Source organism: Sphaeramia orbicularis, chromosome 8 (genome assembly GCF_902148855.1).
Source record: "Sphaeramia orbicularis chromosome 8, fSphaOr1.1, whole genome shotgun sequence".
Lineage (NCBI taxonomy): Eukaryota > Metazoa > Chordata > Actinopteri > Kurtiformes > Apogonidae > Sphaeramia > Sphaeramia orbicularis.
In genome coordinates, this window is record NC_043964.1 from 19,431,144 (window position 1) to 19,694,585 (window position 263,442).

General features: G+C 37.8%; 8 protein-coding genes and 1 long non-coding RNA gene across 15 annotated transcripts; 3 read left to right on the forward strand and 6 right to left on the reverse strand.

Moving 5' to 3' along the window:
* The first annotated feature begins 13,138 nt into the window (after positions 1 to 13,138).
* Positions 13,139 to 132,374, forward strand: srcin1a (SRC kinase signaling inhibitor 1a). Of its 5 annotated transcripts, XM_030141470.1 has the most exons (23): positions 13,139 to 13,285; positions 54,233 to 54,262; positions 55,141 to 55,490; positions 63,119 to 63,145; positions 75,044 to 75,239; positions 76,938 to 76,949; positions 77,383 to 77,678; positions 80,939 to 81,759; positions 83,822 to 83,923; positions 84,349 to 84,476; positions 87,868 to 87,888; positions 88,564 to 88,724; positions 94,071 to 94,246; positions 97,048 to 97,178; positions 97,459 to 97,606; positions 98,280 to 98,586; positions 100,738 to 100,996; positions 102,420 to 102,559; positions 104,252 to 104,404; positions 108,468 to 109,385; positions 111,520 to 111,657; positions 122,392 to 122,436; positions 127,046 to 132,374. In XM_030141470.1, exons 1-23 carry the CDS (start codon positions 13,261 to 13,263, stop codon positions 127,487 to 127,489), a joined length of 5,028 nt encoding a protein of 1,675 aa, XP_029997330.1. In that variant the 5' UTR covers positions 13,139 to 13,260; the 3' UTR covers positions 127,490 to 132,374. The 5 variants fall into 5 exon arrangements, with proteins under 5 accessions (XP_029997330.1, XP_029997326.1, XP_029997328.1 ...); XM_030141466.1 differs by lacking the exon at positions 108,468 to 109,385; XM_030141468.1 differs by lacking the exon at positions 108,468 to 109,385 and having other exon boundaries at positions 126,594 to 127,158.
* Positions 102,444 to 113,752, reverse strand: LOC115424316 (uncharacterized). Its single transcript, XR_003936075.1, has 3 exons — positions 113,518 to 113,752; positions 105,924 to 106,018; positions 102,444 to 102,542 (listed from the first exon to the last, which is right to left on the reverse strand). It is a non-coding gene; the product is annotated as an uncharacterized LOC115424316 (long non-coding RNA).
* Positions 132,375 to 133,056: 682 nt separating the features above from the next.
* Positions 133,057 to 156,998, reverse strand: fmnl1a (formin-like 1a). Of its 2 annotated transcripts, XM_030141472.1 has the most exons (25): positions 156,414 to 156,599; positions 151,827 to 151,910; positions 151,222 to 151,308; positions 151,049 to 151,122; positions 148,869 to 148,952; positions 148,633 to 148,776; positions 147,149 to 147,257; positions 146,921 to 146,997; positions 146,747 to 146,840; positions 144,566 to 144,640; positions 142,618 to 142,728; positions 141,167 to 141,316; positions 140,948 to 141,049; positions 138,968 to 139,589; positions 138,712 to 138,836; positions 137,269 to 137,468; positions 136,920 to 137,154; positions 136,758 to 136,826; positions 135,571 to 135,651; positions 135,357 to 135,486; positions 135,108 to 135,271; positions 133,892 to 133,993; positions 133,716 to 133,811; positions 133,514 to 133,628; positions 133,281 to 133,420 (listed from the first exon to the last, which is right to left on the reverse strand). In XM_030141472.1, exons 1-25 carry the CDS (start codon positions 156,597 to 156,599, stop codon positions 133,356 to 133,358), a joined length of 3,381 nt encoding a protein of 1,126 aa, XP_029997332.1. In that variant the 3' UTR covers positions 133,281 to 133,355. The 2 variants fall into 2 exon arrangements, with proteins under 2 accessions (XP_029997331.1, XP_029997332.1); XM_030141471.1 differs by having other exon boundaries at positions 133,057 to 133,420; positions 151,049 to 151,308; positions 156,414 to 156,998.
* Positions 156,999 to 157,854: 856 nt separating this feature from the next.
* Positions 157,855 to 163,783, forward strand: mlx (MAX dimerization protein MLX). Of its 2 annotated transcripts, none has more exons than XM_030141491.1 (8): positions 157,855 to 157,952; positions 158,982 to 159,018; positions 159,161 to 159,250; positions 160,005 to 160,114; positions 160,239 to 160,341; positions 160,535 to 160,634; positions 163,014 to 163,215; positions 163,319 to 163,783. In XM_030141491.1, exons 1-8 carry the CDS (start codon positions 157,914 to 157,916, stop codon positions 163,373 to 163,375), a joined length of 738 nt encoding a protein of 245 aa, XP_029997351.1. In that variant the 5' UTR covers positions 157,855 to 157,913; the 3' UTR covers positions 163,376 to 163,783. The 2 variants fall into 2 exon arrangements, with proteins under 2 accessions (XP_029997351.1, XP_029997350.1); XM_030141490.1 differs by having other exon boundaries at positions 157,898 to 157,952; positions 158,979 to 159,018.
* Positions 163,784 to 165,712: 1,929 nt separating this feature from the next.
* Positions 165,713 to 170,845, reverse strand: psmc3ip (PSMC3 interacting protein). The gene is made up of 8 exons (XM_030141495.1): positions 170,377 to 170,845; positions 168,665 to 168,765; positions 168,497 to 168,586; positions 168,306 to 168,417; positions 166,635 to 166,780; positions 166,456 to 166,509; positions 166,298 to 166,357; positions 165,713 to 166,187 (listed from the first exon to the last, which is right to left on the reverse strand). Exons 1-8 carry the CDS (start codon positions 170,393 to 170,395, stop codon positions 166,131 to 166,133), a joined length of 639 nt encoding a protein of 212 aa, XP_029997355.1. The 5' UTR covers positions 170,396 to 170,845; the 3' UTR covers positions 165,713 to 166,130.
* Positions 170,846 to 171,686: 841 nt separating this feature from the next.
* On the reverse strand, positions 171,687 to 181,422 carry retreg3 (reticulophagy regulator family member 3). Its single transcript, XM_030142402.1, has 10 exons — positions 181,303 to 181,422; positions 180,790 to 181,065; positions 177,758 to 177,864; positions 177,317 to 177,350; positions 177,083 to 177,209; positions 176,731 to 176,815; positions 176,086 to 176,223; positions 175,282 to 175,361; positions 173,886 to 174,018; positions 171,687 to 173,803 (listed from the first exon to the last, which is right to left on the reverse strand). The coding sequence occupies exons 2-10, from the start codon at positions 181,035 to 181,037 to the stop codon at positions 173,259 to 173,261; spliced, it is 1,497 nt and encodes a 498-aa protein (XP_029998262.1). The 5' UTR covers positions 181,038 to 181,065; positions 181,303 to 181,422; the 3' UTR covers positions 171,687 to 173,258.
* A 3,473-nt stretch (positions 181,423 to 184,895) lies between these two features.
* On the forward strand, positions 184,896 to 194,607 carry tubg1 (tubulin, gamma 1). Its single transcript, XM_030142403.1, has 11 exons — positions 184,896 to 185,082; positions 185,540 to 185,652; positions 187,763 to 187,930; positions 188,031 to 188,099; positions 188,769 to 188,848; positions 188,979 to 189,105; positions 190,472 to 190,558; positions 191,848 to 191,997; positions 192,512 to 192,664; positions 192,744 to 192,905; positions 193,461 to 194,607. The coding sequence occupies exons 1-11, from the start codon at positions 185,034 to 185,036 to the stop codon at positions 193,656 to 193,658; spliced, it is 1,356 nt and encodes a 451-aa protein (XP_029998263.1). The 5' UTR covers positions 184,896 to 185,033; the 3' UTR covers positions 193,659 to 194,607.
* Positions 194,608 to 194,998: 391 nt separating this feature from the next.
* On the reverse strand, positions 194,999 to 201,842 carry LOC115424977 (unconventional myosin-X-like). The gene is made up of 3 exons (XM_030142404.1): positions 201,590 to 201,842; positions 201,233 to 201,424; positions 194,999 to 197,161 (listed from the first exon to the last, which is right to left on the reverse strand). Exons 1-3 carry the CDS (start codon positions 201,719 to 201,721, stop codon positions 196,991 to 196,993), a joined length of 495 nt encoding a protein of 164 aa, XP_029998264.1. The 5' UTR covers positions 201,722 to 201,842; the 3' UTR covers positions 194,999 to 196,990.
* On the reverse strand, positions 201,719 to 239,300 carry LOC115424974 (pleckstrin homology domain-containing family H member 3-like). The gene is made up of 11 exons (XM_030142401.1): positions 238,648 to 239,300; positions 234,064 to 234,119; positions 215,536 to 215,630; positions 210,675 to 210,857; positions 209,223 to 209,380; positions 207,130 to 207,253; positions 206,688 to 206,985; positions 204,130 to 204,337; positions 203,843 to 203,970; positions 203,091 to 203,211; positions 201,719 to 202,077 (listed from the first exon to the last, which is right to left on the reverse strand). The coding sequence occupies exons 1-11, from the start codon at positions 238,780 to 238,782 to the stop codon at positions 201,742 to 201,744; spliced, it is 1,842 nt and encodes a 613-aa protein (XP_029998261.1). The 5' UTR covers positions 238,783 to 239,300; the 3' UTR covers positions 201,719 to 201,741.
* Positions 239,301 to 263,442: the final 24,142 nt, after the last annotated feature.

Consider the following 263,442-nt stretch of genomic DNA (forward strand, 5'->3'; position numbering starts at 1 on the left):
TTCCCTTTTCTCTTTCTCTGTGGCTAGAATTTTTTATGGGACTTAAATGTTACAAGAGAATCTCCATTTAGTGTAAACTGTGTTGATCTTTGTTGTTTTGTGGGAAGAAATCAGTAAACTTTTGGGAACGTGGACACAAAATGTCAGCACTATATACATACAGATACACATACACACACATATACATACACACACACATACACCTACACTTATACATACACACACACACACACACACACACACACACATACATATATATATATATATATATATATATATATATATATATATATATATAAAAACATATGGGTGCTTCTAACTGGGTTCATTTTGGTACCTGGCACTCTGCCAGCTTTTTAGACCCAATAATAAAAGTGAAATTTATACATATTTCCCCCAGGATGTACCTAATGATGACCTCAGATAAATGCAATAAAAATTATTCTCTTGCTCTGAGCCATCCCAAAATTAATTAATTTTTTAAAAATAAAATATTGGGGCCAAAAATAGGACCAAAATTGGGACAGGAAAAGCTACCTAGGTGTTGGTGTATTTTATCTGGACCACATGGCTTGAAATGGTCTTATATAGTGCTATAAATAAAGACACTGTGTTAAATTTGATGATCTTAGTGGCTTCTTTAATCCAGATATGCAGGTTTTTCATGTATTGGCAGTCTCATTCCAGGTTTCCCCATCGTGTCCACTCGAGTTAGATGCGGAACCTGCCCATTTAAACACATATAAATTGTGAGTGATTTTGCAACATTGGTCATTTTTGTGAAACACTCTGCCTTGCATAATTAGTTTAATTACTATAAAGAATAAAAAGATATTTGAAAAAAATAGTAGCACATAAATTTCATGTCCTTTTTATCATGTTACATACAGATTTTTGTAAAAAAAATATAAAAATGTGTTTTATCTAAATAATAGTTTCTCTTATCTCACTAAATATTTATGTTTAAAATAGACCCAAAGTGCTTCCAAACTGGCTTCATAACATTAGTCTACCTCTAGTTTGAATTTTTAGCTCCTCTGTCCTGTTTTTAGGGACCAGTTTCATAGAAGCACCCAGATACAAATACACATACATATGCATATACATACATATATTGTTTCTGTATCACTGAAGAAGAGGAATAAACTGAAGCAAACAGGGAATCTGTTTTTTGCATACAGGTTGGTCATCTCAAAGATGCATCTCTGCAGGACATGTTTTATGTGTTTAAATATAGTATTAGTACACTGTGTTTCTCCAATTCTCAGAGCAGCTGCTGTTTTCTTGCCTGTCAGATAATGGTACACGAAGCTCTGAAATTTCAATAAACAAAACTCACATGTTTCTTAGTCTCTCAAGTCATGACAAGCAGCATTTACTGCCTTCGTTTGTGAATCATTGCAAACGCCCTTCGTTAAGTGAAAGGAGAAGCTGACTGGAATTTCCCACTGCGAGAGCAGAATAAATACAGTGCTGTGATTTGCTTGTGTTCTTACATTGTAGTGTTTTGCAAAGCTAACATCCCAACATGGCTCTGCTGTCTGTTTTGGATTCCTGGTGGACTGATCACATCTAATGTTAATGTTACACTGCAGCGCCAACTCTTCACTGACAGAGAAATTCACCCACACAGTGACGAACACTGTCTGACACACATTCAACACTCAGCCTGAAAAGAGCAGCGATATAAAAGGTTTAAAAACACCATGGATTGCAGCAGCCTGGGTTCAAATCTGGCCCGGACCTTTTGTGCATGTCGCCCCTGCTTCTGTCTACTACATCTGTCAAATAAAGTGGAAACTCTGAGAAATAAAGCAGATTTTTTAGAGAAAAAAAGGTTTAAAAAGTTGATCTCATCACATTCTCCTGGGATGGCTGACTCATTGATGTCATGTCTGACTTGGATCGTTTGTCACAGCAAGCAGCAGTCACAGGCTGTGGGGCCCCTGATCACATAAAACTGAGTTATAACGCCCCCAATAACATTGGATTACTGCAGTGTGTGCCACAGTACAGTCAACAACCCCTCTGAGGTATCCACAGAGAGGTATTAAGGGGAGAAGGGTGTATACTACACCTAGATGCTGTCAGGGTTGAGGAGAGATAAAAAACGGATTAGTGACAAATATAGTCAAGGGAGAAAGTCATCGAGAAAATTAGGTTCCAAAAACCAAACCAGCAAGCACTGACATGCAAGAGTCCTCATCGTAAGAGTGGATCAAAGTGTAAATTACTATACATACCCAAGGCAATAATAATTCTATTTTTTTTTTTTTTTTTTTTTTTTAGCAGAGGGTGCGTGGATAGTTGGCGGTATGTGTGAAAATCCTATTTCAGGTTTTTCTTAGTAGCAGTGTAACATTTTTATAACACAAAAAGTAATACGGAAAGATACATCAATTTAAATAGCTATTATAAATTGCATCAGATGCCCATTATCACCCAAAACAAAGTTCCGGTAAGGTAGCCTCCAGTTATTGTGAAGTGAAGATAGCCCTATTTCATCCATTTTTCAGAAAAAAAGCTGCTTCTCTAGATTACAGCTGAGACAAAAGGTTCCACTGCAAATGTTCTTTTAACTACATCCATCCACCGCTTAAGGCGAGGAGGCGAAGGTTTATATCTGAATTATTATTTTTGAAAGGCTTTGTTAACACAGAAATTTGCATTGTCACCAAACCCTGGATCAAAATGTAATACTGCTGTTATTATTAGGGCTGTGTATTGGCAAGAATTTGGTGATACGATACAAATCACTGTACTAGGATCACAATACGATATATCACGATATATCATGATACTGTTAAAAAGGCAATTTTTTGTTTGTTTCTTTTTAAAAAAATATTATTCCCTGGAAGAGCTGAATTACACCAGAAATATGCACAAATACTAAACACATTTTTATTTGATCACAACAGGATCTAATATTATATCACAAAATGTTCCTGTGTTAAAACTTACATTATGTTTGACAGACATTACAGCTTAAGATCCTGTTCAAATGTTCATATTCTATTAGTTCAGAACTAACATCAGAACATTAGTTTAGTTCAGTCCCAACAAAGGAACTACCATCTCCCTCTCAGACAGTAAAAAGTGCTTTTAGGATGATTCAAATAACCATTATTTAATAAAACAGTGTTAAATAATAATAAATAAGATATACACAATAAAGAAAAGCAAAAAACAAAAAGGAACCTCCACAATACTTGCATTTGAATAAATACTTAAAAATATCGATACAGTACTTTTTAATATTGATACAGTAATGTGAAATGAAATATCACGATATATTGCGGAACCGATATTTTCTAACACCCCTATTTATTATAATTGACTTGTTCATGACTTTATGAAAAACTGGATAATTGTTAAAAGTCAAAGTAGTAAATAACTGAATGAATAAATCAAAATGTGCATTTGGATCACAGGACCTTAACCCATAACGACCCAAACATCCATCACCGACCAAAACCATCTACTGATTTAAAATATTTAATACCTGTTAATCAACTAATCCTATCAATCCATGTAAATAATTGGTGTAAAATACAGTTTGTCATCTTTTCATGGCCATCAGATATGATCTATTTGGATGTTCAGAAGCTCCATATGAATGTGGAAACACCATCATCTTCTACTACATTGATTCACCAGTAAAACCCATGGAGTGTGATCAGTGGCAGTGGATGGAAATGCTTGGTTTATGTTCATTTAGTGATATATTTAACTGAAAATGTCACTTTTTCTGCAGTTTTCTGTTTTTAATATAATAACTGTCAACTTTGCCTGAACTTTTAAGAACATCTTCATGATCAATAAATTAAATACAGGGAAATACCCGATTTATACTGATAAAATACAAAATACAGAGGATAATATTATAAATAAAAGGTGATAAATCACTTAAGAAAGGTTAGATATCGAAAAAATGTCATTTGGGAGCTGACATAAAAGTAACGCTGGGTTTTTATGGGTTAAAGTTATGTCTGTTTTTGTTTTTTTTTTTTTCCTTTGTTTTTTTTCAGTTTTTATTGAAATTTTACAAACTCATAATCAGCAAAAACAACAAAAAGTGGACAAACAAACCTTGCTTGGGTGCGCTACACAACATTACATTCACATGATTCAGTCCTTCCATCATTTCGAGTTCTGTAATCAGTCCATTTATTCCATTTGTTTGTCCATTTGTGCTTCTTGTAGTGGCAATTTTTGAGTTATTTTTTCCACTGTATATATATTCCTTCAATAATTGTGATCCATTGGTCCTTTCTTGGTGCTTCTGTCTTTCCCCAGTTCTTCGTAATAGCTTTTTTGCAAGCCACTAAAAGTACCTTTACCAAGTATGTGTCGTTTCCCACTACATTTCCATCAGAAATTTATGTCTGTGTTTACATGCACACTAATGTCCTGGTTATGAGCCTTATCCTGTTTTTGGTGATATTCAAGATATGGAGTTAGGATGGAGCAGAGAGAAATCTGAATACTCATATCTCTGGTAACATAATAAATACTAGTATCAAAGTAAGTCATTAATGCTGCCATTTGCCCAAGTGTCTGTGACGCTTACAGTCTAACCTGGTCATTTTATCTGACATTTCAGTCGCTGGTGCCTTGCTTTAATGTTACTGTCTCTAAAGAAAATGTGACCGCTTTAGTTTATGGAAGACTCAGCTCTGCAAAAAAACATTGAATTCTGGATTTATTTTACCAGTATTTATTTAGTACCATATGCAGGTAAACATGTCCTCCAGCTGTTATTCTGTCACTGTCACCACATGAGATAAGGAGGAGGATGAAGATGTGCAGCCCTGACTGATATCAGGGTGTTGTCATGATGAAGTTCAGTGACTGGTTTTAATATTAATCCATATAGCAACATTTCTGTAGTATTTTCCACTGTGACTTGACTTGTTGCACAGTTAAAAAGAGACATCCAGGTTGAAACGGTCACCCTTCCGGTGCTTTTTCCAGCTAATCTGGCAACTATATTTGTTTTTTCATTACTTATAGACACAACTGTGTGACATTTTCATTGCCACTGCCGTGTTTGTATTTCTCTTATGTTGTTTAGTGCCTTTGCTCTAATCCACCACTGTCAAAAACTGGGATAAGATGTTTACATATAACAGTATCCTGGATGCTATCAGAGTATCTGGGCTTCATAACCCATGAAGACCCAGGGCTACCTTTCTGCCAGTTCCCAAATGAAATTTTCCTCTATATTAACTTTTCTTAACCCTTTCATGTCTGAATTATGAGAATCTTAATCAAGATTTTTTTCTCCGAGTGTTTTTAGTCAACTGTGGGCATGAAAAAAACAATGTGATTGAAATTTTTTATAAACCTATTTTTCATGCAGTTACAAAAATGTCCACTTAGCTGGACACCATTTAATTATTTAAATTTTTGAAGCAAAGAAATATGTATTTACTGATATACTGTGTGAAAACTATGAAATAAAAAACATTTTTAATGCCACTGATCTGATGTTTTCTCACATTTTATACTAGTTATTATTCACTCAAATAATATGAAAAAAACAAAAACTTTTTGTTTAAAAAAAAAAAAAACGGTTAATTGCAGTCTAATAACAATTAGCAATTGATTTCCACCCAAAAATGAAAGTGCAGATCAGGTTTATCAAGAACAGCAAAGTTACAGTAATGGTCTGAATGTCAGTGTATGGGATGGTGCATAAGCGTCCACTGTGTTGGCTGATATGCAACTAAAACAGCAAAACCTGTGACTATACAAGAGAACAGCTGTAGAATAACTGTCCACTGTAGCGATCAGTATGCATGAAAGGGTTAACTGATTTATCACAATTTATTATAATATTGTTCTCTGTATTTTGCATTTATTCCTTGAAAATCATGTATTTTCCTGTACTGAAGTTACTGATGATGTACATTTTCATAAAAAAACTCAGATTAAAGTTGAGGGTTATTATATCAGACTTAAGAAAAAGTGACTTTTCCAGCAAATATATCAACAACTGATCGTAAAAACAAGTGTCTCCATCCACTGTTGTTGATCCAACTCCATGGGTTTTACTGGTGACTCAATGTTGTAGAAGATGATGGTGTTTCCATGGTAACTACAGAGCCTCTGAATGTCCAAATAGGTCATATCTGGTGGCCATGAAAAGATGACAAGCTGTATTATACACCAATTATTTTGGTAAAATTAGTGGATCAACAGGTATTAAACGTTTAACATCAGTAGATTCTTTTGGTCGCTGGTGGATGTTTGGGTCTTTATGGGTTAAAGCTGGAATAAGGTTTGATCCAGGATACACAAACACAAAGTACTTCATAAACCCCACAATGTCTTGGTGGATGACTCTGTATTCAACAGCAATCCCTCTGTGTTATTTCTTTGCTTAATTCCTTTGTTTATGAAGTCCTGGACTGAAAATAAGGTTCAGTATCTGTCTGAGTTACTCCGTTACCCTCTGCAGGCTGTTGATGTTCAATCTGGTGTTTTACTTCCAGCTGAGGATCAAACGTAGGGCAAGAATCAAGGAGACTTCATTTATTTATTTATTTTTACTTTTTGGACTTCTTGAGCTGCCTTCAATCTATGTCAGCTCCCCAAGAGACTGATGGAGCTACAGCATTTCTACACTGCTCACATCATCAGCTACCCGGGTGCAGAGCTAAGGTCAGACCTTTGAGTACTGTTGCAGAGAAAAGTGCAACACAGAGGAGGACATTTTTATTAACTTCCTACCTGCTGTAAGAAAGCCAAAAAGTCTGCACCATAAAGATTGATGCAGTTTTGTTTCTCGGCACAGATTGTTCTCCCTTTCTGAGTCATATCACGCACACATTCTGAACACGAAACGGTATGCGAGTGTCCCTAAATGAGGCAGTCTGGACAGCGTTTCCTATCCATTACCGTTAGTGTCATGATTAGCTTGTGGTCATTTGTTCAGCAAATCCATCCATCCTCTCTCCTCTCTCTCTCTTTTAACTCTTTTCCCCTTTGCACTTCTGTTGAGGTTTTCTTTCATTTTGTTGGTGTCTGCGTTTTCTAACACCAGTTCTTATCAGCTCAACATTTTCTTTTTGCTGCTTCTTATCTGTGTGCAGCCCAGCCCTGCGAGGAAGACAGTTGTCCTGTGTGGCCTGTGTGAAAGCTTCGATATAATGAGACAGGTGCTTCTTCCTCGGCCAACCTCGCAGACGGATACAGCCGCCACCCTTCTTAACGCTTCTTTGCTGTATCTCTGCTTGGGACAGTCTGTTTATGTGCGCCATCAAAATAAGATTAGTGCAAAAGGTCATGCTTGTTTTTGCTGTGCTGTCGTTACAGCCTCTCCCTTTCTCTCTCGCTCTCTCCCTCCATGTTTTTATCTCTGGATGCCCCGTTGAAGACAGTGGCGCAGAGGTTGTTGAACCGGAACAAGGCGGCATTAATTAGCTGCAGTGTGGGAGCAACTCTAGGCAGTAGGATGATCTCCGCCTACTTAATCCATCGCTAGACAACAATCATCCACCAAAGTGAATCACTGCTCACTCACTCGCTACATGGAGGACAATTCCTATGAGCTGCCCTCCCTCCCATCCCCTTATCTGGGTTTTGGGTCCTCTAAAAGTGGGTGTATAATCTAAATACAGGAGTGGCTTGTCTCATCTGTTTGCTTAAATAGCAATCCCATAAACATCTCATGGGATATTAGGGAGTCGTGGAATGTTGCATTGTAGCAAATCGCTTCTCTATGGCTTTAATGCATTTTTGCATCAATGTGATAAGGTAACCTGATTTGTCAGGCCATCCCCTTCTCATTCTGTGTCCAAAAGAATTTTCATTTGTTTTTTCTCCCATAAAATGTACCATAGAATAAGAAATGCAAATCATAAAATTGCATATAGCATTGTGTACTGTGATAGTGGATTGTATTTATATCACACTCTTGTTATGGGGCTTTCAGACGCAATGTGACAATGGTACCACTGTGCTCTGAAACCCATTACTTTCAATGACTTGGAGGCCATTACCTCCAGTGGTTTGTCGCCACAGTGGCCTAGTTGCACTTTGACTGCGCTGTGATATGACGACTACCCACGTAGCCAATAAAAAAAAAAAAAGGCACACCACCGGGGAGAAAGGCAAACTAGAGGACAGTTGTGTTTATATCCTCAAGACAAAAAGCTTTAACAGTCAAGGTTGCTTGTAAAAATACAGCTCAGCTTTGTTGTGCTCTCATGCTCATACAGATAATTTTATTGCAGAAAATGTAGTGATGTAGTCTTGCAACTATTACTAAAGAAAAACCTCAATATGATGTCTCAGCAGAGGATAACCGGGGAAGTCAAGGAGGATAAAGAACAGGTCTAAGCTTTGACTTTATAAATGATGGAGTTTGATGGTAATTTGATGAGGAAGACACAAGGGAAATGTGGAACAACGGTAAACAAGCCCACTAGTGAGGTTATTGAGACATTCAAAGCCAGGGTCAGAATCAAACAAACAAATCCGGTGTGGAAATAGCCTGAGGTTCAGAGTGGTTAAAGGTAAGCTATTTGAGGACTTTTTTCCTTTTCTCTCTTGAGTGTACACCAGTGGTCTTGTAGAAATAGATGCACAAACTATTGCTACTTTGAAGCTTTACTGCATCATGGAAGATGGAGGTGTAGCTCTAGAATTGAAGGTGCACGGTCCCCCCCCCCCAGCATCCTCCATTCTCACACAATACAAATGTTGAAGCATCTTCCAGGACAAAAACACCCTAAGGCAGAGAGGAAATGTAAGAGGAAAACGTGTCAAGCAGCGGTAAGATGGTAGGGGGAAAAAAACAATTGGAGGGAGATAGATAGAAATGGAAAGATGCAGGACTGTGATAAGCAGCGCTGTGCTTAAGAACGGAGACATGGTGAGCGTTTGAGATGAAGGCGGGTGGGACAGAAGGAGGGAGAAGGGGTGGTGGAAGGATTGTAGAGAAGGCGGAGAGCTGAATAAACAACCAGATGATTGAATGTGATGGAGAGAGGTGGAGACAGGGCTTGTTTTCCAGATGCCTCGCTCCCAAAGATAAAGGGAGAAGAAGGAGCAGTGGTCGTCTCTGGGGAAATGCTCAGAGGAAGGAGGAGAGGAAGTGGGGAATAGGATGCAGGGGCAAACAGGGGGCAAGAAGAGTTCTCCAGTGATAACAACAACAATGAGCAGGACAGGATGTTTAACAGCAGCAAAGAGAGGGACAATATATTGCACTCTTTGTTCCATAACCAATTATACCCTGTAATAGCCGAATCATTTATTTGCTGATTGAGCATAATTGCACGTCAGAGGGTGCGACTGGTGGTAACTGAGCTTATAAATCTCACATGATTTACTGCAGCCATACAAACGCGCAGTCACACACACTCAGAGGGGATCATTTAGAGTACACAAAAAGAAGGGAGCGTTTCTTTATCTACTTGCTGAATCACAAATTCCCTCTTCACTGGAACATTAAGTAAACCTGCGGAGATGCTAATACAATTAAGGCACGCTTGCCTTGTACACAAATCAGAATAATTTAAAGGTCAAAGAGGACTCAGTAAGCCATTAATATCTCATCTGAATGAATTTGTAGTTGCTAAATTGCTTAGTGGATAGTAGGCTGTTTTTCAAAGGTAGAAGATCTGATATTTTGTCCATAGTTGTTTTCTCATCCTTGTGAGAGATTAGCTCATTGGCGTAACTAGGGATGTAATGATTACCGGTATAACGATAAACCGTGGTACAATTCCCGACAGTTAGTATTATCATTTAAATTCTAATTATCACGATAACTGTATTTGATTACCGCACTTTGAAAACTAATGGTACTGCTCATTTCCTGGAGAAGCAGCAGCACTCCAGGCTCTCTCTCTCTTTCTCTCTCTCTCTCTATCAAAAAGAAACTCAAACAACTCAAACTTGATATGGGAAATGGTCGAACAGTGGCCATAAAGTGACATCTTTAATGCACATTTGTATATTTGATTGTTTACATGTTAATGTTTTAATGTTTCTGCCAACAGAAAGTACATTGTGGCTATTATTTAATTGTATTTCTTTCTTTCTTTCTTTCTTTCTTTCTTTCTTTCTTTCTTTCTTTCTTTCTTTCTTTCTTTTTCAAAATACAACTTGGTTAAATTATTTCAGTGTGTGTATAAGTACTTTTTGAACATTTTGAGCACAATTTCAGCAATATGGTGATAATAATGATAACCGTGATAATTTTGGTCACAATAACCGTGATATGAAATTTTCATATCATTACATCCCTAGTCGTAACTCAGTAACACTTTTTTTGTCACTTTTACACAAACACTTAGATGTCCAGGGGCTTACGTTCTTGTCAAAGGGGGTATATGTGTGTCGGCATTGGGTTTTTGCACTTGAGCTCTGTGCAAAGTAAAGCTGTGTGTTCAGCAGCTGTCACGCCCTATGTGGCCATTGTTAACCTTGTGCTGCTCAGCAGGTGTAGCTCTGCATAGGGAAAGAGATCTGTGGGTGTCATCCTGTCTTCTTTAATCTGCCCTGTAATAAAAAAAAATAGCGGGGTAGCCTTTTGTTTCACAGTTACTTACACTTGGGCTGCTATTGGCTTGTATCTAATGATTTTTTTAGTAATAGTGTGAATAATGTTCCTGAAGTTAACTTTTAATATGAGCTTCTGAATTGGCTACTTTGTGTATGTCACAATAGCTTTGTTTCCATCAGTGTATTTTCATATGCACATTCTAAGTATTGTATTAAGAGAGGTTGATGCAAAACCTCCTCGTTTTTTTGTATTTGCAAGAGGTAGTTTTTGCTGTTTATGAAAAAGAGTGAATGCGCTTAATGTGACATGGAAACAACTACCCAAGTTGTACAGTAGTGAGCATTTAATTGACTTGAATAATCAGCTGTTTCTGCCTCTAGAAGAGGAGGAGGAAAAGAAGAAAAACAACAGCAACAAGGCTGCTCAACAAGCTAATTAAGACTGATGAATAGAGTAAATGATTTCTTGTTTTGTTCTTATTACAGTCTAGGGATGCACAATATGACTTTTTCAGTTTTGATGCCGATACCAATGCTGGGGCCTTGCGTATTGTTCAATACCCGATACCAATCCGATATAGTTGATTTAAGAAGCTACAAGCCTTACCTGGTGCAGTGTTTCCTGTGGAATTGATCTCTTGGTGCGTGCGTGGGTCGGTCAGTGTCTTTCCTACTTATTCAATACCCTGTGTGTAACTCACGATTTTGTCTACTGCGCTGACGTCAGCCATGAAGTGTCCATAAGTGTCTGCCCCACACAGCTCTCTCTCTCTCTCTCTCTCTCTCTTTCATTCACAAGGTACACACAAGCTGGCTGCAGGCGTCAGTGGTGGGGTGCGCCACAGCAAAACCTTACCAGCAGAAATGTTGCTGGTGTGGTAAGCAGGCCTGGTTCTGGTGGTGGTGGTGGGGGGCATTATAGTTTTTGAAGATAGGAAAAGGAAAATGAGCAGCACAGCAGTGGGAGCCTTAGCGGAATTAAGTTTCACTTTCACTTTGTACGGTCATATGGTCTGCATGTACTCGTTGACAGGTATTGCACGGAACCCCCCCCCCCACACTCAAGGATCAGTCTTATGGATTGGTTGCTTTTATCAATCCCCGATCCAGCTAAAATGTTGATATTGGAGCCAATATTCGATCCTAATATCGGATCGGTGCAACCCTATTACAGTCATAGTTATGAAATCATCACTCTCTGATGAAACTTGCCTACTTTGCAGTCCAAGCTAATACAGTTGCATTATTTTTTTGTGTGCTACTTTTATATGACCTCCATTATAGCTGGTAGGTTTAACAGATTCACTCACATTTGACAGGGCACATGTCTAAACCCAAGTATTCACTTTGACAAATACTGAGTTTGTGGTTTAGATTTCAACCACACTGCCCCAAGGTAGTAGAAATCGTAGGAACTAATTGTGAACCCATGCCTTCACACTGGCTAACTCAAAGCACATTTTCTTCCTGCTCTCTGTGTGGGATCCTTACCTTGAGGCAGGCCTTGAACTCTCTCTGCTACTGTATTTGAAGGCCTCTCAGTGAAACTAACATTTTAATTAAGCATTATCACTATCTCAAGCTTTGCCTCTGTTCAGCTCTGATTCCTACCCTCACATGTTGGTCAGTGCGTGTTTGTTAGCTTTGTTGAGTCTGAGTGCCCGTTGTTGACATGGATCTGACCTCAGGCCCACTGGTGTTAATTACTGTACCACTTCCCTTGCCTCTCCAGCTTGTGATTGGCTGTCTTTGTCTGAGCAAGAAAGCACCCAGAAGGCTGCATGTGTATATGCACCGCTCTGATGGGGCTCTTTTTATTAGGACGGATCAAGATGGAGAGATTGACGATCTTTACTATTCCTGAGGGCTGGAGTTCGCTCTGCTGATATAGATTTCAGAGGATGGATGAAATTAAATTTAAAGACTTTCTCAGGTTACATAGAGTGTGCGGGAAAAGGACGGAGGAAAGGGGGAATGGAGAGGGAGAAAATGAAGCCAGATGGAATTGAAAAGGGGAGGAGGAGGTGGATGACAGGGGAAGTAGGCAGGGAGCGGAGGTGTTGCTGGGGTGACAGGAGAGAGGGATGAAGTGGGACGTGCCAGTGGAGCGTCAGTAATCTGTTACTTTGGCTGGATGACAGGATGGTCATATTCCACACATAACATGCATCCACTTTTTTGTTGATGTCCCCCAGCGTGCAACCAGTGCACACAGGTCCATGGTTGGTGGTCAGTCGGGGAGGTGTTTTATGGTCATAGTGAGCCATGTTTTCTTCTGATGCCCTTGTGGCATTGCATGAGCACTCAGATGGACATAATGAGGGAAATGGAGAGAGTAAGAAAAGTGGAGAGGAGCGTGCAAGATAGACAGCCAGGGACACACAATCAGACAGAGAGGAAAAAAGGGGCAACACTCAGAACTGGCAGCTTTACTTCTCTCCCTCTCTCTCTTTTCCACCCTTTTGCTTCTTGTGTATGTGTCTCTCTCTCTCTCTCTCTCTCTCTCTCTCTCTTTTGTACACTGTGTTTCTTCCCATACTCCTCCTCTCTCCCACCTCTTTCACGATCCTTTTGTCCCTCCCTGCCTTCCCTCTCTTTGATTATTACACAATATTCTGCCTGAGCCAGTGTCCCAGTGAGGTGGCGACGGGCTGGGGAATAAATGTGGAGATGGGTGGACGGGTGGAATGACCTAGACAAGCAAAGAGAAAGCAGTGGGTTAGAGGGCTGAAAGGAGCGCGGATGGAGAATGCTGGGAAACCCTCAGGTGGGCGCTTGGAGTAGTCCCCTCTCCTCCTATTTGTCTGTCCAGTCCCTTTTGTCATTTTTCCTCTCAATACATTTTCAGAGCATCCCTTAGCATCTGTTTGGATACCGGTACTATTTAATCTTAATAACCTGCAGCATTTGAGGGCTTGTGGATGTATGTGTATATGTGTGTCAGTGTGTTTTCCTATTTGTGTGATTTTGGTTGTTGTCATGAGAGTCACGTAGCTCTGCTGTCTGCATCTGCCTGCCTCCTGTATGTTCAAAGGCTGTAGAGCTCTGTGGCTCCTCCAGGACTCAAACTGCTGCTTCTGCCGTTGCTTTTCATGACAGGTTTCTCCACAAACTCTTGTCATGGCTTCCTCTGCACCCTTTGGGACTTTTTAAGTCATTTGTAGCCAGTCACTTTTAGTTCGTTTGATATCTATTGTATCCTCTTCTGCTGCCACGCTGATTTATATTTGCATGTTTGCGTGAGTGAAAATATTTTTATCGCCATTGAAGCCAACTTGAATTTGGTGCTCAGCTTTTCTGTGAGGATTCCTGCTATTCCTTGGATACTGAGCACGCCTGTTTCCAAGGAGATGTCAGCATGGCAAACTAAAGGCTTCAGTCAGTCAGTCAGCCAACGTTGCCACTCCCTTTTCTAACTATTCATTTCCCACTCCCTCTCCTGTCTGCTCACATTTGGTGACAGTGTATGATCCGGGGGCACTAGCTGGAAGATGGTACCGGGACAGCTGGGCAGGCTAGACTGGTTATTCTTCATAATTACACCACTCTAATAACCTCACTGACAGCATGTGTGCATGTGTGTGAATGTGCAGTCAGGACCTCAAAGCATTTAGAGTGACTAGGACACTGACAACTGGGATTTCTCTTGCCAGATATTCCCTTATGATAACATCAAATGAAGAGGACTGCGGTGAAATGCAAACACAATGCCGGCACACTCTGAGTAATATGACAGTAATGAGAGTGTGGTAGGGTGTTGTGTGTTCCTTGTGTGTTGGAGGTTTCATTAGCCTACGAGGTTTTGAGTCAATGGAGGTCAAAACCTCCCCTCTCCTCTGTTGTCTTCCTCTTCACAGCACACTGAATTGCAAATTAGGGTGTGCACTCAGAGTGTGTGTATCTGTATGCAGCATATCATGGCTTCAGACTTTTCCCCCTATTAGCAGTGGTGCTCCCAATTGAAAATTCTATTAAAAATTGATTGAACATTTACGCATTTAAATATCTAAATACAAGTAGGCCTACGTTATGTGTCGACTTGTGTGTTTACATTATATGAAACACATTCCAAAATCATTAAAATTAAAAATAGTCCATGTGGTCCCATCTCTTTAAATTCTAATGTTACTTGTGTCACTTTCATTTTAATGAATTCACATAACATGAACGCACATCACTAAAGTTTATGGTAATAACACTTAAATTCTTGACTTCCTCTATAAACATGACTTCTTCCTGAGTCTCTCGTCCTTTTAATATTTATTCATTTTTCCAACTTAATGTTATTACTGCTAATATGAGTCTGTCTAGCTGTTGAGTTGTCTGTGTCATGGAGCTCTACTCTTGTCACAAAACAATCCAAAAATAATAACACTGAGCTTTTTCTTTTCATGGGGTGACATGTTTCTTCTTTACAAAACTGAAAGGAACACTAGCAATAAAATAACAGCTACAACTGCACAAACATATACATATATTTCCATATACCATCCTCATACATGTTTACATCTACTTCTGGCGTAGACATTGCAGGTTTGTCAGTGTATCTACCCCTGCATAGATAATGCTTCGTGTCATAGTTGAAGTTTGTGATTGATTCATTGCTGCATTTATTTATTTCAGTCTGAAGAACAAACACAATCCACAGATCCAGCCAGTCTAAATCCAACAAATCACTCCATGAGAATGAAAATGTATAATACAAACTTCACCAATAAATAATTAATTTGTACAGTGAGATTTAAAAGGAGTATGCTTATTTTTCCTACCCTTCATACATTATTTTACAGTCTTCAACTTTGACAAACATAACACATTCAGACACCAACATTGAAAACAATATACACCATCAGAATGCTAAAATAAATATATGTTACATGCAAACTTAAGACTTAGAGTTCATACATCTATTAAGAGTCATAGTTATAAATGTTTTATAAGGTGAGTGAGAGAGGTACATACTTCCAGAGGTTTACCCCTCTGACAGAAATACAGGATTTCATAATATTTGTTCTTAATATTTTCTTTATTAATATTTCAGTCCCTCTAAGATCATATTGACTGCCTCTAATTTTGAACATTTCTGGATTGCTTTTGACAGGGGGTTATTTTTTAACGTTATTTTAAGAGAATATAGGTCAACTAGATCATAGAATTTTAGCATTTGCACCAAACACTTAGCATTTCCCTCAGCAGGTGATTTCAACACGAGATCACCTGCTGATTCCTTGTCTGTGTCACATATGTGCAGAGATTCTCACTCCCTGCTGGCATTTCACCACATATATGATGACAAATTGAATAACAAAACACTTACAAAAAACTGGAAGTGTATTTGGAGGTTGGTAAGACCTTACAATTGTTGCAAAATGTGGCTGAATATAGTATGGAGAACTATATTCTAAGGCTGCATATGTCAGTGTGTGAACCCGAGGCAGTGCTTTTTAAAATACTACGTCACCCTCTCTTGCTCTGTTGTATTGTTGATTCTTGAGAAGAAGCCTTTCCCCTGTTAATTAGTCAGGCGAACCTCCGGGGTTTAAGCCATTATTTATTCATCATGCCCTCTGTTTGATCTCATCACTGAATAGCTAGCTAATGTGTTCAGAGGTGCTTCTGTGCGTCTATAGGATCGCTGCCAGGAGGATGCAGGGTTCACAGAGGAAGGCCGTCCACACACTTGAAGGTGAACAGTTCTGCAGAGGAGTAGCTTCGGAGATTAAAAAGAGATGAACTCTCCCTGCATTAACGACTCTCTCCTCCACCTTGTCTAAACACACCTACACTATGTTGTCTGCATTAAATGAGTTTGAAACAGAAGAGACAGCTGGAAAACAGACAGTGGGAGATCAAAAGTGAGCATCTGATGTTTCATTTTATTTTCTGTGACATGGGGAGCTTGTGTGACTCACGTAGTTTTCTCCTGCCAACTCTGTTTGATTGAAGTAATGCTGCCAGGTGCTCATTCCATTATCAACTATATTATAAAAGCCAAGTGGCCTTTGTGTGTGTGTGTGCATGCATGTATGTGTGTCTGGGGATTCACACAAAATCCGGAAAAAGCTGACTGCTGCAGTTTGGCATACTTATGTATTTTTGGTCAAGGAACAGACTAGCGAAAACAGCAAGTTGATAGGACAAATATTTTGGGAGCTATTAGTAATTATGGAATACAATTGCCATACAATCACGTTGCTATACCCAGAATGCTTTGGTGGTGACTGCTGGACAAATGTGGTACAGCATGCATGAATACACAACAGCACAAAAACTACCACATCTAAAAACCGTGGATACCCACAGGTCAAAGCGCCAGCAATAATAATAAGTGTCTTATTACCCCGCCCCCAGAAGGGGAGGCGAGTGGTATTGTTTTTGGTTTGGTTTGTTTGGTTGTTTGTTAATACTCTAGCAGTGAAACTATTGGTTGAATTTGTACCAAATTGTGTTTATAGATTGCCAGTGACCCAGAATTGATGAGGTTACATTTTGAGAACAGTAGGTCAAAGTTTAGATTTTTTATGAATTTTAAAAATCTTTTTTTTTTTCTAGTTTACTTATAATGGGTGAAAATTCACATCTGAAGCAGCAAAACTATTGGTTGAATTTATACCAAATTAGGTTTATAGATTGCCAGTGATACAGAATAGATGTGGTTACATTTTGGGAAAAGTAGGTCTAAGTTCAAATTTTTTATGAATTTTTAATATCTTTTTTCTTTTCCTATTTACTTATAATGGGCGAAATTTCAAATGTCTATAAAAACATCAATTTTGTTTCAATTTACTTCAAACTTAGCACATATATAGAGGCAATTGATATGCTGACATCACCACATGCAGAGACATGATGACATCAGCTGGATCGATTCCAAAATAAGCTGCAATATGTGCGAGGGGTGGGGTTTGTTCTGCCTGGCGCTGCTTGTCATCTTGTTATGATTACTTTGTCTTAAAAAAATCAAGTCAAGCATCTGCATCTTAAATGAAAAAAACAACAAACAAAAAACTCCACCTATCACCTTGCTGATTAACTAATAAAAACTTCCATCTCTAAATTGGGGCTGCTTTAGCAAACTTCTCAACACATGCTGCATAAACAGAAAAAGTCGATAAATGACTATGCACAAACCCAAAGTTGTTATTGCTCTACTTTGGTTTTCCTGAGGCACAGTTTTCTTCAGATCTGCACTGTCTGCTGCCACTGTAAAGAAGTGAAGGGAGGATGTGTGAGTGAAATTGGTCGTGAAGAGACAGGAGATGATAAAGTGTTGTGGCGGTAGTCCCGTCCAACTCTTAAAGTGATGTTTGCTTTTGATATATTTTCTTTCCTCTATGTGCTCACACTGACATGACATAAAACGTAGACCTCTGACCTTATCTCTGTAGGGGAGTGTTCTCACCACAAGTGGTCATTCTATATTTAGAGGCTATCAGCAGTGGCTATCGTTCTAAAAATGACTTTGCATCAGCTGTGCATCTGTGTATATAATGCATTAATAATCTGATGTGGCACAAAATGTTACTCTAATTATAGCAACAGAAGTGTGAACTGATGGAAGCATTCTGGTGTCCTGGCCAGTGTTTTCTGCTTGAAGAACGATGTCTCAGTGTGGTATTTCACGCGATTTATTTATGTTAAATGCTACATTTAATGCCAAATAAATCAGACAGACACCGATCTAAACAGTAAGGCTTGCCCAGGACAAGTGAAATGTCACATCTAGTGAATCTAGAAAATCTCTTGCACTGATTGGACTAATGGTAAAAAAAAAAAAAAAATTAAACCTATTAAGCCCTGAGCCATTTGTTTCCAGTGGGAATCATTTCAATGTAACGCAAAACAATGGAGTAGATGATAGAGGAAGCTTCATTCACATAAAATCAAGTTATTATGAGAAAGCAGCAAAGGTAAGACACAATTCAGTTTAACTGGCTTCATAATGCAACCTTTATTTTTGCTCTTCTTTGGCTCGTTCAGTGAGTTTGGGATCTGATGAGTTTGTCGCATTAGTCTAATATTCATTCAGACTGTTGGCTTGTTTTACATATTTGCCTATTTAAATGCTTGTTGTTTGAGTTGTTTGAGTTATCTAACATTTGGTTTTGTTGAGCTTTTAAGTGATGTTTTTCTGGTTACATTGATATGAAGAATATGTAAATTGCTCCAACATCACATCGCATTACCATGGCAACACAGACAGAACTTATGTATATTTGATTTACCTTTGTTTTCTGGAACTAGTGGTGGAAATAGCTAAGAGTGAGCTATCTTGCTTCCTTCTCATCTTTCTTGAAGTTCTTGTCTTCTTGGACTTATTGTTACTCGATAACTTTGGCAAGCAGCTATCTAACCTAAATGTCTCTCACAGTTGTAATCTTTAAATTAACAACAGACGTGAGAAATAAGGATTTTTTTTTTTTTTTTGGTATGTAATCTTTTGTAATAATTAAAACATGAAGCGACAACCCTTCGCCACATGCTGCTTCTCTTTCTAGGACATGGCTGCCTCCGCTTATCTAATATTGAGCAGAATTCACCCTATATGATCTTTTCAGTGCTGAATTTGCAGTCTAGTGGTGCACAGATATATCAACAAACCATCTGTATCAGCCAATATTTGCTCTATTCACCGACTTTGGGTGTCAGCAAATAAGATGATATTCCACTGATGGCAGAGGCTGATATTTGTTGTGTTTTAAGAAGTAGTTTGACTGAATTTGTGCTCTTGGAACGATGGTGTAATCAGGGTGAGAAAGCTCCGTTATTTTGACCTCCACCAAGGAATGGCAGAGGTTATGTTTTCATAGGCATTTGTCTGTTTGTTTTTTTGTCTGTTAGCAAGATAACTCAAAAAGTTATTGACAGATTTGGATGAAATTTTCAGGAAATGTTGATACTGGCACACGGAACAAATGATTACTGTATTTTCCGGACAATAGAGCACACCTCAATATAAGCCGCACTCACCAAATTTTAAAAGAAAAAAAATATTTGTACATATATTGGCTGCACCTGACTATAAGCCGCTGGTGTCCACATTGTAACATGAGATATTTACACAGAAAGATGGTAAACAGAAAGATTATTTAAATATTTATTTACATACCTTAACTGCTTTTTTCCAAACAGTGCCTGTAACATGGCAGTAAAATGGCAGTAACACGTCTGGTTAAAAAACCCAGAAAAGTCATTTATCACTATCTTCATCTTCCTTCATCTTCCATTGAAACCACTGAAGTCCTCTTCCAGTGTTGGAGTTGAACAGCCTCAGAAAGGCTCCGTCACTCATAAGGGTGTAAGAAAATATCGGTTTTGCAATATATCGCAATATTTCATTTCACAATACTGTATCGATGTTAAAAAGTACCGTATTGATATTTTTAGGTATTTATTCAAATACAGCTATTGTGGAGGTTCATTTTTGATGTTTTGTTTTTCTTTTTTGTTTATATGTTATGTATTATTATTTAACACTCTTTTATTAAATAATGTTAGTTCCTTTGTTGGGATTGCACAAAAATAATGTTCTGATGTTAGTTCTGAACTAATAGAATATGAACATTTGAACAGGATCTTAAACTGTAATATCTGTAAAACAGAATTTAAGTTTTAACACAGGAACATTTTGTGATATAGCATTAGATCCTGTTGTGATCAAATAAAAATGTGTTTAGTATTTGTGCATTTTTCTGGTGTAATTCAATTCTTCAAGGAAATAATCACGTAAAAAAAGAAACAAACAAAAAATTTCCTTTTTAACAGTATCGTGATATATCGTGATATATTGTATCATGATCCTAGTATTGTGATTTGTATCGTATCACCAGATTCTTGCCAATACACACTCCTAGTCACACACCTTCTCAGCCTCTCTTCTGTTGTCGCTCTCAATGGCACTTCGGTGCAGCAGCTCTGTTTCCTTCTTGGACAGCCAGATCGATTGCTTTTAACTTAAGAAGCTGCATCATATGCATTTCTTCGTATGTTTTCCATGATAAGGGTTTGTGCAAAATGATTGTTAAAAGTTAAGCTTAAAACTTCTGCACTTTGCATCACCTCTTTCATGTCTCGCTTTTGCGCTTCCTGCTAGAGTGCCCCCTAGAGGGTGTTAGCTTGTAAAAATTTATACATGAGCTGCATTGTTGTATAAGCCGCAGGGTTCACAGTGTGAGGAAAAAGTGGCGGCTTTTAGTCCGGAAAATACGGTACATGTTGGTGGTGATCCGGGGGGGCTGATCTGCCTTGGCGGAGGTCTGCGCTCTCCGAGTGCTTTTCTAGTTTTTTTAATATAATTAAGAGGTTTTTTTTTCGTTTTCCTGGGAAAAATGACAATGAATGTTCACATAACAAAAAGAGACATCATCATTTTGACATCAGCGGTCATCCAAATTGTATTTTTAAGCATCTTTATTGGTATTGACCTAGAATTTCACAATCCGTGAAGTAAATTTATGTCATATCGCTGTAGCGGGAGAGACGACTAGACCGAATCATTAAACCAGCCATCAGTCAGAAAAAATAGCTTGGAGCTGGCTGTTTAATGATGACTTCAGGTCATGATTGAGCCATATACTAAGAGTCTCATTCAATCTCTGGGTTCATGACAGCTTTATATTGCCTTGATCCACAGCACAGCAGGGCCAAAGGGCCTTGCTGAGGTCAGTGGGGTGTTATCTTGGCGACATTCTGAGGTTTGGGCTGATCTGTGCTGATGCTTAGGGAGACAGGATTTGTGGAGGTTGAGATAGTTTGAGTCAGTGGCAGAAGGTAGGGATGTGGATAAAGAGTAGCCAGAGGTTGAAAGTACAGACTGAGGCAATGAAGTATTTTGTGCACATCTGGTCCAACGGGCCGACCAACAGCAGCTCCAACCAGATGTCACCTGGAGAGGAGAGCAGATTTTTTTTGCAATTAAAAGCAGTGAGAGATGCATTTGAAGAGATTGCGAAGAAGCAGCCGAAGAGAGACAAAGACATTGAAGAATGCTGTGAGTGACTGACAAGCTTTTAAGCAAGAACCGGAAATATCTCAAAAGCAACCGGTGAAGCATGAAGAGTTCTACAGTTAGAAAGAACGAAAAGGCAGCCAAAAAGATATAGGGCCACTAAGACAGACCGGGTTTTTGCTTTTTGAAAAGTTAAAAATAGCAATGTTAAAGAATAGTTGCAGTGACTCCTACAGCATCGCTCATATCAAGGTCGTTACTGAATATACGCCCGGGGCAAACGAGTGCAAAAGTCAGGACGGAGTTTCTTTGCCGACTGTTAGAATCGCAGGCTTGTTTTTTAGGTAGATCCGTCTGTTTGTCTATCTGTCCGTCTTCAGGGAGTTCTCTGGTGAGATTAATGTCCCGCCGTCAAATCCGAGACTCCCTCCTGTCAAACACACGCTCCAAAGACTATTTATAACCAGACACCCACTCACAAACACTAATGAGACGCTGGGTGACAAATGGTTTTGGAGGACACCTAACACACCGCTGTTTCTTCCTGGCCCCAATGCACACTTCTTATTTTTTCCACTTTTTTTTTTTTTTTCTCTCAGCCTGTCTTTGTGTCCAAACCTCATGTTGACCCACTTCTACCTGCTCCTCCTTCATTTTTCACCTGTTTTCAACACTCACCTTAAACCATCAATTTGTCGGTACTTTAACAAAGTCTTTGTTCCCACCCACTCTCCTCTTTGCTCTTTAACCCTTAAGTCCCAAATGTGTCTGTGGTGTTTGATTTATTTTAAATATTGATAAAAATTCAACCGTTTGCTCAATAGGAAAAATTTCAAAATGCATTTTCCATGGACATCCGAACATGCTCAGAGCAACCCCACCGCCCTTGAAATGAAGGGCAAAACACAGAGCAGTGAGACCAACTCGCTATAAAAATGTTTTTTTTTGTTTGTTTGTTTTGTTTTTTTACACTGTTTTCCTTGTGGTTTTTGCCCTTGGCCACACTGTCTACAGGGAATTGTCATCAGTTGGTCGTCTGTCCATCTGTCTATGTATGTGCAACCACTTTGGCATGCACCAATGGTTCTCAGCCGGGGGGGGGGGCAGATAGTCACTTTCACTTTCTCACAGCTTTATTGACACATCCTCCACATACAGGTCCATCGCGTTACTTGTGCAACAAGTGTTCAGAGAACACAACCCTTCGCCAAGCATCCTGAACAGTGTGCATGTGTGGATCGACTATTTCTTTTCAAACATGTGTATGTCAAATTATATTAAATTCCAATCAATATTTGTTGAGTTATAATGAAAAATGTGTCGTAAATGGGATTTTCAATGTTAAATTAAAATGTCCACAGAGTCTACATTCCACAGTGGATGTGGACAATTTTGTGCCAGATACAAGATAGTGTTATAAACTACGGGTGTATCAAATTGGAGGCTAATTGGAGTCATTTTGAATTTATGAATTTTCGAAAATTGCTCAATGATGAGAGATAAGAAAATTTGAGATTTTGTGACCTTGTTGTGACTTTGAACTTTGGCCTACTTGGCCCAAAATTTAATGGGTTGGTCCCAGGGCCTAGGCCTATCTGTGGGCACAATTTGGTAAAGATGGTTGTAATGATTTTCCGTTAAAGTTGCTAACAAACAAATAAACAAACAAACACACAAAGCAAAGTGATCATAATACCTCCTAGTGGAGGTAATTAGGTATTGAGGTCCGGATTGAGGATGGATTTGGGGGGGGGGGGGTGTTGTCTGTCCGTCTGTATGTGCAAAAACTTTGGTGTTGACTGAGGGCCGAGGGTTTTCAAGTGCACACACGTTATGTTTTGTTTGTACTGTTGTTTGCAGTGTTGTGGTGATTTTCCTTCATTTATTCTCGTTTTTTTTTTTTACTGTGTTTTTACCGAGTTTTGACCGTGTAACTGCCTTTTGGAGTTCAACCAAGCGCCAAAAAGCAGCTGGACTGATTTAGAAAAAAAGAGCCCCAAAACAAAAACTACTGGGCCAAAATTCAAATACTTGTTGTTCAGTTTGTTCCAGTTCACAGTTCATGTTTAACATCCTAAATCTCTTTTTGACGTACATTATTTAGCAAAAACCTGTCAAAGTTCAGTTCATTTGTCTTTTTCTATTATTTTAGCCTGTTTTGACCCTAAAACAACACAGTAAAACAAAACCACTGAAGAAAAGGAACACAAACACATACTCACAGCAGCTTTTATGACGCAAATTCACAGCAGAACGTTTACCTGAAGTAATGTGTCAAGGGTTAAAGGGTTAAGTTAGTTTCATCCACGTCTATACTTAGCCTCTCTCTCTCAGTAGAGTGTCTCTCTGTCAATCTCCATCTTTTTGTCTCTCAGCTAGTTGTGAGTCAGTGCTAGTGCTTACTGGATTAGCCATGGGCTGCTCTGCCAAGTGCTCTGAGGCTCTGGGGCAGAACACTTTGAATTGTCAGATTTTAGTTTCGTTCAGCCAGCAGGTGGCAAGAAAAAATGAGAAGAACAGTCACTTAATAGAGCGATTTCTTGATGCCTCAATTTTAACTTAAATGGTGCTGTAATTTCACTTGTTAAACCGTCAATCCCCCAAAGAATCTTGTTTAAATTTCCTACTAAATTGAATACTTTTGCAGTAGATATAAAAGCATGAGATGTTTTGTGTTAAAGTTAAAGGCGAGATAGCTGGTCTGTGCATGTGTCCAGAGAGGCAGCTTTATCGTGGGTGTGATTGGCAGTGCAAGTTGAAAACAGGAGGAAAAAAAATTCCAGTCAGATTGCCCTTAGGACTCATCACAAATACCACTTCTACTTCGGTAAATGTTACTCAGCGTTGTGAGCATCTGAAAATGAGAAATGTGTGTTTTCATGAAAGCTCCTGAGTCATCATTAGGGTTATTATAGTTAGAAAACTACAATGACTAAATAATAGACAAAGATATAGCTAAATAAACAGTACAATAAACAATGTGACAAACTGATATGAGATGCAGGTAAAGTCATCTTTGTTTGCGTTGTTGATTTATGGTGTACAAATAAAATGGATGACAATACTGGAGCATTAAAATATAGTAGAGCTGCAACCGATAAATCAACTAGGTGCTTGAAGTCAGTGCAAAAAGTCCCAATTCGCTTAATCAACTTGAATTGATTGAAGGGAGATATTCTATTGCAGTTTTCCTGAATTGAAGCTTCTTTGTGCATCACAATAAGCGTCCGTGTGAAATACAACAGTGGAACCAATGTTTAACAGCAGAGAAATGAAGGAAACAAAGCTGTGATTCAGAAGAATTGTGGTTGAATGATTTTTTCGGATCACTTTGAGTCGATTAATCGGTTGCAGCTCTAAGATATAGCCTCATTTGGCCTCTGTGGATCAAGATATCCCTCAAAATACCCATAGAACTTCATACTAAAACAAAATAAAAACAACAATAAAAGTAGTCATTCTCTCTAAATGAAAACAATGTAAATACTATGATTAAAGTGACAGACTAACTAAAAATAAAAACTAAATAAATGCCTAAAGCACACAAAGTCTGCTCATTGCATCACCAAAATATATTGGCAGAAGTTTTGCTACAGAAGTTTTGACCAAAGTATTGAATATGGAAATGAAATGCATTCTTTTCCATCCTTTCTTGTGTGAATGAACTGGAAGGCATTCACAAACAAGAAAGGTTGGATCAAAATGCATCATTTCCATAATCGATACTTTGATTGAAAATACTTCTAGCAGTGATATCCTGAATTTTTCATGTTTCTATTGATGGATTGTGTGTTTGTTGTGTTTTTCCACTTGCTATTTTCAATGGTTTTAACAGTTTTTACTAATTCTATTCTATTCTATTCTATTCTATGGCTCACAATCAGTTAACCAAGGAAAAAAAGAGAATGTCTTTGATTGACAACAACCTGAGACTATTATTGAAGTCAGATTTTTTTTTTTTGTTTTGTGTGATTTTTACTGCTGCAGTTAAAGGCTCCAGATCTAACATTTGTGTGCAGTTACGTGGCTTTAATGTTGGAGTCAGTGTTGGGCTGGGACTGAGCTATTAGTAGACATTAATAGTGGACTTTGTTCTTACCTAATACACTGTAAGCCCAGATAAGTTGAGTTTAATTTTAAAAAAAATTGAGAAAAATGGTTGCCTTAAAAAAATTAAGTCAAGATTAATGAACTTTTTAAGTACATTTAACTTACATTTAACTAAGATTTTAAGTTAAATGTACTTAAAAAAAGTTCATTAATCATGACTTAATTTGGGGGGGTATGTACGTGGGGGTGCGCTCCATAAACAACGTCACTTATTATACTGTGAAAACAAAACTTAACATGCATTCACTGTTCGCCTCCCAACTTCTACACCTCTCTTCTACAGCAGATCTTACACGAAATATTCACAACTTCTATATCCACTGGGCCCCCTCCACTGCTCTATGGGCCCCCACAAACACTGGGCCCCATGAATTTGTCATGTTTACTAGAGCCTGACCGATATGGTATTTTTGGGGCCAATGCCAATATAGGGGGCTAAAAAAAAAGCCGATATCCAATATATTGGCCGATATCCAATATTGGCCGATATATGAAATAAGAACACTGATCTACACAGGATATAATAATCTTTTATTAGATAATTGTGGACAGGTGGATTAACAGTTGCATAAATCTTTGTTTATCTCACAAAGATAATTACCACAACTTTCAAATTCAAACTATGCAATCACAAAAATAATTAAAGCAAAAAATATTACTTATCACAAAATGATGTTTTCCCTCACAAATTTTGATGTGTCTGCCTCACGGCACTACAACTTCCCATGTGGACTAAGGACTAAACTGAGCATGTGCAGAGTGAATCAGGTGAGTCCTAAGTTGTTGCTGATTGGAGCAATAGCAAGAGTTACAACTGTCCCCGATGTCCCCTACACTATTAATATACCCAGGCCTGCCTGCAGAATGAAGCTGTGAGGTAAACAGGAAGTACACGGACATGGGTGTTTGTGGGGGTGTGACAGGGGTGATTACTTCATAAGACGGGGGGGGTGGTGGTGGTTAGTGGTCCATCCTCATCACAGCGCATGGTAGCAGTCTGTGATTTTCACTTGGGGGCGGGGGGGAGGGGATTAGCAGTCCATCCTTGTCAGAGTGGGGGGGGGGCACTCCGTGATTGTGTGTGTGCCATTGTCTGAGCAGGAGTGAAAGTGAAACTAACTCGCTTTACTGTTCCTCTAACTCTCCAGGCAGCACACACACAGGAGCAGCAAGCGACAGAATCTTCGCACAGCAAAAAAGTTAATACATCGGCAACATATTGGCCGACGTTAATTAATCGGTGAAACACTATAATCAGCATTAATCGGACGGGCTCTAATGTTTACCCCCCTCTTAACGGCGCCCCAGCACGTTGTAAATAAAAAAGTGATTAAAACATGAAAATTTGCACGTTGCATATCGTACCTGTGCAGATGTGTTGGTACTTCGCTAATCCTCAGCCTGCTGTAGTCAGCATTTAATGAGCTGTAAGATCAGGGTTATTCTGGACAGAGGAGGACAGAAACTTAATTTCTGTTTTTCCAGCTTCTTCTAACTAAAACTAGATTAAAGTAAACCCCTACCGTGACGCATTTGTTTAATTTTCCTGCGAACATATTCATTCTCATTGAGCTGGTCCATATCTGACCTGTGTTTGTCTGTACCTTTAATTTGTGGGTGGAACAGAGTGTACGCCTGTTTGGTTGTTGTTTATAACACCAGGCTTGTCAGGAGGTTGTCTTTGTTGTTTTTGTTGTTGCAGTGGGTGCTGTGTTGTGTTGGCAGTGACAGCTTGTTAACGTCTAACTCGTCATCTCCTCCTCCTCTTTTGTGCCAACTGGCTGCTCTTCTGCGCTCACCTACAGTACATCACCGCAGAATCCCACGCATCCATCTGTACGGCTGCCCCGCCCCTTCATCCCTCTGCACGCCAACCCTAACAAGACGCTCCGAACACATGCAGCACCGGTGGAAGCATGATAGAGAGCAACAAGGTCTGACAGGCGAGCCAAAGAAGAAGCTCGTATCTTTAGAGCTTGTGCAACACAATCGATAAACGTGTCAATAAATACGAACGCCTGCATCCAAATGTAGACTTACGGGTTGTGAATGTACATTACTACATGGTCTATGCATAACACAGGGCAGTAGATGTGAATGATGAACAGAATGTACAAATGAAAGTTATTTTTTGAGGGTCACTAAGGGTTAAGGTTGAACACTAAAACGGTATGTGAGAGAATTCAGATGCACAAAAGCAGGAAAATAACATCATACTGTCAAAATAACTCCGTAGATGTAATAGTAGCTACTCCAAAACAAGCATTTGATTGTCATGGAAGTTGTTTTCCTCCTTCTCCCTAAAAAAAACACTGTCAAATCACTTAAAATTTTGCATTTTATATGTCATTTTTTCAGCTAGTAAAGATGCAAACTTGTACACACTGCACTGGCATCATTATGCTCAACAAAACACACACAACTGAATCTTTTTATGACTTACAGTGACTATACTGACATCAGGTTATATAATATTACCGTAATCATTCATTTCACATTTCACAACAGCTCAAACAGCATAAAAATGTCTCATGTAGCTACCAAGGTTATAATAGTTTTGGATTTTTCATTGTAGTTTAGTTTTATTTAGTTTTGACTTTTTTTTTCTCCTCTAATTCAGTTAGTTTTAATTTGTTTTAAGGGCAGATTTGCTAGTTTTTAGTAGTTTTCATTTTTTTCCTAAATATTTAGTTTTAGTTTTAATTACCTCCGCCAAGGAGGTTATGTTTTGCCAGGGTTTGTTTGTTTGTTTGTCTGTTTGTTTGTTTGTCTGTCCGTTAGTGTGCAACATAACTCAAAAAGTTATGGACAGATTTGGATGAAATTTTCAGGGTTTGTTGGAAATGGGATAAGGAAGAAATGATTACATTTTGGTGGTGATCAGGGGTGGGGGGGGCCCACGGGGGGGGCCACTGATCAGCCTTGGTGGAGGTCTGCGCTCTCAGAGTGCTTCTAGTTTTAGTTTCTGTACATCTTTTCTCTTCTTCGCCGTCGTATTCAAATAAATCCTAGACAGGACTCTGCTTTCTCCCAACTTTAGTCTCCACTTTGCCAGGTAGAGTGGGGACCAGAAGACGACTCTAAACGACAAGTGACGAGAAGTGACGGACCGTATGGTGCCGCTAGCTGAAATTGCTAGAGCGAAATAAATCACTTTTGTATCAATCTGACGCTGACAAAGACGAAAACAAAGGGAATTTTATCCATAATTTTTATAAGTTTTAGTTAGTTTTGTAAGCACACAATGCAGTTTCAGTTATCGTTTTTTTCTTTTAATTATATTTTTTATTTATTTCAGTTAACAAAAATGTATTTTCAATTCTAGTTTTCGTCATTTTGTTAGTTTTCGTTAACGATAATAACCTCGGTAGCTACCTCAATCAGATTTTTCAGTGGATTGAGATGGGCGATGTCGACCTTTGATAATGTGTTCAAAGGGAAAATATCTGAGCCATGTTTGTTCCACATACGCATGGCCATTGTTGGAGATTTTAAAACATTTGAGGTTTGCTTTGATAGTGGAAAACAGGGAAAAATTGTTTCGTATTCTGCGGCATGTCCATCAAATTAGATGCCTCACAGTGTGTGGAACTATTGTGCCCATGCAAACACAGTTCAGTCTATAAATTGTAAGACTTAAATGTGTTAAGGCGTGTAAACACACATCTTAGCCTCTGAGTGCGAAGTTGTGTTGGTATCTCATTCGGGTATGTGATGCTAGAGATGTGATAACTAGAATATAATGCCTCAGAGCCCCCTGCAGTGATATAAGAACAAAAGCAATGCCTTTCAGGTTGTTTTCTTGTCCCTTCCTCTGAGACTGAAACGGCAAGGCTGGCGGTAGCAGATGATGGAAAAGATGTGAGTCTGTTGTGCGTTGCTATTTGCAGAGTTCCACCAAGCTCTTCTCCAGCCCTCTTTGTAATACTCTCAGGGGACGGGTGAAGCAAGCAATTACTCTAACACCCCACTAGGGACTGCTGTGTGCTGCTCATCTCCCCACTCGTCCTGAGATCACAAGAGGCGTGACAAAATCTTCTTAAACACGCCTGGATACTAGATATGGGTTTTCATCTCTGAGCTGTGTTGGAGATTTCACTTCACTTCAAATAGAAGAAAAAAAAAAACAGCATTTCTGTAATTGTGACAGTATCAACTTGCACGTTTTGTGATCTAGAGGCGATCTGATCTAACATCACCGTTTATTAACATAAAAAGGATATCAAAATATGAGCTGACGATGAAAGCGGGTTTTAATTTTCATCCTGTAAATATCACAACCATTTGAAGCCTGTTTCCTTTAAAGCAGCTGTAAGAAAAGCCTCTACCTGCTTCCTATCGACTAATTCTTCGTCCAACTCCCCTTTGATTCCTGTTGACAGAAAGCAGTTTGTAGTGTGACACATGACTATCTGCATCATAACACACCGAGCTGTGCCAGGTTGACTCGACAACTTGTAATCTCCCCTGCCCTGCTTGTGCCACATCTGTCAGTAGCTGTGTCTCTCACCATCATGCTTGTGCAACCTTTAACTCCATGCCTGTTGGATGAGTGTGTTTCAGTGTGTCTGGGGAGAGCTGTTTTGTGGAAAACAGCTGACCGGTTGCCAAGGCGAACGATCCGCAGTGACAGCTGCTGTCATCCCCGACTCAGCTAATCACTAGCTGGTGTGATTGATCCCTTTTATTTCAATTCACTTTCATGGAGGCATTTTTTTTTTTTTTTGCCTTGTTCTCTTATAATTAAAGAAAATGCCTTGCAGTAGCAGTCCAATTAAACTGTCATGGAAATCCCTGGTGAGATGGAAAATTGCTCCTGTTATTCTCATCATTCGAAGAAAATCAGCACTTCTACGTCCCTGTCTCTCCTTCCAGACAGAAGAAAAGAGAATCAACATGCGAGCCCACCTTCTTTCTCTAAAAAAACCCTCTGCTCAATATTACTATGCCAACAGTGAAGGTGAAAAATGTTTCGCTTTTAGCTGTTTTAGATTGATTGCCTCGGTCCTGAGTATCATCCCAATTTATGCTTTTGAGTTTAACCTTTGTCAGTCTCTCCCCCAGCCCTCATTTTGGGTCTTGTTTCCATGGTTTCATCTGGTGATGCTTAGTTTAGAGCCTATCATGTGACACCATTCTGACTCTGCAGCCCAACTTTCCACTAGTGTCGAGTAAACACGACATCTGTGTGCAGCAAAAGTCCTCTGTATGTTAGCCACAGGCATTACCATTTACAACTGCTGTCTGTCTGTCTGTCTGTCTGTCTATCCATCCATCCATCCATTAGGGCTGCGTGATGTTGGAAAAAACTGACATTACGATTTTGAAGAAGATAAGAATTATATTAAAAAAACATTATCTATCTATCTATCTATCTATCTATCTATCTATCTATCTATCTATCTATCTATCTATCTATCTATCTATCTATCTATCTATCTATCTATCTATCTATCTATCTATCTATCTATCTATCTATCTCTCTCTCTCTCTCTCTCTCTCTATATATATATATATATATATATATATATATACATATATATATATATATATATAATGGGTCTTGAGCTGAAAAGTTAAAGAATCCCTGCTTTAAAACCCTCAGCCTTTCCATGTTCTTCTTCCTCTAAATTGTGCGTGTATGTAACTTATTTATGTAGCTCAGGTCACACAAATGTGTAATGGAGAAGGGCTCCAGAATTACAGTCATGCCATTTGAAACTATTTAGTACTCCCCCTCCTCCTCCTGACACTGAGTCCTCCAATAACATGGAACCGATCCAAAGCTGTGTCGTAAAATTTTATTATTAATGTTCCTTCTTTGTGCCGTCTTTTCAGTGTTCACTGACCCAGTCAAACTGTGCAAAACACTACAGTGAAAAATGAAATGTGGTTGAATGACTTGTCAAGAGATGCTATTATGTGAATTATACCCGTACAAAGGAAACGTATGGCATAAATAGCTGTGTGAATTGAGACAATTATCATAATTCTGCAAAATAAATGTTAACTGTATGAAATAACTGCCTCATACTGACCATATATGAGGCAGCTAACAATCTGGATTTTCATGTTGGGTAGCTATTATTTTGGGGAATTTTAATTCATTTTATTATGTCAGCAGCATGACTATTTTTTTCTTTTGACGGCACACTTGACAAAGCCAGACAGCTCCTCCGGTTGAGAAAGGCTGCTGTAAAGTACAATGACATTTCCAAATGTTAAACCCATTTAAATAAAATGCTGTGAAATTCTGTGCCATGCTTGTTTCTGTCACAGCAACAGATGAACTCCAAACTCATTTTTCTCAGTTTCACTGCTCACACCACCGCTTGTGTTTGGCCTGTAGAGCTGAATTTTATCCTCTCTTTAACATTCCCCTCGTCTTCTAGCACCTCTCACTTGGATCTGTTCTGGTATATCATTTAATCAGATGTAAGTGATGAATGAATTTCACTTTGTAATTTAATTCACCACTTTGATTGATAACCTGTGGCCTGAATCTGCTAATCTGTCAACAGATGTGTTCCTGTGGGAGAGTACTCGTTAGGTTAGCCTGTTGGCTCTGTCTGCAGTGAGAATGGCAGTGTGCTAATACTACAAAAAGCATGGCAGCAGGTCTGCAGGGAGTGAAGGCAACAAAGTACATGTCAGAGCCAGCTCAGTAATCCTGCCCTGTAAAGGAAGGAACCTTAGCAGTGCTGCTCCGCCAGCACTGAGATCCCCTTATTTAACCAGCAGCAATGACAAGATTTAGTGGAAATTACACACCATTACATGATCATTAGGAAACCTTAGGCTTCCAGTCTTAGCAGCACAAATCATGTTTCAGCTTCCTTTACACTGCAGTAATATTGGACTAATCATAATCTTGTTAAGTGCATTATTTTGGTGCTTAAATGTTTTAATTATATACAAGAATTAATATATGAATATATGTTTTTTACATTTACCTTTCCTTTCAAATAGCAGCAAATCCAATGGTTTCCCAAACTGATCTAAAATCTTTATTTTGATTGTCTTTGTTCTGGTTTAAATTGGTGGCACGGTGGTGCAGTGCTCAGCCCTGCTAGGTGGTGCTAGGTCCTGGGTTCTCTGCAGGTTCTCCAGCTTCCTCCCGCCATCCAAAGACATGCATTTAATAGGTTAACTGGTCACTCTAAATTACCAATAGGAATGAATGAGAGAGTGAATATTGGTCGTCTGTATATGTCAGCCTTGTGATGAACTGGTAACATGTCCAGGGTGTACCCTACCTTCACCCATTTGTGCCCATTTTCAGCTCAAGCATCTCCACAGCCCTCACAAAGGCTAAGCATTTTAGAAAATGGACTGAAGGTTAGGTCCGTCTTAAACATTAAAAGTTTCTCATTCATTTGTCAGGGCTTATCTGACAAATTCACCTTTATTATTGTAGAAGGTGGGTCGTCTTTTATTACCCTGTCCCACAAAGGGGAGGCAAAGGGTATTGTTTTTGGTTTGGTATGTTACTTTGTTTGTTTGTTAAAACTCTATCAGCAAAACTATTGGTTTAATTCATACCAAATTGAGTTTATATATTGCCAGTGATCCAGAATAGATCTCATTACATTTTGGGAAAAGTAGGTCAAAGTTAAAAATTTTTTATGAATTTTTAAAATGTTTTTTTTTTCCCCCATTTACTTATAATAGGTGAAATTTTAAATGTCTGTAGCAGCAAAAGTATTGGGTGAATTCATATCAAATTTAGTTTAAAGATTGCCAGTGACCCAGAGTAGATCTCATTACATTTTGGGAAAAGTACATTAAAGTTTAAATTTTTTATGAATTTTTCAAATCTTTTTTCCCTCATTTACTTGTTATGAGCGAAATTTCACGTCTTTAGCAGCAAAACTGTTGGTCATACCAATTCATACCAAATTGACTTTATAGATTGCCAATGACCCAGAATGGATCTCATTACGTTTTGGGAACAGTAGGTCAAAGTTCAAATTTTTTTGGAATTTTTAAAATCTTCCCATATACTTATAATGGTTGAAATGTGTGCGAGGGGCAGGGTTTGTTGTGTCTGGCACCACTTGTTTAATTGTAGTTTGATTCGCTATTGCCTCATAATTTTTATGTCTGTTGCACCTGTGGTGTTAGTTTTCATGGCCATTGTTTATCACCTAGTGTAATTTAACCTTTATTCACCGTTGGAATGTGGATTTTTCTCTCATTCTCTGCACAAGGGTTACCCAAGTGGACATTTGATGAGATTTATAACTTGAAAGTTCCTGCAGTAACTTTAAAAAGACATCCTGGATCAAACTGTCTATATGCTGTTTGTGAGTTTTGACACCTCTGGTTTTCCAGCAGCATCTTGGCAACATGCCGGCAATAGGTTGTTGTGCAATCAACCTGATGCTGTCAGCGTGTCTGCCTCTGGGGGAGACAAACAGACAGAGTCTTTGACCTCTTCACAGCGAACTTAATAATCCAACAGTCAACAAAGTACTATAACAAGAATAAATGTTATGATATAGCATATAAACTTTTACTTTATTTTCTTGAAGCTAAACTAAATACAGTGAGATATGTGTTTTTATTGCTAATATCTGTTTGATTGCTCTTGGTTTAGCTACTGTAATGAATGACCTTAAGAGATTATTAACAAGGTGAACTACTTTACTTACAGCTGAATGTTCAGAATAGATTAAATAGATAATACTTTAACTAAAGGAAATGAAACTAAGAGCAACAAGCTGGCAGAAACATATCCATGCAAAGGTTTAATGCAAAATATATAGCAAAACAAATCCAGGATGAATGAAATAAGATAAACACTGAGACTCAGTGTGACATTTGCTAGAGGATATGAGAAAATACAATTCTGATGCAAGTAGGAAGGTTCATTTCAATCCGAAATAAAAGATGCAGTTTACTGATCCTGCACAGCATTATAGTTTTGCAGTCATACTAATATTTCAGCTGCTCATTTTTCACAACAATGCTCTCTTCATCTTATGTGCATCAGTGTGGGACATTTATTATCCTGATGGAGCATCTCTCTTTGACGCACTGATATAGGCAGGAGCATCTTATTTTCTATATCTTATTATATTAGTGAAGGACAGTATGACCATGTACCACAATACTACACATAATGATGTCCATTTATAAAATCATCCACAGAAATTACATATCTAATAAATGAAAACGTCAGCCATGGAGCTTTCATAACTAATTCAAAACGATGTAATCATATGAACTATGTGTATCTTGAGTGCTGCGAATAAGTTGATAGGATAGATGAGTTTTAAAAAAAAAAACACTGAAATGCAAGTGTCTTATGATCCCCGTAGAGAAGCAAAATCAGGCGAGAGGGCTGATCAGACAGGACGCTTTTCACGTCAAAAGTAATTATTTTTCATTTTTTATTTACTCAGGCATGGTCAAACTCGTGCATTTTAAGGTATTGTTTTAATTCCTCTTTACGGCATGTTCTAGTAGGACCTTACATTGGAAAAAAAACATGAAAAGTGGTCAAAAGAGTGAGACACCTAATTTTAGATTCAATGTGATTTGTGTCACCATTTACACATGTTTGTCAAATTGAAAGATAATTTTACAAGCCAAGAAAGTAGCTGTTTGTGGCAAAGATAGAAAAAAAAACATCTAGTTTTTTGTTAAACAGCTCAGTCGGCTACATGTTTTGTCACCAACACCAAAATGGCTGCTGTCTTGACACATTTTACCTCAATCTGTGGCGACTAGGTATTAAAAGAGGTGACAGGTCGTAATCGCAGAGATAGTTACAATCACGTCACCTCTGCTGTTTTCAGGTGTACATATTTGCATAATCGGATAGTTTAACAGTTTTACAATAAACTGCGACTTTCTTCACTTCACTCCATTCATTAATTTATTTTCTGAACTGCTAAAACCTCATGGATTTCGGATCACAGATACATCCTGGTTATGTTGCCAGTGCATCTCAGGGCTGATGTGTGATTTACACTGATGGATTAACCTATTAAGTGCATGTCTTTGGACAGCAGGAGGAAGCCAGAATACCTGGAGAGAACCCACGCAGACATAGGGAGAACATGCAGATTTAACACAGCACCAACCAGCGTGAGATCTAACCCAGGACCTTCTTGCTGTTAGTTGACAGTGTTAACCACTGTGCCACTCACTTGTAAAATTATCTGACAAAAAACATATGTTTACATGATGGTTCAATCAACCAAAATCAAAAAAAACGATCTCTTACCATTGACTGTAATTAGGGATGTGAATCTGATTCCATTATCGATTTTGCTTATCGATCCGATTCCTTATTGATTCTTTTATCGATTCTCATTGGGTGAGGGAATAAAAGAGTACAAACGGGTGTGTTTGCATTAACTGTCTTTTATATTTCCATCTCTGCACAGAAAATATAACATAAACAGTGTGTACAAATAATAATAACAGATGACGCCGGGCCTGGTTCGGGGGGGTGGGGGGCGACGGCGGCGGCGGCGGCGGCGTGCAGTGAAAGTGAAACTTAAGACGCTTTACTAATTCCTCTGTTGCCGCATTTCTACTACATGGAAACGGTTCAACTCGGCTTGTCTCCCGTTGTTGTGTACCTCATTTCCTTTCCCCCACCTTTGGAGACTTGTATTTGAGGAGTTACGACGTTTGTTGCCCGCACCGGAACTGGAACTGGGCCCGGCATTCGCTCTGCCGCTACATTCACAAGCGCCGCTAAGTAGCGTACCAAATATGTGACATTCCTGTAAATGAATCGCATGCTGTGGACAAATGTTTGAGGATATTGGAGGGATTCCACCCTTTTGAAGACATGGAAGACTTTGCAAGTGTTCCAGTGGACCTGGTGTCGTCTTTTTAGATTGTTTCTGCCTCAACACCATGTTGGCTACGTTCAGACCAAAACGATGCAGCGTACGTGGGACGTCATCGCGCATGCGCAACAAAGGCGGAATCGCTAAGCAGAATTGATAAGCAGGCAGGCAAACAATTCCAAGGACTCGAGCTACTGGGAACTGGTTCTCAAAAAGAACCAGTTCTCTATTCCCATCCCTAACTGTAATACTGCTTTTTTTAAAGGTACCCTGCCACACAAAACCATTTTTACTTGTATTTTTTTTAAAAAATATGTTAGGTCCATAGGTGTTTGTGTTATGTTGTGAATTTGAAAATGAACTGCTACCTCCTCTGTCTGCGATTGCCACTGAAAAGAAAAAAGTAGAGAAATCAGGTCAGTTATTAAAGCTGGTCAGTGTGACATGTTAATACCTGAGCTCATTACTATTCATGAGCTCGCCGTGGTGAGACCACACCCACAGAATTTGTGTAGCTCCGTGACAGTTTTCCTATACAGCAAGCTGGGGCACCGTAAAGGGGGATAAACATGACAAATTCATGGGGCCCATAGAGCAGTGGAGGGGGCCTAGTGGATACAGGTTAGAAGTTGTGAAAATTCTGTGTAAGGTGTGCTGAACAAGAGAGGCATAGAAGCCGGGAGTCAGACATTCAAAGCATGTTAAGTTTCACTTTTATTTCCGCCAGTTCCCCTACTTGTTGCACAGGGTAAAGAATGCTGAAAAGCCGGGCTCTCATTGGCTAGCTGTTAGCCAATCAGAGTCAAGCAGATTAGCACGTTGAATATTCATGAGAACTGGCGCAAATTGAGCTGAGTTTTCCAGCAGGCTTTCTATACCATGTTAGAATGGCTTGAAACTTCGTAACCAAGGTATTTTTTACACAAAAAAATGTTAGTCCGTGGTAGAACTTCAGACATAACCACATATGACTGATTCCCTCTCTGTGTTTCATCCTATTTTTATCCTATTTTTTTTTAACCTTACTTTTAGTGTACGCACTACATATTTCATATATCTATTATTACCTCTGCCAGGAGGTATTGTGATCACTTTGCTTTGTGTGTTTGCATGCGTGCTTGTTTGTTAGCAAGATATCTCAAAAAATTATGGGCGGATTTTCATGACATTTTCAGGAAATGTTGATACTGGCACAAGGAAGAAATGATAAAATTTTGGTGGTGATCGGGGGGAGGCAGATCTGTCTTGGTGGAGGTCTGCGCTCTCTGAGTGCTTTTCTTGTTCTTTTTTTTAATTATTCCTTCTCACCTTGTGCCTCTAATGTTGGTTGTCTGTTGGGATGGGTCAGTGTGTTTTTTTTTTTTTTTTTGCTGCTGTGGTAACCAAATAATTTCCTGCAGAGGATCAATAAAGTATCTATTTATTTATGAAATATGTGTAGCAGGGCACCTTTAAAAATAAGGTTCCATGGGGCACAACTGGAAGGGGCGGGACCTCGACTCTCTTCAGGACACATGGACTAAACACAGCCTGTCAATCTCTTCCTTGACTTGCTTGCAACATCTGCAAAAGCAAGTGAATCAGAAGAAATCAATAAAAGGTAGCATTGTGTTAAACATTCTAGAGGCAACGAATACCATTCAACGTGAGTCCAATGCAAAACACAAGAGAGTTGTTTTCCTTTTCTAGTTTTTCCAACAGAAAGCTATTGTTTCTTCAAATGGACAAATAGACAAATAGCCTTTTGTAAGGTGATCTGTCATGTCTTCTACAGTCAGATAATTTATTCAGCACCTTCGTCTTTATCAGTCAGTCAGTGCGTCCAACTGAAAAACAATGTTGTCTGGCGTCGAGTATGCAGCTCAAACCAGACACACAAGGGCACAGTGCTCAACACAGTCACTTGGGAGAAGATTTACAGTAGAGCTCCTTTACCGCCTTCTTGCTCTGGCTTTGCCCCCTCCTTCATAATAACCCTGCTCATCTCATGAATATGCAGACGCTCTGAGTATCAGCTCAGATAGAGAGGGCTCCTTAAATCTTCCGTTTATGTCCGCAGATTTTCTTTGCTGCTTAAGCTACCCGAAATTTCACCCCATCAATCATTTTTTCAGTCAGCGGGTGCTTTGCGGCTCTGTGAGTGCCAGCGTTCCATTTGCTGCTCATGTGGCTGTATGTCTGTGCATGTGTTCTACTTTTAATAATACAGGAACTATGGGAAAGATAATGACCTGTTAGACCTGAGTGATTTACTGTGAAGTCCTTGGCAGCCTTTTCAGGGTTATCGCTGTTACCAGTGACCTCCACCTGAGTGTTTTTTTCTGCCTGCACTCTATTTCTTATTAACTGTGTCTCCCCCTGTCTGTCAGGGGAAGGAGGTGCGATGCCTTGAGGAGTTGGACTTTGCTTTTAAGAAGAGCTTTCTCAGCTTTTTCTCATGCTGTTCATGTGTGGACAGAGAGAGGTAATGCACTGATGTGTGAGGAAGATAAAAGGACAGCTTGCAGCTTCTTTCTGAGTTTTATCCATTTGTCTCAGTCAGAGTTTGGCCTGTTTGCATGAAAGACTGTCCCGTTTAACCCTCTGGGAAAGTCTGACTTTTGTGGCTGTGCCTCATCTGTCTGTGCTGTTTCTTTGTTCCAATGCTCTAATGTATTGTCAGATGTCTCCATGTTTGGAGTGATGTTTGTTTTACGAAATGCAATGGAATGTAGCGTCGTAACCAAGCCCAATTTTGTCTTGCGAGAAATTAACTTTTTGTTTAGTGTAGTTTTTCTATCAACTATGTTAAATATATCTGTACAATTTGGAGAAAGGTGATATTGGGATTATAGTCAGTGGACAATACTGCAAAAGAGACGCTATGATGAGTCTATTTATTTGGTTACAAAGAGCTCCTCATATTAGCCCTTCCATGCATAGTGGTCCCCACAGTGGATAGCTATTCTCCAGCTGTTCTCTTGTATATTCATGGGTTTTGTAGTTTTAGTTCCATTTCAGCCAACACAGTGGACACTTAAGCACCATCCCATATACTGACATTCATACCATTACTGTAACTTTGGTGTTCTTGATAAACCTGATCTGCAGTTTGAGTGTAACATGTTTGAGTGTAAATCAATTGCTATTTGTTATTAGACTGTAATTGACAGTTTTCTTAAACAAAGAAAAAAAAACAATATTTTGTATATAATCTCCATGAAGTGAGTAATAACTAGAGTATGATCAAATGTGAGAAAACATCAGATTACCTGCATTAAAAAAAACAACAACATAGTTTTCACACAGTTTATCTCTTTCTGATATTGCATTTTAAATACATGTTTATTTGCTTCAAAAATTACACACGTGGTATCCAGCTGAGTGGACATTTTTTAGCTCCATGAAAAATAGGTTCATTAAAAAAAATTCAATCGCATTGTTTTTTTCATGCCTAAAGAGGAATAAAAGCATGCAGGGGGAAAAATAAATAAATAAATAAATATATAATTCTCATAATTCATGCATGAAAGAGTTAAAGGAGTGATAATGCACATGTGAAAATGATGCTAAGACATAATATTGTTAAATTTATTTATTTAAATTTCACTTATTCTTCTTAAAGGAGTGATATTTTGCTTATTTTTATGCATTTTAAAACATTTTAAAACATTTTCCCGTGGTCTACATAAACTGTACATGCTATGCTTGGGTCTGAATTCTTTATTAATTCAACTCCACAGACCCATGTTCAACCCTATTTCTGAATAATGATATCAGAAAGGTCATTTTGAGCGCTGGCCCTTTAAATGCAAATGAGCCACTTCACACCCCACCCCCTCCAGGTTGTCGACTGTGCTGCTCTGTCACATTCAACCAAAACCTGAATATTTTAGGTAATCGGCTCAAAGTTTGGACATATTTTCAGTTGTAACTGCAACCGCTGCTGCTGACAAACAATTATGGCATACTCTGAGAAACGTTTGTTGGAAGTCTTGACCTTATATGTGCAAATGTTGTGACTTAACTAGTTATAGACATAACAAATGAAGCAGGAATTAAAACAGGTTGTAGAAATCCACTGGATTTTTGCCAAAACGAATATAAAGATAGCTTTGCAGCACCAGGAGGGTTCAAATTCAAACTTTTTAAGCTGTTAGGGTCCAAATACACAAATAAATGTACCAGACTAATAAAAGTGGATTTAGCAAAATATGACCCCTTTAAGAGTAATATTGGTGTTTTCACTTAAACACGCAAACTTAAAATAGCATTAAACATAATTATCCTTAAAATTGATAGTTAATCTTTACATACGACACTCAAAGGACTAAAAAAATCCACAGTCACAATAAATACGGTGTTTTCTTTGGAAATCTTTGCCAGAAATTTGTCAGATTTGTAATTAATTTTAGCATTTTATCATAATGGAGATGGGAATGAGCGGAGACACCAGCAGTCATTAATGGGAGGAATTCAGGTATGAGCTTTAGCAGCTGGAACATCAGTGGCAGAAACATTAGTCATGGAGAAATGGAAATGTACACTGTAAAAAAAAAAAAAAAAAATCCTGTTGTTTTTATGGAAAAAACTGGCAGCTGTGGTTACCAGAACAATACTGTAAAAAACACATCAAACCGTAAACATATTTATGGAGTAGCATGTAGATTTAACATTTTAAACACGTATATTTAACATTAGATTCCGGTGATATTTACATGTTTAAAATTTTAAATTTACTTTATTTTTTTAAAAAAGTATGAGAATAGACTGTTATTTCAACGTTATGGTCTTGCAATTTAAACGGCACCACATTGTTTTTCAATTTACAGTTTTATTTTCTCAAAACAATAGAAATACGTAATTTCAACATACAAGTCTGATTTTGTTAACATACTTTTCCTGTAAAAACTACAGCTATATTTGATTCAATCGTTAACACAAAAGTATTTTTCAAATGAACATCTTGGCATTGTATTTTCACTTACAGTTTTTTCATGTTGCAATTTTACAACTTTCTGGAGATAAATTCTATGGTAATTTTTTACAGTGTAAGGTTAGCTGGATTGACGCATGTTAAGACTGGTTCAAAGCAATATGTGTGACGCCTGTTGTTTTTAGGGGTGTGTATTGGCAAGAATCTGGCGATACGATACAAATCACAATACTAGGACCATGATACGATATCTCACAATATATCACAATACAAAAAGTTAAAAAGGCAATTTTTTATTGGCTTTGTTTCTTTTTTTAAAAGATTTTTCCTGGAAGAATGGAATTACACCAGAAATATAGACAAATACTAAACACATTTTTATTTGATCACAACAGGGTCTAATGCTATATCACAAAATTTTCCTGTGTTAAAACTTAAATTATGTTTTACAGACATTACAGTTTAAGATCCTGCTCAAATGTTCATATTCAATTAGTTCATAACTAACATCATAACATTATTTTTGTGCAATCCCAACAAACAAACTAACATTATTTAAAACAAAAGTCTTAAATGATAATAAATAAATTATATAATAAAAAAAAGAAAAACAAAAATGAACCTCCACAATATATGCATTTGAGTAAATACCTAAAGATCTCAATACAGTAGTTTTTAATATCAATACAGTATTGTGAAATGAAATATCACAATATATTGCAGAACCAATATTTTCTTACACCCCTAGTTGTTTTTGTGAATGTAGGTTTTATATTTGACCACAAATGCCTTGATGATTGTCTTGAAAAGTATGAATAGCACAAAAACCTATAGTTACCCTGTGAAGAGGATTTAATAAATGGTTTGTTTTTTCTTTGTTCATAAATATCTTAAGTTGCTCTAAATGTTATTCAATGTGTAATGTTGGTTTGTTGAATATAGAGGTTTTTTTGATAATGTAAGACTCTAGTGAACACAAAATTTTCTGTTGTATTCACATTATTTACATGTAATTAGTGCACTCAATATAATACCAAGACTAATTCACAGGAAGGCAGTTTCCCCAGTCCCAGGTGCTAGGTATTCATAACTTGCCATCACAGTCGTCAGAATTCTTTGTGTTCATTTTGCGAGGACAATAAAAGCTTGTTGGATGGTGCCACAGGTGACTCTGTTTCCCAACTGCAAAATCAGTCTTTTATGCTTTGTTTTGTTGCTGCTTTCATCACTCTGCTCTCTGGCTCAGCAGTGCACCGCATCGTGCTGCTCTGCTGAATCCACTGAGATTAGCTTGAAAGCACGGCGGGCACTTGTCTCATATAGGAGTACCTCCATCTCTGAAAGGTGCAGGATTAATTTAGCAAATACAGATAAATATTTGTGTTTGCTGTGGAGACGCATTGTCGTTCCTGTGTGTTCGACTCAGATAATTTGGGAATAGACAGACAAGTGGAGAAACACTTGTGGATTGGAAGTAACTGAGGATAGAGAATGCAACCTCTTATCTATAAAACCAGGAGGGGTATGAAGAGTAACTTTTTAACCCATAAAGACCCAAACGTCCACCTTTAACCTAAACCATCTACTGATCTACACTGTTTAATACCTGTTGATCCACTAATCCTATCAATACATGTCAATAATTGGTGTAAAATACAGTTATTCATCTTTTCCTGGTCATCAGATATGACCCATTTGGACATTCAGAGGCTCCATAGTTGCCATGGAAACACCGTCATCTTCTACAACATTGATTCACCAGTAAAACCCATGGAGTTGGATCAATGACAGTAGATAGACACACTTGCTTTTACATTCATTTGGCAATATCTATGTTGAAAAAATCCTTTTTCTTCAGTTTTCTCTGTTTTGATAGAATTAACTTTAAATTTACTGAGTTTTCATGAACATCTATATAATCTGTGAATTGAATATAGGAAAATACATGATTTACACCAAAAAATTCAGAATAAAGAGGATAATACTGAAAAAAAATTGGTGATAAATTAGTTAAGAAAGGTAGAAATAGAGAAAAAAATCATTTGGGAACTGCCTCAAAAGTAGCACTGGGTCTTTATGGGTTAATCTCATTATATTCTATAACGTGCAATATCTGTCTTGCATATTATTTTATCTTTCACACTATTTCCCACGATATTGATCTTCTCATGTTATTTGCGCTACTTAAATTCTGTTTTTGCAAATATTCTCAGTTGCCATACTTTTTATTTTTTAATGTAAATAACTGTGCCTTTGTACTCATATTTGTTGTTTTGTCTTGGGAATTCTTGCACTGAATCTGAGAGCTCTACCACAGTTTTGTTGTATGGTACAATGACAATAAAAAGATTCTGATCCAGAGTAACTTTTCCTGATGCTATACTTTCAGGCTTACTTCATTTCACTGCAATACAGGCCGTCTGTGGTTACACTAAAACTGCAGACAACAGTAAAGCACAGCGGTGTAGCATCAGATGGGCCTTAAACTGGAAAATTTCTGCCCTGCTGAAGTCTGGAGCAAGGCAATTAATAACTTACCAGCACCGGAGGCTGTTTTGTTACTGAGACTGTGCTCTGATCTTCATGTGGACAGGGATGGGCAGGAAGAAACATGTCCAACAGGGATCAATAGGTATCAGATTCACAATCATTTTAATGGATGTGTATATAAATATTTGAATCTGTGCTAAGTTCCCTTCTTAGTGATGTGTGTGTATGTGTGAGTCTGTGTGTATGAGTGCGTTTACGGTCCATGTATATGTACCTGTGGCAGTTGGCCAAGCTTATTACATCGCTCTGCAAGGGGTTGTACTGTCGTCAGCAGCAGCAGCGGCAGTAGCAGTCTTGTGGTGGTGTTATGATGACTCAGGCCTGAGGTCTGCTGCCTGTCATTCAGTGTGTAATGCACCCACTTTACTTTATGGGCCTGTATTATTAACAATGACTAATGTTGGAACAGTGAAGCTGAATGAAAAGGCGGTTACATGCCAACAACAACGTTCTAATAGATGGGCTAATCGGGTGATCGATTAATTGAGCCAATTAAATGTCATTTTTAGGGCATTGGACAATTTTCTCACAGCATCAGTCAGCAGTTATTTCATAAAGTCGGTAAACAGAAAATGAAAGCAGACGTGCATTTTCAGTCTCTCACAGAAAAAATGAGATTCTTCTATCTGCTGACAAATGCTGCTGTTGAGGGCAATAAAACTTGAGATAAACATGTAAAGTTTATTTTTTTTATTACCTTTGGACATTTATGCACTTTTTCTTTTTTTGATTTTTTAAAATTTAAACCTTCTGTTTATTGTGTTTTTTTCACATATAAAAACAAAGAGCATAGTTTTGTTGTTTGATCCAAAAGTCAAACAAATAGACAAACAACATATGGAACAACCCCCCCCCCCCCCCCCCCCCCCCCCCGGCACACATCCCCTCCAGATTACAGGAAAGACAAAAATAAATTAACAGTAAATAAATACAAAATAGAAGTACAAAATTCCCAATTTAACCCTTTCATGCATGAATTATGAGAACCTTAGTTGAGTTTTGTTTTTATTCCTCCTTAGGCATGAAAAAACAATGAGATTGAGGTTTTTTTTCTTCCTAGATTTACAAAAATGTCCATTCAGCTACACCATGAATTTTATTCTTGAAGCAAAGAAACATGTATTTAAAACCCAATATCATAAAGTGATATGAAAACTGTGAAATGAAGCCATGTTTAATGCTGCTAATCTGATGTTTTCTCACATTTGAACATATTCTAATACTAATAATTACTCACTTCATGGGGATAATATGCAAAAAATAACAATTAACAATTGATTTCCACTCAAGAACCAATCAAGAACAGCGGAGTTACAGTAATGGTATGAATCGCAGTTTATGAGATGATGCATAAGCGTCCACTGTGTTGGCTGATATGGAACTAAAACAACTAAACCCATAAATGTACAAGAGAACAGCTGTAGAATAGCTGTCCACTGTAGTGACCACTGTGCATGAAAGGGTTAAATGTTACCAAAATAAATAAATAAATATTAAAAAATAAATAAATAAATAAATAATAATAGTAATGATGAATCAAAACTGCTAAGGCACACCAATACTGTACAATACAATACTCAGTCAAGAGAAACATGACAGATTGTACTATTAACATAGATCAGAAAAAGAGTCCATGTCTTTTCAAACGTGTTAGAGGCTCCAACTAAAGTCAATCGAATTTTTTCCAGTTTGATTTGTTTTTCAATTTAAAAGGAGTAAACCACGGAGTGCAGAATTGATCTACCTAAGAAAAAAGAGGCAGTGCAGACATAACAGTGGTAAATAAATGTGTCTTACTGTTGTATTTTATCACATGCAGAAAAACAATATGATTTCAGCTGGTCACCGAGGCCATGTTCGGTGACCACCAACTGTAAAAGTATCTGATTACAGCAGTGCAATGCCACCGGTCTATCAGATTTTTTAAAACTAGTTTTTGTGTCTTACATATAATATCTGCAGTTGCTTTTGTTATATTTCTTGTGAGATAATGTACTGCATCAGAAAGATCACTAATGACATTCAAGCATGGATGTAAATATATGTACATTTTTAGCATACCATACCATACCATACCACTTGTATTTGTATTGCACATTTTACCAACACGAAGTCTCCAAAGTGCTGCACAGAGTACAAACTAGCATGAATAAAATACAAAAATAAAAAAAAATGTTCATAAGCATACAATCAACAATATAATTAATATTTAGAATGAAAGACAGTCAGAAGACCACACAATTATAATGCCGGGTCAAAAGCCATTGAGTAAAAGTGTATTTTTAAACATGACTTAAAAGCATCAACAGAGGGGGCTGTTTTAATATGAGGCAGGAGAGCATTCCAAAGTTTGGGGCCGACAACTGAAAAGGCCCAGTTGACCCGACTTTTAAGTCTCGTCTTAGGGACAACGAGCAGGATCTCATTCTCAGACCTCAGTCATCGCGCTGGGGTGTAAGGTGTAATGATGTCTGAGATGTATGTTGGCGCCGGTCCATGCAAAACCTTAAAAGCAAATAATAAAATTTTGCATAGTGAACTTACATTGCTTAAAATGGCAGTAATTAGGGATGCACTGATACCACTTTTTTCCAGACCGAGTACAAGTACAAGTACTTACATTTGAGTATTTGCCGATACCGTGTACCGATATGAGTACTTAATAATATCATTACAGTTCTTAGTTCCTTTTGTAAATGTGCTTTACTGTTGTTGTCATTAGTCTGACTGTAACAAGTGCTGCTACTGACATCTAATGCATTGGAATGAGCATTTTTTAATCAATCCACCAGGGGGCGCCACTCTTAATTAGCCACACTGGATAAATACCACGAAGAACAGTAAAGTTTTTTGAGAAGACAAAAGTCAGTAATAATAAACATGGAGACGACAGAGGTAACACTAATGTAATACTAATGTTGATATTAATATTGATGAGGGTAGTTGTCATAAATATGTCAGTAGTTTTTCACTAACTCACACAGTCGCTTTTTTAACAGATCAGCTACCTACACGGTCCCCGGTGGTATTCTCCATCTCGGTATGCATCTGCAAGCGAGGATGTATGCAGTGTCTGTGTCTTTAACGTTACTTGCAGTCAGTGTTACTTTGGTCATTGTCATTTATTTTGAAAAATCTCCACACTGCTGACATTACTCCTCCGCCGCCTACCTGCTGCACTTAATTGCGAATGTCATGCTGTCGTAAGTGGTATCAGTGCGGTTGTATCAGAGTATTTTTACGAGTACAAGTACAAGTACACATGCTGAGTATCGGACCCGATACTTGATACTGATATCAGTATCAGTGCATCCCTAGCGGTAATCTTATCAAAAGACGCAAACATTTACAGAAAAGTACATGTGATTTAGTTTAGAAGCAGAAACGCCTGGTAATACTCCACAGTGATTAAAAGCAGTAATGGCTGATTTATGTACTGCATCCCTCCCCATGCAAAGCTATTTTTTCCACCTGTGACTTCCACTCAGTGCTGCACCCTATTGAGATCAGAGGTCCAGGAACTTCTGTCAGAAGACGTGCATTGCTTTGAAGTACCTCTGCATGCAGGCAGGCGTGAAGCCTCCACGCTTTCCAAACATCCCATTTTCCATCTACCATCTTTTAAACTCTATTACCTTCGCCTGTCTCCATCTAGTATCTTATTGAAAGTAGTGTCCGCCTCCCCAGTGAGGTAAACTGAGCAGCGCTGATGTAATGAGGTGTGGCTAGAGTATCTTCTTTTTCACACCCAGTGGCAGCTGTGTGCTGACTGACCCGGTTGCACAACAGGCTATAATTAAGAGGCTCTCTCACTTGCTACTGGACCGCTGTTATTCTGAAGACAGCCTGCTTTTACCTAGATGACAGCTGAAACAAAGAGGTGCATTATGCCTGTTACCTCCACCCATTCCCCCTCTCATTCACTCTGTCTTTTTCTGTCACACTTACCATCTCCTGCATTTACCCTCCAGATGAATACACACACATATTTGTTGATTCCAGCTGCAGACAGTCCCAGAGATGTTGCTGTGCAGCTAAAGTATGCTCAAATTGTTTGACTGAGCACCTTTGTGTATTAACAGGTGCTGCTGGATCCACATTTACGCTGTAATTTTAACTTGGCTGCAGTCAGTGTTGTCCGGGGAAACAAAGTTAGAAAGCAAGGGGGTTGGTGTGCGAGAAAGAGGCAGATGATGGTTTGACGAAAGAGAATAGACACCACTTCTTATACGTGTTTTAATGACCAAGAAGGTGCTCTCATCACCTTGCACAAAGCAGCACATTGCACCTGTCTTTCTCAGTTTTTTTTTTTTTTTGTTGTTTGGGAGACATTCTGGAGCCTTTTGATTGAGCTGCTGGACATAATAACAGTCCGAAACAGACACGCAGGCTGACCTTCTTCTGATGGCTTGCTCTCGCTGCCCAGCCGTCAATTTCACCCCTTTTAACTCTCCTCTCCTGACATGGCACTGCCTCAGAGCTTTCAGAGATTACCTTAATGGAGAGGAGAAGAAGTGAAGTGCACATGCCTACTGGGTTATGTGTCTTTCCACCTAGAGCCTCATCATTTTAAGTGTATAGCAAGCACAACCGTTGAGAACGCTGAGAGGCTGAGATAAAAGAGATGGAAACAAAAGCACCTTTTTCAACTTTAAAGTCCCTTTTTTCTACTTTTATATATTAGTAGTAGTAAATTTCAAGGTCTGTGAGACGGCATTCAGGCACCAAGATGAAAGTCACTTTGGCAGTTAGCTGTTCTTTTTGCAGGATTAGCAGTGTTGTATGTTTGCAGCAGTTTAAGCCATATTGAGAGTCAACAGCCAGCACACCAGTTGTTGTCAGGGTGTTAACTTTACAGGCTCCCTATCCATGTATTGCTGCAGGTGATATAGCCCCCAGCTGTCATTTCAAGTTGTATACATGTCGAACTCCATCCCCGTAGATAGTAGAGTTGCGACCTACAGGGTTTTAGAGGCCCAGTTGGTGGTATTACAGAAGGTTATATTTAATACTGCCATGCCCCTCTCTCCTTCTAGTTATTTGTTTTAACTGCTCCCACTGGAAAGCGCAGAGTTACAGTTGCCAACAGCTGTAGCTCCATCTGATTGGTTTATTTCCTGTTGCCTGGAGCTGTATAAGACAGACCAGATTTGCGGTTGGCTGTTTTCACCTAATTTTACCCCTATCATTCTTCTCCACTGGTTAATATTCAGCAGGTCGTTCCACCTGTGCTGTCACAGTTGGCGTCCCACAAGGAGCCCTGCCATGCTCGCTGTAAATTAGGCAGTGAATCAGAGGAAAGAAGCTTGCCTTGGCTTCCAAAACCATCCGCGTAACGACCTTTTGGAGAAAAACGCCGCACTATCCAGAAACTACTAACAGAACTACTAACAATTACAAACTATCACAGATTCTCCCGCATGGTGAAAAAACAGCTGCTCTCAAACCAAACCTGTCGCCACAATGTAATGTGATGTAAACATGTTTAGAGTGTGTGTGACAGACTGCAGTGGGACGAATAAGAGTGAATGGTTGGATGTGAATGAATTTTTTTTTATATAGATGGAGTTATAGAAATGGATTTTTTATGTTTTTTTTTTTTGTATGTTTTAGTTTTTATTAATGTCTGTTTTTTTATGATAACATTAGCCTGCCCAGAGACTACAGGTGGAAATTAGCACTAGTGCTGCAACCTGGCACTCTACAGCTCTCCTTTTTAAGGTTAATGTATATTATGCATTGTCCCTGTCTAAATAAATAAATAAAACTTAAACACTGACTCCCTCTAATATTACGACTCAACATGGGAGACCTCAATAGTAATCTTTCCCTTCAGATATAAGCTAACAGAAATAGAGAAATTGACTTACTCTATCAGAATCCAGAGGGATGCATTTTATCATATTTGTGACAAATAGATCAAGTTTGTATCCTCTAGCTTCCCAGAATTTGTATCACTCCTCTAAATATGTCCTCTTTTTTATAATCTCCTTGTATTTTTTCTTTGTTTTATGTTTTTGTGCATAAAAATGTATACATGTATTGGCTAAAATTTGCTTAGAGGTCTTATTTATGTCTTTGTTCATTAGAAATCAATATAAGTGAATCCCCAAAGGAACTTTGTGTTGGTAAATGCAAGTTATGGAAATTTACAGGATTTCAGTTCTGTTGCAACATGTTGATGGTCATATGAACTGTTTTCAGGTCAAAAATGGCCAATTTCATCACAATTAATGCTATATTTTCATGTCACACATGGCCAAGTTATATTTTAACTGAATTTACCTGAAAAACAAATATTCTATTCTTTTAGATTCCCCAATTTTTCTTACAAGATTATATACTACATATCACGTTTTATTTTTACAGGTTGCAATATGGAGTATGGTGCTGATCCATCCTGCTTATGTTACGCCAATACATACATTAAGAATGTCACACGTCACTTTTTAAATCAACAGTTTTCTAATAATAAGCATTTTTATAAAGAAATAACAATTCTATATTGTTATTTACTCTTTAGTATGATGATAAACTATACAACAAATAATTCTGATACTAGTTTTTGCACTGGGATCACTTCTGGAACTGGTGACATGGCTGCTGAGCACCAGTATGATGGGATCTGTAACAACCATGTCACATCCGTCCACTGCCACATTTTGTGTTTTTGGTCAGCTGTTATTGTTTTAGATCCACAATACTAATATTTATGAATAAGAGGAGAATTAGCAATAGTAAGTATATAAGTTTATTACTAATAAAGTACTGGTACTGACCAGATCATCATGGGTAATGTCACGTACATCCACCAGCAAAAGTTTTCACATACATGTGCTATTCAAAATCCAATATTTCTGAAAATATAGCTTCCACTGTCAAATAATATCAGTAGTCTGTGCACAAATGTATTAGCATTATTTCAACACAGTTCTATGCATTCTTACAACTTTTTTTTTTTGACAAAAATGGCCACTCATTTGACCCCCTAAGTAAATTTTAGCCGGTATGTGTATGTGTGTGATTATTTTTAGTGAGAAATACCGAAATTGTCAGCACCCAGTTCGTACGTTCAGTTTTTTTTTTTTTTTTTTACACTTCTGTATGCATAAAATAGGAAATACGAAACAGGCTCTAATAGATAACATCTATATGAATGGTAATGGAGATATTTTGTCACCTTTTTCAATATGTATATATATATATATATATATATATATATATATATATATATATATATATATATATAAGCTAACAGACGGAAGAAAATCGATTTAAACATTCTCATAAAATCATCATGAACTGCGAATACACACTTGACAACAGCTTGACATGATGTTATACACAGTTTTTCTAGGGTGTTTTTTTTTTTTTTTAATTGCTGTTATCTCGTCCCATTTGTTACCCTTCCGTTTATTTAATAACTGATGCCACCTCTTTTACCTGTCAAGCACTGTCAAGACTTTTCAGATCACAGCTAGAGAATTCCTTTTATGTGACAGCAAGGTGAGACAGTGCTCAAACAGTACATATAATAAGCAACTATTTCATAGCTACAACACACACATCTGTCTGGTGTCATGGAAACTACTTCACCTATACTTTTCACAGTTTGTATGAAGATTTACTGCAGTGGCAATGATACGTGCCAGCTTGTATCACTTGTTTTATGGCAGAATAGGGAACACGGGTATACTGCAGCCTCCTAAATAATCCAGCAAGAAGACACTTATGTAGCCTTACATGTGATAGCATGAGTGTAGAGAACAGTAAAAGTAAAGTGCCTGTGTGTTAAATAATCCAGACTCTACTTGGTATATGTGCATTCTTATCGTTTTTTTTTTTTTCTTTTTATACCCTTCACTCACTCTGACCCACTTGTTTAACCCCCCCCCCAAATATAAAGCTACATCGCATACTTCTTCCAAATCCATAAACGCACACTCAAGCCACTTTTCCTCATCACGTTTCGATTCTCCATGCTTCACGTTCATGCATATGATTGCACCTTCTCTTCCTCAGTTGCAAGTGGAGTTTAGCAGGTGGCTGTAAAGAGGAAACATCTATGCGCTCTGGGATTTGGCTGTTTTGATAGTGATACAGAATATTATTTTCTGTGTGTATGTGTTGATAGTCGTAGTGGGTGGGCTGGCAAATACCTCATGTCACACACTGAAATTCCAGACATGTATAAATAACAAACCGAAGGCGGCAGTGACTCAAAAAGTGAAAAGTTAAGAGGGATCAGTGCAGTGCAAGCTGAGATAATATTCAATTGAAAAAGCCTATTTATTTTTACAGCATGTGAAATCATCAATAAAATCCATTCATGCTTTTATTATTGATCTGCGTGGCAACTTCATCTGATGCTATAGTAACCTTAGCTTTGGTGCACTAAGGTTATCTGATTTAATGTACTGTCCTGCTCAATTAGGCTGCATGGGTGGGTAGAAGTTGCTTTCATAGTGCAGGTATTTTTTCCTCTCCTCTTTGTCTTGTCTTATCTTTGAATACCCACCATAGCGGGCTCTGTTTTTATTTAGGCAGGTTAATGCTGTCGACTGTGTTCTCTATCTTGCCAGTGCAGCCCAGGCCTCATTGAGCAGGCTCACAGATCTTATCGGTTCTGATTGCAGGCTCCTATTGCCATTCACATCCTCTATTATTTAGCTGACCAACATTCTGCACCTTTTCCAAGAATCTTTGTAGTTTCAATTTTGTCAGCTGCACACCCGTACTTGCTTGCAGACATTGTTTTTTTTTTTTTTTTTTTTTTGTGATAAAGCATTTACCTAAAACTCACCCCATCATGGTTTTTGTTTTTATGCTGGTTTAAACGGTGCTGGTGTTGTGTGGGCTTGCACAGATTGTTTTGGCTGTCAGGGTTATTGTCTGCCAGCTTATGTGGAAGTATATTGGCTGTGAGTGACAAAAGTAAATATGAATAACCTGTTCCTATTCTATTCTTACTCTCCAACCCACACAACCTTTACTCCTGCTGTATTCGAGATGAGGAGGGCTGTATAGGCAGCTTTACAAGATATGTCAACAAATGACTCTTTGAAAAGTTTTTTTTGGATGTTTTCCATATCAGCAAACAAAAATAAATGTAGTCCTGGCAAATGCATGCAAACCACTACGATGTATATAATTTTTTCTTCTAATAGGACCAAAACGGATAATGTTGGTAATATTGCTTTTTGATGCAGAGGATTTCAATCTCCTCACAGCTTTATTTTTGTCCAGAGGCTGTGTAGCCTACTCAGCTTTTTACACACATTGTGGATGCTCAGTCACAATAATAAACTGTAGTACATAGACCCAGCTTTCCCAACCATTGTAATGGGGCCCTTGAGTCAGGTCCTTGTTAGCTGATGCACAATAAGCTCCAGCCTAATGAAGTGTAAACCAGAGATCTGGGAGGTCTGCGTAGGGGCCAGATGAATATGGCCAACGGCCTTGACATGATGCTGAGGACTCGATGCTAATACTGTTAGCTAAGAGGTCAGCTCATTTCGCCTCACCCCTGCTCAGTTTATCAGCACTTCATAATGCAGTGGATGTTAGGTCAGGGTGTTGAAACGGTGGATCAGACTTGAGTGTGATATCTCTGTGAGAAAGAATAGAGTGAAAAATGGGTTTGTATCACATACACAGCTTGATTCCAGCTGCATCGGGATGATCACAGACCTTCTGCTCCAGACAGGCTTCCTTTATGTTAAAGTTTGCCCACCGGAGTGTGGTGCAGCTCTGTTGGGCTTCCATCTGGCTGGCTTCCACCCCTCTTCCTCTGCGTTCATTAACAGTCCATTTGTTGCTCCTGCCCCGAGGAGCCTCCCTCTGCTGCTCACTTGCTCAGCTCATCCTAATGGTGCTGATGAGCCTTTAATGTACAGATGGTCCACTTCATTCACTCCTATTAAGCCTCAGCACTTCTTATGCTTTTAGATTAACCGGTGTTTTTTGTCTTCTTTTTTTGTTATTCATCTCTGAATTGATGTTTCTTTTACCTGCTGGAGTTTTTAGAAATTGCCAGTTGATGAAAAATGCTTTATTACATTGTGATTTGTAGACAAATTGAAAATTTCCTGTGTGAATAATGCATGATAGTCATTTGCCATTCCGCAGGTTTTTGTGAGTTAGTATTAGCATTCATAGCAAACTCCTTCCCCAGATGTTAACCCTTATGAATACATGATAATGCATATATAATGCATTAACTAATTGTTATTCAGAGATAGCTCCTTTCTGACCATCAGAAAACAGCTATCATATTCACCCATCTTTTGTGGTAGTCATGAAACATTGTTCTGGTGTGTTTGCTTGCACAACTGTGCACAAACACACAAATTAACCCTTGGCATGTTTTGTCTTCTCTAGCCAACGCCGGGGCCTGTTTTCCTAAGCAAGGTAACCGTCTGGCGGGCGAATGGGTCCCTTCTCATGCTTTGAGTTCATTCGTTTTTTAGTCACATATTTTTTGTGTAACCATATTGTCTTCTTCTGGCTGTCTCCCTTCCCTGCCTGTATGCCTTCCACCTTGAGCTATGTTGTCTGTCACTTAGAGCACAGATAAAAGGCCAAGGGCTGACAGAGTGATGTGCCTCCTTAAAATGGACAGCAGAATCAGTAACCTCCAGACGAGAGTCAGTGAGAATATGTAGAGAAAGTGACACAGAATGTCAAGGGAAAGATCAAAAACAGTTGGTGAGGGAAAGTGAGAGGAGACCAGAAATGAAAGAAGTGCTCCTTCATGTTTGCACCTTTCTTAAATTTGACTCAAATTTGTTTTTCCTTTTTTTCTCCTTCTTCTGTTTTCTAGCAAGACAATGAAAGCCACTTAAGGTGACATGAAGGCATATCACAATGGAATATCTAGCAAAACAAATTCAGTTTGAGTCTCTTGCTTTGATCTATTGCCGAAGCTTTTTACTTTTTTTTTTTTTTTTCATTTCTCTTCCCTTCAGAACTTGAACTCAATAATTCTGCAGGGAACGGCTCTGTCCTGGTGGCAAATAGTCTAACATCCCATCCCATTTCTCTCTCTCCCTCCCTCTCTCTCTCTTTCTCACTTTCCTGTCCCCTCTGTGCCTTATTTTTCCACCCTCCTGCTCTCTGCTCCATTTGTTTCCACCTATGTGTGCCTGCTCTGTGTGTATGTACGTCTCCCTGAAACCTTTCCGCATGTTTGTGTGGGTGGTGATTCACCTCCTTCTTGCACACTTTCCACCCTCTCTGTCTTTCCTGTCTTTTGTCCCCTGTTCCCTTCTGCTGTCCTCGTCCCTCAGATCCCGAGCGTGGTGGCAGTCACATGATCTCAACAGATGATCTGGAATATCCACGAGAGTATCGGACGCTGGGGAACAGCGCTCGGCGTTTCTCCAATGTGGGCCTGGTGCACACATCGGAGCACCGCCACACGGTCAGTGCGGCGCAGAGCCTTGAGGCTCTGACCAACCTGCACAAGGCTGACATGGAGCGCAAGAGGGATGCGTTCATGGATCACCTGAAGAGCAAGTACCAACAGCAACAGCAGCAGCTGCAGCATCCACACCACAGCCCACATCACAACCCGCCATCACCCTCGCCCTCCCACGCCAGCATGAGGGGCACATCAGAGAGGTCGGCACGAGAGCAGGTAAGCAGAACAAAATTAATCTCACTATGTCTCACAATCTCACTGCTCACTATGTCTGATACAGAAAAACCCAATTAATGCTTTTAATTATTAGTGCAGTACATGTGTCTGGTTTTCTCTCATCGCTGATGCACAACAAAGGAAAAACATGACTCTACTTTTTGATTGGGATTAAAGATGTATCATTTAGTAATTAATAAACTCTTCATTTTTTTCTCAGACTAATCACTTTAGTCAATTTGGTGGCTGCAAAGGGAGGATTTTCTCAGTCAACTGGCAGTCATTACTTCTGGTGATTATCTGCCTACTTGTTGCACATTTTTGGAATTAATTAAATTATTTTACATTGATGCTTCTGGGGGGGCTTGGAAGATGTTTGAAGTTGTAGGGCTGAGAAAGACTGGTAAAAGGAGCAATGTGAACAATGTGCTTCATTACAGAGAATAGGGATCCATGATAATAAGCTATAAAACCATACTTACAAAGGCAGCTGCTAGTTAATGACAACGGCAAAAAAGGTAATGATTCTGGAAGTCTTGCCACAACCAACAAGACAATTGAACATTTTCCTAAATTTATTTCAACAAAGCAGCATTTGCAGCATAGTTGATACACCTATAGAGAGGAATGCACATTAAGGTAAACATTCAATAACCAAGATAATTTAGCTTTCAGGGAACACTTGGATAAGCATAAGAGCGCATATTTATTTAGGCTGACTAATTTAATTGAACGTGGGAGTGAGCAGCCATGCTAAGTGACTGACACTATTCCGCTTAATTGTTTCATATGATAAGCCATGTTTGAGGTTAATGAATGGTAGACAAACAAAAAATTGCTTGTCTCAGTCTCTTCTTATTAATTTACATTGACAGCTGGGGGCAACTGTACAGTATGCAGCTCTCTGATTGGTTGGAGTAATATAGTAGGCTTTTCTGTCAGGAAAACTATAAAAGTCTCAGATAACAGCACTGTGTGAGGTGGTGTGCACAATCAGATAATTGAGGGGGACAAAATACAGAGCAGAAGGCTGTCAAGTTGTCTTCTTTGGCTGTGTCCTTAGAGGTATTCATTAAGGTGTCACAGTCAAACTTTTTGTCTGCTGGAATGAGAGGTGGTGTGTTCAGGTATGAAGACAGCTATGAAAACACCTGCACAAATGGAAAGAACATTCAGTTCTTGCACATTGTACATCATGAACACTCTGTGTACTGCGTATGTGTGCAATGCAATGTCATGATAAGGAAGCACATCAGGACTGAAGGGAGAGAATGAAAGGGAGAAAGCATGAGCAGGAGTAGGAGGGGCGGGTGACAGACAGGTGGAGTCCATAGTTGCCATAGCAACCTCTTCCATATATGGTAAGTGGAGATATCGCATTGCAAAGGTCAGGTTGTGTAGAGAGAGAAGGAACTGCAAAATAATAAGAAGAATAAGGACTGGAAGACAGCCCGGAGAGTGGGCAAATCCTGAAGTGACAGGGCATTTTCTCTCCACACGGGAGGAAACGGCAGAGCCCAGGATTCCTTGTCATCTCGTGGATGTTCTGAGCGTGGACAGCGAGGAAAGAAGGGAGGGGTAGAGGAGGAGCTGGAGAGGAGCGCAGCAGGCAGTCAAACAGCCCACTGCTCAATTAGCCAGCACCAGCAGGAGCCAGCCACCCATCTGCGAAGGAGTTAATCGGCTGGTGTTGTAATGAATTAAATAAAGAGTTTCCGCCGCATGTGCTACTGAAGAGCAAGAGAGAGAAAGAGGGAGGGAGGGAGGGAGGGAGGGTATGAGAAGCAGAGGGAGGGAGACACGGGCAAAAACGCGATGAGGATACGCTGCACCTGACGGACAGTCTTGGGATGACTGGAGTGGTGGACAGGCACAGGTGCACTGCAGGTGAGGCTGTACCGGAGGTTTGGAAGTGGGAGCCGGAGGGTGTTATGGAGAGTGTGTGTGCATGAGGGGAAGAGATGTGCCAGCTGGGATTAGATTCCACGCCTGTTGTGTTTGTTGTGGTTGTTGTGGTGACGGTGTGCATATGCTGAGCAGACTGAAGCTCAGGCAAGACAGAGGCTGAGTGGACGGTAGTGTAAACTGTGCACACTGAGTCTTATGTGCATCTGTGTGCATGTGTGTGTGTTCATTTACAGTGTGCACGAGTGTGGGTGTTTTTAGAATAGAAAGAGAAAAGGAGAGCAACGGTGGTAATGTTAAGACACAAAACTGAACTAGAGGAAGATTGAGGGAAATAAGAATGATAGGGGGCGGGAGGTGCTGAGAGGATGACGACATGAGAAAGAGATGGGGGTGGAGGAGGGGTGGTGTGAGTGCAGCCTGCTTTACATGCAGGTCAGGTAACACAGCGCTCTACTCTGCAAGGCTCTGTCCTTCTATTGGGGCTGTGTGGACAACTCCACTTAGTGCATATTCATGCGTGCACTTATGTATATATACAGTATGCACAGAGGCGTATGGATATAGTGTACTATAGTGGGTGGTTATTTAGCCAGAATTGCATTTTACGTGCTGCATTTATAATATCTTTTATTGAATGGATTCCCAGCAGGGTTGCATTGATTGAAATAGTAATTTCTAGAATGGAGTTTTTTTTTTTTCCCCCAGAGCTTCTAAATACTGAGATATTGAGATAGACCTCCCCAGGCCATATTTACAACTCAAAGTTCAAGCCCATATCTGCAGTTGTCAGCAGAGTAACAGTTAAACTAACACTAGGTGGTGAAGAATGAATGTGTTTAATTCACCTAAGAACTGTGAGTAAGCCTCATTAGAGAGTAACAAACACAAACTATATGGCAGAGACAGACACACAAAGACCACAAATCACTTCTGCACCATTAATGCCAGCCCTCAGAATCATTTAGTTGTTTGGAAAAATAAAATCATTAATGCTGTTTCAATGAGTGAACAGCAGTTCTTCATTATGGTGTCTCTGAACTGCTGTGAGGTCAAGGATGAAACTTATCAGCTATTCTGAGTGATTGACACGTGATCAGGTTGTCAAGGCCAGTACAAGCTCATCCTGACCTTAGGACCTTATTGTTGCCTTATCTTTTCCCCCAAATTGCCCCACTTTACCCATGACCTTTCTCACGTGAATCTGAGTTTTCACAATCGGCTTTTTGACCTCTTTTCTGCAAAGGATGTGTAGATGTTTTATGGACTTCACTGTCCCCTAAAGCACACAGACTAAGAAAAACTCTTATGTGTTATCATGAATGCATTATTTGAGATTCTCATACATCAGTTTATTAACTCATAATATTTTTTTTTTTGTTCTTAAAATACAAGGAAATTGAAGTTTTTCTAGGGATGGTAAAAATAAAGTGTGTTTAAAACAGAAATGCTTCCTTTCAACACCACAGCTTTAACGATAATCTCTTTGACATACGTTAGAAGAAATGTTAGTGCTATGGGGAAAAGAAAGCGTGGGCTGAGATTAAGGTCCATATTATTTTAAGTCCTTCTTGTTTCAGTGCCAGCGAGGATAGGCACTCCCAAATATATGCGCAGTTTTCCAAAATTAGATATTTTAAAGAACACATCTCCCACTTTTATCACAGACTTGGTAGACAAAGTATTACTCATTAAAGTGGCTCCTTGTAATTGTAGCTTATAGACTGAGGGCTAAATATTACTTCATTTGAGTGCAATAATCCTACATATCCCTGGTATTACTTGTAGTATTTAACTATTATTACTACCAAAATCTAAGTGCATTCCACAATACACACCAGGGATGGAAACGTTTCATTTTTAGAGCTTTATCAGCACTATCAGAATAACCACAGTTTGATTTGCACCATTGTACGCACATCTTATACCATTTTTACTTTCAGAGCATAGATTCCCTGCAAAATAAGTGCAAAGGGAGACATATATTGATCAAAGTATTAGTTTTACAAGTTCCGCCATAGTGGTTTTGTGAAGGCCAATATAATGACTCTTAGAAGAGCCAATATCAAAAACCCAACTCTTAGAACCTGGATAAGTTTTGAAGTGTTTGGTCTAAGGCAAAATTCTTCTGACAGACTTAACATCAAAATTAAATTAATTAATAAAGATAGTCTTGAACTGAACATCAAACTAATCCACGGGAGACTGATTTTTATCCAATACCTTGATGGTGTGATTAATGAGCCAATGTGGTTTATCTGTAATTTGTATGCAGCACATGGGATATACTCTGTGTTTAATGTGGTACAGACACATAACTCTAGCTAATTGTGTATAGAAATTTGGGCATGAAATGACATGGCTATGTCTGTGTGGGTAAGAAAGCATTACTTCTTTGAGTAAGTGTGATAGTAACACTTAAATATATAATTAAAGCCAAGTGAAAAATATTACACATAACATACACAGAGGCTGAAAACGTGGGAAGAGCGTAATGTAGGTGCATGTGGAATATGAAATATTAGATTTCAGTAAAGATGGAGTTGAAAATGCCTGCTCTATTACCTGTGTTTACTAACATGCAGGCTTTTATTAAGATAGCTTTGAAATAGAAAGCTGATAATGAAAAAAGCACCTACTATAATAAATCAAAACTCGCCTGTCACTATTTTATTCCTGTGCCAGTAGACTAATGCAGGTCCTGATATAGAGAGACTGAATAGACTGAAAATTGCCTGGAGATAAGAATAAGAGTTTGGATTAGAATTAAAATTCATGAACTCTGCCAAAATCTCTTTTTTTAATTTTCCATGTCATTTTGAGGTATTTCTGGGCCATCAGTGGCATAGCCTGGTTTTGACTGTGGGGTAATAATACTTTAATGGGAAGCTCACTATCTGAGGCCTCGGACAAAACGTTACCACCTTTTCGGCAAAGCAGCTGGAAGGGCAAACAGGTAGCAAAACGATACAGCATGGGGTGGTGAAAGTACACATGTGAGGTTCAGATTAAAACAGCACGGAAGTTGAAATAAGAATGAGAGAGCATGGAAAGGCAGAACAGTGGCTCGCCTGTGGTGGAGAAGTCTGGGAGAGAGGCCAACATCTGAACAACAGAGTGGGATGCTGTTTGATTCGATTTCACTCTATTCATTTCCTCCTCCTCACCAGATACAGCCAACAGCACAAGCTTGTTTCAGGTGCGCTGTAACCCGACGCCTGCAAAACACAACCACCCTATGCATTAACACCAATCAAACTTAATGACAAGGGTTTAGATTGTCACATTAGAGTAAGCTGTCAACAATATTAATGAGTTTCATAAAAAGACAGGTGTGGGGCGTTTTTATGGTTTGGATTTTGTATCAGAACCCAGTCGGATTAGCTACTCTGAAATGCACTTTGTTCTGTGAACAAACATAACGCTTGTTAACAGGGGTTTCTAGAGCAGTGCAATGTGACACTAAACCAGCCTCTTTATTAGGTACAACTTGATAATACCATGTTGTACCCTATTTTGACTTCAGAACTGTACTGGTTCAACAAGGTGGTGGAAACATACCTCACCTGATTTGTTCCATATTGACATGATAAAGTGTTGTAGATTTGTCAATTGCAAATCCACATCCTAAAATGTGCTCTGTTTGATTTAGATCTGTTGACTGTTGAGACTGTTTGAGTACAGTGAACTCATTGTCATGTTCAAGAAACCAGTTTTAGATAATGTGAGCTTTGTGATGTGGTGCGTTATCCTGCTGGAAGTAACCATCAGCAGATGAAAACACAATGGTCATAAAGGGATGGACATGGTCAGCAACAATACCCAAGTAGGCTTTAGTGTTTAAATGATGCTCCATTGGTACTAAGAAGCCTAAAGTGTCCCAACAAAATATCTCCCCACCACCACAGCACAACACCAACTTGAAGTGTTGATACAAATTAGGATGGATTCAGGCTTTCATGTTGTTTTTGCCAAATTCTGACCACATCACTCAAATGTCACAGCAGAGATTGACTCATCAGCCCAGGCAGCATTTTTTCAGAAAAAACTGCTGAACTCTTCTATTGTACAATTTTGGAGAGCGTATTTGAGTTGTAGCTTCTGTTTCTTTTTCTTAAGGGCCCCTTTACACAGCACAGAGATCGTTGGGTGACCATTGAGTGATGAAAAATTGGCCCGATCTCTCAATGATCTCCTAAGCCTCGAAAAAGAGGTTTCTGTGTAAAATGTTTTGGAGATCCTCGTGTGCTCATTGTGCCTTTGGTCCCCTGCTTTAAACTGTCTGGTCAGTTGGATCAGGCAGGGGGGGTCATCGAGATAGTTGTACCCATTCCCTCATTGATCTCTCAACTATCTTTACCTTCGAGGTGGAAATATTTGGCCTCATTGAAAGGTTGCTTAGAGATCACTGGGAGATCAATGAGATCATTGAGAGCTCCTTGAGCGTTCGTTGAGAGATCGCTTCCCTTGATGGTCGTTGAGAGATTGTTTTGGACCGAGTCAAAACTTTGAGAAGACCATGGTGACTGTGGAGGTCACTGGAAGATCACTGAGAGGTCATTGAGAGATCTTGGTGATTGCTGTTCACTCATTGAAAGATTGTTGAGAGATCTGGCCATTTTTTCATCGCTCAACAGTCTCTCAACAGTCACCACCCTTATGTAAAGGGTGTTTAACCACCAGGAGTGGCACCCGTTGTGATCTGCTGCTGCAGCCATCTGCTGAGAGGTTCAACATGTTGTGGATTCAGAGACGCTCTTCTGCATACCTCTGTTGTAACAAGTGGTTGTTTGAGCTACTTTTTGCTTTGACCAGTCTGTCCATTCTGCTTTCCTCTCCTCTGCCTTTGTCACCCAGAGGACTGCCACTCACTGGATATATTCTGTTCTTTAGAACATTCTCTGTAAACCGTGGAGATGGTTGTGGGGGAAAATCCCAGAAGATCAGCAGTTTCTGAAATACTCAGACCAGTCCGTCTGGCTCCAACAACCACGGCTCATTCAAAGTCACTTAAATCACCTTTCCTCCTCTTTCTGATGCTGGTTTGAACCACAGCAGATCTTCACTGAGTTGTTACACTGTGACTGCCCTATTTGATATTTGCATTAGGTAGCAGTTGAACAGGTGTATCTAATGAAGTGGCCATGTGAGAAAAGACAAATTGTATTGTGCCACAAATTACATCTCGCGTAGTATCTACTACACAGCACAAATTCAGGCATATTTTTTCCTATTGTAATCCTTTTTTTTCTCTATACTTTAAACTTAAAAGTGTTTTATATGCTGCTATTTATGTCAGACCCATATTCATTGATTTTTGTTACCACGTTTCAACAGGTCTACTTTAAAGATTATCAGTTTATTTTGTTTTTAGAACTGTAGCTACCTTATCGTATTTTATTACATTTTTCTATCTTGTTATCTAAAATTGAATTTGTACACAGGTTCTAAATTAAAGAGAAAAATAATCAAATATAGAGGAAAAAGCTTTTATTTGTTTAGTGTGTAAAATCCATAAGAAACACTTTACTTTTCTTTTCTGCCTAGCCATTATACATATACTTTTTTACACAGAATTTTCAGAAATGTGCTTTATATACAGTGCATTGTGGAGATGCAACTTGAGTTTTCTTTTCTCGTGAACTTAAGCTTGAGGTAAATAACTTTTCTTTCTTTTTCTTTTTCCCTCCCTCTCTACTTCCGTCCTTCATGAACCTCCACAGCAACAGCCCAACTACTGGAGCTTTAAGGTCAGTGCTGAGTGTCTAAGTGTCTTTGTGTGTTTGTCATTCTTATCCTTAGTGTGGGTGTTTGTGTGAATTTGTGGTCTGTGCCTAGCGCTGTAGGATCACGCCAGACTCCACAGGCATCACCAGCCTATCTCGAAGCCCCTCTGGCTCTTGCATCACCCAGGTCACTTGACATCTCCAGACTCTTTGGGCAGTGTGTGATTGTGTATAAGGTTGTGGTGTCAAGAGGTAGGAATAGCTTAAACTTCTGCAGCTCCATTTAATCTGCTGAAGACGATTCTCTCTGGATTTATGATCAGTCAGCCAGCATTAATGGCTAGAAGCCATGTGACCTTGCTGGAGTATTGCACCGACTGACTGAGACATTAAGAAGACATTTCAGATGTGCCACTGAGGCATTACTGAAATAATGCTTTGACATTAGCACAGAGCCTTGAGTCATGACTGGGCTCTTGAATGTGTTCTTTCCACAGGTTGCAGAGAAGAAATATAGGATGTGTATGGGGAAGGCCAACACTGAGATGTATTAAAAGTGTATATCACTTATGGCAAAGCTACAGAGTTAAGTCTATTTGTTTTACCAATACATTTTGTAATATGCATTACCTTTATAGTGTCAGGGAAAGGAGAGAAAGTTAAAAACACAATGATGTGTGTTTTAGAAGAGATCCTGGGGGTTGTCTCTGGAAAAGTGTTCCCTGAGTCACTGTTCGCAATATTATTTGGACAGGGTGGAAATGTCACTGAATATCAATAGCCATATGCTCTGACCCATGGTGAAGGCTAAGCAATTTCTCCAACCCCTACAAGTCAAACAACAGTGATATGAAATGGGGATGAAAGCACTGTCGGTCACATATCGTAAATCCATTACACAACTTAGAGAAGTTCCACAGGAATGTTGAAACTTTGTGCATGTGGGTGTTTGTTCAGTGTGCAAGCTTTCAGGGGCTCACCTTTTCCTTGTCAGAACAGGTATGACATTTATTAAGCACTTGATTAAGCTTTTATTTATCATTACTCCTATTAATAAGAATATGACTAATAAAAATAAGAAAAACAGATGAAAAGTAGCTGCTTGCCGTGTGTCTTTCAACACCATGTAGGCGTAGTGAACACTGAGGATAGAAACAGAGGCACTTTATTTCAGTAATAATAGTAGCACAGTATTGTTGATAGAACATATGCTCAGTAAAGAATATATTCTGTTTCACAAAGGTGGGAAGAAAAATCATGTCCTATATAGATGTATCTTCTGTTTCTCATCAGGAAAATACTGACTGATTGCTTTTCAATTGCTGAGTCAATTAGTATTTTAGAATCAGCAGTGTTTTTTCTTTTACATATATCAATATGCTAATGGCAAAAAAGAACAATGGTAACTGCGCAAATTGAGTTGGAATGTGTGGTTTTATTCCTCTAATTTATTTTACATCTGTTGCTATCAACAAATGCATGTCAGCATCTTTATTAAAGTCAGTTATTAATGAATAAACTCCCATGCTTGAATCATTCACTAATAATTCGAAGCTTGATCCATGATGATGCTAGAATAAGCACATAAACCTATAAATATTTTAAGATCTGGCTCAAAATTACACACTTATTTCTCTCCTTCAAAAACTAGATAGATGGCATTGCTGAAACTATGGTAAATTACAGTGGGTAGTTGTATACGGTTATTATCAGGATGTATGTGTATCTGTGTAAGCAGGGGAGGGTGTGTTGTAGCATGTGCAAATAAGTTTCTGTATAGCATTCAGTCATGTTGTGATGATGATAATAGCAGTAATGACAATGACAGCAGCAACAATAATAATAATAACAATAACAACAGTGATAAAAGTTATTATCATTACCGTTGCCACCATCACCAAAGAAGTACTAATTACAATAGGAAGAACAATAGTAGTGATATAGAATGATAGGATAGTTGGAGACGTTGGAGGAGGAGTTGAAAGAAAGGTTCATTATCATCACTGTCATCATCGAACAATAAAAGGAACAAAAGTAAGTTAGTGAATAAACTTAATCACTCACAATACAATAGGATCATAATTAGACAAAACACTGATAAACACTGACAAACTTCATTCTACAGTTTCTATTCCGTTAAATGACCACTGTGCCTAAAAAAATACACCGTGTGATAGCCAAACAATGATGGTGTGAGTTTTATTTTCCTGCTCCACAAGGTACTGCAGTGGTAATAAAATGTAGGATGAAACCGCAAAATAATCCAAAGCGGCAACACATTCAAAGCTATTTACTTCACACACTCTGAACACTTCATCCTCCTGCCTCACCACACCATGTTCAACTTTTTCGAAATAAGACTACTTTTAGGTTTGTGTATCTTGATGTGAATCTTTGTAATTGTTATGTAAGACGCAGACCTAAATTCAGAAATATGGGACAAGTTTCTGCTTTAAATCCACTGTCTTTCATCCCCTTAAGGCTCCCACACACTGTGCGATTTTAACAATCTTGTAAGTTCACAGTAAGCCGGACTGTGCGTATGACATGAAGTTTGCTGTGTGCACATTAGATTGCACGATGAAAACGCAAGCTGAATCGCAGCCTATGACGTACGTGAGTCGACATGGATGTGCAAGAATAAAACGTCATCAGTGTGTGCAATCCATCCATTGAAAACAAAAATGCGAAGTCGTAACAGAACACTCGTCGTTGTGGCAAGTATATGTGTGGACAAGAAGTCAAAAAAATGTAGGAGGAGGAGGAGAATATGGACATGGCTCGGAAAGAGAGGCCCACTTGGGATGCCAATTTTGCAAAGAGAGCTTGAAACAAGTACTTGTTAGCATCTGCTAGCATTTAACGTTAGCATTTACTGTTATGGGCTGTTTTTCAATGTGCATTCTTGTCTGTTCTTCCATTCTCCTGTTCTCGTGAAATGTCATCAGTTGCGGGCCAATTGCTGTTCCAATTGCAAGTTTGCATAAACCAAGAACGCATGGAATACCCAGATGTTGTTCTTGTACGCTAGCTTAAACCAAGGATGCGCTGGTTGGTGACTCATGTAGACATTGCTGGCAAAATATCCCAAAATGCACTTTATACTACTCTTGAATGCTACGACGGCCTCTGAAATGTTTTTTGACTACATGACTGTCACTAGATGATGGGATATAATGTTAGAACACGAGCAAGAGGCAGAATAGCAAGAAATACGTCTTACTTATCATGTTATGGGATTCAACGAAATATATTACAGTTTAGAAAAATATACAGAATGAGTAAATGACGTGTAAATACTAGTACAAATGTACTGAAATCAAATTAAATGACATTGTGGTGATTTGAGGGAAATACGTTAGGGAGCGGATGGCAGAAATACAGCAGAGACAGGGAGGAAAGTTCGCAAGTACGCAGCTGTTCCAATTACAGATAGACTTACGTTCATAGGAAGTCCATTCTCTTAGACCGTTCTTACCAAGACCGTACTCATAGAGTTCACAAGACTGGACTCTGCATTGTTGATATTGAGAAACACCCATGATCTGTCATTTTCAGTGTCGCGTTGATCACTGCGTCATTTCATATCGCATTTCTGTTGGTCAGTTAGCGAACATACGTCACAGCTGCAGTCACAGTCACTGTCTTTGGTTGCAAGATCGTGAACACAGCCGTCCGTGAACCTGTCTCACAGTGCGAAATAGGACCACAGATTTGGATGGTCCTACGATTCTCTCACGATTGCTGTCTTTGGTCTGAGACGGCGGAAAATCGCACAGTGTGTGGTAGTCTTTGTAGCTACCAAAGAAGAGAATCAATGCTTGCAATCTCAACCATCACCTTCCATCCTGAAGAGAGCACCATTTTGTCTTCTTTCCTTCTGCGCCGTCTGATTGTGTCTATGCACAATTCCGAGCAATTTCACAAAGCAATTTGTTCCATGCGTTGATGACTCCTGGTTTTCTAAAGAGCCTGGCGGTGTTGGGGGATGGGTGCTGTGTCCAGACAGAGTGTTGGCCGGAGCGTTAGAAAGTATTGAGAGAAATAATGGTAGTGGGATTGAAGAGGTAGAGGGTAGAGACAAACAGATGTAACAGACCAATCGATAAGAGGAGCTGTTTACTTTTTCATTCTGTAAAAGGGAGAGATGCAGTTCTTTGTGGGGGGTTTTTGGCAGAAAAAAGAGACATTGAGAATAAACATGGACAGAAATTGCACAATTCAGGCAGCTTCGGTCCTGAGACAGAGAAGTACAGAAAGATATGCTGACAAACTGTAAAGCAGCTCAGAAAGTATCTGAAACTTGCTTTGGGAGTGGTTTAAAAGTGAAGCGAGTTTCAGGAGATCTATTGTAAAGTACAGTGAGAAAGACAGACAAATTGAGGCAGTGACAGACACAAGCTTTTAAGGAAGGCATAGATATCATTAGAAGGACGACGGATAAAACTCTGGAGTTAAAAAGAAGGGAAGACAAATGCGTAAGGTGTGAAGACTGTGATTTTAACCATTTAACACCTATCTGTCATGTTTTCCCCTAGAGCCAGATGCTTCATTGTCATTTCACACATCACAGTTTTTGACATTTCTGCTGTTGACATATATTCCCCCGCTCACTCCAGGCAGAATTTCATATCACCAAACAGGAAAGTTATCAGATTCTGTGAAAAGCTCAGAAAACAGGAGCTGTGCAGCAGAAGATTTCAGGATTTCAGGATTTATCATTTCTCTGTTTAATAACCGTGACTGTCATCATTTGGAGATATTTGCCCATTTGGTCATTTCAGATTCTTATGTAGAGGTGGAACAGAATATCTGTGTGAGAATAGATTGGTTTTGAATCCTCTTACTATATGTTATGCTTACAACAGTATCATATATCATTATTTTTCGGCTTTTTCAGCAGATGGCTCCTCAGTCTGACTTCCCAGATCACTAATACATAGAGTCATAACACAAATCAATATGGAAGTCGACCAGAAGTTTCAGTTTGTGCAGTTTGAAAGAATTACCCAAAGCTCTGATCCTTTTTATATCATTTCATCGCATCAAATTCTATAAAACTGACATTACTGCGCAATAAATAAATACGTAACTCCAGGCTTGTTCATCCTATTTTAGGAGTATTTTTTCTTCTGTACTTACACAGACAACTTGATGTACTGTAGATGAATCAAAGCTGCAACAAGATTCGACTTGTTGTCAACAGCTATTTTGAATCAATTTGGGTGATTTGTAAGGGGGAAAAAAAGCCAAAATTTTTTCATCCCGGCATCTTTAATGTGAAAATTTTCTACATGCTTTACTCCTTTTTGACAGTAAACTGAATATGTTTTGGTTCATCCAGAATCCGGCCGGACAGACAGCCAGACAGACAGACAGACTTTTTTTATTACAAGGGGAAATTCAAATATGGTCACTGCTCTACAGAAATAGTCACACCACAGCAACAATGAATACAGAATGTAAATAGCTAAAAATAAGTTAGATTAAAAAGAAAAGAAGAATTAAAAACGGCAGGGTATGTGCTGTACCTAACACATAAAACATAGAACCCCCTGAGGATAGAAGTGTTCTGGTGCTTCTACCTCCCAAACACCCCACTCTCTTAGCTGCAGGTGTCTCAGGTGTTTCTTTTAGAAAATACATACCTAAATTCAACATGTCCCAATGCTTTTGTCCATATAGTGTAAATAAATAAATAAATAAATAAATAAATAATAACTAGAAAAGTACTCTGAGAGCGCAGACCTCCGCCAAGGCAGATCAGCTCCCCCCCAACACCACTAAATTTAATCATTTATTTGTTTCTTGTGCCAGTATCAACATTTCCTGAAAATTTCATCCTTAACCATCCATAACTTTTTGAGTTATCTTTACTAATAGACAGACGAACAAACAAAAAATTCGCCCCCCCCCGTCCCCATCCCTCCATCACCACCAAAATTTAATAATTTGTTCCTTGTACCAGTATCAACATTTCCTGAAAATTTCATGAAAATCCATACATAACTTTTTGAGTTTTCTTGCTAACAGACAAACAAACAGACAGACAGACAAACCCTGATTAAAACATAACCTGTGCCATTACACTTGGTGGAGGTAATATAAGGGGGCACAAACTTAGATGACAGTGGAAAAAATGGAGAGAATGACCTCTTGTTTCACTTTTTCACAATTTCCTGACTTTTTTTTTTTTTTTGAGCAATGATTAATTTATCAACTAAGAATATAATATAAAATGGAAAATTAACACACAGACTGAGACTACAAGAACCACAGTTAGATAAAAAGTGGAATAAATGGACTATATTTACGCAAAATCAATAGACTGACTGTTGCTACCCGGGCTCATTGTTTTCTTTTGTACTTATTTGTGCTCTCGTTTGTCTATTCTTTTTTTGTTTTGTTTTTTAGTTTTTTGATTTTGTTTTTTTGGGGTCTCTTTTATTTGTCTTTTTTTGGTTACTGTTACAACTCTACATAAAACTCAATAAAGATTTAAGTTACAAAAAAGAATATAATATAATAGATTGATCAACAGTGGACATAATTATTAGTTGCAGCCCTAGTATTAACTATTGAAGCGCTTTATCGTGATGCCAGGTATTAGACCAAGCCCACACTAAATTGTGTGACAAACCTTAATAGGATGTGCTCTCAAACATAAAAAGCCATATATCAAGACTAGTAGTACAGTGACCTTAAAACAGAGCTGAACAGTGTGTGTCTGTGTACGTATTCAGTCATGCTTGTGTGTACAAGTACATGAAACAAGAAAAGACATGGTGGGAGGTTGCGTTGAGTTTAATGCAGTTTGTAGCCTCAGGTCTGTTGTCGGGCTGCCGTGTCCCGCTTTCCAGTCCACTCGCTTCTGTTCTGTGTAAGATCATCCTGTTCCCTACTTGTTTCTTTTCTTCTGCCGTGCCCTTAAAACAGTGTAGAGTTCTCGACAGTAATTGAGTGCTGTTGAAAAAGTCTGGATCACTCTAAAAGAAAAGGTAGAGGAGGAGGAGGAAAAGATGTAGTGGGAAGGAGAACCAATTTCCCTCAAAGGAGCCTGTGCACCATCGTGTGTAACGCTGGTATGTCTATCAAGACCAGATGCATGGCCAGATGGTGCAGAACACGTACATATATTTACAATGCAAAATGACTGCAGAGGGATATTTGAAATTTTCATATCACATAAACTACCAATATGGAAGTCAATGTTTTGAGCCTGTTGTAACAAGGGAAGCTGAGTAAGAGCCTGTAAAACGGTGTCTGTAATCTTACACACATGGGCATACATCAGGGTTTCTGTGTCTTGTTCAGCAGCGCAGTTACAGTCGCTGAGAGTGAGTTCAGTCAGGCAGCACCATGTTAACACTCAGCTTTTGAAATAAACTTCTCAAATGAGAATTAGAAGGACGTCAGAAGAAAGAATTGCTGTTATTGAGCAGTGCAACAAAGGAACCCTCAGGAAAAAAATTATCCTTTTTAAACGCTACTGATGTCAAATCCTAATGGAGTCAGTTTCAGACAGTTTGTTACATATTTAATCTGTGTCAAACTCAGTATTCTGAATTTTTTTTTTTTTTTTAATTTGTTGCGCTCTAAGCCAAGTCTATCACCACTGTTTGTCGAAGGTCATTTTTAGTTTACATGGTATCTAGTAAACTTTTCATTCTTAAATATAAACATAATAAAGTCATACTTTTTCCCAGGGCTTATAAGGATTGCCTGCTTATCAAGGGCAAATAAAATTGTATTGCAGGCTTATAAATCTAGACAGTCAACTGCCAAAGTGGTAAAAAAAAAAAAAAAAAACATTCTGGATGTGATGATGGACAAAGCTAAGGATGGTTTTATGGTGGTCCATTCTCATCTCTTGGTGCAGATTAAAAAGAATAATACATTAGGCTTGGGAAATACATGAAAGTAAATCAATTAATTTAGGTTTTACTCTTTGAAATTATTCCTCTGGAGACCTTTAGAAACCAACAAAAATTTAAAATGCAACCTGTTTTCTTCATATATGGGTGCTTCTATGAAACTGGTCCCTAAAAACAGGACATAGGGACTAAAAATTCAAACCAGATGTAGACTAATGTCATGAAGCAAGTTTAGAAGCACTTTAGGTCTATTTTAAAAATAAATATTTACTCAAATAAAAGAGATTTTTTTTTTTTCAGAAAACACATTTATATTTTTTATACTAGTTTTTAAACAAAAATCTGCATGTAACATGGTAAAAAGGACATGAAAATTATGTGCTACTATTTTTTTGAAAATCTTTTTATTCTCTCATAAATACATTTTGGGAATCAAAGTAAATATGCAAGGTGGAGTGTTTCACAAAAATGATTGCTGTTGCAAAATCACTCATGATTTATTTGTGTTTAAATGGGCAGGTTCCGCGTTTAATGCAAGTGGACACAATGAGTTACACACGAAACCTGGAATGAGACTGAGATTCATGAGAAATGCATGTCTGGATTTGAAAAACCACTAGGATCATCAAAGTTAACAGTGTCTTTATTTATAGCGGTATATAAGACCATTTCAAGACATGTTTTCCAGATCAAATGCACTGACACCTAGATAGCTTTTCCTGTCCCAATTTTGGTCCTATTTTTGGCCTGAATATTTTATTAAAAATTCATTAATTTTGGGATGGCTCAGATCAAGAGTATAATTTTTTTTGCATTTATCTGAGGTCATCATTAGGTACATCCTGGGGGGAAATATGTCTAAATTTCTCTTTTATTATTGGGTCTAAAAAGCTGGCAAAGTGCCAGGTACCAAAATGTACCCAGTTTCAGAGAAGCACCCATATATCTATATTAATAGTGAGTGTGTCTTGCCGGTCAGATATGACATGTAGATATCCCAAAGAACAAGGATTTTTTAAGCATGTTTTGTCTTAAATTTATATAGTCATAAACTAATAGATTAGTAGAACTAAAAGCCAGAATACATGTTTCGCACTGCAGCTATTGCCTCTGAGTTCATATCAAAACATCAAATGTGGACATAGATGACATGGCATCCTTTCATGCTGTTCTTGAAAAGCTTCCACGTTAGAATAGAGCATAACAATCATGTCCACTTCATTTCTAATGGAATCTGATTAGAAATTTCTAATTATAACTGTCACATATTTAACCACCCTTCCTTCCTTAAAGCTTCTGGGATCAGCCAGAATCTGGGTGTTATGTGGTACGTTTTTTACAGCTGTAAATTACAAACCAGGACTAGATGCAGAAGTCACATGTCTACTCATAATTTACAATGTACTCAAAGGTATTTATGGTGTTTTTGCTCAATGATGCTAAAAAAAAACAACTATCAAACACTGCAGCTTTAATATTAGTCTTGGTTGATAAAAGCTGTATTCGGAGAGGTAAACAAAAAATGCTAGTAGATATGTGACGAGTGTAAACACATTAATGATGAAACCTGCTTTTTGTTGCCAACCATCTATAAAATACCAGCATTGCAAAACCAAAGTGGTGCCAGGCACAACAAACCGCTCCCCTCGCACGTATTGTAGCTTTCTTTTGGCATCAATCTAGCTGATGTCATCATGTCTATGCATGTGCAGATGTCAGCATATCAGTTGCCTCTATATATGAGCCAAGTCTGAGGTAAATTGAAACAAAATTGTTATTTTTTATAGATGTTTGAAATTTCGCCCATTATAGGTAAATGGGAGAAAAAAAAGATTTTAAAAATTTATAAAAAAGTTGAACTTTGACCTACTGTTCCCAAAATGTAACCACATCTATTCTGGCTCACTGGTAATCTATAAACCCAATTTGGCATGAATTCAACCAATAGTTTTGCTGCTACAGACGTGAAATTTCGCCAATTATAAGAAAATGAGGGAAAAAAAAGAAATTGAAAAATTAATAAAAAATTTGAACTGTGACCTACTGTTCCCAAAATGTAATCAGATCTATTCTGGGTCACTGGCAATCTATAAATCCAATTTGGTTTGAGTTCAAGTAATGGTTTCGCTGCTAGAGTGTTAACGAACAAACCGAACCAAAAACAATATCCCTTGCCTCCCCTTTGGGGGGCGGGGTAATTAACTCCTATCAAATCCAACCTTACTTAGCACATAATAATAATATTATAATAATAACTGTAGAGTACATTTATCATCTAACTGCTGTCTCACTGTAGTTAGCCATAATATGACACACTGCAGTATTTTCTGTTTCCCTGTGCTGCTGTTAGCTGTGTTGTTGTTCAGTGTGGTCACAGTTTAGATAAATGACCCTATTAGAAAACATGGTGGGGGTTATCTGTCAGTATCACCATCCCTCTGCGTGCTCAGACACTGTCTGCCACCACTATCACCGGACACCACCACTATTATTCTTTGTGTTTGCAGGTGTGTGTGTGACTGAATTATGTATGATGGTGACATAATGACCGTACATTATAAAATAGATAGTTCCAGGTCTCGGTGCTGACTGGGGTTTGTAACTTGTCTAGTAAAACACATGTGGTAGCGCAGCAGTTAACATTAAGAGCAAATGGCCATTGATTTTCTATGCAGTGTAGTTACTGCTTGCTAAGGTGCCATAACAATTAGTCCATTTACTGACGAAAGAGCTGGGATATTAATGGAAATATTATCAAAAACAAAATGGAATAATTTCAATATGCAAATGCAAGGGGTTGCAAAAAACTATTGTTGTCACAACATGCCATAATAAATTAACTGTAGTGTGACAAAGATGCCTCAGCCAAAACATATTTTCCAGAAATTAGAGAACATGCCCAGCAAAAGCATGATGCAATGAATATGAAATACAAAATTAACCAATACCATTATTTTTTCTTGCTTATTGTTCAGGCTTAATCAACAAATGTTTAATTAACACTAATCATTAACAGTAACTCACACAGAAATAAGCTCCGTGATTAACAGGTTATTGCAATATTTCAATCAAAAACAATCTTTGGTGGCTGCCTTAGTTTACTGCACACTTTCAATCCTAAATGACTGTAGGAATATTTTCTGTGTAGTGTTAATGAATGGATTCAAACCGGTCGCTGCTGAGAGTCACTGAGCACAGAAATGGCACTGTGTGTAGCTTCTGTCAGTGTCACACTAATTAAATACCACATTAATAGAAGCCACAGTTGTTCCATGCTGCTGTTTGCAGAGAAGAGAGAAAAGGACATCCTATAAAAGGGAATTGACTGTTGTGTATTTATGGTGCAAAAATGAGGAGACAAGCTGGGCTACTGTACTGTGGCAGCCTCCACCATTCAAACAATCAGCACACTGCATTCTGGGAGCTCATTACAGCACCCTCTGAGCCGGTGGAGGCGCTACAGTAGTGGGGGGGATCAGGGAGCCAGTTCACTGAGCTCAGCCCCAGCTGCACTAACAGTCTTTCAGGAAGAGACGCATGGGCACAGGGCAGCAGCATAAACCCACAGTGACAGGCCTGGATTTGCATGAGCTTCTCCTCCCATCATACCAGCACGCATTTTAAGTTTGTAGGAGCACAGGAACAAGAGTTTAGATGAGGAATTGTGGAAGGTGTGCAAAGTTGAGCAAACATGACATAACTTTTGCTAAGCTGAAGCTCTTTACCTGCCATAGGTGATTCATGACGCCTGGTGCCCTGAAGTGCTGTGCCATTTATTGAGATGTACAGCATTCTGGTTTTCTCCCACTGCATTCAGCCGGTGTCAGATACTGTGACGCTAGTAATTCTACGTGAATGGCTGGTAGCAAAACCATTGTCAAGGTCTTGTTAATCTTGTTATGTGGTTCATTGTGTGGTGTCTTATTGTGTGTTCGCTGTCTCTTTTCCTCTTGAGCTTACTTCATCAGGCCTGTGAAATCCATTCGCTCCGCCTCAGTTTTACCTCTCAGTAACTGAATGTGTGTCCATGTGTCTTCTCCTCTCGCAGAGCCGCAGTCCACGGCATTCCCAGTCTACCCAGTCTGGGCTTGCCGACCAGGCCGCCAAGCTCTCCTTTGCCTCCGCCGAATCCCTGGAGACCATGTCAGAGGCAGACATCCCCATCGGGTTCAACCGGATGAACCGATTTCGCCAGAGCCTGCCGCTATCCCGCTCTGCCAGCCAGAATAAGCTACGATCTCCAGGTTAAGATCTGAGACGCTGCAGGCAGACTCAGTCACAACACTGGTTTGGCATGAGGCTGATTTGCAGCTGTCTGTTTACGTCATGTGGTCCCAGATGTGAACTATTGTACCAGAGGAGATCTCAGAAAGGCAACAAGTATTTTTACCTGAACTGTTTTAATTTGCTTTCCACTAGGGATGCACCAATTCCAATACCCGTAACGGGTATCGGGACCAATACTCAATGTGTGTACTTGTACTCGTACTCGTAAAGTACTCCGATACAACCGCACCGATACCACTTACAGCAGCGTGACTTTCGCATTTAAGTGCAGCAGGTACGTGGCGGAGGAGTAATGTGTGGGGAGTGTGAAGAGTGTGGAGATTTTCAAACTAAATGACGGTGATTTAAGTAACGCTGACTGCAAGTAACATTAAAGACACAGACGGATACAATCAGAGCGTTCTGTCCATCCTCTGCGTACATTCCATCCGTTTTTCAGGTTCTCGCAGATGCGTACCCAGATGGAGAATACCACCAGGAACTGTGGAGGTAGAGGATCTGTTCAAAGAGCGACTGTGTGAGTTAGAGAAAAACTACTGACATATTTATGACAACTACCCAGGGCTGGGCCGGTTTCCGTCCTACTTATAATGCTATGCGGGTAAGGAGTGGTGCGGACCGTGCCGCCAGCGGAAGTGAAAACGAAACTTAGTGCTCATTTATCTTTTCTCTACCTGCTGAAGCTAAGCTTTTAAACCTTACTAGCGAAAACGCTGCAACGTTAGTATCCACATTAGTGTTACCTCTGTCGTCTCCATGTTTGTTATTATTGACTTTCGTCGTCTTCTTCTCTAAAAACTTTATTGTTCTTTGTGGTATTTGTCCAGTATGGTTAATTAAGAGTGGCGCCACCTGGTGGATTGATTGAGAAATGCTCATTCCAACGTATTAAATGTCAGTAGCAGTACTTTGTTACAGTCAGACTAATGACAATGACAATAAAGCACATTTACAAAAGGAACTAAGAACTGTAATGGGATTATTAAGTACTCGTATCGGTACACAGTATTGGCAAGTACTCAAATGTAAGTACTTGTATTTGTACTCGGTCTGGAAAAAAGTGGCATCGGTGCATCCCTACTTTCCACTTCAGGTTTATATTACTTACCATGGAGAAGTGAGTCTTATATAATATGATACAATACATATTAAGCCAGAATGCATGCACAAGCATCAACTGTACTGTATGGAATTTGAAAAACTTCCCGGTTTCTTACTGTAGATTTTTGGTGAATGTTTAGTGGGTTGTTTTGTTGCATGCCTGTGGTCATCATACAGGACTCAGACTATGTTTAATGTGCACCTGCAAGAACAGAACATTAAAACCGAGAGCATTTTTAGTACAAAAAGGACCTTTCAGCGAGAGTCTCGATGATAGTCATAAAAAATAAGATGTGCTGTTATGTCATGTACAGCATGATGAAAAAGAAGTTTTAAAACTTAACTGGCAGTGATTGATGAGGGACATTTTTAAGGAATTCAGACAGAAATAGAACAGTAAATCTGCCAGTCTGTCTGCTGTTGACTCTGCTAACTGCTGCCTTTTATTTTGCTCTTTTTCTGACTAATGCAATGTTTCATATTTTCCCTGATTTTTAATCACTGGTCTTTCTTTGCTTTGTTTGTTGTTTTTGTTTGTCCTACGGTGTATGAAGATGAATACTCAGGTTAGTCAGGCATCAGATTCATTTCTAAATGTAAAATTAAAGGTTGCAGCTGTTTTTTTTCCTGTTGATTTGGGGTAATTACATTAAAAACATATTTTTTCAGTGGTAAGGCACATTCTTTTTTTTTTATTTTTAACAAAAGCAGGAGTGAACATTCAACCTGTCTTAGCAAGTCAATTGTGAATTTTACCTGTGTGTCATATTCTCACACAAAGAAAGAAGAGGTGTTTGTTTATATAGAAATATTACATTTTAAGTGCATTATTAAATACCAAAGCACGCCACATTTTGAGCAATAATATGAACACTTTTGGTAGGAAAATGGGAAAATATGCCACTGGATTTGACAGAATTGCTTTGCTGCTTATTCTCAGCAATATCTATAGTCATCACTGTCTGAACAAGCATTTCTTTCCCATTTAATGTTTCTTAGGAGTGCTGTTCCTGCAGTATGGGGATGAGACACGTCGGGTGCACATCACCCATGAGCTGAGCAGCTTAGACACACTGCATGCTCTCATCGTGCACATGTTCCCTCAGAAGTTAACAGCAGGTATGCTAAAGTCACCCAACACGGCCATCTTGATCAAGGATGAGGCTCGCAATGTTTTCTACGAGCTGGAAGATGTCCGGGACATCCAGGACCGCAGTATCATCAAGATTTACCGCAAAGAGCCCATCTATGCTTCGTACCCCGCTGCTGCACACCTGGCTAATGGAGATCTAAGGGTAAGTCAAATGGATCCTGGAGAGTGGGATAATGAAGAGGTCAAACTTTGGAAGAGCACTGCTTGATCATGTCTAATATGTCAGTGAAAAACACTGTAATACTATACTTCAATTTAAATAGGAACAGTGGGCTTATATGGTAAAAGTGACAGGCTGTTTCACTGTATTTGGGTTAGTAATTTAACAGGTATTCCTCCTGGAAATGTATTTTCTTATCTTCAAGTAGGCCATCTGTTGCTGTGCAGACACCAGAGAACAATGTTCCTCTGTGAAATGAGCATATTTTAACATCCAAAGCTATTTCTGCTTCAGTGAAGATCAAGGAAGCCTGAGGGAGACCTTTTTTTTTAATTATTTTATACAAAACCCTACTTACCATCTGCATTATTCACACAATGCTGGGAATACATCTCCTATTAGCCATGCAAACAGACACTGAAAAAAAAGACAATTAGCTGTGTATATTGTGTATCCATGTATTGTGCTTTATGCATTGTGCATGTATGCAGCACTTATCTGCATATTAGGACCGGTCTATTCAAGAAAAAGAGGGGGAAGATGCATCTCACCAGTGCGCATCTACAAATTAATACACTTGAAACACAGTGTAATACAAGCTAATTCTACAGCTGTGATTTCATCAGGGAAAATCATTATTTATTTAACTTTCCATTCAGTGCCTCTGCATCTGGACAATGCTTTTGCTCATGTGCATTATGATGTGAAAAAAATATCTGGTTTTGTCTGCATGAGGTTTAAGCTGTGGATTTTACTGGGTTTAGTGCTTGTGTTTGGTCAGTACAAAGTGTGCTAACCAGACCAGCTTTGTATCAGTGTGTGACTATTTGTATACGAATTTGTTTCAGGACCAGAAAGGCTCGGCAGCACGAATTCCTTTGTCACGCTCCAATATTTTTCTAGGTATTACATTGTACAGCATGACAGTAGTTTTAAACCTGGGGGTCTCCTGAAATCATTTCAGGGGGATGCCAGGTGAAGAAAAATAACAGATTAAAAGTAATGTGACATATTTTAGACTGGGGAATAGTTTAACATTCCACTGCCTGTACCAGTGATATAATTTGCCTCGGAATAAATTCTGCTCAGTGTGTTTATTTGTGGAAGTCAAAGTGTGCCTGGGTATAAGTTTCAGATTGCTCCTGCAGGTCAGGGAGAGAGAAAAAGTCACATCAAAAATCCACTGTGCCTGGAGCTACAACAAATAGGTTCTGGCTGTCATCACAAGCAAAACGTTATTTACTATTTATTTACACTTTCACAATAACCAGTCAAAATCAGCATGGGGAGGCACATAGAGCACTCTCTCTTTCTTTATCTCTTGTGGAGGGACTGTTCCTTCCTGTTTTCCTTCTGTCTGTTGATTGGAATAGTGGTTCAGTAAATGGAATTAGGGCTTAAAGTTCTGTTTACTACCAGAAAAGGCAGGCCAAGAAACCAAACTAAGTGATGTGTTCTGGCTGTCTATTGATCTGTGCCCCTTTTACTTTAATCATTACTTATTTCACCTTTTCACAGCTTTAATACCCACCTGCTTAGAGATGGGTTTATACTAATTGTATTTGGGTGCTTTTATGAAACTGGGTTCATTTTGGTACCAGCTTTTTAGACCCAATAATAAAAGAGAAATTTAGACATATTTCCCCCCAGGATGTACCTAATGATGACCTCAGATAAATGCAAAAAAATTATACTCTTGCTCTGAGCCATCCCAAAATTAATGAATTTTTAATCAAATATCGGGGCCTTAAATAGGACCCAAAGTGGGACATGAAAAGCTGCCTAGGTGTCAGTGTATTTGATCCAGAAAACATCGCTTGAAATGGTCTTATATACTGCTGTAAATAAAAACACTGTGTTAAATTTGTCAATCCTAGTGGTTTTTCTAATCCAGACATGCAGGTTTGTCATGAATCTCAGTCTCATTCCAGGTTTTGTAGGTAATCCATCGTGTCCACTCATGTTACATGCGGAACCTGCCCATTTAAACACAAATTAATCGTGAATGATTTTGCAACAGCGGCCATTTTTGTGAAACACTCTACCTTGCATAATTAGTTTGATTCCCACAATGTACCTGTGAGAGAATAAAAAGATATATTAAAAAAAAATAGTACCGCATAATTTTCATGTCCTTTTTACCATGTTACACACAGATTTTTGTATAAAAATAATCCAAAAAATTATAACAATGTGTTTTATCTGAAAAATTGTCTCTCTTTTGTCTTAGTAAATATTTATTTTTAAAATAGACCCAAAGTGCTTCCAAACTTGCTTCATAACATTAGTCTACATCTGGTTTGAATTTTTAGCCCCCATGTCCAGGGACCAGTTTCATAGAAGCACCCATATCTAAACATATGACACCAAAAAGGGCTTGGTAGAGTAATTCACTACAGTGGTAAACCAACAATAGATGCATTTTAATTGGTGTAGAAAACAAAACAAAAACATCCCCCATTATATTCAATACAGGGTCCAAAATGTATAAGACATTCAAAAATCTACTTTCATTAACTGTCAGTTCTGTCATGAATTTACTAATCTAATGGAACCAAATAACTAATGCAGTTCATACACACACTACTCACCTCCTTCACATGAATTATTCCACCTATTATAATGTGGAGATGACAGTTAATAATGTACCTTGGACCTTTATTTTTTTATTATCAGCTTATTATTTACTCACTGTTTTTTATGAATGTATCACTGATTGTGATATGCTACCAATGGGACTGCTTGTACTAGCATCTATATTTACTGTATTGTGTTTTTGTGGGAGTCTGAAGTATGTACTTTATTTATGCCTAAATACATTATGTTTAGGATAAATATAAAGAATTTATACATCTGGGAAACAAGAAAAAGTAATGAGAAGATTATGGAAGTGTTAAAATTGTAATATTTTGTATGTCTTTTAATAAATATAAAGCTATTAGGCACATTAAATAACATTATGTGGCTATAAAAAGCAAAAATAAATACTAAATAAGCTAGTATTTGGTATGTGTGATTGCTGTCTTTGCACATTAGCTGTATATAGATATAAATCTTGCAACTAAATCTGAAACTATATTCCTCAAATGTTTGATTAAATGTTCTTAAATTCTCTTGGACTCTGTAGCCTGTTCACTGTGAGCCGGATCTTGGTTGTCTTCATGTCAAACTAACACATAAAAAAACAGCACTCTCATCTGTAGGTCTCCATGGTAACTCTGATCTGTGCTTGTTCATTTCAGAGGGAGATGGTATACTCCTCCCGCGACTCATCTCCGACTCGCCGTCTCAACACCCTCCCCTCCTCGACAGCCTCTGCTTCCTCTGGCTCTCCGTCTCGCTCTCGTCTCTCGTACAGCGGAGGTCGCCCTCCATCCTTCACCGGCTCCCACCCCCAGCACGAACAGCAGCGGCATCCCCATCATCCTTCAGCCGGCCATGGTGCCAACGCAGGCCTGTCCCCGTCACCAAGCGCCATCCTGGAGCGCCGTGATGTCAAGCCTGACGAAGAAGTTTCTGCAAAAAACATGGCACTGATGAAGAATGAAAGCCTGTATGCAGATCCTTACAGCTTGATGCACGAGGGCCGTCTCAGCATCGCCTCTACTCAGTCTTTAGCTGCCATCGGAGACCCCTTTAGCTTTCCCGTGTCCAGTGGCCTGTACCGCCGTGGCTCTGTGCGATCCCTTAGCACTTACTCAGCCGCTGCTCTTCAAGGGGATCTAGACGATTCCCTGTACAAGCCTGGAGGTTCACTCTACTCTGATACATACTCCTCAGCCACTCTAGGCATGGGTTTTCGCATGCCACCCTCATCCCCTCAGAAAATCCCTGACATGCAACTGAGGGATAGGGACTCCTATTCCAGCTCACCCAGGGCCTCACCTGTCAGGCAGAGCTTCCGCAAAGACTCGGCCTCCTCCTCTGTGTTTGTGGATAGTCCCAAATCGAGACCAAGCTCCAGTTCAGAGCCTCTGTGTTTGACAGCTGGGCCGGGGGAGGGCGGCAGGGCCACACCTGGGTTCGGTTCTTCACTGACTGGACAAGATTCTGACACTAGCAGGTTTGTGTGAATTCATGCATCATTGTTATTCTGTTCCAATAATAGAATTATACACACTGATCTACCAACAACAGACTGACATTTGTTAAATCAAAATATCTAATATGACATTACGTTTCCTTCCACATTATGGAAAAATACGGAGTAATTTCCCGATCTGGAGTACAAGTATGAGAACATGAACAGAGAGAGAAGACCTTTCTGGACTATTAATGCCAAAAATACAATTAATTGATGTTTTTCATGGTGTGGGGAGCAAATCACTGGCCAAAATATTTACCACTGTGTAAGAGAGGCCAAACAAAAGTAAACATTATGATAATAAATGTAGTTTTTGACTGAAATCACACGCAAAGAGCTCATCCAGCATTTGATGTTAATTGGTTTGTATGAACTGGTGGATTATCAGCACAAATAGTGGAAGGATTGGACCAAAAATCAACAGACATGTTATGTTTTAAGACTAATTTCTGAAGCATGATGTATTAAATATGTTGTGTTACCCAGTTGCAGTCTTGTAATATTTTAATAGCTAAATCCACATTAAATTTGCATAATTAGCATCTAGCTATTTACAGTCGTGGAAAAAATTATTAGACCATCAAAAGTCATCAAAAACAGTGGTTATGCAATCAAGTGCTAACTCCTGTGTGTATCATGTGACTAAAACAGACCGAAAAGAAAACATGGAAAGCCTAAAAGCACTGTTTTTGTCGGTACAATGCCATAGGTATTGATGTAAGAACTGAAGTGATTTTGGTTATTATCGAGAAAAACATGGAAAATGGTTAGATATCAGCTCTGAAGTTAAACTCTTATGAGCTGTTTTTGTTGTTATTATATTTGTCCAAACAAATGTACCCTTAGTTGTACCAGGCATTAAAATGAACAAGAAATTGAGGAAAACAAGGGTGGTCTAATAATTTTTTCATGACTGTAGGTTCAGTTTTAAGAATTCAACATGTGCTTCTGTCAGTCATGTAGAAATAAACAGCTGACCAGGGGTGTAAGAAAATATTGGTATCGCAATATATCACGATATTTCACCTCACGATACTGTATCAATATCGAAAAGTACTGCATCGATATTTTTAGGTATTTATTCAAATGCAGACATGGCGGAGGTTCATTTTTGTTTTCTGTTTTTCAAGCTCTTTTATATCTATATTCATGGGTATTTTGTTCTGTTGTTTGTATACGACAAAAGTGCAATTGTGATATTGCAGGTCATAAATGTAGTTTTTTTTTAATTGATAATGCTATTTTGTTAAATAATGGATAATTCAAGCATCCTAAAAGCAGTTTTTACTGTCTGAAAGAGGCAAATGTTTGGTTTTTTATTGGAAATACACAAAAATAATGTTCTGATGTTGGAGGATTCAGGGACTGAACACTGAGTATTCTTTTCGCAATAGAATACAGATACTTACACAGAATCTTAAACTGTAATGTCTGTAAAACATTATTTATTTATGTATTTATTTGAGTGTTTGTTTTTTTTTGTACTGCTAAAGCCACATGTTAAATCTTGAATTTATCCAAATGCTGCACAATAAGTTTTTTCCAGGAAATAATCTTTTAAAAAAATAAACAAAACAAAAAATATCGCCCTGTTAACAATATCATGATATATCGTGATATATCATATTGTGAGCCTAGTATTGTGATTTGTATTGTATCGCCAGATTCTTGCCAATACACAGCCCTACAGCTAACTAAGTTAATCAACATGTATACGTCCTGTAATGTGTAATCCTAGATGGATTGGGTCATATTCAACCCAGTAATAATTTTTTAATCATTTAATTTGACCAGGAAATTGAAGAAAACAAGGGTGGTCTAATAATTTTTTCTGCAATTGTACAGAAATTTGAGTCTAGAAATGGAGAATATGTAGGAACCCTGTAAAATTTCTGCTTGTCTCACCAGTATAACTTACTGCTGCCACTAAATAAAAGTCTGTTTCAAGAAGAGCAAACCAAAAATATTCGTATCCATTTGCAGTCCTTCTAATCTGTAGTTTTAGTGCTTAATTACACTACTTTTGCCTGGCCTTTTGCAGGGATCATCGTCTTGAACGTATGGAGGCGATGGAGAAGCAGATCGCCAGCCTGACCGGCCTGGTGCAAAGTGTTCTGACCAGAGCGCCAGACAGTGACAGCACGTAAGACTCTCCATTATCCTCCATTAACCCTCTAAAACTCACAGATACGGCCTCAGCGCAGACACATAGGCAGCATTATCGACAGGAAAGGCAGCAGGCTATTATCACAGCCATTATCAGCGCGGCAGGAGTGAAGATGTATATTACTTTATTATGTGAGCACAGCACAAGTACAAGACACTAAACATTAGCTGGAGGCACAGTGTTATTGATGTATTCACTGATAAACTGACATGTGTTAGGTAGATTCTCACTAGATCTTTGAGTTATTGAAGCTTAACATTGTTACCATGACACTTCACTCTAATGAACACCGTAGGAACTCATTAGTAAGAGGACCACTTCTGATGGAATGATAGTGTCCAGTTGTAGTGCTGTTAGCGTTAGCACTGTAATTGCCTTGCCCTGTGGCCGTTGATCCTCAGGTGCGGCCTGCTGCGTCTCTGCATGATGGCGGGCTGCCCTCCGGACCAAGGGACGGAGTTCTCACGGCCATTACCTTTCTCTTCCAGCGAGAAGACCGAAACCAACAGCGACGGCTCCGCCACCGGAAGTGAGTACGGCAGTGTAACGTGACCTGTATGCTGAGTTTACTTTTTACTAACACTGCTCCCATGCTAACCTCTGAGTGTAGAAACTTTTTTTTTTCCCTGCTTACAATGCACTGTAATGTAGCCAGGAGTAATGGACAAAGAAACGCAGTAATGGTGACTGTGTTTTAAGACTAATTTATCCAAATGAAGAGGAGTAAGGACAAGTGTGGCCCATCTTTGCCAGCTGTTTTTTTTTTTTTTTACACTAGTTTTCTAACCCATTAACCTCTCTTTCTCTTTCCCTCTCATTTTCTGTTCAAATTGATTGATCACCCAGCATTTTTGAAATCCTGTTAATATTATAAAATAAGGATTGATGTAAATTCCTTTTCCATCATTTGTTACAGACCATCACAAGACTTACAGTCACGGAAAAAAATGATTAGACCATCACAAGTCATCAGAAATAATGGTTATGCCATCAAGTACTAACTCCTGTATGTATCATGTGACTAAAACAGACAGAAAAGAAAACATGGAATGCCTAAAAGCACTGTTTTTGGCAGTACAATGCCATATCTAGTAATGTAAGAACTTATTTTCAAGAAAACCATGGAAGATGGCAGATATCAGCTCTTAAATTAAACTTTTATGAGCAATTTTTGTTGTTATCATTATATTCATCCAAGCAAATCTACATTTAGTTGTACCAGGCATTAAAATGAACAAGAAATTGAAGAAAACAAGGGTGGTCTAATAATTTTTTTCCGCGACTGTATGTTCAATTCAGTTTTGGGGGGGAATGTGCTTAGTTAGAAAGCTCTTGTCGAAAATTTTATTTTGTTCGTAGTTTATTTATTCATATAAAACCCAACTGGCCTCTTCACGTTTAAGAAAACGAGAGCAGCAAACTGAAAAAAGAAAACAGAGCGAAAGAAGCACAATATGCAGACGAGGTTATAAATCCTATAAAAGTTGAACCAATCAGCCATAAGATTCTGATCGCTGACAGGCAAAGCGGCATTAATTTCGATCGTCTCATTACAATGGGACCTGTCAGTGTGTGGGATATATTAGACAGCAAGTGAACATTTTGCCCTCAAAGCTGATCAACAAAATAGGTAAGACAAGGGATCTGAGCAAATTTGACAAGGGAGAAATTGTGATATCAAATCACTGGGTCTGAGCATCTCCAGATCTTGGTCATTCCAGATGTAAAGTTGTCCAACACCTCCCACAGATGATCAATTGTCCTGAGATTGGAATGTCCTTCCTTGGTCCATTTTTGATTGGTACTAACCACTGCAGACCAGGAACACCCAACAAGACCTGCAGTTGTGGAATTGCTCTGACCCAGTCATCACCATTACAATATGGACCTGGTCAAAGTCGCTCAGTTCCTTAAGTTGATCATTTTGCTGCTTCCAACACATTACCTTCAAGGACTAAATGTTCATTTGCTGCCTAATATATCCAAACCCAATGAAAGGTGCAGGTGTAATGAAATAATAAATGGGTGCTTCTATGAAACTGGTCTCTAAAAACAGGATAGAGAGGCTAAAAATTCAAACCAGATGTAGACTAATGTTATGAAGCAAGTTTGGAAGTACTTTGGCTCTGTTTTGAAAATAAATACTTACTGAAATAAAAGGGAAACTATTATTCAGATAAAACACATTTTTATATTATTTTACATTATTATTATTATTTTACATTATTATATTATTTTACATTAATACAAAGATCCGTATGTAACACTGTCAAAAGGACATGGAAATTACACACTACTATTTTTTTTTTTAATATCTTTTTATTCTCTCAGGTACATTTTGGGACTCGAAGTAAATATGCAAGGCAGAGTATTTCACAAAAATGGCCGCTGTTGCGAAATCATTTGTGATTTATATGCGTTGAACTGGGCAGGTTCCGCATGTAACGCCAGTGGACACGATGGGTTACACACGAAACTTGGAATGAGACTGAGATTCATGAAAAACTTGCATGTCTGGATTAGAAAAAGCACTAGGATCAACACATTTAACACAGTGTCTTTATTTATAGGCCATTTCAAGCCATGTTAAACTGATCAAATGCACTGACACCTAGGTAGCTTTTCATGTCTCAATTTTGGTCCTATTTTTGGCCCCAGTGTTTTATTGAAAATTCATTAATTTTGGGACGGCTCAGAGCAAGAGTATAATTTTGTTGCATTTATCTGAGGTCATCATTAGGTACATCCTGGGGGGAAATATGTCTATATTTATCTTTTATTATTGGGTCTAAAAAGCTGGCAAAGTGCCAGGTACCAAAATGAACCCAGTTTCATAGAAGCACTCAAATATTATTACCACTTCTCCTCATAATGTTATGGCTGATCAGTGTATATGACCATAAATAAAGAAACAAAGTAAAGATGCACACATAAGGTAAACAATGAATACATAACACTCTTGTCTATCAGCTCAGCATCAAGACTGAAAAGAGGCATACACTAAACATTACAGCAGTTACTAAATCAGTGCCTCTTAAGCTCAGTAATTAACATATGCTCTCATTTGTTCAATCCTTTCAAAATGAACAGCTCCGTTTTCTGGGGGTTGTATGCCAGACCATTTTTCTGTTGGGAACAGGTTGCTGGGAAACAAGCAGAGGCTCCATGTACTGTAGAATAGCTCCCATTTCATAATTGTCTTAACCAGATACAAACTCAGTGTTCATTTTATGTCGAATTCACCCAGAGTATATAAGACAACAAATACAAGCAATAGGGGAAATAAACACCTAGCTCTGTAAAAAAAAAAAAAGAAAAAAAAAAGTATATTTACCTTCCAATAGCTTTGGTGCTGTGAAAGATGTTAAACAAACACACACACACAACAGGGTGAACATAACCTCTTTGGCGAGGTAGTGTAATAATACAGAAGTCTTTGAAGTAGCTTCTTTTTTACTTTTGACTCTACGTGTGTTGAAAGCAAAAGAATTGTGTATTTCTCAAAATATGAGACTGGGATTTGTTTTAAATAATAATGCTTTCAGAATATTTTTTTTTAGTCATTCCATACACTTAGACCATGCTCCTGTTTTTGTACTTCTCTTGTCTTCTTCTTGTTGCCTTTCTATAATTTTTGTAGTGCAGTTTTGGCACAACGAAGCCAGACTATCACAAGGCCAATGCAAGGACGACTCGTGTTTGACTTTTCTTCACATTTTGACACAATGCCAAAAAACCAAGCCATCAGCAGAGTCATTTTCTTCGCTGTAGTCAATAAAAAGCTCTGTGGGATCATTATTCTGCAAAAATGAACTTTTAGGACTTCCCTCTCTTCTCATTTTCTCTCTCTCTCTCTCTCTCTCTCTCTCTCGCCCTCACATTAATTTCTCGGTAACTGGCTCGCTCTTTCTATATTCCAGCTGGACGGCGGAAGCAGAAAGGTAGTTGCCATCTTCTACTCTTATCACCCCGTTTTATTTTTCCTATCAGGCTTCACTCCTGGCTCCTGCCCTCTCTATGGGTGTTTGATGTTTCTGGGTAGCTGGTGCTGTCTCTCCTCCTGTCTTTCTGCAGAACAAACTCTCCCACGTCCTATCTCTGTCTCTAATTTTTTCAATTTCTGCTTTGTTATACTTTGGGGATTTACAGGGGGGTCGCTTTATCACTAATCAGCTCCCTGCCTTTCATTTTTGTGTGTATGAGTGTGTGCTTTGAGGAAGTACGTGTGTGCTGAAATTGCTGGGGAGTCGATGGCCATACTCACAAAACCCTGTGTTAAGATAAGAGCATGGTTTTCCCCCTGTGTGTCACTACTGAATAGACTAATTGCACTTCCGTATGGGTTACTAATAGCATGAGCTCACCTTTCTCCCTGTGGGCTATTAGAGTTTTGTGAGTATGGCTTTATTTTGCATTCACACACTGTTTTTGTTCCAGTGTGTGTGCCCGGAAATTATGTGTATGTACTTTTCTTTCTGCCTCTGTGTGTGTTATTGTTTGTACTGTGTGTCACACGGGCCGAGTGCAAATCTGACGGGAGCGCCGCCCAGCAAAATAACCAATTTGTTTCCCGATGATCTCGTGGTGACCCCCGTATCCTGCTTTGTGATTGGCAGCTCACACACCGTCGGCACCTCTAGCTCTGATGCCTCCGCCTCCGTCTAACTTAACCCACGTGAACAGTGTCAGCCGCTTGCAGATGCAACTACACCTGCATGGATTGCAGCAAAATGCCACAGACCTACGCAAACAGCTCACCCAGCTGCGCAAAGTACAGGTATATAATCGCCACCATTACATGGAAATGAATGTAAATGAAATGTAAATGACTAACTGTACCATTGTGTCCAGAGGAGTTTTTCTACAGCACGGTACTCGCTCAACTCGACTTGAATTTTAGGCAGGACACGTCATATCAAATTTACTCTTTATTCATGGGGATGAATTTGCTCAAATCATGCTATGTAACAGTCTGAAAAAGCATGACATTTATTAAATGTTTTGTGCCTTTGTAGATCCACTGTGATCTGTAAGTTTTAATGCACATGTGAAAATGATGCTTAGACATAATATTGTTAAATTTCACTTATTTTTCTTAAAGGAGTTATATTTTGCTTTTTAAAAAAAAAATGGAATTATGCATTTTAAAACATTTCCCTGTGGTCTGCATAAACTGTAAATGCTATGCTTGGGTCTGAATTCTTCATTAATTCAACTCCACAGGTCCATCTCCAACCCTATTTCTGAGTAATGACAACAGAAAGGTAATTTTAAGCACTGGCCCTTTAAATGTACATGAGCCACTTCACGCCCCACCCCCTCCAGGTTGTTGGCTGTGCTGCTCTGTCCCGTTCAACCAAAACTGAACATTTTAGGTAGGGATGCACCGATACCACTTTTTTTCCAGACTGAGTACGAGTACTTACATTTGAGTACTTACTGATACCGATTACCGATACGAGTACTTAATAATACCATTAGAGTTCTTAGTTCCTTTTGTAAATGTGCTTTATTGTCATTGTCATTAGTCTGACTGGAACAAGGTGCTGCTACTAATATTTAATGTGCTGGAATGAGCATTTCTCAATTAATCCACCAGGGGGTGCCGCTCTTAATTAACCATACTGGACAAATACCATGAAGAAGAGTAAAGTTTTTTGAGAAGAAGAAAGTCAGTAATAACAAACATGGAGACGACAGAGGCAACACTAATGTGATACTAATATTGCAGCGTTTTCACTAGTTAGGTTTAAAAGCGAAGCTTCAGCAGGAAGGGAAAAGATAAATGAGCAATAAGTTTCATTTTCACCTACGCTGGCGGCGGTCTGCACTGCTCCATACCCCTGGCCCAGCCCTGGGTAGTTGTCAGAAATCTGTCAGTAGTTTTTCTGTAACTCACACAGTTGCTCTTTGAACAGATCCTCTACCTCCACGGTTCCCGCTGGTATTCTCCGTCTGGGTATGCATCTGTGAGCACCTGGAAAATGGATGGAATGTACGCAGAGGATGGACAGAACGCTCCTTCTGTATCTGTCTGTGTCTTTAATGTTACTTGCAGTCAGTGTTACTTTTATCACCGTCATTTATTTTGAAAAATCTCCACACTCTTCACACTCCCCACAAATTATTCCACCGCTGCGTACCTGCTGCACTGAACTGTGAATGTCACATGACCGTAAGTGGTATCGTTACATTTGTATCAGATTACTTTTACGATTACGAATACAAGTACACACACTGAGTATCGGAGCCGATGCCCGATACTGGTATCGGATCGGTGCATCCCTAATTTTAGGTAATCGGCTCAAATTTTGGACATATTTTCAGCATGGACTACAACTGCTGTTGCTGACAAACAATTATGGTGTACTCGGAGAAATGTTCATCGGAAGTCTTGACCTTATGTGCGCAAATGTTGTGACGGAAGTAGTTATAGACGTAAAAAAAAAAAAAAAAGGCAGGAATTAAAACAAGTTGTAGAAATCCGCTCAGTTTTTCCCAAAATGAATACAAAGATAGCTTTGCAGCACCTGGAGGGTTCAAATTCAAACTTTTTGAACTATTAGAGTCCAAATACACAAATAAATGTACCAAAGACTAATAAAAGTGGGTTTAGCACAATATGACCCCTTTAAGAAATGTCAGGTTGTTCATGGATGCTCAGGTTATTCACATTTTTTGTGAAAGGATAGTTTGTAAATATAAATATTTTCATACTGCTGCTTTACTTTTTAGCACCAAAACAAAAAGAAAAATATGGAGTTGTCATTATTTTACTGATCTGGTCAGTTTGAGATCAAATTGGGATGTAAGGGGCCCCTGAATTGAAAACAGTTTGACATCCCTAACATCCTCAAGATCCCAAAATGTCCCAAATAGAGGCAGAGATTCAGACAATTTGAGGAAATATACCCACATGACTGATGTGGGAAGAGGCTATGGAAGTAGACCAACGAATCATATAACCACCACAGGAGTAATGTCTACAAAAACCTAATGGGAAGAGTAGAACATGGGCTAAGAACCACCCTCTTACATTTTTGTGTGGAACCATAAAAAGGGATGAGAGCTGAAATTGTTTCTCATTTCCTTTAACACTTTACTACAGGACCCAAAGTCAGGGGAAAACAACACCAGAATTTAAAAACACCTTTCTCTTATAGATCTCTCCTTCTCGAAGAAAACACTAAATATAAAAATAAATAACCTGATGCAGATTTATGCCACTGTGGGAAAAAGAGAAGCCACTTTTCCGAGTTTCCCTGCCAAGCCATGGCATCACGTTGGAGGAAATCTTAACAGCAATCTGTAATTACAGCTGTCAATCACCCCTCCCTGACTGGTAGATTTCCACAGCCCAGTCCACAGATTGCCTGTATTTAGGCATCTGTAGTTACAGGATGCTTAAAGCTAATATGGAACCTGAATGCTAACAATCAGTTAAACTAAATGATATAAAGTAGGTTACAGAGATCAATTTGTGGTTTTGTAAAATTGTGAAATGAGAAGAGTGGACTACTGGCCTTGGCAGAGTGTATGGTCTCAATGCCCTTGTAGCCTATTATACTAAACCAATAGTTATACAACAAACCCACGCTGTCAACAAATGAGGAGCTACAGTCATTGTGACAAAGACAAAGGTTTCTGACACATTGAAGGTGACGTCATTGCAGTTTCATAACGACCAGATGCATTGAGAGGGTGAAAGGGTGCTATGTCTGCAGCGGAAGATGAAGAAAAATAGTGCTCGGAATGCAACGTGATATGAGTCGCATAAATATACATGCCACTTTTAATTAGCATATTTCTACGCATCATAAGCTTCCCGCACATATGTTCACACCACGTCAAATACCACGCACTGAGGGTTAGAACAAAGTTTTTCAACCTTGGGGTCGGGACCCCACGTGGGGTCGCCTGGAATTCAAATTGAGGTCGCCTGAAATTTCTAGTAATTGATAAAAATAAAATTTAAAAAAATTACTGATAAAAAATATATGGTGAGTTGAGAGAGACAATCACAATACAAAAAAGACATGACAAACTCTGAAGCTGAAACTGAAGCACTGTGGTACTTTGTATCTTTCAAATGTTCATTGTCGCCAGTTTAAAATGCTGCAGCTGTTTCATAATTCATAATTTGAGTTATTATTTGTTCAGTATTAATTGTCAGCCTTGTAAATCCAAGCTGGACTGACTGTACATATCCTGACCAAGGAAGATGAAATTCTCACTTTGTGCAGTAATCTACACCTGGCTTTTCTGCCTCCATCCATTATAATATACATTATACAGTCTAAATGTCATGTAAAATTAATGTTTATTTGCAACATGGTATAGCAAACTGTTACATGATCAGAAACAAATGAATTTTAGCCAAAAAAAAAAAGTCTCTGTTTTGAATATCTGGGGTCACCAGAAATTTGAGATGTTAAAATGGGGTCACAAGCCCAAAAAGGTTGGGAAGGTTGGGTTAGAGGTTTTAGTTATGTGAACCAGAGATCTTGGCGTAAAATTGACACATGATGAAATGGTGTTGAATAACAAGCGAAAGGCCAAAAATGCATACGTATAGCACGTCAGATGCCATAAGAACTGGCGTGATATGCAACGTGATTTCATGAGATCAATCTCTGGTATGAATAGAGTAGAGTGAGTCGAGTTGAACTGGTAACATATGGTGGAAAAGTGCTGTAAGAGACATGCAGAAAACAGATTTTAGTTTTTAAGCATCTGGAATGGTCGTATTTCATACACGCTGTCATTATTTACATCTCTATTGTGAAGAATGTGTTTACACTTGAATACATGTATGAAAAGCTGCTGTCTTTGATGTGTGCTAGATCCTCACTTCAATCTTGTACCAACAGTAAATAACACCTGCAGATTGATATAGCAACACTGCATGACACATTGAGGGCACTGTATCTTTTGAAGATTAATAATAAAATAGAAGAAGAAACATAAAAGCTCAGGTTCAGCTCACATATCACAACACATCACGTATTGTCCTACAAAGATAGATTGCAGAGATGCAGACTCGCATGAAATCCCAAAAGAAAACAGAAAAATGAGGTCCCCATTTATTCAATTTCTCTCGAGCGGTGCCAGTCACCACAGGAGAAGTCAATGAGTTAAATGCTTCCAGTAGCTTCTGAGGAGAGAATTCAAGCCTCTTGCAGGAGAAAAAAAAAATGAAGAGGAATGTGAGGGCTGCTTTTATTCTGTTCCACCTCAGCAATCACAACCGAGCTGCTGAGACGCTGAGTGCCAAACAGCTGTGCCGGTGCTATACCATGATAAGACAGCTCACGGTTTACCTGCCTTGTTTGCCCAAGTGTGACCCCCACACCTGAACCCATATTGTTGCCCAGGGCAAGGGCCAGTGGCTTAAATTTTACATGTACTCATAAATTATACAGTGCAACTGTGCAGGAAAGACAGGCAGCTGGGAGTGTGAGCACATCACTGCGAGATCAAAAATCTGAAAATGTATTCTCTAAATCAATCTAATACATTTAATATTTAAAGTTTCCTGTGTTTGGTCAGCTTTATCTGCATCATCATTTACTGTCGTATAATACTGAATACATGGAAATTTCACATTAGCGATATTGTCTTGTTTCACCTTCCTGGAACACACAGCGGATAAATTATTAATTTTTCTGCTTACCAGGTGCTTTTATCTCAGGGAGTTGTATTACATGCAGTATTCCTGTAGAATATTCCATTCATATTACGAAGAGCAAGCCAAGTTACAGGAAATATTATGCATGTGTGCACGTACACACCTCGTGAACTGCATCTCACTGTGTTTTTGAGAAGAAACTCACGAGCACTGCCTGAAAAACACCTCAGCAGTCAGGGGTTAGGGTTAAATGCTGTGGTATAATGAGACAAAAAAGGTCACAGTAAAAGTTGAGGCTACAGTTTGCCTTTTTAAGTTCAGGGGAAAACACAACTGTTGTCAAAGACTTAAAAAATTTAGCAGCAATAGCAGATTTTACAGCTATTCTCCTGAGGCCTGCTGGGCTAACATTCTTTTCCAAATTCTCGCTGAGGCTACAACACTCCCTGCTTTAGTAAGAACAGTATATGTTATCTGTAATGTATGTATGTGCAGATGGAGAACCAGGATTCGGTACGGACTCTGCTGAAACGGACTGAAGCGGAGCTGAACGTGCGCGTGGCTGATGCCCTGAGGAAGCAGGAGGATCCCCTGCAGAGACAGCGCCTCCTGGTGGAGGAGGAGAGGCTGAAGTATCTCAATGAGGAGGAGCTCATCATCCAGCAGCTCCAGTCAGTATCAGTCAGATGTGGACAGATGTTGAACTGTAATGTAGGACTGTTAAACAGACAGAGAGGTAGCACACAGTAAAAAAAACAGTGTCAATTTAACCCTAGAGAGTTGAATTTAACTCTGTTTCAGATAACAGTTAGTCCCACTCAAAATTAAGTAAAATTGACTCTATGGCCAGTGTCAAATTTTCAGAGTTAATTCTGCTCAATTCAGTGTCAAAATTAACAATGAAATGTGTAAAAAATATTTAGCACTGTGGTGTTTTCACACTGTTGAGAGTAATATGATTACACTTTATAAAGCTATTTTTACTCCAGATTTAGTTATAAAATGACTCTATATGGTTTTAATATTTATTTATCCACAGTGTTATTTTCTTCATCAGTTTGCAGCCTCCATTAATATTGAAACTATGTAGAACTGCAGGGGTCCTCAAGGTGGGGGTCGTGAAAGGTATGAGTTTGCTCTATGGGTTTCTATCACCCTAGAACACAGGTGTCAAACATGCGGCCTGGGGGCCAAAACCGGCCCGCCAAAGGGTCCAATCTGGCCACTGGGATAAATTTATGAAATGCAAAAAGTACAACAGTCAATGGTGTTAAAATCATTTTTGGTCAATTCAATCTAAAATGGGTCAGACCAGTGAAACACTATCATAATAACCTATAAATAATGAAAACTGCAAATTTCTCTCTTTGTTTTAATGTATAAAAGGTAAAATTACACAAAAATGTTTACATTTACAGACTAGCCTTTTACAAAAAATTTCAATAACCTGAAATATCTTAAGAGAAGTATGTAGAATTTTATCAATATTCTGCCTGTTACTACATGTTTTCTGTATTTGTTGATCCACTGTGATCTGTAAGTTATGATGCCCATGTATAAATGATAAAATAAAGTGTAATATTGTTAAAATTGCTCTTATTTTTCCTAAGAATTTTCAGGTTGTTCATATTTGTTCGTTAAGTACAGTTCGTAGATTTAAACATTTTCATTATGGAATTTGACTTTTTTCACTCAAAAACATAGAAAAAACTTTAGTGTCGACATTATTTATCAGTTCTTATCCTATTATCTATATTGTTTTACTGGTCCAGCCCACTTTATTACATATTAGTCTGTATGTGGCCCCTGAACTCAAATGAGTTTGACACCCCTGCCCTAGAACATTGTTTTCCTTTGAAAGAGCATAGTCCTCCCCATTTATAATACAATTAGTGGTACAGCAACAATCAGGTAAGGCATTGTTCTGCCTACAGGTTTAACTAATGGTGTCACATGAATAAAAAAATAAACATAAAAAGGCCAATAAACGTTGTAGAAGAGACATATTAACCTAAATAAACATTAACATAAACCTCCCTTGAACCCCTGCACGTAAAATAGAACACAGTGAGTAAAATGTCCAGTACCCACAATGCAATGTGGCAGACTGGCACTAATCATCACTCTGTAGAATTGAATTTTACACTGCATCTGTGCAGAACTTTCCACTGACTTTTATTTTTTTTTTCAAGATATGTTTTTATTAATGGAAGCTTTTACAGGATGTTTATGGTGTTTAACAAACATCTACAGTTCGTTACAGTGAGATAAGACGCATTTTACAGAAGGAACATGCATAAATGTATACACTTACAGACACACCACACAGGGATGATGTGTGAATGTCAGAAGAGAAAAGAAGAAATATATAAATAAATTAATAATAATAATAAAAACACTGACTTTTAACTCTACTGTTAAAGCTGGTTTACTCTCCATAGAGCTATAAATACTCTAGGTTAAAATACCTTGACTCTGAAATATTGATGCTGCATTTTTTTTACTGTGCCGAGTATATGGGTATGGAAATCTAAGCATCTTTGTAAAAACGATTAATCAGTAACAATTCAACTGTAGTTATGAGAAAATGTAGCAATTCCCAACTCAGTTACAACACCCTAACTCATTTTTAGATGCTGTTTGGAATGTATGAATTGTTCAAGTGAGTTCCTGTCATGTATTCCGTAATTGCTTCGTACATGACAAAGTTCATATCTGTTTTATAATTAGATGACTCACAGCCTAACACAGTGATAGGATGAAATTCTAACTGTAATTAAACCCTGCATCGTGTAAGATGCTTATTAAGATCTGAGGTGCGAGACCGTCCAGCAGCTAATTGAAGTGACTGCAAAACGAGAGCAGAGAGCTACCTTGAGATTTAATAATCAGATAACTTGCGTCCTTTTTAGTATGTTGGAAATGTTCACCATGATAATGATTCCTGAGTTTGTCTGCGAGCAGTAGAGCAGTCCCTGTTACCAAGTTTGAGTGGCATTTTGATAGCAAACTAATTGGTTGAACTGTTCGATGATCTCTGCTAATCGCTGCCTTGCTAATGGCCAATTTATCCTGGTTAATTACACATAGAAGTTTGAGTCATTACGTAACTAGAGGCAGATTTATTTGACATTACATCTGGCCAGACTAGTCGCAGACGCCACATTACAACCGAACATTCTCACATTAAATAGATTTTTTATTGTTGTAATTTTTCACCAGTTACTTCATTTATTTATTTTTTTAACCTGAATAGTTGGCGTGAAACTTTCATATATCCATCCGTACTCCTCAACCACCCAGAATTGTTGTGTTGTGTTCTAGTTGTGCAGCTGCCAAATGACTCGGAGACAGTTTATTGGCAGACACTTTACTGAAACCCGCATAGCATAATTCTGAGATAAATATTCAGTAAAATTTAAGTGTAGCGGAGGATTCCCTGGTGTTCAGCCTTCTGTCTGTTCCATCTCAGTGATCTGGAGAAGTCAGTGGAGGAAATCCAGAAGGAGTCGTCTGTCAACCACAAGCTGGTGACAGTGCAGGAGCTGGAGGAGAAGGCCACGGTTCTGAGAAAGCTGGGAGAAACACTCACAGAACTGAAAAGTGAGTCACGCTGGCACATTTCACATTCTGCGCACAAAACACAGACTCTACTCGGGCAAACAGTTTATAATACACGACTTATTCACCACTCCACTGATTATCTTATCGTCATCCACAACCGGTCTGTCAGCCAATTTGCACCGACTGCTGTTTTAATGAACTCCCTGACCACTTAAGCAGTCATTTAAATCTATTTTACATGATTTTAACATCCTGTGTTTGATTGTATTGATGAGTTTTGATTAAATCAGTTGTTGTACTCTGCCACCTCCTCCTGCAGATCAGTTCCCAGGCCTCCAGAGTAAGATGCGAGTCGTCCTCAGGGTGGAAGTAGAGGCTGTCAAATTCCTAAAGGAAGAGCCACATAGACTGGATGCCCTGTTAAAACGCTGCAAGACGATTACTGACACCCTCACCACCATGCGAAAGTATGATCCTTCTGGGAGTATCAGTACATTAGCATTCAGTTTATGAATTATATTGGCTTTATTGGAGGGATTCGATCCTGTTCCATAGAGTGTCTCTTGTTATGCCTCTGTGTTTCTACTGTAGCTCACAACAGACAAAACAGAAACTGGCTAAAAGAAATAATCATTTTATATTTATTGTTATAATTATTATTGACCTCTTCTTTCAAAGGTAGATGCTATTTCAGCAATGTCTGTGTAGATTTTTCCATTTTCCATAAATCTGTATCCAAACCTTTCATGACCTTTTTTTATTTGCTCAGTCTTTTATTCTTGGTATAGTATTTAATTTTCTATTGGACTGTCTTCTCTCGGTAGCACTTTGAGATTCCGCTGAATGAAAAGTGCTTTATAAATGCAATTTATTATATTATTATATGACTTTAAAGAGCCAGTTTGTGTTGGACTGGAGAATAAATTGTCATTACACAGATTTACAAATTGAATAATTTGAAGTAATCCTCTAAATAGTCATTGAAACGCAGTTGTCACATAAAATTGTGTCCAACACCAGATACAAAATAAAACTTTGCTTGTTTGTGGTCTATTCAGAAGAGATGTTTCCATTTGTACCTCTGTCAAAAAGATTATGTTTTCACCCAAAGCTGATTAATAACTTTTCCTGTATTTCCAGACAAGCAAATGAGGGCGTATGGAAAAAACAAGAAGACTTCTCTAATCCCACATCCAAGCACAACGAGGATTTGCGAAAGTTTGCAGACTTTGACATACCCACTAGCCCTCCACTTACTATCAATGACCTCAGCGGAGGTAATAGTCTGTCCAATTGGAGCCCCCACTCCAGCCTAAGCCGTGGCCATGGGAACCTGTCAGGCCCTCACAAGGACAATCATCCTCCTGTTCCCCACAAGGGCAAAGCCCTGGAGGAGCTGGAACGCCGTTCTGCTGCTGACAAAGCTTTGTCAGTAGAGGTCCGACTGGTACGAATGATTTCTGCTGATCTTTGTCAATCATTCATTCATTCATTTATTTGTTTTGAGCAGAAGGAAAAAAAACTAAACATTTTTAGGTGTACAAGGAACCAATATCAGAGCAAATACATCAATAAATAAAGATGATCAAGACAATATAGCAATTGCCATGTACACTAGTAATAACAAAATTAATTTAATATATACTGCTCAAAAAGGAGTGGGAAGAAGAAAACTTATTAAATCCCACCTCCATCTCACATTTATGCAGCATACACTGGAAAATATGCCCCTCCAAAAACAAGTTAAAAAAATTACACAAGATATTTTTGCTTGAAATAAGCGAAAAAGATCTGCCAATGGAACAAGTGAAAATTATCTTGGTAAGATTTCTTGAAATAACATTTTCAAGATCTATTGTTTAAAAATAAGTTCCTATATCTCACTGAAAAGTTACTCTTAAGGTGACTATGTCTTATTTTAAGTGTGATGAGATATTTGGACTAGAAATGAGAAAAATACACTTGGTAAGATCTTGATTTTTTCCAGTGTAACACATTACTTTTGCTTCCTTCATGATAAAGTTACATCTTTTTAGAGTCTTAATAATGTAAATAACATATAGTAAACAGATTATGAAAGCTGATGTATATTACACATTGTAACTATCTAAATGATAGTCTGCATAACTTATGATACAATATATTTCATATACCAACAATGGTAATGGAAGTGACACATAACAACATGGTAAACAATGACAGGCACATACCAACAAAAGGTAAGAAAGAGCCAAGGATAGAATGGTCCAGCAATTAACAATAAGACCCACCCTCCCTGTACTGTGACTAGACCATACTTTTGTAAAGTGCTTTAAAACTGAGGATATTTTGGCATTGCTTGTTTGTTTGTTTGTTTATTTATCTATTTCGAATTTGCATTAAAACTAAACAACAAAAGGATTATATAAAAGAAAGTCCAACATTCGAAAAGGAGTGGGATGAATTTTTAAATTATAATCTCCCGCCCCCTTACCCCATCCTTCAACCTACCCTAAATTCCTACACAAAACGCAAAATTGCTGTACATATCAAGAATAGACTGTCCCTTTGAACGCAGCATTTCACAATAAAGTAAACTGTTCTTTTCATAGCAGTAATAGCGCACATATCAAAAACAAAAATAAACTCTGTCCATTTCATAACAATAATGCACATTTAAAAAAACAAAAATAAAGTCCGTCCATTTCATAACAGTAATACACATATTAAAAAACAAAAAATAAACTCTATCCATTTCATAACAGTAATACACATATTAAAAAACAAAAAAATAAACTGTCCATTTCATAACAGTAATACACATATTAAAAAACAAAAAATAAACTGTCCTTTTCATGGCAGTAATAGTGCACATATCAAAAACAAAAATAAACTCTGTCCTTTTCATAACAATAATGCACATATAAAAAAACAAAAATAAAGTCCGTCCATTTCATAACAGTAATACACATATTAAAAAACAAAAATAAACTCTATCCATTTCATAACAGTAATACACATATTAAAAAACAAAAAATAAACTGTCCTTTTCATGGCAGTAATAGTGCACATATCAAAAACAAAAATAAACTTTGTCCTTTTCATAACAATAATACACGTATTAACAAACAAAAAATAAACTCTGTCCATTACATAGCGATAATACACATATTAAAAAACAAAAAATAAACTCTGTCCATTTCATAACAGTAACACACATTAAAAAACAAAAAATAAACTCTGTCCTTCTCGTAGCAGTAATAGTGCACATATCAAAAACAAAAATAAACTCTGTCCATTTCATGACAATAAAACATATATCAAAAACAAAAGTAAATTATCCGTTCCATAACAATAATACGCAAAAAAACCAGTCCATTTCTTAACAGTAATATACTTATCAAAAATAAACCATATCCAATTTATAACAAATATCCACAGTTTCACCCCACATACAGACAGACAAAAGCACTTCCTGGCTGTTCGAACCTTATAAAGTGTTACATTTGCAAAGCCTCTTATCTTGTGTTCTTTGTGTCATCACCTGCATAGTGTGCTTCTGATACTGCCACACTGCAACACTTCAGTATTCATAAAGATCTATGTCTCTAATTCTCAGGCAGCAGAACGGGACTGGGAGGAGAAGAGGGCCAGTCTGACCCAGTACAGTGCCCAGGACATCAACCGGCTGCTGGAGGAGACCCAGGCTGAGCTCATGAAGGCTATTCCAGACCTAGACTTTGCTGCCAAACAGATTAAGTCCTCTAACACACCATCCTCCCAGACCCCTATAAGTGGAGCTGGAACCCCAGAGCACCGCACCAACAAACCCCAGCACAAGCTTACTGGGAAAGAAGGAGGATCCAGGCGTGGCTCAGGTAAGATGAAGAGCACTTTGTCTGAAAGAGTCAGCTGTCTGAATCCAGTTTCTCTGAAAGGCATCAGAGCTTATTAAATTCTCCTAAAAGCACTTGCTCCTTAAACTAAAATGACTCAAATCGACACAACAGAAAATAAGATTTACGTTTCACTTCACATATAAATTTCTAATATTGATCACATTTTTTCATGCTTATAATCACTTCATAGCTGGTCTCACTTTTTACAAATAACAATATAGAATGTAGTGTAACATGATAAAACAAATATAATAAAATGCAGTAAAATAGCTTACTTCAATGATACACAATATAGAAATATAGAGAAAATGACAACCAAATTTAATAGAATAACCCATGAAGACCCAAACAGCCACAGGCAACCAAAATCATCTACCACTCTAAAATATTTCATAACTTCTGATCCACTAATCCTATCAATCCATGTATATAATTGGTGTAAAATGCAGTTTCTCATCTTTTCATGGTCATCAGATATGACCCATTTGGACGCTCAAAGGCTCCGTAGTGAACGTGGAAACACCGTCATCTTCTACAACATTGATTCACCAGTAAAACCCGTGGAGTTGGATCAATGACAATAGATGGAAACACCTGATTTATCTTCAGTTTATGACAGATTTTGTTGAAAAAGTCCCTGTTTCTTCAGTTTTCTCTGTTTCTGATATAATAACCCTCAAATTTAATCTGAGCTTTAATGAACATCTACAAAATCAGTAAATTAACCCATAAAGACCCAGTGCTTCTTTTGTTGCAGTACCCAAATTAATTTTCTTCTAGATTTCACCTTTCTTAAGTAATTTATCAACATTTATTATAACATTATCCTCTGTATGTTGCATTTTTTCAATGAAAATCAGGTATTTTCCTATATTTAATTCACTGATCATGTAGAAGTCCGTAAAAGTTTAGATTAAAGAAACAGAAAGAACTGAATAAAAAATGACTTTTTTAACAAAAATATCAGTAACTGAACATAAAAACAAGTGTGTCCATCCACTGTCATTGATCCAACTCCATGGATTTTACTGGTGAATCAATGTTGTAGAAGATGACAGTGTTTCCATAGATACCTTTACTGATACAGTCACTTTTTCCTCAGTTTTCTCTATTTCTGATATAATAACTTTCAACTTTAATCTGAGCTTTTATGAACATCTACATGATCAATAAATTAAATATAGGAAAATACCATATTTTCACTTAAAAATGCAAAGTGCAGAGGATGATATTATAATAAATGGTGATAAAACACTTAAAGGTTAAATAGAGAGACATTCGTTTTTGTTATTGCCAAAAAAAGTAATATTGGGTCTTTATGGGTTAGATAAAAGATCTTATAAATGCTATAAACCATGACTTGGATAACACCTAATGTGCACGTTGAACTTTGCGTTTCTAGATGAGCTGTTAGTTCCTCGGTATCGCACAGAGAAACCCTCCAAGTCTCCTCCTCCTCCACCTCCCAGACGTAGCTTCCCATCTTCTCCAGGTCTGACCACTCGCAGCGGAGAGCCCCTCATTCCTGGAAAAAGCATAAAGGTAAAACAGGGACAGCACATGTATATTGTTTTCACATCTACAATTAGGGCATTTTATTAACATCATCGTAAGTCTGAAGGTCTTTACACATTGGGGGTGGTTTGTTTTTTGTCCAACTGTTTCACACATCCTTCTGTTTTGTTTTTTTTTTTTGTTTTGTTTTTTTTTCTAGCATTGTTTGAGTCATTAGTACTTTCACATGGCACCTGAATATTAAACAACAAATAAAGCACCATTTTATGTTTTTGGAACACAGACGTTGAGCTTTCTCAGCACAAACAAAGGCATCAACCAATCATTTCTGTCAGCAGTGATGGAACTAGACCTGTTGATGAAGGCGGCAAAGTGAAAAACAACAAGTTAGAGTTTGTGTGTTGTGTGTGTCTTTTTTTTTTTTTTTACTTTATTATTTTTTTTTATTTTACTACAAACATGGTTAAACATACATAACACAAACAGCAGGATCAGGGAGTCACAACTTACATGGAAAAATAATAAATAAATACATAAATAAATATGCATTTTCACACAGTGTAAGTGTGTGCCTTTTTTTTTTTTACTTTATTTTCCTTATTTTACTACAAACATGGTTAAACATACATAACACAAACAGCAGAATCAGGGAGTCACAACTTACATGGAAAAATAATACATAAATAAATTCCGTACTTTCCAGATTATAAGATGCACCTGACTATAAGCCGCACCCACCCCGTCTCACCATCGATTCATTGATGCCAAGCTTACGTGCAGCAGCTCTATTTCCTTCTTCGTCAGCCGGATTGATCATTAGCTCAGAAAACATAAATTAGCCGCATCATTTTAGAGCCGCAAGTTCACAATGTGTGGAAAAAAGTAGCGGCTTAGAGACCAGAAAGTATGGTATACATTTTCACACAGTGTAAGTATGTGTCTCTTATTTTCCTTATTTTACTACAAACATGGTTAAACGTATATAACACAAACAGCAGGATCAGGGAGTCACAACTTACATGGAAAAATAATACATAAATAAATATGCATTTTCACACAGTGTAAGTATGTGTCTTTTTTTTTTTTTTTTTTGTTCAAAGTGTTTTTATTACACATTGAGTCATCCACGATAGCATAATACAGTCAAGTGTGTGTCTTTTGACGTCAACACTGGACATAGACCCAGAAGAACAGAACAGATACTGCATCAGACACCTGGGCTACAGATGAGGCTTCAAGTGACACTGAATATTTTATTAATTCTGTCAAATGGACTGATGTAAATATATTCAAATCTTTTACTGAACAAGTGTTCCAACTGTTGCAAACTCCCATCACTGTTGGCTGGTATGAGTAGCTTTGTGTGAAATATTTGCAAGTGAGTATTGTGCACTTTTGTGTTGTTTATTCATCACCCCCCCGGTGTGTAAAGGCCATTAAATGAAGAACTAGCCCCTTCTTATAAAAAAACTTAAAGGTCTAGGAAGTATTCTTGTCAGATTTCAATGTTATATTACAATATTCTGATTCTAGTTTTCAAAACATTTTAATATTTCAGAAAATAAAAAAGGCACATCTATAATTTCCATGTCCCAAATCCCATTTTACTTATTTATTAGGCCTCCACACACAAAAAAAATACTTCCACATTTTTCAGCTCAGAGCCTTTGAGGCATAAAAGTTCAAGTTCACACAAGTTCATTTTTTTTTTTTATCCAGAAAACCGAGTCTGAGGAGACTGAAGGACAAAAACCTCATGTAAAACTGAGGAGGACAGTTTCAGAAAACCCTCGTCCGGCATCCACACCACCCACACTGGCCTCTGGGGACAAAGAAGAGCGCGAGGAGGATAAAATTGCAGCTGAATTAGAGGTAGAGTTAAAAACACGGCTTGTGCATTATATATTCTCAATAGGCTTCTGTTTAATGACTGGTAAAAGTGCAGTCCTTTAATTATTTATGTTTCGTCCACAATCTGCTTGCTGGCTTTTGCACACAAACAGATATGCTCAATATCATTACCACATGTTCAAGCAGCAGGTGCCATATGTCCTTCTGCCCCTGGCACCAGGAGAGCCCAAAGATCACATACTGTTCAGTCATACACATCATCACCCAGGGCTCACAGATCACAGAAAGACAGATGGACCCTGATGGCAGCTTGGGCTCCATTTTAGAGGGACTGTGATGGAATACAGTGTCAGATTTTTGATCTTTCAGGGGCTTTTATTGTTTTTGTTTTTTTTAATCTAATTTAGTGCTAGACAAACATTGCGACAGAGGTAACAAAAAATATGATACAAAACATCTGGCATGCTAATTCATAGACAAGTTCATAGACACCAGACAAGACAGAATAGTTCATAGATATTAAGCAAAACAAAGATAGGTGCAAACAGAGGGTTATTTACAGGTGAGTTTGTGTGCCTCACCTGTGTAGGTAAGATTATTTAGGATTATTTTGTGCGGGTTGGGCATATTCAGGCGGAGACAGAAGAGGAAAGGAAAACAAAATTGACAGTCTTAATGAGTAAAAGGGTCAAAAGAGGTGAGTATGCAAAAATGAGAAAGCAGTAAGGGGTTTTAAATAATAGAACAGACAGAAGATTAAGGGGGAAAAAAAGGAAAAAAATTGTTTTGATTCTTTAATTTATGACAGTTCAGAATCTCCCTTTTCCTTCCCCAGCTCTTTGAGAGAGCCCCGCTAAGGCTCACTGTCCCCGCTCCCCATTTCCTGCCCTTTAGTCCACATAGTAGGAAAATGGTATCCTCTGAGGACCTGAGCACGGAGGTAACACTCTGATTGACTCTGGGTGAAGTGACTTGTTGGCCTCTTACTCCCCTGTGCTCCTCTTTACCTCTGACATGTACTGAAAAATGCAATATTTCCTTCAGTTGAAGCTGAAATTATTGCTTTTTTTTTCCTTTAGCAGATATTATTGCTTGTTATTGATCTCCATTTGGTGCTGATTCGCATGGATGATGTGTTTAGAGATCAAAAAATATAAAAATGTGTAGTGCAATAACTTGAGTTTTTAGAATTAAATGGTATTATAGTTGATGATATTGCCCTAATATGATAATTTGAGCTAAAAATCATGATCTACATTTTGAATCACAATACTTCTTATAAAGTGTGGGCTATTTACAGTTGAATTACAGCAATAGTTTTGTTTTTACCAGCATTTTGGGAGGATTAGATGGCATGGTAACTTTTTTTAAGTACTCATTTGACTATAACCTACAAAATAAACTCTGTTATTAATGATATTCCTTATTAAGACAGCAGGTAGAAATCAAATGTGCACATTGATGAAGTAAACCCTATGTCCACATTTTCCTAATTGTTCACCATATGTGTGAGACAGCTGCAGTGTTTCTCATTAATTACCTCAACTGTGGCAGCCTGTCATAGTCTAGTTTGTCTCACCACAGATTCATTTCTCATAATAACACAAAAGATCTCTGACGTGATTCATGTAGCATCTGTGAAAAAAAAATCAGGATTACGACACTAGTTCTGGACACAGAGTTATTGTCATAAGGGTTTATTTGGTAGCGCTCGTTTCCTCAGTGGCAAAGAAACAATGCATAACAAACTTCTGCAGGTAGGGCCGGGCGATATGGAAAAACAATCATATCACGACATATCAGACAATATCGATATGTATCACAATATAAATCAAATCACTATTTTTGTCAAGCTTAAATTTTTCGTTACAAGTTAGTTTTGAAGATGTCAGAAGGTTATTTTTTATTTAAACTAGGGACATTGTACCCGTGGTGCCATTGCACGATAGCATGATAAGTAGAAGTTGTCTGCCACCACTATCCATTTGTAAACTACCATTTAATCATGCATTGTGCAGGTAATAATTTGAGCCAACATGTGAGGCATGAAGCATGTATTTGTTTGGCCTGTCAAGCATAATAGAATAGAATAGAATAGAATAGAATAGAATAGAATAGAATAGAATAGAATAGAATAGAATGTCTTTATTGTCATTGTACAGGTGCAACGAAATTAAAAAGTGCAATCGTCCTAGGTGCCATTAAAAAAAAGTATCAATAATGTATATAAAAGAGTATAAAAACTAAAATATAAAAAGAAAACCCTGACGGCATAAATATCTAAAAAGCAGCATTAAAAAAAAGAGTTTTACTAGAAGTATAAAAGACACATAAAACATCATATACTCTGGACAACATTCAGCATTGCACACAATTAATTAATGTCCAATAGTATTCAGTGCAATTATGGCCCTGGGATAAAAACTGTTTTTTAGACAGTTTGTGCTGGCCTTTAGTGTTCGAAAACATCTGCCATAGGGTAAAAGTTCAAAAAGTGGAAAGCCAAAGCCTTTCAAATTCATACAGCGGTAGTGAACTGCAGCCTTCACATGTAGCATCGTCTGCTAGCAGTAGAAATTTCATGAACGGCAGCATAACCACTTCCGAAAATGGAGTATGGCAGCAGGGATGGAGAATTCAAAATAGAGACAGGCTAAAATCACCCAGCATACCTCACAACATTTGAATAAGGACATAAAATTGTGCCTTGTAGATAGTCAGTTAATGTTTCTATCCATTTGGCGAGTTTGGTGGCGATCAGGCCAGTGAAGGTGGAGGAAAATCCGTACAAACGCCCTCCTGTGCTACAACATCAATTGATCGGACATAGAACGTGCATTATATAGTAGGATATGATTTATTTTCTGTCAGAGGTTGAACATGACAGATTTGCTGTAGAACATTAAACAACTGCTTCAGATAAATAAAACAGGTACATATATTTAAAACTAAACTAAAAGTCTGACCAGCTGGCAAAAGCTTTCCAGTTTTAAAATAGAACACAAACAAAATAGACCATCTTCACCTAACAATATCGGGGTATATACATGGAGGTGCGTTCCGTAACTGGCGTAAAACCGAAAGTGAAGCTTAAGGAAAGGTGAGTGTTTGCGTTCTTCACATAGGCTACATGTATTCATTCAGTACACTTTCGTATTGTATTGAAAGCCCTGAACTGAAACAGTTCACACCCTACTTTTCAATAACCTGGTCACATTTTCTCCCGAGTGAACACTCATTATCTCCCGCTGCAGCTCAAACATTAGCATGTGTGCTGCGGCTGCGGCTGTGGCTGTGTGCGTCAACCTAACTTGATGTGGCTCTAGTATGACTGGTTCGGTGCAATGCTACTTAATTACGATTGGCTGTTCTTATGTCTGTCAAAACATGGACAAATGAATTCTATCAAAATTGTGTTGATCATGTCTCATATTTCTATCAAGGAAAAGTTATTTCACGATATATATTGTTATTGTTTTATCGCCCAGCCCTACTTGCGGGTTAAAGGGGACAAATCAAACAGGTTTACCACTAGGAGGCTCTGAAGAAACACAATAAACTGTTGAAAATTCATTCAGTAACGCTACTGTAAAATGCACAGGTGCTCAGACCATTTAAAATGAATGTTAGTGGTGTAGGAAAGTTTGGACTACACTGTTACTTATGTGTTTATTTATTGATGCATCCTTTGAAAAGTATATCACCCAGCCGTAGTTGAAAGGCTTTCTGCTGGATGCACCTGGGCATTGTACTTCAGATAAAACCCTTTCTGTTTTTCACACTCACATAAAGGACCTCCTTTATGAATGTTTTGTGTTGTGTGTTTTGCAGTTTATGTGGTTGTTTGTGTTTATGAGACCCAGTGTATACATATGGTATGTGTTATCAGCAGTAAATACTGACACTGATACTGATGTTTAAAGGAACTTATCTTGAAAAATACATGGGTTGATAAGATTGCTAACTCTACTCTTTCTTAGCTGTGTGTCTTTTTGTGTTCTTATCTCCTGCAGCATGTTGTATCCAAGACCAGTTTATTGTGTTTAAATTGTGTTTAAACTTCAAGTGCTTCCTTCATTTGTAGGGAAGGCGCTTGTCTCCTGTCCCCCAGATTGTGTTGACAGAGTGTTTGCGAGATTCTCCCACTCCCTTAGAGGACCCCGTCAGCGATTTAGCAAATAACTCTTTCGTGGAGAGTCGATCACAAGATTGGACAGGTCATCACATATCCTCCCACGCTCAAAATTCAGCAGACTCTTGTAGAAGCCCTACTCAGCGAGAGTTGGGGTTTCAGAGGTGTTTTGAGGAGGATATGGAAATAAAAGAGGAGCTGGTCCTGCTGCTGACAGAGCTGGAGGTGAAAGTATTGTCTTCCCTTGAGGTGCAGGAGCTGAGCAGGACTTCGGGAGATGTCTTGCGTACTCTGTCCATTTCTTCACAAACTAAAGAACTGTCGAGTCAGGAGCTGAATGACCGGCCGCTACTAATGTTTTTCAAGGAAGCGAAAACAGCCAAAGAGGCCTACATACATCTCCAGTCGCTTTTGGAGTCATCAAAACCAGTACCCAAACCAAGAATAAAATCATCCCTGCACCCCGGCCAGCAGAGCTCTTTAATGGAGGCTTTGAGGAGGGGGATGGAGACGGGGGATACGATACTCAAACTTCAGCACATTACGGAAGTTAAAATCGTTCCTGAGACTCAGCGGAATCCAGCCAACACTACTCCTCTGTCTAATGGGTCAGCCAGTTCTGTAGCTAAACAGAATCAGAGGAAAACAACAGAAGATGTCCGACGCAGCACTTACAGAAGACTGGACAGTTTGGAGGAGACTATCCGTGAGCTGGAGAACACCTTGATAGAAATCAGCGGCCATTCCACACCAGAGCAGCTCTACTCCCACACACCCACTCAAAGCAGTCCTGTACAGATGCCGACCACAGAGACCAAGAAGCCTCCAGTCCCACCCAAGCCCTCGTCTTTGAACCCCGCATCGATCCAGGTTCACTGCTCTCACCTGCTGTGTAGATTCCTGCTCTGAAGCAGCATGCTTTATTTTCTTTCCTCTTATTCTGTCTTGGGTGACTGTTGGATCTCCTCTTTCAGGCTTCTGATGTCTGCTCCCTGATTAAATTGGCATCAAACTGTATTCAAAAATCCAAAATATGTAGAGGGGATAGACAGCAGACTTCCTCTCTACTGGTCTGTTGCATCATTACTGCAGGAGCTGTTATCCTGTTGAGCTCTGAGCTGTTAACTGTTTCTTTATTGATCTGTGTTGGAATCTGTTTTTCTGTCTCTAAAGCTAGCCAGCTTCACCTTTTGTTACACTAAATAGCAGGAAATAAAAAGAAATATCTGTAATGGATAACACTAATTTTCCTAATTTCTTCCTCTTGTTTTTCCTCTTTATTTGCCAGCTCTATGCACTGCAAAAATCCAAATCTTACCACGTGTATTTTTCTCATTTCTAGTCAAAATATCTCGTCACACTTAAAGTAAGACATCATCAATAATAATCATAATATTAATTAATGAATTAAACAAAAAAAATCTTATATTAAGCAAAAAAATCTGCCAATGGAACAAGTGAAAATTCTTGAAATAAGATTTTCAAGATCTATTGTCTAAAATAAGTTCTTATATCTCACTGAAAAGTTACTCTTTAGGTGATTATGTCTTAAGTGTGATGAGATATTTTGATTAGAAATGAGAAAAATACACTTGGTAAGATTTTGATTTTGGCAATGTGTCTGCCAGTCTGGGTTTTGCCTTGAAATCATCACTATATGTTATGTTTTGACATGCTTAAAGCTTGTCCATATGATGTGTCACTCTATAATTGCAGAAATATAAAGATTAATTTTATATTTTGTGGAAAAGCAGAAAAATTTCAATTCATTTTCAAGGTGATTATTTTTTGGTAAACAGGATCGATAAAAAAGAAAAGGGAAAAATGAAAATATTTCATCATCAGTCTATGATTCAGCATTAGTAATAGGCAGCTGTTATGAAACCGAGGACAGACATCTGTCATTTATATTTTATGTCAAATCTCAGTCTCACTTTTTACTTGAACGCCCACATATTGAACCCTATTAACCAGACATCGTCAGTCGTCTACTGTTAATTCACCTCCTGTTGACCGCAACACAACAAAGATTCCTAACAATCAAAAGGCTTCCTTACTTGCCACTTAAGTGAGTTGTCTTGACAGCTTGCCTGGTATTCCCTGCTGCACTGATTGTAACCTCCCACTCAGGGCAGGGCTGCAGAGTTTGACAGTCACACTGTCATGGTGAGTTTCAGCCCTCTGATGTACAGCCAGGGACCATTCCCATGGGTCTGGCTGAGTATTACAGAGTCTTCACACATTATTTCATCACTCCAATTTCAACCACGTTCATCATTTCAACATGATCCTCCTTCCTGCTGTGCTTCTACACTTAATCACGTACAAACCAAATTCACATCGACAAGTGATCTACTTTAAAGGATCATTACACATAAGGTTTTAATTAGTGCTGAGTATACTGTATGTTTTATGTCCTTATTTTAACTGGGCTTTACATCAGATAAAGATCTCTGAAGCTAGTTTCCAGGGTTTTTATGCAATCAATCACAGTCACAGTAAAGGGTTGGCTTTTTTTTTTAATGCTTCATCATTTTATCTTGTATTAGTTTTCCATTCAGATAATGTCTCTGTGTGCAAGGGAAGCACAGTTGGATGGAAGTTTAAGCGAGTCTGTATTTGTTTCAGTGCGTATTAGAGACAGTCAACACAGTAACTCAGCAGGAGCGATCATTAAGCACACTGCCTGTGGATCCTGCGGTGAAGCAAGATACGCAACGTCAGTTTTGATGCTGCATTTCTATATTCTTCTTTTAGTCATTTTTATACTGTAGATGGTGAAACTCTGTGAAGTGAATAGTTCAGTTATATCAGATACATGTTCTGATCTTAAAACACTCATTGGTCTCCGGAGACAGACTTGCTTGCTAGATTCAAAACTATGTACTGAGCTGATGCGTGCCTCAGGCAGCTACTGAAGGCACTGAGGAGGAGAGAGGGAAAGCACAACAATGCACTGTGTATCCGACTTTTAATTCACATTGTGTGTCCTATTCTCTCTCAGGGAGGGAACAGCTCTGGTGTTGGTAAAGTTATCCAGTCATCAGCTACATCCAAGCTGAAGCACCTGCAGCAGAACAGCACAGACAAGACTAAAGGTGGCAAAAGAGACGACATTCTGAAGATCCAGGGCCAGCAGCAGGTATACACTTTATATCTGACTTTGGTTGGGCCAGTGCGTTCTTTCTCTGGCGTAGGTCATGTCTATTTTTACATAGTAGAGGAAAGAATGTGCAGAATAGTGGTGTAAAAACCATAAAAATGAACATAAATAGGATGAAAAGACAGTGGTTCTCACAATGTTCTTTGTGATATCTGAAGAGAGGTCATCTGTACTGTCTTACTATAGGGTCAGTCCATCTCAGATCACCCAATAAAATATAATTTTTAAACCTCACCCCCTCCGCTTTTTATGAAATTTGGTGTATGGGTAATTCATAGACAGAAAAGCCAAAATTTTAAATTTTAACTTTATCGGACTAACAGTTTTCGGATATGAATTGCTGTAACTCAGCAACCACTTCATAATGGTGTCAAAGAGGTCCCACAGGTCAAAATATAAATCAAAAGGTTATCCAACTCAGAAGTACCCAAATGTACAAAAGAATGCTAGATTTAGATTCCTTATGGTCTCCCCTTCACAGAAATACATTGCTTTTTAAAATCGGATCAATCAGTGATTAAAATCAGTGGTTGCTGAGTTGCAGCAATTTGAAATTAAGCTGCCACAGCCTTTTTCGCCAAAAAGTGAAAAATTGAAATTGCCATGTCTCGAAAACTGTTGGTCCGATCAAGTTAAAATTGGAAATTTTGGCTTTTCTGGATATGAATTACCCATACACTAAATTTAATCAAAATTGGAGGAGGTGGGGTTTAACTCATCGGGTGAACTGAGATGGAGAGACCCTATAATTAAAACAGATTGAGCAGAATTGTTTGCTACAAGAACAGCATTTAACCTTTTAACTAAAGCCAGGCACTGTGGTACAATTTTATGATAGTGACTGATTTGCTTCAATACCACTAAATATCAAAACATCCGTGCATGCTTGACACCAAATTTCAATACCTATGATCTACATGTCATCAGTGTTGGCACATGCATGACTTTTATACATTTTAATTAATCATATAAAGGTAACAGATGGTATCTTTTTTTATGTTACAAACTGGTTTGAGTGGTAAAGTGCAAAGATGTTAAAAAAAAAAAATAAAACCTTCACCTTAGAGGTTCAGTGTGTAAAAAAACAAAGAAGTTAGAGCTGGTGTTTGTTTAATCAGTTCTGGATGATTTAGTTTTAAGCTATTATCCATTCAGACATAGTAGGTGACTGTAATACACCTTGACATCGCCTACTTTGAAATGGAGAGGAGGAGGAGGTGGAATTATAATGATGGATGATGTTTGACTCCATGGAGGAAACCCACACTTCAAAACCAACAGTTCATTCCAAGGTCACAAACACATTCTAATTTTTGTATAATTATACACTAATGACAATTAGGAATATTACACCCAGTTATTGAAATTACATTGTCTAAATCCCCCTAAATCTTACACACTGGACCTTTAAATTAAACTAAATTATATTTCTTATAAAAGTGCTTTGAGTGCATAAAAATGCTGATAAGCTGAAAAATCAAGTCGTAGCATTTTTATCATATTGTGTCATTTCATTATCTTTTTAGGAACTGGTATCAAAGTCAACTTATCTGTACTGGTACTAGTGTTGAACAATTCTGAACAGTACCCAGCCCTATACAGAACACATATACAGCTGAATCAATTAGCATGTTTATAGCATAGGAACACTGTTTACCCTTAAGGCATTGGTGCTCCCTGCAAACCTTCAAAGCTTCATTTTGGATGCAGGAAAAACCTCTGTATGCACCTCATGCAGAGCTTTTGCAAGCTGAAAGTGCCTTCTGAATCGCCATGCCACCTGCTCTGTATTTGACACACCAGATCAAGCATAAATTGGCCTTGACGATCACTACTCACCTCCACTCCAGTCCTGTCCTCACACCACAGCACTTTGGCACTTCCCTTCAACACTCTGCACTCACAAATACTCAGATTATGACATTATGTAACGCCGAGTAGAATAATGCGATTAGCTGGAGTTTTAGAAAGACACAGCCTCAATTAGTGGCCATCAAAGAATGTATGATCATTAGCTATATTAAAATGCAAAGTCACATTTTGTGGCAGTCTCATTATCATGGGTTTGTTGAAATAGATCAAAGAATCCTCTGCAGGCTCTGCATCCCACAGAGAGACATGTGTCAGACAGGTTATAAAGTGGTGGCGGATTAGCACTTCAATTAACCAAACACTGATTTAATGTCTGGAAGGCTTAAGATACCTTTAATTATAGTCTGTAAACACATTAAAAAAAGTTGAAAATACCTGTTATTTGGCATTACGCATTAACAAAAATATGTACGTGTAAAAAATAACTCTGCCAGTTTGTTTTGGGTTTACAATCAGGTCAGTCATAGAGATATTAAATAATACAGATAAGACTACGTGTTTTAAAAATGCCTCTGATTAAGTTGTTAATTAGGTTTTAAATAAATATGAGTATTTTAGAATTCTGTTTTCATAAATCTTTCCAGGCTCATTATTTGATAAGATCAAGTAACTTCTGCACTTTTGTATGCATCTGTTCTATTAAATATCTCACCAGTAGTTGCTTACTTTATTTTTTCCCTTTAGTCAACATGTTAATATTGAGATCCTACCATAGGTAATTGACAAAAAGGAGTCCTATTGTACATTGTAAAATACATCACAATTTTATTACCCCGCCCCCCGAAGGGTAGGCAAGGGGTATTGATTTTGGTTCTGTTTGTTTGTTTGTTTGTTAACACTGTAGCTGCAAAACTATTGGGTAAATTCATACCAAACTGGGTTTATAGATTGCCAGTGACCCAGAATAGATCTCATTACACTTTGGGAAAAGTAGATCAAAGTTTAAATTTTTTAGGAATTTTTCAAATATTTTTTCTTCTCCCATTTACTTATAATGGGTGAAATTTCACATTTCTATAAAAACATCAATTTTATTTAAATTTACTTCAAACTTGGCACATATATAGAAGCAATTGAAATGCTGACATCTGCACACGCATGGACATAATGACATCAGCTGGATCGATGCCAAAATAAGCTACAATATGTGTGAGGGGCGGGGTTTATTTTGCCTGGCACCACTTGTTAATGATTTAGTGAAATTTCTGAAAGAAACCAGCATCTAATCCAGAGCTCGTATCCACTTTTTGTGTAGGCTTTGCATGTTCTCTCCGTGTTGTTGCGGTTTCCTCCAGCTCCTCCCTCCCCATCATAAATATATATGCTTGGTTAAGTTTCCTAACACTGCCCTTGACCTCAGTACTGCCCCAGATCTGGAGTTGGTCCCCAGGCACTACTCAGTGACAGCCCACTGCTCTTCGTATGATGTCCTATATGGTCCTAGCAGAATAGTCTCACACTCTATACTGGCTATTTAGTGTGTCTTAAAAGGGGTCTATGTAGTGCTGATATTGGAAACTCTCAACAGCAGGAAAAGGATGTGGAACCATAACACACTACTAAGATTGAATAAACCACCAACAAATCAAAAGTATGTATCCACAGACATGTCAGAACTGTCGTAATTTAGTCTGAACTGTGGATCTAGAAACAGCAAAATTGGCTTAAAAGATATTATCATGTAATAACTTCATGAACCCAGTAATCAGACTCACCTGTGTAGAAGAAACGCTGCCATTTCTGCATCAAACTCTGTTCTTTACATTTAGAGCTGTGTCCAGTGGTGAAAACAACAACAGTACTTCTAGCTTTTATCATTTTGTCACTTTGTTTGACTCTAAAAGTTGTTTCTTATGCTACGTTCAGACAGTAGGTCTTAATGCACAATTCAGATTGTTTTGGTGAAATCCGATTTTTTTTGTGTGTGCGTTTCATATTACATATTAAATGCGAGTTCTATCAGTTTTGAGTACGAACTGAAGTCACCCACATGCGCAAAAGAGGTCCTGACGTATTCGTGACCACGCAGGCACGCACTGTATTTATGGAAGTGACACTCCTGGGATGCAGAATTGGGATGTTTGTGGCATTTCAGTAATGTAAAGGCCGGATAAATGCGATCTGATTACATTGCAAAATATCAGATAAGTATCGGATTTAGGACCTCATATGAAAGTGGCCTGGATCAGATTTGAAAAAATCAGATTTGTGCCGTTCAAACTGTCTTAAACAGATCGGATACAGGTCACATATGGGGAAAAAAAATCAGATTTGGGCCACATTTGCCTGCAGTCTGACTGTAGCCTAAATGGTTCTTATCCCTCACTTTCTGACAATTTGGTCAAAGGCGTAGTAGCAGAGTGACTCACTACTCCCTCTAGTGGTCCTGTAAATCCTTTGGCCCATTGGTGTAAATAAATTCAGTTCATATCACTGCACTTTAATACATTGGCATCTTTGACATAATTTCAGAGCTCTTTATTGTCAACACTCTAGTAATAATTAAGTCATGTTTTAATATTTGAAACCATAAATATCACATATAGGTCTTTTAAATGAATCACACTCATTTTGAGCATTGCTGAGCACAGGATGCAGTAACTGTGTCTTTGCAAAACAGTTTCAGGAAAAATTTACTAAAAAATCTTCCATTATCAGTGTACAGTTGCAGCTCAGGGGACACTGTTCTTTCAAGTAGTGAGAGAGACAATAAAAATATTAACTAACCATTGGGCTGCAGAACTTTATTTTAACACAGTCTGTCATACATCACATTTATTGTCATTACACATGTACAATAACAATACCATATTCTATTCGATTCTGAAAATGTCAAGCAAAACAACATTGCTGAAACTTTGGAGTATGAATCTGTTTTGAGTATAAAATACGCTAAGGCTGGTGAAATTTTAATATATTAATTAATCTAAGATAAATGAAGCTCAGTAACCAATTAAATCTGAGAGTCAACAGTAAATTCAACAATTTGGCAAGAAACACTGACAGTTTTCTTTGCTACAATGAATTGTAAAGTAGTAAAGCTCTTATAAGGGTCGTCTCATTATAATGTGGCGCTACATAATCCTGTGCTTAGATTAATTTTTTTTAAACTCTTGAGCCTATAACATTAATTCTGAAAGGCTTTAATACTAAAAAAATATTTAACCCATAAAGACCCAAACAGCCACTGATGACGGATGACCAAAACCATCTACTGATCTAAAATGATTAATAACTTCTGATCCAGTAATTCTGTCAATACATGTAAATATTTGGTGTAAAATGCAGTTATTCATCTTTTCATGGTCATCAGATATGACCTATTTAGATGTTCAGAGGCTCCGTAGTGAACATGGAAACATCATCATCTTCAACAGCATTAGTTCACCAGTAAAATCCATGGAGTTAGATCAATGACAGTGGATGGAGACACATGATTTATGTTCAGTTAATGATATATTTTACAGAAAAGTCACTTTTTCTTCAGTTTTCTCTGTCTTTGATATAATTACCCTCAACTTAAATGTGAGCTTTTATGAACATCCACATGATGACAAAATTAAATATAGGAAAATACCTGATGTTCACTGAAAAAACACAAAATACAGAGGATAATGTTATAAAAAATGGTGATAAATCACTTAAGAGCGGTTACATATAGAGAAAAATCCATTCGAGAACTGACACAAAAGTAACACTGGGTCTTTATGGGTTAAGCTTCATTTTATAAAACTGCTCTCATCCTGTTATAGTTTGTTAATACATTTGTTTAACTGCCAGGTCTTACATTGTGGTGGTTTCAAGGTAGAGAACTGGGCATAAGGTTACAAGATGGCACCGGGGGGAAATTGAACTGTTGAAGCATGTCAGTTTAGTAAAACCAAGGGAGTTTTTTTTTTTTTTTTCACCGTGCTTGCACAGGCCAAAAAGCTTAATGTCACCATAATTTGAAAAATAACAGAAGCAGTGAAGTATACCTAAACCTTCATACCCCACAAAAACTGACAGAGCATTCAGACACAAATTCAGTCTTGGAGATTGCAGAGAAATGAATGTTTTAGGGAGAGCAAGAGATTGGAGAGATGGGGGAAGTAATGAAGCTTTAGTCGCCTCAGACTGAGAGAAGATTGGAAGGAATCTCTGCAGTGCTATGTAATAATCGCCCCTCGAGTCACTGCCAATCACACATTATTCAATATGAAGAGGACAGTTCTCTTTTCCCCACCATTTAGTCTTGCGTTTTTCCTCTTCTTTATGTCTCTCTTTCCTTCTTCCGCTCTCTGTACTCTGCAATTTCAGCATGCTGCCCTTTTATCCTTTTCACTCTTCCCCCGCCAGTCTCTCTCATTGCCTACGATTTCAAAGCTGAGTGGATTCCTACACTTGTCTAATGAAAGCAAAATTAATCCCATTATTTCGGCATGACATTCACAGACGTGACGCTTCTTTTGTCCGTAAACTGTTGAAAACAGTCATTGTTACAAGAAGCTGCATGTGAAAGCATTATCCGTATGAGGACACTGGACGTTTATTGCTAATTGTTTGTGTGGGTAGCTTGTGCTGAGCCATTTTGGGTGTTAATATACCACAACTGCATTATGAATAACAAAATAACAAAAACCCAGTGCATCAAATGATTTAAAGGAGTGATGTTTTGCTTTTTTTTTAAATGGAATTATGCATGTTAAAACATTTCCCTGTGGTCTATGTAAACTGTAAGTGCTATGCTTGGGTCTGAATTCGTCATTAATTCAACTCCACAGGCCCATTTTTAACCCTATTTTTGAGTAATGATACCAGAAAGGTTGTTTTGAGTGCTGGCCCTTTAAATGCACATGACCCCACCCCCTTCCAGGTTGTTGACTGTGCTGCTCTGTCCTGTTCAGCCACTTCAGTTTGTTAATACAACCAACAACTAAACATTTTAGGTAAATCGGCTAGAACAGGGGTGTCAAACTAATTTTAATTCAGGGGCCACATTCAGCTAAATTTGATCTGAAGTGGGCCGAACCAGTAAAATAATAACATAATAATATTTAAATAATGTCAACTCCAAAGTTTTCTCTATGTTTTAGAGTGAAAAAAAGTAAATTTACATTATGAAAAGGTTTACATCTACAAACTATCCTTTCAAACAATGTGAGTAACATTAACAAACTGAAAAAATAAGTGTAATTTTAACAATATTATGCCTCAGTTTATCATTTCCACATGTACATTATAACTTATACAGGGTGTCCCATAAGTCTCCATACATAGGAAAAATAAACGTTTCTTGACATAAACCATTTTTATTTATATAATATGCTCTATATGACTGCCATTTTGTCGGGAACACATTTCAATGCGTGTCCTCCACTGCTGAAGAACTATAAAGAAGAAATATAAAGAAATACATGTTAGAACCATGGAATGTATTATGTCTCCTATGTATGGAGACTTATGGGACACCCTGTAGATCAGAGTGGATCTACAAATACATAAAACATTTAATATCAGGCAGAATATTGTTAAAATTGTACTTACTTCTCTTAAAACATTTCAGGTTGTTCATATTTGTTCAGGTTACTCACATTTTTTGCGGAATTAAGCTTTTTTTGTGTGTAAATACATGAAAATATTTACATTTACAAAGAGAAACATTTGGAGTTGTCATTATTTATATGTTATTATGATAGTATTTTACTGAATCCTGCCCACTTGAGACTAAATTGATCTGAATGTGGAACCTGAACTAAAAGGATTGTTAATTTCTTCAGTGTAATTTTTGCATTTCACAAATTCATCCCAAGGGCCATACTGGACCCACTGGCGGGCCGGATTTGGCCCCCGAGCCACATGTTTGACACCTGTGGGCTAAAAGTTTGGACATATTTTCAGTATGGACTACAACCACTGCTGCTGATAAACAATTATGGCATATTCGGAGAAATCTTCATCAAAAATGTTAACCTTGCACTACCAGTGAAAATTTTGGACTCACCTGGTTTTTCTTTATTTTCATGACTATTTCCATTGTAGATTCTCAGTGAAGGCATCAAAACACATATGGAATTATGTAGTTAAAAGTGTGACATAACTCAAAGCATGTTTTATATTTTAGATTCTTCAAAATAGCCACTTTTTGCTTTTATTACTGCTTTGCACATTCTTGGCATTCTGTCGATGAGCTTCATGAGGTAGTCACCTGAAATATTTTCCAAAAGTTTTGAAGGAGTTCCCAGTGATGCTGAGCACTTGTTGGCCATCTGCGGTCCATCTCATGTCATTTAAATGAAAAGGTGAGTCCAAACTTTTGGCTGGTAGTGTATATGTACAAATGTCATGACGTAACTAGTTATAGACATAACTTAAGAAGGAATTAAAACAGGTTGTAGAAATCCACTCGATTTTTGCCAAAAATGAATATAAAGATAGCTTAGAAGCACCTGGAGGGTTCAAATTCAAACTTTTTGAACTATTATGGTCCCCAAATACACAAATAAATGTACCAAAGACTAATAAAAGTGGGTTTAGCAAAATATGACTCCTTTAACAGGCATCAGCGCTGTTATAGTAACCACATGGTAAAATTTGTGCTTTTGAAAGGTGAAGTTACACGAAAACAGGTGTAGCGTACAACTGCCAGCCAATGTGATATCAACACTAACATTCAAGCAGACACTAAGTACAAACTCTGTTAACCACACAGTGTTATGCAGCAGGGTAGTGATAGAAGATAGCACCGCAAATATTTTAATGCTACCCTCTAAACTTAATGAAGCCAGAATGCTCAGAAATTCTTCCACAAGCTGTTACATTTGGTTCCTTTTCTGTCAAACCAAGGAAACAACACAGAACCTGACAATTTAGTTTACAGATGGATGGAGAAAAATCCATCTACTGAATAACTCTGAATTCACTATAATGAAACAGCTGAGCATGGACTTGCTGCTGAAAAACACGCTGATTATCCACAGCTCGTCTCTTGAAATGATCAAGGCAGAGGAGGGCTAATTTCCATACAGCCTTTAAGAGCCAATTAGGAACTTTTTGCCGACTACGCTTACTTCACCCTGTTTCTTAACCTGTCACGGACACTGGGTTTATGATCTGGCAAAGAAAAACTCAAATTATATTGGATATTTTCAAAGTTTCTACAGTCAAATAGTTTTAGGGATTGCATTTATGAAGAATTAGAAACTTTCAGCATCAGTCTTTTAAAGGAGTGATATTTTTCTTTTTTTTAAAAATGGAGTCATGCATTTTAAAACATTCCCCTGTGGTCTACATAAACTGTAAGTGCTATGCTTTGGTCTGAATTCTTCATTAATTCAACTCCACAGGTCCATCTTCAGCCCTATTTCTGAGTAATGACACCAGAAAGGTTGCTTTGAGCGCTGGCCCTTTAAATGCACATGAGCTACTTTTTTGTTTTTTGTTTTGTTTTTTTGTTCGTTTGTTTGTTTTGTTTTATTTTAGCTACGTTTTTTTGTTTTGTTTTGTTAATTAGACATTGTTGTATCTATTCTGTACTGATTACTTGTCAATATTGGATTTACATTAAGGATTGTCTTCTTTTGGGTAGGGTGGGATTGTGGGAGGGATAAAAAGAAAAATGAAAGAATGGAAGTCCTTTTTATCACAATGTAATGTCATGCCTGTGAAATTACTTCCAATAAAGACAGTTAATTAAAAAAAAACAAAAAAAAAAAACTCCACAGGTTCATCTTCAACCCTATTTCTGAATAATGACACCAGAAAGGTCATTTTGAGCGCTGGCCCTTTAAATGCACATGAGCCACTTTTTTCTTTTTTGTTTTGTTTTATGTTTGTTTTGTTTTACTTTAGCTACCTTTTTGTTGTGTTGTTTTGTTAATTAGACAATTGTTGCATCTATTCTATACTGATTACTTGTCAATATTGGATTTACATTAAGCGTTGTCTTCTTTTGGGTAGGGTGGGATTGTGGGAGGGATAAAAAGAAAAATAAAAGAATGGAAGTCCTTTTTATCACATTGCAATGTCATGCCAGTGAAATTACTTCCAATAAAGAAAGTTAATTAAAAAAAAAAAAAAACTCCACAGGTCCATCTTCAGCCCTATTTCTGATTAATGACACCAGAAAGGTCGTTTTGAGCGCTGGCCCTTTAAATGCAAATGAGCCACTTCACGCCCCCCCCCCCAGGTTGTTGACTGTGCTTTCTGTCCTGTTCAGCCACTTGTGTTCATTAATACAACCAACAACTGAACATTTTAGGTAATTGGCTCAAAGTTGGGCATATTTTCAGTTTTTACCACAACCGTTGCTGCTGATAAACAATTAGGTCGTACTCTGAAAAATGTTCTTCGGAAGTCTTGACCTTATACGTGCAAATGTCATGACGTAACTAGTTATAGACGTAACAAATTAAGCAGGAATTAAAACAGGTTGTCGAAATCCACTCGATTTTTGCCAGAAGGAATATAAAGATAGCTTTGCTGCACCTGGAGGGTTCAAATTCAAACTTTTTTAACTATTAGGGTCCAAATACACAAATAAATGTACCAAAGACTAATAAAAGTGGGTTTAGCAAAATATGACCCCTTTAAGGTGATTGTATTTACATTAATTGTGATTAAATATGACCTAATTTCAGTGGGAAAAATTACTATATAATATTAAAAAGTCTTTATTTAAGCAAGAGGAAAAAGAAAGAAACAAAGACTAATAAAAGTGAGTTTAGCAAAATATGACCCCTTTAAGGATTCACATCTTATCCCCTACTTACTGAGCTGTATCCCCTTGTCGTACTTGCCCTCACTCTCCAGTTCGCTCCTGTTGATTCCACTTTTGGCTGATGTTGTTGTTCTAACATTTAGACATGCCCACCTTGGGTGACCTCTCTGCTTGACCAACAGCGAAAGGTAAAAGTGTCTCTTCTCTTTTCTTATCAAACTCCCTATTTGTGACCCCAAATCATTCCCACCCCTTCCTTAAGTCCCTGCTGGTATTTCTCTTTTGTTTCTCCTGGCTAAATAATAATTGACAGTTCTAGGGCGTCTTGAATGGGGCACAAACCCAGCGAATGAGATCTAAATATATAGCACTATTTTAATAATTCCTACCAGTTTAGCAGAAAGGCAGCTGCTGCATATTTACATGTCATGAAAGCCATCTGGAGGGATGCTGTAACATTTTTAAGACATCACAGTGAACAGTCTGTAATAAGCCCAAAAATGCACTGGCACTAGTTTTTATTAGTGTTATTGCCAAGTTAATTTTAATACAGATAAACCGCGTTTGCAGAAGATACCAATAATACCTAAAGTAAATCAAAATGACTGATTTAAGGATTTTCTGTCCATTCTACTGCCATCCACACAAGACAGAACTATTGAGCTGTTTTTTGCAGGGTATCAGGTTTTATGTTTGCTGCACTGTGAACCATGTGTGTTAATTGTGGATATTAAAATTAATAGAGCCTTTCTGATTGCACTCTATACTGCTGTGGTCTGGCTGTTTGCTCATTCAGTGTATTGCTCTGAGGTTTTAGACCAGAGGTGTCAAACTCATTTTAGTTCAAGGGCCACGTATAGCCTAATATGATGTAAAATGGGCCGGACCAGTAAAATAATATAAATTGTAGGATAAGAACTTATAAATAATGTCATCTCCAAAGTTTTCTCTATGTTTTTGAGTAAAAGAAGTAAAATTTTGGAATGAAAATGTTTACATCTATGAATTGTACTTGAGCATAACATGAGCAAATACGAACCTTAAGAAAAATAAGTGCAATTTTATCAATATTATGCCTCAGGTTATCATTTATACATATGCATCACAACTTACAGATCACAGTGGATCTACAAATACACAAAACATTTAATATCAAGCAGAATATTGGTCAAATTCCACATACTTCTCTTAAGACATTTCAAGTTCATATTTGTTCAGGTTATTCACATTTTTTGTAAAAGGCTAGTCTGTAAATGTAAACATTTTTGTGTAATTTTACTAGGTGGAAAATTTGTAGTTTTCATTATTTATAGGTTATTCTGATAGTATTTTACTGGTCTGACCCACTTTAGATTGAATTGACCTAAAATTATTTTAACATCTTTGATAGTTCATTTCTTGAGTGTAATTTTTGCATTTCACAAATTCATCCTAGGGGCCAGATTGGACCCTTGGGCAGGCCGGTTTTGGCCCCCGGGCCGCATGTTTGACACCTGTGTATTAGACCATTCCAGGAGTGAGGATCCTTCAAATCACAGGTGTCAAACATGCGGCCCGGGGGCCAAAACCGGCCCACCAAAGGGTCCAGTTTGGCCCCTTGGATGAATTTGTGAAATGCAGAAATTACACTGAAGATATTAACAATCAAGGATGTTCTAATCATTTTAGGTCAATTCAATCTCAAGTGGGTCCGACCAGTAAAATACTATCAGAATAACCTATAAATAATGAAAACTACAAATTTTTCTCTTTGGTGTAGTGTAAAAAAAAAAGTAAAATTACACAAAAATGTTTACATTTACAGGCTATAGCCTTTTGCAAAAAATGTGAATAACCTGAAATCTCTTAAGAGAAGTATATGGAATTGTAACAACGTTCTGCCTCTTACTAAATGTTTCGTGTGTTTGTAGATCCACTGTGATCTTTAAATTGTGATGCACATGTATAAATGATACACCAAGATGTAATATTGTTAAAATCGCACTTATTTTTCTTAAGAATTTTCAGGTTGTTCAGATTTGTTCATGTTATGTTCAAGTACGGTTCATCGATGTAAACATTTTCATTACGGAATTTGACTTTTTTCACTCAAAAACAGACAAAAAAACTTTGGAGTTGACATTATTTATAAGTTTTTATCCTATTATTTAGATTATTTTACTGGTCCGGCCCACTTTATATCATATTTGGCTGAATGTGGCCCCTGAATTAAAATGAGTTTGACACCTCTGCTTCAAATCATCGCACTGGATAAAAACACACAGTTCAAAGCCCCAACTTCGCTCCGTTTGCTCTGGCATAGATCAAGAAGGGCATGACAATGTGAATCACTCTCACACTGCAAACACCTATTTCCACTTCCCACTTGGCCTCTTATTACATCTGGCAGTAAAACAGGCTAGTTAACAGTGCGAGGTGTGAGGTGGGGGGTTTTTGTGAAGACCTGTCCTGAGAGACTGTCACTCTGCAGATAGGTCTGAATGCGTGAGATTAGGGGAGGCTGCCTCGCCGCACGCACAGACCAGAATAAATGTGTCGGCTAGGCTTGAGAGGACTTCCTCAAGCAGAAGGAACAGCCCTGCGCTCCAGGGATGGTTGGCAGCGCAGATTCTGGATCTGCTACAGAGCAGGTGAAAGCCTCCCAGCAGCGCTGTCTAGACCAGCACACCTGCTCTCTTTTCATCACAAGTAATCCTATAATCCCTAAACAAACACTCAGACATTTCACAACCGCAGCAGAAAACTTTCCCCTGTTAATTCCTATTAATAAAGATAAAACTTTCTTTAACACTTAGATGACTTGAAATAAAGAATATTCCCCAAAATAGACTCTTAATTATGTAACCCTTTCATGGCTGGGATCTTTCTTTTTTTTTAACATTTACAGAGCACCTTGGCTCCTTCTGCAATAGAGACTACATGCTGAGATTGTGTTACCCCAGTTTCATGCTGTTAGAACATTGCCACCTATTGACTAATTTCAGCATTACATGAAGGCAGAAGTGGAGGGAGTGCTCAATACGTACTGAACAGTCATCTATCATTAGAAAAAAGATTAGTGACCCCAAAACATTTAATCCTCCTTCAGTCCCCCCTCGTATTTCTCTTTGTTTAATCTGCAAAATTAGTAATTGACAAGTCTAGGGCATCTTGAATAGGGCAAAAGCCCAAGGAATGAGGTTGTTCTAATTATGTAGCACTACTTTAAGAATTTCTGCCAGTTTAGAGGAAAAGCAGCTGATTCATATATTTCATATACCTTGCAATAAGCCAAAAAATGCTCTAGCCAAGTTAATTTTAATGCAAATAAAATAGCAGAAGAAATTAACAATATCTTTGGTAAAACAAAATTACTGATTTAAGGATTTTCTTTCCTTTAAAAATCCTTCTTATAGCATCAAAGCGTCATCAATCCAAGGAGTATTGAGCTATTTTTTTTTCTTTTTTTTTGCAGACCATAAGGTTATACTAGTATGTACAAAATATTTTATTGACATTTAGAGGTAATTTCCAATTGCAGCAAAAACAGAAAATTGCATTGCATAGCACAAGGAGGTCGAGATAATGCAAATATGAAATATATGGATGTCAGTGCTTATTACGAAAAAAGTAGAAGTTGAAAAATATAAAGTCTGATCACAGCTACTTATTTGTTGGAGAGATATTATTGATATACCTTTTAGTAGCAACTATGTGAGAGTGCATTCAAATTTCTTAGTAGGTTTTTATATATTTTATGCATTTAAGTAGTATATATTAATAACAGGAAACTGAAAAATAACCTAGTAACTGAAGATACTTGTAATAAACGCATAAAAAATAAAAATATGCCCCTAAAATGTAGTGGGGTAGTATGAAGAAGTATGAACAGAAAATGCTAATGTTCAATATAAATATTCAAGTGCCTTAACTGCAATAAATGTATTTATGCTCCACCACTGCATGAAGAGTATGAGGATGTGACGCTGTCTGTCCAAAACATTATTTTGCATTTTTAATGAGAAGACATCATTAAAGCAACTGTCAAAATAAAAGCGTGTAATTTGTATTTTCACCTTCTGTAACAGGGTGTGTTTATCGGTGGTGTTGGTCATCATGTGTCGATGGAGGCCTGGTTCATACATGTGGCTTGCATCACACATGCTGATATCAGCCTAAATAACGGTCTCTGTGTTTGTCTTTTGTTCTAATTCCACCTCCCCTCACCCCCTCCCCTTACCCTCCCCACTCCACCTTTTCCTGCGACCCTGCGGCGTAACCTCACCCAAATCGTCTCCCTGTGTGAACCCGTGCTGCCCTGCACCTCCCGGCCCGTTCACCCACCTGTTCCCGTGTGACTCAGCAGCAGTGAGCGACCTCCTCCGCATCCTTCTCCTCCTGTTCAGCATCACCTGCCTGACAAGAGAGCTACATGCATCCACCTGCCTCCCCCCTTCCCCTTTTTTTTTTTACTTAAACCCGCCCCACATTCTGTCCCTGTGGGGGTCAAGCTCCAGGACCTTCACTTCTTCAGTGTTGACTGCAGATCCCTCTGAACCCCACTCTGTGTGCATTTTTTCATGAGTGTCAGAGTCTATGTGTGTGTGTGTGTGTGTGTGTGTGTGTAAGCATGTGTGCATGGGCATGTTTGACTGTAAGAGTGGCTGCGATGCCCAGCTACTACCAGCTGTAGGACTTTAATTTTTCGTTATTTCCTCTTCAGTCCCTGAAAACCTCTTATCTCTTTACGTTCCTCTCCTCCTTTCCTGCTGTCTTCTTCTTCTTCTTATGTGTCCCGTGTCCTTGCTCCACCTGAAGGCCTTGGGGACCAACAGCACCGGTGGCAGTATTGAGCCATACATCACTGGAATCAAAACGGGCATTTTCTCAGGCCGACTGCCTTCTTCCACAGCAGCGTTTGCCCCCGGCCTGAGGAAGTACCCCCACGATGGGGCAGTGCCGTCCCTGACAGCGTCCCCCAGCCAAGCCAAGGCCCTGCTTGCAAGCTTGTCCGCCTCGGGCTTGACCGCGGAAGCACTGCTCCTCTCCTCCACCCTACGTCACCACCGGCTTCTCCGCGAGCAGCGAGCGGCCTCTTTGTCCCTGCCGAGCAGCCAGTCGTCCTCCCCTACCCCCACCACTACTTCCTCCTCCTCTTCCTCTTCACCTACCTCCACCACCCCAACCCCAACCCCTTCTCTGTCTCCCTCTTCCCCCACCCCTTTGACTTCCCCTACCCTTTCCACTGTGGCTCACAAGTAAAAAAAAAAAAAACAACCTAAACAGCTGCAAAGAAAGTGGCAGGGAGCCTGTGAATAAGGACCTCACCCTTTTAGCAACGCTCAGTGATGAAGAGGAGGAGAATGAAGACAAGGAAGAATGCAAACCAAGCACCATCACTTAAAAAAAACATTAATTAAAAACAAGGACAGTTTGGAAAATTCCACCGTTTTTTGTTTACATCCGTATCCCCCCACTTTTGAACGCAGTCCAGTATGCACAGTCTTATTATTTTAACGTCAAAAACTGCCATATTGTAAAAGGAGTCACAATCTTCTTCTTGGACGTATTTCCTACTCTGATCTGGTTCCACCTCTGCAGTTTCTTCCCACTCAGTCATACTGCCAGTTTCCCAGATCTAGAGTGCACAATGAGAGCCCCCTCCCACCAGCTGCCTGTTATAAGCTGATGTGGTCTGGACAGATTTACAGACAGAAATCAGTCTGCGTACATACCCTCACTCAAAGGGTTTATAGTGGAGTAGTTATAATATATAGACTGTGACTTTATCATAGAAAATAGAGCTGCAATAATTGCCAAGTGAGTCCAGTAGTTGTGTGTTTGTTCTGGATAATTTTGCTCCTATATTGCACCTGCATCACCTGGCAGAATGTGCGGAAAAAAATTAAAAGTAGATCAAGGTGATGATTGTGGTTTGAGGCTGATTTAGGTTTTTAAAAAAGGGCATTTGTGGCTTTTTTTTTTTTCTCTTTTTTCGTCACCCATGTTTTAAACAATGAACTGGTGCTATATTTTCCCCACTGTTTGTACTCACTGTGTACAGAGTTTACATGATTGTTTTCACTCCCTGAGCTTTGACCCACGCTTTGTTGCAACTGTACATTCCAGTTTTCATGCCACACTGGTAAAATCTCGACATCCTTCCCCATAAGATTAGAACTTTTCATTAAAAATTAGGAATAATAATAGCACATTTTTTAGGCAAAACATTGACTGTCAGTGTGAAAATTACGGGATGTTCTCTAAAGCACATTGAATGGAGCAGTCACAGAACAGCACATGTTTATTTAACGTAGCACCAGGACGTACAGTTACACAAAATGAAGGAGAACCATGCAAAGGGTGACTTGTATACAGTGTTGTATTTCTGTATATGTGTATTAACTAGTTCACTATGACAATCAAGATGTTTCTGCAGTAGCATCTCACGAGTTTCTCTTGCATTTTAGCGCCTGACTTCAAAAACCGTTCCAAAGACTCAAGCACACACAGTGATAACAAAACACAAAAACATTTCCTCACAAATGCACTTGTGACGCCAAGTTTTTGTAGAAGCACAGACTCTTCTTTTTTTTTCTTTCAGTAATAGTGTGATGATGATTCATTGTAAGTCACACTGAGTGCACCACTGATGGCAAGCACTAAAATATGCCATATACACCATTGCACCCTTAAAAGTCTAGATGTAGAGATCAGATATTTTCTTTTCCGACTCTGGATCTACTGACTTGCAACGCTTGTAAGATATATCTTCACTACAGCCAATTAATCACACTTTTAACATCTCTGATGCTGCTTAAACCTTTTTTTTTTTTTAGTGATGGCAAATATTATCAGCACACAATTGGAGTTCTCGCGTAAAGTTTGACCCCTACAAGACCTCTAGGGGGAATAAATAGAGAAATATTGAAGACACGATTTCCTCTTAAACACATGGCCCTGACCTTTTTAAATGAGACTTTTTAGATCAAGCGAGAAGCTCAAAGCTACAAAATGTTTCCTAAAAGATATAGAGTCACCCGGGCACATTTCCGATCACGTATATTCGAGTATCAATATCGTAACACTTATGATTGTCGAGCTTTTGCTATGCCTTAACAACAGTCGTCAAAGTTAGCATTAGTTAAAGCACATCACAGGCCTGTCATTGATTTCCTGTGTCAAAACCCCGCACAAGGAACCATTTTGAAGCTCCTTGTCTTTTATTGCTACTCGAAGGCTGCCCATTGAGTAGGTGACAACATCGCATGATCAGTCATAGACACAAGGATTTCTGTTTTTCCTTTTTTTTTTTTTTTCCAGTCGTTCAACAGAATGACTGTGAAATCGATTCTTTGTGACACTGAGATTTAAATGCCTGCAAAAGGGGCTTGTGTCAAAGAGTAGGCAGCTCGAGGAGAGGGGATTAGTTTGGGGACATGTGTTTGAAGGCTACTTTAATAGGGCCGGCTTTGACTCGCCTTGTCTCCATTTGAGAGTGCTTGTGATAAAAAAAAAAAAATGTAATAAAAAGAAAAGACCCAAAGAGATGAGAGGAGGGGTTTGACAGTCTGAGAGCTGTGAAGCGGCTGTTCTTTCCCTGCCCCTTTCACTTTGCTTTGTCTTTGTTGTTGGGACAAAGCAAAGTGCGAACTGCAAAACCGCTACTTCGAGGTTATCTAAGTTAAATGGGCCTCACTTATTAAGAGTGTGTGCAATATGTAATTAGCTCTCTTGTACTTCTACCAAGGTAGTGCTCTTTGCCTTTTAAATATCCCTGCCTGTTTGTCTGCAAGGACCTGAAACCATGTTTTACCTGATGCCTCTAAGACTTATCTGTCACCAGAGCGGTTGATCTTGAAGTATTAGATCAGCGGCTACGGCAGAACAACTGTTGTATCCAAAGAAGAGGCTGCGGAAATTTGTTCTTATTTTACGCAAAAACAGGAAAACAGCACTTAAAATGCAACTTGATGAGTGTGTCAGGTTGCAGCGGTTGCATTTGACTCGACACTCCCCCAGATCTTACAATGTACGTAACTGCAAGCTCACAGCACAGCGAATTACGCCTCACTCTGGATCCTGTGTAGCTCTGCCAAGGCAGGTTCAAGCCCTGGGTTTCATATTGAGTGAAGTCAAATGAAAGAAATTCACTTACTCATGCTGTTCCACACTCAAATCCATAACTCTCTGAGTTAAATTTGCTGCATTTGCGTCTGGTGAGCACTGGGGAGGAAGTATTCACGCTTGGCTGCTTTCCTCAAGTATAAAGTCTGAGTTGAACCCCCTTGCTCCAGAATTGCGTGACAATGCTCTCTGGAATGATTTTCAAGACAAGTGTTAGTGGGCTGTGATTTCAACATGGCCTCAGGCTTCGTGGTCATGTTGAAGATACTCACAGTGGACGCCCCTGGCAATCAGAAAAACTAGAAACTTGAAATCAAACATAGAAGAAATATACATATATAAATATATCTAAGTGAGATGTTTGTGTATGATATTATAATTGTGAAGAAAAGTGTGATATATATATAAATATAGGACTAGATTAAATTATATACTGTAAAATGTCATCATCTCTTCAGTTTTATATATTAGTGACCATTTTGTACAGATTTTTCTTTTTTAATTCATTGAGAGAAATATTACATTTCACACTGAGATTATTTATTCATACGCAGAACATTTTTATATTTGTTTAAAGATATCTGTATAAATAACAGTTAGCCTCTGTAATATACACTGAAGTTCATTTTTAAACTGTAGGATTTTCTTTATTAACACTGTTAGATTTTATTTAATTCTGATTAACAAAAAGCTTGTCCCTAAATCGCTCGTCCAGATCGTCTGCACTTTCGCCTTTTTTACACGAGAGGTCGATGTGAGATGTTTGAGGCTGGACCAGTGCCTGTGGTTAGGGGCTTATTTTGCTACAGTCTTTTTGTTGTTGTTTTTTTTTTTTTTTTTTGGGGGGGGGGGGTTGTTTTCTGTACCTGTGATTTGTTTTAATTCACTCCATCTTGTATTATTATTGTCTTTGGATTCAGTGATGTTGGAGCTGGTTAGAAACACTGATATTGTGGTTACTACTGTGAAATGTAACTTTATGAGAACAAAGGCTTCGTGTAGAGCCTTAACGCTTCGACAGAAGTTACTTGGCTTTAATTTTCCTCTCTGTGGTGTTTGCATGTGAACAGGAAAGGTACGGAAGTGGAAAACAACCGCCAAATACGGTTATTAGTCAGTTTTGTTGCTTATTCTGCTCCAGCTGAGTGGCTTTAAGTACAAATAAACCACAACGTAAAACCACAAAGATGGATAAATGAGGGAATTCTGTGGAGTTGTATGAATTTCAAGTTTTATCTCTTCCTTTGCCATTGTATCTTTTTTTTATAATGAGCCTACATTCTATAGTATGTATATGAGATTTTTACATGAATGTGTGGATGTTCAAAAATCTTGGCATCGAAACTAGAAAAACAAAATTGACCTGTAAATAGGCCAAGTCATTCCTAGCGAGTTCTACAAATTGTTATGTCCAAAAGAAGATGTTTTGTTACTAAACTATGACGATGGGTACAAAGGTATATACAAAACAATGCATGTATAGTATCAAGCAATCGCACGGTGCAGTTGAAAAAAAATGTTGTCTACATGTTTTCTCAAAAAAATGAGAAAGAAAGAGAAAAGCCGTTTTATGTTCGAGGTTTACAAACACAAAGGCGGAGACGTTATTTTGGTATCTGTGACAGGCATGTTCAGTCTTACTGTGATGTTATGTGACGATGAAGATGAAGGTAGTGGACGAGAGTGTTGATTGTCTAGAAGGATTCAGAACGCTTGAACGCACCCAACCAGAAAAGTCACCAGTGACGGTGTACTCTTTCCACAGAGTGATTCTCCCATTTGTAGAGTAGTGTGATATAAGAACAAAAATAATACAGAAAATAGATCTATAATATAATAATATATCAATTTAAAAGCCTACTGATACTGGAGATACTAATTTATCAGTGTGGATGCCATGATATTCTGTGAGATGTGTGTGTTTCCCTGTGAGAAGACAGTAGGCAGTTGAACCTGCCTTCTTTTGTACATAATTTGCTGTGATTGTGTGTCTAATAAAGTGCAGCTCTCTTGTACAGTTGTGCTGTCTGACTTTGCTTTTTGGTCATCGGAACACATTGTCTTCAGCTTAAAACATGTAAACCAGTGTTTTTCAACCTTGGGGTCACCTGAAATTTCTAATAATTGATAAAAAAAAAAAAAAAAAAACTTACTAATAAAAAATATATGGTGAGTTGAGAGAGACAATCACAATACATAAAAGACATGACAAACTCTGAAGCTGAAACTGAAGCACTTTGGTACTGTTTATCTGTCAAATGTTCATTGTGGTCAGTTTCAGATGCTGCAGCTCTTTCATAATTCATAGTTTGAGTTCTTGTTTGTTCAGTATTAATTGTCAGCCTTGTAAATCCAAGCTGGACTGACTGTACATATCCTGACCAAGGAAAATAAAATTCTCACTTTGTGTAGTAATCTACACCTGGCTTTTCTGCCTCCGTCCATAATAATATACATTATATGACTAAATGTCATCTGAAATTAAAGTTTACTTGCAATATAGTATAGCAAACTATTACATGATCGAAAACAAATTAATGTTGGCGAAAAAAATATCTCAGTTTTGAATGTCTGGGGTCGCCAGAAATGTATGATGTTAAAATGGGGTCACGACAAAAAAGGTTGGAAACCATTGATATAAACTGTATTCATGTTTCAAAAATCTTATATTGTTGACAAAATACAAAAGTAGACACTTTTAGGCTTACTATAAAAGTTTTAATGGGTAACAAGATTACAAATTTAGTATACAAAATCATAATGCACCACAGAAATATGTTTGATGTTTATAGCAAAATGCAGAGTCAAATTAAAAATATCAACTTCTTCCAATTGGATTCTATTTACAGAGCAAGTTCACACTTAAATGTTAAAGTTACATATTGTATTACAATGTATTTTGATCATGTATGTATGTACAGAACAGGTTAAAACATGTTCTATTGTTTCTCTGTGTGATTCCAGTTACATTTGTTAAAAAAAAGTGTTGCACCAGAAGTGCTCAAGTGTCCTGGCGCTGTGCTGACCGTCGACCATCTGTCCGTCTGTATGGCGAATTCCTCAAATCTGACAAAAAAAAAAGAATGCTTATCAACATCTCGTGAACATCAGCTGTGCAGGGCGTGTATTTAGTCCCATGTGAAGCAGTGTTAACATTACCTGTGATAATGTCCTCCAGAGCGCCATCCTTCCCTTCCCGTACTTGAGGTTTCACCTGCCTTTTCTTTAGCTCTGCGATCAGGTCCATCTGAGGCATTTTAGGCATCATCGGACCCTAGTAACAACCCAAATACAATGAAAGTCAATGCAGAATCTGATACAGTCGAAGGATTTTGTTAAATTGAGGTTTTCAATTTTTTACCTTTTGCACTCCAGCTTTGTTTGGAGATGAAGATTCTTTCTCCTCTTTGATCTCGCTCTCCATTTTCTTTTTCTGCTCAATCTCTTGCTGTGTTGTCTGTGTCCAATCGACAGAATAATGATTAACATACAGTACATGCAACACTTCACAATGGATTCATATCAGAAATCAATCACCTTATAGGCCTTTATGAAGCGTCCAAACATTGGGAAAAACATAGAAGGCTGTGTAGTTTTGGGGTTCTCTCCAAAATACTCAACCACAGAGCCATAAGATTCCTGGAATGAAACAAAAGGAGACCAACATAAGGAGTAAATATACACTCCAGATCGAAATTTTAAGACCAGATGAAAAATTGCAAGAATTTACATTTTGCACTGTTGGATCTTTAGAAGATTCTAAATAGAGTTTCAAAATGCAAAAAGAAGAAATGGGAGCGAGACAAAAAAAAATAAAAAAAATTAACCCTTTCATGCATAGTGGTCACTCCAGTGGACAGCTGTTGTCCTGTATATTCATGGGTTTTGTTGTTTAAGTTGCATATCAGCCAACACAGTAGACACTAAATGCCTCATCCCATACAGTACAGTTCATACTGTTGCTTTAACTATTCTGTTCTTGATAAACCTGATCTGCAGTGACATGTTTTAGTGTAAATCAACAAACAAAACAGGGTTATTGTTTTTTTTGTTTTGTTTTGTTGTTTTGTTTTTTTTTTTGCATATTATCTCCATGAAGTGAATAATAACTAGTATTAGAGTATCTTAAAATGTGGGAAAACATCTGATTAGCAGCACAAAAATGTTTTTATTGCATAGTTTTCCATATCACTTTCTGATATTAAGTTTTAAATACATGTTTCTTTGCTTAAAAAATCGAAAGCATGGTGTCCAGCTGAGTGCACATTTTTGTAACTCCTTCAAAAAAAAAAAAAGAAAAAAACAGATTGTATTGTTTTTTTCATGCCTAAAGAGGAATAAAAACACTCAGGAAAAATATCTTGACTAAGGTTCTCATAATTCATGCATGAAAGGGTTAATAAGCAATTTATTGAAAACAACAATTAAACTGAAATAGGCTGTTCAAGACCACAGCCTTTAAAAGCCAAAGTCTGCACAAAATGTGGATTCAATGTCATTTTCTGTCAGGTATTCACACCGTCATGACCTCCTGATGGCAAAGGCAAAAAAGCTTAATTTCTCTCTTTGAATGTGATCAGATTGTTGAGCTGCATAAACAAGACCCTTTGCAACACGCCAACGCTGCTGAGGTTGGACGTAACTTTTGTCTCACTCCTATTTCTTCTTTTTGCATTTTGAAACTCTACTTAGAACCTTTTTATGATCCAGTATATATTCCTCACAGCTTGTCTGTTTGATATGAATTGCGAACCTGTGCTGTCTTGCTGTCTTTGATCAAAGAATTCAGAGCTTCACTGTTGGTTTTAATAAATTCCTTCAACACTGGGCTGTCATCCTGTACCAGGAACTCCTTTTTGGTCATCTCCATTCCTCGTTCTAATGAGCGGATATCCTGAAGAATTCCATCCAAAGACACTAGTAAAGACAGAAAAATGTATTACATCCTCCTCATTTTAAATCACAATGGACATAACTTTTTAACCCTGTTATATAGATTTACCAAGTGCGGCTTTGTCCACAAAGTGTAGCTCAGTGTAGAAGTTCGCCAAGTCTGGGTATTTTTCCAGGATGATGTTGGTGATGAAGTGAAGCAGCGTCTTTGAGCGATCAGTGGACTTGGTTTCCAAAAGCTAAAAATTTAAGACATTGCAAAGGTTAATTCAAATGTTCATAGAGGAAAAATAAACTGTACGGGCAAAACAAAGGTTACTCACAAGGTCCAGACTCTGAAGCCGAAAACCATAAGCTGCACCTCTCTTACTGCTGTTCATATAGTTACCAAAGGCGAGAACAATCTGAAGGGAAACACATAAGATGACACTTTTAGATACATCCATTTTCATTGGTCACTTTAGTCCCTGTGACTTTAAAATCATGAAATCTCAGAAGGATTTAATAAAATGCTGCAAAATGTTTACTTTATATTTTAACAGGTAAGGAAAGCATGGATCCTGCTACGATTTACACAGGGTTTCTGCAGGATTTTAAATAATCGTAACCTTTTCATGCATTGTGGTCACTCCAGTGGACAGTTCTTCTCCAGTTGTTCTCTTGTATATTCATAGGTTTTGTTGTTTTAGTTCCATATGAGCCAACACAGTGGACACTTATGCAACATCCCATAATACACTGCAATTCATACCATTACTATAACTTTACTGTTCTTGATAAACCTGATCTGCAGTAACATTTTTAAGTGTAAATCAGTTATCTGTTAGACAAAAAGAGTTGTTTTTTTGCATATTATATGAGGTAATAACTAGCATTAGAGTATGTTAAAATGTGAGAAAACATCAAATTAGCAGCCTTAAAAATGTTTTTATTTCATTGTTTTCATTTTACTTTCTGATATTGGGTTTTAAATACATATTTCTTTACTTAAAAAATTAAATGCATGGACATTTTTGTAACTCCATGGAAAAAAAAAAAAACTCCATCGCAATTTTTTTTATGCCTAAGGAGGTATAAAAACACTCCAGAAAAAAAATCTTGACTAAGGTTCTCATAATTCATGCATGAAAGAGTTAAACTCTAATAATCTTAATTTTAGTCCTAAAAATGATTGAGAATTCCAATGAAAATACATTGGACTCAACGTTCCATTCATAATGCTGAATTAATTTCAGTCTTACTTTAAAATCTATATTTTTGGGGCCAGTCAAAATGAATCCATCTGATGTGTCATGATGTGATGAAAAACAAATTTCCAAAACCCTGCCTCTATTGATGAGTTACAGTTGCTTCTGTTAACATCAGTTTTATATAATATTAGAAGTTTTAACAACAGAAACATTCACTAAATTGCCTGTGTAATAATCTTAAAAGGTCAAAAAGTCTTAAAATGAACTTGAAACTTGCAGAAAATCTGGTACATTCGCATATTTTCTTCCCTTTTACTTACTTCTAAGATTTTTTTCAGCTTGTCTGAGGACTTGATGGACATGGATGCAGAAATGATGGAGTCCAGTTGCTGTGGACAGAGTAAGAACATGATCATTGCATAAAATTGTAAAAGTGCTCTTTGTTTTTTTTATGCAATTTACCGTGAACTTAACAAACTGACCGGCTGCAGGCGTTTGACAGTGTCAGGAAAGTTGCCCATGAAGGTGAGGGTGTTCATTCGTTGAGTCAGACGAGAAATCTTCCCAAAACGTAACATGAATTTGTCTTCTTCAGCCAGCTCCTCCATTGGTCGGCCATCTTTCTCATAATTAAGCAGCAGTTTCTTCTCAAAGTCTGTTGGTATGAAGGGCTCGAGCAGCTCCAGGAGGTCAACTGTTAATGACTCCTGGTCGTACCTGAGTAAATGAATACAGAATAATAGTCAAACTGGTTAAGGGGATGAAAAAATAGTGCTGGAAGAGCAGGGTGGGTTTAACTGAAGACTTAAAAAAAACCCACGAGGTTCTTACATCTCAATAGCTGTGCAAATATCAGCTGGGTTCATTTTCGCCTTGCGCAATGTGATCGCAAGATTCTTCGCCTTGTTGGCATCGATCAAAGATGTCTTACTGGGGGCCTTCTGGGATACCTTCATCTTCTTAGTGACATCAACTGGATTACCCTGAGCCCTGGTCTTAAACTGCTCCTCAAATATCTCCATGTTCAACTCCTGATGTACATGAAACAAGAAGTGGAGGAAGGAAAAAAAAAAAGGAAAAGATGAAACATTTTCATTTCAAGTATCTGAAAGATTAAACTATTGAAGTAAAGTACTAATCTCATACTAGAAGTTCTGTATTAAAAATTCAACTTCAGCCAGGTGTACTTAAAGTAAAAATGTTTGCAGAAAAATGGTCATGTGGACTCAATTTAAATCCTTTATATACTGTTGAATAATTTAAAATGATCACAAACAAATGTAGTGCAATAAAAAGTACAGTATTTTCATCTGGCTTGTAGTGAATTATAAGTTGAAAAGTGCATTGAATTAAAATACTTAACCCATAAAGGCCCAAACAGCCACTGGCGACCAAAACCGTCTACTGATCTAAACTGTTTAATACCTGTTGATCTACTAATCCTATCAATACATGTAAATAATTGGTGTAAAATACAGTTATTCATCTTTTCATGGTCATCACATATGACCCATTTGGACATTCAGAGGCTCCTTAGTTACTGTGGAAACACCGTCATCTTCTACAGCATTGATTCACCAGTAAAACCCATGGAGTCTGATCAATGACAGTGGATGGAGACACTGGGTTTATGTTCAGTTACTGATATACAGTATTTTGTTGGAAAAAGTCACTTTTCCTTCAGTTTTCTGTTTTTGATATAATAATCCTCAACTTTAATCTGAGCTTTTATGAACATCTGCATGGTCAGTGAGTTAAACATAGGAAAATACATTATTTTCCTTTTAAGTAGTAAATGTTTATTTTAGTTCTTGATATGTACTATATTGTCGTGTATTGAACTATACTGTTTTGCAATGTATTGCACTGTCTTACTCTGTACTGCACTTATTACACTGTATTGTTTTGTTTTGTTTTGTATTGCACGGATCTCTTATTTATTATGTGGGGACTACGGATGAAAATTAGCATTGGTGCTAACTCCGGCATATTTACATGTTTATACTGAAATGGAATGGAATGAATGCCTAAATAAAGATACATACATACATACATTGTTATTGAAAAAATGCAAAATACAGAGGATGACATTATCGTAAATGGTGATAAATCACTTAAGAAAGGTTAAATATAGAGAAAAAATCATTTGGGAACTGTCACAAAAGTAGCATTGGGTCTTTATGGGTTAAATATAATACTTCAGATTATAACAATAAGAGTAAAAACTCAGTTACTTTCCACTTCAAGTCAAAAATGGAGGAGGAAGGTTCTTACCCCTAAGATCTGCTCATCGTCGAGCTCATTAAAGACGGTTCCTGTCACCTGGTTCGGTTTTAAAGCCTGCCAGTTTAACAATGGCATCCTGAACTTGGTCTGAATGGGTTTCTTATTTTTGAGCCCTAAGGGAACAAGAGCGAAGACAGAAAAAGGAACATCAGACACACTTTCAATGTTCGACAACTTCCAACTCATAAGTTCTCAGTATTTTTAGAGCCCATTTAATATAGAATGCTTCAAAGTTTCTTCTTACCAAATTGAGAGTTTGGTCCTCCAGGAGGTGGTGGGGGTCCACTACCAGGTGGTGGCGGTGGTCCACTTCCAGGTGGAGGTGGTGGTGGTGGTGGTCCACTCCCAGGTGGAGGTGGTGGGGGTGGTGGTCCAGCACCAGGTAAAGGAGGAGGAGGTGGTGGTCCATCTCCAGGAGGAGGAGGAGGAGGAGGGGGCGGTGCACAGACTCCAGCTGTAGGAGGTGGGGGAGGTGATGAAGCCTCCCCAAAACCACCAGGAAGGGGAGGAGGAGGGGGAGGGGGTGGAGGAGCAGAGGCAGAGTGGGAGGATGCAGGGGATGCAGAATCAACGGAGTCTGGACTGCTGGTCTTAGTGGTGGATTCTGAGGCCGGGGCTGGGACTTCAACGTACTCGACCACCGTAACAGGCACAACCTGGATGTCCAGCCCACCTGAGGCAGTCCGTCCCAGTTTAATCAGACCCTTATCCTGCAGCTCCTGGATCTTCTGCTCCAGCTCTGACTGTGTCTGTTGGACTGAGATGCTCAGACGCTCCCGGTCCTTCTCCCTCTCCCTGTCCAGCTCCCGCTCCCTTTCCCTCTGCTGCAGGGTGCTGACCTGGGAACAGGACTCCCGCAGGCTCTCCTGTAAGTTACAAACACACACATAGAGCTTAGCTGCACAAAACCAGTCTTTAGCCTTAACCCTACTGACTACGCAGAACCCAGACGTATACTTTTTTGGTCATATGCTTTATTTCAGTCTGTCCAGTTTTTCATGAATTCATCGAACATTGGACAAGGACAACATCTTTAAATGTAGATCTGCATCCATCTAAACCAGGGGTGTCAAACTCGTTTTAGTTCAGGGGCTGCATTCTCCCCAATTTGATGTCCAGTGGGCCGGACCAGTAAAATAACAGTGAAAAAAGTAAAATTTTATTATGATCAGGTTTAGATCTACAAAGTTTCCTTAAAAATCTGAATAACATCAACAACTTGAATTGTCTTAAGAAAAACAAGTGCAATTTTAACAACATTATGCCTCAGTTGATCAGTTTATCATTTTACACGTGCATTAAAATCGCACGAAACATTTAGTAACAGGCAGAATACTAGTAAAATTGCATTTACTTTTCTTAAGACATGTCCGTTTGTTCATATTTGTTCAGATTATTCACGTTTTTTGTAAAAGTATAGTTTGGTAATGTAAACATTTTCATGTAATTTTACTTTTTTACACCAAAAAAAATAAACAAAGAAACAATTTGGGGTCGTCATTATTTATAAGTTATTCTGATAATATTTTACTGGTTCTGACTCACTCGAAATGTAATTGGACTGTATGTGGAACCTGAATTAAAATGATTTTGACACCACTGATTTTTAATATCTTTAGTGTAATTTTTGCATTTCACAAATTCATCCCGTGGGCTGGATTTGACCCTATGGTGGGCCAGAGGCCCCCGGGCCGCATGTTTGACACCTGTGAGCTAAACTAATGCTCAAAGTTAGATATACAATAAACACATCTGTGATCAAACGTTTCATCTACGTCTGTAGTATACACAAATATACACATATGAATATAAGACAAATAGTACTGACTGAAAACTACATAAAACCAGAATCAGAAGACAGTGAATATTAGTATTAGTATTTTTAAAGTGGATTGTAATTTGGACTAATGCTCCACATTGTATTATTGATTATGTATGTAATCTATATTTTTGTTTGGCATAAAATTAACTGTAACCTTTCCAAAACATGTTTCTTTTATTGTTATTAGATTCTTTCAAGATTTCAGAAAAGACGAGTTTTCATTATATCATAATTGATGTTTCTTGCAGTTGTTTATTCTTGGGTCTCCAGTCAGTAGTCTTCATAAATTAAATGTGTAACTGATTAGATTTGAACTTTAATATAGATTGTAAGTCAGAAACTTTCAACTCTTGATCTAATTACACATAATACCCATTCTGCGTGTCCATGGGTTGAACTTACTTTAAGCAGCTCCGTTTCCTTGGTGGCCTGCATGAGCTTAGTTTCAAGTTCAGATATTTTCTCTGCAGTTTGATTCTCAATCTCCTGAAGTCTGACGTTCAGCTGCAGCACAACACAGAGGACACATTGCTTTAAGGTTCCTGTGCATAGTGTCTGACGAAATCAAAGCTATTTTTTGGTCATTGAACTTCATCTTTTTTTCCTGTTTTGCAGGCTGACCTGTACATTGTGATCCTGCAGCTCATCCACATGCTCCAGCACACCTCCTCTGTTCTCAGCATCCTCCAGCAGGGCTCCCACATCTAACACATTGTCCAGGTAAGCCTGGATCTGAACCTGCAGCTTCTCACTCTCTGTTAACCTCAGACTCTAACACACAGATACATATAACAATAAGTCACAGCTTTATGTTGTATATAATATGCATGAATTAGTATAGTGATGGTATGGTGTCTATTATGTTTAGGGCATTCATATACCTACTGTTATATTATATATGGTGCAATTCACATACATTACAAATTACACTGCTCTGCAATTTCTTAGAAAATATCTGCTTCAGACATTAAATATGCAAAATCTTACATACTTTAATAAAATGAATCAGAAAACAAATTACAAAGGTGCTGGTTGGCTCATGTTTTCAATATATATGATGGTGTGTTATTACACATATGTGTTGGTTTATGTACATTTATCCTATGGATTTACAAATGTTCCACTAGAAAGAACCTGAAAAGTGAATATATTGCAATGTGCAGACACTGTTTTGAGGTAGATCTGGAGGCAAACATTCCTATTGAATAAAACCCATTTCTGTCATTAATTCTCAAAATTTCACATTTTGGCCCCAGGTTGTATCTTAGGAACTACGACCAACTAGCACTTTTGACTTAATTTTTCTTTATCAGTGACTCAAATTTGGTAAAGCTGATCTACTTTTATTCTGGTGGCAAGAATTTTTACCAGTAGACCAGTGTTAGTGCATAATATACATGTATACACAGAGACAGAAAAAGTATTCAGATCCTTTACTTAACCTAAAATATCAATACAGCAAAGCAAAAGCAGTAAAAGTTCATCTTAGTTAAACATTGAAAAATATTAGTTGAAAGCACTGAAGTAAGTAGAGCAGGTTTGATCCTTGTGATTGATATATGACATTATTAAATTGTGAAGTGTCAGTTTTGTTGCAGCGTGTCACTGTCATTGCTGTTAGAAGTGGAATTTGTTTTTAAGCTCTTTATGTCCAGTTCTATACACACTGACACCAGATAAATCTGAGGGCTCATCATATGATTGTACAGCTGACAACTTGTAGACATTTGAAATGTGAATCTGATTACACACTGCTTTTTGCAAAATGTCAGAAGCCAAAAAGTCTGGAAACTACTAGCTTAACCTTTAGCAATGCAATGTATTTTAAAAGCTTGTTATATTATCCATTAGAGGCTGTCAGAGAAATGTAGGAGAGTAAAAAGTACAATATTTTGTCTCTGAGAGTAGCATTAAATTATTAAGGTAGAGTACTTACCTTTCATCACTGTGCATACATTGAATAGTTTAAATGTATAGTTAATTGTTTAAATAGATATGTCTTTGCAAACTGTGGGGACTATGGGGATTCAAATTTGAATCTATTTTAACTGAGCTAAAAGAAACAGACTCACCTCCAGATACTTGTCCAGTTTGAGGTGAGTGAACTCATACTGCAGATGGACACGGAAGTTCATGTTCTCCACAGAATGAACCACAATGTTGATGAACTGCATGCAGGCCACCTGGAGAGACACACAGTGGTAATTAAAAAACTCATAACAGCCTCTCAGTGTATTACCGTGCACCCGGTCTTTAATCATTTTTGAGATACACATGCATGTGCCTTTGTCTATATTCAACAAACTAGGTAATTTAACAGCATGAAGATTCAATTTGGCCAAACAAATATGTAAATGCATATTAGAACAAACATTCTTGGTATCTGGACGGTTAGTTCCTCCAAACATTCTGCTGAAATCACTTGTTATGTCATCTTGTAAAACTCATCCAAGGTGTTCTTGCCTGAGTAGATGTTTCTTTCTTTAATATTTCATCCAGTTCATCCTAGATCAGTTCAGTGGGATTCATATCAGGTAACTAGACAGAACCTTCCGCAGTAGATAACCCTCCAACTGACTGTTTTCTCTCTTATCCCTTTACACCCTAAGCCTAAAATGGTCCACCTGGACTTTTTAGTCTTATTTTGACTAACTAAAAGGTTAGAAAATATGCTGTGAGTGAGTCTGTTGGCCCATTTTTCCAGAGCACTTTTTTTCCAGATGTTTCAAAATCTAGCAGTCATTTACAATTTAACACCCCGCAACCCCAAAGGGGAGGCAAGGGGTATTGTTTTTGGTTCGGTTTGTTTGTGTGTTTGTTTGTTAACACTCTAGCAGCAAAACTATTGGTCAAATTCATACCAGATTTGGTTTACAGATTGCCAGTGACCCAGAATAGATCTCATTACATTTTAGGAACAATACGACAAAGTTCAAATTTTTTATGAATTTTTAATTTTTTTTTTTCCCATTTACTTATAATGAGCAAAATTTCAAATGTCTGTAGCAGCAAAACTATCGGTTGAATTCATATCAAATTTGGTTTGTAGATTGCCAGTGACACAGAATAGATGGGACTACATTTTGAGAAAAGTAGGTCAAAGTTCACATGTTTTATGAATTTTTAAATTGTTTTTTCTTCTCCCATTTACTTATAATGGGCAAAATTTCCAATGTTTATGAAAACATCAATTTTGTTTCAATTTACTTCAAACTTGGCTCATATATGGAGACAATTGATATGACGACATCAACACATGTATAGACATGATGACATCAGCTGGATCGATGCCAAAATAAGCTATGATGCATACGAAGGGTGGGGTTTGTTGTGCCTGGCACCACTTGTTGCATGTTATAATACTGCTATATACCGGCTTCTTTTCCATCTTCTAGTACAGGCATGAGTGAAATTACCATAATGACCCAATAAAACCTATAAAGCGCAATGTCTCAGGTTTCGGAAACTACTGGAATTTTTCCAGTTGCACAAACAGTGAAAGAGTTACAGCCATCCAAACTGCATATGTGTCAGGTTTTAAAGAGTTAATAACCCTAACAGAGCTTGAATGTATGATTTGGGTCATTATCTCGTTGCAGTTGAAGTAGGTGTTGAACGTTAGCCACGCCTTATGCACATGACCGATATTAATACTGAACCGTCAAACTGTCATGGTCTATAGGGTATTTACCTGACATGCATATAAATGAGTCAGCATGTTCTCCAAACCTGTTGTGAACAGATGCTAGTGAAGTATCATGTGCCATAGGTACATGCATTTCTTCCAAAATCTACTATTAGTGCCTGAGGTGACAGTTTGATTAATCTTTCAAGCTTTTTGTACAAATATCTGTGTTAAAATAAATTCACTGCATACTGTTAAATGGCCTAATTTGTTGCTTATACACAAAAGGAACATAAATGAGTTTCTCAAAAACAATAAAAGATTGAGTGTTTCCAAATTTTTTGCCAAGCACTGTGCAATCATCCAATAAGTAGGTGATAAATCTGCAGACCCACCATGAAGTCAATGTTGCTGTCATCATTCATGAAGTACTCCATCAGCTTCTCAAAGCGATTCCTTTCTCTGCTCACCTGAGGAAAAAGAAATTCATTTGTGTGTGCACAGCGGGAGGCTTTTAATTTATTGTCCACATGGGGGCGTTATTTAATTGCCAATTAATGGGTAATGAGTCTTTTTTCAACAAGTGATTTCAATGACAAGTAGCAGTTTACTTCTGTTGAAATGACAGATATATTCTCATGGCTGTAACTGTGTTTGAAGTTACTCTGCAAAAAATTGTGTCTAAAAAACAAGATAAAAACACTAAATGTGAGGAAAAAGGTACTCAAAACAAGTCAAATATCTGTCCTTGAAGCAAGATAATTTCACTTAACAAAATTTCTAGAATTAAGATTGTTAAATCTAGAAATAAGCATGTCTACAGATGTATGAATACTTTAAAAAAAAATTAACATTTGGAGGAATCGGTGCATAAAAGAGACAGAATTCTTATCAAGATCCTCCTGGTGGCCGGGAAGAAGGCCATAACAAAGAACTGGCTTAAGACTGATGCTCCGTCTTACAAACAATGGCTTTCAATCATAGATGATATACTTGTCATGGAACATCTTACATATAAATTGAAGTTGAAAGAAAATGTCTTTGTGAAAAACTGGGGAAAATGGCTGACATTCAGGGACCTAAATATATTCTGACATACACACAGGCTATTCTTTTCATTTGTTAGTTTTTCTGTTCTTTTGTTTCTTTTCCTGCTCCTCAACCTGAGGAGACTGCATTGTACTGATAAAAATGAGAAATAAATAAAAATTGTAATAAATAAATAAATAAATAAATAAGAAATTACCACTTAACCCTTTATAGGGCACTCATAGTAATACTCTGAAATTCAAAATTTCAAGCTTAGTGTGTTATTGGAGGACATAACAAGACTTTATTACTTTAAACGTTTTATTGTTATGTAGAAAATCAAGGTGAATGAAGTTACCATATTTGGTTCCTTGCCCATAAGAGGCAAAAAATTTTTGAAAATCCAAGAAGTATATATAAAAAATACAATAAAAACACATTTAATGTGGAAGGAACAGACATTTTAGAACATTAGACCAACATACGTGCTGATCCAGACACCTGTCCACATCCACATTCTCCCTTTGAACATCATTCCTTACATTAGTACCATTACTTCATGGTACCTAACAAAGCAGGTACACTCACTGTTCATGCAGAGGTGGACCTTACAGACCCTGTAGACCACATTGGACCTGAGAATGTTGACTCACTGTCCTCACTGTAACTGTCACTGTCTTGTAATATGTGTGTAAATGACCAAAAATAGTCACTTGCCTGATAAAGCGTTAAAACAAGATACATTTTCTAACACTTCTTACACTAAGTTGCTTTTTTTGTTTTTTTTTAACCCTTTCATGCATGAATTATGAAAGCCTTAATCAAGATTTTTTTTTTTCCCCTGAGTGCTGTTATTCCTCTAGGCATTAAAAAAAACAAAGTGATTGCAATTTTTTTTTATGAACTTATTTTTCATGGAGTTGTAAAAATGTCCACTCAGCTGGACACCATGCAAAAAAATGTATTTACTGATACACTGTGTGAAAACTATGAAATAAAAACATTTTTAAAGCAGCTAATCTGATGTTTTCTCACATTTTAACATATTCTGATGGAGATAATATGCACAAAAAAAACAAAAAAAAACCCCTGCTAATTACAGTCTAATAACAATAACAAGCAGTTGATTTCCACTCAAACATGTTAGTGCAGATCAGGTAACAGTAATGGTATGAATGTCAGTGTATTATGGGATGATGCATGAGTGTCCACTGTGTTGGCCCATATGGAATTAAAACAACAAAATCCATGAATATACAAGAGAACAGCTGTAGAATAACTGTCCACTGTAGTGACCAGTATGCATGAAAGGGTTAATCTTGGTAAGAACCAAATAATTTACAGTGTATACTGTACATATGTATGAGTGTTCTTCATGTGCTAAAGCGATGACTTCAGTGCATGTGAGGAGTAGACTGTGTCAGTCAGAAGATGAGTCATTTAAGAGGGGAAGTCTGGAACAATGGTACGGATGAATGAGCAACAGTCAAAGTCAAACCAAGCCTGAACAATATAGTGAAATTACTAATACTACAGTAATAGATCACCTCTCTGAAGTTGTCAAAAGCAGAGAGGATGATGTCGTGTCCTCCTCTGACGAGACACACGGCTGCCAGCAACTCCAACACGAGGGCTTTGGTCCTGTTGGAGAAGATCAAGGATTAGATGTGGACACAGACGGCAAACGAACCGCAGTTCACACCGCACACATATGCACCCACCTGGGATTCCTGCTGTTCAGACTCAGGGTGATTTCGTTTACACAGCGTGGGTGAGTCATCACCAGGTTAAAACCAGACTGGAAGAAGAAAATAGAGGATAAACTGTTGCTTAGGACCCTCAGAAGGCAAATGCATCCAAAGACTTAACAAGAATAAAAATAGTGTAACGTGGATTTACACATGCTTTATGATGCAGCACAAGGAAAGCCCCATTATCTAAACCTCTACCTGGTAGTTCATGATGGCTCGGAGGCACATTATGCACACGTGTATATCGTCCCTTTGGTTGGATGAATTAGACTTTTTGTGCATCTTGTTCACCAGAGTGGAGCTTATTCTGCAAAAGGAGAACAAGCGTATTGACATATGATCAAATGGTTTTAGAGAAAATGTCAGAAAAGCCAAATTAAGAGCTGGCATACAATAAGAAGATGTCATACTCTATTACAGACAGGCTTTCATCAAAATCCAGTGGAAGGAAAATAAAGAATAAAAGAGTCAGCTAAGCTATTTCTTATGCTTTCATGGTTCCATTTGTATTATCCCGAATTAAAAAACACCAACTGGCATATTTAGAATGTGAAGAAGACATTTCGCTGCGTTTTGTTTCATTTTGTATTTTTAATTAGTCTGTAGTGTCACTACACCTCAAAAATTTGAATTTTACCAAGTGTATTTTTCTCATCTCTAGTTAAAATATCTCATCACGCTTAAAATAAGACATAGTCACCTAATGAGTAGCTTGCAAGTGAGATATAAGAATGTATTTTTAGACAATAGATCTTGAAAATCTTATTTCAAGAAATCTTACCAAGATAATTTTAACTTGTTCCACTGAGAGAGTTTTTTGCTTAATTCAGGATTTTTTGCTTAATTCAAGATTTTTATTTATTTATTTTTTGGGGGGCTTAATTCAAGATTTTTTTTGCTTAATTCAAGATTTTTTTGCTTAATTCAAAATTTTTTTTGCTTAATTCAAGATTTTTTTTGCTTCATTCAAGATTTTTTTTTACTTAATTGAAGATTTTTTTTTGCTTAATTTAACATTTTTTCCTTAATACAAGCCTTTTTTTTTGCTTAATTAAAGATTGTTTTGCTTAATTCAAGAAAAGACTAACTTTTAAGTGAGATATAAGAACTTATTTTTAGACAATAGATCTTGAAAATCTTATCTCAAGAAATCTTGTTCCATTGGCAGATTTTTTTTTTGCTTTAATTCAAGATTTTTTTGCTTAATTCAAGCAAAAAAAATCTGCCAATGGAACAAGTGAAAATTATCTCGATAAGATTTCTTGAAATAAGATTTTCAGATCTATTGTCTAAAAATAAGTTCTTATATCTCACTGAAAAGTTACTCTTTAAGTGATTATGTCTTATTTTAAGTGTGATGAGATATTTTGACTAGAAATGAGAAAAATACACTTGGTAAGATTTAGATTTTTGCAGTGTATTTGAACATCCTCTGAAACTAAATATGAAAAATCAATAGTAGATTTGCTGGAACATATTAATAAAGTTCAGACTTTTCTGAGAAAGCGCCTGTGGATCTGGTCTCCACTGTGACGCTGCAGTATTCTGCTGTGACACCACATCTCACTTCCCTTACATCAGTTTATTTTCAAACTCAATGTGTAACTGTAGGAGTTAAAGTTCCTCCTATAAGAGAACATATGAGGCATGTAATATGTTCCTAATTTCTGTGGGTTTCTTACCTTACAGTCAGCGCTCGGGCAGCTCTGGTCATACCGTGGGAGTGGGAGCTGCTGGAGCTCTTGGTCAGGTCTTCCATGGACCTCTCTGCTGGCTTTGGTCTTTCTGACAGAGTGCCACCGTTTTCCACAGCCTCCACATCAAACCTACAGGGTTCACATACATAAAATTAATACACTTAATGAAAAGTTTACTGTTGGAGCTCTGTTACTTTTCATTTTTGCATCCTGGTACTCACGGGGCATCACTTTGTGCATGAGAGAGGTACTCCACCAGAACATCCAGCCCTTTGTTCTGCTCATTGAGGAACTCTTGGGCCCATCTAATAAAAGATCAAAAGCCAAATTAAGAATGAGAAATGTTGAAAAAGAAGACTAAGAGCTTAAAAGCCAAGTTCTTGGTGATGATAATGACGATGATGAGCTTTATTTTGAACATAAGTAGGAACAAAATGAAAGACAAAGAAATACCACAAATTTAAACAGATCACTCCAGGATATTGAAGACAACAAGCTAACCAAAAAAAGAACACAATGTACAGCTACCTCATTGTGGCTTCTCAACAACACTTTATGTCTGAAATGGAGTAGGAAGAAGCCGAGCTTATATAGTCCAACCCCAATTTTACATAACTTGAAATATATTAGAAGATATCAAACACAAAATACAAACAAAAGCCCTAAAAATAATGAATAAATACAATTTGTGCTGAAAAAAAAAAATAAAATTTTTGGACGCGTCATCCATTTGTGATATATTGCGTTAAGAATCTCTCTGACGTCACTGAACTCTGCCAAGTATCGTGCCATTCTCCAAACCCACATACTCCCTTCTGCACGTGCTCTGTTCCGTCGTGGTCAGAACTGGATGTTTCAGCAAGATAATGAAACACATCTAGGGTATGACGTGCTCAAACTGTCAAGAATTTAGTTTTATTTATTTTTTTCCTGTTAGCAATAAACAAAAAAAGTACATTTGATTGCACCTCTCTGATGAAGCCACATCTTTTGAAAAACAAAATAGATATTTCTTTAAAAATTTCATGATAATATTATTTCTCCAAATGCTTTTCAGTGATCCAAGATACAGTATCTTATACATACAGAACTGTCATTTCAACGCTCATTTCTACTTATACCCCAAAAATAAAATAATTAAAAATAAAATAAAAAAAAAATACAGAGAAATTGGATTTTGTATTTCTCACAAACATTTAACAAATACAAGTCGGGCAGGATTACCTCCTAAGACTTGGAACATTGTCAGGGCTGATATTACAAAGAAAAAATGTACATAAAAATAAAGGAAAAAAATACACAAAACAAAAACAGACAACAGGTAAGGCAACTTAGGAACGCTAGGCCTTCAAAAAAGAAATTATTAGACCACCCTTGTTTTCTTCAATTTCTCATTCATTTTAATGCCTGGTACAACTAAAGGTGCATTTGTTTGGACAAAGATAATGATAACAACAAAAATAGCTCATAAGAGTTTAATTTCAGAGCTGATATTTACCCATTTTCAATGGTTTTCTTGATAATAACCAAAATCACTGAAGTTTTTACATCAATAGCTATGGCATTGTACCTCCAAAAACAGTGCTTTTCTGTCTGTTTTTGATGACTTTTGATGGTCTAATAATTTTTTCCACAACTGTATTTTCCCAATAACCTTCCTCTTCGTCCGTACCCTCTTCCATATCCCTACCCTCTACCCTTTACTCAATCATTCCCCCTCTGACTGATATGGGCAACAATGTCTAAGACTTGATCATAGAATAGAATAGAATAGAATAGACTTTATTTGCCATTTGTACAGGCATGTAAATGGAATTATTGTGCTTTTCTTCTGACTAAGATTGTTATGATTCTTGATATTTGCATTATTATGTATGTTCTGCTAGTGCATATATGCTAAAATTTCATTGCATGTTCGGAATAAATCACTAAATCACAGTATAGGTACAATGGAATTCTTGTGCGTTTCCCTGAGTCAAAATAAGGAGTTAGAAAAAAGGTAGAGATATGACAAAAAAGACAGATACAAAACATAAACACAGCTAAAAAAAAAACATATAAAAACAGTTATTGCACATACAAGCACAAATACACACTTGTAAAATAGACTATTATAAAAAAAGAGTAATAATAATAATAATAATAATTATAATAATAATAAGAGTACTGAGTGGTGACAAGTTATTGCACATTTGAATTAGAATTAAAAGTACTGGGATGTAGTTAGCAGGTTATTGCACATTCAATTTAAAGTACTGGGAGGTAGAGCAGGTATTACACATTCAATTAAATTACTGGGAGGGATCATAGTTTAAGAGCTTCTGCATTCAAGGTTTGCTATGAGAGATTCATTCATGATAATATTATAATAAAACTTTTTTTCCACTGCTGAATGACTCACCCAATATGATTTGTCCGTAGGGATATTTCCAAATTCTTAAGGACCTGAGTGGCATCTTGGATCCTTTTCCTCAGCTGAAGATGAATAGGGGTTACATTAAATATAACACTGTGAAGGTACATGAATCCAAAATGCATATGAAATATGAAAGGAAGCCGATGTTTTACACTGACCCTGCGCGTCACCCCTCCTTGATCCTGGTAAAAGCTCTTTATCTTTGTCAGATAAGTGGAAGGGGGGCTCTTCACCTGGAAACGCTCCTGAGAAAAAAAAAAGTCCTTTTAGTCAGAACTGCCAGATTTTGTCATTTATTGATGCTGTAATAAACCCTTTTTATAGTAGAAGAAAAAGCCCACATTAACAATAGCTCCGTTGCATTCAAGTGTGTTGTGAAGCCAATTAATCAACATCCGCTTTGAAATCAATACAACTAAACAGAACGGCCACGTTGTCACTGATACCAATTACACCTGTGTGTTTTCTGCCATAATTAATCTGAACGTTGCTGTTTGGTGTTTGCTGCTAAAAAGGTCTGATGCTTGCACTGCTAAAAACAACAAACACCATCTGCTCTCTGTTGCCATGCCGACGCCTCTGTCACTTGCCACCGCGGAAATCGTGCTGCAAGGTTTATACACGACACTGTTCTCTCTTTTACCACATCCACTTTGGGCGTTTATGCACTGGGTGTCAACTCTGGCCCACTGAAGATACTGGGAGAAGAATGTGCTGTTTATAATATATATGCTAAGATTGAAGATTGCAGTTTAATTCTTACCTGATCGCACACCAGCTCCCACTTCTTTTCATTATCATATTGACTCAGTAGCTTCAGTTTATCTGGAGGCAAGTTCATGTAACTCTGAAAGGCAGAAAAAAAAGACAGGAAGTGTCAATTTAAGCATCAGTTGTCAACCTGGAAAGACCTAAACAGCCACCACTGACCAAAAGCATCTACTGATCTAAAATATTTAATAACTCTTGATCCACTAATCCTATCAATACATGTAAATAATTCATGTAAAATGCGGTTTTTCAGCTTTTTATGATCATCAGATATGACCCATTTGGATGCTCAGAGGCTCCGTAGTGAACATGAAAATATCATCATCTTCTACAACATTGATTCACCAGTAAAACCCATGTATTTGATAAATGACAGTGGTTATAGATGCTTGTTTTTATTCAGTTAATGATATATTTTGCAAAAAAAAAAAAAAAGTCACTTTTGCTTCAGTTTTCTTTGTTTTGATATAATAACTTTTGAATTTACTCTTAGCTTTTATGAACATCTGCATGGTCAGTAAATGAAATATAAGAGATAAGACAACACCTGTAAAATGCAAAATAAAGAGAATAAAATGATGAATCAATAAGGAAAGGTAAAAAATAGAGGAAAGAATCATGTGGAAATCCCCTCAAAAAATAGTTCTAGGCCTTTAACGCTTTATTGGGCTAGTGTTAGTGACAATTTTTAGTAATTTCTGAATACATTACAAGACAGTGACATCAACAGTTCCAGTGAGAACAGGGAGTCAACAATCTCCATCCAATGTGGTCTACAGGGTCTGTAAGGTCCACCTCTGCATGAACAGTGAGTGTACCTGCTTTGTTAGGTGCCATGAAGTAATGGTACTAATGTAAGGAATGATGTTGAAAGGGGTAATGTGGATGTGGACAGGGGTCTGGATCAGCACTTAATGTTCTAAAATACATGTTCCTTTCACCTTACATGTTATATATATATTTGTACTTGGATTTATTTTTTTGGCCACTTATGGGTAAGGAACCAAATATGGTAACTTCATTAACCTTGATTTTCCCAATTTAACAATAACATTTTTGAATTTAGAAAAGTTTCCCAAAAGTAATAGCTGTTCTATCTTCCAATAACACACAAAGGTTGAAATTTTGAATTTCAGAGTATTTCTATGAAAGGTTAATGTGTCTGATTATGTTATATATTTTATATTTGTCACACGAGGAACTTTTTCTTAAACATACTGATAGATAACACTTGGTAATTTCTTCATCTTTCCTCCCTTTGCAACAGCATTTACATCTAACAAACCACAAATGCACTTTCGTTGTAAAGCTGAGGGGTGTGAACTACCTGCCGGAAACACAGATGACTCAGTGTTTACATGTGTGTATTGACAGTTGTCAGTAGGTGCCATACACCCAAGAAGATACAATTTTTGATCAGTTAAAGACAAATTATAATCCCTCTGTACATTTGCATTATCATAGTTTAAAATATGTCCGAGCTGTAAAGATGGTTTCTCAAGACTAGATTTTTATCTTAACTTTATGGTGTGTTTCTTCTCTAAAACACATCTATAACAGTTACTAAATGACGCCCAGTGCACATATCTACAAACCGCCATCTCCATGACATGTAGGTGAAGCCTTATTCAACCACGTAAAATGCTGACGTATTAATGCCCAAACGGTACAGTTTCAGATTTCGTCATCACCCCAAATGTCTTAATCTTGGACCTTTCTCTTATAAATGATTATTGCGTGACTACAGTATAACCACATCTCTAATGATAACTGGTTTGTGTTTTGGAAAAAAAAAAAAAAAAAAGATACTTAAAAATAAACTTAGGTAAGAAATGCACACTAGGATTGATTGGTTTACTCTCCAAATCTTTTAATTACAGACTTGATCTTTATACTACTCACTTGGGGTTTTATTATAGTAAAGCTAGTTTACAGAGACTTAAGGCAGCTTATAATGATGATGTGAGATTATTACTGTGGAGGCCTAGACAGTGTAGTGTGACTGAAACGTTCAAGCTGTTAAAAATGTTCTAAATTTATCTCAAGACTTAGTGCACTGCAAAATCTAAATGTTACCAAGTGTATTTTTCTCATTTCTAGTCAAAATATCTCATCACAATTAAAATAAGAAATAATCACCTAAAGAGTAACTTTTCAGTGAGATATAAGAACTTATTTTTAGACAGTAGATCTTGAAAATCTTATTTCAAGAAATTTTACCAAGATAATTTTCACTTGTTCCATTGACAGATTTTTTTTCTTGAATTAAGCAAACAATCTTTAATTAAGCAAAAAAAAAAAAAATAGCTTGAATTATGGCAAAAATGTTGAATTAAGCAAAAAAAACAAACAAAAAAAGCTTGAATTAAAAAAAAAAAAAAAAATCTTGAATTTTGAAAAAAATCTGCCAATGGAACAAGTGAAAATAATCTTGGTAAAATTTCTTGAAATAAGATTTGCCAAGATCTATTTTCTAAAAATAAGCTCTTATCTCTCACTGAACAGTTACTCTTTAGGTGATTATGTCTTATTTTAAGTGTGATGAGATATTTTGACTAAAAATGAGAAAAATACACTTGGTAACATTTAGATTTTTGCAGTGTGTATGAAGGAAGTTATCGTGTGTGACAAACTGCACACTGTTAGTCCTATTTGCAGCTCATTGATGTCACTTTTTTATGATTTTGTATTTATTTATTGCTCTTTTTTTGCATGTCTTGTCTTTTTTGATAATGCTATCCTCTTTCTTCATTACATTTTGCTCTCGTTTTCTTGAACTCCTGGCAAAGCTAACATCAGCAGGGTGTTGACCTTAAATCCACTGGTGAACAATTGTGGTGGTTTCTTTTTAACACCTTTTAAAAAAAAAAAGGCAGAAGTATAAACGGAAATGATATGCTGCTTTTGTTGGGGACTAGCAGCTTCGTTCTCGGTGGGGTCAGGGAGTGGTCTCATGGCGGGTGTTTGTGGTGGAGCACAAAAGACAAATATAAGCCCTTGTGAACATGTTTACTCAGAATTACTCACATGGAATAAATCAATAAATAATATGCTTAATGTAGAAGATGTGTAAAAATGAAGGAGGAAGTGCAGTTCTCATTTCCTTTTAGAGTTTGTCACACAAATAGTCAAACCCAAATTGAACGAATTAGGAAACATCACACCGATGAACTATATATTCTGTGTATTTTGTTGAAAAAGGAAGTGAGGTCATACTTTCAAGTAATGTATGACAAATGTAGACATTACATTTTCAGTGACAATGATGTGTCACAGATATTTTATAAACCACACTATGTTCTGTTGTGTAACTGTATCTAATACAATTTCAGATTTGTCATTTTAAGAAACATTCAGGTCTTGAACTTTACATCTCAGCTCTACTCACTATGTGATTATTCCTCTAAATTTTTTCAGTATTCAAGGATTTTCTACAACATAGTGACACATGTATTTACAGCTAACAAAAAAATCAAATGCAAATGGATTTTTTTTTTTGTCTTTTTTTTTCTATAAAACCATATATTTCATGGTAATAGATGGTTATTTAGGTGTAAAACTTGCCCAAGTCAAGTCCTTATGTTGCAGTGTATTTTTGGTCCTTTCTATCACATGACTTTTGGACAGTTTCACGCCCTTTGTTAGCCAATTGAACACATGCCTAACCAGTCACGTAAATCCATTTCTTAAAACTTGTTTACAATCTTGAATGTGACTTGTTTTCTGGTGTTGCACAGCCAATTAAAACTCAGGAATATCAGGGTAGGCGGGGCCTGACATTTGAAAGTTGCATGCCAGTGTGTTCTGTATTGACGTGTTTTTAATACTGTGGCGGGCAAATAGCAATTTAGAAACAAGAATAAACACTAAGGAAAATATGAGTCTATCCACTTATGTTTTTCTGCCATTAACATGCACTAAAGCCATTAATAAAAACCTAAGTTAGTTAAAATTGGTGGTACTTATTGATAATAAATGTAATGTTTTTTGCTCCACAATAATTGAGCAAAGCCATTCAAAGATTATTGTCTCTAAAACGACAGCAGGTTTTAATGACGCAAATGCCTTCACCACCCTCTATATATTTTCCATCTTGCCGAGAAAAAAATGTAGAAAGAATGGTGAAACAGTTTCTTTCCGGTCTTATGGTCTCTCTCATGAAAAAGTATTGCTCAACTTCCCCTTGAGGCCAGCTGCCCATGCATGCACTAATCACACTGTTTCAAGCCTGCATTTTCACAGAAGTGAAGTAAAAACGTTCTTTAACGAATTGTGTAACTTGTTGCTAACTTCACTAATATGCGAGTGATTTCCTTATGACATGTGTACAAATATGAATGGACAAAATGACAAATTAGATGACTATATACACTACATTTGAACCACTTTTTAGAGGTTGTGAAGTCATAAAAAGGGAAAATCACATTCAGTCTGTTTTCTGTTTTTTCTTTCTTTTTTTGGCAGATAAAGCCTCTAAAACAAAGCACAGCTGGCACTGGTCATACACCAAGGGCACAATCTTTGTGTTATCATGTGCAGTGGAGTTTGGTGCCCTCTCATCCCCTGTGGAGTCACTCACCAGCACCACATTGAAGCGTTCCTCCAGCTCCTCCTCTGGGGGCATGGGCAGTTTGGGGGGAGGCGGCTGCTTCTTCTGCAGGGTTGGTGTGGGGTCACTCATTCCTGAAGCTGCCCCGACTGAGTTTCTGGCTTCACGACCCTCAGTCGGTTCCTGCTCCAAGGCCCCTGCAGCCGCATTCCCCATCACTAATCTCCACAAGTAATCCAGGTGGAAATTCTTACACAAACACCTTCTGAGAAATCAGTGAATTCCAAAACAGAGTGACAAACAGTCACCCCCCGAACGACACGATCAAAAAGGGCCTAAATCAAACAAAGTCTCTGGGCCTTCAGTAAAAGAAACATTTACGCATTGGCCTACATCTGTCTTGGTCCTGAGAAGAATGTGGGTGATGAAAGAAGATAATAATCCATCCTCATGTCTGTATTCTCATAAACCAGTCCTACCCTCTCTGCCTTTGAAAAGAACAAACCTGGTTCAGGCCTGATGGAGCTCTGTTTCTCTGACACCTCTGTCACTCTCTACTCCCTTCACTAGTTGACCGAGAACTCATCTGGTGAGTTTAGTTCATAGGGCTGCGTGTTAGAGGAAGGAGAGGGGAGTGTGTGTCACACTCCGTAACATAGACAGAAACCGCAGCAGCACAAAAGCAGAAGAGTAACTTCCTGTGCACAACAGCAACAGAACCTGGGTGGAGGACATGGTGGAAAATAAACAGGGTAACTGTCTGGTACCATAATCACACAGTAGGTGGATGATGAATAAGATGAGTGTATGTGCAGGAGGATGTATAGACATCAGAGAGAGTCCAAGGATGAAAAGTATGTGAAACAGGCAGGTGCAGACGGAAACTGAACCAATACAGATGAATAAACTTTCATCCACTGTACTATTGTGTGTCTATCAGTGCCATATTTTGGAAACTCTTTGTTTAGATTTTAACTTGTGTGGATTCTTGAAATGTTTTTGGCCTGTTCTTTTTAAGTTTTAAGTGTTTGTTTATGGCAGTCAGGTAAAGAAAAATCCACTATATGTCAGGACAGAGATAGCTGTACAACACCGCCTCCTTGTGCTTAAAACTAGCTACTACATGTCACCGTGTTACATTCGCGTCTCCTCTGAAATTGATACGTATATTTGTTTAAATCGGTGACAGTTGTTCCTGGCAATATTCAAAATGGTTTGCAAAGTTACCGTGAAAAAAACAACAACAACCAACTCTCGAATTAATAACATTTAAGCTCAGTTTTCAGAGTGTTTTAAATAGTTAATTTTACCACGACTGGTTTGTCAGATAGCTGCATTGAAGAAGTTGAGACATGTGAGCTTTTTATTCCAAAGCAGATTAACTGTTACAACGTACAGCTGTGACAACTGCCTTTTAACCAAACGTGACAGTGCTAAAGTGTCTTGTGTAGCGCACAGGAAAAGAAAGTAACCCACATTTACATCAAACACTTGAACGCACCGGGGCTCTTAGTTATTTTGCATTCCAAAATGACGGATCCAACAACGTCGCCAGAGGACCACTGGAAAGTGAGTAAATAAAGGAAACAAGCTCAAGCCTTTTTGTTATGTCGACTCAAACGTCCGTCTTGTGGCTAAACTGTTAAGTGTCAACACAGGTTTTGAGTTTGCGTAAAAGTTTTGCTACCACAAAGGAGCCAGGCTTTGTTAGCCTGACTGCTAAAGTTAGCTAGCTGATGTTTGCTTTTTGTTCTTACGGCTTATAGAATGCGCTTTTGTGGATAATAAACCCAATATTAGAATCAATCATTTATTTGTTGTTGTTGTTTTGTTTGTTTATTTTTTCTTAACTTTATATGGAAGTAAAATGCTCAGATGTGTGCTCGGTCTTTTATTTGTCAGGCTCTAAAGTCATTTCTATCATGAAGGTGGGATGCTACTTATGGAAAACAGTTGTATAGTTGTGATTAAAACGTGTTACCTACTTAAATAAGTGTATTAACTAAAGTATATTTACTATCACTATAATGTCTTCTCTAAACATCTATCAAGCATGAATAATAATGTTGCTGTGTTCTGTATTACAGGTTTAATAAAGTGTAATTTGAAAGGCACAACCCATTCTCCTTTATGTTAAACAGTTATGGACTAAAACAGCTGCTGACCTCAATAAATCCTCTTTCAGGGGCCAAAACGTGTGGATTTTGTCTTAGAGACTATATATGGAGATCATATTGTTGGAGAGGAAAAAAGTAAATAATAGTCAGACCTTAATGTTCAAATCATGTTCCCCTTGTAAAGACTGTAGGTAGTCTTTTACCAATAGGAACCCCAACTGTAAGTAAACATTGTGTTGTGGTGCCCTAGATCAGTGGGTTGATGATTGAGTGGATAATTTGCAGCACTTTCCTTTCCCTCAATATGAATTGGACAAATTCAGGGCATTGCCCAGTGGGGGTTCGGATCTGTCAGGTGGGAAACCTGTTGGTCTGTTGTCAGTGAATTTAGGGCAGCACTCATTTCCTCCTTGTTATTCCAGCCATTCAGTCTCTATTTTCTTCTTTTTCTATCACCTGTTGTCTGGTGATGGCTCAACAGACAGACGGTGCTTTCAGTGACGGTGGATTTGACCACAGTAAGTACTCAGTTCATGTCCAGTTATTTGCCACACCATTTGATGTTCTACTGTGTGATGGTGACCTTGTGTTTTTGGTCTGTGGGACAAGTTGAGACTCACTGTATATCTGCTTGTTAATATCTGCTGTCTTGACCTTCAGGTTTCTTTGCTGAAAGCACCAGAAAGGGTTCCGTTGTTTCCAGGGCCAACAGCATCGGCTCCACAAGTGCCTCTTCAGTTCCAAATACAGGTATTGTGTTAACGGCTGAAGGGATTAGTCAATGCTGTAGGTTTTAAGAGAAAATCTTGAGTCACGTTTGATTGTGGTGTTAGTTTTTGCTTCATAGACAGTGGAGGATATTTATTTCTTACATGTACATAAAGGGTTAATTGTAAAAATTCTACATATAGTCTTGAAAAATTAAACATAAAAACTTTCAGCTAATACATAAATACTATAAATGCTGCATTTGTCCTGTTATTTGTGCCCTGTATGAGGTAAATCTGTCTAGATATTCATTGAGTACGTTTGATTTAAAAGGATAGTAAATTTATATCACATCTTAAAACAGAGGAGAGCTATAATACAGACTATAATTATTAATAAAAAGTGCATAGAACTGGAACCACTGTCTAGTCCACCTTTTATAGCCTTTATTCAAATTTTATCATCAGCATTTTATGTGAGTTTCTGCCATCAAAAGTGAATTATAATATATTCTGTATTCTGCTGGCATGTAAAACATTCAAGTATCAGCTGAATTTCTGAGATGGAAGAAATGAAACTGAACGCTGCCTCTTTCCAGCTCTAAATTGTACACTTACTTTTTATCGGTGAATTGAAAAGATAGGGCTCAAACAGAATGAGTCTTGTTATGGCTGAACTAATGATGTTTGTTGTATGTTTAAAAATGACTTTTATTAACTAAATTTAAGTTGTAAGTGTACCACATTTCATTTCAGAGGCATGTTTCTTACCTGAGACTTAATTTGTTCTTATATAGACGATGAAGACAGCGACTACAGGCATGAAACATCGTATAAGGACTCATATAAAGATCGACGGAGACAAGCGCACACGCAGGCTGAACAGAAACGAAGGGATGCTATCAAGGTGAGCCTGCACTTACAGTAGCTTTTATTTTTAAAACTTTCCACAAATTAACACACTTGGAAAAGTTTAAGACGTGTTGGATTGTTTCAGAAGTTGTTAATGGCTTGTCTTTTTCTGACATTAGAAAGGCTATGATGACCTTCAATCAATAGTACCAACTTGCCAGCAGCAGTCGGAATTCGCAGTGGGTGCACAGAAGATCAGCAAAGCTACTATTCTGCAGAAAAGTAAGATGTAATCTATAGCTCTCTGCATTAAAAGAAGCCATCATTGAAAACTCCATGCTCTCGGGGTTTTGCTGTGAAAAAGAGAAACACCAGCAAATTTTCAGAGTTGTGGAAGGAAATTATCTGGAGAGGGTGGAAACTTGCTGCCAAAGGCTTCACTGACACGTTTGTTTTTGTATGGTATTTTTTACAGCAATTGACTACATCCATTTTCTTCATAAAGAAAAGAAGAAGCAAGAGGAGGAAGTTTCTGTGCTAAGGAAAGAAGTAATGGCACTGAAGATCATGAAAACGTAAGACAGTGGTTCAGACAAAGTACTTATTAGTATGTCTCACTTTTCGGCAAACTAAAATATTCCTGTTTAAAGGTAAATTGTTATACATATTTTGCATTCAGGCAGATAAAAAAATGTTTTTAACAAAATGCTGTTTAATGGAAATTGAGCCCTGATGGCATTTTTAAACCATCAAAAAAACAAAAACTGGAACAGGGTAATTGCTGGAGGAAGTGTGGGAAATATGTGACTAGAAATTTTCATATATTCTTGACTTCCCCTTAAATTGAATCCCTCTGGTTTGAAATTTCAAAGGAAATAAAGAACATGTTTAGAATAGGTGTTGATTAGGGTTCGGCAATGTATCAAATAATTCAATCAATTAAGGGTTGCAAACCCAAGATTATTCCTCTAGAGACATTTTTCTTGCTCAACTAAAATTGCAAGATATTTACTTACTGTAATATCTTAATAATAAATGTGTTTTTCCAAATCAAACGTGGAATATAGTTTTAGTTAAGGAAGAACTGTTTCTAGGTCATGTTTTGTCTTAAGTCCATGTAGCCATAAAACAATCAATTAAAATCATATATTGCCCATAACATTGAAAAAAAAATCAAGATTTAATTTTTGACCTTACTGCCTAGCTCACTATTGATTGCTTGTTGCATTATTCCTGAGGAAAATCTCCGACAAAATGACTCAAGAAAAATGTTTCACAGCATGGCGAAAAAGATTTTTTTTTTTTTTTTAAATACTCTCTTTATTGATGTTTTGGTACATAAACATACACACTTATATAACTACACACAATAAGATACATCAAAAAAAAAAAAAGGATGTCTCTGGCCAGATGCTATTTATGAGATAGAACATGCTCACATTATCTCTCCGTGAAATCTTAATCCACTTCCAGTTGTAAATGTGCCATCACTTCATTCTGTACATGTGGGATGGTGGGTACCTCTGTATCCCTTTTAGCAAAACAAGTCGTCATGCTAATAAGGTTACAGTACGTATCAAAGGCTACATTCAGACTGCAGGCAAATGTGGTGCAAATTCGATTTTTTTTTTTTTTTTTTTTACCCATATGTGACCTGTAGCCGATCTGTTAAAGACAGTTTGAACAGCACAAATCCGATTTTTCTTTCAAATCCAACCCAGGCCACTTTCATATGTGGTCCTAAATCTGATACGTATCTGATATTGTGTAATTCGACTTCAGTCTGAACGGCCAGCTCACAATTCTGCGTCCCAGGAGGAGAAGTGGCAGGAAAAACATCTTTACTTCTGTAAACACAGTTCGTGCCTGCCTGCGTGGTCATGTATTACTTCAGGACCTCTTTTGCGCATGCGGGTGACTTCAGGGTCGTATTCAGTTCATACTCAAAACTGATAGAAGTTGCATTTAATGTGTAATTTGAACGAGCACACAAAAAAAGTGGACTTCACCGAAAAATCCAAATTGTGCTTTCAGACCTACTGTCCAAATGTAGCCTAAGTGTCCTGTTTTTTTTAGATAATTCAGGTTCAGTCACTTTTGCACCAAACAAATCTAGAACTGGATCTGGGTTAAGTCATTTTTGTTAAACCTCTGACAGGGTTTGAAATGTCTTTTTAACTATAGCATGAAATGTTTGGTCAGTTCCAGAATATATGAGCTAACGAAGCTGGTGTTTGTCAACATTGATCACAAGGGCTTTTTATTGTAGGGAGTATTTTTGAGAGCCTAGTTTTAAAATATAGCCTGTGAAATACTTTGAACTGTATCAGTCCATGTCTGGTGTGAACTGAAGAAGAGTGGACACTTTTCTGAGCTTCTCACCAATGATCCTTTGTTATTTCCACTCCCAGAACTCCCAGACACACCTCAAAGAAACTGACACTTTTATTGAGACTGTGGCCTGACTGATATAGAAGATACTTAAAGAAATTGACTTCATAACATTTTTATAAGAGTAGATTACATGAGACTTTATTGATCCTTCAACAGTGAAATTCAGTGGTGAAGGCAGTAACAGAATAAAGTACAAGAAACAATGTGCATGCATAAAGATAGCGCAAAAGACAATATAATATAATTATAATAGTGGTAGGTAAAACTCCGTAAATATTATTAAGTGGCCTGTTTCTGATTTTAACTTGCTCTTGTTTTATTGGAATTGTATTTATTTAGAATTGTTTTTATTTATTTTAATAAATCTGTTTTTACTGTGCTCTTACTCTTTTATTGTTGTTGTGTTTATAAAGCACTTCGATCAAAAGTGCTATTTGAACAAAATCATTATTATTATACCAAGCCTTCAACATTTTAAAAAGAAAGAAAATGGTGCATAACTGTATTTTATTAATTTATCAGTAGTTTAATATGTGTCATTGTGTTCCATTTTCAAATAGGAACTATGAGCACATAGTGAAGGCCCACCAGAACAATCCACAGCAGGGAGAGGATCAGGTATCGGACCAGGTGAAGTTCAACATCTTTCAGAACATCATGGACTCCCTGTTCCAGTCATTCAGCAACTCTGTCTCAGTAAGCAGCTTTCAGGAACTCTCCGCCTGCGTTTTCAGCTGGATCGAGGAGCACTGCAAGCCTCAGGTGAGAAATAACTGCAGATTAAAACGCGCCGTCAGTCCTTGCACTCCAATTTTCTTGGTGTAAATATAATAACGTTTTGCGTGATGTTTCTGCTGTTTGCTAGACTCTGAGGGAGTTTGTCGTCGGAGTCCTCCGGCAGCTCAACGGTCAGCTTTATTGACTGAGTGCACTCTGGACTGAACTTTCCCACATGGACTTTGGGTTTGCTCTGGCTTCTCAGGGTGGAGTGAAATCTTTTAACGGCCTCAGGTCACGCCGCAGTATTTACGCTCACTTCAGCTCATTAACCTCTCTGTTTGGGCGGATGATTGTCGAGTTGGATCCATCTTTTAAGAAAGATCACTTTTTGATTTTTAGTGTACATATGACTGTAAGCTAAGTTTATTTCAGCCTCCACTGGTTGTTCTTATTTCTTACTATTATGCTACTACTGAAACACGAAGGCTGCAAGGGAATCAATCAGGTAAACAAAGCAGTGTAATGTAGGTTTTTGTTGCACCTTTGGAGATACCTGATTGAAAAAAAAAAAAAAAAAAAATCGCCTACCTACATCAGCTTTACCAATCAATAGAAGTACTTCACTACTTTATTTTACAGTGCAATTACATTCTGAATGTGCTGCCAGGATTATGATGTACAAACACAACACTCATCGCACAAATCATTTTTTTTTTACCTTCATACATCTGATGCCAACATGGTGAATCATTGAAATAGTCATTGTATTTAATAATAATTCTGTGATACTGCATGTTGAGAAGAGTACGGGCTGTTAAATTTCTTGTTTTTGTGTTGTTCGTTATTAAATGCATTTTTTTTTAATGATTTAACTGCTCTCTATGCCCATATGACAAAAGACATTTACTGTGGCTGCTATTGGCTGTTGTGACCTGAATGGCAAATACAAAAGGCACCATTCTCAGCTTCAAGAAAAATGTTGTCAAGACCGGAACAATTATGAATACCCAGCAGTTACTTCCAGATTCAAAGCCACTCTACTACTGAGTTTTAAAAAGGTGAGTTCTTTTAACCCTTTAAAACCAAACCCATCAAAAACTAGCCACAAAATTCAAATTTTTTAACCTTTTACAGGGTTTCTGCAGGTGTCAGCAAATCTAATTTAATGCTTTTTAATGCCACTTTTAACAAATTTAATGCCCATGTCCAACTGCACAGTTTTATGATGGTTTATCGTCAACAGGGCTTTAACCAGGTTCTGAATAGCTCCTCCTCCAAACACTTCTGCTGAAAGTTGCATTTTCTCATTTTTCCAACATTTTCTAATATTCCCTCCGCTCTTTCGCCACAGCATAAGCACTCTCACAGCATGTTGCATTCCAAGCATCTGGTGTTGTGACTTTGTGTATCGGCCATAAACGATAGCCAATTAAAGGGTTCTGCCTGCCAATTATCACACTATACTTACGATCAAAATTATTAAATGTTTATATAATCAAAATAAATCGTGAATAATAATGCTTTTTTGCCATGAAGTGTATTTAATTTTTTAATGTCTCTAGACATCAAATTTAATGCTTTTTAATGCCATGTAAGGCCTTAATTTTAAGAAAATCTAATAACTTTTAATGCTTTTTAATGACCCACAGAAACCCTGTTTTAACAATATTCAAACTAAAAATCTTGCTGTATCATTTTATTTGCAATATATTTTTGTATCACATTTGAAATATTGGCGTTTTTTATAAAGCACCCTATATACCTGCAGTATCAAATTTGATACGTTTTTAACACAATTTATCCGTACTTTAAAGAATCAATTATTAAGTAACTATGCATTGTTGCAGTACATGAAGTACTCATTTTAAAATAATGAATAAAAATATAAATGTTCTTCTTATCATTACTTCTTGAAAATTACCAGACCTTGCAAAATGTGTTGATGATTTATCGATGGTGGCCATACTGAAAAATGCATTTTTTAAGGCAAGTGTTGATCTTGTTGATGAGATAGAGGTCTCAGAACCTAGCGTAGCAAATGTGATACAAATGGTTTTAATAGGGTTAAGGATTATTTTCTCTAATAGAAGAAAACAATCACTGCAAAATACTGATGTCTGATGCTGTTTTGTTGCCCATATTCTCAAGTTTGCTTTTTCAAGTTTTGTTTAAAGGCCAACTCTTTCACCGTCTAAAAAGTGACGTGCACTTGTGTTTAAAAAAAAAAAAAAGTACTTAATGTTTGTCCTGCTAAATCTTCTCAAAATAAAACAAGAACGTGGGAATGTGTAAGAGAATAGCAGATAAATCACAAACAATAACCTGTTTGTAATTGTTTTCCAGTTACAGAGAAGTGAGATTGGTCATTTTGGAACAGATGTTATATTAACTCTTCATCGTCCCAAGTTCCTGTGATGAGTGTTAAATAGATTTAATAACTGAAGGAAAAAAGAAAATAGTGTAAGATAAAAGTGGGGGGAAATATGCCAAGAAACTTCAATACAATACAAAAATACCTGAATAGTCTCGCCTTAATACATCACATATACATGTAAATATATCTTTAATATAGAGTTGTTAAAGCAGTGTGATTTGAACAGAGGGAACATCAAATAAAGTACAGCTGTCAGTGGTGAAATTAAAACTACACTGACATTCTCCCTGTTTGTAAACCTGTGTTACAGGAATCCCTCAGTACTGTAAAAAAAAAAAAAAAGCCAAACAATAAACCTTAAATTTGTCAAAAACAGAATCAACAAACTACAGATATTTTATACAAATATATACACAAATTATTTTTCGATTTGACTTTTACTTTCCACAATGTATTATTTGTCCAAAAATGGCTTTAAATAAAATCTATGCTGTGGCTCAGTCCATTCTTGTGCATCAGCGATTTCCTTAGTTATAAAGCGCTGCACAGGATGAAGTAGCTGAACAAGGCTTTTCTTGTTCTTTCAAATACTTGGAACAGTCACCTTACAGTCCTCATCCGTCTCCACTCCCACTTCATCCTGTAAAAGCAGTAGCAGGTACAGTGGGTTATTCAGAAATACTGCAACTAAAAGAGGAAAAAAAAAATAAAAACAGGTGGTAAGAAGTTGTAGAAGTTTCCTGCACTGACCAGAAAGTCCTTTTTACTCTTTGGATATCCCTCCAGGATCGCATTCATCATATCTGAAGCCTGAGAGAAATGACAGAAGAGCATTTAGTGATGACAAATCCTTTTCATCAGCTCATCAACATTTGGAATTGCACAATAACTGCATAACAAAACATTACCAATCTCTTCCTCTTTTTCCACTCTTTCACATAAACACTGCGCTCTTTGTAAACCTGCAAATGAAAATATCAGCCATACAGTACAAGCTAAGAGTGCAGGAAATGGAAGAAAAAAAAAAAAAACACCAACTGAAACTTGTTTCCTCAGATGCAAAACATAAAAAAAAAGTGTCCCCCACCTTCTCTTTTTCTTCTGGTGTGACATGATTTGTGGCTGATTTTATCTTCTCCAGGCGTGCTTTGCACCCAGAACACTCCACTTTTAGCTCTTGGATCTCTGATGTCATTTCCTCTGTTGTCAGGGAGCTGTTGAGTTCCTTTAGCTCTGTCATGACAAATAGAAAAGGTTACAGAACAGGCTGTTTAAGTGGAAGCAGTTCAATGCAAATGTGGCCCCTTAGAGGTGGAAACATTTCATAAAACGTTACCCAACATGTTTATCAAACGGTACAATCTTATGACCTTTGATATTGTGAAAGGAACTTAAAATGTAAGACATACTCTGCAGAAGTCAGTTGTGGAAAAAATTATTAGACCACCCTTGTTTTCTTCAATTTCTTGTTCATTTTAATGCCTTGCACAACTAAAGATACATTTGTTTGGACAAATATAATGAGAACAACAAAAATAGCTCATAAAAGTTTAATTTAAAAGCTGATATCTAGTCATTTTCCATGGTTTTCTTGATAACCAAAACGACTTAAGTTCTTACATCAATAGCTATGGCGTACTGCCAAAAACAGTGCTTTTAGGCATTCCATGTTTTCATTTCTGTCTGTTTTAGTCACATGATACACACTGGAATTGATATTTGATTGCATAACCATTGTTTTTGATGACTAATAATTTTTTCCACAACTGTAGGTTCATTCTCCTGCCTTAACCACAGAACTGATAGAGATCTAGAGTTGGTCCCTGAGCTCCTTCTATGGGAGTTCACTGCTCATAAAGTTCTAAGTGCTAATGGTCATTGCTGATACTAATACTAGGTACTGTGTGTGTTAAGATGGCTAAAAGGCAGAGACAGAATTTCCCACTGGAGATACGAAGGAGTGGGAACCTTTTTTTAATAGCCTGCATGATCTGGTGTAAAAGAGAATGATGCAATTTGAGCCCATTTTCTTGATTATTAAAGAAAATGTACAGATTAAGCCTTTTGAGATTATATAATTAAACAGACAGTTAAACACTATAACATGTTTTTTATTATATGACTTAATTGTAATGAAGCATATTGGCACAAGTGATAATACACATAACAATAGATAAATTTGTAGAAAGACAAATTTTATAGAACATTTAGTATGACCCTTAAAAAAATCATCACCGAGAGGTCATCAGTCCACATGTCTTTTAATCAGATTTTACCAAACCTCATCTGCCCTTTTAATCACTTTATTCTGAACCACCAAACTCAACACAGAGCAGTGATTTTGTCTTGTAGGACTTTCGCATTGATCAGTTAATTTGTATCTGAAATAACATATCAAAACACCAGTCACACAAAACAGGCTTCAGAATTGCTGTCTTTGCAGGAAAATTTGGGTGGGTTTAAGAGGCTCAGGGTTTCAGTTCCCCATGGAAAAGAACTGTGATGGCAAGAAGAGGTGAAAATGTTCTAAATATAGCACACACTTAATAGATGGTATTTTTTAAGGTAGGCGTTTCTTAGCTGGTGAAACCAGTTTAGAAAAACAACCCAACCCTTTCAGAGCCTCATATGGTTCTGCATACTGAAGTACTCCTGTCTTACATCTAAACCTGGACATTCAGACACTCAACGCCACACTCTCAGCCAAATTCCAACTAATGCTACCCTTTACCTGTGTAGCTCTAGTGTTAAACTATACCTGCATCTAGTTGTCTGCAGTCCTGTGTGAGCGACTGCACCTCTGCACTGAGCTCTGAGATCTGACAGTCCATCGCCTTCAGGTCTTCTTCATTTATGTCTTTGAACTGAGCCTGTTGGGAAAGACAGCATCGTTCGTCAATGAAATATGCACAGTCATCACAAAATCACAAGCACAGAAAACAGACTAACCTGATCAGCAAAATAGATTTTTTGCTTGCCGTATGTTTTCTCCTTAATCTTCCCTTCGAGAGCCAGCTGCTCCATGGCTTTGACCACTGCCTGATGAAAAATACTTATTCAGTTAATTAGATGTTACAGCAACCACCAGAGTTTTAAAGAGATATGGATGAATCTTACTGTTTTGCCCAGTCCATGCTGCTTCTGTAAATTAGTGAAGACGTCCTGAGCACTGTAAGGACGGTTTCTCTCATTTAAATAGGCAAGGATGAGGGTCGCACCTGTGAAAGACGGCAGCAAAATCTGACAAATAGCCACAGGAGCGACTTTAACATTTCATACAGTCGTGGAAAAAAATATTAGACCATCAAAAGTCATAAAAAACAATGGATATGCAATCAAGTACTAACTCCTGTGTACAGAAAAGAAAACATGGAATGCCTAAAAGCACTGTTCTTGGTCGTACAATGCCATAGCTATTGATATAAGAACTCAAGTGATTTTGATTATTATCAAGAAAATCATGGAAAATGGCTAGATATCAGCTCTTAAATGAAAGTCCTGTGAGCTATTTTGGTTGTTATCTTTACATTTGTTCAAACAAATGTACCTTTGGTTGTAGCAGGCATTAAAATTAACAAGAAATTGAAGAAAATGAGGGTGGTGTAAAAATTTTTCCGTGACTGTAGTTCCGAGTAAACTTGAAAAGACTGATGATGATTGTTATAGCATCCCTGATACTTTATAAGGCAAGACAGGTTTATTTATATAGGACATTTCATACACAAGACAATTCAAAGTACGTTATATAAAACATTAGAAGCATTACAACAGGGAAGCAATAAAAAGTATAGGCATGAGAAAAACAAACAAAGAAAAAAAAATAGATAAAACAGATAAAAACTTTAAGCTTAAAAGAAACAGTGTAGACTTGAACTGATGAATTAAAAACTCTATTCAAATGCAGCTGAGAACAGGTATAATGCTGGGATGTTTTCTGATAACAGCGGTGGATTGTAATTCAGTGCTTTTACTTGACTTCTGCACTTAGATCCAACATGTAGGTTTCTATACTTTGCTTTTCTACTTTCTACATCTACTCCACCAAATCATACGGGACAATATTAGTACTTTACAGATAACAATTTATCATCCACTTCCTGGCCAGTGAAATATCCAAATGTGTTTATGTTGATTTGCTAAATGAAAGAGTGAAGAGCACCATTACCATATGTTAAAATTATACTTTTTGATTGTTGTTTATCTGAGGTTGGGATGCTTTAGTAGAATATGGTGTTGTAAAAATAAACTACCCAATTGTACGTAAAACAGTTAAAATTAGATCGACCTTTTAACAGCTACAGTAGTAAAACCTAATAGTAATACAACAGTAATGTGAATCAAAAGCATATATGAAAACACTTGCAGTACATCTGGCTAGTACTTGGGTAAAGTTTTGGATGTAGAGCATTTACTTGCAGTGGAGTGTTTATGCATTTATGTTTAAGTACTGTGAGTAAATTATTTGGGTACTTTTACTGTTTAGTACTACATGTTTATTTTGCATACATTTGTCCAGGCTTTAATGTGAAATGACTTTATTTTCTAATACACCCTATTACTGACAAATAACACTATACTTCCACATTTTCAGTGTCACATAAGATCACACTACATTACAGATTTGAGTCTTTAATACAGGTTGTCAGTCGTAAATAGAAGGGGGCGTACTTTGTAAGCTAGCTTAGCTTGTTTTGTATGCGGTTGTCATTAGCTGCTAGCGTCGTAGCTGGGATTTATAGCCTCTACTGGATATATATATATACATATATTGGCTGGTAAATCGTTATAGACACTCCTAACAGCTTTATAGAAACAATATTCACACTTACTGTTATCCTTTTTACTCATTTCTCGTCAACTTTCGATCCAGCAGCTTCACAAACTAAGTTTCCCGCGAGAAGTGCGTCAGAGAAAAGATCGTTTATGTGTAAAGATGAGGCACACCAGGAGACTTTTTTGCTGCGAAATTTGTAACGTCCCTATCGCTTGTCTTTATTGATGTACCTTAAAATATCAGTCGTGGTAAACACATTGGTTAATTAAATAATCATCACAAATAATTATGTTTTAAACGCCAGCTTAGTTAGTAGTCTTAACCGAGAATTAGGTATTCAGAAATAAGGGCAGAGTGAGACATGTTCACTTTTATCTAGTCTCAGAACAGCTTCCCGGACCATAATGTCTATTGATTAACTTTGATTAGAAAAACAATATTAAAATAGATTATATTACTGTCACTTAATTTTACCCACTATACATTACCAGGGATCAATCAGACATTTATTAGAATATTATCCTCTGCATTTTTCAGTGAAAACCAGGTATTTTCCTTTATTTAACCCTTTCATGCATAGTGGTCACTACAGTGGACAGCTATTCTACAGCTGTTCTCTTGTATATTTATGGGTTTTGTTGTTTTAGTTCCATATCAGCCAACACAGTGGACACTTATGCACCATCCCATAATAATACACTGACATTTATACCATTACTGTAACTTTGCTGTTCTTGATAAACCTGATCTGCAGTAACATGTTTGAGTGGAAATCAATTGCTTGTCATTATTATTGAAGTTTTGTTTTGTTTTTTTGCATATTATCTCCATGAAGTGAGTAATGACTAGTATTAGAGTGTGTTAAAATGTGAGAAAACATCAGATTCGTTGCATTAAAAGTGTTATTTCATGGTTTTCACATGATCTGTCAGTAAATACATGCTTCTTTGCTTCAAAAATTAAATCCATGGTGTCAAACTGAGTGGACATTTTTTGAAGTTCATGAAAAATAGATTCATAAAATTTTCAATTGCCTTTTTTTTTTTCATGCCTAAAGAGGAATAAAAATACTCAAGAAAATAAATTTTGATCAAGGTTCTCATAATTCGTGCATGAAAGGGTTAATGTTATGATCAGAGGAAATTCAAAGGTTACTATATCAAAACAGAGAAAAATGAGGCAAAAAGGACTTTTTCAGCAAAATATATTATTAACTGAGTGTAAAAACAAGTATCTAGCAATAGTGATAGTTCATAATCTGTAATTTAAAAAAAATAAATAAATCCACCACTTATATAATTTTAAGAGTTTTGTCAACAGAAATGATGAACCCCTGTCACATGAGAACATCAAAAACAGATTTAATGCAAACATTTTATTCAATATGATTTGCACATCAAAACATATCAAAACCAGATAAAGAGAAAAACCCTACTGTGCAAATTACATCAAACTGACTACAGGTCTCGTACTGAGCAACTGACAATTTGAGCAGGTAATTAGCAACATTCTTGTTAACTGAAGTGGTCAAACCAAATAAAATAAACTTTTAGTCTCAAAATCCCAGCGAATTTTCATCTGTTTTTCTATTGTGCTAAATCTTTCACAGCTATGATTTCCTTGTAATGATAAGAACAATAGACAGCAATGTTTTTTTTTTTTTTCTGTATTAAAACCCAGCGTTTTGAGACTCTGTGAGATATGTGTTTCAATACATCTCAGCTGTGGCTCATCTGAGTCTGAAAGTGCCGTTTCCATTGTAACATTTCGACCTATACTGACAGAAATCGGTTTGTCCACGAAAAGGAAATGAGGTCGACCAACACAAAAGAAGCCACTTGAAACCTTTACGTTCTAATACTTTTAAAAAGAAATAGTTCTCTACCCAATTTTGATGTAAACATGTTTCCCCGTTAAAAGACCAGTAGTAAAAGATCAATGAGTTGAAGAATATTTGATAATCTTCTTAAAAAGGTCAGCATGACTGTCAACTACAAGAAATACAAAGGTGGTAAAACAATGGTCAAACATAATTTGTATAACTTTACTTTTGAAAGAGAAAACACAAGGTCTAATTCAAGGTATTAAACATGGAAACAGCATGTTACTGACCTGTATTAAAGGGAAAGAATATGTAAAAGGCTAAAATCCTGAACTTATTCACACAGACAAATGAAGCGTACCTCACCCTGGGCCACACATCTATAAATACAATGAACAGCGAGGGTCCGATATCTTAAGACTGCAATGTGACATTCTTTGAAAAAACTAAAACAAGCGTTCAAAATGTATGAAGCGGCCTTCGTATGTAAGAGAGCATACAAACAAAGGAACAGAAATCACACAGAAAACCAAAAGCTTTTATCCAAACATAAATATCCTCTTTATCATCAAAGATATAATTCCTGCTGACTGTTATCTCTGTAAACCTCAAACATCAGATCAATCATTTTGTCCATGTTTCATCATTTTCACATGGCGTTTGAAAGGACAGCAAAATTAACAGCAACATGAACTGGTGAACATGCACCTCAACCAAAAGGAATGTCACGTTTGGTCCCATGTTAAATAGCCCTGTGTGTCTCGACCTCTATGTAGAAAAAAGATTTTATGGGCACTGTTCATTATTTCTACTCTCAAACAGGTACCCTTGTGAATTCCACAAGGCTCAGTAATGCTGGTTTATTCATTACTTTTTTCAATATTTATCAGTTTTTGTTGTATGTCCTATTGCTCAGCCTACAAAGTAAAGGTTTTTGATGAGCAGAGTTTTGGGAGGAAGCTTGAAACGTAAGACGGGAAAAAATAAAGTACTTCACAGTGGTAACTGATCAGAAGCAGGGCTGCTGGGAACCTAAAATCACCTTTCACAACACATTCACAGCTCATTCAACATTTCCACTTACATACACACACACACACACACACACATTACTCTTACTGTGGTTTACCAAGCAGACTAGACAAGAAGTTAGACCCCTGGTTTTCTGCCCGTCTGCTACCGCCTCCTCCAAGGGGATCCATCTGGTTCAGTTCAGACTGATCCAGCATTTCAAAGTCCTCTCCGTCCAAGTCTGTGTCCAGTTCTGAGCTGGACTGCTTGCGGTAGCTTCGATGCGCCCCGGCTCTGGGTGGGCCTTCTCTGCGCTGGGAAGCAGGAGCGCGAGGCTGCAGGGCCCCGGCCAACGCTGCCTGGATCATGTTGCTGGCGATGACTCCGGCCAGGTCTCCAGTGAGATCGGATGCGCGAGGCAATCCGCTGAGAGACAACTCCGTATCCAGATCCTCCTGGTCTGAATCCAGATGGCCCTCCACGTCGAGCACCGACGCCCGGTGGCTAGCTAGTCCAGATGGGCCTAGACTGGGCAGCCCGATGCTCGTGTCGTCGTCGTCATCCATTAACGTGGCATCGGGATTTATGGAGGGGAAGTCTGGGAGGTCTTGTGCAAATGATTCTTCTGCGTCACTGTGTCTGTCGAGATCTAGACATGAAACATCAGCAACAATGTGAGAGACTGAAGCAGATGAAAGTTCAAAGGAAAGTTATAAACCCTGAATACGTACCCTCAGATCCCTCTGTGAGCGGGGTCTGACCACGAGAGAGGTTAAATGTTCCATTGTCAGTGTAGGACACTTCAGCATCCGAGTGCTCCGAGTCTGTCAGTGCAAGCTCCTTTGCAACAACAGCATCATCAAACTAGAAGAGACATTAAATGAAGAACACAGTCATTTCACAGGGAGCCTTAGACGGGTACGTTGGGGCTTATTTTCTCTCATACTTTCTCCAGGCTTCACTACACATACCGACAAAAATACACAAGCACATGACCGACAAAGTGCATCATGTGAAGTCTGTAACCTCAACAGGAAACGGCTCACAAGTTGTACTGTGAATAACACTGCACTGAACCACACAGGTACATTATGTTCACAGTTAATTCTATTAAATTAAATGTTATTATCATCAAACACAGGATCCTCCATATAAGTGAGGACTGAATTAAAGAAGAAATGGTGTCAATTTGATGTAACACCAACTAGTGCTTTATCTCAAAGTAATTATTTAAAAGAAATATAACCCTACATGAATTGAAAAGAGGTGTTTCTAGATGCATCACAACTTGAAGATTGGTTAAAAGCAATGTGAAATCTATGCAATGGAGAAACTGTCATTTACATTAAAAGCAAAGCAGGGTAAATTTATGGAAATGTAATCAAAATGGATTGTATATAATCACCCCACTGAGGCCAGATTTAACTTAACTGGAAATGACAAGCTATATTTGTATTGGTTGAATGTAATGGAGTTGAAACTTGTGTGGATTTTGAAATAAGAATAGTGAAAATAAGGGCAAAAATGTGACATCTTTTTGTTGTAATGTACGTTATTTAACAAAATATAACAAAAAAAGAAACAAACGGAAGATTTATTTTAAGAAGAGTTTTTTTTGTTTTTTTTTTTGGGGGGGGGGGGGTTCCAAACGGAGAACTTATATGGAATGTGTTAATATTAAATTTCATGTTTTACCACTGTTGATTTTTCAGACATGATATACAAATGTGCTTAGTTGTTTTTTTTCTGTTTTAGTCTGTTCTTAAGTATTTACCCAAATGAAAAAATAAAATTATAAGAAAAAGAAAAGAGGTGTTTTGCACTTGCATTGTACATGTGCTTCATAAGAGTGTTTACTTTATATACACTGGAAAAATGTTCATCTAAAGCTAAAATAAGTGTTTGACTCAGTGAGCTCTTAGTGTAGCATGTAGCTAGTACTCTAAAGAGATTAAGATTGAAACCTAAATTGGTGGTGTCCCTGGTCATCAATAATAGAAACCATATCTGACTGTTGGTAAGTTTTAATAATAGTTAAGACAAAAAAAATAGTTCAATTCATCAACTCATCTCAACAGAATGCATTGATTGTTTAACAAATACTATTTAGAAATCAAGAAAACTTACTGTTGGGCAAAATGCAGCCAGTTCTTCTTCACTGTCACTGCCATCGCCTGAGGCTGCACCACGGATCGGCCTTCGCAAGACTGCAGAGCATACAGACACAATATTCATATTCTTATTTGAAATTATTTGTAATAGAAAAAGAAATCATGTTTCAGTCAATATCACTGAGGTCCTTTCAATTACCTATAAAATGACTTATGTAGCACTGGAGAAATTTTTTTTTATTTATAGTTATTCTGAATTTATCCACATTTTTTATCCAGGTCAAGATGGTTTGCACAGTTCTCTCTCACACACACACACACACACACACACACACACACCTATCGGTAAGGCTGACCTCTTGTTTTTTATCTTCTGTTTCCTCAACATTTGTAGTCATTTTCACTCCACGAACAACACCCTGGTTAAATGATTGATGGTTTGTGTGTCACACATAACAGCAAACTCCATTATCAAAGCATATGTTTATCTGAGTGAACACACATGGAACCAACTTTGCACTTTTGTGGTGGTTTACATTGCTGTAAATATATCAAACATGCTGTTAATCAATTACTTTACTGCCCAGAGCGCATATATGACACAGCAAGTTATGTCAGGAGACAGGAAAGTGGTTTCAAGGAGGAAATTATTTAAAATCCAAAACAGTCTTGGACACACAATATTTAGTACTGACTACATCCACAGGTTTTGAATTGATGTGAAATAAATTGATATGTGATCCTGATACATAAATGTGGCTCAAACACATCTTATTTAGTTTTTATATGTATTATTAACAAACCAGACAACAGTACTTACACTGATTATCAATGGGCTTTGACATCATATATCCACTAACACTGAAGTCCAGCCGCTGCAGGACTGGCTCCAGCTTCACACACACATGTTGGAAAACCCTGTGATAGGCTGCCAACGGGGACAGCAGTGTAGCCAACACTACAGGAGAACAGAGAGGACATTAGAGAATAAAGAGAGGACAGGTCTGATGTTTGTGCTTTGTCACTTGTACAGATTGAGTTCTACTTTTATCACCTTAGGAGACACAAGTCTGAACTTGCTTCAGCAGAAACACAAAGTTTGTCCCATGTAGCTAACAGGTTCAGGACAAGCTGCTGTGGATTGTTTCAGACGTCAGAGCGAAGGGCCTTTGGCAGGCCTTGCATCCCTGGCTCTCCAACCCACAGGTTGGAGGTTTAGAAGATTAGCCCAGTCTCAGCCTGACCTCCTAAGCTATCTGCCTGGTTCCCTTCTCGCCTTCTTTGTGCGTCTCGTCCTTGCTTTAATCACCTCAACGGTCCCGGCCCTGGCACCAGGGCCCCACAGATCTGGTTTCACCACCCATGCATTTTTAATAGGACTAGTCAGACTGAGTTTCCCTGCCAGTGTAGTCTTATTAAGGGCCCTGCATATGTAGTTAGGTCTGCTTGAAGCATTCAGACTCACCAGCAGAGTAGGAGAGCACCACTCCAGGAATGTAACGTCCAACCACAGCCAAACAGGTGAAGACTCCACAGGTAAGGATGCAGAACTGACCCAGAAAAACAAAAGATATAGGTCATTAAAAGTGTAGTGGATTATGGTGGATTTATCCAATGCTTATAGACAGATTACTGACAGATTATTGATATTTCTTTCATTATAATAACTAACAATATCATGGAACCCTTTTTTCTATTTTAACATTTGTCTTCGTTTGAAAATAAAACACTGGAGAAATGGGGTCAGTTCATGCTGCGTCATCAACAGAATACAGGTTTTTCTGTCAATGGTTTCCCACACTATCTATTGTCCTCACCTTGCCAGGGTTGTGTCGTTTGTACTGCATCATGCTGGATGTGAGAACTGCTCCACTGACCCAGGCCTCAGCGATGTGGTGACACAGTTCAGGGACACTGAGGATCCCAGGCTGCACCAGACCCCAGCTACACAAACACACAGCATCATAAACACCTTCATCTACAAGCTCATTATATCTGGATTATTGTTGTTAATGTGCGTAAGGGAATACTGCCAGTGAAAACAAACAAACCTCTCATTTTCTGATTCCTCCATCTTTCTTCTGACTGTGGAAAGAGAAAATTCACCAATTTAAAAAAAAGATTTTATACAGTAATGCACATAAATACAATGTATAATTTGTATAAACACGTTAATTATCACTAATCTGCCTATTTATGCTTCAATAAGTCTCCACTCTTTGATCTGCTTTAGTCCACTCAGTATCTATACACGCACACAGTATGTAACTGTTATTTAAGTGCATGAGATTAACTGTCCTACATATCACTGGAGTCTCCCACTGCTGACTGATAGCATATCACTTCTGATCACATAATTACATCACAGACTAGATCTGTGTTACAATCAATGCCAGAAAGATAAAGTTCTCCAGGGAGAAAGAGCAGACAATGTACATGTAGAGTCTGTTCAAAAAAACAAACAAAAAACTTCAGAATCAACATGTAACTACCTCTAATCTCTGGCCAGATCTTGTTTCTCCATGTATCAACACAGACAGCCACAGCCAGACCAGAAGCCAACAGGAACAGCAGGCGTAGTGAGGTCAGGGCAAAGAACCTAGCAGGGAATAAAGCAGACAAAACATTGTCAGAACAGGAGTTACCAATAGAAACCATCAATCATTTTAATAATTCATTACAAATTTTATTAAAATGCAAACTCTTTAGTTAACATGTACTGGTTCCTTTAATAAGAACCAAGACGGGACGAAATCCCTCACATACCCTCCATTTCTCAGGCTCAACATTTTGGTGTGACAGTTTTTTTGTTTTGTTTTTTTCAGATGGTTTCCATTTGTGTTGGAGAGCTGTCCACCTCTGCATAAGCCATTTCACTGTTTTGAGCCTCAACAATTAAAGTCCCTTCATGTTGCTCCACTTTTCAGATCACAAGACCCCGAAATTTGTTGACTACAACAATGTTATGGGATTCTGCCATTCAGCAGAGATTAACCTAACAAAGAATTTGTTGGCAAAACAAGGCCTACTAGTATGTAGGGTAACACTGTAATAAGTAGTTACAGTTAGTTGAAAGAATAACATGAGAATGTCCCAGTCCTGAGAATGTCGGGGGTATAATATCACTTAACCAACATATTAACAATACACTTTGGCTCTGCAGTAGGAGTAATAGATTTAATAGAGTTTGGTCGCCACTCCTGAATGTTTAAAATAGACTATGCTTTAGGAGTAAAATCAAGACAATTTCACTTTAGACAGGGTGCCCATGTTGCCTCCCCATCTCCATGTGACTGGACATCATAAGCAACTTTGTGCGTAACTACAGGGCATGAATGCAACCAGCCAGCACAGTTGAGCTGCCGAAGCAAAAGGGAGACGGGGATAAACGGCATGGCACTGCCCACTGGTTTAATCAAATAAAAGCTGAAGGCCTGGTCTTTCAAAGTAGGCTACCCAATCAGGTTTTCCTTCAATGTCCCAGGTCAGTGACTTTTACCATGAAGCACTGTCAAGGACCCAATTAAGCCAAAACATATTACCCTTTGTCCGTCTGCTTCCTTCTGTAATTCCTTGTCTTTGTCTAGCAGGGGCATGGATTGCACACATCGTATTATGTCTTCATGTTAGAATATATGTACATTTTATTGTACATGACAGGAGGTGTAAGAAAATATCTATCTATCTATCTATCTATCTATCTCTCTCTCTCTCTCTCTCTCTCTCTCTCTCTATATATATATATATATATATATATATATATATATATATATATATATATATATATATATATATATAGATATAGATATAGATATATACCCATTGTGGTATAGTACAGTATTGATCCTCAAAAACACAATCAATTTACTTCCTGCAAACATCTTTATTTTTATTTCATTACCTGTAAGGGCAACTGTTAATTTAAAGCTTGAACAGTATGTGCAGATTCAACTGTTCCAACTGCATTAACCTCCTAAGACCCAGCTATGGGTTTTCTGTCCACATTTGTGGACAAGAGTTTCACAACTTTATACAAAAAAAAAGAAAAGGAAACTGTCCACCACAAAGGACATTCCATAAAAATTTTAAAAACTGCATCTGAAAAAACTGTTGCATCATGATGTTTCCAATATAGGCACTTATTCAATAAAAAACAAAAAAAGCTTGTACTTTGCTGACATTTCCTGGGTCTTAGGAGGTTAAAAAAGGTAAACTTTTTATCCAAAATGTATGCGTATGGACAGCCACCTTTATATATGACGCTAGTTTATCTAATATTAGATTTAAAGCATTGTATCTCTTTATAGATTCCCAGTTTGTCTATTTATACTATATCTCTAGATTCACAGCAGTAAACATAACCATAAATAATGCTTACCATACAGAATTATATAATCAGTTCACACACCAGTTAACACTGAAAATGATTCCCTCTAGATTCTGAATTGCCTATTCTGACTTATTTTGCAGCAAGGGTCTCAAACATGCGGCCTGGGGGCCAAAACCTGCCCGCCAAAAGGTCCAATCTGGCCCATGGGATGAATTTGCGAAATGCAAAAATTACACTGAAAATATTAACAATCAAGGGTGTCAAACTCATTTTTAGTTCAGGTTCCACATTCATATCCATATGATCTAAAGTAAAATAATAACATAACAAGCTATAAATAGTGCCATCTCCATTTTGCTAACTTCTAGGTTCAACTGGACTAGTTTTGCTCTTTTGAAGTAAAACTAGTCCAGTTGAACCTTGAAGCACTACCAAGAAGAACAATGACCTGGGCAAATGAGAAACCGAATGAGAAATTGTTCTTATTTTAATTCCAACCTCCAAATTTTTTGCAATATTACACCTGTTACCAGATGTTTGTGTAACATTGTGTGTAATGCATTTGTACAAATGATAAGTTGAGGCATAAAATTGTTACAACTGCACTTATTTTTCTTATAAAATTACAGTTTTTTCAGGTTATTCACATGTTTCTGTGAAAGGATACTTTGTAAATGTAAGTATTTTCATAATTTAATGTTTTTATTGCACTAAAAGAGAAAAACTCATTATAGTTTATGATGCTATTACTTTACTGGTCTTGCCCACATGACACCCAATTTGGCTGAAAGAAATGAGTTTGACATCCCTGTTTTACAGCCTCTCATTCACAAGCATCCACACTTTAACTAATAAATCAGATAATCCATAGTACTGTGCTGTCTTCAAGATGATAAGGCACGTTAGAATTAAGTTAAAGGCGTTCGTTCACAGTATCTATATATAGCTCCACTGGGGAACCATCTGCCTCGTCTTGAACTGACAGGTGAAACATTTTGCATTGTGTAAAAGCACCAGCTGCTTCTAGTCACGTTGTCTCCTGCCTAACGACCAAACAGTCCTTGTATTGTGTGAATGTTGGCTACGATAACACTGAAACAAAACACATTTCCACAGTGACACAAACACTAACAGAATGAGTCTGAGGTGAAAAACACGCCAGAAAACTTTAACCAAAGATGAGCAGACACTCACCAGAACACAATGTTGACCACAATGTAGAGAAGCACACACTGAAAGGGTCTCTCCCACACGAGGACGGACTGTAGGTAGGTCAGGACGGGCTCGTAGGGCCCCAACCTGGACTGGAGACAGGCTTTCACAGCCCGTACCTGACCGTCTCTCTCGCTGGAGCACGGTCGACTCCGCAGGCACATACTCGATCCCTGTTTGGCAGAGGAATGCTCCATGGTTGTGTCTTCCTTTGCCCCTGTATGCGCCATCTTAGCGTCTACCGTCAATAAAGTAAGCCTGTAAAATAAAGACTTGGCTTAAGTGCACACAGGTAAACAGCTTGAGGACCACAGCACCGCGGAGCAGCTCTACTCACAACATCGGCTGTTAACACCTAAGCTAACTCCAAGCTAACAGTAAGCGACGACAGCGGAATCACCGTGTCAGCGTCTAAAACTGATTCTCTGACTGTATCTGAAGGAAAAAATAATATCAATACCACTGTGAAATTATTATGGAACAAATGACACTTACTATTCTGTCATTTTTGCAGAAATGTACCACTGTCTTTAAAAATTACAATATGGCGTAACCTGTTTTTCTCAGAGCTCTGTAGCCCAATCAGATTCCGCACGGGGGCCTGCGTCACGAGGCGTTCAGAGTTATAGGATTTTTTCCACCTCAAATACTGTAAATAAGTGCGTGAGCGTTAAATTTGTGCTTACACGTTATTTTGTCTATTATTTTTTATGTTCACTGTAAAAAATGAATATAATTAGAAGCACAGAGTCTTTAGCTAAGTGAAGGGAATTATTATCGTTATTGTATCGTAGTCCCACGTTTCTAGTTTCCAGCAAATGCCTCTGTATATACTGCCATCTAGTGGTCATAAGATATAACTACATCAAATATTAACCCTTTCATGCATAGTGGTCAGTAGAGTGGACAGATATTCTACAGCTGTTCTCTTGTGTATTCATGGGTTTTGTTGTTTTCGTTGCATATCAGCCAACACAGTGGACGCTTATGCATCATCCCATCCACTGCAATTCATACCATAACTGTAACTTTGCTGTTCTTGATAAACCTGATCTGCAGTAACATGCTTTAAATCAATTGCTAATTGTTAGTAGACTGTAATAAACAGTTTTCTCAATCACAAAGTTTTTTGGGTTTTTTTTTTTGGATTTTATCTCCATGAATTTAGTAATAACTAGTATTAGACTATGTTAAAATGTGAGAAAACACCAGATTAGCTGCATGAAAAATGTTTTTGTTTCATAGTTTTTCTTCTTCCAACTCCTTTTCAAGTGTAGATGAATGATTTTGGAATTTTGAATTTGCATGTATTCTGTAAATGGATGGATAAACAAAAAATGAATGAATGAATGAATGAATGAATGAATAGTTTCCACACAGAAAATGACTTTCTGATTATGGGTTTTAAATACACGTTTCTTTGCTTCAAAAATTAAATGCTTGGTGTCCAGTTGAGTGGATGTTTTTCTAACTAAATGAAAAACAGGTTCCTAAAAAAAAAAAAAAAAAAAAAAAAAAATCACATTGTTTTTTTTTCATGCCTAAAGATGAATAAAAACACCCAGGAAAAAAATCTCAACCCAGGTTCTCATAATTCATGCATGAAAGGGTTAATCCATTAGTTTCATTGTGAAATGAAGAGGAAGTGTTATGTTTAAATTTCCTATCCAAGCCATCCAGTTCATGATAATATTTCCAAGTTCTGTGTATTTTGTATGTTTTTTTTTTTAATAAATCTATTTGTGACCTGAATGAACAACTCTGTACATCTGAGAGACAATGGATCAGTCCTGACACCATCTTCTAGAACTCCATTCACCAGCTCTGTACCTCCAGTTCTTCCACTGTGTTATTGATGAGTGAAAAAAATTCAACTTCATCTTGTGTCATCTCAATTCAACAACAAGCTTTATGAGACTCCTATGTGCAAAGCAGTGAAAGAGTTTATTGTCTTTTAAGACAAATACTTAAAATCCAGTCTATGTAGACTTGCTGCCCATACAGTGGAGCTCTGCCAGATCCTTCTGTAGCCATGCAACATCAACTCATTCACTGAGAAGGCCCAGCAGAAAATGTCATTATAGTGCTTTTGTATACTGCTGTAATAGAGCCCATTCTCACCTCCTTAGTATCACCTTTTTCACTGCTGCAAGGACAAGAGGAGACTGCAGCGTACCATTTTGTCTACTGAGAGGGTGATTGGCTGCAGCCTCCCAGTCTGAGCCTGAAGTCCTTCATGACCAAAACCTAATCATCCCACTAAAACAGCTTCTTCCCAACTCTCTCCTTATTACCAGTACCCTGTTTCTGTGTATATTTTCCCAGTTACTACTTGTTTTCCTCATGCTTTTGAAAGTATTTTGTTTCCTTTGTGGTATGCACAGAATATAGAAAAAAGATGAGAATGACAAGTAGTTGTAATTTCTTTGTGTGATCACTGAAAGATGGAAAAGCTTCTCATTGTACTTTGGTTCTGGTGAGAATAACATGATCATACCCACAAAATTCAATATGTACTTAAAATGTAGGTTTTAATACTTAAAAAGTGTGTTAAATGTCATATATGTACAGGGTGTCCCATAAGTCTCCATACATAGGAGACATAATACATATGGTTCTAACATGTATTTCTTTATATTTCTTCTTTATAGTTCTTCAGCAGTGGAGGACACGCATTGAAATGTGGTCCCGACAAAATGGCAGTCATATAGAGCATATTATATAAATAAAAATGGTTTATGTCAAGAAATGTTTATTTTTCCTATGTATGGAGACTTATGGGACACCCTGTATATAAGTAAAAAAATTTGAACCAAAATCTCTTTTTTTTGGACCATGTACCCCCCCGCCCCATGTATGAACACTGCTGACACTCCTCAAAATGGTTTTAAACAGTCTGAAATACCTCACACATCACTAATTGAAGCCTTTGGGGTTATTTACAATTGATTTTAACCCTTTCATGCATAGTGGTCACTACAGCGGACACCTGTTCTCTAGCTGTTCTCTTGTATGTTCATGGGTTTAGATGTTTTAGTTCCATGTCCTCCCGAGACCCAGCAATGCATTTTTGTCCTCTGTAGGGGACAGAAGTTTGACAGTTTCACTAAAAAAAAGTGCTGTTCATTAAAAAGGACATTCCATTAAAAAATAAATAAATAAAATAATTTTAAAAATGTATCTGAAAAAACTGTTGCATTATGCAGTTTCCAATCAAGATGACTGTTTAATGTAAAAAAAAAAAAAAAAAAAGCTAAAAATGTTCACTTTCCTGGGTCTCAGGAGGATATCAACCAGCACAGTGGACGCTCATGCATTATCTACACTGACATTCAGACCATGACTGTAACTTTGTTGTTCTTGATAAACCTGATCTGCACTAACGTATTTGAGTGTAAATCAACTGTTAATTTTCTCAAACAAAAAGTTGGGTTTTTTTGTGCGTATTATCTCCATAACTAGTATTAGAATATGATAAAATATGTGAAAACATGAGATTAGCTGCATCAAAAATATATATATTTCATAGTTTTCACACAGTATATCACTTTATGATAATGGGTTTTAATATATGTTTCTTTGCTTCAGAAATCAAATGCATGCTGTCCAGCTGAGTGGACATTTTTGTAACTCTGTGAAAAAAAGATTCATAAAAAAAAAATTCAATCGCATTGTTTTTTTTTTGTTTTTCTATGTCTAAAGAGGAATAAAAACACTCAGGCATAAAAATCTTGATTAAGGTTTTCGTAATTCATGCATGAAAGGGTTAAGCAAATTAAAAAAACTGGACCAAAATCTCTTTTTTTTTTTCGACAGTGCTGGTGGTCACTATTGACCCTCCCCCCCAAAAAAATATTTTAATCAGTCTGAAATACCTCACATATGACTAACTGATACCGTTGCGATTATTTAGAACTGTTTTTGAGCAAATAAAAAAATTGGACCATAATCTTTCATTTCATATCATATTATCTTCAGTGTTTCAAATGTGTCCCCAATCTGTTTTACCCTCACACGCTCCGATACAGCAGGGGGCGGTATACTCATTAAATATCGGTTCATTGTTCGCTAATAAACAGAGGAAGAAGTGCGCATGAGCATCACATCAACACCAAGCGGGAAGAAGCGGGCTGTAGTGTTGTGCTGGAGGAGCAGTATTATTCGAGTACTGTTTAGCTAGCAAGCAGCTAGCAAGCTAGCTAACAAGGAGCACCTGAAGAGTGAAGATGCCGCGGGAAATCATAACGCTCCAGCTGGGGCAATGTGGAAACCAAAGTATGTGAAAATCGCCATGGATGCTAAGCTTAGTATCCTTCTACGCACAGTAAACCTAGCTTATTTCCACTGAAGTTAACTAGCTAGCTAGGATGATGTGTCAAGCTATCAGCTATGCAACGGTATTAGCGTATTATTATCTACTACTGTATCTAACTTTGCTGTATGTATGTTTTGAACAGTAGCAATACAAGTACAAGGTACTACACACATAACTAGTAGGCTCTTTACTGTAAAATTCATGCTAATAGCTGTCCGTGTGAATAGTGTCATTGAAATAGCCCACACAGAATTATTTCATATATTATTTATGGTTTGTACACCATCATCATTATACCTCAAAGGCCTTTCAGTTCCTGCATGTCCCCTTGACATTAATGTTATACTAATTGCCACGTTTTTCTGCATATGATCAATTGTAAAGGTAGAAAAAACCTGCTCGTCTTTTTGTTTGCAGTTGGGTTTGAGTTTTGGAAACAGCTGTGTGCAGAGCATGGCATCAGTCCAGAGGGGATTGTTGAGGAGTTTGCAACTGAAGGGACTGACAGGAAAGATGTGTTCTTCTATCAGGTAAACAATCATGGGCAGCTCTAGTTCTCTGTGTGTCTGTTATGAGTCATGAAACCCTCTTTTAGGAACACTATGCAAGTTGTCTATGTTGCACGATGCCTTTGTGCAGTTGCAGTGCAATAACATTATGTGTCACTAGATGGTGAGGTTGTAGTATAAATTGAAAGAGCCCAGCTTCTGTAAGAATGTCACAATCTGTAGACTATTATTTTATGGTTAAAATCCTACAGCTTATAAAATGTATATCTTATATTAATATATAAATATATATATATATATATATATATATATATATATATATATATATATATATATATATAGGTTTTTACACAGACAGACAGACAGACAGAACACTGTTAGTGGTGGGAATACTAGTATTTTATTGCACCATGACTTTTTTCAGTTGACAGCCTATTGTCAACGGTATCACAAAACAACGACTCTGTTACTTAATACTTTGAAATCCCATGCTACATGTGACATACACAACATAAGCCAGTACTGCATGGTATTGTGGGATATGTATGCTAGTGAAGTGTCCACAGCTTGCATACTGTAATATTTACTTGCATATGGTACTCATTTCACATACTACATACTATGGTTTTGGATATACTAAAAAACTTGCAAAGTGTTTTAGCTTACTAATTAGCATGCCAGTATGTAATGTCAGACCCCACCAAGTATTTACCATACATCATGATGACTGTAACTGAAGAAGAAAAACAGGAAACATTTATTTATTTTTTACATTGTGACCTGAGTTTAAGGGAAACTGACTTTGTAGACTAAACAATGGCTCTTCAACACCTCAGTGCAGTGTCTGTCAACATGTGCCTTGAGTTTTAATTAAAAAGGAAAAAAAACAAACATATTTGGTGGCAGTGCATCAGCGTGTGAATGAATCTGTGGTGGTGGTCAGAGAGACTTGGTGTGGATTGGTTTTGGCAGTTGTACTTTTGTGAGTTATCTATGGATTCTCTCCATATTGTTTGACATTGCTCTTGTGTAGACTGTGGTAAAAGGGGCTAGAGATGCTTGCATATCCTAATACCATGTATTCTAAATAGGCAGCATTGACATACAGATTAGTATTCTGCAGAAAATAACAATATTCCTGTATTTGACAGGTATCATGTAAACCTCATTTTGGGTATTCTGAAGTAGGGCTTCTTTTTTTTTTTTAAGTTTAGTGGAATATGCAAAAAATTTTGGTTCTGTGATGATTCTTGGGACGTGTATACAAGGCATTTGTGAAATAAATGTAATTTGCATGTTTTCCACAGGTTGCTACCCAAAGCTTTGAGATCTTAACCTTTTTGTCACTATTGGATTAAATCCAAATGAAAAATCACAGAATATTTTGTGTGTGTAAATGCAATCAGTGTCTGTATTGGATGAGGCCTCTATCAGGGTTTCTGTGGGTCATTAAAAAGCATTAAAAGAAATTACATAGATTTTGTGAAAATTTAGGCCTTAAATGGCATTAAATAGCATTCAATTTGATGTCCAGCGCTATTAAAAAATTAAATGCACTTGATGGAAAAAAATGCATTGTTATTCACCTTTTATTTTTCTTATATAAACATTAATCATTTTGATAAGAAGTATAGTGTGATGATTGACAGGCGTAACCCTTTAATTGGTTATTGTTTATGGCCGATATATGAAGTCACAACACCGGATGCTTGGAATGCAACATGCTGTGAGCGTGCTCATGCTGTGGCAAAAGAGCGGAGGGAATATTGGCAAATGTCAGAAAAATGGGAAAATGCTAGTTTCAGCAGAAGTGATTGTAGGAAGAACTATTCAAAACCTGGTTAAAGCCTGTCGATGGTAAACCGTCATAAAACTCTATATAAAACTGTATCTGCAGTTGGATGTGGGCATTAAATTTGTTTAAAGTACCATTAAAAAGGACATTAAAAAGCATTCAATTAGATTTGCTGATACCTGCAGAAACCCTATGTACTTGAATTGCAGTTACATTATCTGTCACTAGATGGAGTAGTTGTAGTATAATCTAAAAGATCCCATACCCCCATACAAGGACATAACCTACAGAATATGCAGTTTCGTCATCTGATTCGATTGTTCATGCACTTCACAGGCTGATGATGAGCACTACATCCCCCGCGCAGTCCTCCTCGATCTGGAGCCCAGGGTGATCCACTCCATCCTCAACTCCCCTTATGCCAACTTGTACAACCCAGAGAACATCTACCTCTCTGAGCATGGTGGAGGTGCTGGGAACAACTGGGCTAGTGGATATTCACAAGTAATTTGCGTAAAATGACATTAAAGGTCCTCATTCCAAACTAAACAAGAAACAATTCAGCAAAGTATCTCTGCCATTTTTCCCTATTTCTCCTTCCCAGGGCAAAAAAATCCAAGAGGACATCTTTGATATCATTGACCGCGAGGCAGATGGCAGTGACAGTTTGGAGGCAAGTCTCTTCATCACACATTTGGCTGTAGCAGTGTGGAATTTTAAACATGAAAAGTAATGTAATACATTAATTACAATAGCGCTCTGTGGAGGTATTTAGCACTGTATAGTCAACAGCCCACTAAAGAGTAAGTTGCAACTCGATCTTAAATTAAACATGTTAAAAGGATTCCTGTCATCATAAAACCAGCAAAGCCTCACTATTATTCCTTGCCTTTTTTTTATGGTGAACTTTCTTCTCCTGCCAGCCTCCCATAAAATAGCACTCACATTTCCCCTCAAAGGTCTGCAATTTCTGTAACTCGTTCTTATGACCCCACATTATTATTTAGTGTGTGCACTCATGTGTGCGTTGGATAGGAAGGTGGGCTGAGCTGCTGTGTGTATGTTGGCAGGGTGTGGCGTGTAGAATGTCTGGTGATAATAGCCGGGCGAGTGTAGAAGGCAGGTATTACATGGCTGTCTTGGGGGGGATGAGGGAGTATATTTGTGAGGTGGGGCTGCACTCCCATTTATATAACTGCCCAGGAAGAGAGGCATTTGGTCACCCACACACACACTCGGCTTTCTGCATCAGTAGAGTTTACAGGAAGCCCAGCACACACGTGGCACATACTGTAGCTGTGAATTTCAACTGTAAGTAATAAGTAACTCTTTGTCTCTGCAGGGATTTGTCCTGTGTCACTCCATTGCTGGAGGGACCGGCTCTGGTCTTGGATCCTACCTCCTGGAAAAACTCAATGACAGGTCTTTTAATGAAAAACTGATTTCAATTCTTAGTTGGAGTGATGACTAAGCAATGACAAATCTTAAATGTTTTTCTTGCAGTTATCTTGTTTTCTGGTGTGTATAAATAGCACATGTTTTCGGTCTCCAGATACCCAAAGAAGCTGGTGCAGACATACTCTGTTTTCCCAAACCAGGATGAGATGAGTGACGTGGTTGTTCAGCCGTACAACTCGCTGCTCACGCTGAAGAGGCTCACGCAGAATGCTGACTGTGTGGTGAGCAGCGCCTGTGAATAGACGTTGATTAATCCCAGTGCTGTCTGTGGCTGTAAATAACCACAGAAGGTGCATTTGAATATTTTACCAAGCCCTGGTTAACTTGTAATCATCCCATCTGTGCAGCACAGTAGCCAAGCTGTGCCAAAGGTGAAACAAGAGAGCAAAATAATCTCCCCTATTAACCTTGATGGCTAAGTTTCATGTCTGATATAAATGGGAAAGGTCAGAAAACAGGAAGTAAACATCAAATTAACTGAAGACATCAGAAACATCAAACTCTGATATGATTAAAGCTAAATTCAGTCTCAAGGGTCTGTTATAAACTTTGCTGTGCTATAAAAACAGCATTTTAGAAATTGGAGCTCATACTGTACTGGCTCAGCTTGATTATGTGAAACTTATATAAACAGTATAGTCACAAATAAGTACACGGCAATTGTTACACTAAAGTGAAATTATATGGTTTATTTGGTGCTTTTTTTAAAAGTACTTCACTAGTCTTGCACATCACACTACAGTGGTTTAACTACTACAAATACATACGGAAGTATTTATTTTCTTTTCAGATGCTGAGCTGTTATCATGAAATTTGGGTTGAAGAGCAATTGTTCCACAAATTATTTTCAGTGTAATAATACAAGTTTCCCCCATGGAAAAATAACATTTACTGGTATTAAACAATAGAAGGTATGAATGAAAATGGCATTCTTTGCGCTAAATTCATGATGTAGATGTCAATAAATGGTCATAGATGTTTCATTGAATATGTGAAGTTAAGTGTTATCAGCTCTAATACAAAATTTGCTGTTGTAAAACTCTTTAATTTCCAAGCAGACTTGATTTTACAACTACAAACTGCATATAGAGGAGGAACTTGAATTGGTTATTTTGTTAAAGAGGTACTTTTTGCTGCTGGAGCGCTTGTGTAGCCACCACTACAGAAGTGAAGTGCCACGCCAGCACTGGGACGATACAAACTGAACTTATTAAATCTCAGTCTTAAATTGGTGATTGTATTAGTCTGAGATGCTGTGACAGTCTAATGGCGTTTCCTCTCTAATACCTACTTCCTCGAGGGTCTTGCATAAGGCCCTCACATTGATTAAATTAGCCACTGAGCTAATAGAATCTGCCCAAGAATTGGCCCTCCTGTTGTGACTGTACAGTGTGCCTTTTATGTTCAGCTCTCCTAACAACAGCACACTGTTGTTCTTAAGAGGTTCCTTGACTGCGTCATTATTCTGATATCCTCTTTCCTTAACATTGAAGCAGTGTATTGACTTTCACCGCACTGTTGTGCTGGAGGGAGTCTCTTCCTCTGTTTTCATTTGTCTAATAACTGTGCTCTGTCTTTGTGCATCAGGTGGTTTTGGATAACACGGCTTTAAATCGCATTGCCACAGACAGACTACATATCCAGAACCCCTCATTCTCCCAGATCAATCAACTGGTGAGTAAGAGTCATAAAACAGCGGTAACAGGTTTTTTCACCTTGTCACTCAGCAGGTTTTTTTCACATGTGTCTAATCTATTCTAACCTGCCTTTGAACAAAGCAAATGTTGAGACAGACTGCAAGGAGACACATGCTCACTTCCAAATTATGAGATTCACAAACTAGTTTGACAAGTCAGGGGTTTGTCAGACTAGATTTCAGTTTTCTTCGAAATGAGCAGCACATGGCAGCTGCTTGACAGGAGGCACACATGTGCAGGGTTTCCAAAGATCCTTAAAGGGTAAAAAAAAAAGTGTAATTGTAGACCGCCAAATGTCTTAAATATGATCTTGACAGGGTTAAAAAATTGATTTAAACCCTAAAGCACTACAGCGAGAGCTAAATTAGTGCATGTCGAAAATAATGTATTTGAAGCCTGTTGCACCTCGTGGAAACAGTTAAAGTGCACTTGCAGGTTCATTTTTTTTTGGGGGGGGGGGGGGGGTTTATTCAGGTGTCTTAAGTTACAAAAAATACATCGAAAAATTCAGGGTAAGTCTCAGTTTTCAGCTCTGTTATTTAAAAGCGTCTTTTTTCCAAACCGTGTCAAATTATCTTAACAAAGGGGTGTTGTATCTCCCGTCAGTATAGAGAACTGTTTGAGTGTAAAAAACAAACAGGACTGTAAATTACTCTAATATTATAGTTGTAAGTAAAATACTGAGCTGTATTGAAAAGAAAATATCATGAGCAGCAATATTCTGAAAGATAAAATTCATACTGTCATAACTTAGTTTTCTTTTGTGATCTCCCATAACTGAATATTTTCAAGACCTCTATTGTTATTAAACTTCATATTGCTATCAGTAGTTTTCTTATTGTTTGATGTGAACTATCCTGATTGACACGATATTCTCAATTTTCAAAGCTAAAACTGAAAAATGCCTTCAATTGTCACTAAAGTGTATATGGACATGCTTATGATGTCCATTTACTGAGAATTTTCTTGCACAAAAATGGTCTTTGTTAACCAGCTAGTGGCAGTTATACCTTTTTTTTATGGGTATAAAGGTGTCCCATGAAAAGTCAGAAAAACTAAAAGCTACCAACTAACAACAGCAATAATGCAATTCTGTTCTGTATTCACGTGGAAAATATCATCATAGTCTAGATCCAGCGTGACGGGATGCAGGTCTTAAATTGCATTCATCATGTTCTTAAAAACACTTGCTGAAATTTGCAGAAACTCTGCTTTGAACTGTATATATAGAAAACTCTGTACCTAACACATGCTTCCTTCACACAGGTCTCCACCATCATGTCTGCCAGCACAACCACCCTGCGCTACCCAGGTTATATGAACAATGACCTCATTGGACTGATTGCATCCCTCATCCCCACCCCCCGCCTTCACTTCCTCATGACTGGGTACACACCACTCACAACCGACCAGTCGGTGAGTTCATGCAAGTAACAAAATGGCATCTGCTCTGATGAAATGATACAAAGGAGGTTTTCATATTAACCCTCTCAGTTTATTGTGATGATTGTTAGGCTCCGTTTCATTTGCAGAAACTAGAAGCCTACTGTTGGAATTTGTCAATAGTGGGTTCATTTTATTTCAGCACTCATATTTTTTTAAACATTTTTTTTTCCATTGGGCTTTGAAGTGATTACTGAGCATGTGACAGATGGATACATGATGAAGTCCAGGTTTTATTGAGCATTTATACTGAGGTTGAAATAGTCGTGCACAGAAGTGCTGTCAACACATGTTGACTAATTTGCCTAATCTGCGTGGGCCTATAGATAACAGTGGAAAACCAACAGTGGAAAGAAACCTCTTAGTTCTATAGTACTGGGTATGTTGGATAGAAACACAGTTTTACTTTCAGTACTATTTATTTAAAATACATATGCTCCCTAAAATGTTATGTTTTATTGATGTTAATACATTTTCTATGTCTCAGGTTGCCAGTGTGAGGAAAACCACTGTACTAGATGTAATGAGGAGACTGCTGCAGCCCAAAAATGTGATGGTGTCCACAGGAAGGGAGAGACAGCCAAGCCACTGCTACATCGCTATCCTTAACATCATCCAGGGAGAAGTGGACCCCACACAGGTACTAACATACAGTAAATACAGTTGGAATGTTAGAAGTGAACGCATTTAGAGACTCATGTGGTTTATTTTTCTACCAGGTGCATAAAAGCCTCCAAAGGATCAGGGAGAGAAAGCTTGCAAGTTTTATTCCCTGGGGTCCTGCCAGCATCCAGGTTGCATTGTCCAGGAAATCTCCATACCTACCCTCGGCCCACCGAGTCAGCGGCCTGATGATGGCCAACCACACAAGTATCTCCTCTGTAAGTTCTCCTCTTTAGGTAACATCACCTCAACCTGTTCAGTTACATTCTCCTGCAGCGTGTGCTTAGACAGTAGATTTACAAGCAAGCAGTGTCTGTGTTTGTTCTGAGTCAATACTGTCAAAGGACATGCATTGACTCAAAACCCCCACTCTAGTTGATCCAGGGGAATTCTGCACAAATGACGTTTAGGATAGTGATACTGCCAAACAAGACATTTCCTCAAAAATATAAATGTTCTCTCATTGCTGGTGTAAAACATGAGCTGTGAAAGAAAATGCAGTTGTGTGATGTCATTAAATTACGTCATCTGATATGATTGAATATTCCCTTGTCAGACCACAATGCCAGAATGAAACTTTGTCTCGTTATTTCGTTTAAGGTAAAGGGAAATTGTAGTCATCCAAGCATTTCCCTGTGAAGTCAGACATGTATTCTTTTCTCTGGAGCTTAAAAAACAAAGTGTTTTAGAGATCTAAAAAAAAGAACATGAAACAGATCCTCTTTCAGGGCGTCAGGCAGAGTTTTGATTTCCTTTCTGTTACTGTCCCACAGTTGTTCGAGCGAACGTGTCGGCAGTATGACAAACTCCGTAAGCGCGAGGCTTTCTTGGAGCAGTTCCGCAAAGAGGACATATTCAAGGACAACTTTGACGAGCTGGACAACTCCCGTGAAGTAGTCCAACAGTTGGTAGATGAGTACAGCGCAGCCACACGGCCTGACTACATTTCCTGGGGCACGCAAGAACAGTGAATAAAATTTTCTTGAACCTTAATCCAGTCAGCATATAAATGTGTAGGTAGTTTATGTCATTCAATTTACAAGCCCCTCTTTCCTTGTACAAAGAAAATTTTCTTCTCATGTCTGTACAGACAAGTATTTGGCTTCAACAGCTTATCTGATTAGTTATTTATTGGCATGTAATAGTCTAGTATACTTGTGTTTCATAAGTAAGATAAGTAGGGTGGGTTTTTATGCCTATAAGATATTAACCAAATATAAAATGGGAAAACACTGTATTTTTGGGGGTCATTATGTTCTGAGATTCTATAACACAACGTGCATTGAACGGTCCTTACCTTATACTTCAGTGAAGGCAGTTTTTTTCATCTGTACAGCAATTTAAGTGTGCTAACATTTTTCCGTTTTCCCCTTTTTGTTGCCTTTTATCCACTGTTCCTGGTAATGTTAAGACAACCTGCTGCCTTGTTTTGGTCTATTTTTATACTCTATATAGTCACTATCTTTTTGTGCAGTTGATTTACAGTTAAACGTCCACAGTGTAAGAAACAATTGCCTTGAATAATGGGAGTAGGACTGACAGAATGCATTGCATGATGGGTAATGCAGGCTCTCACATCCCAGTCTATTTGCACTGTGTCTGCTGCTGACATGCTCATTCTTACCATGACCAGGAAGAATGTGAAGCTGAAGTTGGGCTCAAGCCAAAAAAAAATATCTATATACCAGTCACATGAAGCGTGTTGACATTTTAACAGCACTTGTCATATACAACAGAGAAAGTCACTGTTTGCACACAAGGATAGATCTCATTTCAACACTTCATCTCTATGCTTGTAAATAGACTTAAAAGAATAATCTGTTCTCTGGTATTCTGTGTTCTCCAGATGGACGTATTGTTTCATGTTGCTTTGCTCGTTGGACCTGTTTAAAAGGATAAATAAACACATTTTCTATAAGTTTTGGGGGTTTTACCTCATTGCATTTTTATATCATGTAAACGTAAGGGTATATTTGCTTTTGAAGTAAACCTGCTCACAAAATGATGAAACACCTTCACTGTTTTTTCACCTTTAGCTACTGTGGATTGGAGGCCAATGTCTTTTCATGTAACTCAGCTAAGGCTCATTACCTCAGCAGAACGTAAAACCACTTACTCAACCAGCTATTGTTTTTAACCAGAAAAGCTACAGAGGAGGTTGCTCTCAGTTGGCGCCAAACGTCAGCTTTTTATAAAATGCGCCTGGTTCAAAACAATAGTCTTACACTGCTTCACTAGTCTAAACCCTAGTTTCTGAAGATTAAACAGGGGAAATGAGGACTGAGCCCAAACAATGGTAACAAAGGCCAAGTATGTTAAAATGGTGCTGTTTTTATTAATTACATACAGTATTTATAGTTTTTATTGCACTTCCAAGTTAGTTAAAACAAACAATAGTGCAATGAACTATACACACATTACATAAAAAGGTACCATGCAGCATACAAACAAGCTTAATACAAAGCAACATCCGCAGTTTGACTTTTTTTTTTTCTTTTCATATATGTAGCTTGGAGCTGCCTGCAGCTGCAGTAGAAAAAGCAAAAGGGCCTGCTTCTGTGCAGGAGATAGGGCTGACTGTGCAATGACGTCAAGGCCTTCCACGGTGAGAGGATTTAAGTCTGGAGTTTTGAGGCTGGCTATTGTAGGGGTTTTTCTAGCAGACAGAACTGTAAAATTCACTTAACATGGCTATTTATGGTCTTGAATTCCTACACAGTCATCTACAATAAAATAGGGTGTGTGAAGGATACAACTATTGGTGTGATATTGAATAAATGATGAAAACTGAAAAGTCACATACATTGGGGAGTCTGTCTGCTTTGGGATAAATTCTTATAAAAGCTTATTACAAAAAAAAAAAAAAAAACATCTTTGGTCCATTCTCAAACCTGGGACTTGCAAAACTTTGGCTTCAACAATACTCAACCAGTGAACACAAAGACGGAGCTACACAGGATTTACACATCTGAACTGAACCAAAGGCATATATGGCTCTGATCAGTTAAATGAAACCTAATATCAAAATGTATGCAATCTGCATTTAAGACATGAGGACAGTAAAAAAAAACAAACAAAGCAAGTCTGCATAAATAATACTAAAAAGCATCCATGGGCTGATTAGAAAAGTTTAAATAGCAGAGGGGCAGATAGGAAACTGCATGGGAAACATGGTGTCACCAATTAAATGATCCACGTGGGGTTTCATTTGTACTCTACAGAATATATACACGGTGAAAATAACAATAATAAACAGAGAAGCACCTGTTATTTTCAGCAGAGTAGAGCTGCATTAGGATGGTAGCTGACATAAGCACATTTATCCAATGAGTCAAGTGTTAACCAAGACAAGCAGCATGACAAAGGACAAATCAGAGCATTTGGTATGAACAATGTAGAAACAGCTCCAACATCCTTTGGTTTTTGTGAAATAATTAATCCAGATCCTGAATGCCTCATCCAAGAAAGGGATTTCTTGATCCAAAAAAAAAAAAAAAAAAAAGATCCACACAGCTGATTTTCCCATAGGTAAGAGTCTATATGGCCATGGCAGCCAAAGTGACTTAGCTACAGAGTTCAACATCTGTTTCCATTTCCAAGATCACATGGCTTACTGCATCAACAGTTCCAGGTAATGCAAGCCTGGCCGGGACCTTATGAAAACTCACAGTCTCTGATGAACATAGGGGTGTGTGAGAGAGTAAGTGAATGTGTATGTATGTGTTCATGACAGAAGTCTGCCTTCTAGGAAAGGCAACATAAATACGGCACACTTACAGGGTGAGGGAAAAAAAAAGAGGCAATGTAGTGTTTTCACTTTAAGTCATACCTTCATAAGGGGAGTACCACAGTTAATCGGTGCCGTAACTGTCTCCCTCAGATCACACCAACGTCTCACATTGTTGGGTGAGCCGGGGGTGAGGTGGTCGCCATGTAGGGCAACAGCGGTGGCTGCGTGACAGGATAGAGGGCGGGTGGGTGTGTGACACCTCATCAGCAGCCGCATTGGTTTCTGTGGGTTTCTGGCCTCACTTGCAAAACAGAACCCCTTGCCTCGCCTTCCCGTCCCGTCCCCTCGCCTCCCCTCCCTCCTCTATCACTCCTTCAGCTGGAAAGCTCAGCAAGGGTTTATTTTCATGGATGGGGAGCGAAAACAGCCCTCTCTTTGTTTTGGCTGCCGTGCTGTTCCCAGCGGAGGAGGTGTGGGGGCCTGAGGACTGGGGCGGTGCCTCAGGGGCCACGTGTATGTAGGTGGGCAACAGGGGGGGGTTTTTTGGAAGGGTGTCTGGGTATATGGTGCGTCTCAAACGGGGTGTGAAGGTAGCTCCAGGAGGGTGGGCGCTGGCATCGAGGTCAAGTGATGAAAACCCACCTCTGTGCTTTCTGAGATGGTGATGTCTGCATCTTCCCCTTTCCCTCGCTGGTGACGGATGGCACTGAAATACGCATTCATCAGCTGCATGATCTCAGTCAGCTGTGACAGAGAGAGAGACAGAAAAGGGAAGGAGAGGTCAGATTGGTGGCAGTCTCAGTGTCTGGCACCGTCACAGGAGGGTGGAGAACCATGATGTCATCCAGCTGCAAGAAAAACTGGATCATCCAGAAGCTGAGCGTGATGATGTTTGGCAGATTCAGGAGGACACGTGTCTTGACAGAAAGACACCTCACATATGCGGACATTTTGCTATTTTGACATAGGGCTGGACGGTATTGGATCAAAGTCAAATGTCGATCTATTTTAGCCGAACAGTCATACACACCAATCAGATTTTTGTCGTGTGGCTAAACTTTCAGCTGTAACCCAAAACCATACAAGTTTCATTTATCCAAACTAAGGTTGGAATACATTAAAAAAAAATTATATATACTTTATCACAAACAAACAAAAAGTGCTTCCAGAAACATAAAAGTGCACTCACAAAGCACAGATTTCTGCCAAGGCCAGTAAGAACATTAGTAAACCACAAATTTGGATCCATGTTTTCCATGGTTAGCTCATGGTTTCTGGTAATAAAGTCTAAATTGGATATTAATTGACCTTTCGCTAAGTCCCTCCCAAAATCAGCCACTGTCCAATCCTACTTTACAAATGCTAACTAGGTGTGGAAGGCCTGTGAGGCTGAAGGGCAGCATGAATGGAGCTCATAGATATACTGGAAATGTATTTACACACTTAATGTGTTGCCAATGATTAATGTCTGATACTTATCAACTAGAAATATTACACCACTGTTTTATTACTAGCTAAAGTCAGAATTTGACGGAATGCAGCTTAAAACACCCATAAAAACATGCGGAACGTATACGCAGTCTACATTAATTTATATTTCTATGAGTGTTTATATTATCTATCATAGAACCTGTAAATCCAACAGCAGTTTAGAGGAGAGTGCTGTCATTTTTTTTCATTTTGAAGCTAAAATCCACTCACTGCTGAACACAAATGAGAACATAACAGAATTACAGAATCTAGAGGGTCAGCAAAAAAGGAAATACTGACCATGGACATGCAGAAACAGAATAAAAATAGCATGTCTGAGGATTTTAGAGTGATGTTTGAAGAGTGATGAAGGGTTTTCTATCATTTAATGACATAGTGATTAAGTCAGATACAGATCAGGTATGCCAAATGAATTAAAATTTCTGTGGTAACAGTTATGAGGCATCAGTGAGACAGAAAGGACTGTGACATGCATTTTAGAAATACTTCTGTAATCTGGCCTCAAATGATCAATAAAAACACCTTCATTTGTTCTATGGCACAGGTGTCAAACATGTGGCCCGGGGGCCAAATCTGGCCCACTAAAGGTTCCATTCCGGCCCGCAGGACGAAAGTGCAAAAATGAACCTAAACAGTCCAGGTTGTCCAAATCCTTTTGGTTCAGGGTCCACATACAGACCAATGTGATCTACAGTAAAAATAACACAATAACTCATAAATAATGACAACTACAAACTTTCTTTGTGAAAAATTATGTGGAAAAAATTTAAGTGGAAAAAAAAGAACATTACACTGTAAAAATATTTCCATTTACAAAACTATTCTTTCACAATAAAATGCAAATAAATACATAAATAAAAACAAAGACAAACAACCCGAAATGTGCAATTTTAACAATATTCTACCTGTTAATAAGAGATGTAATATTGTTGAAATTGTTCAAATTTTAGTTCCAAACTCCAAAATTTTAACAATATTCTGCCTGTTACCAAATGTTTATGTAACACTGTGTGTAAATGTACATGTATAAATAATAAGTCAAGGCATAATACTGTTAAAATTGCACAAATTTTTCAAGTGAAATTTCTGTTTTTTCACATCTTTTTTGTAAAATGTAAATATTTTCATAATTTAATTGGAAAATTGAAAAACTTGGATTTGTCATTATTTATAAGTTATTAAGTCATTATTTTACTGGTCTGGCCCGCTTGAGATCAAATTGGGCTAAATATGGCCCCTGAACCAAAATGAGTTTGACACCCCTGTTCTATGGTATGACAGTAGCTAACATTAAAACTAACTGTTAACATGAAAATAGGCAAATATGCGCATAGTTAATAGCACATGCATTTAGGTTCTCTTTAAAATATTTTTTTGTGATTCACTTTTTATTGTTTTTTCTTTCTTTTCACCCATTAAATATTTGATAGTGATACAACAGGATATAATTATAAGAAAATATATCAATAATAATACGAAAATTAGATGTAAAAAAAAAACAAGAAAAATTAAATAAATATTTTTTCACAACAATCTCACCCTCTTAATTTAGTGCAGCCAACTGATTCCTCTCATTTTCTCAAGGAGCACAGAAAATGCGATCTGTGTTTCTGAAGTATTTTTTGCATTGTAGGTTACATTTCTAGTGCTGCCAGTTTTTAAAGCCTGACTGAAGTTGACTTAAATTCACATGAGCTTACAACATGAATCTCACAAACAAGTCATCGTGCAACTCGGTAAAATACATTTTTTACCCTTTCACTCGACCCGTTTATAATGAATGCGTGTCTGTGAGAAGGAGAAAAAAATGCTCGAGCAAATCTCATGTCTGCAGCTTTAAAAAAAAAAACAAAAAAAAAAACACAATTTACGTCGGATGTTCACAATATAGTCATTTACTACATCCCACAGAACAAGCCGCAATACATCAAGTATATTCAATATGTCACCCACCCAGAGCTGCAGGAAAAAAAAAAGAGCAAGTGGAGGAGTTCACTTGTTCATTCTCTCCCTTGCACTGACCTTGATGAATGTGACCACCAAAACACTGTTGCCCACCATGATTATTACCCTTACCCTAGTCCTGCTAATGCTTGCCTAAACACGGTGTGTGAGAGCTCTGACTTAAACAGTCCTCAAACTCTAGCCCTCACCTACTCTTTAACTTTAACTGTAAGCCTTGAATCAGCAACCCATAATCTACCCCTGCCAATTTGCTCTCTCTTTTTTCCTGCCCAGTTAGTAAAAACCTGCACATTCAGGTCAGTGCAACGTGAGGCCTTAAGTTCATAAAAGTAGTAGACTTTCTATGTTGTCCTTCAATTCGCCTGTACTCCCAATAAATAAATAAAAGCCACTTTTGTGCCCCATGAGAGATCACAGAGGGATTTTTGTTCAGTGTGGGAAGATGCAGGCAAATCTACCCAATGAAAGGCAAGATTTGTTCTCTACTGAAAAAAATGTCTGTTTGGAAGAACATCCATGTTTCTGAGAAATGTTTTGCCTAATATTTTAATCTAACCACTGCAATAAAACTCACCCCCAGTAACCATTTAATGCCAGGAAGTTAGACGTTTTGTGGTTAGCGATGGTTGGAGAGCAGGGGCAGGTTGTGTGCTCTCTATTTAGACCAAATTAATGAGTGTTTTTAAAGTGGGTCAGGGAGCTGAAGGGAGGGGGGGGTATCATGAGCAGACAGCGTGTTTCTTTCACTTCCTGTGCAGAACACTTCATTGTGATAAAGCCCCTTGGCCCTTCACTTTGCACAACCTGAATTCTGACTAGAATAGAGACAGTGTGAAAGCTGAGGGGAAAAAAAATAGCTTTGGTTTGTAACAGATTGTTCTCAGTTTTATCCATATGCAAAAAAAAAAAACAAACAAAAAACCAATATCGATGACTAAAAGTAACAACTGCATACTTAAAGCCACAAGACTTTAATATGAGGTTAAGACCCAAATGGATTTTTATGAGGTTATTTTTTTGGAAAATGAAAACAAAAAATTAAAACAAATGTGCATATTTATATATCTTTTGCACCAATAGACTGGTTTTATGAAGTTCTCTGATGTTCAGTGTTTGCATGTGTAACTAAATACCAAGAAAAAAATGGAACAACAGCAGTTATGCAGAACTGCACTTCAAATCTAACATTTATATAGATATATGTATACTTTAAGGAATTGTTAATTACTTATGATCCTGGACTGTTTGGATGGTTAACCAGACTTGCAGCCCATTGGTGACTTAATGAAGACCACAGTAGGATTACAGTATTGTCACTTCAGAACACACAGTGTTAACACAGGTTGTAACCCATCGTACCTTGGTTGTCTCAAACAGCAGATCACGATCCCCCGCTGTGATCTTGAATGTGTTGCTGTCAGATACGCCATAGGAGCAGATCTGGCCATAAGGAAAAGACTCCAGGGCTTCTGCTTCTCCCTGCCGATACAGAGACACGGATGTTGCAGCTACACCCAGCCACAGCTTTTGGGAAAAATTCCCTGTTGAACTCTGGAGGGAGGAGGAAGTAAACAGATGTCAGAACTGTTCACTTAACAAGTGACAACATTTTTCCTTTATTGAACTTATGAGACTCAATTATTCTCAAGTGAAACACCTGCACCGAATTACTTTCTAAGTAAGAGTACAAGTGAAACATGACCTCATGGTACTCACAATATAAAAATCCACTTCATACAGAGTGCATCCAAAGCCTGACCACTGGCGTGCAATTGTGAGGTAAGCGGCCATACTGTCCATGCGGCTGTAGCCAGCCAAACCTTTCCAGCGCTCCAAGATGGAGCCCATGACGGCTGCAGCCTCCTCCTTCAGTCGGCTCCGCAGACGCAAATCCTGCTCCACCTTTTGCTTGTGCACTGCTGTAGCTGTGTGGCTCCACAGCGTTCCCGTGAGGAGGCCCGAGGGGAAGCGCTGTGTCGTGGGGCAGCCCTGAGCCGCCAACTGGCAAGGAGGAAGGCTTGAGGGGCAGAAAGGGACATGAGGATCCGGGCTTCTAGCATGTGACCTGGGAAGAGTTCGTCCAGAGGTGGGCAGGGAGCGTGCGTGCTGAAGTCGCCCATCATACACTGAAGCCTCAGAGCAGCCAAGGCCTGGAGGTCCTCTTCACTGGCTGGCAGCTGGCCACGCACCACCATTTCATGGCACTGTAGCACAAAGGCCAAAGCGAGGGCAACCAGGGATAAAGACAGAACAGGAAGGAGTTTGTCAGTAATAGCTCTGTTGGTAATAGCCCCAGTTCTGCCATCAAGTCTTTCAGCCCCACCCCGTTTTATTTTGTCCTATAACTCTTTTATGGGAGACCTCAGGAAAAATGTTCTAATGAAGCCAGCGTTGGCTGCCACCATAGCCAGTGCTCTTAGTCATGCTTTTCATGCTTTTATTGTGATTACAGCCTGTGTTAGACATTAATGATTTCTAAGAAAAAAACATAATAATCCAGTGAAATACGAGAAATGAATCATTGAGGCAGTGGTGAAAGTATTCAGATCCTTTACTTAAGTAAAAGTAGTTTACCACACTGTAAAAATACTCCACTGGAAGAACAGCTTTTAGAGCTTATTCTCTGTATTAGTTGCAAAATTTACTTTTAGTATGAAAAGTAAAGTATACAGTTAAATATAAAATAGTTCCTATCAATGTTTTACTATTTCATATGATGTGTTTGGATTAATATTAATGTGTATGTTGCATCTTAGTGCTTTATATACTGTTGCATAGTCTTACCTACAACAGCGCAACATATTCTAGTCAACATCATATATGTTTGTTAGTGCTGCTGTCCTGTGAGAACCCTGTTTTTCAAGAGAATTTTCTCTGAGCATTAAAATGGAAAAGTTTAATAAACACATTTTAAGATACTGGTTTTCACTGAACTTGAGGGGTATGAAAAATTGTAAATGGAAAAGCTGTCAGACAAATGCAGTGGATTTAAAATTACACTTCTTTCCTCTGCAATATTGTGGTATTTAATAAAAGTATACAGCCACATTGAATTTAAATACTCAATAAAAGATCTCCAAGTACCTCAATTATAACAAAAAATACATTGTTAGATTGTACACTGCAGGACAATAAGCAATATCTCATTATCAGTACTACAATGACCTGAAATCTCAAAGCGCCTTTCCCTTTGAGAAGCAGTGCTCTGCCTCATTACCTGCTCAAAGAGGAAGAGATACTCGATGCTGTCCACTGATATGCTGTCAGCATCTAATAGGCAGTAGAGCTTGAAACACAGTTTCCACTGGGATTTAGACTCTGCCTCTTTGGTGGAGAAGCTGCACATAAGAGGGACAGAAAAGGTCAGAAAGCTTGGACAGTGAATGAATGTTCACCAATACATAAATGGTGCATGTATAATCCTAAGCCAAGCTGTTAATATTTTACAAGACATCGCCTCCCCCAGTGTGTAATATTGTTGTTTAGTAACTTGGCACTTTGCTGAGTTTCATGTTTACCCTGTCACTCAATACTGTGAGGACACAAACGCCCACGCCTGTTAAAAAAACACAGATCCCTTTTATTCCCGCTGGATGCCTTATCGTTTCGATTGAGACTTTGCCTTGTACAACTAAATGACATCAGCTTCACCTTGGATATCCAGTGGCTGGCCTGGATTTGGTGACAGACGTGTGACACAAGTTCAGTTTCCCAGCGTATTTAACTGACGAGACCAGACAAGGTCACGAGTTATCAAGGATACTGGATAACACTCAGCATAGGATGTGGACTAATGACAATAATACACAATCCACCACTTTGTTCCAAAGTGACAAATAACTTGGATTCCTGGCACACTTCAACAAGTTTTGATAGCGTGTCTGACTGTCTGCTCATTTTTACTGCGTCTGACTTCCTGGCGGTGTCTGTGTGTTTTATAGGGTGAAGACTGACATGTATGGTTCCAACCTGGTCAGGATGTCTGCGATCAGAACGCTGCCTGTAATTGGCTGCTCCCACAGTGCATTCTGCTCATACAGTGCAAATGTGTTTTTGCTGTCTTGCAGGCTGAGTTTTTCCTGCATCCTTCGTACCACCTGGTGGGAGAGGGCAAAGGGGAAGGAAGTGTGGAGACAAAAAGGTATAGATGGACAAATGGTTAGACTCTGAGTAAACAACAAGGCAGAAAAGCAGTATCGCTCGAGTCCAGACTGGATGTTTGTAGACATAGAGAAGTGAAATGCGATCAAATGCACCTCATTAGCGGTCGTATGTGAGCTGATGTAGAGCTGGCAGGATCCGGGCCCAGGATAATGCACCGTGCAGAGCATCTCCTGTCTGCTCATCAGCATCTGGATTTCCTCCCAGGATGGCACACACTCCCGACACTTGGTCTTTTCCAGAGCCTCGCTGATGAATGACGCATAGTTATCCATCTCAGATTCAGGACTCTGGCTCTGAATCCTGCAAGAAGGAGTGAGAGAATGAAATGAGTGGATATATTAACTGTGTGAATATGCATGTCTGTTTGTGCGATCTCATTATGTTCACCTCAAATTTGCCAACAAAATCAAAACGCTCATAGCTTATGTTAACAGTGACTTCAAATCTGTCAAGTGTCAAACTATGGTTATAGACTTTGCGTCATCTTTTGATTCAGTGGAGTTCTTTATTTTCTTTGGGGTGGTAATGTTAGAAAGTCAATGAGGCGAGGAATGACAAATGTTCTCACTTTAGCTCTTAGAGACTTAAAAGGCACACAATCCCTCAGTCCTTCAAAGAAAAGGAAAATGGCAAAGAAAACATGTTTGACTTTGGGCAGTGCACAAAACAGGAAAAGGTGTTTCCGCTTCTGTGAACCGGAGTGACCTGCAACTTCCTCCCAGCGGAGTGTCCAGGAGTGGTAGGTGAGTATGTGTGAGCTGCTGGTTTAATTTTTTTTTCCTTTCACAAAAAAAAAAAAAAGGTGCACAAAAGGCCGGCGACAAGCTCTCCAATCAGATCCTCACACACTTTGTATGAATACGAAAGGTGAGAAATACAACCTGACGTATTCTGAGCTTAGTCCTATGTAAACACAGAGGGAAAAATAGGAAGGAAACAATTATATAATGGTGGCTGTCACATAATACACAAAGTAAAGGACAGAGAGGTGAATAAAGAAGGCTTCAAATGTTCTGCCAGACAGAAAGAGGTCCTCTCAATACCTCTAATGCCTCGTTCTCTCATAAATATATGGCCACAGGGTGGGATTTGTCCTGCTGAAACATAATTAGGAATGTTCCACTGAGTCTGTGTGATCCATCCTACTATACGCTCCTCTCTTCACCCCTCTCTGCTCTTTCCTCCTTTTTACCCCTCCTCCTTCTCTGCTTTCTTTCTTCTGGCCTATTCTCTCTGACAGCAGACATTCCCTGGGGGTTTCTTGGGGCAGTAGGGGAGTGGAGGAGGGTTTCTGGGCCCACTGCCCAGCTCCAGTCTTAGCTTTGCCCAGCTGCAGCCTCAGCACTGATCCAGAGTGAGAGAGTGCGTGAGAGCAATGGCACGATGTATCAAAACACACAGGCAGCGAGTTCCACAGCATTACGAATCGCCATTGCATGCCACTGTTCCATTAGCTAGAGGGTGATTCCCAGTACAGGCTTATAGATAGAAAACTTTAGTGGTTTGAGGGCATGGCGTTAGACAGAAAATCTGGAGCAAGAGATTAGCACTGTTAATATCTTAGATTAGCGTGCTTGACAGAAGGGCTAATTCAAACCTGCAAATCCAGGCCTAAAATATTGGATGCGTCTAAGGGAACATGCTAACAATGTGAAAGCATATCACGCAGCTATATCTAAACTGGTGGTTAGTAGCACTGGCGCCTGCTTTTTGTCCACTGTCTAGACCCCGTGTTTTTCCTGCTACTACACACTACGGGTTCACCTTTATGTCCCAGCATTCAACCTATTCTCTTGTGCACAATTTGACGCCACCAGTAACTGACTCCTGATCTGATGACCCATTTATGTGGAACTAAAGCTGTGTTTTCACCCACAGCACCTGGAACTTTTAGTCCAGAACTCTAGTCCCAGAACTCAAAGGTTCTTTCAAACTTGTTGGTTCTCTCCATTTCAGCTATGGTGAAGATTAGGAAATTTAGTCCGCTGATGTGTGAAAAAGAGTTTTTACATGAAATTTCTGTACGGATCTTTCCAACAAACCGTTTCACACCAGTTCAGTAGTAGCAGAACCAGGCCTGGACTCATTGACGCCTCTGTCATCTGTTTTCTTCTATGATGACTCAGTGGTAATGCGTTGAAACAACAGAAAACTATGCATACAGCAACAGCTTTTTAAAAATGATGAAATAAAATGGAGCAAGTTACTGACCAATCCGAAATATTAAATTCCTCAACTCTTAGACAGCACTATCCTCTTAGCAGGGACCTTTTCAACCTAAAATAAAGTCCCTTGAATTAAATTTAGACCCTGATCCCTGGGGAGGAAATGAACTGAAATTCTCAAAAGGTTCCTCGTTTCTAGTGAGAGCTCCTGCAGTGGAAATGCACAGAAAATGGTGCCACTGAGTGTTATTTTTTTGTATTATCTTAACTGTCTACTTGTATCATATTTATCTCATGACACAGTCAAGAATAATTTCAAGGACTCAACTTATTGTTTCCAAGGATTCTATTCATTCAATAGAGAACACAATTTTATTTTAATCACCGACACTTACTATACAGCTGACCACTTGTGTTCAGGTATTTCAGAATGCATGTTAACACAAGGTCTTCACAGGGCCTATTATCCTTTGTGTGCATCTCACCTCTTGAGGTGGAATCGAAGGTACTTAAGCACGGTGGGCCCAGGCAGGAAGGTGCAGCTCATGCAGGTGAGTAGCTGCCAGTAGCGGAGGTGTGCAGCAGTGTACGGGGCAGGCGTGTAGCTGGTCTGCTTTACTAGTTGGCAGTAGACTTCATCACGGAGGGGCCGCAGGTCTAGGCAGGTCTGTAGCACACCCTGGATGATGGGAACCGACTCCCGCGCTGACTCCAGCTGCTGCAGGCAGTTGAAGAGTTTCACAGCCTCCTCGCGCACTGAGCCATAGCCTTTCCCACTGTGATCTGGGTATAAAAGGATATGATTTGAAGCAGTTTCCCACTGCCTGAATGCAATATAATTTCTATTTATCACAGTTCTCATTTTAACCTGTAACTACACCCACATTTGATATGATGATGAATGACATCTACATGTTAAATACTTACATCTGTGCTCCAGGCTGCCGTAGGGGAAAGGCAGCAGAGGAGCATACAGGGGGCCCTGGGTGTACTTCAGGATGGGGTTGTGCTGGTAGATGTGCTCGACTACCTCAGGGTTGAATTTATTCTCCTAAAAACACACAAGAGACGGTGATGTCAACAGACAGCATTCTAAAAACTTTCATATGTCTTCAATATGGCTTGCAGCTTGTCGGTGAGCCTGTGATTGAGTATGTGCATTCGTCCATCTGGGGTGACCAGGTTTGATTTGACCCGGGTCACAATTCAGATCTGGTAACTTTCAAAGCAGCAGGAAAGGTCAAGTGATGACCCAGCAAACACACTAGCATGACTGACACGTTATATTTTATGCGCTGGTGTCAATGAGTTTAAAGTGCGTGTGTTTGTGTCTTTCGCTGTGTATGTGGGTAGATGCCTTCCAGCACTACAGATGGCCTCCATGCTCCTGCCCTCCAGCACCTGTTGCTCATTAGTAACGTTGCCACTGCTCTGGCTCTCTCCTGCTTCGTTGAGATCCCCCCAAACCTGCCACCCTCTTTCTCTCTGGCTACAAGACAAGCCTGCTTTCCCCCTGCTTTAGTGGGGCAAAGTTGACACATTCTTCTGAAGTGTTTGGTGCACACTGGTGACAGGCTTGTCTGTTTGAACTGTGGGAATGAGATGCTGCTGTGGACCACGTGCAGTGGGATACAGCACGATACACCAGATGATATACACAGTTAAGCCTATAGTCCGTCTTGTATTTCCTTTGGTTTTGCTCCGGTACATGCGTTCTCACTGAATATTACCAGTTATCATGACACTGTGCTCATTGTATGACAACAATTTTGCTTTGTTGTCTCTTTCATATAACTTTAAATAACTTAAAAACTGAAGACTCGTGTTTCCATTTGCGGCTTGCTTTTAAGCAACATTGCCACATTCCAGGATGTCAGCACTGAACTTTATTACTGCAATAATTAATTACTAGTATTATGTATTATGATTGCTTTGTAATTACAATGTCTGGCAGAGAGAACAGTTCATCTAAATAATCTAGTTCTTTAACCTATTTTTCTGTCTTTCACATATGGCCTTTGGCTGTGTGTCCAAGACTGAAACTACAATCCCTGGTCTCCCTTGTATCTGTGCCTGTGGAATAAATCTATGCCTTAAAGATAAGCAAGCAGTCCCTTCCACACAAACGCTCCTCTATTCATTCTCCCTTTGATTTTTACAGCAGCAGGTCTAATCTCACACTTCAGAGGGAAAATAACTCACCTATTTGAGAAAGTGTGTATGTGTGTGAAGGTGACAGAAGGAGGAAGCAACATGCAAAACTGTTAAAAATGAAGAAAAGACCAATTTGAGTTACTGGAAAGAAAAATTACAATAATAAAAAAAGAGATGCTTTAAAAGCAGGCTTCTTCCATTTCTCCAAAATATAAACTAGGCCCCTCCTGACGAAGCAGACCGAGGCAGACGGAGGCCAGCAGATTAAACACTTTCTTTGAGATTAGAGACTCTCGTTGGGAGATTAAGGAGACAGGAGGCCAAGTAAAGGACTGCTTATCTGGCCCTGCTGCTTCATGCCAAGCCCTCCTTAATCTCCTCTGCCAAAACTGCCCCTCTCTTCACCCCAGGGGCAGACTGATGCAAGACGAGTCATCTGTCTGCTCAATGAGATTCCGGCACGCTGTGTTCTCTTGCAACCCCAGGTCTAAAAATACAGCCGTCCCCCCTATAAACATACTTCATTCACTCCTACCATGAGAGGAGGTGAATCAAAAAGCCATCGCAGCTTTTTGAGCATTCAATTGCTGGAAATGCGTTTATCTCAAAATGACCTTTCAGTTTCATTTTTTGTTATTTTAGCTTTCAGTATGGGCTGGAACTCATGCGGTGCATAAGATGAGGTCATTCGAAAGAGAAAAGCAACAGGAGGAAACTTTGGACTCTCGGCCCAGTGTGGTCGTGTGGTTTCCATGGTAACAGAGCTGCGGGGGATAATGTGTAGTCTGATGGCTGTTTGTGTTTGATGGCCCTTATCAATAGCAGCAAGTGTGCGAGGTTAATTTTGTATGTGTTGTGCGATGTACCTCAATATCTCGGATCAGAAGCTGGGTTGGCGTTTCCACCGGGGCTTTGGTGTCGATAATTTTCTGGATGGCACATGCCCAGTGAACAGCCTCGTTGAAGTGCTTGGTGTACAGCCTGTAGCAGTGCTTCCGCCCGTATACTGTTATGCTCCAGTAGCCTGATACAAACACACCAAAAAATGTGTTATTCTGTATGTACTGAAATGTAATTTAAGTGAATGTGGGACAGAGCAATGAAATGTGAAATGTTCATGTCTGGTGGTGCTCCCTCTTCCTGATTTCCTCTCAGTTTCAGTTAGGATCAAAGATCAGTCCAAGAGGAATCTGGGACCACGCCAAAACCAAACAACCCCGGATATTCTACAGTTGAGTTAGGATACAAGTGTGAACTCTGAAGTGCGTCTCCTCTAGGTGCAATAAATGTAAAAAAGGTGCACTTCCTCCTTATGCAGGGGAAGTATTAGACATACCCCTGGCAGCCAGGCTTGATCTGCAGCCCCACAGCTGTTATCAAGCTTTCCTGCTACGTGACTTGGCACCATATCCATCTTTGTTTAAGTACTCAGTACAAAACCAAAATGAAGAGGTTTTACAACTAAGATTATGGTAATATTGCCATTGTCCACCCTCCAGTAAAGGGTCAAAGATGACATGGATAAAACCCTTAAAGATCAAATCAATGCCCTTAAGAGGAACTAACCCTTCATGGTAACAACCAAAAATACACAGAGGAAGTATGTATTTCATGCATCTCTGATGTGTCACTTTGCTTCGGGGCTTAGGAGGAACACAAAGCTATTCAGTAATGAAAGAGCGAATGGAGCGCCAATGGTGTGACAAAGCCACTGCTGAAAGTGCACTTCTGTCAAGAAAAGTCCCCTGGAATATTGAGTTAGCAAGAACTATGTTTGGGTTTGGGTTTGTACAAGGAATTGGATGATTTAAGAGGTTTGGTAAAGTCCGCAAGATATAATCCCCTCTATTGATGGACAGACAGACGCAGACTGAGGGCAACATGTTTGAGTAATACTGAGACTCAAAAAGAACAAGTCATGTCTGTGTCTCTAGCAGGACATCAAAAGATTTTCCTGCTCATTCTCCTTTGTTTCTTTAATTCCAGTTAGGGAAGTGCAGATGCCCCCGCCGATTACTCAAATATGTGGTTTCTAGACCAACTTTAAGCCATGTTTTGGATGAGGCACAGCTGGGGTTTCCCAAACTTACTCAGAATTACCAGTGTTCATAAGAAAAGAAAGTAGACCACAAAATTCGCATACATATCGTAAACCCCATGACAATTTCCTGGGAATACCTTAAAATGTCTAATTGTTTTGGGGAATAACACACATCCTACTGGACTCCACACAGATAATGGGTTAGTATACTGTACATGACTGTACGTTAGCTTTGCATCAGCCTGTATACTCATACATGTGGGTGTGTCATGCTCACCCGTCTCTTTGTAAGTCTGTTTGTCTGGCCAGATGACAGAGCAGAGGTTGGTCAGGACGAGTGTGCCCAGTCTGCGGGCTCCTTTCTCTGGTCCAGTGTAGTAGTCTAGAGAGTCCTGGGTCAGCACAAACCAATACCGGCGCTGCTTGATCCAGTTCCCCCGCACCTCCCGCAAAAGCCATCCTTTAAACACACAAGCAAATATTTGTCATATGACAAGTCAACCTTAAATTAAACAACATGCAGATAGGAGTTATACAATATCCTAACTACCCTAAGTAAAGATGTAGCAGTTATGTCATTCTAATGAAACAGCTGAAAGTAAAAATGTACTTTAATATTAACATTAATAAAAGGGATAAGATGCTGAGTAAAATTAAATTTTTAGATATTCAAAGGTGGATTTGTTGATATACACCTTACATTTCAAAGGTACAGTAATCCATAGCTTGGAGGATCAAAGTGTCAATAAGAAAAATGCAGTTGGACTGGCTGTTACATTAATTTCTCAGACTCTTCCTTGAAATCATAGTAACAGGTAAAAAATCCTCTTTAAATGGCTTACGTGGTAGGCATGTTACTAAAGGAGCTACTAAACCGGTGTTCCTGTGCCTAGTTATACTAAGAATAATCCCTAAGGCATGTAATTGTCCATAAAGTTTGATGTAGTCTGTGTGTGCCTTTCTTGTTGGGGTAAATAGTAGGGGATAAAAATATAGCCAGCTAATGGCATAGGCATTAAAGCCTGCATGCAGTCAACATAATTGCTACTTAAGAGTGAGAAAAAGTCAAAGCGAGAGAGTGTTACTGGAACAGTGTGACACAGAGTAAAACAGACCTGGCTTTAGCCATCTCAGAGGCATGCCTGCTGGTCTTGCCAGGCTTGGCTCTACAAATCAAGATTATTGTGCTCCCAAAGTCCTGAGGCTTTGGAAGCTGCAGTAGTCCAGATCCACTTTTCCCAAACAACAGTGAACCACCTCTCCCTATCCAACAATGTGTGCAAATTATTCCTAATAAATATTTAATCTCAGACTAGATAAATAAACGTTTGGCAGAGTCCTGGCCGGATGCTGCCCCAGAGAGAAATGAACAGAGAAGAGGCTGTAAGGGCCCTGGTAGGGGGTCACAGTTCATCCAGAGGGCTGATGGACAGGATGGCAAGGGTTCTGGCAGGACATCTGGACCGTTACCAGCCTGGGTGGGTCTATTTTCAGGGGCACACAAATGATCTACACTGGCAGTATGCCACATGTGACATGGCTTTGCATGTGAGTGCATATGGCGTGTGCATGCATATTTGCGAGTGGTTTTTAAAGGAACAATTAGGCTTTCCACCCTGTGAAAACAGGAGTGACGCCACGCCAGCATCACAACTTCCTCTGTGGTTAAAAAGCTGCGTGCCACCTGTCAGCCCGTTTCCATTTTGCCTGCATCGTTCTTCCCTTTGCTCTCACTCTATTCCCATTTACTTTAATCTCTCCCATTCTCCTCTCTCTTTCCCTTGAAATGGCTTTCCCAGGCTGTGCAAAGCTTCTACCACTTTGCTGGTTCTCCAAAATAAAAATAAAGAGAGTGGAGGGGGCAAAGGTTCAGCCTCTCAGGCTATGTTTCCTGTTTGAGAATGCTTCTATAGGGTATAAGTAGCAGGTTTGAACCCACCATAAACCCACCCAATATAGCCCAAAGCGATAAACTGTGGAGGTACTTATCACCACATCAGAGGGGAACGGCATAAAAACGCAATGTGAAATGGATAAATAAAAACTATGAGGTAAGTCGGGATAAGCTTGCTGACAGACTGGATGTTTCGCTTGAGGGGCAGACAAGCTGACTCGGTGAGAGCCATGGAGAGAAGGGCATGTTGGCTACCTTGACGCCTCTGGTACAGACAGGGGACATCCCACAGATGCTTCTCTTTTTGGGAACTTTAAACGGTGTGACAGGCAAAAAGAAAAAAGTAAGACAGGAAGAGAGAGAGAGAGAGAGAGAGAGAGAGAAGGAGAGTCCTGGGACCCCCTGTATAACCCTCCCATGGTCCCCCATCTGGATCCCATCTCTGTGGCCAGCTAATGTCTCCCCTGGGGACCACGGCTCACCCTTAATTTGTTTCATTTGTGACCTATGACCTTCAACGCCCTTCCCCCTCAAACACAGATTGAGCAAACAATCTCTCTCTGTGTATTTCCAGCTCTTAACTACAAACCTCAGCTCTCCTGTCACTCTCCGAGCCCTAACTGTTTGTTCATTGGACTTAAATGACACTGTAATAAAATACAATACAGGCAAAGTACAGCTGTAAAGTTAATTTCAAGCATACATTTTAAAACGATTTGTCTGCTGGTTGTCATATTTTTTAGGTTTTTTTTTTTTCATTTTTGTTCAGGGACATCACTATTTCACTTTGGGCAAACTTTGTTTTTGCTTTTAAACATCAAAAATTGTCATCACTTGCTTCTTTGATTGCCCATAGATGTATCCTCCTATACTGGACGTTGCCTAAACCTCCAGCAGAACACACCTGGATAACAGACGTAATGTCTTTCTTGAAACTGGAAAAGATCAAATTATTCTCTCAGAGGATCAACCGAGAAATTTTACAGTACATGGAAGCCTTTCCTCTCTTAGTTTGATAAAACATCTACAGAAAACATAACAGAATAGAATCGCTATAACACTCGTAATTAAGTGAATGTGGACTAATGTGGGTCGGGTACTACGGTTTTGTTTGCTCTTAGCTGATTTTTTTTTTTTTTTTTGATTTTTTTTTGGAAAACTGGACATATGCTTGTTTGATTATAAAAAACAAAAAATTAGAAATTGTCATCACATGAACCACACGCCAAAAACACCAGCAAATGACAGAATAATGGTGAAAAAAATCCGACTACAAAACAGATATACTGTATGTATTTCCAACATGCTGAAATATTGATGAGAATTTAACCCTATCCAATCTCCTTTTGGATCAAACAGTCGAACACAAATTCAGCAGCAGTTTACTGGGGCATGACGAGATCTAAATCATGTGAGGAGCAGTTCATTTTTACTGTAAACCAAACGAAGGTATGTCAATAAACCAATGTCAACATCCCTCTACAATCTACCCCCCCTCCCCTCATCAGCCACCATCAGCGATAGTGCTGGCCTATTTTAAATACTAGGGCAGTATATTTACCCCGTGTAGCCTGGGGATATCCAGCTGAAAAATGGCACGTGTAAAGGCCCCAGTAGAGGACTCTAGGATGTCCTCATGCAGCACTCAAGACAGAAATGCAAGGTAATATTTCACTGTTGGATGGCAGATTTACAAGTGCAAAATCTGAAATGCTTGGTAACAATGTAATTATGGCTTAAGAAAAATCACTGTCCTCTGTTTTGGAGGGAAAGTGCCTGCAGCAGTCAGACAGAGACAGACAGAGGACATCAGTGAGGGAGGGGGGGTGAGAGCCAACGGCGCATAGTAACTGCTGTCAGAATTAGGCAATCTGACTGCCGCCATCCCAAACAGGACGTAACTTATCCAAGTGCTGGCATTTTACTTCTCCTATTCAGTAGCAGGAAGCAAAAAAGAAAAAAAAAGAAAGAAAGAAAATCATACTGAAATATCCTATGAGATCATTCCTCAAAAGTATCAAACATGCAGGATGGCGCTCCGGGTGCCAGTAGCAATCCTTACAAGAACACACAGAAAGAGTGGCTGAGTGGGAGCAGCTGTGGGCCACATGTGGTCAGAGAGGGGCTGGCGACAGTGAGACAGCACAGCATGGAACTAGAACAGTACATGTTAGACAGTCTCGCAAAGCCAGACCTGCCTCTACACTTTGTTTTAGTGCTGTGCTAACACTTTAGAAAGGTCTGGCTGAATCCATTATCATTCTGGAATTGGACAAACAACTGTCTAGTTTGTTTATGCTGGTTTAAACTAATCACAATCGTACCATCTAGTGCAAAACCATGCAGTGAACTTGTTTTGGTGGAGCATTTGCAAGTGAGCCGTGGTATTACAGTGGCAAAGTTCTTGCAAAAAAGAAAAAAAAAAAAAGGCCATAAAAAGCCAAAGTGTCCTGCTTTATAGTACAGTTCAAATCATTTAGTTGGTAGTTTGGGAAAATGGGAAAATAAAACAAATAGTCATCAAATGGCAGCTGTATTCCAATAGAGTTCCACTAGTCTCACAACATATTACAACACAATCAGGGCAACAAAATATATACTATGGACAATAGAAGTCACAATATAAACATGAATATTTTACATATAGATCACTCATGTCCATTTGCAAATACATCAGTTTTACCTAATTAACAGTCAAAAAGTTAAAAAAAAAAAAAAAAAAGAAAGTATAAAATGCTTTCATTCCTTTACATTTATTATGAAATATTTAAGTCATGGTTGCAATTTCCTCCTGATTCAGGGGATGAAAACATGACACTGGTCACTAATGTCAAATAATTGGACATAGCAGGTATATGCAAGCACCTGTCAGTCAAGTTTGATCTAATTTTACATTAATTGTGACATTTTATCAGACTTCAGACTTCCTTTATTGTCATTTCATAATGCACCATCAGTACCTTATCAAACGAAATTTCAGGTGCTTGGCTCAACACAGTGTCAGTTATAAAAATAAATAAAAACACACCTCTCGAAATATATAAATAATCTAAAATACTGTAAACGTGTATATATATATAAAAATTAGATTAAAAAAAATTAAGACTAAAAGACTAAAAACTTAAATGTTATGCTAAAAACTTAAATGTTATGCCATTTTTTTTAATGTTTGCTCTATATCCGTTTTATGTAAAGTGCATGTAATTTTGCTATTATTTTTTTAAAATGTGTCAATCAGACTCACCTTTAACCAGCAGTTCAGGCTCTTCCTCGGGGCCCATCTTATTCTTCTCAATGATTAGGCTCTTCATCTCGTCAGACACCTCTGTGACGGCGTGCCTGTGTGGAGGAGCAGAAAGAGGATGTAAATAACTTTGCTTCCATCTCAGCTCAAGTCTCCTTCTGATGACTCCCTCCCATTGGATAGCTAATTGGCCCAGAGACAGACAGTTGGCTGTGAACCCCCCTCCCAATCCCCTCCCCACCACCTCCATGTGTCACTGAGCCAAGTACAAGCCTCTCTGATACTCTTAAGTTGGGCGGGGGGTCACACAAGGGGGACTGGAAGAAGTTCCACAAATATCTACCCTCTAGTGTTCTCCCACTTTCCCTCCCTAGCACCATGCAAGCACATGAACACACACCGATACACAACACGCCAATGTGGACAGTTTGCATCTCTTTTATCGCTTTGGCTGGAGGGACCGAGCGAGGGACTGAAAATAAACGTGACAGAGCGACGCCGGACTGACTCCCAGCCAGCCTCCTCACGCCAGTCAGAAGGAGGCCGAAAGGTTCAAAAGGTCACAGCCTTAGATAGTTAAAACCATAAACATCAAAAACATCTGTAAATCTACTGAAACGCTACGCTTTCCTTCTTTTCTTTCCCATACATACGGCGACGCTCCATCATCAACTCAAACAGTGTTGTGGGTGAATTCAGACTTTGTTATCTCAGGCCAAGGTCCATTTCCAGCCTATTAGATTGTTTAGAGGTTTTATCTCTCCTCGTTTATTTGTCTAATTACTGGTTTATTTTCTCTAGTTCCTGGGTCTAACTAGCATATGAGCTACAAGTGACAAACCCCTCCTTCCTTCCTGTCCTCCTCCTGGGATCAGTACTCAGGAAATGAATCTAGCCCTCCCTCCCTCTCTCCCTGGGATATCTGGCCTTCAGTTACCTTCTCCTCCTCCTCCTACTCCTGATTTATGTCGTTATTGATCTGATAATTCCATATGGGTCCTCCTCACGGAAGTCAGCGCTAATCATTGAGTCTGAATATAGCTTTATCTGCTTTGACTCAGCTTACACGAATGCAGAGGCCACTTCCTTTCTTCCTATGTATCATTGACCTGACCCTGTCTATACCTCATTTGAGCTAAAGTTCCAAGAAATATTCAGATCTTTTACTCAAGTAAAAAGTACTACAACCATTATAACCTGACATGAGTTAAGTCGTTGACAGTTAAATATATTTAATACTAGAAAAGCACTTTTCTAGAGCGCAGACCTCCGCCAAGACAGAGAAGTGCCCCCCCTCGATCACCACCAAAATTTAATCATTTGTTCCTTGTGCCAGTATCAACATTTCTTAAAATTTTCATCTAAATCCATCCACAACTTTTTGAGTTATCTTGCACACAGACAGACAGACAAACCAACGCCAGCAAAAACATAACCTCCTTGGCGGAGGTAATAAAGAAAAGTAATAGCACAGTAAAATGGTTCCTGCTGTTAATGTTCATTATTAAATAAGACGTCTGTTGGATTCATTTAACTGCTGCATTGATGTATATGTTGAATTTGTCTGCTGCGGAAGTTTGAAGAATGAAGTTGAACAATTAATCGTTTGATCTACAGCACTGCATGATATTCTACAAGATAATCACACGCTTGCACCAATGCAGTTCTGTAAGAAAAGCGCATCTTTAAAATTCAACTTTTCATGAACTCACTCGTGACAATGCATGTTTCTTAAGAGTTTATGTAGTCTAAAAAGAGGAAATTTTTCTCAACCCATAAAGCAGCATTCAGTCTCTAAATGTATCATAAACATTCAGAATCAATCTGTTCAAAGTTATGTACTAAATAGGAAGACCATGGGAAATTATGACCTCAAAATGAACTAAATCTTAAGAATAAAAAGAACAATTTTATAATGTTTCAGTGTATATGTATGTATGTATGTATGTATGTATAATGTTTCATGAAATGTTTTGTGAAAGAGAGGGAAGCTATGATTTACGGGGAAAATTAAATTTAAAGATTCATAAAGTACGCACTACGTTAAAAAGTTTCTGTATCACCATCTGTGGAATAAATTTGTGGAATAAATTGAGTGTGGAGATAAAACAAATATGAAATATAATTCAGTTTAAAAATAAGATATAAAGAATTGATTCTTGTGAGGTACAGTATTTAATAATGACAACGAGGGCTATTTGTTTATGGATGATGTCGTATGGTTAAATATGCCGTAACACTGGTCTACAATTTTTTAGAAATGATTTGCTTCAGACATTAAATGTGCTAAATGTTACATATTTTAATAAGATTAATTGGAAAATAAATAACAAAAGTGCCGGTTTGCTGATGTTTTCAAGGTATATGATTTAGTGTTATTACACACATACATATATATCTATATATATATTGGTTTCTGTACATTTATATAATAGTTTTATAAATCTTCCACTAAATAGAACCTGTAAATTGAATGTATTCTAATGTGCAGACAGTGTTTTGAAGTAGATCTTGTAGCTCTGAGACAAATATTCCTTTTGAGTCAAACCCATTCTCTCGTTAATTCTTGAGTTTCACATTTTGACCCAAGGCTGTATCTTGGAAAGTTCAGCCAACCAGCATTTTTTGACTTGATTTTTCTTTATCAGTGACTCTCATGTGGTAAAATTTCATTACTTTTATTCTGGAAGCATTTTCCTTATAGACCAGTGTAATTATTGAAGAAAATTGTTGAATTGTTGAGTCTGTTTGTATGACTGTACTGCCATGAATATTGTTGTGTCTAATTTAATTACTGCATTATGTATTTGTTGTGGTTGAATGCTAAAATTAGGATAAAAATGTGTTGTTTGATTGTTGTATTAAGTTAGTGATAAAGGTGTAAAAGCACTTGAGGGGTAGGACTAAATAAGTTTATACTTCTTCCTACTCCTGTTCAACCATGCAAAATTCAGACTTGCACATACTTGAAGATAGATTCTGTTCATTTTAATGTTATTTTGTTTTGTTTTAATTTGCTTTGTTTTGTTTTATTTTGTTCTTTGAATGTTCAAAATAAATAAATAACATTTGCCTCTGACATGTAATGAAATGGTGGAATAAAATTAGATAAAATGCAAATACACTATTAAAATGCCATAAATTTGTACTTGAGTAAAAGTACTTCATTCCATTCTTAGTACAACCAAATCTAACAGCCAGACACAATCATACTTGTACAGGTAAGAAAAAGAATCTACGACCCTGCCACATTATGCCCAGTTACAGTGTATAACTAGAACCACTTGCTTGTTACAAGAGCAGCCTATGAGAACCTTGCAATCTCAGAGCCCACTTAAAGGCACTAAAATAAACAGAAATGTGAGGACATCTCTTTTTTGAGGTTGTTAGTAAGCCCTGCTACATAACACAGTCGTACACACAGACAGAATGTGTTAGTCTATATGCACCCCGAATGGAACATGGATTAGATCTATGGAAGAACTACACACTGGAGAATATAGCCCTGGTATGCAATGTAAGAGTGTTTATATATATGTAATGCATTGGATTATTGTGTGCTATTGTTTGTCATGTCCTTGTATCTACATGCAATTTATTTTTTGAATGCAGTGGTGTTGAGGATCTAGTTGCAGCAGCTTTTTATAAATCATTTTAATATGTTTGGGTCCTTAAATCCTGATAAACCATTAGCAGAAAACATTAGATTAAAGTGTCACTAAAATTCAGAAAACAAAGGCAGTATTTGCTAATCAGTTACTAAAATTTAATGAGTTCATCCTTGGCAGATTCATTGGAAATTGGTGCTGTAGCTTTCTGTACGTCTCCCGACAGAAAGGTAAACAGACAGACAGACAGACAGACAGACAGACAGACAGACAGACAGACGGGGAGACAGACGGGGAGACATGAATGATCACGTATCCCTCTTGGCAGAGGTAATCATCAGCTAAGATCTAAACATATAAACTGATTCCAGTCAAAAGGGGTATATAGTACAGGCAGGAGCCAATGTTGGAAGAACTGTCTGGGATTTCTAAGAAATGCTGGAACTTTTACAACAAGTACAGGCAGCATGTTGTTGTTCAAACTAGTCAGTCCTCATCTTCAACCTGAAGTCTTTAAGTCAATGTCAGTGCCCTTTTAAAGCACCATTAAAAAAGAGGGCAGAAGCACACGTCCAAACCCTACTTGTGACCTTTAGCAGCACAAACCAGTCTGACCTTTAATGCTGAGCAGTCAGTATGACCATTGTGCCCCAGGCTAATATCCAAAATCCCTTAGAGACTGGCAGTGTAATGCTGCCACTAGAAAACAATCTGCTTTTTGTCTCATAACAAACCGCTCCTGTAATAACAAGATATTTGTCAAGAGGTTTTTATTTCCATTTTCCATTGACATTACATAATTTACACTAGTTTAACCTACCAACATAACACTTTAGACACTTAAAGGAGCGACGTTTTGCTTTTTTTAAATGGAATTATGCATTTTAAAACATTACCCTATGGTTTACTTAAACTGTAAATGTTATGCTTAGGTAAGAATTCTTCATTAATTTAACTCCACAGGTCAATCTTCAATCCTATTTTTCAGTAATAACGAAAACGATTATTTTGAGCGCTGGCCCTTTAAATGCACATGACCCCACCCCCTTCCGGGTTGTTGACTGTGCGCTCTGTCCCATTCAGCCACTTGAGTTCATTAATACAACCAACAACTGAACATTTTAGGTAATCGGCTCAAAGTTTGGACATATTTTCAGTTTTTACTACAACCACTACTGCTGACCAAGGTTATTATCGTTAACGAAAACCAACGAAATGACAAAAACTAGAATTGAAAAAACATTTTCGTCAACTGAAATAAATAAAAACTATAATTACAAGAAAAAAAACACATAACTAACTGAAACTGTATTGTGTGCTTACAAAACTAACTAAAATGGATAAAAATTATGGATAAAATTCCCTTAGTTTTCGTCTTTGTCAATGTCGGATTGATATGAGATCGATTTATTTCCCTCAAGCAATTTTATCTAGCGGCACCATACGACACTTCACGGTCCGTCACTTGTGGTTTACAGTTGTCTTCTGGTCCCCACTCTACCTGGAAACATTGAGACTAAAGTTGGGAGAAAGCAGCAAAGTCCTGTCTGGGATTTATTTAAATATGACGGCGAAGAAGATGAAAGATGTAAAAAAAAAAACTAAAACTAAGCATTTAGAAAATAACGAAAACTAATAAAAACTAGTAAGCCTGCTCTAAAAACGAATTAAAATGAACTGAATTAGAGAAAAAAAAGTCAAAACTAAATAAAACTAAACTATAATGAAAAATCCAAAACTGTTATAACCTTGCTGCTGACTAATAATTATGGCATACTCTGAGAAATGTTCGTCGGAAGTCTTGACCTTATATGTGCAAATGTGATGTAACTGGTTGTAAAGGTAACAAATTAAGAAGGAATTAAAACAGATTGTAGAAATTCACTCAATTTTTGCCAGAATGAATATAAAGATAGCTTTGTAGCACCTGGAGGGTTCAAATTCAAACTTTTTGAACTATTAGGGTCCACAAATACACAAATAAATGTACCGAAGACTAATAAAAGTGAGTTTAGCAAAATATGACCCCTTTAAGTGTCTTTATGCTACATATATATTTTTCTGGTTCTTACTGTAAGTTTTTAAATCTGTTATACAAATAGTTTTAATAGATCTGTAGATTCAGGTGAAGAATGGCTAAATGATTCTTGTACGCAACTATCGAAAACTAATCCGTCATTCAGCAAAATAAAAGATGTTTGAGAAAATGCATTTTTGAGAAAACTGCGTTCTATAATTTGAAGCAAACGTTTGAACACTGCTGATGTGGGGCTTTGAATCTCCACAGCTGTCCAGCACCCCTACAACCCCCACCTCCACTGAAGACTCCTGGCCCCCTTATGCTACCGCCCCCGCGTTCCCAGAAGCCCCTGCAGAGGCTGTGACGGTGGGGCCTTCAACGGGCAACTTCCTGTGGAGTGCAGGAAACAATTTGACATGGGGATTAGACAGCACAAAGAATAGAGGGAGCGCACGAATATAGACAGCACCTCCGTTTTGCCCTCGCCTCAAGGATGAAACATCATTCAGATGCAGAGAGGGAGAATCACTTGATTATCACACTGCTGATGCTTGAAATGTGTTGAAAATCAATCTATGATTTCTGCTCCGTGGTTTGGGTCGGGTTTGATTTCAACCCTTTATGTGGTTGTTTTTCTTTTATAACACTCACTTGTTTCTGCTTTAAAATTTAAAAAAATTAAACCTTCATAATTAACCCATAAGGGCCCCGTGTTACTTTTGGGGCACTTCCCAAATGAATTTTTCTCTGTATTTAACCTTTTTTCTGTGAATTATCACCATTTATTGTAATTTTAACTTCTGTAGTTTGTGTTTTATCAGTGAAAATCAGGAGTTTTCCTCCATTTAATTCATTAATCATGTTTATGTTCATAAAAGCTCAGAGTAAAGTTGAGGGTTATATCAAAAATAGACAAAACTGAACAAAAAAGTGACTTTTTCAGGAAAATATATCATTAACTGAACATTGACCAAGTGTCTCCATTAGGTATGTAACGATTACCGGTATAACGATAAGCCGTGGTAAAATTGCAGACGGTTAGTATTACCGTTTAAATTCTAATTATCATGATAACCGTGTTTGATTACCGCACTTTTAGGGGAAAAAACCCTATGTAAAGATCTGCTTTTATGTCAAATATTTGAGTATAGTTTAAATTGATTACAATTTTAATTTTATATTCCTAATATTTGGAACCAATATTCACTTTTAAAGTCTTTGAAAAGATTCGTTAAGCATCTTTGTGTTATTTATGCAATAAATTATATACATTTTTCAAATTGGATTTTATATTTTTTTTGTGTTTTTTGTCCTTTTATGATTTTATAGTAGGTTAAAGTGAAAAAAACAATAGATGATATAGATGAAGTTGTGCTGAAAAAAAAAAAAAGATCCCAAACATGGATATAGTAAACATTTGTTTATATAGTACATAAAGGCAAAATCAAAAGTACTGAAAAACAGCCAAAACAGGCTCAGCCCACTGAGGGTTAATATTTGAATGTTTCTGCCAACAGAAAGTACATTGTGGCAATTATTTTATTTGTTTGTTTTTTTTTCAAAATACAACTTGGTTAAATTATTTCAGTGTGTATAAGTACTTTTTGAATATTTTGAGCACAATTTCAACAATACCGCGATAATAATGATAACCGTGATAATTTCGGTCACAATAACCATGATATGAAATTTTCATATTGTCACATCCCTAGTCTCCATCCACTGTCACTGATCCAACTCTATGGGTTTTACATGTGAATCAATGTTGTAGAAGATGACAGTGTTTCCACGTTCACTATGGAGCCTCTGAATGTCCACATAGGTCATATCTGATGACCATGAAAAGATGACAAACTGCATTTCACACCAATTATTTCCATGTATTGATAAGATTAGTGGATCAACAGGGATTAACCCTTTCATGCACGAATTATGAGAACCTTAATCAAATTTTTTTCCTGAGTGTTTTTATTCCTCTTTACGCATGAAAAAAACAATGCGATTGAAAAATTTCTTCTGAAAAAAAATAAAAACAAAAATAAAAAAATAAAAATAATTCAAAAAATTCAAAAATACATAAAAAAAGTAATAATAATGAAAAACAAAAATTCTTATGAACCTATTTTTCATTAAGTTGCAAAAATGTCCACTCAGCTGGACACCACACGTTTAATTTTTGATGCACAGAAACATGAATTTAGTGATGGGGAGATCTATGGGGAGGGCTTGTGATTCTGGGGGTTTATGCTCAGGAGAGATCTACATAATGTTACCAATTCATGTCAGAAAAGATATGTAGTGTCTTAAAACTTTAATAAAGATATGTGTAAAAAAAAAAAAAAAAAAAAAAAAGAACAACAAAATCCATGAATATACAAGAGAACAGCTAAAGAATAGCTGTCCACAGTAGTGACCAGTATGCATGAAAGGGTTAAACCATTTACATCAGTAGATGTTTGGGTCTTTATGGGTTAACTGTGCACAGCAAAGGTCGACTCTTCCCATCAATTGCAAAAAAAACCCCAAAAACTATTAGCTTCCCTATAAAGAAACAGAGCAGGAAGCTGTGGGAGTAAGAATCAGAAAAAAGATATATCAGTTAAGAGAGGAAGTAAAACCTATAGACTGAGTTACTATATGGTATATGACTGAGGGGAACCTGGGAGACAAGACTTGTGTGAGTTGTTCATTATTCACCTTTTCATCACTTGAAGTCACCACTTTGTGTGTGCCCTACTTTCTCAGTTTCGCACAAACAATTTCACTTCTAATTTCTAGACGTGGATAATGTTATTACTGTGTTTTGGCACGCGGTTCAGCCCCGAGGGGATTACAAGCAGCAAAGTGGAAAAACTGAAAAAGAGCAAAATATAGAAGAGAAAAGACACTCCAAAATATATCGAAGAGAAAGGCCACTCCAAAATATATGTAAACAATGGAAGACAAAAGAAGAATAATGGTACTTGAAAAACAACTGGGGCTGTCATGATATTGAAATTTCAGTTGATGATTCTAATAACAGCTTAATTATGCACATACACATTTTCCATAGAATTCTGAACGATGAATTTTTTTAGTGATTTAGTGATTTATTCCGAACATGCAATGAAATTCAACATATATGCACCCGCAAAACATACACAACAATACCAATATCAAGAATAATAACGATCTTAGTCAGAAGAAAAGCACAATAATTCCATTTACATGCCCGAAAACGATGAATTTTATTCATTTATGGCTTTTATTGTTAATAAAATGGGCAGATGTGACATGATGACATGACTCCAATATAAAAAGCCTATTAGTGAATTACTGGATGAAGATACAACATCACAAGAAACCAATGCAATGTTAGTTCTCCACAGAACTATGACGAACGAGAATGGGGAAAAACAAGATGGTATCTATAAAAGTGTACCAGTCAAATAATGGAAAACAATGTGGAAATAATGATAAAATACATTATCCGACCACCTAGATTTGACTAAGCAAATTGGTGAGATCATTCCATTGGATAATTACTGCAGTGATGAATATATTTCCACTGGTGGCAAGTTCTTTATCAAACTGAAGATTAGAAGCTACTCATTGCATCACTTAGGGTTAGAGAGCATAAAAATTGGACTGTGTTTAAATGGAAAAAAGTTATGTGGTCTGATGAGTCTAGATTGAACCTGTCCTAGAGTGATAGGCACTTCAGGGTGAGAAGAGAGGCAGATGAAGTGATTACCCATCATGCCTAGAGCCTACAGTACAAGTCTGTGTGGGCAGTGTTATGATCTTGGGTTGCTTAGGTCTGAACCTCAATGGATTTTAATTTCCTGACGGCACAGGCATGTAACATAAGACATCATTTCACTCCTGGATCGGCCACAACAAAGTCCAGACCTAAGCCCATTGAGAATCTACACAGAAATAAGTGTTCTAATTATTGTGACTTTACATAAGCATCGAGTAGCACATGATGTTGATGTGTCGCATAATCAAATCAAAAGGTGGTTAAACATGACCACAAAAAATGGATGCAAGCATGCTGTTATTTGGTCATTTGGCAGAGTAGTAAATAATGATATGTGAATTAATTTCTGTACTGTGTGACGCCTGTGGTTCAGATTTAATAACATGTATGATGTTGAAATGAAAATACGAGGAGGACTTCATAAATGTTGGCTTGGTCTCAATGTATTGTATATGAGGAGATGCTCAATATTTAACAAATCAACAGCCATTTCCAAATGATAAATTGTCAATATGGGTAAAGTCAAAAGTTGTTCTGGACAAAAAGTGAAAAAGTATGAAAAGTAAGTCAGCCGAGTCTTTGTCACGTCTGTTTTGTGTGACTGGCATCTTGCTAGCTAACATCACTTGTCTGTGTCAGGAGCCATTACAAACATTATTTTTTTTAGCTGCAACTAACATTCTGATATTTCTGTCCCTGACTCTAGAAAATGCATTTATTTCATATTATTTTGACAGTGGAATAAAACAGTAAAAAAAAAAATAGGACCAAGGATCCTGTAGTCCAATGGCATATTTAAAGACATTAATTGATATTCGTTCTATTGCCAATAGTAATTATATCAATATCTTCAACTATTTTGAAGTTGTAGCACTTTCAAATTTTTCCCATTATAACCCAATTTTTTTTAAAATTTCAAAATCCATAAAAAAAAAAAAAAAAAAATCAAAAATCAATATTTCTCAATTCTTTGAACAAACTTGGTAGACCTTGCCCCAAGGAACCTCTGCTATGAATTTCAATTGACTGTTGACTGCTGACTTTTGAATAAAAAGTTTCTAGAAATCTGGACATAGATGGGTTTGACCGTTCAAGGTCAGTCAAGGTCAAAGGTCATGGCACCAAATGAAACCCCACATGTGACTTCCTATCTATTGCCAATAGTAATTATATCAATATTTTCAACTGTTTTCAAGTTACAGCACTTTGAAATTTGTCCCATTATAAACCAAAGGGAATTTTTAAAATTTAACCCTTTCACACATAGTGGTCATTACAGTGGACAGCTATTCTTCAGCTGTTCTCTTGTATATTCATGAGTTTTGTTGTTTTAGTTCCATATCAGCCAAAACAGTGGACGCTTATGCACCATCACATAATAAACTGCAATTCATACCATTAGTGTGACTTTGCTGTTCTTGATAAACCTGATCTGCAGTAACATGTTTGAGTGTAAATCGGTTGCTTGTTATTGTTATTAGACTGCAATCAACAGTTTTTTTTTTGTTTTTTTTTTTAAAAAGGTTTTTTTTTTAAACAAAAAGGTTTTTTTTTTTTGCATATTTTATCTCCATGAAATGAGCACTGACTAGTATTAGAGTATGCTAAAATGTGAGAAAACATCAGATTAGCACCATTAAAAATGTTTTTATTTCATAGTTTTCACACAGTATATCAGTAAATATATATTTCTTTGCTTCAAAAATTAAACGCATGGTGTCTAGCTGAATGGAACTCAGAAAAAAAAAAAGGTTCATAAGAAAATTTTCAATCACATTGTTTTTTTCATGCCTAAAGAGGAATAAAAACACTCAGGAAAAAAAAAGCTTGATTAAGGTTCTCATAATTCATGCATGAAAGGGTTAAAAAATTCATAAAAAATTCAGAAATCAATGTTTCCCAATTCTCTGAACAAACTTGGTAGACCTTTCCCTAAAGATGTTCCACAATAAATATCAAGTCATTGTGACAGACGGTTGTGGAGAAGAAGATTCTTGAAAGATTGTTTATAGACGACAACTGATAACGAAAAATTTTTGGGTCCGGTAAGCTATTGATGTTATAGCAGTCCATGGTGTATTTTTGTAAGTTTGGGTCACAGAGAAATGCCAAATTTCTCTTGCGGGATTCTTTCAAGATAATTGTTATTATATAATAATTGTGACATGCCTGAACACAGGCCTGGCACACTCCCATCAGTATTGTCATTGTAATTTGTCTCCAGTCATGTTCAGTTGGGTGGAGATTTACCTGGAGTTAAATGATGCCATTGATTCCAAGTATTTCAGTGAGCGATAAACATGTAAGTAGCCCTGCCCTAACTGGTATAACAGCCAACAGGAGAGTCATGAGGTGTCAATCGGTCTGTGCATCCACACCAGTCATAAAGTAAGTCTAATCAGCCAAAGCAAATATGAGACGTATAAAGTCATTATTAACGCCTCTGTAGTCGAGGACATCTGGGGTTTAGCTACTCATACTGTAAATCACTCGAAATTGCCGTTTCAGCTCTGTTTTTCACAGTGCTTTTGTGCAGTTGCCACTCAAAATACCATTTCTAATAAGCATCACAACTGGGAGGCACTTAGTGGTTTTCTTTGATGCTGTCAATAATGTCATTTCACAAATAACCTTCCCATCCCTCACTACAAATAAGACGGTGTATTAAACAGCATGTAGCTAAATTAACAGCCAAATTAAATCTACACTCATAAATAACATGGAGTGCAGTGGGAGGTACTTTATTTCATGTGATTGATTCACTTTACCTGTAGATATTTCCTCTGGTTTGATAAAATTTATACTGAATGGTGATTTTAGAATCCTGTTTATAATTCCAGAATTGAATTGAATAAAACTGACAGTAAGGGCATACTACGCTTGTCTGATGTCATTGCTGCCCAATGGCTGATGTCAGTGTGCACTGATTTGCAACAAAATGGGTTTGATTTTTACGATATAAACAGTTTATACATTGTAATGCCGAACATTTCATTAATTGTGATTAATCACATATTTATCTCTTTTCATATTTGATTACATAATGACATTACCTGTAAATAGATACTCCTCTCCACTGCTTGCAATAACACTGCAACACTCTTGTATGAATAGAATATAATAGAACAGTGCTTTTGTGCAGTTGCCACTTAAAGTACCATTTCTAATAAGCATATCTGGCCTAAACAGTATGCACCATTCCTAAATAATGAAACCCTGCATCACAACTGGGAGGCACTTTGTGGTTTTCTTTGATGCTGTCAATAATGGTGACAAACGTAAATCCATCAAACATGAACAGAACAATGAACAGACTGGTTTTTGACTGTCTGGTGGTAGCCGCTGGAGTGATGAGTAATTGATTTCAGTCTGGAGTCTAATCAAAACGCCGAGACGCTAATTAAAGTTAGAAAACTAGTGTCCTTGCTCTTGGGCTTGGATGACCGCAGTGGAAACAGTGGAGACATGTTTTAGCATACAAACGAGTCCTTGTGGCCACATGAACATGCCCAGTTGCAAAAATGACCCTTGTGTGGACGTGTCACAGAAATATCCGGGGATTTGTTTTATTGATTGAAAGCCCAGTTGGGTCCAAAGAAGCAGTTAAACCAACAACCTCAACCCAGCTGGATTTTTGTTGATGTCCACCTCCATTACAGCTCACATAATGTACACAAATGATAACCATACATCACGTTACCCTTCGTGTACTCCACATCCAAAGTAGAACGTAATCCTCTAGATGTACTGAAGATAAATAAATCTATCCGAGATTAACTTTATTAAAAATACAGCCAGTTATATAGAACTAATAAATAATCACGGCTATTTCGTAGAAATCCATCTCTGGTTCTAGTCCCTATCCCCTCCCCCACAGTGTATGGGGCTGTCTGCAGGGGCCTCTGGCTGGAGCTGGGCTGGTGGGAAAATGGGAATGTGGTGATTAAGACTGGGCCTATATGACCTCCCAGCTAAAAATACGCTGTTTACTCAAGACCACTGCCAAGAAATTCTGGACTAGGCAAAGGGGAGAAGGAAAAAAAGTCATGTTTTGAGAAAGGAGAAGAGGGGGGAATGTGTGTCTCTGGTATCCGTGTGTGACAGGAAGCATGACTTTGTGAGTGATGGAGAGTGTGATCAGCAAAAAAAAAAAAAAAAAAAAAGTGTGAGAGAATTAGACTTTTGGACTTCTGATGATGAAATTGTCAGTGAATTAAAACTTTTTATTTTGTTGACGTTGTAAACAGGGCCAGTTTGTGATGGTTGGATGGTTGACAGACAGGCAGACAGACACTCAGACAAGCAATTACCAGAGGCCCACTTCTAAGCCTTTCACGCAAACACCCATATGTTTTATGTCCACACACACTCACAGATTGCAGCTCGATACACACTGCTCTCTTTCAGTTAGTTATTACCCCCTGGCAGCCCACACCAAAAAATGTCAAGCTTTTGATTGTCAAAATCTGTCAGAGGATAACCCAGGGAGCAGACAGAACAAACGCTGACAAGGTAACATTAAAAAAGTCCTCAAGTGTCTACTTTTCATTTGGTACACTTTGTCCTCTGTTCTGCTGTAGCTATGAGAGTGAGGAAAGCGGGGATGAGAAAATAGTGATGATGTAAGACAGATTTGAGTGTGAGCACAGCAGGAGGGAGCAAGCTGCTTGGCACTCGGAGGTGTCTGAGAGGAATACAGCGGAGACCTGACGCTGCCTGCAGATGGTCCATCAGAAACCATGTTCAATCTGCCTGCTACAGAACTCTGCAAACATACCACAAGTCTACTGCAGAAATTCTGACATAGACAAAGCCAATATAAACACTGAAAAACTTTGTTCTCATGGTTTCATGATCAGTATCTGCTGTGAGTCAGCTTAAAATGTTACTCCATTTCCGACATGAGTGTTTGCGTAATTAACTAAATAGAAGTTACAAAAAATAAGATGTTGCAAAAAAAAAAAAAAAAAAAGTCTAACAAAATAACAAATAGATGATAATGGGACCAAATGATCTGGCCAACCAGATGATGGGTTTTCCTCTATTTTACTCTACTTTTGGCAGTTTACACTGTGTGTGTTGTTGTTATCCTAGAAGAGCAGCATTTTTGTGTCATTTTGGACCTTATTATCGCAATAGTTCTGCAATATTTAGATGAAGTCAACACGAGTCTACAGTTTTCCAGACTCTTTGTATATGTGCAACGCTGCAGAGTTTCCATCAATTAATCAGAGTGTGGCCTAAGTTTTCCAACTGCAGTCTAACTGTTTTTATACACTAATTTAATTTGAAACCATCCATATAAATCAGAGCTAACTTTGGACTACACCCTATCACTTTAAAGTTGACAGACATTAAATTATTGTTATAAACAGAAAAAATAACTAGCCATGCGACCTGTGTTAGAAACATTAACAGTACAAACCTATATATTCGTACCATTCCAATGTGTAAAATATAGTTATCACACTGGGAAATTGACCATTTAAAATGAATGTTGGCTGAGTGGAGAAGTATTGACAGCGTTGTGTTACTGTCATAGAAAAAAATGAGACAAATATAAAACAGCAAAGAAAAAAGGTACAAATAAGCACAGCATTAGAACAAACAAAATAACAAAATGCCATAAGACAAATGTCAATAAAATAAGTAAATAGTTTTTGATGAAGGCCTGTCTTCAGTCATTAAGCCTGAATGACAAATCATGTTGGTTGCACAGTATTAGAAGAAAAAGCTTTATTGTCATCATATTAACACAAGGCATTAGCATGACGAAATTCAAGGTGCTCTTCAGGTCAGTGCAAGTCGAGCTTAAAGGTGCAGGAGACTTTCATGACCAATTTCTCATCAAATCTGTAAAACCTCAGTCATATCCTCAGTATCACGAATCTGTAAGTCTTTCTGAGATTACTCACCTGAATCTCTTGCCTTACAGTGAACAATTTCGAAGTGCCATCCACCATAAACAAACCATGTGTTTACAAACAGAGCCAGGAGGTAACTTGGGCATCTTCGGAATTTTGTCAGAATGTGTGGAAAGGGAGGTTCCGCAGCCACCTGACAGCGGCAGCGCAACCATATGATATTATATGGATGAAACAAACACGACACGGAAGCGGCTGAAACGCGGAAACGGCTGGAGGAATATGCATAGAGGGAAGGGAGCTCCTGCCGTTTCTGCGTCATGTCAGTTCCAGCTGCCGCTGTCAGGCGGCTGCGCAAACCTTCGCTTCCCACAATGCACGTCGCGACAAAAATCCGAAGATGCCCGAGTTACCTCCCAGCTCTGATTGTAAACACATGGTTTGTTTATGGTGGATGGCACTTCGAAATTATTCACTGTAATACAAGAGATTCTGGTGGGTAATCACAGAAAGACTTACAGATTCACGATACTTAGGCTATGACTGAGGTTTTACAGATTTGATGAAAAAATGGTCACGAAAGTCTCCCGCACCTTTAACATAAAAACATATACTATATGGAAAAAATAAAGGCAAGTAAGACAATAAAATTACCTAAGACAAAATAAAAGTAGCTAGACAATAAAAACATACACCTATTAACATTATCCTCAGTCTCAGACAAAAGATAAATCCTCTAAATCAGGGGTCATCAACCCCGGTCCTTGAGATCTACTATCCTGCATGTTTTAGATGTTTCCCTGTTCCAACATACCTGACGGTCGTTATCAAGCTTCTGCAGACCTTAATGATAGGCTTATCATTTGAATCAGGTGTGTTGGAAGAGGGATACATCTAAAACATGCAGGACTGTAGATCTGGAGGACCAGGATTGGTGACCCTCACTCTAAATTCATCCCCACTTGATCCGGGCCATTATTCACACAGTCAGACTAATGCCTCTTCTGGACAGTTCAGTTCAGCTCAATACATACACAAAGCAAAAAGATGGACGATAAATGGCCATAGATTCCAATAGTCTATCTTTCATCTTTTCCTACATTCAGCTGAACATCAGGGTGTGTCCACTCATTGACCAGGTAATGACCAAATCCCACACTCTCTAATTTCTGCACGCTTGTGATGATTACAACCAGATTCCTAACACACTCCCTCCAAAACTAGTGGTTAATTATGCCATGTGGCTTGACGCCACCTCTACTACACTGTAAAAGTGACACACACACCCCGCACCACGCCTCTTCTGGGACTGCTGGTGAGGTAGGACTGAGTCACCATGTACAGTTAGCCAGCGTCCCTTCTTGCTTATTCCAGTTGTTCTTTCCTAAAACCTCAAGAGACTGCATGATCGGCATCATTAAAGCTAAATCTCTCAACTTCTGCTACCCTTCTTGCTTTCCGGGGTAGCTCTATAGTTGCTGTGGGAGGTTCGTAACCCTCTTCTATTCATCTGTTGTATATGATTGCCCTACAGGTCGAGCTCTGTGAGTCATGCCTGTGAGTCGACAGATGTACAGTAGAGATGGTGGAAGAGGGAAGGAGGGGTGGGGATGTGATAAGGGCATGATGCCAGAGATACAGTGGAACAGAGTCTGATGGCATCACTGTCTGAGATCACAGTCCTGCACTAATCGTCTGGATAAAACGCTCCATGAATCATGCCTTTTCATTGTCACCAGCATCCACTTGTCAGCCACATGACTACTTGGATTGCATTGTGGGGACACATAGTAGTTTATTGTATCCAGCAGTTTTTAGTGAACAGTCATCAAAAGCGTTATCCCCGCCTCACAGCTATGAATGCCGACTATCATTTAGGTTGACAAGTGGCATATTGGTCAAACTAGTATCTAGTGTGACTGTGAATGGAAGAGATCATTCATGAACCCTTAAAGACCTAGAAGTATTTTTATTGCGATTTCCAAATGAATTTTCCTCTAAACTTAGCCTTTTCTATGTGATTTATCACCATTCATTCTAAGATGATCCTCTGTATTTCACACTTTTCAAAGAAAAATCAGGCATTTTCCTCCGTTTCATTTACTGACTATGCAGATGCTCGTAAAAGTTGACTGCAAATTCTAAGGGTATTATACCAAAACAGAGAAAACTGAAGAAAAAGTTCATTTTTTTTTAGAAATCATATCATTAACTGAACATAAAACAAGTGTCTAAACCCACGGTCATTCTTCAAACTACATGGGTTTTACTAATGAATCAACGTAGAAAATGACAGTGTTTTCTTAATTATTTAAATGTATTGATAGATGTACTGATGTATTGATCAGTAGATGCTTTTGGTCACTGGTGGCTGTTTAGGAGGGGTCAAAGAAGTATTCACGTCCTTGGTGTAAGTGATAATATCACAGAATGAAATACACCACTACATGAAAAACTACTGAATTGAAAACTTTACTACAGAGTACAGCAACAAAATGTACTTGGAGCTGTATTAAAATAAAAAAGAATGGTTTGGATTGATCATGAGATTATTATGAATGCATGTTTTAAGCACAAAATAAACCGCTTCATATACAGAGATGCCAAAATCATGGGAGAGAAAACAAGAAAACACAAGTTCTGATACACAAATCTGTTTTCAGTTTTTGTGCTTCTTTAATCATCGATTTTTGGTGTAATTGTGGATGATTTATGCGAGAAGTTTAAGGGGAAAATCACACGGCACTGGACACTGCTATTTGGAAATCAGCAGGGACCAAAGAGATTAGAAAACACTGCTTTAATCTTTTAAAATTTACTGTATTTTCAATTTGATATAATATCTACTATGTCAAATCTACTTCTTAAAAGTAACTTAGAACTTGTGCAAATATAATGGATGAAAAAGATGTGTTGGAGAGGAAGAAAAAAAACAAACACATTACATACATTCAATTAGTATTTAAGTAACGCACTTAAGTAAAAGTAGGAGGTTATATTCAGTTACTGTCAACAGACATGTGAGAGGTTGCATGCAGACACGTGAGTCTGCATGGGGACATGAGGTTAAGCATTACATGTGTCACAGGTAAGCACATGAGAGTCCCATTAGATAATATAACCTGGAGAGGAAGTGAAAAATAAAGTGCTTGGCCTGTACTTACACATGTGGGTACCAGTGGATAAATACAGAAATCCCCAACACTCAGAGGAAGTATATAAGCAAAAGAAGGAACTAGTACTTCCTGAAATATGAAGGAGGGAAAAAAAAAAAAATCTGTTTCTCTTTCTTACCCGTTTGTTCCATTGGCTGTTCGTGTTGGTTGAGAAACAGTCACCTCGGTTGGACTCTGTCAACGAAAGAGAGAGAATATATTAAATATATGATAATGTAACAAAAACATGAGTCTATCTTTAGAAGTAGTCCACAGGTGTGAGTGATCCCTCAATGGTTTGCCTTCAGTGGCCGTGTTACAGTACAGCATGCGGCTGTTTCTGGAAGTCTCAGTACATAGCTGCTCTGTTTCTGTAATGCTTGGCTTTAACTTGCAAGGGGTAAGCTGGTGGGGAGAAATATGGCATGCAAAACAGGCACATTTAATATAGGAGTGTGGAACAGAGGGATCTTTTGTGCTGTGTGAACCCCAACCAACAAACCCTAAAATGCTTTTATTCAGACCAGTCACTTCTCTGAAAAGGTTGTTGACCTAAAAACGCTACCCTAGTCTTTGATATCACATTTCCATCTCCCATCAATAGATCTCTTCTACTTACATGTTTATATCATCATAAAGGATCTTCCACTTGCAAACTTTACAAGTGAAAAAATTAACTTTTCATACCAGGTTTTTCCTGTTAAGTAGGTCTCCTGAGATGTGGTTTCCTTTCACAGCACTTGGGTCTCTAGATTCCTAACTTGACCTTGGAAAACCCCATCAGACATCAGAGCTTGGCCATGTGCAATTTGGGCTGATTCCCTGGTGTGCAGGGCAGCAATGTATGTCCCAGTGGCCTGACTTGTTGTCTCTACAAGCCACAGCCTTGAGCCAGCTCCTGTGGCGGCCTTAGCCCAGCACAGGGGTGTTGGTCTACCTGAAACACTATCCAGGTCAGCTCTGGGCCCATCACAGTTCACACACCACACTTTACTACTGGGCAAACTAGTCTAAGTATAGCCTTCGCCCTGCAAAAACAGTTTAGCACTTCTCTTTAGATGGCTCAAAAATAGAAAGAAAGAAAAAGAAAACATGAACTGCAATTCTATGGGCTAGTATAGAATCTGTTAAATCTGAAAGGTGGCAGACTCAAGAAAATGATGAGGCAACGATGAGGGTTCACATTATAAGCTTTGATTAATGTTTAGCCAACGGAGATGTACAGTAAATATGAAACCAGAGAGGTAAGAAAAACTGAACAGTGTCAAAAGGTGATTTGTGAATGGAGGAGTGTGTACAGTAATTTCCTACCCATGTCATGTTAGCCATGAATGATTTAGCCAAGCCAACAGCCCCAGAGAAGAAAATTCAGACTGACAGCCATGACTGAAAATGACAAATCAATACTAATCACATCACGGACTGAGGAAGCTATTCCACTGCATAAGCTAATCAAAGCATCAATAAACTACTGGATCAGGTAGATGAAGTTAGAATATTTTGGGTAATTCTCCACAAAATGCAACAATTCATGAAAAAATAGCTTTCCAATGGAGTTAATGGGCTGTGGGATGAGGAACAAGGATAGCGTGCGATGGAGAGGCCTGGCAAGAACTCAGCCTTTGGACGGGCAGGGGATGAATCACTCCAGACTAGAGCAGAGCAGGGAAAGAGGGAAAGATGCCGTGATGTGTTCATTCCGTGGCTGACTTCCGTTCTCGATTTCCCCCCGTCTACTCACTCTCTCTCTTTCTCCCTTCAGCTCTCCTGGGAGGCTGAGTAACCAGGAGGAAATGCTTGGGCTTAGCCAGTGTCGGCCTGAAGACCAGATGTGTGGCCTGGAGGTGGTGAGGCAGAGACGCAACGGAAACCAAATATAAACCAGTGTACCATGACACCTCTGAAGACAGAGGGCAGCAGTGACGGTTAATGGGACCCGCTCCCAGCATTGCCAGACTGTGCCCGTTTGTTCCACGTAACAGGATGCACTGCGGTACTCCAGTCCACACTTACAACTGCCTGAGCCTTAATAATCTGCGCCGGTAATTTAGCAATAAACGTGAGTGCACATTGCATAAAACCTGAATAAAGTTTCAGTGGAAACATGGAAAGAAGAGAGAATGACGGATGTCCTGTCCTAAAATTACTGCCTTGCTGTCCCGACACTGGAGGCATTCAGCTCAGTGTGACTGTTTGGGCAGCTGCTGGAAAGCAGCTTCTTTGAATGAGGACTGTAAACATCCAGGGAAAGGGCTCTGACATGGCCCTGTGCACTTAAGGGCCAAGCCTACACAAGCGTCAGCACTGACTCATGATTCCAACCTCAGTGAGAAAAGTCCTGGCAGAGAACAGTGTGTCGACTTTGGTACTGTGGATACTACAGATCGTGGCATCCTCTGGCAGCATGTTGGAAAACGATGCTGGAGATTGTGGTGAGGGTTTTGGATGGTTTAAGTAAGGGAGACTCCACCAGAGCTGTGGGTTACTGTGGTCATAGCCAGGGGTTGGACATAGGCCTCCTAAATAGAGTATTTCAGTATTATGAAGCCAAAGAGAGAAGCACATACACCCAGGGAGGTCTGACTGCTGTCTGAAAATGTGGCTCGTGAAAAACTGGATTAAATGATGCTCTCGAGATGGAACGTCACCCTGGGGGGCTTTCCCTGGAAATCATTGTAGACTATCCACAACCATCTACCCCACCCCCTCCATTGACACCAGTAAAGCCAAACAACATCAGTTAGGTCTGTGTGTACTGAGGGGAGGGGTTGTGGGGAGCATAACAAATGGTGATGGTGAAGAGTGGGTCAGCTGATGTTATTGGCTTACAATAATTCAGCTATGGTCTTAATTACTGGCTCAGTATGAACTATTGACACAGACTTACAATACCCACCATTAACAAGTCACAGAGTTCAGGAGTATTTGTGGAAAGGTATTGATTACTTATGTGGATTGGCAACAGATAATGAATAATCAATAGGTTCATATACAGATCAACTATGTACAAAGAAAGAGGGCCCATCCAAAACAGCCGTTTACTGAATTTTGCCACTACACAAACCATTGTCAATTGCATTAGTGAATAAAATGGTTGTTCACTTTAAGAAGTAATCAGATATACTAAACAGACCAAACCACATGACAGATTAAGACAAAGTGTTCCTGAAAAGGAAATATATCAGACAGATTAATAGAGGCTTATTTATATCTTTATAGCTCTGTGCAACTCAGATCGTATTAATGAATATTTACGAGCAAGAATGCAATAAAACCCAAGACTATAATCAATGATGGCGACACCACTGTAAAAGAGAAACAAAAGGCATTATGAGTTACATATTAGTCCTTTTTTGCACTGTCATACTTAAGAGGCAGATTTGATGAGTTAAACTTTCTTATGAGCATTACTATAGTACAACAGTTGTTAAAATCATCAGACTCCTGCTTTATCCAACATACTGTAAGACTTTAGAGTCCATAGGTAGGCCTTGATCCAGGTCATCTCACAAGCCACATCATTCTCCAAACAACACATTCACAACTTAATAAACCAATGCTGAACACAAGCCATCCACAGGGACATGGTTCAGTAATCCAGTACAGTTACAGGAAAAGGAGCTCTCTGTGTCCTGCTTTAAAAGTCCATCAGACATCTCCTTGGGGACATCTAGGCATGAGCTTGTATTGATTAAAGACATGAAGCACAGTTGGTTTCTCTGGCCACTGATGACCATGCAGATGGCACATTATGACCCAGACAGGGTTGTTTGCAGAGAAGAAGTGTGCTCCACACCAACACCTCTCTACATGTCCCCGAGCAACAGATGTTGCTCTTATCTAGCTGATGTTGTTGGACGTCTGTTGAGGCAATAACTGTGTAAAACTTATCTGGTCCCAACGTTTTCATGCAAATTGCTATATGATATTGCACTGGTTGGTTGTAAACACACCAAGCAAGCTATGCAAGTGGCAGCTCCAGAACTACTGGCAGTAGATTATGACTTTTATTTATATTTAGCATCTCAAGAGTACTGAGGTTTTATCTGTCTTGAGGGTAAAAAATTTCAAGAGAGGGAATCTGAGGTAAAAAACGACGATGGAAAGACCTGATAAAAATTTAAAGGCGGACTGTACATAAAGAGCTGTATGTTAGGTCATACAGAAAGAGCCTACCTCAATTCAAGGCAACAATGCCCCCTCACAAGTGGGTGGACAATGCTGAACTCTCTGTGCCTGATCAGATGACTAACATTACAGAGAAGACAAGGCCGCAGTCTTATTTACAATTGAGCGGACGAAGGCCAAACACACAGGATCAGTTCAGCACACTGGGTTTTACAGCTTGCATCACAGTGTGTGTGGGATTGCTCAATGTTTCCCAAGCTTCTAAAGACCATGCAAACCTACACGTCAAACTTAACAACAATAGTAACACACACACACACAAAATGCCCTGCATCTGATGGAGCAAAAGGTGAACTCAGCAACTCTGTACTGTCAAATATTGGCAACACTATGAAGACAGGATGCATTTCTGGCATTGAAGCTCAAAGTCATACTTGACTGTTGGCTCAAAAATATGCATCTGTAAGAGTTCTCACAGTCAACACACATTATTTTTTTTTTTTTTTTTTACATTCTGTGAAATTATGCCATGAAATTTGCACATAATGCATGCATGCACAGCAGTTGTTGTATAGTGCAGGTGGTGAGTTTTTACCCGTCCATTGGGAGTCAAGTCCTCCTTATTGCGCAATTCAAAAGACTCTTCCTCCTCTTTCTCCCCATATTCCCGTCTGAGCAAACTGAAGCCCTGCCTGCAGCACAGAAACCAGCAAACCCCTTGCAAAGGCATTCAAATGAGGTTAAGTGTGTCGTCTTCTGCTATCCAGGTCGGTGAACTCAACACTCTCGGTGTTGTCTCGGCCGCAAGTAACTCCAGGAGCTGCGTAAGAGCGCACAGGAGAGCCTCTCCATAGATGTCGAGCGAGGAGGATGAAGGGAAGCATAAGCTCACTGTCTCCTTTCTGTCACAGAAAATGTGAGAAGGGGTTGTCTAACTATACATGACAGCAATCATACTCCAAAAAAAACCGAGTGGTTTAAGAGAAAAAGAAAAAAAAAAAAAAGAAAAAAAAAAAAACAAGCTCTCTTCCAGATCTCCAGTTGTTGCGCTCCGGACACCTTACTGTGCCTGTTTGGGAAACTTCACCAATATTAAGTCAAACAAAAACAAAAACGCATAGCTTCCAAAACTGTTTCTCTAAAGTGAAAACAGCACAAGTGTTGCTGTTAGTAGTTTATAAACACATCTGGTAAATAACGCAGATTGTAGTTCTGTGTAGGTCTGTCTATCTGTCTGACTTTCTGAGTTTGAACAAAAGCGTGCTGCAGCTGGGACAGGATAGTGTGTGCGGAGTCGCAACGCCCACACGTTACGCATAAAGATTTTGATTGGCTGGATGCAGACACTCCCCGGAATGACACGCCCATAACATACATCCCTCCTCACTGACAGTGCATCACATGCCCTTTGAGATGATAGTAATTAAATCATCCATATCAGCATGATGTCCCGCAGCACTGCTATAACGACTGTCTGCAGCGCATTTAAAAAATCCCCTATGTCTGTAGTATCTATACATGGACTTGTGTTATATTCAGAGGTTATGTTTGGTTGGTGGTTTTATTGTGCTGTAAATTAACTGAAATGGCCCCAAGCAACATAGCACATTTTCAGATTGCATAATGAATACATACACAATTGATTCACCTATAGCACAGGTGTCAAACATACGGCCAAATCCGGCTCGCCAAAGGGTCCAGTCCGGCTCTTGGAATGAATTTGTGAAATGCAAAAATTACACAAAGATATTAACAATCATTTTAGTTCAGGTTCCACATTCAGACCAATTCAATCTCAAGTGGGTCAAAATAACTTATAAATACTCACAACTCCATTTTTTTTGGTCTTTGTAAATGTAAACGTTTTCATGTATTTACACTAAAACAAAGTATAATATTACAAAAATATCTGAATAACCTGAATAAATATGAACAACATGAAATGTCCTAAGAGAAGTACATGCAATTTTAACAGAATTCCACCTGTTACTAAATGTTTTGTGTATTTGTAGAGCCACTGTGATCTGTAAGTTATAATGTACATGTGGAAATGATAAACTTAAGCATTATACTGTTAAAATTACACATTTTTTCCCCCAGTTTGTTCATATTATTCACATTGTTTGAAAGGATATTTTGCAGATGCAAACATTTTCATAATGTAATTTTACTTTTTTCACTCTAAAACATAGAGAAAAGTTAGGAATTGACATTATTTATATACTATTATATTATAGTTTTACTGGTTCGGCCCACTTCAGATCAAATTTAGCTGAATGTGGCCCCTGAACTTAAATGAGTTTGACACCCCTGACCTATAGGATTTATAATAAAAGTCCTTAATTATGTTGTTTTCAGGTTTAATTCCCATTTATCTGATTATTAATGCAGCTAAACAAACCTAAAATCACCACAAATTTGACCGTAGCACTCTAGTTTGAGATGATAGTAATTAAATCATCCATATCAGCATGATGTCCCGCAGCACTGCTATAACAACTGTCTGCAGTGCATTAAAAAATCCCCTATGTCTGTATTATCTATACATGGACTTGTGTTATATTCAGAGGTTATGTTTGGTTGGTGGTTTTACTGTGCTGTAAATTAACTGAAATGGCCCCAAGCAACATAGCACACTTTCAGATTACATAATGAATATATACACAATTGATTCACCAATAGGATATATAACAAAAAAAGCCTTGTTTTGTTATGTTGTTTTCAGGTTTAATTCCCATTTATCTGATTATTAATACAGATAAACAAACCTAAAATCACTGGTAACACTTTATAATAAGTACACACTTTGAAGCATTAGTTAAGCATCAACAAATACTGAATTCATCACTTATAAAGCATATTTCTAACATGAATACTTATTAATATATGGTTTACAAGCACAGTTATAAATGTTTTACTCATCATTAATAAGAACATTAGTTAAGCATTAATAAATACTAAATTCATCATTTATAAAGTATATTTCTGACATGAATACTCATTAATATGTGGTTTATAAGCACAGTTATACTGTTTTACTCATCATTGATAAGCTCATCTACAATATTCTTAATGATTGTATTTTCAATCTTTATAAATCATGGATTCAGCATTTAAAAATGTAGTATTGCATCACTTACAAACCAGTTATGATGTGCATTTATGCTCGCACATACACAATTCAGACATGTACTAATGGTTAGTGAATGTTAGTGGTTATTTTATACTAACTCACACATTTCTTTTCCAGTAGATGTCTTATAAACAGTTATTAATACAAGAATTCATTATTTCAGGTAGTTATAAAGCACTTACTACTCATTAATTAAGTCCATGGTTTGAGCTCATCTAAAGTGTGCACTATCTATGCCATCTAAAGCATTTACAAATGAGATTTAAAGGTTGGCAATGCCTAAAGATTCACAAAAGTCTCAGTTATTCTAACAAAGGAAAGACACAGCACATGGGATTATCAAACAAACTGCATGATTGAATGATTATGATTATAAATGATCAGTAAAACATTTATAACTGTGCTTATAAACCAAATACTAATGAGTATTCATGTCAAAAATATGCTTTATAAATAATGAATTCAGTATTTGTTAATGCTTAACTAATGCTTCATAGTGTGTACTTATTATCAAGTGTTACCCTTTTTTTCATACTTTATCTCACTTTACTGTCTTTCTCTTACTTTCCTTTACACACTCATGCACAGACGCTCCTCCCCCACTCTTTCCTCTTCCACTTTGCTGAACAGTCTACAAAGATACAGCGGTAGGAGGTAGGAGGACTGGTGCTAAATCCAGACACGTGATATAGCCAGCCTCTTCGGCGCTCATGCTTATTTCTCCCTTAATATCCCTTCATTTCCCCTTCTCTGCTCTGGGCAAAACTCCCCCCACACATTTCAGTCAGCTGCATTTAACCCATTCCTCACCAAGGAGGGGGCTTTTTAGCTGAGGGTCTATGGAAGTCAGCTTTATGGAGGTACTGTACACTTCTGGGATTCACTTTCCCTATACGTACATACACACACACTATATTCTTTTTTTCCACAGGGTGCACGCATGAGCACGCTTCCCCCTCACATACTTTTAACCCTTGTCCTACTGTCTTCCCTGAGGGCTTTGAAAATCAATAAAAGGCTCATGGATGCACCTTTTCAGTCTAATCAGCAATGAGGACAGCAAGCATTACCGCCTCCCCCTTCTTCCCCATCCAAGACACACTCAGATATTTGCACTTTCATACACACACCCCCGTGTTTCAACCACAAATGCGACAAAAGAGACATGGTGAAATGAAACACGTTATCTTCATGGGAAAGCGCTCATGTCTGTGCAAACATACACCAGCTTTGCCTGTGATTTCTGTCTGTATCTGCTCTGCACCGTCTCCTCCAGGGCCAGATTCTCCATGTCCTCCCCCATATCCCAAAACAATACGCCGGGGCCCCCCTGCTCCCACAGACCTGGAGGAACATATGTTTTATTTTTAGAACTCACTCCCTCAGCCCACGCTAGTAAAAGTGAAAAAAGAGAAAAAGCTCACCCACCATATATGGTTTCTGAAAGAGCTGAAGTCAGTACAAAAAGCAGAACTAAACCACCAGAGCCTACACATAAGCACAGGTCAATAGTCAAATATTGTCTGTGGTCGGCTGTCTATATATATTACAGATATCTACAAACACTACAACAATATTCGCTCAGTTTTCCCTCACCCCCTCTCCCTCTTTTTTCAGTCTTCTTCAGTACCCCCACCCCACCCCCCCACCCCCTATACTCCCTCTCTTTCCAGGAGATGAAACATGAGTCTCCATTAACACACAGGCACATACACACACACACATTTAGATACACGCAAGAAAACCTGATACAGTGTGTCAGGTTGAGGCACCAGATCAGGAGTAGGGCAGATGATTTGGTCGGGCTCCCAGTACGAACACAAGCCATTCTGACGAGCCTCATAGCCTCAAACCAGAGGAGAGGGAAGTGTAAATCATGAAAAAAAAAAAAAAAAAAAAGAGTTTATCGAGGACCTATGATGGGATGTTGCTACTGGCTGTGGTGAAGCTGTGAAATTCACTTGGAAGCAAACACAAAAGTGATTGAAAGCAGTTGGGATGAAGTTTTATTGCGAGTAAATTCAATCAGGTCACATCTCTCTTAATCAATTGTAGATCATCTTTACTGTGGTGTGAATACAGTTTTTCTTCCAACATTATTATTATTTTTTTAATTATTTCTTCTAGCTCCCTCCCATTTCCTGCCTGCTACTCCTCACAACCCCGTTTGTTGAAATTGGCATGTGAGGTTTCCAACGGAGACGTTAAGTGGACGCAAGTCACACATTGTTGTTGATTGGAGACAGAGCAGAGCAGAGCTGAGCGGAGCACAGTTCCTGTCTTTCTCTCGGTCTAGCTCTTTTTTCTCTGTTTTGCTTCTCACTCTTTCCCTTTGGAGTTTTTCGGCTTCTAGGATCCTGTTTCACTACAGCCCGCATTACAACCAGGCTCTGATGTTGGTGAACCAGACTGATCGTCAACAGAAAGAGTTGTGAAATCTGGTCTGCCAAAGAGCTCCTTGGATGGTTCACATTTGGCTGGCGTAATGTTATGTTTTTCTTTTGAGTGCTCGCAAGGCGATGATTGACCCAGTCTTTTGATATATGTGAGGAGCACTGTGTCTGCTTTTGAGAGTTTATTTGAAAGTAAGCCGTCAATGTGGTAAAGGCATATAAATGTACATGGAGAAGCTCTGTACCATTTGAAGAAACCTCATGTTTGCTTATCTTCACCGGTGTTTCCCAGACTTTACTTTATGCAGAGTGGCCTGTTAAATCCATCAAACCATTGTGATCCAATTCAAAACAGGCCTCATCTATAATTGGGAGATGTTCAGGTTTGTGTTATTTAAAGGTTAAAAACGTTAAAGATTAACTCACCTTATCACATAAAGACCTAGTGCTACTTTTGTGGCAGTTCCCAAACGAATTTTTCTCTCTAACCTTTCTTAAGTGATTTATCACCATTTATTGTAATATCTTTTGAATTTAGCATTTTGTCAGTGAAAATCAGGTATTTGCCTATATTTAATTTACTTATCACATACTTAAATCATCATGGTGAGATGACATTTGATTGTTATTAAATCAAAAACAGAGAAAACTGAAGAACAAGCGACTTTTTCAGCAAAATCTATCATTAACTGAATGTAAAAACAAGTGTCTCCATCCACTGTCATGGATCAAACTCCGTGGGTTTAACTGGTGAATCAGTGTTGCAAAAGATGACGATGTTAACACAGTCACTACGGAGCCTCTGAAGGTCCAAATGGGTCATATCTGATGACCATGAAAAGATGACAAACTGCATTTTACCTGAATTATTTCAACATATTGATCGGATTAGTGGTGCTATAGTTATTATACATTTTAGATCAGTAGATGGTTTTGGTCACTGGTGGATATTTGGGTCTTTATGGGTTATTATCTCCTTTGCATTTTACCCATCCTAATACACAGAGCACCTAGCAGTAGCATTAGCAATTGAACGCTTTACTTGTATTTCCACATCACTTCATCTGATTATCATGAATAGATGACCAGGTTTGCAATGAATCGCAATTTTATTTTATGTACGCACAACTGAAAACAAACACATATTAAATTGTTTATACATGAGACAGAATAAATGCATTTAGCCGTAGGTAACACATTCTTCTGTTCTCAGTGAAACAAACGGAGCCTTAGATTCAATTTAAGTGCAAACATTGGAACAATATGAACATTCACTAACTCTAACCATCTGCTTGTTGTTGCTCGAAATGCAAATCTATTTGCCGACCCAAAATAAAATCTGCCATGACCCACCTGGGGGTCACGACCCAGTCTTTCGGGAGTGGATGATCTACACAAGCGTCTCCTTAGAAGACCGGTTCAAGGTCAGAGTTTATCTGACAACCTCTGACTAAGGATTTAGGATAGGAACTGACCCCTAGTGACCCCTCACCCGATGCTCAGACAGGATTTCCTTCCTGCTGTGTCCGGCATTGAACTTAACCCTCATGCTGTCATGCCATCACCCTTTCTACCACCACTATTTAGGTCCTGCAGAAGTTGGTGAACAGAGGACTGCTGTTTGACGGCTGTTGGTCCATGTAATGGGATAGGGCTGCTGTGGAGCCTTTAACTACTCCACCACTTGACCTGAAGTTCCCACTGTGAAACATCCAGCTGTGCTTGTTGATCATTTGTGACAGACAGGCTGTAATGCAGAAAATACGATGAAATAATGGCAGTATAAGTTTTATTCAGTGAATGATAAATAAATATGGAAAATCTGCTCTTAGATGCTCTCATATCCTGCCAGAGAGAGTCTTGTTACTTGGCTCTTAAATCCGATGACACATTGGGCTTTATGAAAGGGAGACAGTGGAATTCTTGAGCAACGCAGCTGGGTTCACATCAATACCATGTCCAGTACCTTCTGTTTTCCTGTCTTGTCCCAAAGTGCTTCAGGAACAGTGTTTACCAGTATTAGGGACACCACAGGGAGGGAGGCGCTGGCTGTGGGCACATCTGTTCCTGGGGACTGTGGCACAGAGGCTTGTGTCAAGGGAAGGCCAGGCTGGGGAAAACATTCCCAGCTTCAACTTCTGACCCTCTCGCCCCAGTTAACCCCTCGCATTCCCCTTTCCCCTCCTTGCCTGGCTTCATTACAGTAACCCTCTGCGCTCCGGACTCTTCTCAGCTTCTCTACACATAAACTGCCTGTGTGAATCACTGTATTACAACAATGCCTCTCAGGTTTTAAGACACTGTGTGATATTGTATCCTTCTTGCGTGTGGCGGATCTATTATTGACCACATAGTACGGCAAGTATTCAGTAAATACGCAATCCTTGCCAGTAATGATGAGTTTCTTTTGGGAAAAGGACAGATGATTTAATTATCTGTTAAAAAGATTCATGGTTTTAGACGTCAGCGCAGATTCATAGAGTTACATAATTTAGTCTTTCATGCATCCATCACTGGAATTTACTATGAAGCAGACGCTCCTCAGTATGGGAAGAATGAAAATAAAGACAAGATAATAACATAAACGCTGTTATCTGTAACCGTCATCAAACCCCAAGGAAGGTGGAGCTGCTCTGAAATCGGAGCTGCAGACAGAAAGATGGGAGATTGATAAAGTTCTGATTAAAAGCCAGGATAGCTGGGAGTTTAATTTGACAGGAGACACAACAACTGCAAATGCAAACAAACAGCAAAGGTATCTCCTCATGGTATTATAACTTCAAGGAGGAAAAAAAAAAAAAAAACAGACAATGAGCCCCTATTTGTGTAATATAACCTCTAAAGTCTAACCATGTTTAAATAATTATACAAAAAAACAAAACAAAAACATGAACCTTTTCTTATTCCAGTAAACCTCCCCTGGTTTTACTGTAACTCTATGTATTAACCTGCCGTGTTTGAGAGACTGTTAATGGTTGTGGTACTGCAGGTTAAAAACCAAGTGTCAGTGCAAAGGAGAAGATAACTTATTGACAGTTAGGAAAGCCCGGGCAGACGGCCAGGGTCCTTCAGCTATTTTTAGGATGCTGACTGTGTGAAAGTATGCTGAATACAAAATTGATGACACACTGCCAAAATCTGAACCTGTACAGGATTAGTTGTGTCTCTGTTCACTTGGATTTTGCAGATATGTGCATGTGAATCGATGTGTTTTTTTTTTTTTTTTTTTTGCCACAGAAGCGTTTATGAGTGCATGCATCTTTTGTGGAGAACGCAGATGGATTTGTAGAATCAGCGGTGATGTGCTATTTGGGAGGGAGTCTAGCTCTGTTCGTCTGTGCTGGGTCCTGCTCTTGTTTCCTGTGTTTAGATATCAGCCTTGAGAGCAGCTCTTAGCAGTACAAGCAGTATAATTACTGAATATGGAAAAAGTGCCCACTGCTTTACCTCAGTCTGGGCAGCAGCACTGCACAGAGCATTTGAATAAACTTCTATTCCTTTGGTCCAATTTTCATGCATGTGTCTGGATGTCTGTGCAAGGAAACCCACCATACTAAACATTATTTTAACCCACAAAGGCCCAGTGCTATTTTTGTGTCAGTTCCTGTATGAAATTTTCTCTATATCTAACTTTTCGTAAGCGATTTATCACCATTAATTATATCATCTTCTGTATTTTGCATTTTATCAGTATGAATCAGGCGTTTTCCTGTATTTAATTAACTGATCGTGAAAATTCGGATTAAAGCAAAAGATTATTATATCAAAAATGGAGAAAACTGCAGAAAAAGTGACTTTCAGTGAAATATATCATTACCTGAACATAAACCATGCATTTCCATCTATCCATTTTACTGGTGAATTAATGTTATAGAACAGGGGTGTCAAACTCATTTTAGATCAGGGGCCACATTCAGCTAAATTTGATCCGCAGTGGGCTGAACAAGTAAAATAATAACATGATAATATGTAAATAATGTCAACTCCAAACTTTTCTCTATGTTTTAGAGCGAATAAAGTAAATTTTTATTATGAACAAGTTTACATCTACAAACTATCCTTTCAAAAGATGTAAATAACATGAACGAACTGAAAAAAATAAGTGTAATTACCTCCGCCAAGGAGGTTATGTTTTTGCCAGGGTTTGTTTGTCTGTTTGTTTGTTTGTCTGTCCGTTAGTGTGCAACATAACTCAAAAAGTTATGGACAGATTTGGATGAAATTTTCAGGGTTTGTTGGAAATGGGATAAGGAAGAAATGATTAAATTTTGGTGGTGATCAGGGGTGGGGGGGCCCACGGGGGGGGCCACTGATCAGCCTTGGCGGAGGTCTGCGCTCTCCGAGTGCTTCTAGTTTTAACAATGTTATGCCTCAGTTTATCATTTATACGTGTACATTATAACTTACACATCACAGTGGATCTACAAATACACAAAACATTTAATAACAGGCAGAATATTGATAAATTGTACTTACTTCTCTTAAGACATTTCAAGTTATACACATTTTTTTTTATTTTTTTGCAAAATTATACTTTGTTTTAGTGTACATACATGAAAATATTTACATTTACAAAGAGAAACATTTGAAGTTGTTATTATTTATATGTTATTATGATAGTATTTTACTGGTCCTGCTCACTTGAGATTGACTTGGTCTGAATGTGGAACATGAAATAAAACAATTGTTAATATCTTGGTGTAATTTTTGCATTTCACAAATTCATCCCAGGGGCCGGACTGGACCCTTTGGCGGGCCGGATTTGGCCCCAGGGCTGAATGTTTGACACCTGTGTTATAGAAGATGGCAATGTTTCCATGTTCGCTTCAAAGCCTCTGAACGTCCAAATGAATCATATCTGATGACTATGAAAAGATGACAAACTGTATTTTACACCAATTATTTACATGTATTAATGGGATTAGTGGTTAAATAAGTATTAAACAGTTTCAATCAGTAGAGGCTTTTGGTTTACAATGGATGTTTGGGTCTTTGTGTCTATGTTTGGGTACATCTGTGGAATAATCTGGACCAAAACTTTAAAATGTGTTCTTCAATTTGTGCATTTAAAAGGATGCATAAATCTAGTATTATAACAAAATACAGAACATTATCTGAATGAGTGAATATCTAGTTGGAACATAAAAGAATGCATAAAATATATTATTTTGGATTGCCTATTTGTAATTGATTAAAACAATACCACGATTAGGAGATATTATCATGCTTATTAGTGATTGTATTTGTAGTAAATATTTAAAGTGCATACAAGTATTATAGTTTATATTAAATCAGGTTGATTATGCAAATCTGATTGTGTGTGAAGTGATGAAAAAAGTGTGTGTGAATAGTTTGTATGGATGTTTTGTGTCATTGTAAAAATGTATATTAAAAAAAAAGTGTTAACGAAGCAAAGGGAGTGGAATTAATTTAATTATTAGTTTGTAAAAAAGGGGGTGTGAGTCTATAAGTTATACTTCTTTCCACTTATCTGATGATTTTATGTGCAAAAGTGCATAAAAATAAATTAACTTTGAATTAAACACACAAACAAAAAAAAAAGGAAAATACTGTTATAAAATGTATCTTATGCACTATTATTTATCTTGCTTGAATGTTGTGCAACTTATTTAATTTAGTTTAAATATTAAAAAAAAGATCCAGCATTAATATCTATATGAAATAATTAAATATAAGATGAATCAACCCAGTGACAGTCTAATATTCATGGTAGTGATATAAGTACAAAGACTCTATATATAGTAGACACCTTTATCAGACAGTTCAAATTAGGGTGAACATAAGGGCAACAGGATATGAAGATAAGATAAGATGTTAAAGTACAAAGAAAAAATTGGGCTTGTTTTCATTTCTGGCAGTAATCCATGATTCATTATGTCTACTGAGGAGGTCAAGTCAACGCTGTGCATTAAAGACAATGGTGTATTTTTAGTTCTCCATAAAAATTCTAGTAAACTCAAGTTAATCTGGGTGTATTTAAGAATATGTGTGTGCTATATAAACTGTTTGCATATGTGTGTCTGCCTATGCGTTGTCTCATATTACTTTTAGAGCTTGATCCATACTGTTGCTAGGTGCTGTGACCTCCAAGCACAACATTCATGGACACAGAGAGTGAACCCTGCAAGAAGTTGAGCTGTATTTTATTTCTCGACCCTCCCCCTACACTAAACACACACTTGTACACACACCCGTACACTGTAGACCACAAACTCTCCATGGGGCTGTGGCTATTCTTCATTAGTGGTCCATCATCATCCTTATCAACCACTAGTCTAAAGTAACTAAGTATGTTTTCTGAAGTACTGTAAGTAAATCTATTCCTTTATACTTCCACTCCACTACATTTAATCAGCAAATATTGTTCCTTTTAATGTATTTGGCAGCTTCACTTGGTTACTCTTGAGATAGAGATTTTTCACAATGGACAATAATAGCTTGGAAAAAAAAAAAGCTAAAAAGAAAAAGGCATGTTAAGCCTTTGAAATACAGCACACTGATAAAGATCAAACCATAGTTTCCGGCCTTTTTTTTTTTTTTTTTTTTAACATCTAATGTCTTGCAAAAGTGCAAAGTTTCATATTTGAGATGAATTGTTAACAGCTTCCATACAATAGGTTCTATCACTACAAATAAAAAAATTAAAAAAAAAATGAGAAAAAGGTTTAAAAATTCAAAACAGGGCTCTGCTTTTATTTTTTCCTGTCCCAATTATCTTAAGAGCCCTGAGATCAATCTGCACATACCATCTTCTACACTGTTACATATTGATACAATATTAAGAGTCTAATAACATAGATACACATGTATAATAATACATCATTTAAAGGGACCATAAAAGTATTTTTTATAAAAGTACTGTACTTATATTTTGCTCCTGACATTTTAACTTAAAGTGGCTTGCATTTTGCTCCTAGTTTAGTAAAAAAAAAATTAAAAAATTAAAAAATTAAAAAACCTAAAAGATTTGAACACTTTCCCACCACTGTTCCAAAGAAAACTTTATAACCTGAGAAATCAGGAGTGTTTGTGATTTTAAGTATTGAAATACAAGTTTTAGTATGACCTCTTACACCAAGAAATAGGTCACATTATAATCAGAAATAGCCCTCTCTTCCTGTAGCTAACCTGAATGCTGTCCTCTCAATGCCCCACACCCTCCCCCTCCCCACCTTAAGGCTGTGAGTGGAGTGGGGCCCAGCGTTTAGAGGACAAGCCGTTCTGTAGCCTCATTGCCAAAGGTACTTTACTGGAGCTGAGCTCCAAGGAACTGAGCTGGGGAGTAAAAGGACACAGTTTACATGACAGCTTGCCAGACATGTCACTGTGTGTGTGTGTGTGTGTGTGTGTGTGTGTGTGTGTGTGTGTGTGTGTGTGTGTGTGTGTGTGTGTGTACAGTCACTGTAGAAAGGGGTCAACACAACTTTTAGGAACAGACATCATGAGCTTAAGAATTCCCCAGTGTTTCATTTTACTTTTGACCTGCTTACAAATGTCCAAACTCTTCTAATTCACGTTAGGTCCTCAGTGTTCTCTTCTAGTTGAACCATGCATTTAGTTGTCACTTTTTTAACACAACTCACTGAAACATTGCTGTTTATCCAACCTGACCACCTTCATACTTTATCACTTGACGTGAGCCTTTCCATCCTCACTCATCATCCTCCCAGCTGCAACTGTCATTTGCTAGTCAGCAGTTTACTTCAAACAAAGCCAAAGGCAGAGCAACAAAAGATAAAAGACAGCGGGCAAACAAACTGGGAGGCAGACTAAATAACTGCGGCTTGTCTGTCGCATGAGGGAAACAACCCAGTGGTGTGTGTGTATGTGTGACTGTGGACACACCACTGTGTCGCTGTCGCTCTGCATCTGTGCACGAGTGAACTTTTGTGTGTGTGTGTGCAGCAAACACTGGAAAACAAAAGTGTCTGGGCTCCATGCATCTTCAGTAGGCCGCAGCTGTTGTTGGTATTTAAACTTAATGCAGGTGTCTGTACTATTGTCTATGCAGAGCTGTCCTTGTGTATACATTTACAATGTCTTTTCTGGGAATAATGAAAATTTTAAAACATAAAGGTAGGCACATATATGTTCATTGACATGTTTCCATGTGAGTAAAGATGGTTTAGTGACAGCAATACATTTTATGTAAACATCATGCAGGTGTTTTAACATGGTAAAGTGGAATCTGATGAGAGCTGAGATGACTGTTTGGCTGTACTGACCGGCCACAAATGCAAAATTACAACTCAACTGTGGACAGAAAATAAACACAACTTTATACACATTTCCTATAAACCCAAATATGGAAGACAAAGGACTGTTTATATTTAAATAATAATTAATGGCAGAAAATTAAGGAAAAGCAAACTAAAGGCAAACATAAACAGGCTAAATATTTTACAGTATATGTAAGTTTATAATTAAAAAAATGCAGCTGATTTAGCCTTAGATGTCCTGGCCTCTGTCAGTTTGTGCCAATTGGTTAATAGTTTATTTCTTCAGCTCCTTTTTATGGATCTGCTTAAGAATTCAAGTATGTAACCATATGTTCATTCCCAATGCTTCCATGAAGTTTCCTAAAAATTGGACTTAGTTTTTTTATGATCCTGCTGATAGACAAACCTGAGTGATCATACAATGTCTTTCTTAGAGGTGGCAGGTGGCAGTAAGACCCCCAAAACTTCAACAGTATAAACAAAAGAGAGACACAAAGTATTTTCTGAAGATATCTGCTTTTTAAGTCAGAATCAACAGCTGAGCAACAGTTCCACTCTCAGTCCTAAAATCGCAGGCAAACAGGTTGCAGCAGCTGTCTTTGATACAACAGTTGAGCTAACACTGGTGGTGTCTTCAAAGGTGGGATCCTAGTATATGCATCCACTTGCTGGGACTATTTCCAGCGATGACTGACCCCCGGGAGCACCAGTATACCAGTGTATGGACACCTGACAAGAGGCTGTTTTAACCCATTAAGACCCAGTATCACCTTTGTGTCAGTTCCCAAATTATTTTTTTCTCTCTATTTAACCTTTCCTATGTGATTTATCACCATTTATTTTAATATTGTCCCCTATATTTTGTGTTTTTCAGTTTAAATCTGGTATTTTCCTATACTTAACCCATAAAGACCCAAACAGCCACTGGCGACCACATTCATCTACTGATCTAAACTGTTTAACATCTGATCATCCACTAAACCTATAAATATGTTGAAATAATTGGTGTAAAATACAGTTTGTCATCTTTCAAAGTAATCAGATATGACCCATTTGAACGTTCAGAGGCTCCGTAGTTACCGTGGAACCACCATCATCTTCTACAACATTGATTCACAAGTAAAATCCATGGAGTTGGATCAATGACAATGGATGGAAACACTTGTTTGTATGTTCAGTTACTGATATTTTTGCTGAAAAAGTCACTTTTTATTCAGTTTTCTCTGTTTCTGACAAAATAATCCTCAACTTGAATCTAAGCTTTTAAGGACATCTACATGATCAGTGAATTAAATATAGAAAAATACCTGATTTTCCTTGAAAAAATGCAAAATACAGGGGACAATATTGTAATAAATTTTGATAAATCACTTAAGAATGTTGAAATCTAGACGAAAATCTGTTTGGAAACTGTAACAAAAGTAGCACTGGGTTTTGATGGGTTAATTTACTGATCTTGTGGATGTTCCTTAAAGCTCAGAATAAAGTTGAGGGTTATTATATCAGAAACAGAGAAAACTGAAGAAAAAGTGACTTTTTCAACAAAATCTATTCATAACTGAATATAAAACAAGTGTTTCCATCCACTGTCAGTGATCCAACTCCATGGGTTTTACTGGTGAATCAGTGTTGTAGAAGTTGATGGTGTTTCCACGTTCACTACAGACAGAGATATCAAAGGTATTTACATTCATTGGAAGTATAGATACTAGGGTTTAAAAAGACTCAAGTATAAAAGTACTGGTTTCAAAACTGCTAAAAGTAAAAACGTAAATGTAAGGGGAAAAAAATGCCATTAGGATAAAAGCTTAGGCGGTGTCACAGGGGCCTATAGTGCACTGGACCACCTGCACAAAAAGCATTTTTCTAAAGGCTGTAATGACTATAATGTTATATTAAAATGTCAATGTTGAAACATTTGGGATGCACTAGGCTACCTGTTTTAACTGCATACATGCACATTGAAAATGGACGCATTTTAGTCCAATGCAAATGTATTAAACAACCATATATGTGCACTACAGAGCATTAACATGTGTTTCATGGAGCGGAAGATATGATGACTAGTTTCCTAAGTACTGGAATGGTGCAAAGAGTAAGGTGCAATGGATCACATACAAACGAGTAGGGTGTATTTCCGGATGGCACGATTTATCTAGATAACTTTTTTTTTTTTATTTGAACGTTGACAAGCTGGAATGAAAACAAGCTGAAATGAAATAGGAGTAATGAGGCTATTTTTAAAATGTAAGGAGTAGAAAGTACAGATAATTGTGTTAAAATGTTGGGAGTAGAAGTAAAAAGCCGGCTGAAAAATGATTACTCAGGTAAAGTATAGAAAACCAAAATTTCTACTTAACCCATAAAGGCCCAGCGCTACTTTTGCGTGAGTTCCCGAATTAATTTTCTTTATAACCTTTCTTAAGTGATTTATCACCATTTATTATAATATTATCTTCTGTACTTTGTATTTTATCAGTATAAATCTGGTATTTTCCTATATTTAATTTACTGATCATGAAGATGTTCATAAAAGATCAGATTAAAGTCGGGGGCATTATATCAAAAACAGAGAAAACCACAGAAAATGTGACTTTTTCAGTAAAATCTATCATTAACTGAATATAAAACAAGCATTTCCATCCACTGTCATTGATCCAACTCCATGGGTTTTACTTGTGAATCAATGCTGTAGAAGATTACGGTGTTTCCACGTTCACTACAGAGCCTCTGAACGTCCAAATGGGTCATATCTGATGACCACGAAAAGATGAAAACTGCATTTTTCACCAATTATTTACATGTATTGATAGAATAAGTAGGTATTAAACATTTTACATTAGTACACAGGTGTCAAACCCGGGGGCCAAATCCGGCCCTCCAAAGGGTCCAGTCTGGCCCTTGGGATGAATTTGTGAAATGCAATAATTACACTAAGACATTAACAATTCTTTTAGTTCAGGTTCCACATTCAAACCAATTCAATGTCAAGTGGGTCAGACCAGTCAAATACTATCCTAATAACATAAAAATAATGACAACTCCAAATGTTTCTCTTTGTAAATGTAAATATTTTCATGTATTTACACGAAAAAAGTATAATTTTGCAAAAAAAAAATGTGAATAACCTGAAATGTCTAAAGAGAAGCAAGTGCAATTTTAACAATATTCTGCCTGTTACTAAATGTTTTGTGTGTTTGTAGATCCACTGTGATCTGTAAGTTATAATGTACATGTAGAAACAATAAACTGAGGCGTAATATTGTTAAAATTATACTTATTTTTTCAGTTTGTTCATGTTATTCACATCTTTTGAAAGGAGAGTTTGTAGATGTAAACCTGTTCATAATGTAAATTAACTTTTTTTGCTCTTAAACATAGAGAAAAGTTTAGAGTTGACATGAGATTATTTTTATATTATGTTATTATTTTACTGGTCCGGCCCATTTCAGATCAAATTTAGCTGAATCTGGCCCCTGAACTAAAATGAGTTTGACACCCCTGCATTAGTAGATGGTTTTGGTCGATGGTGGATATTTGGGTCTTTATGGGTTAATAGTGCTGTTTACATCCGCTCCCCTGCTGTACTAAGGGATGTTAGTTTCCATAGGTGGTGGTAAAATAAACAACTGTCTTCTGCTGTAAAATGCATTCTACTTAAATCCCTTACTAACTCACAATGACACAAATCTTGTCACTGTCAGCATTATTTACTACTGTCGTGTAGTTGTCCTGTTTGACACATGAATAAGTCAAATGCTTCACATGATGCTTCATAATTCATCTACATGACAAGGAGCACTCGTCCATGATAACACATCAGCAGAATTATCTCTTGGAAACATCTGGGCATGAGTCATGACTTGATGCCTGTTTGTATGGAGGTGTGTGTACATATACCCCCGTGGTTGTAGGTTTGACGGTGTCAGTGTGTGTGAGAATGTGTGTGTTTTTGTGCTCGTACCCTCAGCACATGTCCTGTGCAGTGTACAATGGCACCCCTATGGAAAGCACACATGGTGCTAATGGGGGCAGAGAAAGGTACAATCTGATCCAAAAGGAAAAGGTTTGTGAGAAACAAGACAATAGTTGGTCTCCACCTTAGTTTGCTTGTGTATATGTATTTTTAATGTAAGTCTGAGGAATAGTTAAAGAGCATGACCTAGAAAATGAGCCATATGCACTGTTTTTTTTAACCCTTTCATGCATACTGGTCACTACAGTGGACAGTTATTCTACAGCTGTTCTCTTGTATATTCATGGGTTTTATTGTTTTAGTTCTATATCAGCCAACACAGTGGACACTTATGCATCATCCCATACACTGCCATTCATACCATTACTGAAACTTTGCTGTTCTTGATAAATCGGATCTGCAGTAACAGGTTTGAGTGTAAATCAATTGCTTGTTATTGTTAATAGACTGTAATTAAACATTTTTCTTAAACAAAAAGTTTTTTTTTGCATATTATCTCCATAAAGCGAGTAATAACTAATATTAGGGTATGTTTAAATGTGACAAAACATCAGATTAGCAGCATTAAAAAAATTTATTTCATAGTTTTCACACAATATATCAGTAAATAAATGTTTCTTTGCTTCAAAAATTAAATGCAGGATGTCCAGCTGAGTGGATATTTTTGCAACTCCATGAAAAATAGGTTCATAAAACAATTTTCAATCACATTGTTTTTTTCATGCCTAGAATAAAAACACTCATGAAAAATATCTCGATTTGAAACAAAAAACAGTATTCAAAATCTCTCTGACGGGACATTTTAGAGACAATTTGACCCACATTTTTACTTTTAAATTCATTTTTGCTTTATTTGGACCATAAGGGATTATCTAAAACAAGGAGTTACTTTATATTGAAATAAAAGCTGGAATGGCAATCAATTAAAATTCGCTCTCTGACCGGACATTACTGTGTTTTAACCCATTAAGGTTTTCATAATTCATGCATGAAAGGGTTAATTCAGTCACTTCAGAAAAACTGGAAAAAAGGTGAATGAAGTCAACATTTCTTATCTTGCGTCTTGTCATCTAAATAACCGCTCACAGATTATCAGGCTTATTGACCTGCCAGATTGATTTTAGGCACATAAATATTATTCTTTTGGAATTTATTTCATGGTTTCTTGCACTTTAGAAGCATGAGGCAACTTTTATGACATGCAGAATAAAGTACAGTGATGAATACACTTTGGGAGGGAGTCAGACAACAGCTCATCGGTCAAAATCAGGCAAGTTGCCATGACGTTTAGGACACACAAACCCGAGTCTGGGCTTTACCTGACATCTAGTGGTCAGTTGTTGGCACACTGGAAGTTTTATTCCTCAGATTGCTGATACCAAACTCAAAAATACCCACACACTAATCATCTTATTGTACCATATCATGCTTCTCAGTCATTCTTTCTTTTTTTATTTTTATTTTTATTTTTTTTATTTGATTTACTTATTTATTTCGAACATGCAAAGAAACAAAATAAAACAAAATAAAACAAAACAAAATAAAACATTTAAATGGACAGAATCTATCTTCAAGCACATACAAGTCTAAATTTTGCATGGTCGAAAAGGAGTAGGAAGAAGTATAAACTTATTTAACCCTTTCATGCATGAATTATGAAACCTTAATCAAGACCCCCCCCCCCCCCCGAGTATTTTTATTCCTCTTTAGGCATGAAAAAAACAGTGCGATGGAAATTTTTTAAATTAACTTATTTTTCATGGAATTATAAAAATGTCCACTCATTTGGGCACCATGTGTTTAAGTTTTGAAGCAAAGAACCATGTATTTAAAACCATCATCAGAAAGGGATAAACTGTGTGAAAACTATGAGAAAAAAAAAAAAATTCTTGCAGCTAATCTGTTGTTTTCTCACATTTTAACATACTCTGATACTAATTATTACTCACTTCATGGAGATAATATGCAAAAAAACAAACAAAACTTAATTACAGTCTAATAACAATTAGTAATTGATTTACACTCAAACATGTTATTGGGTCAAAACAGTCATGTCCCATCAGAGAGCGAACTTTAATTGATTGCCATTCCAACATTTATTTCAACATAAAGTAGCTTCTTGTTTTGGATAATCCCTTATGGTCCAATTAAAGCAAAAATTAATTTAAAAGTAAAAATGTGGGTCATTTAGCAACACTAATCTGTCAAATTGTCTCTAAAATTGTGCCGTCAAAGAGATTTCAAATACCGTGTTTTGACCCTACTGCAGATCAGGTTTATGAAGAACAGGAAAGTGTCCAGTGTGATGGTTGATGTGCAAAAAAAACAACAAAACCCATGAATATACAGGGTGTCCCATAAGTCTCCATACATAGGAGACATAATACATTCCATACATATATGGTTCTAACATGTATTTCTTTATATTTCAGATAATCCAAACAATGCATTTGAATAAAGAGCAACGAATTGAAATCATCCTGATGGCCGGTTCAGCAAGCAGTCGTATAGTTGCAAGCGCATTTAACAGAAAACATGGGACGAGTATCACACACGACACTGTGGCAAAACTTATTGTCAAGTTAAAAAAAACAGGAAGTGTTTTGGATCAATTTGTTCCCAACAAAATGGCAGTCATATAGAGCATATTATATAAATAAAAATGGTTTATATCAAGAAACGTTTATTTTTCCCTATGTATGGAGACTTATGGGACACCCTGTAGAAGAGACCAGCTGTAGAATAGCTGTCCACTGGAGTGACCAGTATGCATGAAAGGGTTAATCCTACCCCTCAGTGCTTTTACACCTTTATCACTAACTTAATACAAGAATCAAACAATACTATTTTCGTAATTTTAGCACTGAACCACAACAAATACATAATGCAGTAACTGAATTATACACAACAATATGATCATGGCAGTACAGTCATACAAACAGACTTAACAATTCAACCATTTCCTTCAATAATTACAGCATATTTATCAGTACAACATCACCCATAAACAAACAGCCCTCATTGTCATTATTAAATCCTGTACCTCTCAAGAATCATTTCTTTATATCTTTTTTCAAACTGAATTATGTTTGATATTTGTTTTATCTCCACACACAATTTGTCCCACAGTTTTACTCCACAGATGGTGATACAGAAACTTTTTAACGTAATGTGTACTTTATGAATCTTTAAATTTAACTTTTCCCCTTAAATCATAGCCTCCCTCTCTTTCACAAAACATTTCTTGAAAATTGCCTGGTAGTAAGTTATTCTTAGTTTTGAATTCCACAAGGTCAATGAGTTTTAAAGTTTTAGATGGTAAAAATAGTGGATTTGTATGTTCACGAAAACCAACATTGTCAACGATTCTTATTGCTCTTTTTTGCAGTATAAAAAGTCTTTGTAATGAACTTGTATATGTATTTCCCCATACCTCCGAACCGTAACTCTATTTTACAGTTTTTCATTAACAAACATACAATTTACAGAAATAGACACAAAAATAAATGCATCCTCCAACACCCAAGGCTCTTAAACAAGAAAAAATTACATAAAAAAGAAAAGAATAAAAAAAAAAAAATAGACAGGAACCTCTCATCATATCATAGGCGAAGTGATGTATTGAGCATATTGTAAGTAGTTATAACCATCAAGATGCATCACTGAAGGGGAAATTGTTCTACAAATTCTACAGTCGCAGAAAAAATGATTAGACCATCAAAAGTCATTAAAAACAATAGTTATGCAATCAGGTACTAACTCCTGTGTGTCTCATGTGACTAAAACAGACAGGAAAGAAAACATGACATGCCTAAAAGCACCGTTTTTGGCAGTACAATGCCATGGATATTGATGTAAGAACTGAAGTGATTTTGGTTATTATCAAGAAAATGTGAAAAACGGATAGATATCAAATCTTAAATTAAACTCTTATGAGCTATTTTTGTTGTTATCGTTATATTTGTCCAAACAAATGTACCTTTAGTTGTACCAGGCATTAAAATGAGCAAGACATTGGAGAAAACAAGGGTGGTCTAATCATTATTTCCACGACTGTATAAAGGGACTCCAGGTCGGAGTGAGGTTTCTGCAGGTTTTGCATATCTTGTATCTCAGTTTCTCTGAAGATAAGAAAGATAGTACACCCCTCAACCTCTGCAGGAATGACGGGGTTGAATTTGATTTCCATTTAAAAAAGTATGAGTCTACATGCAAGCAGGGAAGCAAATGCTAAAGTGCCTGGGGGTGGTATGCCGAAGGTGGCTGTGTGATAGTCAGGTGCTATAGTCTGACCACAGATTCTGGAAAATACATCAAAAATCTGTCTACAGTAGTCATTGAGGGAGATGCATTCAGTCATTCTTTCTGACTAGTATTAGTGTTATTTCCATACGTACTTTTTGCTATCAACATTGAAGTTGCATCGGTTATGAATGTTTAACCTTTGTGTGGTGTTCAGATGTTTGTTATTCAGTGTTCGTGGGTGTGGTTGACCCCACTGCATTTGTGGGTTTTTAATTCAACATTATCAAAAAATTTTATGTTAAAACACTCAACAGATGTTTACTTCATCCCAATTACAAGCAACATAAAAAGCATATATGTTTAATATTTGCCTTTTACCTTTGCTACATCACATTTATGAATTAAAGTGCTACTCATTTTTAGTTTTTTTTTTTTTTTTTTTTAATAAAATACACAGTAATCAAGATATGAAAGGAAAAAAATCATTAAAAAAAAAACAAAACAAAACATATTTTTCTTTTAATAAAAAATGAAAATGGGTCCCGCAGACCCAAACACCACACAAGGGTTAAGAACACAAAAGCATTTCATCAAAGTCCATTACAGATTCCCATGCAAGTAACATATCAGCTGTGGAGAGGTGTTTTCTATTTGTTTCACACATTTAATCCAGAATAGGTTTTGGTGTTTCCATGAGACATGTGATAATTGTTTTGAAAACGGTCTGAAAATGTGTGAAGTGAATGTCAAAAGCGTTACAGTATTTGCATCTTTTTTGAGAGGATGTTGAAGAGCGAGTCTAGTTGAATTAAGTGCGTCTTGGCAATCAAGAAAAACTGTTCATTTAATAAAACAGGAGGATTTAATATTTATTCAGCTGCTATTTTTGTGTATGTTTGCACATGTGTACAAGTTATATTCACTGGGGTGTCTGATCTCTCCAGTTAAATCAGTTTATCAGTTGAACATTGATTTTACAGCTCTGGAAAAAATCAAGAGACCACTGCAGTTTCCTGTGAAATCAGCATGTGTGCATGTATGACAGCCATTCCATTCCTGTGTCTGTTGAATTCCAACACAAACACATGTTATTCTACTGAATAAACACAGGAATCCATGTCTTATTTAAGAAGGAGAAGTATAAAACAACACTACTGTGGCCATCACTATCTTCTTACAACAGGCAAAAACAGTGCTATTAGTACCAAAAAAGTAACTGGAATCAAAAAATAATCATTGAAAACTACTGGACTTCTGCTCTGACAATGTTCCCAAACTGAGGACTGGTTTTTCTATCAGGACAATGCTCCTGGCCTCAGCTAGGTCCATAAAGGTGTGGATGACGGACCACCAGATGAATACCCTGTCATGGTGAGCCCAATCTACTGACCTGAACCCACTTTGAAAACATCTGGAGGAAGATGGATGGTCACAAGTCATGGAACATTGCTGAGCTTCTTGAATTTCTCTGCCAGGAGCTGCATAAAGTCATCCACCATTGCTGTTGCTGTCATTGAAAATCAGGGTTATTAAACCAAATATTGAGTTCTGAACTTTTTCCAAGTTACATTAGTATTGTGAACACCCTGCAGAAGGCTCATGTAGACATGCGTTTGTGTGTTTTTTTACTCCAGCCCTTATGAACGGATCTACATGCCCCCATGAAATAAAGGCTTTTTAAATTTTCTAACCAAGTGAGTGTCTGGATTTTTGTCTTTTTCCAGTTGTTCATGCCCTCTCCACACTGTAAAAAAAAAAAAAATCTGTAATTTAACAGAATTTTCACTGTTTATTTTTCAGATTTTTCCTGTATTTTCAAGATACAGGAAAATATCAATGAAATTACAAAAATAGACTGATTTTACACGTCAAATGTGAAATAACAAAAAACTGTAACTGCGAATAACCATAAAATTTCAATTTTTTAAAAGAAATTTTTTCTTTTCTCAAGGAAAAATACAGTTAAAATGCATTTGCAAATATATCATCATTTCACAAATATTTCTTTTCTATTTATGAGATTAAACTGTTGATTTAAAATTTAATACTGTAAAGAAATAATAGAACAAGATAAAATTACTGACAATTAAACGTAAAAGAAGTATTTGTACTGTAAGTTTAACAAAACTTGTTTGTTAATTGACAAATATCTTGTGTAATTACAAGAGGTTTCACGACAAAAATGTTGAATAAATGTGTTTTTTTGAATGTATAACATGTATAAGTTCTGATAAACAGTCAAAATACAGTTTTTATCAGTGGATTATACAACTTAGTCTCATTAAAAATTCTTTATATATATATATATATATATATATATATATATATATATATATATATATATATATATATATATATATATATATATTTATAGGTAATTTATTATTATTGTATTTTTAGTCTATAATTTTGCTTTTTAATCTTCTGTACAACACTTTTTAATTGTACAGCTGCTTTATGTCTTTAATCTATTCTTGTATTTATTTATTTATTTTTTTAATTTTTGGTTTTCCCCTGTAAGTTGCTTTGGAAAAAAGCGTCTGCCAAATGCATATATGTAAAATGTAAATGTTATTTGATTGTTTTAATACATGAAAATATTCTTTATTAAACAGTAAAAAGTGAAAAAAGATGTAAAATATCATGTAAAGTTGGGGCAAAAAACTATATTTTATTTATGGAAAATTACTGTTTTTTTATGAGATGGTTATTTTCCGCTATTTCACAGTATTTTTTCGGCATCCCTGCTGCCGCAATATTACAATTTTGTTTTTTGTTTTTTTTTACAGTGCATGAGCACCTTTGGTTTGCTGCATACCAGTAGCTCCCTCTTCAATTGTTTTTTTGTCTTATTAGTGTTGTGTTGTTTAGAAGTAAATATGAATCAGAATCATCTTTATTGGCCAAGTAGTGAACACATACAAGGAATTTGGCTTCAGTTTTTCTTTGCACACGTTTCAACATGAACCAAAAACAACATGAACCCAATCTCACTTGAACATAGACCTAATATAGACAAACATTCAACTAGAGACAAGGGCAACAATGGGATGAGATTTACAGTGGATTTGTAATGTGTACAGAGTGCAAATTGGAGTTTTATATAGTGAGTGGATGTGTACGGGGATCTGGTCTATTGAAAGATAGGTTTATGTATATATTATCTACAGTGGGTTTTATAGTGTAATTTGTACAGAAAGTTCAAATTGTAGTTTTTATACAGTGAGTGGATATGTACAGGGATCCGGTCTATTAACAATATGTTTATTTATATATTATTGCAGTGCAAATTGGTCAGGAGTATTTTACATAGTGCAAATTTGTCAGTTTTTATAGAGTGCAAAATATAAGTTTGTGTGAACTTGTTTTCTCTGCGTTATTTGAGGACTGAAAACACTGCATT

Excerpts from the sequence above, each read along its gene's own strand:
- srcin1a (XM_030141470.1), top strand. The coding sequence starts at position 13,261 with ATGGAGAATGCTGGGAAACCCTCAG. Across the intron at positions 81,760-83,821 it reads CAAGATTCTGACACTAGCAG|GGATCATCGTCTTGAACGTA; the intron begins GTTTGTGTGAAT and ends GGCCTTTTGCAG. Across the intron at positions 102,560-104,251 it reads TTCCTGGAAAAAGCATAAAG|AAAACCGAGTCTGAGGAGAC; the intron begins GTAAAACAGGGA and ends TTTTTTATCCAG.
- fmnl1a (XM_030141471.1), bottom strand. The coding sequence starts at position 156,599 with ATGGGGAATGCGGCTGCAGGGGCCTTGGAGCAGGAACCGACTGAGGGT. Across the intron at positions 141,050-141,166 it reads TGCAGGATCACAATGTACAG|CTGAACGTCAGACTTCAGGA; the intron begins GTCAGCCTGCAA and ends GTTGTGCTGCAG. Across the intron at positions 138,837-138,967 it reads AGGACCAAACTCTCAATTTG|GGCTCAAAAATAAGAAACCC; the intron begins GTAAGAAGAAAC and ends TTGTTCCCTTAG.
- mlx (XM_030141490.1), top strand. The coding sequence starts at position 157,914 with ATGACGGATCCAACAACGTCGCCAGAGGACCACTGGAAA. Across the intron at positions 159,019-159,160 it reads TGACGGTGGATTTGACCACA|GTTTCTTTGCTGAAAGCACC; the intron begins GTAAGTACTCAG and ends CTTGACCTTCAG. Across the intron at positions 160,342-160,534 it reads AGCTACTATTCTGCAGAAAA|CAATTGACTACATCCATTTT; the intron begins GTAAGATGTAAT and ends TATTTTTTACAG.
- psmc3ip (XM_030141495.1), bottom strand. Across the intron at positions 168,587-168,664 it reads AGCATGGACTGGGCAAAACA|GCAGTGGTCAAAGCCATGGA; the intron begins GTAAGATTCATC and ends ATTTTTCATCAG. Across the intron at positions 166,188-166,297 it reads AGAGTAAAAAGGACTTTCTG|GATGAAGTGGGAGTGGAGAC; the intron begins GTCAGTGCAGGA and ends CTGCTTTTACAG.
- retreg3 (XM_030142402.1), bottom strand. The coding sequence starts at position 181,037 with ATGGCGCATACAGGGGCAAAGGAAGACACAACCATGGAGCATTCCTCT. Across the intron at positions 176,816-177,082 it reads AACGACACAACCCTGGCAAG|TTCTGCATCCTTACCTGTGG; the intron begins GTGAGGACAATA and ends TTTCTGGGTCAG. Across the intron at positions 175,362-176,085 it reads AAAGCCCATTGATAATCAGT|TCTTGCGAAGGCCGATCCGT; the intron begins GTAAGTACTGTT and ends TATGCTCTGCAG.
- tubg1 (XM_030142403.1), top strand. The coding sequence starts at position 185,034 with ATGCCGCGGGAAATCATAACGCTCCAGCTGGGGCAATGTGGAAACCAA. Across the intron at positions 187,931-188,030 it reads GGGCTAGTGGATATTCACAA|GGCAAAAAAATCCAAGAGGA; the intron begins GTAATTTGCGTA and ends TCTCCTTCCCAG. Across the intron at positions 189,106-190,471 it reads CGCAGAATGCTGACTGTGTG|GTGGTTTTGGATAACACGGC; the intron begins GTGAGCAGCGCC and ends TTTGTGCATCAG.
- LOC115424977 (XM_030142404.1), bottom strand. The coding sequence starts at position 201,721 with ATGGGCTCCATCTTGGAGCGCTGGAAAGGTTTGGCTGGCTACAGCCGC. Across the intron at positions 201,425-201,589 it reads ATGAAGTGGATTTTTATATT|AGTTCAACAGGGAATTTTTC; the intron begins GTGAGTACCATG and ends TCCTCCCTCCAG. Across the intron at positions 197,162-201,232 it reads TGCTGTTTGAGACAACCAAG|CTGACTGAGATCATGCAGCT; the intron begins GTACGATGGGTT and ends TCTCTGTCACAG.
- LOC115424974 (XM_030142401.1), bottom strand. The coding sequence starts at position 238,782 with ATGCCTTTGCAAGGGGTTTGCTGGTTTCTGTGCTGCAGGCAGGGCTTC. Across the intron at positions 207,254-209,222 it reads TTCTGATCCGAGATATTGAG|GAGAATAAATTCAACCCTGA; the intron begins GTACATCGCACA and ends GTGTGTTTTTAG. Across the intron at positions 206,986-207,129 it reads CGGCAGCCTGGAGCACAGAT|ATCACAGTGGGAAAGGCTAT; the intron begins GTAAGTATTTAA and ends TTTTATACCCAG.